At 41.9% G+C, this 207,530-nt stretch overlaps 8 protein-coding genes and 1 non-coding gene across 15 annotated transcripts; 7 read left to right on the forward strand and 2 right to left on the reverse strand.

The window, feature by feature from the left end:
• Window positions 1-29,326: 29,326 nt before the first annotated feature.
• LOC109910127 (ribonuclease ZC3H12A-like) lies at window positions 29,327-43,708 on the forward strand. Its single transcript, XM_020509277.2, has 6 exons — window positions 29,327-29,612; window positions 32,868-33,335; window positions 34,971-35,110; window positions 38,661-38,895; window positions 40,458-40,564; window positions 40,872-43,708. Exons 2-6 carry the CDS (start codon window positions 32,941-32,943, stop codon window positions 41,978-41,980), a joined length of 1,986 nt encoding a protein of 661 aa, XP_020364866.1. The 5' UTR covers window positions 29,327-29,612; window positions 32,868-32,940; the 3' UTR covers window positions 41,981-43,708.
• Window positions 43,709-50,384: 6,676 nt separating this feature from the next.
• On the reverse strand, window positions 50,385-60,774 carry LOC116353789 (centrosome-associated protein 350-like). Of its 3 annotated transcripts, none has more exons than XM_031791478.1 (8): window positions 60,401-60,774; window positions 59,900-60,010; window positions 59,638-59,716; window positions 57,965-58,137; window positions 55,188-55,308; window positions 54,623-54,764; window positions 53,569-53,808; window positions 50,385-50,599 (listed from the first exon to the last, which is right to left on the reverse strand). In XM_031791478.1, the coding sequence occupies exons 2-8, from the start codon at window positions 59,972-59,974 to the stop codon at window positions 50,542-50,544; spliced, it is 888 nt and encodes a 295-aa protein (XP_031647338.1). In that variant the 5' UTR covers window positions 59,975-60,010; window positions 60,401-60,774; the 3' UTR covers window positions 50,385-50,541. The 3 variants fall into 3 exon arrangements, with proteins under 3 accessions (XP_031647338.1, XP_031647339.1, XP_031647337.1); XM_031791479.1 differs by lacking the exon at window positions 60,401-60,774 and adding an exon at window positions 60,260-60,394 and having other exon boundaries at window positions 57,992-58,137; XM_031791477.1 differs by lacking the exon at window positions 60,401-60,774 and adding an exon at window positions 60,260-60,394.
• Window positions 60,775-67,945: 7,171 nt separating this feature from the next.
• On the forward strand, window positions 67,946-82,290 carry LOC109902175 (serine-rich adhesin for platelets-like). The gene is made up of 10 exons (XM_020498310.2): window positions 67,946-68,058; window positions 72,640-72,705; window positions 73,567-73,803; window positions 75,525-75,671; window positions 75,779-75,837; window positions 78,431-78,529; window positions 78,867-79,029; window positions 80,020-80,090; window positions 80,317-80,421; window positions 80,707-82,290. Exons 2-10 carry the CDS (start codon window positions 72,675-72,677, stop codon window positions 80,959-80,961), a joined length of 1,167 nt encoding a protein of 388 aa, XP_020353899.1. The 5' UTR covers window positions 67,946-68,058; window positions 72,640-72,674; the 3' UTR covers window positions 80,962-82,290.
• A 5,694-nt stretch (window positions 82,291-87,984) lies between these two features.
• On the forward strand, window positions 87,985-111,533 carry LOC109910168 (type II inositol 1,4,5-trisphosphate 5-phosphatase-like). 4 transcript variants are annotated; one of them, XM_020509308.2, is made up of 22 exons: window positions 87,985-88,065; window positions 88,158-88,255; window positions 88,422-88,451; window positions 88,543-88,653; window positions 91,026-91,169; window positions 96,612-96,708; window positions 97,371-97,541; window positions 98,748-98,849; window positions 99,316-99,430; window positions 101,523-101,639; window positions 102,415-102,602; window positions 103,191-103,302; window positions 103,695-103,804; window positions 104,175-104,310; window positions 104,767-104,877; window positions 105,809-105,974; window positions 107,081-107,316; window positions 108,437-108,544; window positions 109,419-109,503; window positions 109,736-109,863; window positions 110,159-110,270; window positions 110,987-111,533. In XM_020509308.2, exons 2-22 carry the CDS (start codon window positions 88,183-88,185, stop codon window positions 111,094-111,096), a joined length of 2,562 nt encoding a protein of 853 aa, XP_020364897.1. In that variant the 5' UTR covers window positions 87,985-88,065; window positions 88,158-88,182; the 3' UTR covers window positions 111,097-111,533. The 4 variants fall into 4 exon arrangements, with proteins under 4 accessions (XP_020364897.1, XP_031647340.1, XP_020364902.1 ...); XM_031791480.1 differs by lacking the exon at window positions 87,985-88,065 and having other exon boundaries at window positions 98,748-98,785; window positions 99,345-99,430; XM_020509313.2 differs by lacking the exons at window positions 87,985-88,065; window positions 88,158-88,255; window positions 88,422-88,451; window positions 88,543-88,653 and adding an exon at window positions 90,030-90,471.
• Window positions 111,534-111,658: 125 nt separating this feature from the next.
• On the forward strand, window positions 111,659-132,047 carry LOC109910212 (metal regulatory transcription factor 1). Its single transcript, XM_020509351.2, has 11 exons — window positions 111,659-111,825; window positions 114,414-114,971; window positions 118,085-118,323; window positions 121,598-121,729; window positions 122,126-122,199; window positions 122,521-122,657; window positions 123,104-123,181; window positions 123,391-123,493; window positions 123,583-124,235; window positions 124,332-124,398; window positions 125,920-132,047. The coding sequence occupies exons 2-11, from the start codon at window positions 114,480-114,482 to the stop codon at window positions 126,453-126,455; spliced, it is 2,511 nt and encodes an 836-aa protein (XP_020364940.1). The 5' UTR covers window positions 111,659-111,825; window positions 114,414-114,479; the 3' UTR covers window positions 126,456-132,047.
• On the forward strand, window positions 125,099-125,151 carry LOC116356882 (U7 small nuclear RNA). Its single transcript, XR_004205180.1, has one exon. It is a non-coding gene; the product is annotated as a U7 small nuclear RNA (small nuclear RNA).
• Window positions 132,048-136,567: 4,520 nt separating the features above from the next.
• Window positions 136,568-140,301, forward strand: yrdc (yrdC N(6)-threonylcarbamoyltransferase domain containing). Of its 2 annotated transcripts, none has more exons than XM_020452010.2 (6): window positions 136,568-136,838; window positions 137,929-138,124; window positions 138,395-138,509; window positions 138,714-138,833; window positions 139,002-139,132; window positions 139,333-140,301. In XM_020452010.2, exons 1-6 carry the CDS (start codon window positions 136,574-136,576, stop codon window positions 139,400-139,402), a joined length of 897 nt encoding a protein of 298 aa, XP_020307599.2. In that variant the 5' UTR covers window positions 136,568-136,573; the 3' UTR covers window positions 139,403-140,301. The 2 variants fall into 2 exon arrangements, 1 of the variants encoding a protein (XP_020307599.2); XR_004203253.1 differs by having other exon boundaries at window positions 136,595-136,838; window positions 137,924-138,124.
• Window positions 140,302-140,778: 477 nt separating this feature from the next.
• On the reverse strand, window positions 140,779-165,732 carry LOC109910345 (glycoprotein endo-alpha-1,2-mannosidase-like protein). Its single transcript, XM_020509523.2, has 4 exons — window positions 164,398-165,732; window positions 160,385-160,494; window positions 147,233-147,309; window positions 140,779-142,800 (listed from the first exon to the last, which is right to left on the reverse strand). Exons 1-4 carry the CDS (start codon window positions 164,891-164,893, stop codon window positions 142,164-142,166), a joined length of 1,320 nt encoding a protein of 439 aa, XP_020365112.1. The 5' UTR covers window positions 164,894-165,732; the 3' UTR covers window positions 140,779-142,163.
• A 12,317-nt stretch (window positions 165,733-178,049) lies between these two features.
• Window positions 178,050-193,078, forward strand: lin28aa (lin-28 homolog Aa). Its single transcript, XM_031801996.1, has 4 exons — window positions 178,050-178,059; window positions 179,262-179,434; window positions 188,047-188,231; window positions 192,052-193,078. Exons 1-4 carry the CDS (start codon window positions 178,050-178,052, stop codon window positions 192,269-192,271), a joined length of 588 nt encoding a protein of 195 aa, XP_031657856.1. The 3' UTR covers window positions 192,272-193,078.
• Window positions 193,079-207,530: the final 14,452 nt, after the last annotated feature.

Here is a 207,530-nt window from a genome sequence, read left to right on the forward strand (position 1 = left end):
GTCCTCCTTTTGATCACGTTGAGGCAGAGGTTGTTGTCCTGGCACCACACGGCCAGGTCTCTGACCTCCTCCCTATAGGCTATATCATCGTTGTCGGTGATCAGGCCTACCACTGTTGTGTCATCGGCAAACTTAATGTTGGTGTTGGAGTCGTGCCTGGCCATGCAGTCATGAGTGAACAGGGAGTACAGGAGGGGACCGAGCATGCACCCCTGAGGGGCCCCCATGTTGAGGATCAGCGTGGCGGATGTGTCGTTACCTAACCTTACCACCTGGGGGCAACCCGTCAGGAAGTCCAGGATCCATTAGCAGAGGGAGGTGTCTTTAGATTAGTGATGAGCTTTGAGGGCACTATGATGTTGAACACTGAGCTGTAGTCAATGAATAGGATTCTCACATAGGTGTTCCTTTTGTCCAGGTGGGAAAGGGCAGTGTGGAGTGCAATAGTGATTGCATCATCTGTGGATCTGTTGGGGCGTTATGCAAATTGGAGTGGGTCAGAAGGTTTATGGGATAATGGTGTTGATGTGCGCCATGACCAGCCATTCAAAGCACTTCATGGCTACAGACGTGCTACGGGTCAGTAGTCATTTGGGCAAGTTACGTTGGTGTTCTTGGGCACAGGGACTATGGTGGTCTGCTTAAAACATGTTGGTATTACAGACTCAGACAGGGACAGGTTGAAAATGTCAATGAAGACACTTGCCAGTTGGTCAGCGCATGCTCAGAGTACACTTCCTGGTAAATCTTCTGGCCTTGCGGCCCTGTGAATGTTGACCTATATAAAGGTCTTACTCACATTGGCTAAGGAGAGCGTGACCACACAATCGTCCGGAACAGCTGATGCTCTCATGCATGTTTCAGTGTTACTTGCCTCGAAGAAAGCATACAAGTAGTTTAGCTCGTCTGGTAGGCTCGTGTAACTGGGCAGCTCGCGGCTATGCTTCCCTTTGTAGTCTGTAATAGTTTGCAAACCCTGCCACATCTGACGAGCATCGGAGCCGGTGTAGTACGATTCAATCTTTGTCCTGAATTGATGCTTTGCCTGTTTGCTGGTTCATTGGAGGGCATAGCGGGATTTCTTATAAGCTTCCGGGTTAAAGTCTCACTTCTTGAAAGCGGCAGCTCAACCCTTTAGCTCAGTGCGGATGTTGCCTGTAATCCATGACTTCTGGTTGGGGTATGTACGTACAGTCACTGTGGGGACAACGTCATCGAATGCACTTAATGATGAAGCCAGTGACTGATGTAGTGTACTCCTCAATGCCATCGAAAGAATCCCGGGACATATTCTGGTTATATTCTTAGCATCTGCTTCATCTGACCACTTTTTTATTAACCGAGTCACTGGTGCTTCCTGCTTTAGTTTTTGCTTGTAAGCTGTAATGAGGAGGATATAATTATGGTCAGATTTGCCAAATGGAGGGCGAGGGAGAGCTTTGTACGCATCCCTGTGTGTGGAGTAAAGTTGGTCTCGAGTTTTTTTCCCTCTGGTTGCACATTTAACATGCTGGTAGAAATGAGGTAAAACGGATTTAAGTTTCCCTGTGTTAAAGTCCCCGGCCATTAGGAGCACCGTCTCGTTATTCATGTCATTGTTCAGCCACGACTAGTGAGACATAAGATATTATATTTTTTAATGTCCCGTTGGTAGGATACGCATGCTCGTAGTTTGTCTATTTAATTATCCAGTGATTGTATGTTGGCTAATAGAATCAATGGTAAAGGCAGATTACCCACTCGCCGTCAGATCCTTACAAGGCACCCAGACCTACGTCCCCAATATCTCCGTCTCGTCATCCTGCAAATGGCGGGGATGAGGGCCTTGACGTGTGTCTGGAGTAAATCCAGATCTTCTTCCAGTACGGGGTGAGTAATCGATGTCCTAATATCTAGATGCTCTATTCGGTCATAAGAGACAGTGGCAGAAACATTATGTACTACACTGTTGACACTGTCTGCATCTGGGTCTTCCCTAAAACATGATAAAGGGTTTTGTTCTTTTCCTCCAGGCTCTCTCTATCTCGGTGACACCCACCACATCTTATCTATGGAATGCCAGCTGTAGGTGTTTAAGCTCCTCTCAGTTCACACAGACACACAGATGAGAAAGTACTCATCAAAGAAATTAGATGGTTAAACAGTATTATAACATAATCTTGTAATTTTGCTCTCACACATGTAAATTCTTGCAACATTTCCAGAAAATTGTTCTACAAACATATTCTTTTAATAATCAGAGGCCTATTAAACGTATTTCTGAAAGGTAATAAAATGTTTTCCTCATTTGAATCTATGAGGTTAAGTCTAGACCTGGGCTAAAAAGCACTATACATTTCAATTGTGAATTATTTTTAGTTCAGGACTAGGCTTATTCTGTTTCAGGCAAATCGGCCAAATAGCTTTTATAGGGTGACTACTCCGAGTATTTAATCATTCAAAATGTTGCCACTTAAGGCATTCATGGCCAACAACTGACAAGAGAAGTGGAGCTGTGCAAATAAAACCTGGCAGATGCTGATTGAATGGCTGCTTGTTTGGGTTGTAACGCTAAGAAATAATTATAGTTTTGCACACCACCCATGGGGAAAACTAAAGCCTGACATAGGGTTTAAAGTTCTGTGGAAAGATTACCAACCATAAAAGAGAAATATCACTCCTTTAGTGGATTCTCAATGGAGTATCTCCGACTATCAATAAATGATTAACTGCCCATCAAAACAGTACAATAAGACCTCAAAGCGCAAACAATATAATGGTGATAGCATTGTATGGAATGGATCAGCTATCAATCTTTTTTTGGGCGGTCTTAATGGTGCTATGAGAGAAGTGAGTTGTCAGTGCCAAAAACGTTCATTAATCATACGAAGGTCCCAAAATGGCCCCTGTTTCAAACTAGGGCATTCCTGGCTTTTCCCGCTAATGTCTGCCATTCATTTTGCCTTGCCGGATTAAATTATAGCTATTTTATGGTCCCCTCCCCTGGTTTCATATCATATCCTGGGTTTTAAGATCATCACTCATTTCTATTATCATTCCGCCCCCTGGTTCTTCTTCCTTGACCTGCTTAATGTCAACTGTCATCACCAGGCAACCAAGGTGGACACCTAAGACTGAGCTCTCTATGTTGGCATTTCAACCAAATATCCCTGAAATGTACCAGAAATCAAGCTCCTTGGTTGCTGCACTATTTGCCAATCGGCACAATGGGGAGGAGTAAGTGAGGGATCCCTGATTTTGCAACTGGGTAGAGTTAAAAGCCTCTCTCATCTAGCTCATATGGGAATATAGACCAAAAACAACCTGGCTGTAGGCTACTATTGGTATCTGCCTTTTTCTTGACAGTCATCCTCCCTTTCCACTCAGTCAGTCCAGGCATGGCCCTCTAGATGACCCTGATTATCAGCACAGACAGACAGACAGACAGACAGACAGACAGACAGACAGACAGACAGACAGACAGACAGACAGACAGACAGACAGACAGACAGACAGACAGACAGACAGACAGACAGACAGACAGACAGACAGACAGACAGACAGACAGACAGACAGACAGACAGACAGACAGACAGACAGACAGACCAGACAGACAGACAGACAGACAGACAGACAGACAGACAGACAGACAGACAGACAGACAGACAGACAGACAGACAGACAGACAGACAGACAGACAGACAGACAGACAGACAGACAGACAGACAGACAGACAGACAGACAGACAGACAGACAGACAGACAGACAGACAGACAGACAGACAGACAGACAGACAGACAGACAGACAGACAGACAGACATGTGGCAGAGGGACAGGGGTGATAGAGTCAAGGGTGACAGGTAGAGGTGTGATGCTTCCGAGACGGACTAGGCTTTGCCAGTGGAGGATAGGAAAAAGCCAGGATCAGGCTTAGACTGGCCCTGCCAGTTGGCAGCTGCGGCCCCGAGAAATCACTCCTGCTGGGTGCGATTCAAAATTCTAACAGCTAATGGCAACAGTCACCCCATGGTGGCAACCCTGACATCAAACCGATGCCCACACCATACAGAGTGGCGCATACAAGGTGTCAATATCCCACCATGATCCTGTGGGTATAATATGCCAAAATACATTGGGTGAATAATAAATGTGGTTGCCTCCAACAATAACAATATTTTGTGACAATGTGTTGTCACAAGATATTCTGACTGTAATAAACTATTGTTTTGCATGCATTGGCATGACAGTAATGGTATTCATAATCAACTTTCAAATCATATTTTGTAAATAATGGTAAGATGCATGTTTGGCATGCATGTTCGAGTTTGAATTACAGTAGTGCACAAATCAGTGTACTGACTGTACTGTATTTTGATCCATGTTTCTGCACACAAGTATAGTACACGAGTATAGTACAAGAGTATAGTACAAGACCTACTGTACACATCCATTGTTGAGAAACTTTTGGTTCTCTCCCCAGGATCCCAGCACAGAGTGAATTAATCATCACAGTCTACCCAGTGTGGAGAAAGAGAACAACAGCAGGACAGAAAACAAACTCAGCTTTAAACAGTACAGACTGGAGGAGGTGCAGTGATCACAACTAGTTCTGTAGTCTGACATCAATAGTAATGAATACCTTGGAGTGTTGCCTCCTGACTACCTGAGCTGGTATCAAACAGGGCGGTATACGTGTGTGTGTTATGTAGAATAACAGGAAAGATTAAATTACCTCTGCATCAGACCGACAGGAGCTATTAATCAGGGTGCCGGTGTTGTTGCTCATGAGTGAGGCTACACACTGAGGCTGCACCTGCTGTGGCTGGAATAGCATTTGCATCTGCCACACCTGAACAAAAGGTATTTTTAGAAATGATATATTGCTGGCTGATACAAATCCCTTTAGGATTTGTGTTAGAATGAGCAAGGTTGTTTGTCTGTTCTTTCAAATAAAGTATTACTGTACATACGGTAATGTAAAGGCTACTAAAAATGATTCAGAATTTTGGATTGATGTCATGCCTTGTCTATAGACTGCTTACAGGGTAAGGAAGCCAATGTGTCATTTTGTAATTCGGGGAAAGTATTCCTTTATGTTCACGTATCAAAGCAACATCAATCCAGAACTCAGTGTTTGAGAATTGTCAAGGCTCTGTAGTACAATTTGCATTTCCTTTCTGTGTGCGGTGTCATTCCATTATAATTCCTCCGTCCGTATTAAAAAAATCACACAATGCGAGAGAGTAGTGGGTTTTGTGATGTACGTAGGGAAAGCACGAGGGTGTCGAGAGCATGAAATTAACAAGATGAGTGTAAGGGACATGTTCATTTTAAGGCTCTGTCAGAGAATGTTTGAGTCATCTGGTGGCACAAAGGGTGGCGCTGCCGTGGCTGATTTACTTTACATTCCAACCCTGGCTAAATTGGAAATCGTGACTCACCATTAGACATGCGGCACAAGATGGATGACTCGAGTTAAAGGGCTCCCTTTTCTTCTCTTTCGGTCTTGTTAAGAAATCATACGAAAATACATGTATGTGACAGACGACTGGCTCTGGCCATCATTGAAATTAGAAGAGACGACCAGTAGCAGAGAACTACAAAGACGACAAAGTTTTATCAGCCCGGATGTCCAAGACCAGATCCGTCGTTTCTCACTGCACAATGGGGCTTGACGAATACTTGATCAGCTGTCTCAGGTTCCACCAACCGTGCCAAACTAAGCCTGCTGTGTTAAAAAGATACGACTTAAGGAGGACAAATGTCTCTCCTTTAAAAGCTATTTGGGAAAGAGGCATTTGGTGTTGAAACTATGCAATCTGCTGTATAACCATTTTTACACTTCTGATCTGAGCCAAGCTGAGCTGTACTGGGCTGGCCTGGTTACACATCCACCATAGTTGCTAGAACCGTGCTGGAAAGGACCATGTGAAAGGGAATTACAGAGTCAGCACAGTTTCCCGCTATCGGGTTGGCACGATAGCGGGAAACGGGTCTTAGTCTACTGACCTTACAGTATATAGCCTAACCAGAATCTAGCACTGGCCTATGTAATGAAAGCATTCTAGACATGTTTGTACTTTGAGGTTTGTACAGTACACTTAGCATTGACTTTCAACAGTGGGGGGGAGGGAGGGAGGGAGAGAGAGAATTTCATATGCCACTTCTAGATATACAGTACATTAGCCTTAGGATAACTGTCAATCTAAAGCCAATGGTATATGTGTGGTAGAGTGTTTGCTCCACCTTCTGATCAAAAACACCCCACTATTGTTTTTATATTTTATCCATCACTGGGTCTTTTGTGTTTCTGAAGAAGTGTATGCCTTTACATTTATGTTTTGCCATAGGTGGAAAAAACTGTCTCGTATCCAAAGTTCAAGCTTTCTGTTTCAACAAATAAGAGGTATTATTGAAGGGACAGCATAAAATACCGTGCAACAACAAGATTTCCAACAGCACAATTTTCAGTGTAGGTTCCTTTGCTCTGTGTCAGTCAAAGTTGACTGTTATACAGCTGCAAGTACTACCAAAGAAATACCAAAGAAATACTACAATACAGCTTTTGTTGAGATCATTATGTGAGTTAAACATAGACAGGACTACTGAGCAATTACACATTCCTTCAAATAACTTGTGTGTTCAGAAAGAACAGTGAAACAATAACAGAGAGAAAGAGAGCGGGAGAGGAATTGAGTGAGAGAAAAAAGAAAAAACCTGACAAACAATTACCCAATTAAGTTCAATTGTCAATGGACATAATTTTACAACTGCATCGGTGAGAAATGCATCGGCAATCAATGAATGCACTGTAGCAAGTGAGGATATTGATCATAGCCACGAGAAACGGTCAAATATGTTGGCCTTTGTGTTGGCCAGGAACTGAACAGATTGAATCAAACAGACAAAGAAAAGATGCCACTGCAGAGCTACAGTATAGTAGTAGTAGGGGCCTGGACAAGATAGGGGGTGGAAGCAGCAATAAGTAGTCTGCTCCACTGTATAACTACTGGTTACAGCATTGAACAACGTGACAATGTGGCTATGTCTGTCGCGTTATGAAAACAGTAGGCCAGACTACTAACTCTACTGACAAGCTTGAGTCCATCAGTCAACATCAGTCCATCCAGTCAGTCCATCCTGTCTCCATTTACATAAGCACACCAAATGAGCGAATCTCACCACCACATGACATCTGAAAGTCCCAAACCAAAGACAGAGTGAGAGCTAACCACGCCCTTCATTTGATCAGCTCCAATCAAGGAAAATCTCAGCGTAGCATTGAGAGCACACCCACTGGACGCAGCCATCAGTTCAACATCTAGTTTTCATTTACATTTGATAGAGTTGTCAGTTAACATGAATTTCACATACAATCCCATCCAGTTTTCCACGATGATTCCACATTGATTCAATGTCATCACTTTTATTTTTTTGCTGTTCGAACGATGTGGAAAGAACGTTGATTCATTGGATTCCATGGTTGCCATGGTGCCTAGTGGCAGCCTTGGTAGTTTACTCCTGGTAATGTATCTATAATGATTTATTTTAAGTGTTTTTATGTGCATTATTATTATCAACTTTTTTTTAAAGAATCAAGTACTGAATACATAAATGTAGTTATTGAAACCGAAAACATTAAACTGGACAAGATATTAGCTTACTTCTCCAATCAACTAGCTAATTGTTTGGATTTGAATTCCAGACTAGATCTTCCTCTCATCTCATCGTATCTCATCTCCTGGACCGAAGGCTGGACAAAAGATTACCAAATGGCAGCAACTTTCCTCCATTGCACAAAATGATTCCAAATGAGTTTATAACAGATTAAAACAAACCTGTGCGAGGAGCTCAAGAACAGTCTTATCCAATACATGATCCTACGGAAAACATGCAGACAGCAAGGTCAACCAGAAACTGACTAGCAAATTAAAGCCTATTGTGTGCACTCACAGTGTTCCGGAGTTGGACAATAAAGATCACTTGCCAGTTCTGTAGGCTGATACTCAGGCAATTGACTTCACCCACTCCAAGCCAATACAGCCAGACAGAGCACAGTGGACCAACCAAAATGCAAGGAATCTGTGTCCACCAATGCCTCCAAACGTTTTGCACTCTACAATCTACAATCCGTAAAGAAACTCATACAGAGAGTTGTTATCGCTGACAATGATTTGGACATTATCTGCCTCACTGAAACATGGCACATAAAGGGTGACTTTTACCATCTTAATGAAGCAGCGCCGCCTGGATACAAATACGTAGAAAATGTGTGCAGCCACTGCCACGGTGGAATCCTTGCAGTTTTATACAGACACCGCTTTATTTAAAACCCACTGACTGTTGCTTGAGTGCCTTGCCTTTAAATGTAAACCACCAAATCATCTCACTGTTATTCTTGTTTACCCCCCGGGTGTCAACGAGCTAGGCGTCTCTGACCACAAGGCTCTGACACTGTCTCTGACTGCTCCAACTCCTCTCCGCTGCCCAATGAGGACCAATCAATTCTGCAAACTGAGGATACTTAACCCATCCCTCTTTCAGGAACAAATACAGCCCACTGCGGTGAACTAGCCCTCGATGACATGGTCAATCTGTATAACAGCATTCTGAGTAATACTCTAAACATCCTTGCCCTTGAAAAAAAACTAAAGTACCATTCCAACACTTGTCTCCTTGGTGCACTGATGAACCCCGCAGAATGAAGACTCATGGCTGTAAGCTTGAGAGATTTTGGATGAAGGATGGCCTCCTACTGGCCTATAAAGGCTGTTCCTGTTCCTAGGCCGTCAAATAAGAATGTGTTCTTAACTGACTTGCCTAGTTAAATAAAGGTTAAAAAAAATATTTTTAAAAACTTAACCAGGACATCCTATCCAACTATTGGCCCATCTCCAAACGTACAGGAGAAAGTGGTTGCAAACCAGCTTCAATTGCATCTATCATCTAATCAGTTTTACAAGGTTTTCTAGTCTGGCTTCCGGACCTTGCACACAAATAAAAAAGCTCTGGTTAAAGTTACCAACAACCTACCAATGGCTGCTGACTCTGGATCTCCTAGCATCCTCCTCCTCTTAGATCACAGTGCTCCTCCGGCCTCTCAGAGAGCACACTGCTGTCTCTTGAACAGCTTTGAACTGGTTCTCTTCCTACCTCTCCAATAGAAAGCAATACATCAGTAGTGGAGGGTCCAGATTAGAGGAGTCTGCAGTCACATGCGGCATCCCACAGGGGTCAGTGCTGGGGCCTATCCTGTTTTTAATTGACATGCTCCATCTTGGCCAAGTCCTCATAGAATATAACATCAATTTCCACTGCTGCGTTGATGATACCCAGATCTACATTAGCACCAAACCAGATTTCTGCCCTAGCAATAATTTCTGCCCTAGCAATACTCAGCAGCTGCCTAGAGGACATCAGTGCATGGATGAAAGAGAACTTCATCCAGTTGAACAGTAGCAAGACTGAGGCTATGCTTGCTTATTGGGACACCCAAGCAGGTCACCAGTGCTGGAAACATCTGCCCTACAATCAACAGCCATCTAACTGTCCTCTGTCATCTCCAATCTAGGAGTCAAGTTTGATCCTTCTCTGTCCTTCAATGCCCACATTAAACAAATATGTATAACATATTTTTTACATCTTAAAAACATTGCCCGGATCATACAATCACTCTCCCCTGCTAGATGCTGAGAAACTCATCCATGCCTTCATCTTCTCACGGATCAACTATGGCATTGCCCTGTTTGGGGGCCTCCTAGCCAAATCACTACAGAGGCACCAACTAATCCAGAACAATGCTGTCAGAGTCCTGACCAGGACCAAGAAGTCAGACCACATCACTCCAATCCTGGCCCAACTCCACTGGCTACCGGTCAACTACAGGATCGACTTTAAAATTCTCATGCTTGTATTTAAAGACTTGAATGGATTGAGCCCCACCAAAATCAAGGACCTCATCTCAATCAGCGAGCCACCTCACACTCTCAATAACCATTTGGTGGCAGGAATGTTAATATGTGGTACTGCTGTCTCACTAAATAAATATTCTAAACTACCATTTCCAAACAGAAGTGGCCTACTGAAACTATTGGTTGTTATTAGTAAACTACATGATCAATAAAACGTATTTCAATGTACCTTGTTATTATTCATAATGAACAATGTATTGTGACCTGGGATTAAAAGCTGTTTAACTATACAAATTGTACCCTTGAGGCCAATTTGCATCCATGTGATCCTGATACGCCTACAATGTTTTTTACTGGTTTGACATTGTAGTGTATGCAATTGCATTTGTCTAATATCTAAATCGGCAGCTTATTAGAGATGGTTTATTTCAACAGAATACTCTCACGGGCCTTATCCATACTCATGCAGAGAATCAAAATGGTTAGACTTTGCTATGAGATTACTGTTAGCTAGATGATAAGAGCTTGTGCCTACAACTAAAGAGAATTGAAAGTGGTCCAAACTCACACAGAGGGATCCCTAACTTGTTTTTTCAATGGAAATCCAATTTGATAATTGATTGAAACTTCTGGACAACATCTAATCAACATTGAGCATAAAGGCCTTGTAATGAAGTGAGCACCAGGCATCTCTCACCACAAATGTAGTTTACTCTCTAGCTGCCTCCTGCCAATTCTGGGGCACACGTTCATTGTTTCATTGTGTGAATTATTTCCAATTTGTTTGTTAAATATCCCCACAAACTATATCACCAGCATTGAGTTTACCGTTAAATCCCGGCATTAGCAGTAGCCTAAACTAGAATGTTAGTGTTTTATTACATCGGTAATTTCTGTTCATGAAAATATTATCACATTCATTTACCGTTCTCATTCTCGGAGTGGACACTTCCATTATTGTGGATAGTAAGATTAATGTAATAGTTTGTTTAAATGTTTACATGCTTTGCAAGAAGAAACAGTTTCCCTAATAATTCTGTTTACATGGATACATCTGAAATTAGACTACCTGATGGACCTCTTAAGGATCGGTCCCGTTTTCTTTCAATTTTCACCTAAAATGACATACCCAAATCTAACTGCCTGTAGCTCAGGACCTGAAGCAAGGATATGCATATTCTTGAAACCATTTGAAAGGAAACACTTTGAAGCTTGTGGAAATGTGAAATTAATGTAGGAGAATATAACACATTAGATCTGGTAAAAGATAATACAAACAAAAAACATGCATTTCTATTTTTTGTTCCATCATCTTGGAAATGCAAGAGAAAGGTCATATGTTGACTTAGGATGCCTGGTGTAATTTAGATTTGGTCAACAAGATGGCAGCAACGTGTGTGCAACGTTTCAGACTGATCCAGTTAATAATTGCATCACCACACAATATTTGTCTGCCAGGAGTTTGCCCAAATTTATACATTTTATACACATAATTATAGAGAACATACAAAAATGCTATGGTAATAAAATAAAATAAAATTACACACTCCTAGGAATGGCATTCATGATGAATCATCAGCTTCCCTACAGAAAATACACTAAACTCCACACATCTAGATGGCCGGGAGGGTTGGTGTGGAGCCAGAGACAGCATTGGGTCAAACTGTAGACCCCAGTTCCTACATTTGAACATAATAATGTATTTGATCAAGCAGATGCTAAGCTACAGGACTGTTTTGCTAGTACAGACTGGAATATGTTACGAGATTCCTCCGATGGCATTGAGGAGTACACCACATAAGTCGTTGGCTTCATCAATAAGTCCATCGATGACGTCGTCCCCACAGTGACCGTACGTACATACCCCAACCAGAAGCCATGGATTACAGGCAGCATCCGCACTGAGCTAAAGGCTAGAGCTGCTGCTTTCAAGGAGCAGGACTCTAACCCGGAAGCGTATAAGAAATCCCACTATACCCTCAAACAGGCAAAGCATCAATACAGGACTAAGATTGAATCATACTACACTGGCTCTGACGCTCGTCGGATGTGGCAGGGCTTGCAAACCATTACAGAATACAAAGGGAAGCATAGCCGAGAGCTGCCCAGTGACACGAGCCTACCAAACGAGCTAAACTACTTCTATGCTCGCTTCGAGGCAAATAACACTGAAACATGCATGAGAGCACCAGCTGTTCCGGGAGACTGTGTGGTCAAGCTCTCCGTTGCCGATGTGAGTAAGACCTTTAAACAAGTCAACATTCATAAGGCCGTGGGGCCAGGCGGATTACCAGGACGTGTACTCCGAGCATGCACTGACCAACTGGCAAATGTCTTCACTGACATTTTCAACCTCTCCCTGTCTGAGTCTGTAATACCAACATGCTTTAAGCAGACCACCATAGTCCCTGTGCCCAAATACACTAAGGTAACCTGCCTAAATGACTACCGACCTGTAGCACTCACGTCTGCCTTGAAGTGCTTTGAATGGCTGGTCATGGCTCACATCAACATCATCAAGGTCATTTTTGCGAAGCCTATTTGATTCTGAGTTCAGACATATAAAGTTTGTATGTGAAATCTATTTTTAAGATGCATACTTTCAGTTTTTCCCAACTCACTCCACTTGCTTGCATAAGAGGGAGGCTTGCGCTACCGGTGCTGGCACATGTGCCGATCAAATGCACTTCTGGAACGCCGATTAATCTAATTGCATGTCCTAATAATTCAAAAGATTGTTCAGAATACCAACTGTTTTAATCGGCAGATGCTTGCTTTTGAACATAAGCCAATTGAGATAAGCAGAGTAAAGTGTTTACATGACTAGTGCCATACTCGGCCTACTGCTATAATCAGTTTGATGTTGAATTATTTGTGTGCATGTTAACATACTCAATATCGTTTGTTTGGAGTGCTTCATCTGTGCATGTGTCTGGTTTCTGTCCTGTATTAAAGGAAAACTCCACCCAAAAACGATATTTTGATATTTGTTTCATTAGTCCATTGTTGATATAGTCCCAAAATGTTTTACAAGTTTTCAAAATATGTAACTTTCAAAATACAGAAATTTGTCCTAATAATGTCCTAATAATGTTGCATCACACGGGCCAGATTTCTGTATTTTGAAAGTTACATATCTTGAAAACTTGTAAAACATTTTGGGACTATATCAGCAATGGACTAATGAAACAAATACGAAAAGCACGTTTTGGGGTGGAGTTTTCCTTTAAGTAAGGCCTGCACCTGAGGACGCATAGAAATACCTGATATGTGGCCTGAGCGTCAAGTTAGCAGTCTGCTAATTTGAGTTTAGAAATTATGAAAAGTCCTCGGTGTGTGAACTCTGATTAAATATTATGATTTAAACTTTTACTACAGTGGAATAAATCAGGGTCACAGAGTGTTTCTTGGTCGTCTTGAACAAGTAAGTCATATCAGAACCGCATGCACTCTTTCTCCTGCTCTGCTTTGAGGCTTACACAGGGGAGGTGCGTATTTACAAGTGCTCTGGTGTATTATAGGGTGTTCAATCAAAAACACATCTTTTAACCAATGGGTAAAATACTAAGTTAATTGTGTAGAGAGAAAATAATGAAAAGTCCTCGGTGTGTGAACTCTTGATTAAATATTATGATTGAACCTTTTACTGCAGTGGGCTAAATCAGGATCACAGAGTGTTTATTGGTAGTCTTAAACAAATCTACTTTGAAACAAATGTATACAGCTCACACATATGCTTACAAAAAAGAAAGCACCGGTACCATGTCAGATATAGATTTGAAATGTATACCATTTTGAGTTCGCATCACAATACTACACTTTATATACATGACAGAAGACTGAAATATAAAACTGTCTGACATAGAAACACCGGATTCTCTGCGTTTGTTTATTAATTGTGAAATTATGAAACATATTAATAACATTCCACCCATGAGGTCAGTGGGTCATTTGACTGCAGGAAAGGTCTACACTAATTTACAAATGTAACGAAGGATAGGAAATTGCCTTTAGCACCAGCTTATTGGTTGATGCCAATTTGGTAATGGTATGATCCTGGGTGGGGCTTATAGATGGGTAGTCTGATAACGTCATGAAAATGATGTGTGTGCATCGATGAGGTAGAAGGCCTTGTGGTGTTATTCTGAATGGTCAACTAGCTAGCAACAATGACAAGAGGCTATCATGTGTCACGGTCATTGTATGGAGGAGACCAAGGGGCAGCGTGGTAAGCGCACATACTTCTTTATTAAAGAAAGAACACTGAACAAAACAACTAAATGAACCGTGAAGCAAATGAGTAGTGCAGACAGGCAACTAAACATAGAATAAGAACCCACAAAATACCCAAGGAATATAGCTACCTAGATATGGTCCCCAATCAGAGACAACGATAAACAGCTGCCTCTGATTGAGAACCAATTCAGGCAACCAAAGACATATAAACACCTAGACTTACAAAACACCCTAGACATACAAAAACCCCAAGACAATACAAAAACTAACAAACCACCCTCATCACACCCTGACCTATCCAAAATAATAAAGAAAGATAACTAATGTCAGGGCGTGACATTATGTGGGGAATCGTAGGTGGCTCGTTTCAGCTCGTTGTATTTTGTTATTGATACCATGTCTTGTTTCGAAGTGGTTTGTCTCATGTCATGTCTATGCTAATATGGCAAAACTCCGCTATCTAGCTCACCCAACAACTGTAACAATGTATTTGAGAAACAACAAAAGCTCATTGTGCAGATGTATTTATGTTTTCATTAAACATTAGGAGACAAAATATAGTTTACATGTTGTCAAGAATCTAAACCAAGTCCTTACGTTTCTGAGCATGTGTCGATTTTAGGCCTACCTGTTTGTGTACCTGTAAGGCAGATCTGATTTGGTTTCTTAACGGTAAACTGTGTCCTTTCAGTTTAGGACAGGTTCAGCCTGATTCAGTGGCTACTTCTTTTTGCTGTTGCTAGTGAATTATATTGTAAATCTAAGATGAAGATGTGCTGTATATTTTGTATTATTTTCACTGTTGGATCACATAAATAAATCTACACTTTGAACACTTCAACCTGCCTTGACTTCTGATTCTAAATTGCATGCCCTTACAAGGTTACTATTTTACAGGCCAATACATTTCATATTTAGAATCATTGGATGCAATACAGGAGATATTCCAAAAAGTATATAGTCTTTACATGCTTCACAAATATGTTTACAGAATTACATAGGCTTGTCTAACATTGTATCATCATATTATCTCTCCTGCTCATGAAACATACTAAAATGCCTGCAATCTCCCTGTGGTTGCCAGGTTAGTTGAGGGAAAGAGAGGGGCTGAGTTGAGGGGCAGTAGAGGGGCTGGAGGCTGGGTCAGACAGTGGTGCTGGGTGGAGGGGTGGAGGCTAGGGAAAGTAATCCTGTCTGGTTATAGCTCATTGCTCTACAGTAATATCAACCCTCCCTGCAGAGACGTGGGGCCAGTGGTATGAGACCTCTAGGCATTGGCCTGGCAACTGGCCCTGATTAGTTTCTCCAGTCTCCGGAACTCCTCTCAGTACACGTCATTAACCTAGGACACGACAGAGTGACCTCCAACCGGACCGTGCCATTAACCCTGTGTGTGTGTGTGTGTGTGTGTGTGTGTGTGTGTGTGTGTGTGTGCGTGCGTGTGCGTGTGTGTGCAGACACACATGCACACACATGTAAACAACTATACCCTTACCTGTAACAGCTAGTTTACAGTGCTAAAACAACAGGGTAATGTTCAGAAAGTAATAGGAAATAATAGGAAAATAAGACGGCAACGACCAAGTAAGAACCCTGTAATAATCTGTTAATAGTTAGAATGTAGCTGCTAAATTATGACATAAAGTTATATGAATTTTCCTGGTTGTTAATGAAGAAACTATTATTTGTTACTGAAGAACTATCAATAATAGAGGCTAGTAAGTTATGTAGTAAGTAATTAAGGACGTTTCCACTCTTTTCAGCAGCACCATCTATACTTATTAAGAATGTACTTGGATTTTTTTGTAGAAGGACGTTTGAGGAACTGGTCATTTCTTTATACTGTAGTTCCAGTGTACCCGCGGGTCCTTGCCACTATTCTAAAGCAAACATCTGTTCCCTTACCATGTACTTTACTGTTACTTTCTTTATAACTTTACTTTTAGGTGCATCAGATTTAATTCCATGCAATTTCTCCACAGACAGATTAACACAATCGCAAGTAGTTAAGCTACTATGTTCATTAATGTTCATTAATGGAACTTCATTTATTGTTAGGGTAGTTGGTCTGGGCCTACGTACAAATGCAATGGCTACTGTCTCCCCCTTGGGTTCTGAATACAATTAGGAAGGGTTACACCTTGCAGTTCACTCGCAGGCCACCAGGTTTCACTGGTGTCACACACACCCAAGACAATTTCAGCTCAAGCAGCCTCTATTCTAAGAACAGGAAATAATCTAGGAAAAGAAGCTATTGACCCAATGAGGGAAGCAGACAACAATACAGGTCTGTCGTGATGTGACTTTCATTAATCTGACTACTGTTACTTAATTAAACTACTAACTACGTTTAATTGTTACCCGATTAAATTAATCATGCAACAATTAACTCATTAGGAATTTGGGGCACCACAGAAGAAATTGTTTAACGAGTTACCATCTCCTGAATGAAACTCTAGAAGATGTATAAGTTATATATCGATAACAGTCATTTATTAATCCTTACCTCATATCAGTCTCATTCTGAACAGTCGCAACCTTGGATCCGCAAGAACCCCAACCTTGAGCCTTATTCAGTACTACACAAATTTATTTAATTCTTTATTTACTGACTAAATAATAACACAGAATACACATACACACTTACATGAGACAAAGGTCCCTAGTGGACTGACAAGATATGGTGGCTTATTATACGGAGATGGAGAAGGGGATGGGGAAAATGGAGAGATCGAGAAAAAGGGAAAATTATCGTGGGTTTACATTCTAGAACTGTCCTCACATTAATCGTATACCTTGCACACAAACCACCGCCCGATTGGGATGAGAGGATAATGAATGCATTTATGTGTTGAATGCCTTTCGTTCGTTGTCTATCTCGGTCAGGACCAAGCCCTCTCAGAAAGTTGTTTCGGTGGGCTCTCCCATGGGTGTAAGGCTCTGATTGTCCACCAAAGGTTATTAGGTCCTTCTCCTTAGTTGTTTGTGGCTTCAATGATTCACATGGGTGATGAGAGTAGTAGGATAGTCTCACTTCGATTTGCTTTTCTCAATATCTGACTTAACAGGCTGACCACACCGCTCGCGTTGCTTGCGCGAGCATTGCAAAATAAACGTAGAAATCTATGTTATTCAATTAGTGCACTCACACTGCTCAGATCGGGCTGCAAGTCCTGCCTCTCCCATCTCCTCATTGGTTTATAGAAGCAGATACCCAGATACTTCATTGGTTATACCCACGTGGGTGATTGAAAGACGAACTGTGTTGCCGGTCGGTGTAGTAATAATATGACAGTTTAGATGCCAATCCCCATATAAGTTCAAAGATGAAAAAGCCTGGAAGGAGGAGAGATGACTAGAAACGATTCGGTTGACCGTTTTATATGTGGATTCATTGTCCGCGTAGAGGACCTTGTGCATTTCAGGTAAAATAACAACTCAATGTTTATATCCCAGGACAAATTAGCTAGCAACAGCAAGCTAGCTAAATAGGTCAAATTAGCTAGCAAGTGCAAGCTAACTAGTTAAATTGCCATAAATGTTTCATGCTTTCCGACCTGTCTCCAAATTTATGTCATTGGTTCAGAGGTGGTTTTGATATTTTAACCTGCGTGTCATGATCGCGTTTGGGAGTGTAGGGGGACAAAATAAATGTATGCACGATGGCGCATGATGGCGCATCCGGTTTGGGTTCCGTGTAACATAGCTAATGAACTGTACCAGTGATTGTTCTGGTCTGATAAGTTCATTTTCTTCACCTCATGTTGAGAGTTTCAGAGTTTCAAACCATTTTTTTGGACCACGGCCTCATGTCTTTCTGGTCTAAAAGAAGTTGAAGTTATTTCTTCAGCTGGTGTTGGTTCACCATTTTAATCATTTTCCACATGTAGCTAACGCTCTACGCATTTCTGGTCTGCTGACAATTTCTCTTAAAGGGCGGTTCCATCATGCTGACAAGCTTTCTGACCTCACTTAGGGCATGGCTACTTAATATGCAAAGGATATGATTAGACGTTATCTCTTATGACTCCTAAAATCATATTTCTATCTTAACAACAACGACAACAAAATCTATTTTCATATCACATAGACAATGTATTGGATGGAAACTTCACACATAAAGGGGGCATCCTTCCTAAGTTACAGTATTTGGTTCATACAAATGAAAACCAATATGACCGGTTTCTACATCTACCCACTGACCATTTCCCACATTCGGATGTTAGAAATATTGTTCCAAAATTCAGTTTTTGGACGTAAAAGTTTTTGGCTAGCAAAAGTTTGTGAACAAAGACATTCCTTTGGTTTATACTAGCTAGAGAGCCAGAGAGTCCTCTGCTGCATAAAATTTACGACTGGGTGTGTGGAGGTGTCAACCCCCCCCCCCCCCCCTCTCCCTTTGTGCGGGAGAGGGTCTGGTGATTGTCAGCCATTGCCAAGCTGATCTGACCCATTGTGATCCTCACCTGTAATCATGACAGGTCATTATCAGAAATATTTTCTAGTGCCTATTCAAAGCAATCAGACAGGCAGAATATTTTACCACGGTGGACCTGAAGGATGCGTTCTTTCACATACCTATTGTGGTAAGGCACAGGACATTTCTCAGGTTCTCATTTCAGAACAAAGATCGATCGATGCATGTTTTGTGTCCTCCCATTTGCCCTAAGCTTAAGCACTCGCAGCTATCGCCCACCATACAATCACAGGGGATATGGATTATGTGCTATCTAGAAGACTGGCTTATAATACCGAAGTTGAGAAAATTGGCCGAGACACACACCAGGATAGTGATAAATCATATCAGCAATCTGGGTTTCCTGATTAACTGGAAAAAGTGTTGTCTCACTCCTCGCCAACAGACAAGCTTCTTAGGCTTGGAACTGAACTCTCTGTCTATGCATGCGTGTCTAACAGTCACCAGACAGAGATGCATTCTGACTGCAGCACGTGCACTCAACCGAAGCCAGACAGTCAGTGCTGGTTTGGTAATGGTTTTACTAGGGCTGATGGTTGCAGCATTAGCAATCTTACCACTCGAGACCTCTCCAACGATGGTTTATCAGCCAACGCATTCATCTGAAAAGAAACCGTTATCAACTGAAAGGAAACCGTTATCAAACATTACGCAGCAATGTCGCCACAGCCTATCCTTCTGGCAAAACCCGAGCATGCTCTCAGCTGGGATCCAGCTGGGTCCATGAGCCTTGCGGGTTGTCATAAAGACTGAAACCTCCCTGGAGGGATGAGGGCAGTTTACAACAGAAGCATACAAACGGTTAGTAGGAAGAACACAAAAATCACCAAATGAACGTTTTGGAGCGGAAGCAATTCGCCTGCCTCTATTTCATTTTGCCCCCAAGATAGAGGTGCATCATGTTCTGATTCGTTCCGACAACTCAACCTCAATCACGTACGTCAAATGCCAAGGCGGAGTCCACTCACTGGCCATACACCAAGTGGCATCACGGATACATCTGTGGGCACACACACACCTGCACTCACTTTCAGCAGAGCACATTCCAGGCCGGTTGAGTCTTGTTGCAGGCTCGAGGGGCGAGCTTTCAAACCTGTGGAGTGGCGTATCCACCCACCGGTGATATTGGCAATTTGGCGCCAGTTTGGATGAGCCCATGTAGATCTGTTCCCATCTCGAAGCGCAACATACTACCCTCTTTAGTATTCCATTCTCAATGACAACCCACCGTTGGGTCACGATGTCCTGGCCCACCAATGGGCCCGAGCTAGTCTATATGCATTTCCTCCAATTCCCCTGCTACAACAGGTCTTGGACAGAGTGAGGGAGCACAGACTGTAGATGATACTAGTGGCCTTGTTTTGGCCTTCACAGACATGGTTTGCAGACCTGAGTTCAATGGTGTGTGGAGCGTCTTGGACACTCCTGTTACCTACAGACCTTTTGTCTGAGGCGGGAGGGGATATCTTCCACCCCTCCTCACACAAAATAGGCTGGCCGCTTGGTACCTGACCTGGAACGTCTTCTTACTGACGAGTTACCTTTGGCGGTTATTGAGACTCTACAGAGTGCTAGGGCTCCTTCAACACGTTCCGTTTACGTGGCAAGAGATTGCGCACTGGTGTGAGGCACATAGTGAAGAACCACTGCACTGCAGTATCGTATCATACTGAGCTTCCGTCAGAAGCTGTTTGATAAAGGCCTTTCTCCTTCTACATTGAAGGTCTATTTGGCTGCTATATCGGCATGCCATGCTGATACAGATGGTAAGCCCACGGAAAGCCACACTTTATGAAGCGCACCCCTCGTCTACACCCACCTACACGTTGTCTATTCCCAAGATGGGATTTGTTCACAGTTTTGGATGCGTTAACTAACCTTCCTATCAAGGCTATAGACACAATAGAATAAATATTCCTCTTGTTTAAAATGGTGCTACTATTAGCCCTTGCCTCTGCAAAGCGGGTAGGTGACTTGGCGGCTCTCTCTATCCACCTTTCATGCATGGTGATCTCGGGGGACAAGCAGGGGGTTACATTGACACCTAACCCTGCTTATTTGCCTAAGATCCTTACATCTGCTTGCAAATCTATGGTTATTGATTTGGCCACGTTTCACCCCCACCCCTTCTCCTTTCCGCTTAGAAGAAGAGGACCATTTATTACACACTCTCCGCTTATGTTGATCTAACAAGAATCCTGCACCGCTCTGACCAGTTGTTTGTGTACTTTGGTATACAAGCACAGGGCAAGGCTTTGTCCAGAGAATGACTATCTTGCTGGGTAGTTGATTTGGTATACTCCTCTGCAGGGAAAGCTCCCACAGAGGGACGTAACAGTGCATTCGACTAGAGTTGTGGCAACATCTTGGGCACTGCTTAGGTGGGTTACATTGGATGATGTATGCACGGTAGATTCTTGGGCTACACCTCACACTTTTGTCAGGTTCTAAAGTCTTTGTTGTCACATACAGTACTGGCTGCAGCCAGATGTTAGTTCCCACAAAACCAAAACCAACCAATGCAGGAATAAGTTATTCTTTACAAAAGTTTTGCTAAAACAATATATATATATATATATAGACTACCGGTCAAAAGTGTTAGAACAACAACTCATTCAAGGGTTATTCTTATTTTTTTAACTATTTTCTACATTGTATAATAATAGTGAAGACATTAAAACTATGAAATAACACATATGGAATCATGTAGTAACCAGAAAAGTGTTAAACAAATCTAAATGTATTTGAGATTCTTCAAAGTAAACACCCTTTGCCTTGATGACAGCTTTGCACACTCGGCATTCTCTCAAACAGCTTCATGAGGTAGTCATCTGTACTGCATTTCAAGTAACATGTGTGCCTTCTTAAAAGTTCATTTGTGGAATTTCCTTCCATCTTAAATGTGTTTAAGCCAATCAGTTGTGTTGTGACAAGGTAGTGGTGGTATACAGAGGACAGCCCTATTTGGTAAAAGACCAAGTCCATATTATTGCAAAGGGAAATGACGGTCTATCATTACTTTAAGACATGAAGGTCAGTAAATGTGGAACATTTCAAGAGCTTTGAACGTTTCTTCATGTGCAGTCGCAAAAACCATCAAGTGCTATGATGAAACTAGCTCTCATGAGGACCGCCACAGGAATGGAAGACTCTGCTGCAGAGGATAAGTTCATTAGAGTTACCAGACTCAGATATTGCAGCCCAAATAAATGCTTCACAGAGTTCAAGTAACAGACACAGCTCAACATCAATTGTTCAGAGGAGACTGTGTGAATCAGGCCTTCATGGTGGAATTGCTGCAAAGAAACCACTACTAAAGGACGCCAATAATAAGAAGAGACTTGCATGGGCCAAGAAACATGAGCAATGGGCATTAGATCAGTGGAAATCTGTCCTTTGGTGTGATGAGTCCAAATGTGAGATTTTTGGTTCCAACCGTCGTGTCGTTGTGAGACGCAAAGTAGTTGAACGTATGATCCCCGTGTGGTTCCCACCGTGAAGCATGGAGGAGGAGGTGTGATGGTGTGGGGGGTGCTTTGCTGGTGACACTGTCTGTGATGTATTTAGAATTCAAGGCACACTTAACCAGCATGGCTACCGTAGCATTCTGCAGCATTACGCCATCCCATCTGGTTTGCGCTTAGTGGGACTATTATTTGTTTTTCAACAGGACAATGACCCAAAACACACCTCCAGGCTGTGTAAGGGCTATTTGACCAATAAGGAGAGTGATGGAGTGCTGCATCAGCTGACCTGGCCTCCACAATCACCTGACCTCAACCCATTTGAGATGGTTTGGGATGAGTTGGACCACAGAGTGAAGGAAAAGCAGTCAACAAGTGCTCATCATATCTTCACTATTATTCTACAATGTAGAACATAGGAAAAAGATGAGGAAAAACCCTTAAATGAGTAGGTGTGTCTAAACTTTTAACTGGTACTGAATACATATATGTTTTTTGTTGCCTGTTATTTTGGTGTTAATGAGTGTCACATATCAGTTTGCAAACAATGTAAATTTCTTTACAAATAAATCATTGACTTAATAAAGCTGTCACATCAGCCTTCGCTTTGGCTCCCCCTCCTGCCCAGCTCAGGTGTTTGGCGTTGCTGGCCTTCTAGCTGCTGCCAAACCTGCTGCTGGAAAATGCCCTTCATTCATCAAACCCAGACTTGTCTCGTTATCATTACACACACCTGGTTCCAATCCCCACTCAATTTTTATTTATTTTACCTTTATTTAACCAGACAAGTCCGTTAAGAACAAATTCTTATTTTCAATGACGGCCTAGGAACAGTGGGTTAACTGTTTATACTTGCGTACTATTGTTTGTACAGATGAACGTGGTACATGCAGGCGCTTGGAAATTGCTCCCAGGGATGAACCAGACTTGTGGAGTTCTACAATTATTTTTGTGAGGTCTTGGCTGATTTTCCCATGATGTCAAGCAAGAGGCACTGAGTTTGAAGGTAGGACTTGAAATACAATCACAGGTACACCTGTAATTGACTCAAATATGTGAATTAGCCTATCAGAAGCTTCTAAAGCCATTTCATAATTTTCTGGAGTTTTCCAATCTCTTTAAAGGCACAATCAACTTAGTGTATGTACACTTCTGACCCACTAGAATTGTTATACAGTGAATTAGAAGTGAAATAATCTGTCTGTAAATAATTGTTGGATAAGTTACTTGTGTCATGCACAAAGTAGGTTAACAAGAAATTTGTGGACTGAAAAACGAGTTTTAAGGACTTCAACCTAAGTGTATGTAAACTTCCGACTTCAACTGTATATACTCCCTCTGTCATTTGTATTTGTCGGGCATTGTAAATGCTTCTTGTTTTCCTGAGGGGAATATCTCCTACTATTTCCTGGGTACTTTATTATTTTGCACTTTGGGTTTCGTCCCGCTTAATAAATTCAGTAGTTCTAAACCTGCGACTGCCTCCTGCCTTCTCCTCTCTACACTTGTGACCAAAAGCCGCTTACAAACATGGTCTATTTTTTGCTGTCTTGAGTTAGTCAGCTCGAAAATGTAGGCGCTTCAGCCTAGCTCAGTGCTTTCTGTGGTGGCGGGGCAACTAAAAATGCAGAGCGTAGGGGTTGGTAATGTTCTTTGTCCTTGTCTTTTCTTGTCATATGAAGACAAATTACAGATAGTTAAAAACAAATTATTATTTATTTACAAGGACAGATATACTTCCTCCCCTCCCCATCAGGGAATTGAACCCCAGTCTCCCACATTCTTAGTACAGCCATTATTGAAGGTACTTGAGGTCACCGAAAACGTCTGGACATGGCCTGCTCTCCCTTATGTAAGGAATTAGGCACTTTGCCATGTTTACTACAGTATGTATCCTAGGCTATGTTTACTTGTCAGACTGCACAGTAGCTTAATAAACAAATGCAGGTGGTTTCGCGCTGCCCTGAGTCAAGCATGGGGACTGGTCTTGATAAATTAATGAGATTTTGGGGTTTTGGTTACACTACATTTAGGGGGGTGGAAATGTTATGCCCCTTAGATATTAATTTAGAATCCTCCAATCCTCTTATGCTTGTAACCTACTCCTGACCATCACAATGTACAGCACCATATTTTCCATTCCATCCACCGGTTTCATTTTGTTTTTTTCTTGGAATAGAAACACCATAATATTAATCTAATTAATTAAGCTACATTTCTTCAAATGAATCCCATATACTATGTTATTACAAAAAAGCTTTTAAATTCTCTGGCAATGCCTATATGGAAGACTATCAAATTCTTCTCAAAGATGCCCTCTGGGGTTCAAACTAGCAGTAACTTGCATTAACAGAAAAAATGGCTGACAATTCAATAACGAGCCATAGAATACTGCAGCAGCCCGCGAGGTATTCTACCAGCATGTTAAATGTGCAACCAGAGGGGAAAAAACTTTAGACCACCTTTACTCCATAAACAGAGACGTGTACAAAGCTTTCCCTCGCCCTCCATTTGGTAAATCTGACCAAAATTCTATCCTCCTGATTCCTGCTTACAAGCTAAAATTAATGCAGGAAGCACCAGTGACTCGGTCAACAGATCCACAGATGATGCAATCTCTATTACACTCCACACTGCCATTTCACACCTGGACAAAAGGAACACCTATGTGAGAATGCTGTTCATTGACTACAGCTCAGTGTTCAACACTATAGTGCCCTCAAAGCTCATCACTTAGCTAAGGACCCTGGGACTAAACCCTGGGACTCCCTCTGTAACTTGATCCTAGTCTTCCTGACGGGCAGCCTCCAGGTGGTAAGGTTAGGTAACAACACATCCACCACGCTGATCCTCAAAACGGGGGCCACTAAGAGGTGTGTGCTCAGTCCCCTCCTGTACACACTGTTCACTCAGGACTGCACGGCCAGGCACGACTCCAACACCATCATTAAGTTTGCCGATGACACAACAGTGGTCTGATCACCAACAACGACGAGACAGCCTATAGGGAGGAGGTCAGAGACCTGGCCATGTGGTGCCAGGACAACAACATCTCCCTCAACGTGATCAAGACTAAGGAGATGATTGTGAACTACAAGAAAAGGAGGACTGAGCATGCCCCCATTGTCATAGATGGGGCTGTAGTGGAGCACATTTGAGAGCTTGTGTTCACATCACCAACAAACTGACATGGTCCAAGCACACCAAGAGAGTCATGAAGAGGGCACGACAAAACCTATTCTCCCTCAGGAGACTGAAAAGATTTGGCATGGGTCCTCAGATCCTCAAAAATCCTCAAACTGCTCGGCCTCCGACCGCAAGGCACTACAGAGGGTAGTGCGTACGGCCCAGTACATCACTCGGGCCAAGCTTCCTGTCATCCTGGACCTCTATACGAGGCGGTGTCAGAGGAAGGCCCTAAAAATTGTCAAAGACTCCAGCCACCCTAGTCAGAGACCGTTCTCTCTGCTACCACACGGCAAGCAGTACCGGAGCTCCAAGTCTAGGTCCAAGAGGCTTCAAAAAAGCTTCTACCCCCAAGCCATAAGACTCCTGAACATCGAGTCAAATGGCTAACCAGACTATTTACAGTGACCCCACCCCCTCTTTATACCACTGCTACTCTTTGTTGTCATCTATGCATAGTCATTTTAATAACTCTACCTTCATGTACATACTACATCAACTAACTGGTGCCCCCGCACATTGACTCTGTATCGGTACACCCCCTGTATATTAGCACAAGCCATAAGACTACTGAACATCTAATCAAATGTCTACCCAGACTATTTGCATTGCCCCCCCCCCCCATATTATACTCTCTGTTATTATCTATGTATAAGTCACTTTAATAACTCTACCCACATGTATATATTACCTCAATTACCTCGACTAACCGGTGCCACCGCACATTGACTCTGCACCGGTACCCCCTGTATATAGCCTCGCTTTTGTTATTTTACTGCTCTTTAATTATTTGTTACTTGTATTTCTTTTTTTTAGGTATTTTCTTAACTGCATGGTTGGTTTAGGGCTTGTAAGTAAGCATTTCACTGTAAGGTCTACCTACGCCTTGTATTTCGGCATATGTGACAAATACAATTCGATTAAATTGTATTTGACTTTCACTGACAACCCAACACACACATACACACATTGCAAACTACCCCATGCACATAACATGCACACACGTGCATACTGATGCCGCACACACACACACTCACACACACCAAATGCTCTGCTGCTAGTTGCTTTGGGGTGGCAGGTAGCCTAGTAATCTTGGTTTCATTAGACCAAAGAATCTTGTTTCTCATGGTCTGGGGGTCCTTTGGGTGCCTTTTGGCAAACTCCAAACGGGCTCTCATGAGTGGCTTCAGTCTTGCCACTCTACCATAAAGGCCTGATTGGTGGAGTGCTGCAGAGATGTTTGTCCTTCTGGAAGGTTCTCCAATCTCCACAGAGGAACTCTTGAGCTCTGTCAGAGTGGCCATTGGTTCTTGGTCACCTCCCTGACCAAGGCCCTTCTCCCCTGAATGCTCAGTTTGGCCAAGCGGCCAGCTCTAGGAAGAGTCTTGGTGGTTCCAAATGTCTTCCATTTAAGAATGATGGAGGCCACTGTGTTCTTTGGGATCTTCAATGCTGCAGAAATGTTTTGGTACCCTTCCACAGATCTGTGCCTCAACACAATCCTGTATCTAATCTCTACGGACAATTCCTTTGACCTCATGGCTTGGCTTTTGCTCTGTCATGCACTGTTAACTGTGAGACCTTATATAGACAAGTGTGTGCCTTTCCAAATCATGTCCAATCAATTTAATTTACCACAAGTGGACTCCAATCAAGTTGTAGAGACATCTCAAGGATGATCAATGGAAACAGGATGCACCTGACCTCAATTTCATGACGCATAGCAAAGGGTCTGAATAGTTATGTAGATAAGGTATTTCTGATTTTTATTTTTAAATGTGGGGTATTATGGGGTATTGAGTGTAGATTGATGAGGGGGAAAAGTTATTTAATCAATTTTAGAATAAGTCTGTGACGGAACAAAATGGGGAAAAAGAGAAGGTGTCTGAATACTTTTTAAATGCATTGTATACTGAAACTATGGTGAAACTATGAAGAAATGAACAGTAAGTTACATAATAGTTACTTAAGTACAGTGCCGAAAATAACAAGACGGTAACAAAAAGCTAACTACCCATCTATAACCAAAGACACACCATGTATGTTTTGAGGTTGGACCACACACAGTATAAGTGTGATAAGTGTGATGTCATTTCTCAAATGTTTCTATGAAATAAATAGTCTTTCTACGAAAGTTCCAAGTACATTCTTAATAAGTACAGACGGTGCTACTGAGAAGAGGGGAAATGGCCTTAAATACTTACTATGTAACTCTTGCTACTTAGCCTCTATTACTGATAGTTCTTCCGTAAGGAACAATTGTTTCTACATAACGACCAGGAAAATGTATAGAACTTTATATCAGTATTTAGAAGCTACATAGTAACTATTAACGTGTTCTTACCTGGTCGTTACCGTCTTATTTCGCTGTTGTTTCCTATTACTTTCCGGATGTTACCATGTTGTTTTAGCACTCTAAACTAAAGTGTTACCAGCCTGGTACCAACCAAACAAATTCATTAACCTGAAATGCACAGACAAACTGGCCACATCCACATACTTGCCGAACCTCACCTTTGAAGTAACATATCACACACATGCAAAGCCTTACACATGCAAAGCCTTACACATACTCATAGGCAGCGTGTCCAATAAGCTCAGGTTCCCTTAAAGTACATTGAATGGAACTTGCCAAAATGATATACTCCTGTCTAAACACAAATAAATAAATTCCTTCAAAACACCTCACCAGAATGCCTCCCGAGTGACGCAGTGGTCTGAGGCACTGCATCGCAATGCTAGCTGTGCAACTAGAGATCCTTGATTGAGTCCACAAACCGGCCGTGACTGGGAGACCCATGGGGCAGCACACAATTGGCCCAGCATCGTTCGGGTTAGGGGAGAGTTTGGCCTGCAGGGATGTTCTTGTCCCATCAGTTCTAGTGACTCCTGTGGCGGGCTGGGTGCAATGCACTTCTGTGGCATTAGTTTTGTGTCATTTTGTGGTATTAAAGATAATGCTAATGTATCCAGTCATGGCAAGTAAAGTGTTGTAGAATTGCATGAAATGTGTTTATAAAACTTTACATTTTTCTCAGATCCTGCTAAAGAATGTCCCTCTAGCTGGGGCTGAGCTCTGGACGTGAGCGAAGAAAAGCAGAACCGTCTTTTTTGTGAACATATTATTTGCCTAATTTCTGACTATCAATCTACTCATCACTTTAGCAATAAGTAGGCTATTTTATATTAGTCTGCAAATGCGGTGATAGATCCATGCAATGCTTTATCATAAAAGGTACATATTTTTGTGAAAAAATATTGTTTCCCCCAAACTTGAAACCCACATGCCACCTATTCACATACCCAAAACACACACACTATGGCTTTGGCTTGATATTCCCTAACAAGGTAGGCCTAAGAGTGCAGCGTGAGACAATCAACCCAGACTGAGAAAATGTAAAGCGTGACATCTAGTGGGAAAATCTGTTCGGTACCATAGAGTTTATCAATAGTGAACTCGAGCCTGCATTTCACAAGGGCAGATACTTAATCACCCGGCACAGCTAGAAGAGGACTGGCCACCCCACATAGCCTGGTTCCTCTCTAGGTTTCTTCCTAGGTTCTGGCCTTTCTAGGGAGTTTTTCCTAGCCACCGTGCTTCTACACCTGCATTGCTTGCTGTTTGGGGTTTTAGGCTGGGTTTCTGTACAGCACTTTGAGATATCAGCTGATGTACGAAGGGCTATATAAGTACATTTGATTTGATTTGATTTGATGTCTAGAATCTTCTAAAGTTTTCTTGGAGAGCAATTCCAGTCAGACAATGAAATAGGCCTACAGGCATAGCTGCAGGAAGATGTTTGGGAGTTGTGGTGCTGCGGTGGGGGGGGGGGGGGGGGGGGGGGGGGGGGTGTAGCTGGTACGCTCATACAGGACTAGTAAAGGCCCAGTGCACTGCTTTTGTGAGAGAAAAAATATATATTTTCTAGCTTTCTTTTTCAATTATATATTTTTATTCCGATTTTATGGAGGCAGCACCCTCAGCACCCCTACTTACTGCTGCTATACCTACAGGTACAACATAATAATTTTGATGAACTGATTTAGAAATCAGACTTTATCTTAACAGGGAAGGGTTAGTTTCAGTTTCAGAAATTCAAGAATTGAATTTGACTTCTAGGCTAGGACTAGGAAAATGTAGCTCTACAGGAGCGTAGGCTATAATTTGAAGGCGACTTGGGAGGACTTTAACATTTTGGGCCCGTGGCCGCACAGGAATAAAGGAAGGACACTTTTGAGTACGAGCGAGGGAGGTGCTGCGGTTGCGAAGTCATAGCCATAGCGTAAATCGGAAATGCTAAACGTATGGTCGAGGTAAAAATGGATCACCACGAAGAGGAACACGAATTGAAAGTTAAGGTAAATTCTAAACACCATTGTCAGCGTTGTGTATTTGTACAAAGATCATGATTTACTCTTATTATTTTCACTCTAACGTCACATGAATCTGATTTACGTGTCACCTGTCCTTGTATGCACTTGTCGTGAGAAAAACACGGCGCCAGGCTCTCCTTCTGTACCAAGGAATACCTTAATCCATTGTCGGCCTTTGTAATGTAGTTTTTAGTATATGCTATTTTATTATTTACATGGGTAAATACTTCATATTCGTTTGGGATTAATCTAGTTCTTTGATTCGTCCAGGTTGCTTCAGGCTATGGTAATGTTGAATAACATTTGGGAAGTTTACCAGTTTAATTGTGTGGTTTCTGTGATACATTGCAATAATCTAAAAACCGTTTGCAATTGCTGTAGACCTGTGACACTTTAGCCTAATGTGAATACAATGATATGAGGCCTGCAACGTAATACAAATGTAATGCAGTACAGTCAATATGTCAAGTTGTCAACTGAATAATTTGCATATTACTCTGACATAATACAGTATGTCAGCCAAACTACACTGAACAAAAATATAAAGTGTTGGTCCCATGTTTCATGAGCTGAAATGAAAGATCCCAGAAATGTTCCATATGCACTTAAATCTTATTTCTCTAAAATGTTGTGCACACATTTGTTTTCATCCCTGTTAGTGGGTGGCAGATCGCCTAGAGGTTAAGAGGGTTGGGTTTCGGTTGCTGGTTTGAATCCCTGAGCCGACTAGGTGAAAAATCTATTGACGTGCCCTTGAGCAGGACACTTAACCAAAATAGCACATGTAAATCACTCAAATCAAATCAAATGTATTTATGTAGCCCTTCGTACATCAGCTGATATCTCAAAGTGCTGTACAGAAACCCAGCCTAAAACCGCAAACAGCAAGCAATGCAGGTGTAGAAGAACGGTGGCTAGGAAAAACTCCCTAGAAAGGCCAGAACCTAGGAAGAAACCTAGAGAGGAACCAGGCTATGAGGGGTGGCCAGTCCTCTTCTGGCTGTGCCGGGTGGAGATTATAACACTCCAGGGCATATGTAAAAATTAGTGAGCATTTCTCCTTTGCCAAGATATTCCTAAACCACCTGACATGTGTGGCATATCAAGAAGCAGATTAAGCAGCATGAGCATTACACAGGTGTACCTTGTGTTGGGGACAATAAAAGGCCACTCTAAAATGTGCAACACAATGCCACAGATGTCTCATGTTTTGAGGCAGTGTACAATTGGCATGGTGACTGCAGGAATGTCCACCAGAGCTGAACTGAATGTTCATTTCTCTACTATAAGCCACCTCCAATGTAATTTTAGAGAATTTGGCAGTACTTCCACCAGGCCTCACAACCACAGACCACGTGTAACCATGCCAGCCAAGGATCTCCACATCCGGTTTCTTCACCTGCAGGATCATCTGAGACCAGCCACCCGGGCAGCTGATGAAACTGGGTTTACACCACCATGGAATTTCAACTGTCAGAAATCACCTCAGGGAAGCTTATCTGCATGCTCGTCATCCTCAACAGGGTCTTGACCTGACTGCAGTTCGGCTTCGTAACCGACTTCAGTGGGCAAATGCACACTGGAGAAGTGTGCTCTTCACGGATGAATCCTGGTTTCAACTATACCGGGCAGATGGCAGATGTATGGGAGAGCGGTTTGCTGATGTCAAAGTGGTGAACAGAGTGCCCCATGGGGCCGGTGGGGTTATAGCATGGGCAGGCATAAGCTGCGGACAACAAGCACAATTGCATTTTATCGATGGCAATTTGAATGCACAGATATGCAGTGATGAGATGCTGAGGCCCATTGTCGAGCCATTCATCCGCCGCCATCACCTCATGTTTCAGCATGATAATGCACGGCCCCATGTTGCAAAGATCTGTACACAATTCCTGGAAGCTGAAATTGTCCCAGTTCTTCCATGCCCTGCATACTCACCAGACATGTCACCCATTGAGCATGTTTGGAATGCTCTTAATTGACGTGTACAACAGCGTGCTCTAGTTACCGCCAATTTCCAGCAACTTCTCACAGCCATTGAAGAGTGGAACAACATTCCACAGGCCACAATCAACAGCCTGATCAACTCTATCCGAAGGAGATGTCACACGGCACGAGGCGAATGGTGGTCACACCAGATAATGATTGGTTTTCGGATCCACGCCACTACCTTTTTGTTGTTGTTGGTATTTGTGACCAACAGATGCACATCTGTATTCCCAGTCTTGTGAAATCCATAGATTACGGCCTAATGAATTTATTTAAATTGACTGATTTCCTAATGTGAACTGTAACTCAGTAAAATATCAGAAATTGTTGCATTTTATACAGTGCTGTGAAAAACAGTGCTGTGAAAAAGTATTTGCCCCCTTTCTGATTTTCTCTATTTTTGCATATTTTTTATGATGAATGTTATCAGATCTTCAAGGAAAACCTAATATTAGATAAAGGGACCCTGAGTTTACAAATAACAACAACAAAAAATTATACGTATTAAATTTTTTTAATTAACAAAGTTATGCAACACCCAATTCCCCTTTGTGAATAAGTAATTGCTCATGTACATTCAATTACCGGTTGTGCCACCTTTAGCTGCAATGACTGCAACCAAATGCTCCCTGTAGTTGTTGATCAGTCTCTCACATCGCTGTGGAGGAATTTTGGCCCACTCTTGCGTGCAGAACTGCTTTAACTCAGCAACATTTGGGTTTTTAAACATGAACTGTTCGTTTCAAGTCCTGCCATCTCAATTGGGATTAGGTCTGGATTTTGACTAGGCCATTCCAAAACAAATTTTTGGGGGCTTTTAAGCCATTTTTCATGTAGATTTGATTGTGTGTTTTGGATCATTATCTTGCTTCATGACCCAGCTGCGCTTCAGCTTCAGCTTACAGACGGATGGCCTGACATTCTCCTGTAGAATTCTCTGATACTTAGCAGAATTCCTTTTTCCTTCTATTAAGGCAAGTCGTCTAGGTCCTTAGGTAGCAAAGCATCCCCAAACCATCACACTACCACCACCATGCTTGACCGTTGGTATGAGGTTCTTACAGTGGGGTGCAGTGTTTGGTTTTCGCCAGACATAATGGGAGAACTGCTATCCAAAACGTTGACTCAGGTTTGCCAAAAAGCACCTGGATGTTCATCAAGAAGAATGTTTTTTGGACTATTTTTGTTCTGAAAATTTGCATAACATTGTCTTGAATTTAACTGAAGTCTCTCTCTCTCTGTTCAATCCAGGCAACAGTATCAACGTGAAAAATAGGTCATAACCCTCCCATGCTGTACAAGAAAGCCCAGACAGTAGTAGAGCATGGACCAGGCCTTTCCCAGCCTCCAGACCCCAGCCACTGGTCCATTTGAACCCAACACAGGAGAGCTCCAGCTCAGGGTGGACTTCTTCAGAAAGTTGGGCTACTCCCCCATGGAGGTTCGGTCCGCCCTGCTTAAGCTAGGCCTGAGTACAGACACCAACTCTGTACTGGGGGAGCTGGTCCGCAGTGGAGCCAGCACTAGTACTTCTAACTCAACCATCCCTGAGAGTGGTGACGATACTACTGGCCCCACAAGCCACACAGGCTCCAGCATGGCCTCCTCTAGGACCCATGGCCCCAAGAGAGACAGACCAGTCCCATTACTGGAAGACAGGCGGGACACAGACAGTGAACTGAAACCTATCGTTATTGACGGCAGCAATGTGGCCATGAGGTGAGCGAGTCTAGAAGTGATTTTTCTTTTTATGTTTGTAAGAGCTATTGAAGTGTTTCAATGAGTTCAGCTGTGTTGGTACACCCGTGTATGACATGTTCATGACAGTCCTGTCCTGTAAGGTTTAACGTGCTCTTGTGGTTGAGAAATTAGATGAAGCGGATGTATTGTATTATGTTCTCCTCGTGTGGTTTGTTGTACATCGCAATGATAATGACAGCCAGCTATGTGAAGAATACCTGTAAAACTTCAGGTGTACAAATCCTCCTTATCAGCTGTTGAACTATGACCCTTCAACACGAGAACCACATGCTCTTCTCATACACCTTAATGCAATTTTGTCAGCTGGGTTTGAAGAGGTAGTTAGCCATGCCTGTGCATGCCTTTGCTAAGGTTAATGCTGTACTATATGCAAATCTCCTACGCAAGTCTCCGCCTCACACTGGCTCCCAGTGTTCATATTGAACAGGCCAGACAACATTGTCACTCAAGTCTTATTATGTCTTCTTAGTTCAAGTATTTGCATATATGACCATTTTTAACTGCTTGCTCCTTATTACATGAATGGACTCAAGCCAAAACATTTTTAGATCTTCTTAATTACAGTTTGATTACTTATCTATTTGAGTATACAGCGTATGTTTGTACTCGCTTCAATTCATAAACCAATAAGGAAACACAATCCACGTGTATGTTCAAAGGAATGTCAGATTCACATGTGGTGACAGGTAGCCTAGCAGTTAAAGCTATTGGGCCAGTGAGCGAAAGATCACTGGTTCAAATCTGACTGGGTGAGAAAGTCTGTTGATGTACCCTTGAGCAAGGCACTTGATCCTAAGACTTTTACGTTTAATTCCACTCGTGCCGTGCCGTATTTAGCTTTTTGCGACCCACAGAAACGGCAGAAGAGCACAACATGTCAAATCCTAAAGAGTTGCTGCAAGGGGTGTCAACGGAGCTCAGTGCTTATTATTGGATATATTAGGATGCAAAATCTGACTTTTTGGAGATAATGTTAATGATATGTTAGAGAAAGACCCGACTGAATGATTTAGAACATAAATAATCATATTTGCCTTGGTAAAATGCCATCACCAAAGCTCGTTTTCACCCACTCACCCTACCATGTGATGTTTTTACGTTTTGCCGAAGATATATTACATTTTTCTTACCTGGTGTTTTATATTTATTGTCCAATAAAGTTCAAAGGTCTCTCTGCAAGTGTTATTTAGCTCTGCTGTACGTAAAATAGGACCTTTATGTACAGTATAGCTGTCATTCTGTCATAATCTTATAACAGATATGTTACTTTAATGATGTCATGCTACTTTACTCCTCAGAAAGAGTACTTTTTTTTTTAGCTGCGTGCCTGTGTTCCTGTGTATTATTTTTTTAACTGTGCAAACCTTGTCATTCGCTTGCATTGCCACTGTGAAGTGAATGCATTGTAGACAGACGAGAAATGATTTGGTCAAATTAGCTTTGCTCTACCTATTTGTTTTATCAATGAAACAGAGATCGACATAAAACTGCACCTTCACCTCTCTGCCCTCTTCACTAGAAATGTTTGTTGATTCATCAAAAGTAATGACATATTTATTCATCCCATTTCCTGCTCTCTTGTCTCCCTTCTAGTCATGGTAACAAACAAGTGTTCTCCTGTAGGGGAATTGAGTTGGCAGTGATCTATTTCCTGGATAGAGGTCACTCAACAGTCATTGTGTTTGTGCCCTCATGGCGCAAGGAGCAGCCCAGGCCTGATGTCCCCATCACAGGTGAGATTCACAAATAGTGCATTCAGATTTATAGTGCATCCACATTGTGTTACGTTACAGCCTTATTCTAAAATTAATTAAATACAAAAAAGTTCATCAAATTTTTGCAAATGTATTCAAAATAAAAAACAGATACCTTATTTACATAAGTATTCATTCCCTTTGCTATGAGACTCAAAATTGAGCTCAGGAGCATCCTGTTTCCATTGATCAACATTGAGATGTTTCTACAAGTGGATTGGAGTCCACTTGTGATATATTCAATTGATTGGACATGATTTTGAAAGGCACACACCTGTCTATATAAGGTCTCACAGTTGACAGTGCAGGTCAGAGAAAAAACCAAGCCATGAGGTCAAAGGAATTCTCTGCAGAACTCTGAGACAGGATTGTGTTGAGGCACAAAACTGGGGAAGGGTACCAACAAATTTCTGCAGCATTGAAGGTCCCCAATAACACAGTGGCCTCGATCATTCTTAAATGGAAGAAGTTTAGAACCACCAAGACTCTTCCTAGAGCTGGCCACTCGACCAAACTGAGCAATCGGGGGTGAAGGGCCTTGGTCAGGGAGGTAACCAAGAGCCCAATGTTCATCTCTGACAGAGTTCCTCTATGAAGATGGGAGAACCTTTCAGAAGGACAACCATCTCTGCAGCACTCCACCAATCAGGCCTTTATGGTAGAGTAGAGTGGCCAGACTGAAGCCACTCCTCAGTAAAAGGCCTATGACAGCCCGTTTGGAGTTTGCCAAAAGGCACCCAAAGGACTCTCAAACCATGAGAAACAAGATTCTCTGATCTGATGAGGTTGAACGCTTTGGCCTGAATGCCAAGCATCACTTCTGGAGGAAACCTGGCACCATCCCTACGGTGAGCCATAGTGGTGGCAGTATCATGCTGTGGGGATGTTTTTCAATGGCAGGGACTGGGAAACAAGTACAGAGAGATCCTTGATGAAAACCTGCTCCAGAGCGTTCAGGACCTCAGACTGGGGCAAAGGTTCACCTTCCAACAGGACACCTACCCTAAGCACACATCCAAGACAACGCAGAAGTGGCTTCGGGACAAGTCTCTGTCCTTGAGTGGCCCAGCCAGAGCCGGGACTTTAACTTGATCAAACATCTCTGGAGAGACCTGAAAATTGCTGTGCAGCGACACTCCCCATCCAACCTGACAGAGCTTGAGAGAATCTGCAGAGAGGAATGGGAGAAACTCCCCAAATACAGGTGTGTCAAGCTTGTAGCGTCATACCCAAGAAGACTCAAGGCTGTAATCACTGCCAAAGGTGCTTCAACAAAGTACTGAGTAAAGAGCCTGAATACTTATTTACATTTCTTTGTTATTATGTTGTATTGTGTGTTGATTGATGAGGTGGGAAAAAAAAACATTTAATCAGTTTTAGAATAAGGCTGTAATGTAAAAAATGTGGAAAAAGTCAAGGGGTCTGAATACTTTCCGAATGCACTGTAGTTCGAATTAGACTAGTTTCTCTTTCTGAATATGAATACTTATTTAATACCAGGCGATTTTGAACACACAAACTAAGTTCATGTACAATATTGAACAATGCTTTTTAGTCTAGGACTATGGAAATACATTTTGTGAGGTCAGCAATACGTAAAAATACTAGACACAGAAAATCAACACACTACAATAAAGTACAGTATTCGTCGTGACTGTTGCTTTAAAATAATGCAATACATTCCCTTATCTCATTGGTATGCAGGGGTTTGGTAAGTACACTCACTGCACCTACAGTATGTTTCCAGTCATGTGATGTGTCTGTAATATGAGACTGAGGCAAAAGGCACTGGAAAACTCCACCAGAGGGTATTGCTGGACAAATGTTGAAATACTGAAATCCAGAACTCCTGCCTGACGTCATACTCTAGGCTTTCTGGAAAAAAATATATAAATACATTGTTCCAATTGTGATTACTTCAACCCACATGTTGTCGAACACAGACTCTTGTCCATGTACCTGAAGGCTATCAGTTGTTAGGTTTTTGTGTTAACCTAGCGAATCCACGAACAAAGCCAGTGTGCAGTAGGGCGGACCACTATTTGAAGCTGATGCATCATCACCTAGTACCCGCTGCTTGCATGGTTCAGTGGCTTTGTCTGAGGTGGAGCAAGCAAGACAAAAGTTATGTTTTCAATCCCAGTAACCAGGAAGTAAAAATAACCGCGACAGTCAGTCCTACCTGGGAATTGGGAAATCCCCAACCAGGAAGTGCAACTGTTTTTCTCACACACCCAGGTTACTGTCTGTGTCTTTAACTGTTTCCAATCAAGCATAGTGTTAAGGTTTAAGTGTCAAGTAATTGTTGTTACCTGAACTATCAAAGCATTTGTGGCACAGACAGTTGACATTTGTGAGTGCTTTTCAGGCTTTAGTCTATAGTAGTCTCTAAAAATCTCAAGAAAATTGTTCAATATGGAGCCCTGTGTCTCACACTCAAGTCAGGGTGGATATACAAGTGTATCATTAGGAGTGCTGTTCTAAGACAAAAATACATACTTTTTTAGGTCATATTGGATAAGATGACATGGACAGGGGGGGACCAGATCCTCGATCGCTACTCCTACTTTGAGACACCATATGAATATTTTTATTTATTTTTATTTCACCTTTATTTAACCAGATAGGCAAGCAGCAGTGTGAACAGACAGCAACACAGAGTTACACATGGAGTAAACAATAAACAAGTCAATAACACAGTAGGGGGGAAAAAAAGTCTATATACATTGTGTGCAAAAGGCATGAGGAGGTAGGTGAATAATTACAATTTAGCAGATATGCAATTACAATTTAGCAGATATGGCACCAGTTCTTTCCAAAGTTGGATTACTGAACATTGTTGCCTTTAGCTTGTCCATTTTGTTTATTTAAATGACAATTTCCATTGTCCATTTTCACACCGTGTGTACACCGGTCCATTTATTGAAAGTTCATTTTGAATGTATTTGTCAATGCTTTAATTTAGTCTGCAGGGAGGTTTCCATGTTATATGATACTGGGGATGTAGGTTGTGAAGTTTGAACAGCTTATGTAATAATTAGCCAGTCATGTAATATTTGTTTTAAATGATTGATGTTTTTGTGCTCTGTATGTTTTGTCTCAGGGATTCGTTTGAGTGTCCCCTGTTTGATTTGTGACACTATACCATATTTGACCGAAGCAATGTTATGCAACACTTTATTATCATAGTGTCACCTGGCTTGTTTATCATGCAAAGGTATAGAATACATTGTTTTTGTTTTGAAATATTAGTCATGTTAATGTGTACTAAGACGACATTAACCATTAAGGCAGTGGAATATTTTGTGTCAAACAGAATTCCAATATGATGAAAGACCAAACATAAAGCGAACCATCTCTGCTTCTTTCATCACCAACAACAGCTGTCCATGTAATCTTATTGATTATTATCTATCCGGCAAAACGGATCCTAGATCAGCACTCCTACTCTGAGAAGCTTTATGGATACAGGCCTGAGACTGGGCCATAATAAAACACTTGGTGAAACATCTGCACATTTTATTTCCAGACCAACACATTCTAATGGAGCTAGAGAAGAAGAAGATAGTCGTCTTCACTCCCTCGAGACGCGTCGGTGGTAAACGGGTGGTCTGCTACGATGACCGTTTTATTGTGAAGCATGCCTATGAGTCGGACGGCGTGATCGTGTCCAACGACACCTATAGGGACCTGCAGGGAGAGCGTCCGGAGTGGAAGCGTTGTATCGAGGAGAGGCTGCTTATGTACTCTTTCGTCAATGACAAGTGAGTGCTGGGGGAGGGTTGACAGTGGCAGGCATGAATTAAGGGGAGAAGATACAATGGTGAAGAGGCCAGTGGGGCCAGGAATTCAATCCCCCCCTGGGCAGGGTACCATACATGTGGTATGGGGGGTTTCAGCGGGTAACATCTGTCATAAATACAGATTTTTGAACAGAAACATGAAATGTATAAATAGGTTTTTAACTCTTTTAAAAAAAAGTATTAATCATGGATTGATGTCAAGGGTAGATAAGTAGAACTATTTGAGTCATGCACATAGTGCTCTAGTCAGGATTCAGCCCAGAAATAGCGAGCAACTTAGTTCCGAAAAGCAGATTTGACCTTTAGAGCAGATACTGTAGTAGTGTAATACACTGTAAGGCCATGGTCACCAACTGGTCGATCTCCAAGGCATTCCTAGACGATCGCCAAACATTTCAGCTGCCCTGCGTGCCAGGTAGGTGAATTGTTCCATTTTAAACCTTCCCGGCGGGCCCGGAGAGTAAATCAAGTGCACTATAGGTCTACCGCTGGCCAATCGGATGGCTCAGATTACCATTATGTAGTAATGTAGCAGGCATAAAAGAAAGCTACAGCAAAGTTGAAACCATGATTCCACAAATACAGCGACAAGCTGGGGTTTTTGAGTGTGTTCCAGTTTAAGTTCTTGCTCAGCACTGTCAACACTTTTTATTCAACACTTTTATTATCCATAAAATGCACGTTCATCCTACTTCCACTCGCGCTACAACCAGCACTAAAGCTGTAATGAATGAGTAGGAAGGTATATCGATGGGCTTGCGTGGTTATTATTAGCTGCTTGGGTCTTTTTTAATATCGAGGAATATTTCACTTTCTCTGTTCAAAGGAGTAACAAGTATTTGTCTAGAGGCAGAAATAATGTTGTGCGACTCGAGTTTTGCCATCAGCTGGAAGACAGTGTCCCTTTTTGGTCTACTGAGGAAAGGGAAAGCGTAGGGACGTTAAGAGGAAACCTTCAGTCTGCTGCTCTCTCCCTCTGCTGAGACTGACCATCAGATACAGGCACCATCAGCCCACTAAAATAAATTATTATTTAAATGTAGCTCACTCAGCTGTTCCTCCACAAGTAATACAACAACTGATCTATTACCGGTGTGATTGTATAGCCTACCTAAAATCTATTAACATGGTGCGAACAATACATTTGCAGGAAATTCAAGCCAATATGCGGTGACAATGTATTGGGCCTATAGCCTACTGTATCAGCCTAATTGTTACAGTACTGTTTTTAATAGGTTAATTTTGCATAGGCTTTTTTTTATGTAATCTTCTAAAAAAATATATCTGTGCGGTAGATCTCAGCTTGCATTTTGACTCAAAGTGATCTTAACTCAAAGGTTGGTGAGCACTCCTATATGGTTAGAGGATGATTAATGAGACATGTATTCATGTCATTATTTCAGATAGGAAAAGCAAACATTCCCTCTGACTGCACCACGTCTTATTGTTCTTATAGATTAGATCCTCTATCACTTCTCTGCCTGTGTGGTTTTCTGATCAATATTACCCATTTCCCGGCCCAGATTCATGCCCCCAGATGACCCGCTTGGTCGTCATGGTCCCAGTCTGGAGAACTTCCTTCGGAAGAAGCCTCTGCTGCCAGAACACAAGCGCCAACTCTGTCCTTATGGTAAGATATCAACCATAGAGATATGTGTGTGAGGTACCATAGGGTTCTAATTTGATTGTCTGAACACTGAAGCTTATTTTAAAACCTATCTTGTTGAATCAAAGTACTAAGCTAGGATCAGGTCTCCATTAGGCATAACTGATTTTATATCAGCACTTCTAATCTGAGACTCGTTGTGAAGAATCCAGATACTTTCTCCTGTAGAATTGTAGAGTCAAACTAAAATAATACTGTTATTTTAGATTTAGGTAGTAATACTGTAATAACTGTCATGTTTAGTAACTGTCATTTATGTGTTCTATTTCAGGTAAAAAGTGCACCTACGGCGTGAAGTGTAAGTTCTACCACCCTGAGCGCACTCACCAATCCCACTCCTCGTTGGCTGACGAGCTCAGGGAGAAGGCAAGGCTCTCCTCGGAAAAAGAGGACCGGAATCCCATGATGTCACACCTGAGGGGCCCCCAGGCCGACCCGGGATCCTTTCCCTCCTATTCTCTGGAGAATGACCTGGAGCACAGGTTGACGTTAGAGCACCGCGGTTCCCTGAGGGAGGGTCCCAAGAGCCAGGTAACTGAGAACATGTTGCTATACTGGGATGGGCCACGCTCCAGTAGGAACCAGCAGGCCCGCAGCCCCACAGCAGTAGGCCAAGGACAGATGGACTGGCCCAGTATGCTCTCCCCCTCCACTACTACTGACCTCCCCTATGCCAGCATCTCCCATCAGTGCCTGGACTCTGGTTTTGGCTCCTATGAGAGCCAGAGCCAGTACTCGGATGTGTCCCAAGGCCACAGCAAGGCCTTCAGGCCCAGGCAGCAGCAGGGCTTCCCCTCTGGTTCCAGACATCCAGGCATACATCCAGAGAGGCTGGCCCAGGACAGCCCCCAGCCCTGCAGGTGTTTCCATTTGGCCCCCTCCTCAGGTCCCCAGCACCACAGCAACCCACAGCTCGAGTCCCACTCCCAATCCCAGCTGAGGTATGACACCTACTCGCCTCCTCTGTTCCCACCCAACATGCACCACTACAGCCTCCCCTGCAACTTCCAGCAAGACGGGGTGGGGGCACACCATTTCCACCCCCATCAGCACCCCCAAAAGTACTGGTCAGACCCCTTCCATGGCGGGGTCCCCCAGGCTAGGGCATCCTGTAGCCTCCCCCCCGGCCCCCACCCTACCCCGCATGGAGCCCCCCACTCATGCTCCTCTTACAGGAATCAGCAGGAACACAACTCCTGGGCCCAGCCACCTCCACCTTCTGCCTTTGACACAGAGAGAGAGGAGCTCCGTAAGAAACTGCAGGCCATTTTCAACCCCCACCAGGTGGATACGGTCATGGAGATGTTCCCTCACCTGATGGACGCCCAGAAGCTGGCTGCAGAGATCCTCAACCTCAAATCTCAGAGAGGTGCCTTCTGATGCCTCTAAGCATCTTGTCTAAGGGGTTGATTCAGGGTTGAGATAAGCTTGCACAACTCTTAACTTCCACGTAAATCATTAATTGATGTCAATGGGATACTTGGGTGAAAATGTGCCTTGGGTAATTCTCTTGCGCTTTTCCTTTAATTTACTCTAACGGTTTGAACTGTTTTAAATGTGAAAGGGCAACATTTTGTTGTTGATGTTGTCCTTCCTTCGCGATCATGTGCTTGCATAGCTTATGTGAAATCCATGACAGGTAGTGTGTTCACAGTTTGGGAGAATCGGCATGAATCCCCTGTCGTGTTTAACTGGATTATTTGAGATTTTGACTTATTGAAGTTGTATACATTTATAACAGTGTAGTCAAATCTTGCCTTTAGACTCAGTACCACGGCAAAAGTGAATCTAGAGCGTTTGACTGTTGATGCATATTGTATCATCATTTGGGATATACGGTATGTGATCTCTCGTTTGTCCGAAATTCAGCTCTCATGCAATAAGAAATAATTGTCTCAAATAATGTATTTCCTGTCTCATAGACAAATATTCGGTTTTCCATCTCTTTATGCAGTGTGGAATGCAATGGTGTACCTTTTTCCGTGTATAAAGCTACGCTCAAAGAGCCCCAAACACTATACAGTATCCTTTTAACCAAGAGTATATGTGGAAGAAGCTGCCAAAGAACTGAATGAATGTTTTAGAAGCACTTTGTCATTGATCCAAATGTTCTAATTCCCTCATAGACCACAATGTGACTTTTTCAGCAAATATGTGTACTGTAATATGGCTTGTGAGGGTCTCTTGTATCACCAAAGACTGGGTAAATCCAATAGATATTTTAAAGTAACTGTCCAGTGTTTCCCGATTTCTATGAAATATGACCTCAAATTAATTACAATACAGTATGAGTGAAATGGTTTTCCTTCCAAAATGTTTTAAGTGGGTTAAAAAACAGCCTTTCTGTGTTGGAATGGTGTGGGCGTACCCCAACAGAATGGTGTGGGCGTACCCCAACAGAATGGTGTGAGCGTATATCTTTTTTTATTTTTTTATATTCATGCGAATAGACTGCTGATTGGCTATCTCAATCTCCTCAGGAGGATGACAACATCCTCTGAGGAAATATTTTATAAAATGCTTGCTGTTTGTTTGAGTTTATGGGTGTTTTTTTAATGGTTTCTCCAATTTATGCTTTGGCCACATATGAGTCATCAACATTATTTGGGTATGAGTTAACAGAATATTAACTTTTTTTTAAAGTGAGATTTCCACTGGACAATTACTTTAACAATGTTTCTATGTTAGTTGTTGGCTATCCACTTTATAGATTTTTAAGTGCCTAAACATGTCAAATGTATAATTCAATTATCATGGACATTTGGAGTAGAGTTCTTGGTCTAAACAAATCGTTAAACTGTTTATTTTACAGCACGGTAAGTACTAGCTAGGTATTTAAATTCAGAATGTTGTTATTATTATGAAGCTGGTGGTACCAAGAGATAGCATATCAGGTTATTAGTGTTAATGCAGTCATAACTACATGGTACTTTAAATAATTAACCGGTAACACTAGGCATTTTATTTCAATGCAAATATTATATATTTTTTAGAGTAGGCCACTTTTTCTTCAGACTACAAATAGGTACTATACCAAATAGTTCAATTTGTTGCCAAGTACTTTCCTGTACCTAGTACTTATCTGTAATAAAGGGTTACTCACTCATTTTCTATTCATTTATATAGCACTTAACCACTGCCTTTAAATGTTGGGAAATCATGTTACACTAAAAGGAGAGGTTTGAAATATACCTGTCTGTATTTTCTAATGTCATGTCTCTGTATTGTCTCAAGCTACTGCACTATGATAGTGCCTGAGAGTGTCGACAGTCATATGCTCCATGATGAGGATCTGATGATGACCATAGCTCAGGGCTCTCCAACCCTGTTCCTGGAAAGCCACCCTCATGTAGGTTTTAGCGAGATGAAGTTCTTGCACAAGGTCAACAGAAACCACATACCAATTTCGTTCGTGTCAACTTTCCCGGATATTCCATTATCGCTAGACAACACTAGCTAATATCTGTCTAGCAGCTGGCTACGGCGTGTTTGCTAGCTAGCTTGCTCTTTGAAGATGTTTCCATCCAAAATGTTAGCAAAGGGACACTATCTTAACTCCTCCTCCACATTTCCTGGATCGGTTGAACAGTGCAGAAGAGAACCTCTCCAAACAGTTTTTTTTCTTCTCGTCAGGACCCAAATGAGGGGTGTCCCGCTCAGGTGTTTTACGCCTGCTACGATAGGTTAGCTAAATACCATTTAAATATGCGATGTCATGTAGATACTTTAGACATGTTGTGAGACGTGATGGCATGTCCCTGTCATTCTGTAAATATACATTAGGCTCACAGTGTAACAAAGAATCTTCATTTAATTGAATGTCATACAGAGTTACCTTTTAAGTGTAATTCCACCATTTTATTAACCTCATGTTCATTATGGTGCTGAAGAGGAGGGTCAAATGTGGTGTGAGACCTAGATTCAATCAGATCAAGCGTTAACCGGTGATAGCCGACACCCACAGCTGATATTTTGACTGTGTCGGAGGTGTAACTGCATTGGAGCTGTAAAATCAGTGAGCAGCTGCTCTTGATCATTGTCAGGAAGCTACACCAGAATGAGAAAGTGTAGGCTAAATAGACATTAATGACGCTCAAATAGAAAATCATTCAACAAAATAATGAGGATTTCTATCAGGTGTAGATTACATATCACATTCCAGTGTTCAAACCTGTAAACAAGGCTGCATAGGATTTCTCTTAATGCGACTCAGTGCAACCAATAGCAATGTCTGCTTTAGGTATAATGCCAGGAGCCGCTTGTGGATTTGAACGCTCTAACGCAGTTCCAACTCAGACCCCGCCAAAACAACCGCCGGCTAAAGCAGATCGGATTGAATAGAGCTGTAAGTCTCCTTTTGAAGGGGCAATCAGCAGTTGAAACATTAACAAAGTGTCCTCCCAGCCCGTTTCGCTAAAAAGCTGAGGGACGGGGCTGGAGAAATATAACCACTCTCAAATTCAGAGAAAGAGCTATGGAGGCATGGACTGACCATCCATGATATCAAAATGATAGCTTCAACTATGTTTTTGGGGCTATATGGTGTTTAAATTGACTTTGTTTACAAACATTGGAGTAAAATATTTTATTTTGGGTTCTGACGGGGTACTATAGTTGAACTCATTAAGTTATTTGCTTCAATAATCACTGGGTATATATCATTAATTTATCAATCCAAAAGTGGATGTAGCAAAATTGCTCCTTTTAAGGCTTAGACTCATGCCAGATTTGATGAAGCTAGTTATCGAATATGCCAAGCTAACATGTATCATGCTCATGCTCCTCCGCACATCGGCCTCCTCACTCTCTATCCCACACACACACCCTATATTCTTTGAAAATCCAGCATGGGTTTTCAAATCTGATCTTTGTGCGGCTATGATTCACATTGCAAGCTTTAGCAAAACACTCAATCTGAATTTCAGACATTTTTCTCTGATTTTTTTAAGCCGGTGACATGTAGCCTCAGAGCTCAAGCCTCAACTCCCATTGCCCTACGGGTTTCCCTTTGCCCTGTATTTTAAGGAATGCTATTGTAGGTACTTGAAAACCTCCCACTAATATTCCCCTGTCAGATCTGCACAGGTATGTGCCTGTAGTGCATTTTCCTGTCATATGCTGAGTTCACTGAGTTATGGAGATACCAAGATGGGGGGCTGCCTTGCCCTAAGTGACACAAGGCTACTAGCCCTGAGACATGACTGTAGACCTTATTGAAGTCAGCCATGTCTCAGGGCAAGGGACTGCTTTATTGTCAGACTATGAAGGCTTTGTAGAAACAAACAGATGTGATATTTCTGACGACATGTATAGAATGTGAACTAAAAAAAATGGGGTCCTGTGGCTCACTTTCCTGTAGCGCAACATGCCAGGATTGTGGGTTCGATTCCCACTGGGGCCATCCATGTGAAAATGTATGCAAGCACAACTGTAAGTCCCTTTCGGATAAAAGTGTCTGTTAAATGGCATATACTATATTATCTCGATGTTATGTGTGCTATTGTCCTTCTACAAATATTTAGGAGGCTTATTCTAATGCTTATCCTATAATTACTAACTAAATCACCGTTTAGCACATTATTGCGCACATGTTACATATCATGAAATATATTGTGGCAAAAAAACAACAGTAGCATACAATAGCTAAATAAAACTTGATTAAAAGAAACATGAAAGACTAATGTATTTATCTTTTAATACAGTCATCTCATTTCAAGCATCGGTATAATCTTCGCTTGTTAGTAACGATTGCAAAGAAATTAGAAACGTAATTGTAGGAATCACATTCGTTTTGAAGTTATCGGCGGTCACAGAAAGACAGATAAACATCTGGATGTTGTGTTTCGCGTAGATCTGTGAATACAGTGACGCAGAAGGGCAAAAAAAGACTCTAAAGACGCACTTAGCTGTTCTAAGTGTGGTCTGGGGCAATCATTAAATAACCAAACGTTTTTAAGAGCAGTTTAAGAAACAATGGTTCTGGGAAACCGGTCGTAGATTTAACGAAGCTCCTAAGAAGGTTCTAAAGATGAATTTAGCCATAAGATACTCGTGGGAAACCGGGCCAAGGTACGGTACAGTGTGACTCATAAAGGTACAGTGTGACTCATAAAGATAGTTCATAAATAGTTGCACAACCTAGTTACAGGAAATGAGGATAACTCTTTTTCATAAAGATGCTCTGCTTGAGGAAATGGGTAGAATTAATTTCGCAATGATCAATCGATCAGCCAAATACAACCCAAGGTCTTTTGTACACACTTTGCACATTTTGAAATATACAGTATATATATATATCCCTTATTTTACGATATTCTCGTTTACAGCAACAACCCGGGGAAGAGTTGCAGGGAAGAAGGGTTGAATTAAATGAAGCTGGGATTGAATAGATGGTGCATGATGCATAGCATACCACATAACTTAGTTCTGAGACACTTCTTTATAGTACTGCACCTGTTGTTCCATGTGTAAACACTTCATGCGAACTCTGGCGATCCCTATTATCAAACATTTGTACAATGCCCAATAACCAACAATCCAGTATTAACAACAGCTTGATGAAACTCATCTTGGTCATTCCATAAGTCCTTTCATTGACATCTGCGTTAGTGATGGATAAAGGGATAGTTCACAAAAATAAACAAAAACTTCAACAACAAAAAGTAAACTATCCCTTTAATGCTTGGATAGCTCCAGAATTGATGTATGTTATTACACCTCATGAATGTGAGTTTTTATTTTGGAGTCCTTGTTAGAAATGCTAATCACATGATCGAGCAGTTTTGACAGTATCATAAATCATGATTTTTTTATATATTCGTGTAAATCTCTCATTGTAAGGCATTCACAGGTCAACTGATATCATTTAACAGCATAATATTAGATAAGGGGAACCTGAGTTTACAAATAACTAAATGTATACTTATTTTATTTATTTAATTAACAAAGTTATGCAACACCTAATTCCCCTGTATGAAAAAGGAATTGCCCCCTTACACTCAATAACTGGTTGTGCCACCTTTAGCTGCAATGATCAGTCTCTCACATCGCTGTGGAGAAATGTTGGACCACTCTTCCATGCAGAACTGGCTCCTTCTATTAAGGCAAGTCGTAATGGTCCTAAAGCAGCAAAGCATCCCCAAACCATCACACTACCACCACCATGCTTGACCGTTAGTATGAGGTTCTTACTGTGGAATGCAGTGTTTGGTTTTCGCCAGACATAATGGGACCCATCTTGTCCAAAAAGTTGTCTCAAGTTTGTCTGCACCTGGATGATCATCAATACTCTTGGAAGAATGTTCTATGGACAGAAGAGTCAAAAGTGTATATATATATATATATATATATATATATATATATAATGATGACATGGGTCCCGTTATGTCTGGCAAAAACCAAGCACTGCATTCCACAGTAAGAACCTCATACCAACGGTCAAGCATGGTGGTGGTAGTGTGATGGTTTGAGGATGCTTTGCTGCCTCAGGACCTGGTCAACTTGCCTTAATAGAAGGAACCATGAATTCTGCTCTGTATCTGTTAGCTGAAGCTGAAGTGCAGCTGGGTCATGCAGCAAGACAATGATCCAAAGCACACAATCAAGTCTACATGAACATGGCTAAAAAGAAACAAATTTGAAGTTTTGGAATGGCCTAGTCAAAGTCCAGATCTAATCCCAATTGAGATGATGTGGCAGGACTTGAAATGAGCAGTTCATGCTTGAAAACCCACAAATGGGACTTAAAGCAGTTCTGCATGCAAGAGTGGGCCAACATTTCTTCACAGCGATGTGAGAGACTGATCATTGCAGAAAAAGGTGAGAGACTGATCATTGCCGCAAAAGGTGGCACAACCAGTTATTGAATGTAAGGGGGCTATTACTTTGGGTGCGCCATAAATTTGTTAATTAAGTCAATCAAATAAATACACATTTTTGCTGTTATTTGTCAACTCAGGTTCCCTTTATCTATCATTAGGTTTGGTTAAAGATCTGATAACATTCGGTATCAAAAATATGCAAAAAAAAACAGATCAAATCAGAAATGGGGCAAATACTATTTCACGGCACTGTATGTTCTAGTATTTATCATTGGGAGACTCTAAATGTTTATTGCACATCCATAATACCAAATTTTTCTATTGGCAAGATATACTGTATAGTGTACTTTTATCAAAACGCATAATAAGCTAATACTATTTGATGCTACAAGATTGTTACTTTATTTCTGAACACAAAGACAACATTGTTAGTGCTCATCCCACATATACCACTGTATACATGTACAGCATATACTACTGCATATAGTATTTACAATTTTGTTCTCTTTTTCTTTTGCCAATGTTGGTCTTTAATACAGGGCCGATGTTGACACTTCTATGATCTTTGAAGCATGTTGGTTGTACAGTAGATACATCAGGGGTGCCATATTCCCAATAAACCCGTGCCTATACATTACCGGTCAAACGTTTTAGAACCCCTACTCATTCAAGGGTTTTTCTTTATTTGTACTCTTTTCTACATTGTACAATAATAGTGAAGACATCAAAACTATGAAATAACACATATGGAATCATGTAGTAACCAAACAAGTGTTAAACATATCAAAATGTATGACAGCTTTGCACACTCTTGGCATTCTCTCAGCCAGCTTCATGAGGTAGTCACCTCATGCATTTCAATTAATAGATGTGCCTTCTTAAAAGTTCATTTGGGGAAGTTCTTTCCTTCTTAAAATGTATTTCAACCAATCAGTTGTGTTAGACAAAAGATAGACCTATTTGGTAAAAGACCAAGGCAATATTATTGCAAGAACAGCTCAAATAAGCAAAGCGAAACGACAGTCCATCATTACTTTAAGACATGAATGTCAGTCAATACGGAACATTTCAAGAACGTTGAATGTTTCTTCAATTGCAGTCGCAAAAACCATCAAGCGCTATGATGAAACTGGCTCTCATGAGGACCACCATGGAAGTTACCTCTGCTGCAAAGGATACGTTCATTAGAGTTACCAGACTCAGATATTGCAGCCCAAATAAATGCTTCACAGAGTTCAAGTAACAGACACATCTCAACATCAACTGATCAGAGGACTGTGTGAATCAGGCCTTCATGGTCAAATTGCTGCAAAGAAACCATTACTAAAGGACACCAATAAGAAGAAGAGACTTGCTTGGGCCAAGAAACACAAGCAATGGACATTAGACAGGTGGAAATGTGTCCTTTGGTCTGGAGTCCAAATTGGAGATTTTTGGTTCCAACCGCCGTGTCGTTGTGAGACATGATGTGGGTGAACGGATGATCTCCGCATTTGTATTTCCAACCGTAAAGCATGGAGGAAGAGGTGTTATGTTGTGGGGGTGCTTTGCTGGTGACACTGTCTGTGATTTATGACCTAACACACCTCCAGGCTGTATAAGGGATATTTTACCACAAAGGAGAGTGATGGAGTGCTACATCAGATGACCTGGCCTTCACAATCCCCCGACCTCAACCCAGTTGAGATGGTTTGGTATAAGTCGGACCGCAGAGTGAAGGAAAAGCAGCCAACAAGTGCTCAGCATATGTGGGAACTCCTTCAAGACTGTTGGAAAAGCATTCCAGGTGAAGCTGGTTGAGAGAATGCAGTGTGCAAAGCTGTCATCAAGGCAAAGGGTGGCTATTTGAAGAATCTCAAATATAAAATATATTTTGATTTGTATAACACTTTTTTGGTTACTACATGATTCCATATGTGTTATTATATAGTTTTGGTGTCTTCACTATCATTCTACAATGTAGAATATAGTAAAAATAAAGAAATACCCTTGAATGAGTAGGTGTCCTAAAACTTTTGACCAGTAGTGTAAGTTTACTTTTAGAGACCATTCGTAATTGATGCCAAAGAGTCCATATGAAATATCCAGATGTGACCCTCCACCATAGAGACTGTGATGTCATCATTCCCAGGCCATCAACAGCTTGGTGAATGGCACAAAGGCACCGTGGCCAGCCTTGCTGCAAGGGAAGGGAAACAGACAGTCACCACATGGCAGTTAGATTTCAATACCTTAGATTAAAAATTAGGCAGACCATTGGTTAATAAGGCACTGTTATAAAAATATACCTACTTAATATCATATTTCCCGATAAAGAGAATAAATACACTACATGACCAAAAGTATGTGGACACCTGCTCGTCAAACATCTCATTCCTAAATCATGGGCATTCATATGGAGTTGGTCCCCCCTTTGCTGCTATAACAACCTTCAATCTTCTGGGAAGGCTTTTCACTTTTCATGTTGGAACATTGCTGCTGGGAAATGTTTCCATTCAGCCACAAGAGCATTAGTGAGGTTGGGCACTGATGTTGGGTGATTAGGCCTGACTCGCGGTCGGCGTTTCAATTCACCCCAAAGGTGTTCGATGGGGTTGAGGTCAGGGCTCTGTGCAAGCCAGTCAAGTTCTTCCACACAGATCTCAACTGACCATTTATGTATGTATCTCGATTTTTGCACAGGGGCATTGTCATGCTGAAACAGGAAAGGGCCTTCCCTACCCTGAGTACAGAATAGTTTAGAATGTCATTGTATAATGTACCGTTACATTTTCCCTTCACTGGAACTAAAGGGCCAAGCCCGATCCATGAAAAACAGCCCCAGATCAATCACGCCAGAGAACACATTTCCACTGCTCCAGAGTCCAATGGCGGTGAGCTTAAAACCACTCCAGCTAACACTTGGCATTGCGCAGTTCCCGATTAACAGTTACTTCCAATGCCAGTTTGAAACTCGGTAGTGAGTATTGCAACCAAGGACAGACGATTTTTACACGCTACGCGCTTCAGCTCTCGGCGATCCCGTTCTGTGAGCTTGTGTGGGCTACCACTTGGCAGCTGAGCCGTTGTTGCTCATAGACGTTTCCACCAGGACAGCTTTAGCTGGGCAGAAATTTGACGAACTGACTTGTTGGAAAGGTGGCATCCTATGATGTTGCCACATTGAAAGTCACTGAGCTCTTCAGTAAGGCCATTCTACTGCCAATGTTTGTCATTGGAGATTGCATGGCTGTGTGCTCGATTTTATTTTCCTCTCAGGATGGCTGAAATTGCTAAATCCACTAATTTGAAGGGGTGTCCACATACATTTGTATGTATAGTGTACTTTTATCGAAATGCATAATAAGCAATTACTATTTGATGCTACAAGACTATTATTGTATTCCAGAACACAAAGAAAACAGTGTTAGTACTCATCCCACATATAACATTGTATACATGTACAATATATACTACTGTATATAGTTTTTCATATCATTTTGTTCCCCTCTTTTGACAAACACGTGCTACTCACGTTTGCTTTGAGGTTGATATTTGCATGTTAAGTCAAACAATGACAACGTCAGCAGCACATGTCAAAGTGTGTCTTGAGCACGGAACCATATTTGTTATATTCTTCGTTTTTTTTTTACAAAATACAAACAAGTCGATAATACAGTGACAAGACAAGCATAAAAACGGAGGATGATGTACAATCATGACGATACTCAAACGGAAAAACACACGATGCAACACATTTGGACAAGACAGTTATCAGCAATGCCATGGTGTAGTATTCTAATACAAAAAATATATAAGGACAAACGTTGTTTGCTTACACTCCATGGCATATGGATCATTTTACCCTTATAGTAGCATATGTTCATTTTAATTAATATTGTTCAATAACAATGTTGTGGACTTTCTCAAATAGATATTGCCTGGCTACCCAAATAATATAATATTGCAGACACTTTTATCCAAAGTGGCTTACAGTCATGTGTGCATTCATTTTATGTGTGGGTGGCCCCGGGAATTGCTCATTAATTGTTTCAACAGGTTGGGTGTTGGAGATGTAGAACTTTGTGTTTTGAATATGAATATTTTGCCTAGCAGAAGTATTGTGTCATTAATTGAGGGGATATGGACAATGACGTCACCCAAGATGATAAGTTGGGGGTTAATACGTAGTTTGATGGAGTGATGGGAAAGCCAGCCTCGAACCTGTAGCCAAAAGGAGCTCACTGTCTGACAGTACCAAAACAGATGCATTATGTCCTCCTCCTCTTCATGACAGAACCTTCATTTAGAGTCTTGCTCAATACACTAAATGGACAGCATTTTCTTTGTTGACAGCTAGATAGAATCACACAGAGCAGAGCAAGAGAGAGAATATCTGCACATATGTGATGTAGTACGCAATTATCGGGTACCACTTTTTGCTTGTGGGCACTACTTTCAGAACTACTGGCTAAGAGTAATACAAAGTACCGGAGAATCCCTAACTGAAAGTCTCTTGAGTATCTATTGATGTTTTGTATGTGAAATTGAAGACCTGCTTCCATGGTATTGGGATCTTTCCAATGTGTTTGAAATGTGTATGTAATTGCAGATAGGTGATGGAAAGTGAGTTGGTATATTTCAGAGTTGATTTTAGCTTTTTGAATAAATGTTTACGTTTTTTATAGTAGGATTACATACAGTTAAATTATGCGTTACTTTCTTCATCTTAGCTTTCCATGTGGGGGATATAGCAGAGAGCAATTGAGCATACATATGATTTGAACAAACATCCCCATAGTCTCTAAACACAGTTTCAAAATCAAACAACTTTCCATCCATGTCCACAATAGCATTTAGAAAATGAATAGATTTTTCAATAAACAATTATTTCAAATTGTTACTTGTGTGTTGTGAGCGGCCTGGAGGCCCTACTACTGTAAACTACAGGATTCAGTGAATAACTTCTTTCAAGTAAATAAACCCTTCAGTTATAACTAAAAGCACTGTTGAACCTTTTCCTGTCACCTCTAAAAATAGAGACATATTTATAGTCGACAGCAGATCTCTCGCAATTCTACCAATGTAAAAATGTAAGGATGAAACATCCCTTATTTACAGAATAACTGATTTAAGACTACATATTCTTGGTAAATGAAGAATACTTACCATTCAAAGTAGCACTGTCCCCTGTGTGTGCCATCTTGCTGCCCGTGTTCAAGTGATTCCAGCTCCACTCCCATATGGAAGTCTGGCTCCCCCTCCAGGTGGCCCAGGTAACGAACCGTGCCTGTGCTGATCCGTCCCGAGGGCAGCAGGACTCGAACCCGGTGTCCCGTCTGCAGGTCCAGGGGGGAGTGAGGCACAAAGACCCGGTGTGGACCGATGTAGCTCCTCCAGGAGCTCCCACTGGGGGGACGGAAGATTTGCTCTTTTTAGATGGCTTAAAATGAATAGGATTTAAAGGGACATTACACTCTAAAATCAAAGTTTTCAGATCAGACCTGGGTTCAACTACTATTCAATTACTCTCAAAGATATTTTGAAGTAAGGATTTTGATATTTTTCTTTTGAATATTGGAATGCATTTGAAAATACTCAGATATACAGGCAGTGTATTTTCAAATACAAATATTTAAATACTGCATTTAAACCCAGGTCTGTTTGGTCCTAAGGGTGTTTGAAATAATGAATTTGGAAACAAATATTTGAAAATTGTAGGCTATAGGATTATTTTTTTTAAATACTTTTAAATACTTCAAATCTAAGTGGTCGATTTTAGCCACATTATTCTAAAATACTCAAAGAAATATTGAAATACAAATACTTAACTACACATGTATTTTAACCCAGGTCTGTTTGGCTATGTTTACACAGGCAGCCCAATTATGATCTTTGTTTCACTATTTGGTCTTTTGACCAATCAGATCAGCTCTGAAAAAGATTTCATGTGATTGGTCAAAATACAAATTAGTGTAAAACATATCAGAATTGGGCTGGCTGTGTAGACAGTCTTACAGACCTCAAAAGTTGTCATTTTTTGCGTAGATCCAGCTACATGTCTCAACTCCAAATTAATGGAAAAGATAAGCACTGCAAATCTGGAAATTACATGGTGCTTTCCATGGACCAATTTTGAGGTCTGAAAACAAGTGTCAAACAGATTTTTAAGTTTAATGGCCTTTTGACACAGCTGGGAGCAGGTGAAGAGAAATGGCTCTACCTGGTGGCTGGAGACAGAGCAGAAATGGGTCTGAAGCCAAATGCTGAGTTCAATGAGACCTGGCTGCCAGACAAGCTGCTTTGGCATGTGTCGCCTGTTGATGACATCCTCTCAGACCCTTTGCTTCGGTTGGAATGGCTGCCTGTTATTTTAAGTAATGGATAAGATTATTCTTTGCTATTCAAAATGCAGTTCTCAAAGGGAGATAACACTACACAATTAAAAATTTTCTGATGTTTTCAGACCTCAAAACTAACCCAATGGCAAGATGAATACATGCTCCAAGACTTTGGGTGTGTAGATCTAGTTATATGCCTTAACCACAAATGAATGGAAAAGATGAGCACAAATAAAATCTGGAACTAGAAAAACGCTTATCTTTTCCATTCATTTGGGATTAAAGCATATAGCTTGATCTACGCAACAAATGGCCTGTGACATGGACTTATCTGAACACTCCTCTACTTTTGAGGTATGGAAACATCTGACAAGCTTTTATGTTGGAGTGCAATGTCCCTTTAATGATGATTACAGCAAATCAAGTACTGTTGATCATGTGATTTACTTGAGCTGTTCTGGTCCTTTCCATCGAATGACTGTCTGTTTTCCACCTCTGACTCGCCAAGGTCCTCGAAGCTGCCCACCTGAGGTAAACTTCCAGGCCTGGCTACAGTCTCAGAGATCAGCTGATCAAAATAAAACAAAGCTGTCATCAAGTTATTATTATGAATAAATTATGAAACACATACTAACACATAATCATACAGGCGCTAACAAACACACACACACACACACACACACACACACACACACACACACTCAGACACACGTTACTTTACATTAGTTCATCGTATCCGATGATTACCTCCACTTCTTAGTTAACGCTGAATTATTTGGGACTGTAGAGTCCAATCCGAGATCCACAAACTTTATTGCAGGTGAGGCATATGCAGTCTGTGTTGGTGGGGGCAGGCGTGGTTGTATGTCTCCTGAACTGTTTGTGCTCCTCTCCTCCCACCTCTGTACCTCGCTCTGGCAGAGCTGCCACCAGTTGGAACGGTCAGCAGCAGAATCCTCCAGGTCTGTCGGTTTGATGTTGCACTTCTTCAGCAATGTTTTCAGCTGGTCCTTGTAGTGCTTCATCTGCCCCCTGCAGACCGCCGGCCAAGATATAGCTGGCCCTCTCTGCAGACCGCCGGTCAAGATTGAGCTGGCCCCCTCTGCAGACCGCCGGCCAAGATGTAGCTGGCCCCCTCTGCAGACCGCCGGCCAAGATGTAGCTGGCCCCCTCTGCAGACCGCCGGCCAAGATGTAGCTGGCCCCCTATGCAGACCACCGGCCAAGATGTAGCTGGCCCCCTCTGCAGACCGCCGGCCAAGATGTACCTGGCCCCCTCTGCAGACCGCCGGCCAAGATGTAGCTGGCCCCCTCTGCAGACCGCTGGCCAAGATGTAGCTGGCCCCCCCTGCAGACCACCGGCCAAGATGTAGCTGGCCATACAGGATCTTCCACTGCAAGAGCTCCCGAGACAGTGCAGTTGGTGTTGGGTGACCATGGCCTCCATACTCTTGCAGTTGGTCTTACAGTAGCAAGTATTTCTGTATGGGGCACACGGTCACACCAGGTGATTCCCAGGATGTGCTGCAGGCATCTTCTGTGGAATCGCTCAAACTGCTTGTTGTGGCAACTGTAAGTGACCTAGGATTCACAGCTGTATAGAAGTGTGGTAATGCAGACGGCTTGATAGATTGCGACTTTGGTGTGGAGGTGGAGATCCCTGTTTTGGAAGACCCTGCGTCTGAGTTTCCTGAAGGCAGCTGATGCTTGCTTGATCCTATTTTTTATTTCGAGGTCGATGCTGCAGTTCTCTGAGAGGATGCTGCCCAGGTATTTGAAGGATGTGACTATTGCCAGGGATTTGTGTTCAATGGTGAAGACAGGCATGGTGGGTGGAGGGCTGGATCTCTATTGGCAGACCCCCTCTGTCTTGGTGCTGTTGCTAGACAGTTCCATCCTGCTATATACCCTCGCGGACCGAAGTTCTTGCGGAGTGTGGGCCACAAGAGCACAGTCATTAGAATACTACAGCTCAAGAACCCGTTCCGTCAAAACCCTGGTGGTTGCTGGGAGCCTCCTGATGTTGAATAGGGTTCCATCTAGCCTGAAGTCCACCGCAACCCCACACACCCCTGCCTCATACCGATGCTTACTCCAAAGGCCACTGACTCCTGCCCTCCTATGGCCACCGAGCCATCATCCTATCATGGAACTGGCAAAGAATGTTGACAAATTTGTCTGGACAGCCAAATTTGAGTAGAATGCCCCATAGTAGTTCCCTGCTCACTGTGTCGAAGGCCTTGGAGAGGTCGAAAAAGGCCATGAAAAGGTCCTGATGTTGTTCACAGTACTTCTCTTGGAGTTGCTGTGCAGTGAATATCATGTCGACCGTACGTACTCCTGTTCTTTCTGAAGGCGCATCAGGACCTTGCTGGCAATAGCCAGAAGGGGTATCCCCCGGCTGTTTGTCCCAGATGGACTTGGCACCCTTGTTCTTATAGACGGTTAAGCAAAGATCTCCCCGTCCCAAACCTCAGTGATGTACTGGTAGAGCGTTCTGGTGCACAAGTAACCTCCCTTCTTAAGTAACTCTGCCGGGATGCTCTCAGTGCCAGGAGCCTTGTTGTTCTTGAGGGAACGGATAGCTGATAACACCTCTTGGAGGTTGGTGAATGGTGGACGTCTTGAATGGGTGGACGGACAGGCAGTTCTTCCAGGATGGAGTGGTCTGTAGGAGAACGCTGATTGAGTAGTGCTTCAAAGTGGTCAGCCCACCTCATCAGGATCTGGTTTTGGTCCTTCAAGAGAGTCAGACTATCAGTTGTTATCAGGAGGGTGATGGAGCAACTTCTAGGGACATAGATAGCTTTAGCTGAGTTGTAGAAATTGTGTATGCCGTTTTTTCTGTATAAATTTGGATTTCCTGTGCCTTGTTCGTCTACCATTCGTTCTGCAGAGCATACAAGGTTGTTTGCACTTCCTTGAGTGATGCACGCCATTGCCGCCGGAGGGTAGCCAATGTGGGGCTGTTGAGAGTAGCTCTGTGTGCTTTGTGCATAATGTCCAGTAAGGTTGTTGTGGTGTCAGTTCTCATCGAACTAGTCCTGATGTTTCCTACCTCTGTAGCCAATGGAGTGGGCCGCTGACTGAGCTAATAGATGACCACTTCTGGTCCATGGTGTCCTCTGCGCTCAGAAGAGGCTCAGTCTCCCTCAGCCCTTCAGCGATAGAGCGACAGAACCCGCCCCTTACTGCAGCTTTCTCAAGCTGGGTACACACACACACCTGATAACGTAGGTCCTGCTGTATCACCTGCAGTTCCACAAACTTCCTCTCCCATGTTGCCCTCTCAAAAGTGATCTGGGTCTTGAGGGCCTGAATCTCCCTCTCAGCTTTGGACAGTCTCCTCTGCATGGCACTGCTATCATGACTTCCTGGTATTCCCTGATTCGCTGAGCCTGGAAATCAACAATCCAATACATACAGAGACCAGAATTATGTTCTATTATATTCCAAACTCAGCAAAAAAAGAAATGTCCCTTTTTCAGGACCCTGTCTTTCAAAGACAATCCATATAACAATCCATATAACTTCACAGATCTTCATTTTAAAGGGTTTAAACACTGTTTCCCATGCTTGAACCATAAACAATTAATAAACATGCACCTATGGAATGGACGTTAAGACACTAACAGCTTACAGACAGTAGGCAATTAAGGTCACAGTTATGAAAACTAAGGACACTAAAGAGGCCTTTCTACTGACTCTGAAAAACACCAAAAGAAAGATGCCCAGGGTCCCTGTTCATCTGAGTGAACGTGCCTTAGGCATGCTGCAAGGAGGCATGAGAACTGCAGATGTGGCCAGGGCAATAAATTGCAATGTCCATACTGTGAGACGCCTAAGACAGCGCTACAGGGAGACAGGATGGACAGCTGATCGTCCTCGCAGTGGCTGACCACATGTAACAACAGCTGCACAGGATTACCCGAGTTACACCAGGAATGCACAATCCCTCCATCAGTGCTCAGACTGTCCGCAATGGACAGAGGGCTGGACAGAGGGCTTGTAGGCAGGTTGTAAGGCAGGTCCTCACCAGACATCACCAGTAACAACATCGCCTATGGGCACAAACCCACCGTCGCTGGACCAGACAGGACTGGCAAAAAGTGTTCTTCACTGACGAGTCACGGTTTTGTCTCAGCAAGGGTGATGGTTGGATTTGCGTTTATCGTCAAAGGAATGAGCGTTACACCGAGGCCTGTACTCTGGAGCGGGATCGATGTGGAGGTGGAGGGTCTATTATGGTCTGGGGCGGTGTGTCACAGCATCATCGGACTGAGCTTGTTGTCATTGCTGGCAATCTCAACGCTGTTTGTTACAGGGAAAACATCCTCCTCCCTCATGTGGTACCCTTCCTGCAGGCTCATCCTGACATGACCCTCCAGCATGACACTGCCACCAGCCATACTGCTAGTTCTGTGCGTGATTTCCTGCAAGACAGGAATGTCAGTGTTCTGACATGGCCAGCGAAGAGCCGGGACCTGTTGGATCGGAGGGTGAGGACTAGGGCCATTCCCCCAGAAATGTCAGAGAACTTGCAGGTGCCTTGGTGGAAGAGTGGGGTAACATCTCACAGCAAGAACTGGCAAATCTGGTGCAGTCCACGAGGAGGAGATGCACTGCAGTACTTAATGCAGCTGGTGGCCACACCAGATACTCAAATCAAATCAAATCAAATGTATTTATATAGCCCTTTGTACATCAGCTGATATCTCAAAGTGCTGTACAGATACTGACTGTTACTTTTGATTTTGCCCTCCCCCCCCCCACACACACATAGATGAGAGGATTAGAGTAGAGTCCTTTAGAACACCAATTCTATGCCAGTATGTATCACAGTAGTCTACATTTTGTTCTGTTTTCATTATTTACTGAGGACAACTCTCATCCATTACCTGTTTTTTGTTTCACTTGATCCTTCCCTGTTCTGTGAGGTTCATTGGGCATGTATTTGATTGAGTAGTATGGGCTCACCTGCATCAAAAATCAATGACAGTCATACAGTATTTCCAGAGCAAGAGGGTTGTCAAAGCTATAATTATCAGATAGGACACATAGCCCAGTTTGGGCTGTATAGCTAACTCATATGGTCATTGTCACTCTTGGCAAAGAGTTGCATAAACAGATCTGCGACCAAGCTATTGGACACACACTCACCCAGAAGAACCTGCAGGTACATAACAGACCCTTGAATGTCCATGCAAACGCACACCACAGGATGTGCGTCGCCATGCTGCTGTAGTATCTCCTCACATTGTCCTATCCTAACTGAGAAAAGAAAGTTGTTGTTGAGGTGTGCCCATAGAAAAAAAATCTGTGACCAGGCTATATAATATCAGTCCTGCATCCACAATTCTGCCACCTCCATTCGGATGATGTCTCTGTAATACAGCTAACTCTGGAGATTCATTCACTGAGAGCTTCAACAAACCATTACAAACAAACATGTAATGGTCCTAAAAAAAACATGTAATAGCACTACCCTTTATACAGACAAATAGGAGGCTAAATACAGACCTTTCCCAACAGCCAGATGGTAGGAATAAAGGTGAAGAGAATGAAAGTCAGAATGTCAGAATGAAAATAGCTCTGTTCTTTTCAGGTCAATGCCGTCACACTCCATGGTGAATGCTAGAACGCCATATAGTACCCACTGACCTGTTGCTATGTCCAGTGTCGTGAGAGCAGTGTTGCTGACAAGTAAATCTGATCTAATCTTCTTAGTCAGGCTGCGTCCCGGGCCATGTCCTTCCAGACAGCAGCTTAATTTTGCCTCCCGAGCCTCGTCATAAAAACACAGTAAGTGGGTGGTGTTGTTGATGCAGTTTAATGCTGGCCACTGTCAATTCCAATCATTTTACAAACTACTGTAGGCATATCTTGATGAGCTGGTGGGCAAATCTTCCTTTCAATGGCATATTCGAGTAAACAGTCCTAAATTGTTGTACCGGCTGATATTTTCTCTTAATATTTGATAGTCATGCAGAACGCACTGTATCATATAGGGTTATATTATATTTATGGTATCAATATTCGGACAGCCAAGACATGTTTAGGTTGTCCTAATATGGACACCGTACAAAATAATGACCTAAAGGTCAACGGCATGTGTTTGCTTTAAGCACAGACATCCTGTCACTCTCAAACACAGCCCTTTGTTTGCATAGAATTTTGCATTGATGGCCTTTGTTTACGCCGTAAATAAATGAATGGTCATGGATCTGAATGGCCATGCAAAACAAGTTATTTTCTTTCATTCAACATCTTGCCATTTTGCATACCTTCTGCGGGATCTGTCTCTTTTCCATCCTAATTTATTTGCATCTGAAGAGCGTATGGTATATTGTGTCACTTTTACATGAGCGATCATACCCAATCATAATCAAAAAAATATTACAATACACACTTCATAGTTTCGGCAACACTCCTATCTTCACTTGACATTGCAATATGATTGAATCTCAGTTCGATGGTCACATTTTCTATCCATCAAGGAGAAATTAAAGTGATAGGAATTTGGATGTAATGTTCTTCATCCCTGCTATCTAAATGTGATCTTTTGTATGTTTTTACACTTTCTCTGTTATGTACAACACCACTTACACAGATTTATAATAAAGTACATTTGATAGGCACCGGATACTGTACACACTCCTGATTTGAATGGCTCCTGTGTAACATTAGAAAATCATTAGACAATAAAATATGCTGAATACTAATTTCACCCATCTTCATTAGAAAATGTGCATATTTTGTCCTACAAACATATTAACAATGACCATCATACTTAATTTTTTCACTTTGCTCCCGTTGTCAATGACTGCTAGTATACCACGTAAACACAAACATGTAAACTTGTCTCCCTTGAATAGCTCACACTGGTTTTGCATTGGACAGGTCTCGCCTGGCTAACACAACTCAAGAAAAAGAGATAGGTCACAGGTCATTAACATTACTAATGGTGTAGCCAAATGATTGACCTGCCTGTTGCTGTAGAGAAGAGGTGGGTTGTTGTTGTGGAGAAATATTGTTTTGTGACGGATAACACTGCTTTCCGAGTGGTGACTGGTTCAACTTGTTTCATACACATTCATTACCTGTACAGTAATTATAATAAATCCCCATTGAAATAAGTCACTCATGCTTTCATTAATTGGAACAAGAGATTTATTGACAAGTGGCCTGTAATTCAGCCCATATCAACTTGCATCACACATCATACCATTGGGGCAATGAGCATGACAGCATTGTTTTTCTCCTGGTGTCCTGTTCTTCTCTCCATTGTGGAGAAGAATTGTCTTTGGTTTCAAAGTAAAGCACAGCATTCAAATGAAATGTGAGCCTGTAGGTAATATCTGGGAGTTTGACTGTTTTGTGTTTGAATGGGCATATCAAATCAAATCAAATGTATTTATATAGCCCTTCGTACATCAGGTGATATCTCAAAGTGCTGTACAGAAACCCAGCCTAAAACCCCAAACAGCAAGCAATGCAGGTGTAGAAGCACGGTGGCTAGGAAAAACTCCCTAGAAAGGCCAAAACCTAGGAAGAAATCTAGAGAGGAACCAGGCTATGTGGGGTGGCCAGTCCTCTTCTGGCTGTGCCGGGTGGAGATTATAACAGAACATGGGCAAGATGTTCAAATGTTCATAAATGACCAGCATGGTCCAATAATAATAAGGCAGAACAGTTGAAACTGGAGCAGCAGCACGGCCAGGTGGACTGGGGACAGCAAGAAGTCATCATGTCAGGTAGTCCTGAGGCATGGTCCTAGGGCTCAGGTCCTCCGAGAGAGAGAAAGAAAGAGAGAAAGAGAGAATTAGAGAGAGCACACTTAAATTCACACAGGACACCGAATAGGACAGGAGAAGTACTCCAGATATAACAAACTGACCCTAGCCCCCCGACACATAAACTACTGCAGCATAAATACTGGAGGCTGAGACAGGAGGGGACAGGAGACACTGTGGCCCCATCCGAGGACACCCCCGGACAGGGCCAAACAGGAAGGATATAACCCCACCCACTTTGCCAAAGCACAGCCCCCACACCACTAGAGGGATATCTTCAACCACCAACTTACCATCCTGAGACAAGGCTGAGTATAGCCCACAAAGATCTCCGCCACGGCACAACCCAAGGGGGCGCCAACCCAGACAGGATGATCACATCAGTGACTCAACCCACTCAGGTGACGCACCCCTCCCAGGGACGGTATGAGAGAGCCCCAGTAAGCCAGTAACTCAGCCCCTGTAATAGGGTTAGAGGCAGAGAATCCCAGTGGAAAGAGGGGAACCGGCCAGGCAGAGACAGCAAGGGCGGTTCGTTGCTCACCTTCCCACTCCTGGGCCAGACTACACTCAATCATATGACCCACTGAAGAGATGAGTCTTCAGTAAAGACTTAAAGGTTGAGACCGAGTTTGCGTCTCTGACATGGGTAGGCAGACCGTTCCATAAAAATGGAGCTCTATAGGAGGAAGCCCTGCCTCCAGCTGTTTGCTTAGAAATTCTAGGGACAATTAGGAGGCCTGCGTCTTGTGACCATAGCGTATGTGTAGGTATGTACGGCAGGACCAAATCAGAGAGATAGGTAGGAGCAAGCCCATGTAATGCTTTGTAGGTTAGCAGTAAAACCTTGAAATCAGCCCTTGCTTTGACAGGAAGCCAGTGTAGGGAGGCTAGCACTGGAGTAATATGATCACATTTTTTGGTTCTAGTCAGGATTCTAGCAGCCGTATTTAGCACTAACTGAAGTTTACTTAGTGCTTTATCCGGGTAGCCGGAAAGTAGAGCATTGCAGTAGTCTAACCTAGAAGTGACAAAAGCATGGATTCATTTTTCTGCATCATTTTTGGACAGAAAGTTTCATATTTTTGCAATGTTACGTAGATGGAAAAAAGCTGTCATTGAAATGGTCTTGATATGTTCTTCAAAAGAGAGATCAGGGTCCAGAGTAACGCCGAGGTCCTTCACAGTTTTATTTGAGACGACTGTACAACCATTAAGATTAATTGTCATATTCAACAGAAGATCTCTTTGTTTCTTGGGACCTAGAACAAGCATCTCTGTTTTGTCCGAGTTTAAAAGTAGAAAGTTTGCAGCCATCCACTTCCTTATGTCTGAAACACATGCTTCTAGCGAGGGCAATTTTGGGGCTTCACCATGTTTCATTGAAATGTACAGCTGTGTGTCATCCGCATAGCAGTGAAAGTTAACATTATGTTTTCGAATGACATCCCCAAGAGGGTGAAAATATATAGTGAAAACAATAGTGGTCCTAAAACGGAACCTTGAGAGGAACACCGAAATTTACAGTTGATTTGTCAGAGGACAAACCATTCACAGAGACAAACTGATATCTTTCCGACAGATAAGATCTAAACCAGGCCAGAACTTGTCTGTGTAGACCAATTTGGGTTTCCAATCTCTCCAAAAGAATGTGGTGATCGATGGTATCAAAAGCAGCACTAAGGTCTAGGAGCACGAGGACAGATGCAGAGCCTGGGTCTGATGCCATTAAAAGGTAATTTACCACCTTCACAAGTGCAGTCTCAGTGCTATGATGGGGTCTAAAACCAGACTGAATTTGGTACACATCCGGTGGATAGAGAGCCGTTTATTATGTTCAACATAGGAGGCCCAAGCACAGGAAGCAGCTCTTTCAGTAGTTTAGTTGGAATAGGGTCCAGTATGCAGCTTGAAGGTTTAGAGGCCATGATTATTTTCATCATTGTGTCAAGAGATATAGTACTAAAACACTTGAGCGTCTCTCTTGATCCTAGGTCCTGGCAGAGTTGTGCAGACTCAGGACAACTGAGCTTTGAAGGAATACGCAGATTTAAGTCCGTAATTTGCTTTCTAATAATCATGATCTTTTCCTCAAAGAAGTTCATGAATTTATCACTGCTAAAGTGAAAGCCATATAATTTAATTTGCTATAATTTACTATCATTTGCTATTACTATTACGGTAACTATGACTTACTTTTCCCTGTTTCAAGTGAAACTGTGAGGGTTCTCTTGCCCTTGTAGGGTTGCCGGATTTTCACATTTTTCCAAAAGACAGTTCGGTTGTAATGAGTTTATACAGTATTCGGTCGGTGGTGAAAAATTTCACATTTGGTAACCCTATTGCCTGGTAAAGTTGACCCCTCTCACTATTATGAAACACAGACAAGTAGGGTGAGTCTGTATTAGAGTGTTATCATCACAGCTCAGTCATGCACAGTGTATGCCTACCTCATTTGGCTATTAGCTTGTTGGTAAAGCTCTTATTATTGTTGTCTTTTACACCGAGGCAAAATTTTGCATGATAATACCTGGTGATAACTGATGAAAATCCCAGCTGGGAATGTAAAGAAAACATATGAAACAAACATATAACCAATGTAAAGGAAACATATGAAACAAACATATAACCAATGTAAAGGAAACATATGAAACAAACATATAACCAATGTAAAGGAAACATATGAAACAAACATATAACCAATGTAAAGGAAACAACACATAGGGTGTGATGGAATCAAAAGTAAAGCATGTTTATATCACATATCCTTGTAGTTTCAATAGCTTGGTGTTGGGATTTCCATGGATAATATTTATGTTAACACACACGCACACACACATTTTCTTAATGTTTTTCATTTTCAAAATAAGTTTAAATTAATATGAAATTATGTATTTGTAATACAAATACAGTAGGTAACTAAATATTTTAAATTCTTACAATTTCACTATGATAGACACTTCCATGAGAAATGCCTTTGTGCCAACTATAGCTTTGACCATGAAAACTAACATGGAATGGATTTGTGCAAATATTTGTTTGTGGTTGTTGTGTGTACAATTCCATGAGAGAACTAAAAGCTATACCAGCCTATGTGTGTCTTTCTTCTCACAAAACGTTCAGGTTTATTAGGAGGGATTTTTTTTGTCACCTGAGTGGCCCAGGTGCCTTTGTGTGGTGCCCAGGTTAGGTATTGTACATTCCAAGAGCCACAATGCCACAAAGAGGTAATTGTTGTCAAGTGGGTTTATTCCTGCAGAGAGGGGGAGGGGAGGGGGGGGGGGGGGTGATTTCTCATTGTGTTGAACAGAAACCTGAAGGTTCCCCAAAATCACCTCACCAGTATGGGAATTATCTCACAAGAAACCCATGAGGCAGCAAGGGCTTCACTACAATCCTGTTGCATTTCTTTTCAGACAAACATCTTTAAATGTAGTTCTATACAGTAGATGAGTGCTTTGAATGGCCTTATGTTTATAAGTTGTAGAAGACTGTGGGAACATTTTGTTTGCAAAAGAAAAGTAAAATGAGGTGATAGGTAAATATGTATAATTTTTACAAGGAGATGTAGAATTTTTCTAAGATTGTTTTGGGTTGCAGATGTTAATGACATGACTATGACCTGTTGTATCACTTTGCTCCAGTGACATTTTTTAAATGAATATGACTGATTACATAATTGTATTAATTTAGTCTCACATGACCATCTGTCAACTGGCCAGCGCACTCCAGATTTGGTCCTGGTTCCTGAGATTATAGGTGTGTATTGAGTTGGCGGGCCGGAAGTTTACCCTAATTTGATCTCTGGGCCCTTGTATGTTAGTTTAAAGCCACCCACCCAGCTCTCTGCCTGTAGTCTCCTCCTCTCTGCTAATTGCGACTAGTAATTGAGTGGGTGTGCAGGTGAGAGTTTCCACTTAATAGGTTGTCTCTCCTGTGCTGTCACTAGGAAGAACAGAGGGTAGTAAAATTGCCCTCGCTAGAAGCATGTGTTTCAGACATAAGGAAGTGGATGGCTGCAAACTTTCTACTATTAAACTCGGACAAAACAGAGATGCTTGTTCTAGGTCCCAAGAAACAAAGAGATCTTCTGTTGAATCTGACAATTAATCTTAATGGTTGTACAGTCGTCTCAAATAAAACTGTGAAGGACCTCAGCGTTACTCTGGACCCTGATCTCTCTTTTGAAGAACATATCAAGACCATTTCGAGGACAGCTTTTTTCCATCTACGTAACATTGCAAAAATCAGAAACTTTCTGTCCAAAAATGATGCAGAAAAATTTATCCATGCTTTTGTCACTTCTAGGTTAGACTACTGCAATGCTCTATTTTCCGGCTACCCGGATAAAGCACTAAATAAACTTCAGTTAGTGCTAAATACGGCTGCTAGAATCCTGACTAGAACCAAAAAATTTGATCATATTACTCCAGTGCTAGCCTCTCTACACTGGCTTCCTGTCAAAGCAAGGGCTGATTTCAAGGTTTTACTGCTAACCTACAAAGCATTACATGGGCTTGCTCCTACCTATCTCTCTGATTTGGTCCTGCCGTACATACCTATACGTACGCTACGGTCACAAGATGCAGGCCTCCTAATTGTCCCTAGAATTTCTAAGCAAACATATAACCAATGTAAAGGAAACATATGAAACAAACATATAACCAATGTAAAGGAAACATATGAAACAAACATATAACCAATGTAAAGGAAACATATGAAACAAACATATAACCAATGTAAAGGAAACATATGATGTGTCGGGGGGCTGGGGTCAGTTTGTTATATCTGGAGTACTTCTCCTGTCCTATTCGGTGTCCTGTGTGAATCTAAGTGTGCGTTCTCTAATTCTCTCCTTCTCTCTTTCTTTCTCTCTCTCGGAGGACCTGAGCCCTAGGACCATGCCCCAGGACTACCTGACATGATGACTCCTTGCTGTCCCCAGTCCACCTGGCCATGCTGCTGTTCCAGTTTCAACTGACCTGAGCCCTAGGACCATGCCCCAGGACTACCTGACATGATGACTCCTTGCTGTCCCCAGTCTACCTGGCCATGCTGCTGCTCCAGTTTCAACTTCCACCTGACTGTGCTGCTGCTCTAGTTTCAACTGTTCTGCCTTATTATTATTCGACCATGCTGGTCATTTATGAACATTGAACATCTTGGCCATGTTCTGTTATAATCTCCACCCGGCACAGCCAGAAGAGGACTGGCCACCCCACATAGCCTGGTTCCTCTCTAGGTTTCTTCCTAGGTATTGGCCTTTCTAGGGAGTTTTTCCTAGCCACCGTGCTTCTACACCTGCATTGCTTGCTGTTTGGGGTTTTAGGCTGGGTTTCTGTACAGCACTTTGAGATATCAGCTGATGTACGAAGGGCTATATAAATAAATTTGATTTGATTTGATTTGGTAGTAGCACTGTAGAAAAGGAGAGAGGGAGAGACCCGAGAGAGAGGTGCTCTACACATCATCCACAGCTGATACAGACAGTTTCATCCTCAGACTTTTGCTCAACGCTACACACAGGTAAGCGTTTGTTGTTGTTTTTCCAGAAAACATTTAGTTAAAAATCTGTTTGCGTTATTTTGTGCCATTACCTGCTAATCTCAGGCTGATTCAGTTCAACAAGGAGGGTTGCCATGGTTGCTTAAAGATGATATAATAGAGAATAATGTTGCTTAGGTTTACTTCACAACAATAAATATGAGGTTATGTTATTGACATTGAATGCTTTCCTATTTTCACATAGTGCTGAAAGTATTAAACTGAGATTTTTGTACCTGAGATTTTTGTACCTGGCCTACAAACAAAACCCCATGATGTCAAAGTGGAATTATGTTTGTTTTTTTTACATTTTTACAAGTTAATAAAAAATTAAAAGCAAAAATGTCTTTAGTCAATAAGTTTTCAACCCATTTGTTATGGCAAGCCTAAATAAGTCACCTAATAAATTGGATGGACTTAGAACACAGATTCAACCACAAAGACCAGGGAGGTTTTCCAATGACTTGCAAAGAAGGGCACCAATTGGTAGATGGGTAAAAAAAAAAAAAGCAGACATGCAATATCCCTTTGAGCTTGGTGAAGTATGTAATTACACTTTGGATGGTGAATCAATACACCCAGTCACTACAAAGATACAGGCATCCTTCCTAACTCAGTTGCAAGAAAGGAAGGCAACCATTCAGGGATTTCACCATGGTGACTTTAAAACGGATGCAGAGTTTAATGGCTGTGGTAGGAGAAAACTGAGGATGGATCAACAACATTGTCGTTACTATACAATACTAACCTAATTGACTGAGTGAAAAGAAGGAAGCTTGTACAGAATACAAATATTCCAAAACATGCATCCTGTTTGCAATAAGACACTAAAGTAAGCTTGATGCCTTATTGCAAACATGTTTTGGAATATTTTTATTCTGTACAAGCTTCCTTCTTTTCACTCTGCCAATTAGGTTAGTATTGTGGAGTTACTACAACGTTTATCCATCCTCAGTTTTCTCCTACGGGTCTTTCAGCATGTCAAAATTGCTTGAAATTGATCATTTACTCATGGAGCTTACATTTGAAATGTGTTGTTAAAATGTATTATTGGCCTACTGCAGAGAGTATGCACCACAGGCGCACCTTTCCACTTGTGCTCTCCGAACTCCCGCCAGTAGAGAACACATTGTTCTCTTTTTGAAATGCTTGCTGTTACTTTCACACGTTTGAATGAATATGTGGCAAATCTATATTCCCATTTAATCCTACAATAATTGCCAGGGTTTCGTCGTTCCTTCCCCGTATCGTTTATTGCGACACTTATACATTTATGTTTCACAACGTTTGATAAGATACATTTTAACTTAGCATGTCTTACCCTCTGAGTGGGCGCGATGTTTATTGTTTACATGAACGTTTGCAAGACTCTTGAGGTAGAAGCTATGTTCATTTAATTCAACTGGTTTCCTTTGTTCATATTTACTGGGCTATGTCAGAGTTCCAAGTGCCTGTGTCCTATGCATAGAGAAGGATATTCTCTAGTGGACAAAAGGCCGTTTAGCATGGGTAGCTTCATTGAGGGCTTCAACCATTTTAATGTAGTCCTTCATTTCACATTTAGACAAATTTCTAAGTGCTTCCTTTCAAATGGTATCAAAAATATGCATATCCTTGCTTCAGGTCCTGAGCTACAGGCAGATATATTTGGGTATGTTATTTTAGGCAAAAATTCAAAGAAGGGGTGGATCCTTATGTAGTCAACTGGGTGGGACTTCCAATGTTATTGGCTGATCCTTCCTGGTGACCCTGTTGGAGTCATGTCAAACCGGGTCAAAATTGACTACTTCAAAATTGAGATTGCCTCAATGGTGCTGCCCCATTCCTCATGCTGTCACAAACACTGAAGTGAAACAGATACGAAGATGAGTCCTCTATATATCTCTATGGTCCTAGGTCTGTCATTCTGGTTGTGAGTAATAGTAGCACATGGCTCAGTGCGCCTAGACCTTATACAGACATGTGTGTGCCTTCCCAAATCATGTCCAAACAATTGAATTTACCACAAGTGGACTCCAATCAAGTTGTACCAACATCTCAAGGATGATCATATTTATTAGAGGTTTCACCTTGCTCTTTTGTTTGGGTTACATCCCTGTGTTTTAGTATACGTGTTTGTTTTGGACTTCGTCCCCGTGCCTTTCATAACAAAATAACCAACCCCCGTATTGTGAATTCCTGCGCCTGTCTCCAATCATTTATACAACGTGACAGAATAACCAACCCTAAATGGAGACAGTGGGAATGGCCCGTCCGATGCCGCCGCAACTTCGCAGCTGCAACTGGCCCGTCAGACGCCGCCGCAACTTCGGCAGCTACAACTGGCCTGTCCGACGCCGCTACCACTTTGGCAGCTGCAACTGGTCCGTCCGACACCGCCGCAACTTCGGCAGCTACAACTGGCCTGTCCAACGCCGCTACCACTTCGGCAGCTGCAACTGGCCTGTCCGACGCCGCTACCACTTCGGCAGCTGCAACTGGCCTGTCCGACGCCGCTACCACTTTGGCAGCTACAACTGGCCTGTCCGACGCCGCTACCACTTTGGCAGCTGCAACTGGTCCGTCCGACACCACCGCAACTTCGGCAGCTACAACTGGCCTGTCCGACGCCGCTACCACTTTGGCAGCTGCAACTGGTCCGTCCGACACCGCCGCAACTTCGGTAGCTACAACTGGCCTGTCCGACGCCGCTACCACTTCGGCAGCTGCAACTGGTCCATCCGACGTCGCCACAACTGGCCCGTCCGACGCCGATGCAACTTCGACAGCTGCAACTGGCCTGTCCAACAACAACGCAACTTCGGCAGCTGCAACTGACCCCGACCGACCCGCACCGTGTTCCTGTGGTCGTCCTTGAGGCCTGTGTCGTCCCGCTGCTGCTGCAACGTGTCAGGGGAGGGGGATGGCCCAGTGCTGGGTTCCTGTGGCGGACATCCTGGACACTTGGCTGACCAGGGATTTTCACCATCGGCGCCCTGACCTACCAGCACCGCGTCCCTGTGGTCGTCCCCGAGGCCGGTGTCATTCCGCTGCTGGTGCAGCCGTCAGGCGGAGGGGAACTGTCACGGATTCCCTCGGTACTGCTGCTCATTCCGTGCACCTGTTCCGGAGGTCTACGTCCCATGCCTCGAGGCGTCACTGAACTGTCTCATTACGCACACCTGATTCCAATTCCCCTGATTAGTAATTGTATATATGTGCACTCTGTTCACCATTGTCCTGTCGGGTTATTGTTCCTATGTCCGTTGGTCTGTGAGTACCTGTGCTTTGTTATTTCAGCTTTCATGCTGCGTGTATTGTGCACTTGTTATTACGGGTCTCGTCCCGTGTATTGCTGTGCATTTGTTATTATGGGTCTCGCCCTGTGTATTGCCGGTCTTGTCCCATGTATTTATTAGAGGTTTTACCTTGCTCTTGGGTTTTGGGTTACATCCCTGTGTTTTAGTATATGTGTTTGTTTAGGGCTTCGTCCCCGTCCCTTTCATGGCATGTTGTATTTTTGGGTGGAGTATTGAAACCTCCTATTACGTATTCCTGCGCCTGTCTCCAATCATTTATACAACATGACACTATTGGCCACTGTTTGACCCTCTGTATCCAGGGTGATGAGCCCAAAGGAGACGGTGGTTGGTTCCTAGGGAGGGATGAAAAACATGCCGTGCTTAGTGATATTGCACTGGGGACATCACGAGGAATAAACACATTTTAATTGTGTTCATGGCTGAACGGCTGCCAACCGACACTACAGAACAAAATCATGTCCTTTGATGCCACACGTTTGTGTCTGATTATTTTGGCAATGGTCAATATTGTAATTTACCAGCCACAATGTTGTTGTGAGTAGATGGTTGTTTTACAGTTCAACACCTATTTTCTATTCCTAACTCTCCTTTCTACCTCTCTTTCCTACATTTAACAAAATGTGACTTACAAATCAAGCGCTGCGGCCAATGCAAACCATTATCAGATCAGTTTCCCCATAGAACAATTAGGGAATTGTTTGCGGAGGAGCCCTCAGATAGATGATGGCATAAGATCAACGGATAAGTCCAGGTGGGACATAATGAATGTAGATGTGTAAACAGTCTGATTGCTCTACCGAATCTGACTTAGGTCATGCGTCAACAGCAAAGGCATAATAGACCTATGGGTTTTGGTCTTTACTTATGTGGTTTGTGGTATTACTTTTCTCCTCTTCATGCTCCAGGAAGCGTTATTCAATAGTCAGGTAACCACGCTGCCGGAAGACAATAACGAACCTTTATATCACCATGTTCAGGGTGTCACATTTCACTGTTTCTCAGTTTATTTCTAAATGTAAGATCTTCTGTGCCTAAGTCCTACTGTAGCAGTGTTAATCGTTAAAGGGACACAATCGTCATTTATATTGATTATAGGGGTTCATTTTCTTAGGAACGTTTTCTTCTTATTGTCTGTACAAAGCCATCAGAGTCACATACTGTATGTACTGTAGATACTGGTGTGGAGCTGGAGATCATGAATATCATGTGCAAACATATCCTGGGTCGAATTGAACTCGCTGTGAATTCTTTCCCTTTCTAGACTGGACTAAGGGCTCCTACTCCCTCCAGAAGACTATGGCCTCAACTGCTTTTTTTAAAGGCACAGGTACGTTTACTTTCTAAATATGCCCATTGCCTAAAAAAAATGTGCACAAACACATACCGACTGATTCTTGAATAATGTAACTTATATAACATGAATCAAAGTTATAGAAGTTATACTATTCAAGAATTGTCACGATTGTCGTATGGAGTAGACCAAAGCGCAGCGTGGTGTGAATCCATTATTTTGTTGAATGATGAAAAACACGAAGAACACTTAAACAAAAACAAAAAAACGAACGTGACGCTATGACAACGAGTGCAGACACAGGCAACTACACATAGACAATAACCCACGAAATACCCCAAAAAGATGGCTGCCTAAATATGGTTCCCAATCAGAGACAACGATAAACACCTGCCTCTAATTGAGAACCAATCTAGGCATCCATATACATATATAAACACCTAGATGATAAACAACCCCATAAACCTACAGAACCCCTAGACAGTACAAAAACACATACATCACCCATGTCACACAAACAATAAAGAAAACAAAGAATACTCAGGTCAGGGCGTGACAAGAATCAATGGTTAAATATCAAGAATTGAGATTTTCAGATCCCAGATTGTGACTTTAAGATTCCAGACCGTACCTGCAACTGCAGTTAAACTGCAAATTTACTGACATAAAAAAAAGTTATACTGCGGTTATACTGCACTCTAACTGGAGCTCCTGCAGCTATACTGCACTCTGAAAGCAAACTTTTTTCGTAAGGAAAAAACTCATCTAGCCGAACAAAAGAGACTTACTTCCCACATGAATATGACAATAACACGCATGGTTAAGAGCTTGTTATGTTTAATATACAGGACCTGCTAAATGATGACAGCTGTATGCCTCTCTCTTCTCTCTGAACAGGCCTCCTGCTCTTCTTACTACTGGGACTGCAGCCATCGTCATTTGTTTCAGGACAAAACACAACCTCGAGTTCCAATACAACGACCGATGCTACAACCACGGTGGCTGCAACAATTGTGTTGTCAACTGACATGAGTACTGTCTCTGCAACAGCTACGATGACAGTTACCACAGCTCAAGCTACAATGTCGTCTGCCATTTCTTCTACGAATGCTGCAATGTCATCTACAGGGTTGGGTAGGTTCCTTTCTAAATGTAATCCGTTACAGTTAGTTAGGACTTGGAAATATGGAAGTATAGATTTGCCAAATTGTATTACCTGAGCATAACCCCAAAACGAAGGACTTATTAGCGAGCCCTACTCTGTTGTTTATGATTTTGTTGTCATGGAGGACTGATTGGGCTCATTGATTTGAGTTGTAAATAAATGTTGAGCTCATGAAATGTTTTGCTTTGAGCACTACAGAAAAGTGCTATTTACATGTGAAAAATGAACCCCATATGCTGCATTTGCTATAGGCCTATTGTTGACCTTTTTGTTGGTGACACTTTGATAGGTTGATAATATGCAGCTTTTTAAAGGGCAAGTCCACATATGAAACAATACCAAAATTGTCGCCCTGCCTCTGTTTTGGTAAAACGCTGAGGGATGGGCCTGGAGAAATGTAACCACTCTCAGATTGGTAGAAAGAGCTACGGATGCAAGGACTGACCAATCATGATATCCAAATGATTGTTTTAACCATGTTATGAGGCTATACAGTATTTGTTTCCATTTACTTTGTTTACAAACATTGGGGGAAAACAAGCTTATATTTTGGGTTCTCATGGAGTGTGACAGTTGAACTGAGCTCATGAGGCATTTATAAGTTATATTCTTCAAGAATCAATGGACATATGTATATATATATATATATCACTACCGGTCAAACGTTTTAGAACACCTACTCATTCAAAGGTTTTTCTTTATTTCTTACTATGTTCTACATTGTAGAATAATAGTGAAGACATCAAAACTATAAAATAACACATATGGAATCATGTAGTAAGCTTTGCACACTCTTGGCATTCTCTCAACCAGCTTCACCTGGAATGCTTTTCCAACGTTCTTGAAAGAGTTCCCACATTTGCTGAGCACTTGTTGGCTGCTTTTCCTTCACTCTGCGATTCAACTCATCCCAAACCATCTCAATTTGGTTCAATTTCTGCACTATTTCCGTACTATGCAGCTGTTGTAAGAGCACATTTTCACTGGCTGTCCACTGGTTTCAAAAACAATGATTGATAGGCAGCTGAAACTTCTTGAATTCAACCACTTGAGTTCAAATACACATTTGGATTTGTGAACTGCCATGCACAACAACCACAATCCGTAAGGTGCAAATAGCTAAATGAGAACGCAGCAGTGTGATTCACATCAATGAGTTATGTAGATAACAATAATAAGTGATATCCATATCGCCATAGACTACACCACTGCTGTCATCCTTACCTACAAGCGTTTATTCAAATTGGATAATCTTGGGATGCTGACAGCAGTCGCACCATTGGAAGACATAGCTTGGACTGTAGCCTACAAAAACCTATTTGTGCTCTTTTCCAGCGATCGATCAAACACATTTGGTGTGTCATCATAGTGGTCTCTGACTTTTGGTCAGAGAACAAGCTTATTTTGTTCCACCAGTGTTTGTCAATGCTGATTTGAATGTCAATGAGAAAACAGACATGTCAAAGATTTTCTTTGCGAACATCTTTTCTGAATTTAAAAGTAATCCTAGAAGTAATCACCTCGTAATTTTAAAAGTATCTGTAATCTGATTACAATATGTGTGTTGGTAACTCATCACAGTTACCGTTTTTATTTTTTTTGTAATCCCTTACGTGTAACTGATCCGTTCCTCCCCAACCCATGTTGTCTGGCATTTCTTCTATGAATACTACAATGTCATCGGACTCAGCAACTACGATGGCAGCTACCAGGGTTCAAGGTGCTGCTAATACTGCAACCTCTACCTCCAATTCGTCAAGTGTAGGTTCAATGACAACAGCCATGACCTCCACTTCAAGAAGTGTAACCATTGACAACTCAAGGAATACAGTGGCGGGTAAAACAAAATAGTGATTGTTTTATGAATTCACATTCAGGATATATGGTAGATATATATTTTTTGCCACTTTTCTCTCACACTACATTTTGTCCTTGCTAACATAGGTAGTGGAACCACAAGCACGGACAATACTACCTCATGGGGCACCAGTGGCATGACCATGGTGAGTCTAGTACTTTAGCAGTCTAGTAGTATATGATATGATATTACATTCACACTTTATTTGAAGTGGGTATACATAATTCATCTATATCATCTTTATGAAGCCAATCATGACGCCTTTGTGAATTGTTGCAGTATCATTAATAGCAACCTTCCTTGCACATGTTTTGTTCAACATCATTCACGAGGCCACCAAGTAAATAGTGCTTGTAATTATTGCAAATTGTCTTAGAAAACAATTCAGTTGAATTTGCTGATATGCGCCTCTTGGAAGCGTGTGCATCATTTCCGTGACGTTGTCTGCTAACCGATCAATATAATGTGCTCTGTGGTTGCCATGGCACCGTAAGGTGCTCTTTATATTTTCTACATATTTTAGATTTTAAGTGTTTTTTGTTTTTGCTAAATCATTTAGTGTTTATTGTGTATATCTGGTTGTTTTCACCCATGGAGTTGAAGGACTGATGGCAAGTCTACTGTGTGGTTTGGCTATAGTTAGCTAGCTAATGTCTGCATATAAAAGATCTCACAAAGCACCGGCTTCTTGACGAATGAGACTGGACTACATTTTGGAAATGGGGATGACTGTAGCTCTGGACTGATGACTATAGCTCTGGACTGATGACTATAGCTCTGGACTGATGACTATAGCTCTGGACTGATGACTATAGCTCTGGACTGATGACTATAGCTCTGGACTGATGACTATTGCTCTGGACTGATGACTATTGCTCTGGACTGATGACTATTGCTCTGGACTGATGACTATAGCTCTGGACTGATGACTAAGCTCTGGACTGATGACTATAGCTCTGGACTGATGACTATTGCTCTGGACTGATGACTATTGCTCTGGACTGATGACTATAGCGCTGGACTGATGACTATAAGCTCTGGACTGATGACTATAGCTCTGGACTTTTTTTGCGCCGTAGCAGTTTGAGGCATCACCTGTGGGTGCTACTCGTTAGTTGTGGAGGAGTACTATGTCCATGCTACAGAGATGTTGAGCTGAGAACGACATCAGGGCCAGCAAGCCAACTGCACCATCTGGCATCGATCATCTGGCATCGATCATCTGGCATAACTCCAGTGGGTTGTCAGAAGCACCAGTCTCTGTCATAAGTGGGTACACTGTTGTGACGGAACTCTCAGAGCTGGCTTCATCAACATCAATTTCTTTGTTTTGTTAAACTACCTAATTGTTATGTCAATTTACATGTTTTAATATATTTTTTAATCTGTTGACCTATACTGCAATTCAGCTTTTAGCTGCAAATGTGTAGGCTACAAGCTTAAACAAACCAACGAAACAATAAACCCTTTATATACCGTCTAACAATATATTCCACTCTTTATCTAAGTGTAATTGATACACTGTAACCTGATTCATCTTGCCAAGCAGAGAGACAGGTTATACTGCATCAGCTTTACAATACATACTACCCTTACCCTTATTCTTTATTTTACTTATGTACTGTTTAAGGATACCACAACTGATTAAAAATAATTGGTTTGCCGTAAAATTTGCCGTCAAGTTAAAGCTAAATACTGTATGGAAAATGGTATTTACCATCTACCATGTACTAAAAAGAACAGTTTTGAAAATGGTATCTTTTGTATTTTTTGCTGTTGGAATAAATGTTAGTTAAACAACGAGTCTTATCATTATCTGATGTATAGGTGACTAAACTAAATATTCTTATGGTATTTCATGAAAAACTTAGATTTTGCATGTATGACTCAGAGGTTAAATATGTATTCAACGCCAATTAATGCACAATGAAAGGGCCTGAACATAAGATAATGGGAATTACTCAGTGTTTTGAAAACACACCCCCTTACATCTGAAAAATGTGCCAAATTGATTGAGGGAAAAAAACTCTAAGTGGATACAGACTGTTTGTTTTGCAGTCCACTTCAACCACTGAGTGTACATCACCATAGTGTGGGTGTGGGGGGGTTGAGGGGATGATGACTGGGTCCGTGTTTGTGTCAGTGCAAGTTGGCACTGAGGAATGAAGTAACTTAGTGGGAGAGATTATTTCATGATACATGTGGTCCGCTTTCCATCCCTTTTAATGCCTTATCTGGGAGCTTTCCTGAAGACAAGATATTTCACATCGATTAGCACGATGTCGCCCTATATAAAGCACCGTTTTGTGGGGAAATAGCCAACTATGTCACATTTAGCATTGCCCTCTACATTGGTCATGGCAGTCTTTATGCACCCTCTGTTATAGAGTATGACATACAAGTACAGTTGATCTGTGTAGTGCAGACTTTATGTATGCTGTAAAGACTTTCTAAGTTGTACTTCATTCAAAGTCGGACCGATATTGCTGTTTGATTGTTTAGAGAAAGCATAGATAGATGATGTGCTCTGATCCTCTCTCTCTCTCTCTCTCTCTCTCTCTCTCTCTCTCTCTCTCTCTCTCTCTCTCTCTCTCTCTCTCTCTCTCTCTCTCTCTCTCTCTCTCTCTCTCTCTCTCTCTCTCTCTCTCTCTCTCTCTCTCTCTCTCTCTCTCTCTCTCTCTCTCTCTCTCTCTCTCTCTCTCTCTCTCTCTCTCTCTCTCTCTCTCTCTCTCTCATAGATATCCTGTCGCCAGTTCTCCTGTAACTACTCAGACTGCTACGATGTGTACATGAATAGGACTTCTGTTTCATGCAACGCTAATATCACCTTCTGTGAGGTACAGTATACGCTATGCGTGAATTTTAGAATTTGAATAATACAAATGTACTTAAGATTTCTTACACAACTATAAACTAAATGTACATGCTATAGTTCATGTTGCATCTGCTGTCATTCATTCGTGTCACACCTATTTTAGATATAATCTTCCTGGCCCTACTACTAAACGTTTCACACTGTTTACTTTTGTTTTGTCAGTTGCATTTGATTAAGCAATACCGGAATGTTGTTCCGACTTCATCTATTATTCCCTTGATTAACAATAGCAACAACAAAAATGTACGTGTATTTGTTTTTAAGAGTGTGCTAACAAAATGTGTGTGATGCCTTCTCAGCTGAAGAGACAGGAAGACATGACTTACACCGGCGGCTGCAGTTCCTCCTGCAGGAATGCCTGTGTCAATAACACTCAGACCAACTGTACCATGGGATGCTGCAACTCCACTGGCTGTCTTCACTCCACCCTGGCCTCCATGGTTCGCCCAAACACTACAACAGGTAAACCTTTTTTATTTTCCAATCATTTTTTTTATACAATAAAGAAAATCAATGTCCTGTGGCCTGCAGTGGTCCACTGGTTTAAACCACTGCCTCTGGATCAAATGTACTGTGTACCTCTGAAAGGATGGGTTCAAATCCATCCCACTGCTCAAGCACCCTCTCTCCTCCTTACTTTCCTCTGTCCATCCTGTCTAATAAACACATAAAAATACCTAAGGAGTGGGACTAGCCCACTCATTAAAAAAATAAATGTCCTTGTTTTGATATCTAAGTGCCCTGTATAATGACTGTTTTCTATGCTATTCTGCATTTCTTCAGTTTCCTTGTAAACTGTGTGCCAGACTCAGTAAAGTCAGTCAAACCGTACTATGGTGTCCTTAGTGTTGGAGTTGGTGAGCCTGTAAAAATCCTGTCTTTTACTGTGAGATTCATGTTTACATGTATCACCACCACATCAATTGGGAGACTGTTACTGTATGGGGCTGAGTTATGTCTGTTGGTCTGTATTTTTTAAACTTCTTTATTTCACCTTTATTTAAACAGGAAGGCAGGTTAAGAATAAGTTCTCATTTACAACTGCGACGTGGCCAAGAATAATGCAAAGCAGTTCGACACATACAACAACACAGAGTTACACATGGAATAAACAAACATACAGTCAATAATACAGTATAAAAAGTATATACAGTGTGTGCAAATGAGGTAAGATAAGGGGGGTAAAGGCAATAAATAGGCCATGGTGGCGAAGTAATTACAATATAGCAATTAAACACTGGAGTGATTGATGTGCAGAAGATGAATGTGCAGGTAGAAATACTGGGGTGCAAGTACAATGCATAGTATCTTATCACTATTCCTTTCATTTGTAAAACATGCTGTTTACTTTGAATAAATCTGAATTGCATTATATGTGCATGAAAGTACAATGTCCTATATAGAGTATTGAGACATGAGTCATATAAAACAGTGTTTTAATTGTTCCTCCAGTGACTACAGTGATGATGACCACCACCACAACAACAGCAGCAGCCACCACTACAACTGCTATACCAACCAATGTAAGAACTTGCTTCTGGGCGGCAACTTGAAGTTCTCAGGTTAATGTAGGCCTACTAAAGTAAATTTCCCAATGTGTTAGGGTACATTTCTATACACATTGAAGGGGCAATCTGGGAGTGTGTGTGTGTGTGTGTGTGTGTGTGTGTGTGTGTGTGTGTGCGCGCGCATAGGACTCATAGTCTGTGAATTTACCAGCCTTTGTTAACATCATCCATCTATTTACAGAAACTTAAGAAGTGCCAGATGTTTCAGTGCACAGAGCAGAACTGTTACAAGACTTGGATAACCAAAGACCCAATGCCTTGTCCCCTCAACCAGCCCTACTGTGAGGTAGGCTTAATAGTGCACCCCTACACTACCCTATTCATCATTCTATACCCATAGTAGACAAACTAGACATGCTTCATTGAACTGTAAATGCTGTAGGATACAAAATGTACACTTTAAGAATTTTATAACGAAAGAAGGAAAATACATTTGGCCACGACAAGAACGATTATCTGTTATCGTCTCAATAACATCACTCAGACAAGAGAGAATTTCCTTTTCGCCAATCTTGTACATCCTTCAACTCATCTAACTTCATGCATTCTCAATCCACATTTCTCTTTTCAGTTGAAAAAGATGACAATTGGTTCAACAACGATGTGGATGGGAGGCTGCAATGCCGACTGCACAAGAAACACTTGGTGTACGACCACAACAGGTACATGCCACCAAGAGTGCTGCAACACCTCCATAACATCCTGCCTCAAGCTGGATGGGTCTCTGAATGTTCCTTCTTCTGCCACTAGAGGTCCTCACTTCCCTTTAGCATTGATCACTGCTGTACTGCTGGTTTGTCTGCTCAGCATTGGTTCTCTGGTTTAAACTGGGTCGTGTTCAGTGGGTACAAGCGGAAGAAAATGTATTGAAAGAGGGAGGAAATACCTTGACTTGTCCCTTGCAAAATGGTTTAAAACATTGCCTGTTGTGTGACTTAATGAACAACCCTGATGTGTCGACCCACTGAGCCATTGCTTGAATTTAAACAGTAGCAGTAGTAGTTAGCACGGCAAAACCTGGTTTCCATTCCACATGAATACTATACTGGTTGTAGGTCTAGCCTACTCTGTTTTTGTTTGTTTGTTTGCTTGTATATGAGAGGTATTGAGATACTGTATGTGAGGGCTCATATGTGCTTTTGAGAGATTTAGGTGATTTAATAAGTGATAATGATTCCCCTATGTGAGTCCAAACCAAATGGGTTTAAAGTGATTTATTGAAGAATCTGACGATTAATATGGCTACAGAAAGCTATTCAACCATACCATCATACCCATTTATAAATCAGTACTATGTAAAACATAATACACAGAAGATAGCTATTTACGATCATAGATGAGTGACCTAATGTATGGTACGGTAATTAATTCTGCTTTTTCTTATTGAGATTTCTGTAAGATGACGTTTCCAATTATGACATTTTCATAAATATCCTATTTTTTTAGGCACATTTTCTTTTGCCAGTGATTTGCATGATGACTTCCATGTTCTCTTAGATTTTTCACTTGCAAAGACCTAGCCTGGTCTCAGATCTGGTTGTGCTCTTGCTAACTCAATTGCTCATTGACAAACCAAAAATGCCCAGTACAAGGAGTTGGCATGATAGCACAAACAGACTGGCACTCAGGCTAAAGACTTTCTCCAATACAAAAGCAAACATCTTTACAGATATTGCATAATAACTCAGTTATTACCTAGTCCTCGCTAGCATATTGTGAAGGACAGATTGACAATTTATGCACTTTTTAAAACATATATATTGGGTTATAGAAGGTTTTTGAAATATTTGTACTGACGCATTGAGGTGTAATTCATATCTGTGAACGTAGTCATACACTGTACAACTGGAATATGTGTTTTACGCCTTTTATTATTTAGCTGTATTCATACTTATAATTTACCATCATAACAATGCGGAAATTGATTCATAAAAATGGGTTATAAAATTGAGTTATCAAAATGTCTAAGCGTATATTTTTTGCAGTAGTTTCATGGAAAGTAGGCATACAACACCTGATATGTCATATCTAATATTTGGAGATTAGTTACTAAAATAAATGTGTCATGTCGGATGCGTTCTACATTGTGCATAGTGTACAAACTGTAACAACTGCTTTTAAAGTCATATGAATTAAATAAATCTAATCAAATGTATTTATATAGCCCTTCTTACATCAGCTGATATCTCAAAGTGCTGTACAGAAACCCAGCCGAAAAACCCCAAACAGCAAGCACTGCAGGTGTAGAAGCACGGCGGCTAGGAAAAACTCCCTAGAAAGGCCAACACCTAGGAAGAAATGTTTGACCAAAACAAAAGATGAATATTTTCTTTGAAATCGTCTGCAGAGCTCACCTGTTAAGAGATTGATGTAACTGTACTTGAATCAACTAGACTTCTATACCGAATACTGCATCAAAATAAACATTATCTACAAGAGAACCGGCCAGGTCCTTGTAGACTCGCTCTTATGTAGTAATTGTACCTTATAAAGCATTGGCCATTCAGAATTCATACATAAATTAAACACATTTAAATGACAAAACATTTTAATCCGTGCCTCTATGCACCATTCATTAGAATTTGATTACCATGGAGATGGCTGTTAAAACCACATAGAAATATTTTTTTTGTAGCTGTGGCTAAAACCATAGATATAGAACACGATTGGTATATTGCCTATGGCTAAAGCAATATTGTTGAAATATCATTACAATTGTAAAGGTTGCATCATCTTACCAGAATAAATGTCATGTCAAATTCAAACATTATCACCAAAAGACAATTTATCACAATGAATTCAGAACAGACATCTTGCTCATACAGTGCAGATGGATGACTATGGATGCAACTATGAATGCAAATGATCACCCATCCTTTTCAACACCAGGCTTGGGTCCCAATAGGACCCCTGGAGATCATGTTAAGTTCATTGATGACTCCATTCCCTCCAACCCTGGTGTTGATGAGGATGACAATGTGATCCATTCAACCAACTTTGTGAACCACTTCTCAGGTAAGAGCTAAGAAAAATATATATTTTTAAACACCTCTACCATAGAGATCTTTGCTGAACTTTGAATATTGGTAAATTATTTTTTCCAATAGGTTGCGTCATTTTATTTTCATTCATGACATATCAGTACCCCTGAAGATTTGGTTCAGTTTGTTGCATAATCAATTGTTGATGAGGATGTCAATTATGTGGTCATCTGCTTGGGAGAGTTATGGGTCAACCGCCTTCCTGGACATGTCTCAGGACAGCTTGTCCAATGGAGCCCAGTCCTCTCAGTCCAAAAGACATTGACTACCTAACAGCTAGGAGTTCAATCTATGTCCAGTTGATCTAATTTGCTATTGGATTGGTGTTACGCACGACCTCTAGGAAGAGGGAACGCAACACCCTGCTACAACTCAACTCCCCGTGGAGTGAAAGAGGTATGGGACTGTAGATGCAAGTAAGGATGACAAAGGCAGAGAATTAACCTTTTACAGGGAATTTATTCAGTCACACGGTAATTTTGGAAAAAGGGGCTGGACGGAACCAAAGCAGAGAAAGTTAAAGTTCCCCCTCTCCTACTTTACCTACTCACAACTTACCTAACAAGCACCACCTGGCGCAATAACCAAAATACAGGGGATGGTCCAGACGGGTCTTACCTAGTGTGCATAGACAAAGTACATACTCGGGTATATTTATGCCCGCAGGTCACTTGCCTAAGCACTCTCTTCCCCCCTGGGAACAAATTAAAACGAATACAAACATAAGTAAACCATTTCAATAAACAAAAACACTGCGTCCTATGGGGACCTGTCTCTGAGCAACATCCAACACAGGACATAACCATCAGCTCTCTCTCCTAACAAACGAACACTGGCTTTTAAAGCTTCAGAAAGAGTCGATAATTGAAGACAGCTGGATCTTCTGATTAGAGGGCGGGGTCAGATCTCCAATCATTGATGGGGCCGACCAATCAGCTGCTTAGAATTTCCGGAAGCCATCCTGAAACACACACATCCAAACAAAACCACAACACAGAAACTGGGGCACATAACAATTTGTTTGTTTCAGTGTGTTGTTCCACTCTCTTTACCATCTGACACTTTGTCCCTGTTGATCCACATACCTACACTGCTTCTGGAGACCCGGGGAGTCTCCTGACCAGAGGGCTTTGACTCCCCAGGAATGTCTTCACCACAATGGGTTGTCCCAATCCTGTTGGTCTGAGACCACTGATGTCTACTCTCTTAATAGGAACGAGGAGCTCTAAAGTAGCTGAAACCACCTCTCGGGTAAGATCTTTCTCTACCATGCTGCTTAGTCTGCTAAACTTTGATTATTAGTAAAATCATTTTTCTGGTAAATTGCTTGATCTGCAATTTTTTTCCCCCTCTTGATCTACATATTGGGTATTGCCTCACTTGAAAGCCTGGAGCCAATCGTTCCAGTCTGCTTATAATCACTATGACAACCCTGGCTACCTGTCAGTTACGAGTTCTACCTCTGTCTCGTGTGCTAGTTTGCCTAATTTGTCTAATTTGCTTGATTTTGCATTGGATTGGTTTGTTTGAGTATTGGTCCACTCTCTTTACCATCTGTCACGTTATCCTTGTTGATCCACAAAGTCACCCTGTTTCTGGACTCCTGACTCCAGCAGAGCAGGGAGCCCCAAGCAGTCCAACAGCTCCAGGGAGACTCTTAACCAGAGGACTTGGACTCCCCAGGACTGTCCCCATTGCTTTTTAACTCCTGAGGATGATGTGTTGTACTAGTTAAATAAAATGTAACATGTGAACAACCACCAGGTTCTTCCTGGAGTCCCGGGACATTCCCCGCCGCTCTGCAACTCATGTGGACAATGAAGAGGGTATGTACATTACAACAACCACCAACTCCATTTCCAATATCTGAGGATATTTCCCGATACTCTGGCTCCACCCACAGCAAGCATTCTGAGACAGCCACCTCAAATGTATGCTCTACTATTACAGGTAGCCTAGTGGTTAGAGCATTGGGCCAGTAACCAAAAGGTTGTTAGATCAAATCCCTGAGCTGACAAGGTAAAAATCTGTTGTTCTGCCCCTGAACAAGGCAGTTAACCCACTCTTCCTAGGCCGTCATTGTAAATAAGAATTTGTTCTTAACTGACTTGCCTAGTTGAATTAAATAAAAATATAACTTAGGAGGAACTATGAAATATGTGGATCTCAGATGTACGTATGCTCTGCATTCACTAAGGAGGACCTCTGGAACACAGATACACGTAAGGGCTCTTAGGGTGTAGTGTAGTATGATTTCATTTATTATTATAGTGTCTTGCATCTTTAGGATGCCCAGCCCACATATGCTTATAAGACTCTGCAAATGAAATTTTTTTATCATATATGCACACAAATAGGCCACACACTGTCCATTCACTTATAGTACTTTTATTTATTTTTTTACAGATCCTTACATTTTTATACTGCTTTGTTTTCTTCATTTTCATCATCTAACACTTTGTCCCTCTGGATCCTCAGCCCAGGACTTCAGATGGGCTTTGCTTCTCCAGTTGAGATCTCTACATTCCTACAAGAGACTGAGAGTTGAGTCTCAGTCCAACAATAGGAAGAGGTGCCACTGCCTGGGGTGTGACGCAGAGGACTGGCCTGCCAGGAAGAGAGCCAGGAATGAATGTCCAATTGGCTCTCATGGGGCCATGAGGCACATTAATAGAACACAAAATAGGCACCAGTATAGAGCTGGGCCACAGTACAACAAGACATTCATAATAAAATATTGTGACATTTTTTCCCTTTGATTTCTGCCTGAGAAATGCCATCCAATACAATAACTACCACACTTCAATCCAATGCAGGATTATCTTAATAAAAAGGTCAATGTTTTTTCTATTAAACTACAAAAAAAAAATTGGACTAGGCATGACTACACAATACTGTCCAAATGATATAATAATTTATCTTTATTTTGTCTGATGAATAAGGGTTTTATATGTGTGTGTGTATCAGGATTTGGGAGTAACTCAATTCATGTAATCCAGTTACATGTAATATGATGGTTCTTTTATTATATTTTTTTTAACCTGTAATCAATTACGTTGACACCAACAAATATTGTAATCGTATTACAGATACTTTTGAAAAACTAGATGATTAGTACTTTTAAATTCAGAAATTATGTTTGCATACAAATACATTATAACACCTTTATGTTTTCTCAATGACGTTACATTTTGGATGGAAGAAAGGTGCAAGTTTGAGTTTGTTCCACTTTAGGCAATCTGACCACAAGTCAGAGACCACTACTATGACGACACACCAAATGACCACCCTTTTTGTCTTCTTCTAATGCCTCTTAAATGAAAGTAATCCAACAGTAACTCAAAGTAATACAATTACATTAGTGAATTTGGGTAATACAAAAATTAATTTTTGGACAAGTATCTAGTAGGTAACTTAATAGACTGCATTTAGAAAGTAACCTATCCAACCCCGGTGTGTATGAAGTAGATAGCACATCTACAATTTAGTATTACACCTGCATCTGTCCGATTAAACAGTGAGTAATCCGATTAATATTTCCTCAAACGACAGCCAAAACATGACGTCAGTTTTAGCTGCTGAAATCTCTGCGTGGCAGATCCACAAACATCTTGGAAAAGGGAATAAGGACATCTAGAAGAATACGGAATCATGTCCGAACACGGCAATACACTTTTACGCACTGTGAAAGCATAAATGTGGTCGGATTTGTTGTTTTGTGTTCTCGATAAGAAGGTGGTCTAGCCCAACTTTGTAAGAGAGAAACGTTTGGTCTGTGTCTATTCTCGCTTCAATCTGTATTTTATGGGAGTGAGAGAGTTTGCACGAAAGTAACGGTTTTAAGTAATGGATCAATCCTTCGCAATTCAAGAGATTTTGCCACAAGACGAAAATTGCGTCATAGTATCCTTTATAGTGCGCACTAAAATGTTTTTTGTATCACTCCAATGTTATGAGTGCGTTATCTAAAGGCTGATGTTTGACTTCCTTTGGAAGAAGAAGACAATGTTTCATTCCGACGTGGCCTACCGGCAGTTCACCCAAGGCGAGGCCGTGGAGTTTGTTTGTCAAGGCCCAATTGACTATACGTGTGTGTATCTGAATGTGGTGATATTTTATATATTTCATTCAATAGTACAATTGTTTGGATTTAATAGGCTTTGAGTGTAAAGAAGAAGAATTGCAATGGCTTAATGAGGACATTTGTGCTGCTTTTCGATTGTAACACATGTGTTACACTAGTATACGCCCTTATGTTATACTATGGACATTGTGTTTCAATAGCTAGGGCTGACTGGGGATTTGTGAAGAGCAGAATCAACAACCTCTGCATAAGAAGGTGTTAAAGTTCACAGTTAGCCATTGTTATGTAAATGACAACTGAAAAGTACCAATGGCCTGGCTTTGGCCCCAAGTGAGAGCAGGACCGCTGGAGCCATGGCCAATGAGACACAGGTCCCGGGCGAAGTAGATGGAAACAGAACAGTTTGAGCGTTTTGTGTACAATATGATAGGTCCTCCACTGGGTGGCAATCTTATACAAGCTAATCAAATTCAATTGTATTTGTCACAAGCGCCGAATCCTTAACTGTAGCCTACTCTAGACCTACATATTTTCCAGACATTAGATTTGTTTTATATTAATGACTAGGCCTCTGCTCTTTGAAGGTACTTAATGCGTAATGTTTTTCCTAATATATAAAAAAAATAAACTTTTCATTTTGATATCAACACTTGTGTAGGCCTATTTTCAAATGTGACATTGTGCAAAAACCTATGCAATTCCCTTAACCAGATTGTTGTAAACATGCTGTTCAATGTCTTGTCTTTGTGGACAATGTCACTGAAAGCAGACTATTGGGTTTGGTGGAGCGCACCAAGGAACATGCGTGAGTTGAAATTTATGCTATTCCACCAGATAAATGCTCTGAAAAATGCATTACACCTGCCTATAGTAATGTTCCATCATTGTTTTCTATAGGCTGTTTGTTTTTACCCATAGAAGAATGGCGATAACTGGTGAAGATGTCACATTGGAGGACATTTTTCCCATCTCTAATGACTTTGCGGTTGTGGAAGGTATGCAAAAGTTAATGCATTGGTTTTAACTTGATTATTATAATATGCACAAGGTGAAGGCATGGGCATGGAGGTGAAGGCATGGGCATGGAGGTGAAGGCATGGGCATGGAGGTGAAGGCATGGGCCTCATAATGCATTGTAATAATATGTTATTCTTTCCTCAGTGTCCTCGGCAGATGAACTTTCTTTTGTGGGTGAGTTCTCTTTTTTTTCCCAGGGTCAATTTCCCCCTGGTTTGTTCATAGGGCCAAGTTATTAAATATATATTACATGATATTTATATAGGTGCAGACACTAGAGTGAGGCTGAACTTCCAGGATGGGGAGCTGGAGGTGAGGCTTCCCTTTGGCTCCCACTCTCGCCTATTCCTCAGTGAGGTCAACAGAGCCTGTAGTGGTAAGACATGACTTACTTCTCCATAAATGAATCACAAGCGTTGCATCAAAATGATTTCTCCTGAAATATACACCTGGTCACTACTTACCACAAATCTATAAGCATTGGATCAGTGGAGGCATGGGCAAGAGGGGGTTTCCACCATATATCTTAAACCATTCGTTTCCTTTCAAATCAGTGAGGGGAAGTGAACAAGTGCACACTTTAGAAGGACTGATAAATAATTGGGACATAACCAAGGAAAGGGTCATGCACACTATTACAAAATTATTTGAATTGAAAAAAAAAATCTGCTTATTGGACAAGCACAGGTAGTTCCTCCCTGTTTAAGTCTGTTTTCTTCTGGCGAGGGCCTAGTGAACATGACCCTGGTTTACTTGTTTATGTTGCAATAATCAAATCTGGCCAGTAATTTGAGATGTGTGCTCATTTCTGTATGACGTATCATTAAATTTTTGCCATTTAATATATGATAATTTCAGTGCAGTTGCAAGTGAACTGCCCTAAAATAATGGATTAGAATTTTATTCTCAATTTTAGTCATTCGGTAGATACCGTATCACATAAAACACATATTTTTTTGCCAGTAAGTTTATTACATGTCTTGAACTACTAGTAGGGCTCCCGAGTGGCATGGCGATCTAAGCCACTGCATGTCAGTGCAAGAGGTTTCATTGCAGTCCCTGGTTCGAATCCAGGCTGCATCACATCCGGCTGTGATTGGGAGTCCCATAGGGTGGTGCACAACTGGCCCAGTGTCGTCTGGGTTTGGCCGGGTAGGCCATCATTGTAAATAAGAATTTGTTCTTAACTGACTTGCCTGGTTAAATATAAAAAATAATATCCAGGTAAACAATAGGCCTATAGCAAATGCAGCATATGGCATTTGACTCAATGATCCCAATCAGTCCTCCATGACAACAAAATCATAAACAACAGAAAAATACATTTGGCTAATCTATATTTCCAAGTCCTATTCTTGAAGATCAAGGGGTATAACATTTATTAGAATCACTGGAATGTAATCAGATTATGTTACTGAGTTTGGGTAATCCGAAAGTTATGTTACTGATTACAATTTTGGGCAGGTAACTAGTAACTGTAACGGATTACATTTAGAAAGGAACATACCCAACCCTGACAATCACATATTTTTTTACCATAAGTATATTGTGTTCTGTATGTACTTGTTGCTACTCAGAGAAATGGCAGATTGTTCAGAAAATGTTCAGTTGACAACAATAGCCTTAATTCAAGTTGATAAAAGTGATGTAATAGATGGGCAAAGACACACCACAAGTTACACAAAACTCTAAAAAGAGGGGAACCAGTTGTCACTTCACCTATAAGACAACAGCTAAATGTGATGCATAGTTGAGAGAGAGAGAGAGAGAGAGAGAGAGAGAGAGATAGAGATGGCATCAGAGAAAGAGAGCAAGTGAAAGAAGGAAAAGAGACTGGGGTGGCTCAGAGTTTTAGTGCTGTGTGCTCTTCCTGGGTAGTATATGTCTGTTGCTATATAATATTTCCTTCCATTTGACTTGTATATTTGCTTTCGGCTTTTACATGTTTTTTTCCTGTTCATGGGATGAGCCACTGGATTCGTTGAGAGACAGTCTACTTTGCTATGTATGTGTCATTTTTGGCATTAGCTCACTACTTTACCAAATGGAGCTCTTAAATTTAAGATGGAGGACTAAAGATATTTTTTAAAAAGGGCCACACTCACTTTTACTCTGTGAGAGGAAACAGTGATGGAAAGTTTTGGTAACCTGGCAGCTATTCTTGTGAACAGGAAGAATGTGAGAAACTCGCAAGGTATGCAGAAAAGTGACATCTTTGTAAAGTGTGTGGTCTTGTCGAAAGTAAAATAGCAGAGTGAGTGATTTTGGTGCGGTAATGTTCTCAAGGTAGGTCAAGTATACGTGTAAGAGGAAGTGTCTGTGTGTTTGTGTGTGTGAACCACATGAAAGAGGGAACATAACTGAATATATTTTTCAACCACATAGTAACAAAAGTTTTTAGTCAACAAACAATTGTAAGGCAACCAGCTCGTGAGAATGTGAAGTAACCTGCCCCTGAATCACTTTCTACTTTTGAGTACCTATTTGAATGAAGCAAATGCTGTGGGTCATTTTCAGTTTACTGTATTATTGATAATTATCCTCATTGTGTGTTCTGTTCTGCTGAGGATCTCTTGGAATTGTTTCTTTATCATTGATGTGCCTCCAGCTTCTCCACTTCTATGGAGCATTGGAGCAACACATATAAACCATTTGAATAGCAAAGTATGCTTATAGCCTTCAATTGAAATGGCATATTCTGGGATTAGTGTAAGTGCCTTTTTCATGCTTCCCTTTTTCCTCCTTCAGATGTTTGCAAGTCTCCCAAGGAAGCACCGAAGTTTGAGTGGCTCCACAAGTACCGCAAAGCCTCCAAAGGCCAAGGTGGCATCAAACAGACCCTTGTACCCTTGGGAACAGCACACACCAAGATCAGCCAGCATAAGAAAACAGGTAAGCCAACAGCCCTCTTTGTGTCCCTCTCAGTCAGTACCCTCCCCGAACATCTACCCTTATCACACAGAGCCCTTTGTGTGGTAATATCTAGCAAATTCGTGTTGTTGACAGCTGAATGAAATGACAGGCCAACACTAAGAAAGCACATGATTGATAATTAACCATGATTCTTGGATCATGATAACTGTATCTGATCCAAAGCCTAGGAGGTGCCCCCCGAAGTGACATCACAAAGCTATGACATTTCTTATGGTTGTGTGACATGTCTCTTGTTGATGTTAGATGGTCTTGTTAAACTTTGGGGAGAATGACAACATTATCTTCCATGTTGGCTTTAAGTCTAGAAAAATAATTTCACAATGGATCTATCTTCACACTGTGAGAAAGCTATCGCACTGTGCCTGTCAGTGTCAGCCAATGTCAAAGGAAGCTATTTGCTCTGGCACTCCCATTGATAAGCCAAGTGCCAAAACCTGTCAATCTACATGCTATTTGCAATGTTGATTTTGTTGTTGTTGTTGTTGTTGTTGTTGTTGTTGTTGTTGTTGTTGTTGTTGTATCTTTAGATTTTCTCCTGCCACTGAAACATAATTTTCATTATTTCATGCAAGGCCTACCCATAAGCAATTTCTTTATGCATGTGTAATGCATATAACTTCACATTAGTTCAAAAATGGGTTGACATGGAAATAATTGTAAGACTGTATTTGGCCCGACATAAACGCTTTATAGTTAAACTTTTGTAGTGAAGTTTTTTTTTCATTTGCCACTTACCAGAGACCGTCCAGTGTTTTCATGGTTGATTAGTTTGGTCTGTGGCACGACTTCACTTGCGCGAGTGCGCGTGAAAAAAAATGTATTCTCAACATTCCTTGCACGAACAGGTCCTTGGACATTGCACTGCACATAATGCGTGGAAGCCCTACTTGGAGATGTCTAGGGTGATTAAAGACACTGGTATGGGGACATGTTTATGATTTACTGTTGTATTTAGATGGTATATTTGCTACCGCAGTCTGAAACGTAAGTAACTTTTTTTATGCAGCAGTGCTTTTTCACCGTAGCTAGCATACTTCTGTTAGCTTTTGTTGCTAGCTCTACTTTCTGCTTCTAGCTAAATATGCACAGATTAACGTTACTTGTCCTAGCTTGGTTTAAGTTAAAACGTTGACAAAATGATATGTAGCTAGCCAGCGTATTAGTTGAAGTAACTATATACTCTAGCTAGCTAAGTGGCGTTCTTTATGTGCATGTTTTGTTTGAGCTGTGGTTTGGAACGAGCGCACTAGCTAGGTAATTAGCATGTCAATATTATGGTTTGTAATGGTTCGCCATCTATATTTGTAAACTAGATAAACTAGGCCATACGCTGTAGGTTTGCGACCGTTCATCTGTCATTGTGTCCTGATTTGGGTTTGGTAATGCACCATGCAAACCTGACATCCAGCAGCTTTGGGATGTTCACTGTCTTGACTATCTCAGTATCTGTCAACTGAACGTGTAAAGCTAGACGGGCAATTAGTAGCCACTTGGCATTTTCCATTGGAAATGGATGGACACTAGTTTGATTGTCTTGGGTTCTCTTTATTTTTGTATCTTGGAAAGTGTCCATACTAGTAGACTGCAGATAAAAACATTATATGTCTCTGCCCATTTTATTATTCCTAGATACAAAGGGTTATTATATGCAATGCTGAACTTTGTGATGAGCACAGATTTTTTTTTTTGCCCCGACTTTTGTTCACCCACAATGCAGTATGCTACAGCTAAGTGGTTCACTCACACTTCATGTTTCTAGTTTTAGACTGCAATTAGTGATGATCGCAAGACTGAATGATGAAAGTGGAGCTTGCTGTATAGAATGAATAGTGGAGGCATGCTATCAATAGTTCCAACCGTTGGATTGGTCTCTCCACTAACATTTTTGTATCATAATTCATGTGTGGTAAATGTATGCATAAGTCTGAAAGCTATCCATTCAATTCTCATAGGGTTTGATCATGCACTGTAATTTTGCCATTACAGTGAATTGTTTGTTGGTGTAGCATTTAACAGGTTTAAAGAGCCTTACAGTGACCACAGAGGAATATAAAGCATGCAGCGGATTACCATAAAGACACTTTTTATAGGCTAGCTCATCTTCCCTTCTCTTTGGACAGGAGGAGGGTAAAATGCAGTGAATAATTCTTCTCAAATAGGCCAAATGAAAGCCAATGTAGGCCTAGGTGTTTACTTTCAATATTAGGTCAGGGACTGGGAAGCTCCCTTGGGAGTTGGGATCTTGTGGTGTGTTATTTAGGACTCAGGTGAAATGCAGTAAGTCATCCTTTGGAAATAGCGGAGATCCAATGTAGTCCTAGGTCTAGATGTTGACTTTCAACATGAGCCTGGGTTGGGGACTGGGAAGCTGTCTAGTGAGTTGGGAACTAGGGATCTTGTGTGTTGGGGCTTACTCCTCCTCCACATTGGTCTCTCAAAGCTCTCAGGGAGTTTCCATCTGATCTCACAGGGCGTAGTTTGTTTCCATTTCCTGTGTTCCAATAGCACGCGCGCACACCCTACAAATGGAAATTTGTGCCGCAGCCCCACTACACTGTAATTGATACTGCCATTTTGTTTACTCAAAATAGCATACTGGTTCTCTAATGCCCCTGTTTTGGACACCAGTATGCCTAAAGACAGCATTCAATAGCCTATACTTCACCCTCTCACTCTTGGCTAGCCGTTAAAACAATATATTCCAATATTTCTGCAAGTCTTTATTAGGAATTGTATCTGTGGTGAGCTATTAGACTTTTTTGGGGGGTAGCTGTAGCCTCTGATTTATAAGTGATTTTCATTGCTCTACAGAACTTTGAGTTCTTCCTCTGGTATTGTTTTGCAATCACTTTCCATAAACAATAGATAAAGCTAACATTTACCTTGACGGCCTTGTGAGAGTGTATAGTATGCAAGGAATTACTCCAAGGTGGTAAGAACGTGTGTGTGATGAGATTCGAATTACGCTTTGCTAAAGGATGAGCCTATGTTTACGTTGTATTAGCCTATGTTAACTTCCAACTGTTTTTCTAAAGAAAGGTTGGCCCAAGTCCTATCCTATTGCAGGAAGCTATTGGTTCCTGAACTCAATACATCTTGTGCTTAGCCTTGGGTTTAATCATTAGTCCAAACCGTAGCAAACGGTTGCAAATGGAAAACATTTAGCAATAAACAAGAGTTTCTTTTGGATAAATTCAGTTAGGTCTCCCCATTTTCAGTCTTGTTTGGTTCCTAGTGAATACACCCCTGGTCCCAGATCTGTTTTTTCTATCTTGTCCTCATACTGGATAAGAAATCTCAAAAGCTTGTACGCCAAGGCCTGTTGCATGAAAACATGTTGGCTATTTTCTTGCACAGCAGCTTGTATTGAGTTGATTCCGGAAAACAGAATGCAATAAACAATGAACTCGCAATCAGATACAGCTATGTGAGACGGTTGGTGGTTAAACAAAAAAAAAACGATACACCCTCTAAAGCAATTTCCTCTTTAATACACTTGCCATGTTCGTAGAGTTTCTTCTGCCAAGCAGTAGCAGACAGTGGCCATATTGTGTTAGACTCAGGCTTTGACTCTTCCATTGATTTAAACAACTTAAAATGCAATGTCTTGTCTAGGGTATCTTGCAATAGAGATTTGATGTCAGTGAGATTAACCTGGATGAATAAAGGTTATGCCCGAACAAAAATATAAGCGCAATGTGCAACAATTTCAAAGATTTTACTGAGTTACAGTTCATATAAGGAAATCAGTCAATTTAAATAAATGAATTGGGCCCTAATCTATGGCTTTCTCATGGCTTGGAATACAGATATGCATCTGTTGGCCACATATACAGTCACTATCTGGTGTGACAAACATTTGCCTCATGCAGTGCGTCATCTCCTTTGCATAGAGTTGAATGTGGCCTGTAGAATGTTGTCCCACTCCTCTTCAATGGCTGTGCGAAGTTGGTGAGAACTGGAACACACTGTCGTACAGAGTGTTCCACATGCTCAATGGGTGACATGTCTGAGTATGCAGGCCATGGAAGAACTGGGACATTTTCAGCTTCCAGGAATTGTGTACAGATCCTTGTGACATGGGGCCCGTGCATTATCATGCTGAAACATGAGGTGATGGTGGCGGATGAATGGCTCAGCAATGGGCCTCAGGATCTCGGCATGGTATTTCTGTACATTTAAATTGCCATTGACAAAACGCAGCTTATGCCTCCCCATATCAACCCCACCACCACCATGGGGCACTCTGTCAACAACGTTAACATCAGCAAACCGCTCGCCACACAACACCATACCATCTGTATGCCATCTGCCCGGTACAGTTGAAACCGCAATTCATCCGTAAAGTGCACACTTCTCCAGTGGCCATCGAAGCTGATCATTTGCCCACTGAAGTCGGCTACGACCTCAAACTGCAGTCAGGTCAAGAGCGTGGTGAGGATGACGAGCATGCAGATGAGCTTCACTGAGACAGTTTCTGACAGGTTGTGCAAACCTACAGTTTCATCGTCTGTCCGGGTGGATGGCCTCAGAAGATCCCGCAGGTGAAGAAGCCGGATGTGGAGGTCCTGGGCTGGTGTGGGTACACGTGGTTGTAAGGCCGGTTGGACTTCCAAATACTCTAAAACAACATTTGGAGGCGGCTTATGGTAGAGAATGCTAGCTTATGGTAGAGAAATTAACATTCAATGCTCTGGTGGACATTCCTGCAGTCAGCATGCCAATTGCACGTTCCTTCAACTTAAGACATCTGTGGCATGGTGTTGTGACAACTGTACATTTTAGAGTGTCCTTTTAATGTGCACCTGTGTAATGCTGTTTAAACAGCTTCTTGATGTGTCAGGTGGATGGATTATCTTGGCAAAGGAGAAATCCTCACTAACAGGGATGTAAACAAGTTTGTACACAACATTTGTGAGAAAATACGCTTTTTGTGCGTATGGAACATTTCTGGGATCTTTTATTTCAGCTCATGAAGCATGGGATAAACACTTTACATGTTGCGTTTTTATATTTTTGACTATAGAATATAATAAAATGCTATATCTAATGCAATGCTTTTGAAGACCGCCTCAGTCCATTTTCCATACATCCGAGTAGGCAAGGACCAAATCAACTTCACTATTGACCTGTGTGGGGTCTGTTTCAGGCATGAGCTGATTGATTCTTCACTGGTGAAGCATTTGCATTGCTAGCTCCAGGGGCCTTTTTATAGGATTAGTGTTGGCACATGGCAATGTATTTGCCTGATTAGAATGACTTGGTTTACAACTCCTGTGTTTCTCTTCCTATCTCTTGCTCGCTCGCTCACTCTCTCTTGTTGTCTTTTTTTTATCTCCTGCTCTTTCAACTCCCTCCCACGCTCTTTCTTTCTTTGTCTGTCTCTCACTCACTCAACAGGGAACTCATTGAACGCAGTAAGCAGATCCCCAGTAGAAGGGAACAAGAGGGTGAACAGTGGAGTGGAGCACCCCAGAGTGGAGTCCGGCCCAGAGAGGTAAGTACTGAACACCACTCTCCTCTCTCTGACAGTGTGCAGTATGCAAATGGTTGGCGCTTGAAGAAGGATATAAGGACCAGTGTGCCATATTGCATTTCTCCTCTCGTCCTCTAACCCCTGTCCTGTATTGAGGACATTGAAATGTTTGTGTTGCGGTTATTCATTAGCCATGTTGTTCATTAGCCTGGCTGGAAGCTATACTGTATGTATAGCCTACATTAGGCCCCCCCTTGATCCTATTACAAAATCACTATATAATGTCTCTCACAACATTAGCTTCCGTCCAGGCTAATGAACATCATGACTTAAGAAAAAAAAAAACACCCACAACACAAACCATGGTAGACATTAATAATGATAGCTTAATTGCATAGGAAAGACCTTGGTGCCAAGTGCAAACACACTCTTGTGGTACCTTTAGTTGGTTTAGTCTGAAAGGAGATGTGTAGTGGTAGTAGATGTTATACAGTAGTAAAGGAGTACAACTACATTTGACACTCCTGTCCCCCTACCCAGACCATCTTTATATTCACATTTTGTCATTTAGCAGACTTTCTTATCTTGAGCAACCTACCATCAGTGCATTCACCTAAGGTAGCTGAAACCTCCACCTAGCACCATCGTTGCAAGTATAAACGTCCGTCTTGTGGGCCCCGCAGCCAAGGGAAAGTGAAGCGCGAGGGCAGAGATGACCTGGTACGCCAGTCCAGCCACACAGCGTCCAACAAAGCTACAATGCTAGCCATGCCGCAGTTTGGCCTGCGCGACAACCTCGTCCGCTGTGAGCTGCTCAAGAACGAGGACATCTACACCTACCTGGAGAATTTCAGGTAACCCCCCTGCCTCTGTCCCTATCAAAGTCACTGTAACGTGTATTCTTATATCCTTTTCATGTTTCTGGGCTGGTTAGGCATCTGCCATTGCTGGACCAGTGACTAGCCCGCTACTCTATTACTTTATTCACAAGCCAAGCCGACTGGTGCTGCGCTGGTCTGGTAACACATCCATTTGCTGGAAAGGAACTTGTTAAATTAAATATCCCACCTACCACAATTTGCTCCAGGTTGGCACAATAGTGTGAATAAGGTATGTTTAAGCAATAAGGCTGGAGGGGGTGTGGTATATGTCCAATATACCACGGCTAATGGCTTTTATTAGTCACGATGCAACACGCAACGCCGTGGTATATTGGCCATATATCACAAACCCCCGAGGTACCTTATTGCTGTTAAAAACTGATTGCCCATGTAATTAGATCAGTAAAAATAAATATTTTGTCATACCTGTGGTATACGGTCTGATATCAGGACTGTCAGCCAATCAGCATTCTGGGCTTGAACCACCCAGTTTTTGTATTTGTGGTTATCCAACTTCTATGCAAAATGCAAGCTACAGGGTTGACACATTTTGCGGTAAACAGGATGTCAGTGTAGAGGTGTGAGAAAGCATCTCATAGCTATAACTGACGAATTAAAGAATTGTCAATGGTTGCTCTCGAATTACTACTATCCAAACTCATAGTAATTCATTTCTAATGCAGGTTTTAAGCAAAAGGGTTTTACAAATGTCTTTGTGATAACAAGCGTTTGGTTCTGTCCCAATCCCTCCACCCACTTGTACAATTCCATTTACGAACTTGAAGGTAAGTGACTGGTACATGGAAACTCCGTCTAGCCCATGTCTACACCAAGCCAATGCTTTTACATTTGTGGGCAGTAGTGGAAAAGTACACACTTCAGGAGGAAGAAAAGACTATTAGGATGCAGGAGGTTTGTACAGATGCCACGATAATAAGTACAGATCATGGACAGTGTCATGATGACAAGTGATTTATACTACAATGCCCTCTGGTGGTGGACACACACACATAGCTCTGTGAAGTGTTTAGGTTCTTGCTGCCCATTGCACCATCTGAAGGGGCTTGCTAAGGTCATGTCTGCCAGACACCCTCACAGTTCACCAGTTACGCCTATATTAGGCAGTGTTAGGCTTTGCTCCCACTGATTTTGTACTTACCACTCCTCTCTATCTCTCAGTTTCTTCCTAGGCACGTACAATGTGAACGGCCAAACCCCCAAAGAAGGCCTCCGTGCATGGCTGGGTTCCACATCCACTCCCCCTGACATGTACTGCGTGGGGTAAGTCCTATCCACCCAGGCATTACAAATCAATTCCCCTCTAAATCCATAGCCCACATAGACACTGACTGTACTGTCTGAGACCCCACTACAAGAGGGTGAGTTAAGTCATAGATTGTATTGAGTGGGAAGACCGTTGTAGTTGCAACAGAGCCAATTCAGCCGAACCTCTATGAATCGTGTCTCTTTCCCAGTGTGCACGACTAGTCTTGTGGTGTTGCAGATGATAAAAAAAAAAAACATTTATGTAATCTGCGAATTAGGAACTTGAACACAAGGTTTTCAACCGTAGAAGAGCCAGTCAGTTGAGAAGAGTGGACTCCCGCTCTCCTTGATCCTGTTTATCAGGGCACGCTGTCACAAAATGCTTTGCAACGGAAAACCAAAATAATGATTAATTGGGTACCTTCAGATAGTACCTGCCCCATTATGTACCGTGCCTACTGAACATGACCCTGTGTTGCAGGTTCCAGGAGCTGGACCTGAGCAAGGAGGCCTTCTTCTTCAACGACACGCCCAAGGAGACAGAGTGGATGAAGGCTGTGTCTGAGGGGCTGCATCCAGGCGCCAAGTACGCCTTAGTAAGAACCTCCCTCTCATTCAGTTAACCACTGGCCACTTGTCATGTCCAGTCTTGCTACTGCCACAAGGTTGTGTGTCCTAATACCAATGTAAAAATGTCTAGCTGTAGATGCCCTCATCCGCTAGTGACTTATTGCTGACTCCACTTTAGTCTGACCCACTACAGGCGGTCCAGGAAGAACCAGGCACATGTGTCCATATCCAGAGTTGTATTCTTCACGCATAAATGATCTTGTGGTTCTATGAATGAAATTAACAACTGGTAATGCAGCTACAGTTGAAGTCGGAAGTTTACATGCACTCAATTAGTATTTGGTAGCATTGCCTTTAAATTGTTTAACTTGGGTCAAATGTTTTGGGTAGCCTTCCACAAGCTTCCCGCAATAAGTTGGGTGAATTTTGGCCCAATTTCCTCCTGACAGAGCTGGTGTAACCGAGTCAGGTTTGTAGGCCTCCTTGCTCGCACAAGCTTTTTCAGTTCTGCCCACACATTTTCTATAGGATTGAGGTCAGGACTTTGTGATGGCCACTCCAAAACCTTGACTTTGTGGTCCTTAAACCATTTTGCCACAACTTTGGAAGTATACTTGGGGTCATTGTCCATTTGGAAGACCCATTTGCGACCAAGCTTTAACTTCCTTCTTGAGATGTTGCTTCAATATATCCACATAATTTCCCTTCCTCATGATGCCATAAATTGTGAAGTGCACCAGTCCCTCCTGCAGCAAAGCACCCCCATAACATGATGCTGCCACCCCCGTGCTTCACTGTTGGGATGGTGTTCTGCAGGTTGCAAGCGTCCCCCTTTTTCCTCCAAACATAACGATGGTCATTATGGCCAAACAGTTCTATTTTTGTTTCATCAGACCAGAGGACATTTCTCCAAAAAGTACGATATTTGTCCCCATCTGCAGGTGCAAATCGTAGTCTGGATTTTTTATGGTGGTTTTGAAGCAGTGGCTTCTTCTTTGCTGAGCGACCTTTCAGGTTATGTCGATATAGGACACGTTATACTGTGGATATAGATACTTTTGTACCCGTTTTCTCCAGCATCTTCACAAGGTTCTGGGATTGATTTGCACTTTTCGCACCAAAGTATGTTCATATTTAGGAGACAGAACGCGTCTCCTTCCTGAGCGGTATGATGGCTGCGTGGTCCCATGGTGTTTATACTTGCATACTATTGTTTGTACAGATGAACGTGGTACCTTCAGGCATTTGGAAATCACTCTCAAGGATGAACCAGACTTGTGGAGGTCCAATTTATTTTCTGAGTTCTTGGCTAATTTCTTTTTGATTTTCCCATGATGTCAAGCAAAGATACACTGAATTTGAAGGTTTCACTTGTCCAAGCACATGCAAGTCCGTGATTACCTCAAGTCTGTGAGGAAGGAAGGATGCATGTGGTCACAGTTGGTACAATTGAGTGACGCTGTACTACAGATGTTTCCAAAGCAGAGTGTTATGATGTTGTAATGACTTATTTGCTTCCCTTTATACTGTAAAGTGTGGTTTTGTTAACCTGGTGAAAGCTTGTACATGAGCTTCTCTCTTCCGATCTTCTTTTTTATCTTGGCCTATTTCCCCTTTTTATAAATTGCAGACTCAAGCCAAACTGCTTCTTCCTCTTTGAAGGCTCGTAAAGATTTTCTCACTCAACCACCCAGTATGATGACATGCAATTTGTCAGTCCTCTGTCACTGGTGTGAATTTAGCACACTTGGTCGCTTCGTAATTGACATAGCATAGGGCAAGAGTCTGTGAAATGGCTGGTTTCACATGAATATGATAATGTTGTGTCATATCCTACTTAGGTTTATATCCTTGACAGGATTGAATGTGGAACAGTTTAGCAAATTCAAATTTTTGCTCCTGCAGTGTTGACATGAACAATATTGCATCGTCCTGTATGCCACTTCACTGCGGTCCTCCTGACCAGATCTCTATTGTTTACCCCTTCCGCTAAAACGCTACGTGAACAACCATAGGTGTTTCGTAACAGCACAAACATATCTAGGATCAGGCTAATAGCTAAGGCGTGACCAGTGTATTGTCCTATCTGTGACCTATGACCCCTGTGTATCCCTACAGGTGAAACTGGTTCGTCTGGTGGGCATCATGCTGCTGTTCTATGTGAGGAATGAGCACGCCAAGCACATCTCTGAGATGGAGGCAGAGACCGTGGGCACCGGCATCATGGGTAGAATGGTAGGTGTGTGTGTGTGTGTGTGTCCAGTGAGGGTATAGTAGGAGTACTTATCCTTGGCCACTAAGCGGGCTGTCATCAATTGCTTAGCAGTCTTGGAAGTTTAGAGCAGGAGGTTGGGTGGCGTCCACTAGTTTCATTTAGCTTCCATTTGACAGTTGGATAAGGAGTTATATTGCACTACAACCCCTTCTACCTACAAACTCCGCTTTAACCAGGGTTTAGAAAACCAGTTTTTCTCACATTTGTAGCCCCAAATACACCAGACTTGGAACCAAGGTATGTTTGGAAAACACATTAGATTTCCTATTGTTCATAGAGCTATTTTTTTGTATACAGACGTCGCATTCGAGTGACGCGCTCACATCCCGGTACCAAAAAGCTCTGTAGCAGGATAGCTAACGCTAAAGTCGGGACCTTGACAAACTTAACAGTGAGTGAGTGATGACCATGAAAACACACAAGGCTGATGGCTATAGCTATGTTCAACCAGTTGATTATTCTTCTGGCTTTATCTAGCTCTATTTGTGATAGTTTACCTTGCCTCACAGGCTTGCTAGCTATCCAATTCTGCAATGTTGTTGACTATGACCATCTGATTCCATGTTTGTTAATAACTTGCACGTGCTGAATTTGAATTTGCATGTGATCGTATCCACTGCTAGATCAACAAAGCTTTTTCTGAAACTGCACGTGCTACTTTTCATGACGCAGCAGGGAAATGGTTTGTTCTATAAAAGCAGATAATGTCAAATGTTTTACAAACACCTCTCTCAGGGAAACAAAGGTGCTGTGGCCATCCGCTTCCGCTTCCACAACTCTGACATATGTGTGGTCAACTCCCACCTGGCCGCCCACATTGAGGAGTACGAGAGGCGCAACCAGGACTACAAGGACATCTGCAGCAGGCTGCTTTTCCGCCAGCACGACCCCGCCCTGGCCCCACTCGCCATCATGAAGCATGAGTATGAACAAGTCTTTAGTACAAAGCAGTATTTCCACTTTTCAGGGTTGTGTTCATTAGGGCATGAACATTTTATTATTATATATATATATTTTTTTTACAGGTTTTGGAACCAAAACATTTACATTAGCATTTCTTATTGGATATGTTTTGGGTTGTGTTCATTAGGGCACACATCGATAATATTTAGCAAAGGAAAACAAAAGTATTTCTTATTGGACGAGTCCAGATAATCCCTGCCCTTTTTTCGGTCTTTTGTTTGTTATTTTGTGCTGAGTGAACAGGACCCTGGATTTGGTAGTTGTGGTGGTACATCATCCTTTGTATTTATTCCAGCATGGTGCCATTTTCTCAAGGGAACAAAATTGCAAATGTATTATGTAAACCTTTTGATCACAAGACCAGTGCGTGCACCTTACCAATTTGAAATGAATGCAGTGTTTCGATGCAGTCGTAGAATGGGATGAGTTCTAGAACCACATGCAAAGCCACAGCCACCGTTTTCCATATTGAAGTAGAATTATAGAAGAGTCGTTATATTTCTATGATTTTCCATATTCTCAATGCATCATATTTTCCTTGCTTACAGTGTGGTCCTATGGCTGGGAGATCTCAACTACAGGCTAAGTGACCTTGATGTCGACAATGTGAAGGACTTAATCGCCAAGAAGGATTTTGAAACGCTGCACAGTTATGACCAGGTAGGTAATCTCAAGCCGCTTAACTTCAAGCCATTTAAATGTCTACTTCTGGGGTGTGTTCAGTAGGCAAATGTTGCAGATAATGCATGATTAGAGCTGACATGATTCCTTACTCTACTTGTCAGACAGGGAGGTTTGTTCTACGTAATATCTGAAAGTTCCACAACATTGTTCCCAGGGTCATATTCATTAGGCACCAAGAAAACTGATCTGAAACAGGGAGGTACTACCTGAAATTGTCCAATCAGAAACACAAATTTTCCGTTGCAAAACGTTTTGCTACGTTATGCCCTAATGAGTAAGACTGCTAATCTCTGTGTTCAGTGCCAGTCACATTACACCCCGAGTGTGATAATTGTCACGCTGTCTTGTTGTGGCTCTGTGGTCCTCAGCTGAAGAGGCAGATTGATGAGAAGGCTGTTTTCGTGGGCTTTATGGAGGGAGATATCAGCTTCCTGCCCACTTACAAATACGACACCGGCTCCGATCAATGGGACACAAGGTAACTTCTCCTCTCAAAATGTCTAGTGTTATCTATAAAGGCAATGGAGAAAACAATAACACTTTACTAAAATCCTGAAGATCTATTGCATTATAATGATGTTTTATAATGCATCATAAGAACATGTATGAACCCCTTATAATGTCTTATTGTTGTCACATTATAAGCCTAAGGCGTTTTGAGTTGGAATATTGATACATAGACATTATACATTATAAGCCTTATTATAATGCATTACAAAGGCTCATACATTCTTATAATACATTTTAAAGCATTATAGCTGCAGAATAAAGTGTTACAAAACTCAAATATCTTATTGCGTGGAATTCGTCTCTGAAATGTCTTAAAGCTTCATGTTTCACGCCCTCAGTGAAAAGTGTCGTGTGCCGGCGTGGTGCGACCGGATCTTGTGGCGAGGCAAGAATGTGCGGCAGCTGCACTACCAGAGTCACATGGCCCTGAAGACCAGCGACCACAAGCCAGTCAGCTCCCTGCTGGAGATAGGGGTGAGAATTAGTTTCTGCCATTTGTCCTTTGACCTCTTAGAGACTATGATGTTTTGGTTGGTTTACGCTGGGGGTCATAACCAAAGAATATTATAGCTCATCCAAGATTGTTCAGGTAGGCCTTTTACAATCTTAGTCACACTATAGGGCAGAGTTTAATCTTGCTCCATCCTCTCCCAATGCCTTGCCACTAGACCTCCTGTCTTTACCAAGTACGGGAATTCCCTATTAGAAGAGATTTTTATTCTTGTGACCAGTCTTGAGTTTCCCCCAGAGTTCAGACCACTTTTAGCATTGTGCATTTTAGCATTTCATTTATGCATTCATGACAAGTATTTGGATTGTAATTCTAGATATTCTGTTGCATCCATCTTGCATAAATGTTAAAATAATGATATGCTTCTAGTTTCCCCTATTCATCTGTGTTCTAACATCCCTTCCCTGCTGCTTCCTCAGATCAAGCTGGTGAACGAAGAGTCCTACAAAAAGACATTTGAGGAAATTGTGCGCTCGCTGGACAAGATGGAGAACGAGTGCATTCCATCCCTAACCCTATCCACGCGAGAGGTGAGTGGTCAAGAGTTAAGTGGTTCGTTCTACTTGAATTGTTGTAGATGAAGAATATGTTAACATTGCTCTGGTCTTTCATAATACACAATGCAACATTATCAGTGAACATTGACAGCAGCAGGACCTTGTGAACGACTCTTATCAGTTGAGCTCTGCTCTTTACGAATAGGAGTAAAATTAAGGGAAATGTGCTACATGTACAAATTTACATTTTCTCTTCACATTTAAACTGCACTTTTTGTATTGTTCAAACATTGAAAGAAAAATTATTCAAATGACGTGAATTCACAATTCAGATGTGGTTCTGTGTATGACCGCTAGGGGTCAATGCAGTTCAATCTACCTCGGTCCTGGAATTCCTACATACTGGTTGTCACTAGTTACCACAGCCACAAAGTCATAAAGCCCGCCTATTTCTAAAATGTATCTTCTTAAAATGTGATTTTAAACCTAGCCATACTGCTAACCTTAGTCTAAGCCTAACCTTGCATTAAGTTTTCATGAATTTTTACGCTATTGACAATTTTGACTGGTAACTAGAGGAAACCCTACCAGGCGGCGCTCTCCTCCATGTTGTCAGTACGTAGATCATGTCCTGCTGCTCGTTGCAGTGATGTATGACCGCGTGTTCATAGACATCCAACAATCTGTTGTTAATGCCACGTATGGTGTTTGAGAGCTCGTGCTTTGTACTTGTACTTGTAGAGCAATTGTTGCGCAATTTCTCCATCGGGACATCACGGTTTTTCGACATGTCATCTTGTAGTCTGGTTCTAGATATGCCATTAGGGTATTGAAGCTGATGTCCTCTACCATTTGATAATGGCTGCATATCAACTGCAATCATTTCTGTAATCAGCGCTGTGATTTTCAACCCCCCCCTACTCCCTACCTGTGAAACCTAATCCAAATCACTCTCCCTCCCCAGTTCCACTTCAAAGACGTGAAGTTCATGCAGCACCAGGCAGAGACTCTGACCCTCCACAACGACGGACAGGTCCCGTGCCAGTTTGAGTTCATCCAGAAGCTGGATGAGCCCACCTACTGCAAGCCCTGGCTCACCGCCAACCCGGCCAAGGGCTTCATCGCTCAGGGTGAGTATAGCAGGACCATGGCCCTATTCTTTCTTCTGTGTTTTCTTGAGGTAAACATGTATCAAGTGTGTCAGAGAAGGAGTGCTCATCTAGGATCAGCCCGTCCGTCCGTCCATGTAATCCAATTCATTGTGATCTCAAATGTAAAACTGATCCTACATTAACACTCCTACTCTAAAACGTCTGATACATACAGCCCCAGATCTAGAGTTTGGCTGGGTGAATACAAGGTTGCCACCCCATTACTTTCTTCAACCTAACTAATTCAGATCAGTGAGTACTTCAAGGAAGGTCGGAAGGCATTTCTGAAGTATTAGAACAGGGCCTAAGACTGACATTCAGGAATGGATATCAATCTCTATAAGCACCTGGCCTCCCCGCTATGTTTGACGTAATGTCAGGAGCTCTATGACCTATGAAGCGAGAGACCACATCATAGCTCTGTGTTCTGAGTGAATGATTAGATTTGAGTTTTCCCGGTGACTGCAATTGATAGAGGCATTTTCTCAACTCAGTGTTTGACGGTAGGGAAGCAATTTCAGATCTGTCTAGCACGAGAGACTTGTAAATAATGGAGAGATCTCAAGGCTTAGGGTGGAAGGAGTGGTGGATGTGCCTCAGTGCTCGTTGCCTCTCTGGGACTTGCTGATAGTCTGTGTTTTTAACAGTTTGTCTCATTTAGTTCTGGCGTTGTCGATGTAGTGATGCAGCTGTAAATGAATAGGGTTTCCTTCATACATTCACGTGCAGTTAGTAATGCTTAGTGTACAGTACAACCTTTGCTTGTGGTTATTGAACACCACTCTTCAACAAGTTTCCACAAAGCACATTTACATAGAGCAGGGTCATGTTCATTAGGTCATGCAACAAAAAAAAAACATTTTCAAAAGTTTTGAAACAGAATCTTTTGGGTTATTGGACATGTCCAAGTAGTCCCTCCTTCAGTTTGTTAGTAGAGTTTTCATTAATTTGATCCCTAATGAACACAACCCTGTTCATCTGTGTCTCGGGCATTGATAATCAGGAATTGGTGCCTTTCTGAAATTCTCCTCCATTTGATAAATCATTGAAATATACCTGATCCCGTCAATGTGCTGTTCACCAAGGCGGCAACATGGACATCGACCTGGAGGTGTTTGTGAACCGCTCCACCGCCACGGAGCTCAACGCAGGCCGCCAGCAAATCGAGGACATCCTGGTGCTCCACCTGGAGCGGGGAAAGGACTACTTTCTCTCTGTGTCGGGCAACTACCTACCCAGCTGCTTCGGCTCGTCCATCCAGACCCTGTGTCAGCTGAGGGACCCCATCCAGGAAATGCCCCTGGAGACCCTCCGGGAGCTGGTGAGTTCATTATAGCCAGCAAGGAGTGTGTTCATTATTGTATATATTTTGCAATGGAAATCAAAAATGTGCATTTCTTATTGTACAAATTCATGGTTTTGAGTGAATATGACCCAGGTGCACTCTGACTCAGAAGGCTGCTTTCCCATTCTTCACACTTCTCCAAGTGTGCAGTGGTCTGGTATATTCCCCATCGTGGATTTAAAAGTATTAGATTGGTTTAACCTAAGCATTGGCTGAAGGGAGTTTCCACCATTGTGAAATATGGAGTATGCAAGTGCACACGTTGGGAAAAAAGTGGAGAATCAGGAATCACAACACCTGACCGTGTCCTGGAAATGTCCCCCTCTTCAGGGGTATTTTATATGAAAGGCCTTGCCCAGAGTAAAAACAATTAAAAGTGAAAGTGCTCTGGGGGGATTCTGTCCTGCTGATAATTTTTGTGTGATTTTGTTTTCTATGTAAATGCACAGTCATCTAAAAATGAACCAGGAAGTGTGAATGTTGAACTCGCCTGCAGTCTATATTCCCCAAATTCATTGAGACAAGAGACGAGACACATTTTTGCACTAAAGACGGAAGCTAAAAGGAAATTCTGTTCGTAAGCTTTTCGTTATAGCACCCCATTTCCGTTTTGTCTTACTAAGCCTACTTCTTGTGTAATAACAAACTGTTTGTATTGTTTTTTTTGTTGTACTGTGTGAACCAAATCGGAGATTTTGTGTCTGAAGTGAGTTTCCAAACAGGGAATCAAATCACCCATTGTCCAAGAACACACTGTTGCCAGGGGAGAATATCCACAGGGTCATTAGTGTTGCAAAACAGCATGGCTGTAATGTACGCCAGAGCAACCCTCTCCAGAAGCTTCTGTGTTTGATCTTCAGTCAGTGTTATGCTAAAACTGACCAGATCAAAAGATGATAGATTCTGAGAATAAAGAAGCCCAAAGATGTCTCAACATTTTTACATTTTATTATCTATGGCTCGCTAGTTATTAATACAGGCAGCATAAATAGCTACAACACATGGTCCTCTCAGGATATGTTGTTAAAGAAAGGTTAGGTCCAGGATTTAAACCCATTTCACTCAATTGTCAATTTTTCTTGTCTTCTTTCTAAAGACGTCATCAGGCGATGAGACCAGAACTGTAATCATCGATAAACCCCTGGATATCCCTAAAGAGATATGGCAGATGGTGGACCACCTATACCGTAATGCTCCTAAACAGGTCAGGACTCACAGAAATCTTTTACCATTTTACGCACTACTGAACCAAACCTAGAACAGCTAGGTGCGTCATTGGATGCTTTTTTTTGCCCCTCACTTTATACACAGAAAATGTCCTCTAAACATAGAATCAAGCTGTTTATCTGTCTCTCTGTGACATCTTTACATGTAGGCCGTCATTGTAAATAACAATTTGTTCTTAACTGGCTTGCATAGTTAAATAAGTAAATATAAAATATTGGGAAAATGGGCCCTGAGATGTACTGGCCCTAGGCTGTACTATGCCTCCACAATAGTTGTTGTTGCTGCCTGGAAGGGACAATGTGAAAAGAAAAAATCAGAACCAGTACAGCTCGGGTCGGAATCAGGCATTCAGTTCTTGACAATACACTAGTTTTCAAGGACATTGGCTAGTACCTTTTTGCCTACTTAACTCCCCTTTCCCAGTTAGTTGCACAGCCTCAAATAATTCAAAGTGATTTGGGCAGCTTTTGGCGTCCTCCCTGCTGTGCTTTTTTAAATGTATTTTGAAAAAATTACAAGGACCGACATATTAGTCTTTTTCACCACAGCAAACTAGCAGAGTGAAAATGGGAACGTTTGGAAACGTTCTATTTGTCTCTGGCATCAACCAACAGGCTGTAATGACACAACAGAACGGTTTTGTCTCTGTGATGCCCGGTTTGCTTTTTTGTATAGATTTATTAGTTGATTTAATTTAAAAAATGAAATGCATAATACTCTACAATATTGACATGAATACAGTTCTACTAATCCCCGATCAGTTGAAATGCTGCTCCTTTTGCCGGCTACCTTTTTGTGTGCTTTGAAGTTTTGTGTTTACAGTACAACTAACTTTTTGCCTCTATTTCAAGGGGGAACTATTTCAACAACCTGGGCTCCGCAGTGAATTTGTGGAGATAAGGGATTGCCTTGACACTGGCATGCCAGACTCGCTCCGTATCCTTAACAACTTATATACGCCTGGGTTGTGTTCATTAGGCATTAAATGGAAGAAAATGGCCTGAAACAGGGAAGGACTACCTGGACATATCCAATAAGAAATGCTCATTTATTTTTCAAAAGTTTTCCATTTTGTGCCTTAATTTATCCAGGGTTGTGTCCATTAAGTCTTAGTGTCTACTGTATTGTTTTAAGTGGTTGATGCCCCTTGACCCGTGTCGACCCCTAGCTGGCAGTAACCACTCTGTGGCAGAAGCACTGCTCCTCTTCCTCGATGCCCTCCCTGAGCCTGTGGTCCCCTTCTCCCTGTACCAGCAGTGCCTGGAGTGCTGCTCCAACACCAGTCAGTGTAAAAAGGTCAGTACCAATTCAACTCACTCTTAAAAGTAGATGTTACTTTTCTCAGTGCCCCTATAGTAGGATACTCTGTATGTAATGATTGTCTACTGTACTAGGTCTTGTTCATTAGGCTTCAAACGTTCTGAAATAGGGAGGGTCTAACATCTATATTTTTTTTTATGTTTTCTGTTGCGTGCCCTAATGAACCCAACCTAGTTGTGGGGAATTAGTCTGTGATTTGCTCTCATGTTGTGGTGTTTTAGCTTGTCTATGGTGTTGATTGCAATTGAGTGATGTTTTTCTTCATCCTCAGGTTGTATCCTTGTTACCTCAGTGCCATAAAAACGTGTTTAACTATATAGCGGCTTTTCTCCGTGAGTTGTTGAAACATTCTACACACAATAGCCTGGATGTCAACATTTTAGGTAAGGTGAAAGGGAAAAATTCTAACACATTTAGCATTTTTATCAAACACACAAACAATTGGCTGATATGTGTTTTAAAAGGGTTAAATGAAACGTCATGGTCTTCTTGACCAGTACCAAAGAGGTTCAATGTTTTTAAAGTCGAGCAATGCAAGTTTAAGATCAGAAGCTGTTACAAGGTACAAACCTGACTCAGTTACACCAGCTCTGTCGAGAGGAATGGGCCAAAATTCACCCAACTTATTGTGGGAACCTTATGGAAGGAAGGCCCAAAACGATTAACCCAATTTAAAGGCAATGCTACCAAATACTAATTGATATGTAAACGTCTGACCCACTGGGAATGTGATGAAATAAATAAATGCTGAAATAAATAATTCTCTCTTATTCTGATGTTTCACATTCTTAAAATAAAGTGGTGATCCTAACTGACCTAAGACAGGGAATTTTGACTTGTATTAAATGTCAGGAATTGTGAAAAACTGAGTTTAAATGTATTTGGCTAAGGTGTATGTAAACTTCTGACTTCTACTGTAGCTACGATATTAGCTGTAATAATGTTGGGTCAGATTCTGGATTTGGTTCCTTTTTCATTGTTCTCCTTTTTATTTAATATTTTATGATACAAAATAAAAAAGCAACTATTTAATCTTACTTCAAGTGCCAGTTAGTAATTATTATGTTATTGACATTGTGCCCTGTGTCATCCCTCACAGCCACCATTTTTGCTGCCTTGCTACTGAGGTCACCCACGAAGCAGGACCTTGCAGAGAAGAGGAAGACGCAAGAGTTCTTTCAGCATTTCCTCGTCCAGGACCTCTCTTGAATAGAAGTGTTTTCCTGCCATGTCTTACATGCTACAAACTCTTTTAGATACTATTGTAGTTTAATGTACAGCTCAGTATTTGTAATACATGTAATAAGTTCCTATTCATATAGATGGCTCTTTGTATATGTACACAGCTTACGCTCCTTTGATTTGAAATCAACTGTGTTTTGACAAACTGTTTAACCTGTAAGCTGTTGATGCACAGCTTTTATTCAATCACTGAGCAGCTGAAGTAAACTGATCATTTTTAATGTATGTATGTTTATTTAAAGAGAAATATTTGTTGTGCTGTTAAGTGAAGGCAAAACAGTGGATCGTTATTTTATATATGAAAGTATTTCAAGCAGTTGTGGTTTGGCTTTTTTTCCCCCCCATTTATCAAGCAAATTGAAAAAGTTAGTTTGGAATTTTAATAAACCCACTGTCACATTTGCCCTTGGCCTATCCAATGTGGTTCCTTCGGCTGTTAGTACTGATTGGGAATTACAAATCAAATGATTGCTTTAGTAGCTTTGCATTATTTTAAATCTAAGATTTCATTTCAGTAGTTTCGATTTCATTATAGGGGGACTAGTGTATCTGGGAGGGGTATATTTCCCAGAATACAACACGAGGGGAGGCTGTAATATGACGTTTCTATTTAATCATGGTACCATTAGGGAGGAGATGGGAAGAAAGTGCTAAGCTACCCGAAACATAAACCAAGTCGGCATTTGCGCTGCACCGGTAAATGTTTTCTGTGTTGCATATGTGTTTCTAGTGGAGCCCTGAAAATTGACAAAGTAAAAGTTATCTGCTTCGACGCGAGATTTAGCGATAGACAGCCAATCAAACTAACGTTAGCTGGCTAGCTAGCACTACGTTAGTTCACAGATTTTTTGCTAACGGTAACGTTGCCTAACTTGTTAGCTAGTAACGTTCGATATCTAAGCATAACATACCCTGCTTGTTGTTTTACTCTGCATGCTTAGCTGCTTATCATGCACTTGTTCATTGGTATTATAGCTAGTCTGAAACGTTGATTAACGTTAGCTAGATTGACATTATTTCCAACGAACACAATCGTTAAAGCCAACGTTACGTTAGCTTTACGTTAGCAAAGTAGCATTGTCAACAAACAGAAAATAGCTGTCACGTTTCCATTTGAGTTAAACACTTTACATAGCATGTTAACTAGCGAGACATTTACATGTTAACGTTGGCAAACTAGCTAAGTTAATTGAACTGTCATGTCGATCGAAGTCAAATAGCTAACTATTGATATATTTTTTTAGCTAATGTTATCTAGTTATTACGAACGTTATCAGGATGGAAGTTGGTTGTCCTTGCAACGCTAAAGTTAGCTGCCCAACGAACGTTAGCTACCTAGCCAAATAATTACAACTATTCACAACGTGCTAGGTACTAGTGATGCCGTCGCGCTGTATGGAGCCTTTAGTCAAAAGGCGAAATCACAGATGAGTGTGACATGTCATCTTTAGATTGTCTCCTGAAAGTGTTTGTAAATATCGTTGGTGTAATACATACTGTCCATGATAAATCAACTTTGGCTGGCACCACTGTGCTGTCATACGAAATCAGGAAGTTCTAGAACTCCATGTGTGGCGAGATGGTTAGTGCCATACAGAACATTCAAATGAAACCAAATCAAATGTTATTTGTCACATGCTTTGTAAGCAACAGGCAGACTAACTGTGAAATGCTTACTTTACGACCCTTTCCAACAATGCAGAGAATAAAAGATAGAACAATAACACTAGGAATAAATACACAATGAGTAACTTTTCTATATACACAGGGTACCAGTACCGAGGCTGTGTACATATAGGCTCCCTATGTATATATGGGCTCATGAGCAGTCTAAGGCACTGTATCTCAGTGCAAGAGGCATCACTGCAGTCCCTGGTTCGAATCCAGGCTGCATCACATCTGGCCATGATTGGGAGTCCCATAGAGCGGCGCACAATTGGCCCGGCTTTGGCTGGGGTAGGCCATCATTGTAAATAAGAATTTGTTCTTAACTGATAATATAGGTAGAAATAAAACAAAAAGTGTGAGTGTGTAGGTAGGAATAAAGTGACTAGGCAACAGGAGAGATCATAAACTGTATCAGCAGCTTATGGAATTAGTCAAAATAGTGTAAAAACGGTCAATACAAATACTCTGGGTAGCTATTTGGTAAAATATTTAACTACAGTATTTAGTGGTCTTATAGATTATGGGTAGAAGCTGTTCAGGGTCTTGTTGGTTCCAGACTTTGTTCTTCGGTCCAGATTCTCGTGCGGTAGCAGAGAGAGCAGTCTGTGACTTGGGTGGCTGGAGTCTTTGACAATTTTTAGGGACTTCCTCTGACACCGCCTGGTATAGAGGTCCATTTGGGTGTTATTGGATTTATTTGCTATATGTTAGCCACTGACACATTTTCTACATCGAATTAGTAGCCTTCTGCAGTTGAGCTGGCTCCTCATTGGAAATGGTTCAAATCTACCCATATAACAGTCATACTCAGGCTAATTCATACAACAAATTCCATTTATAGCTACATCAAGACATTCCAATGCATTGTAGAGAATAGATGAGTTTTATCATTTCACTCCAGCATTAGGGAATAGGTATAACCGTCCACCTTTTAGACAAGTGTTTGTTATGGTGCTATGCATGGCATGTTTGAAGATGATGAGTAGCCTACACTATACCACTTTAGTAACCAAACTTTAGGCTATAGATTTGGTGGCTTTTAACTGGTACTGCCAGAGAACTGTTCAGGTATCTTCTCTAGCTGCATTCTCAACAGTTAGGCGTTTGCTTCTAGAGCACGTGTTCCATGCTTGTCTTTGGCATAAAAATAGCTGCTCTGCATTGTCCCACTTTACCTACCTTTTGCAATACTCAACCAAATAACTTTCCAAGTATCTATATTCTGCTCTTGGAAGGTGGAAAAATTATCCTCAAGTGTCAAAGCCTTTTTGTTTTTCCCCTCAAATTTCCTGTTTACAGTATTTTATTTGGAGTCACGTAGGCCTTCCCCTTTTGGCCAAATAGCTACTGCGTTAGTCCAGGTCACTGACTGAAGCTAGGCTCTAGCTACTTTCATTGCAAGGAATCATAATTTGTTATATTCTTTACTTCAATGGCTCTAGACGTAGCAAGCAGAGAGATTGTTTTTGTTAACAGAATTGTTTTGAAATTCAGAACGAGGTATGTCAGCACTCACAGCCCTGCATTTAAAATGAACACTTTGATTTTGAAGGGGCACAGCACAACTCCTAATAGCCACCACCCTCACACTTTCCTGTCTATCCTCTTCTGTGCAGGAACAAGTGAGCACGCTGTCCTCTGTGCACACTCACCCACCAGAGGAGGCCAGCCCAGCCGGGACCATGAGCGAGCGTGGCCCTCGCACGGAGGCCTCCATGTTTTTGCAGGTGGAGGTGGACCGCCTCGAGCGAGATGACAAAGAGGACAACGATGAAGACAAGATGGCGCACTACGACGACGACGACAAAGATGACGACGACCTGATGTCGGCACCCTCGGGCTCCCGCGTCTACGACCGCACTACGGTGCTCATCGAGCAGGACCCCATCCGGCTGGACGAGGAGGGAGAGGAGGACCATGGACACTGCGTCGGGGGGGACCACGACGATGGGGGCACTTTCCTGGTTGATGAGGAGGAGGAGGAGGAAGAGGAGGAAGGCTCTATGACCTTCATGGGTGACCAGGACGGCATGTCGCAGGGATACGTGCATCACACCATCTCGCCCGACCAGATCCAGTTCATCATCAACCCGGGGTCCATGGCCATGCCACGCAACATCGAGGGGGCCACACTCACCCTGCACTCGGAGTGTCCGGAGACCAAGCAAAGAGAGGTATGTTGGCTTACGTGCCCCCTCCCCGCTGAAATGCGTTATGTGACGCTGTGTGGAGGTCATACAGTGTGTTTGAGGGAATCAGTTTGGGCAAGGCGCAGAATCACTAATCTTGATCACATAATGAGTAGTCATTCGGAATGCAAGGTGGTATGTAGATCAGGGATTTTGCACTGCCTGATTTAAATGTACTTGATCTCAACACACAATTAGCCTAGTGTGTTGTGTTAAGTAAAAAATAATAGAGACCCATGTTGAAAGGGAGCGGCGTGAGCAGGGAGAGTAAATTCACTGGGTGAACGAAATGCTTTGATTTGCCTAGTGAGCTACGTTCTCCTCAAGACCTTTCTGCTTCCACATGGTTTCAGTGGTGTAAAAAATATTTTAAGTACTACTTAAGTCGTTTTTTGGGGTATCTGTACGTTATTATTTATATTTTTGACGACTTTTACTTCACTACATTCCTGAAGGAAATAATGTACTTTTTACTCCATACATTTTCCCTGACACTCAAAAGTACTAATTACATTTTGAATGCTTAGCAGGACAGGAAAACGGTCGAATTCACACACTTAAAGAGAAAGTCCCTGGTCATCCCTACTGCATCTGATCTGGCAGACTCACTAAACACAAATGCTTTTTTGTAAATTATGTCTGAGTGTTCCCGTGGTTATCCTTAAATTTAAAAAAAAATAAAAAATCATGATTAATGAGGAATTTGAAGTCATTTTTACTTTTGATACTTAAGTATATTTAAAACCCAAATATAAAGTAGGATTTTACTGGGTGACCTTTACTTGAGTATGACAATTGGTCCTTTTTCCACCACTGTATAGTTTTCTATGAGAAATGTTTAACCCCTCCTCTGCTGTGTACAGTACAGCCCACATAGTAAATGACTCATCTGAAGCTTGTGCAGTGTCATTATTTGTGTTGTACTTTATGATGGCAGGTCTCGTGGCTTCAGACTTTACGGCTAGCTCTTAATCATTGTGTAAGGCACGCTGGTCTGCAAAAGAGTACAATGGAGCTTGTTGGATGGTTGCACCTCTAGGCTATTTCTTCCTAAAATGCAAAGCAGAACCGTAACAACAGGCTAGCTCAGGGTCGCACCAGTGGTCAGTTCAACACTACTCCTAACCAATCACTATGAGGCCCGGCCAAATATTGCACCCTCAATGCAACAAAGTTCCTGTTTGTTACCAGGGTCCCCCTTTGTCACCATGTTGGCCAGTGCCATTAGGGTCTTTGTGTTGAGTGCTCTGCTGGAGCCAGACCACTCCTCCCCCTCCTAGCCTAGCTACTTGCATGATGTCATTGAGGGAGAGAAAATGCATTTTGCTTACTTACAATTGGATTTATGAAATCTCCTCTACAGACTCTGAGCCAAAGATGCAATCACCCCAAACTATTGTTCCTCTCCCAACTCATGATTTGGCATACGTTCATGTTGCTTCTCCAAAATGTGTGTCCTCCTCATTTCCTTTTGACTTTTGTCATAATTGCAGATGTGGATGCCAAACATTGCAGATGTTATTTTCAATGTTTCTCTAGCCTAGGTGTTCTAAATGTCTCAATGCAACACAAAGCAGTCCTTAGCATACCATTTGAGTAGGCCTTGCAGAATTCTTACATACCATTTCAGTAGGCCTTGCAGCATTCTTACATACCATTTCAGTAGGCTTTTCAGCATTCTTACATACCATTTCAGTAGGCTTTGCAGCATCTAGTTCCATTAGACACTCTGTGTAGCCTACTACTGGAGAGCTCTTTCCCCGCTGTGCATGTGGGAGGCGATGGCATGCCAATCTAGTTAACCTGTGTGATTTGAAGTGACGCTGCAGAAGTGGGGGAGTCAGTCGTGAAGCTGTGGGGGTTGAATAACAATACAGTACAGCTGATACGCTGTAGCAGCACTGCAGCCAGGCTCCTCACTGTGGGGTGCATGTTCATGCTTCTTACTTCCCTTCCTTCGCTCTTGTGTTAGAAAAAATATAGATATAATTGCACTCTTTATGCACATTCACAAGACCTTACACACTCATGCACACACTCACACACACACACACTCAATTTGCTCGTTTTCCAACGGACAAGTTCAGGTAATCCTTCCATAATTCAGTCAGTTTTATTCCGTTTGGTCCCTGATGAATATGACCTCCGGCTGGGGGTTCTCCTCCTTAAATATAGGCCAACAGTTGTCTTAGCCATCTCCCGCTGCATTTCTGTTAGGCTCCAGTGATTTGTAGTGTCATGTGGAGACTGCTAGTGGACCAGTTGTCATGGCTGGAATCCATCCTTTTGGAGAAATAATAGAGGACCGCTAGCTCAAAAAAAACAATTTTTTTACTTGAATTGGACAGGCTGCCTCACTATTGTCTAGTAGGGCCTCTCTGTGTGCAATGTGGCTATCCAGGAGTTACGTAAGGGGATGTAAGCCGTTGTTGACTATTTATTAAGGGAAAAGAGTGTTGTTTTTACAAGGTCAGGGCTGGTTGACTTTCTCTTGAAATTTGCGTAACAAAGCGTTTTTATTTTACTTTTACTCCTAGTCCACAACAGTATCAAGGAATTAAGTTATGGGGTATAATGCTAGCTCTGAAAATAGATTTGTTTTGATGGGGGGGGGGGTTAAAGCTTGGATGGGAAGGCTTTGTGTTGTGACAATGTAGGCTAGTGTGTTCTATGGGTATACGAAGGAGGGGAAAGGAGCCGGCTTTATTCTCTCCCCGGGGCCTTTTGTGTGAGAGCTGAACAGAGCCATAAGACAGAAGGACTGCCACGGCCGCTGAATGCAGAGACTGCTGAGTTGAAACACGGTGCACAGCAAAATCAGTCCGATGGAAATGGATGGGGGGGGGTCAAGGCACTGATGTCATGTGCGCTTACCCGCTCATGCACCATGTCATTGTTGCCTGTGTAAACATACCCCGTTTGTTTCTCATCCTATCGCCTCGACTCCTTCTCAACAATATTGGAGGAGGAGTTGGTCCAAGGTCCCCCCCCCTCAGTCCTTATTATCCAAAGTCTTTTGAGAGGCGAGGAGAGATGTCGCAAAGAATCAAGGAAAGATTCATTAAGAAAAAGTAATTGTCGTCTTGTTTGTCACTCAGGTGAAGCGGTACCAGTGTATGTTTGAGGGCTGCACACGGACCTACAGCACGGCGGGCAACCTGCGCACACACCAGAAGACCCACCGGGGCGAGTACACGTTTGTGTGCAACCAGTTGGGCTGCGGCAAGGCCTTCCTCACCTCCTACAGCCTGAAGATCCACGTGCGCGTTCACACTAAGGAGAAGCCATTTGAGTGCGACGTGCAGGGCTGCGAGAAGGCCTTCAACACTCTGTACAGGTGAGGCACGACTAACACAAAGTTTACCAGCTGCATGTCGAAATATTCCCAGACATGCTGACTAATCGGATGGCTATCTATCTACAGGTAACTGCCAAGATAAAGGAAACGCCAACATAAAGTGTCTTAATAGGGTGTTGGGCAACCATGAGCCGCCATAACAGCGTCAGTGCACCTTGGCATAGATTCTACAAGTGTCTGGAACTCTATTGGAGGAATGCAACAGCGTTCTTCCACCAGAAATTCCACCATATTTGGTGTTTTGTTGATGGTGGTGGAAAACTGTCTCAGGCGCCGCTCCAGAATCTATCATATGTGTTCAATTGAGTTGAGAGCTGGTGACTGAGAGACACACACACACACACCCTTTAAGCTCTTTCAAAGTTACTGAGATCTCTTATTGTAGTCATGGTAGCCAAAATAATGGGCAACTGGGTGTTTTTATTTATGGCCCTAAGCATGATGGGATTTTAATTGCTTAATTAACTCAGGAACCACACCTGTGTGGAAGCAATTGCTTTCAGTATACTTTGTTTCCCTGATTTACTCAAGTGTTTCCTTTATTTTGGCAGTTACCTGTATATGTAGGCCTATACTAAAGATGGATAGATAATAGATCAAAGGTAACAGGTAATAAATGACATGTAAAATAGATAATAACTAAGATAATGGATACAATATAAAAAAATATGTAAAGTGACATATCTAGCCTACACTTGGGGCCTAAAATGTCATTTTTGGTCCATCATCCACAGCCACTCAGATTCTTTACCATAAGAAAAAAAAACGCAAAACAACAGATGACCATGCTTGTTAATTTTCTTAAACAAGAAATGTATTAGAAGTAATGTGGTATATTACTCAATTTCATTATTTTATCCAAAATGTTCAGCAGCCTCTTTTAAGGGTGGAAGGTTTACCGTGGTAATGGGGCCACTTGAGTCGTGTCACACGTGTGTCTGTGATTTGGGATCAGACAAGGGCGTCTCGTCTGTATCAGTTGAAGCAGCAGACTCAACTAATGTTGAAAAACAACCGAGCTTGTGAACAAAACAATGTAAATAGCCAATAAACACGAGGACAAAGACTAAATTAGACACATTTTCCATTTTTACCCCCCCGTCCCAGTAAGCAAAATCGTGTAAAAAATATTTTAAAAATGATTTTTCAGACATTGAAGAGACGTTCAAATTAGGTTCTGAATGAAATGTGAAAATATACATATTTTCCGGATGTTGAAATCAGGCAATTTTGGGGGTTTTAATTGAAAGTTGAAAATAAGTCATTTATAGATGTCTATGTTTGGGCCCAAATCAAGGCTGGTTTAGACCTTACAAAATCTGAACCAAACATAGACGGTGTGATGGGAATGAACAGGCAAAATATTTTGCGCCCTGCCTTCAAAAAGTGGCCACTGCTTATCAAAAGGCGCTCACCTAAAAAGCCAATACGCCACTGGTTGAGAGAAATTGTCATTATTTTTGGGCAGAAATAAGTTAGGTTTTATGTTTAGTTGTTGGAGGTGCATATTGGCCAGTTTGGCTCAGAAAATGCCGTCCTCGTCAATCTGCCGCCATAAACGGGAAGCCTAATGAGCGGGCTGGCCGTGTGTTTGCAGTGCCACCAAAAATGAATCTATCAGCGTTCACTCTGTGCGCACAGCTCCCCTGCCAGGCAGTGTTGCTACACGAGGTGGGATATTGGATTAAAACAGCACAAATAATTTGGAAACGCTACTGCAGCATCTTTCTAACCCACAGATGCTCATACTTGACTTTTGACTATTTTTATTTACGAATGTAACGCTCTCACTGTAGAGCCGTGCAAGTTGTTGGTGAAATAGACATTCTTACCTGCCAATCTAAATCTACCTGCATGTGGCAGGTGTTGATTTTATCCCCTGCCTACACCCATTCAGAGGTATTCTTCCATAGTAGATTAGCAAACAATGTGTAGGTTTTAGGACTGTGACACTCATGGTGTTTTGGTTGACTGTTATTGGTCAACTAATTAATCGATGTCACGGTAATAACTGTTCTAATAGCAAAACTTTTCCCATCTTCAGTCAGCCGTTAGTTCCACAAAAAAAACGGCCTATTTTTATGACGGTCTTCGTCCATAACTGTCAATTACTTCATTTCTTTCTTCATTCAGTCTGAGATTGCATAAATAAGGATGTATCAAAAAAGAGGATGTGCTTGCTTTTCTTATCTACAGCACAGTTTGTCTGTAGGCCCAAGCATTTTGTCAGTCCAAGTACTGAACAGTGCTTTTATGCATTGTTGGGTGTTCTAGCCTAATATCAAATCAAAGTCCAATTTTATTAGTCACATGAGCTGAATACGACAGGTGTAGGTAGACCTTACAGTGATATGGACTTTGTTTTATCTCCCAATTTAGTTTTCTAATTTGACTGAGTTCTTGATTTTGTAGTGTCTGCTGCATTTAGCTTCTTCGGTTTCACACTCAATGAAGGCATTATAAATGGAGGCCCTCAGCCAGGCCAGTAGTAGGCTAGTCAGCCAGTGGCTCCAGTGTTGACATTGAACCGAAGGCCACTGAGACAGGAGGTAGTGGAAGCGTGCCACCATCGACTCCCCTGTCAGGGTCCATTCATCAGCACAGCCAAACCAATGTGTAGTTTCCCCCTAATTTTGGTTTTCCATTGCTTCCCCAAATCAACATGACCCTGGATTGTGTCCTTAAAGTTTTTAAAGCAAGATTAGGTTGTTACTTTCTCTGGAGTGCTACCTAATCTTCCAGGCCCAAGTGTTTGCACGTTAAGTCTGCTGTGTTCTAATGTTTTTGGAATGTTTATTTAATTCAAGACGGTGAGAACATTTTCAGCAGCTCAATATTTTTGCTCTTATTAACAGAGCCACGTTTCCACTTGGAAGTAGGCCTACCATTTTAAATGTCAATTATTATATTTGTAGTAAAGGAATAAAATTCGATGAGAGGAGCGCACCATTTTTTTTACCCTTAAGTTTTTGATTTTATACTGTAACTATCCGGTCCGGACCACTGCTTCCTGCTTCTCGATTGGCTCTCGTTCACTGAGGTTGAAAACATAAACAATAGTACACAACTTCACGTCCGTGCAACTTTTTTTTGGGGGGGGGGGGTTATGACATGGTTAGAGAGCAGTAATAAGCTATCTCTAAGACATGCTTTTCAAAAACTACAAGGAAATTGAATTTATCCCCCAAATGTTACACGTGGCTCCTTTTTAAATCTTCCCCGGTGGTTGATTGTAATTATCTCCTCTCGGCAGACTGAAAGCGCACCAGAGACTGCACACGGGGAAGACGTTCAACTGCGAATCGGAGGGATGCACAAAGTACTTTACCACACTCAGTGACCTGAGGAAGCACATTCGCACTCATACAGGGGAGAAACCATTCCGGTGAGTTCTCCCGACTCCACGCACCCACTGTGGTTCATGTTTCACAAGGGGAGGAAGACCGCTGCCTTGGATATAAAGCAAGGACATTATCTGGTCATGTTTGAATGAGGATGCCTTTTTCTTGATATGAGATCTTCTATGCATATAAACAAATGTGGGAAAATACACATTGAGGGGATTATATCTTTCATCTGTTCTGATTAGTTAGATAAATGGTTTTGTATTTGAAGAACGGTGAGGGGCATGACACTGTTTGTGGCACACCAACATTTTTATGCACCGGCTTTTCTAATTTCCGCATTTTTAAGTTATTCTTCGTCAGCTTAATCTCCACATGTTTTTCTCTATTGCTGTTTGGCTAACATTGACCGATCATTTGTGTGATCTTCCCTCTAGGTGTGACCATGATGGTTGCGGCAAGGCGTTTGCTGCCAGCCATCACCTAAAGACGCACGTGCGGACACACACAGGTACGCTTCACTACTTCTTCTGTTTGGAAAATAAATTCTCAGTCATATCTCAGAATGACAGTCAACCAATCAGTAATCCACATTCCACACCTCAGAGACAGAGAGTAGCACTCAATATCTCAACATTTTTCAATATTTTATATTAGGAAATGATAGCGTTTGATTTAACATTACTTTAACATTACTTTTTGATAGTAATTTCCCTTGGCATACGGTGAAGGTGACCCTCTTCCTTCCTCCTTTCTCTCTCATCTCGCTCCCCCGCCCTTCCCCCTCGTCTCGCTCCCCCCGCCCTTCCCCCTCCATCCTTCCTTCCCTTAGGGGAGAAGCCTTTCAATTGTCCCAGCAACGGCTGTGAGAAAGCATTCAGCAGCCAGTACAGTTTGAAGAGTCACGTCAGGGGCCATGGGGACAAGGGCCAGCCCTTCAGTGTCACCCTCACTCACCCCCTGTCCGAGGTGAGCCATACATAAATCAAAACATCTATTTCAGACAGATCATGTGTGGCTCATTTTTGGTAAGAGCATGGCGCTAGCAACGTCATAGCCGTGGGTTTGATTCCCTCTACGGGCCTCTATGAACCTACTGTTTGATAAAAGTGGCTGAATAGAGTGTATTGTTACTGTTATTAACATGGATTAGCCATGGATTAGTCATTTTAAGATATCCAGTTGTTTGTTTTCATGGGTAAACTCATTTATTTGTACCTATAACATTGTGCCTGCTATCAGTACAGTCTGTTTTGAGTGTTTTTATGATCTACATTCTATCCTAATGCATCTTTATGACTTTAGACGGCTTTTGCTCAATAAAGGAAGGCTTCTTGGCTTCTCCAATATCTCGTTCTGTTAATGTTTCTAGGCAGTGGAAAATGTAATTTGGGCCTATTCCTCTCTAATTACAGGATGCAAATCATTCACTGTGCCTCAGTGACTTGAGCCTCATCTCGACTGACTCTGAGCTCAGAGAAAACATCCACAATGTGAGTGTGCGCGCACTATTTCATCAGACCTTATTTGACTTTATAGGTCCTTCTGCTTTTGTCCATGTATGAATAATTTATTTTGTGGTGGGTTACCATGACAGCAAAAACAACCATATTTGTTTTGTTTCTGTATAAAGGATCAATAAAGATTTATTGTAAGACAGACATGTATTATCGTGTAATGCTTTGTTACATCTGTGTTACAGTCTCAGCACTTGGACTTGAACAATGTTACCCCCGTGAGGATCTTCGAGCTCATGTTCCAGAGTCCGGAGAACAGTGTCAGTCAAGACGATGCACATCCTCACGGCAAGTACCCATCACAATCTATAAACTGTAACTCGGGTTGATTTCAGTGCATTTTCAGGCTAACTTTTAATATATTTAATATTTTTCAGAGAGCCTTGTCGAAGCTTTTGGCCAGGAGACTGGTCAGTCCACCATGGGCGATGGATCCACCCCCATCTCCTTCTCATTCTCCCTTGTCCCTTCCTCCTCATCGTCCTGTTCCCACCCACACTATCACCCTCACTACAACACCACCTCCACCACTGTCCTGGAGGCTTCCTCCCAGCTCCCTCTTAGCCAAACCCCCTCTTCCCAACCGCCAGCATCTCCTGCCACCATTAGTAATGTTACCGCAATCAGCTCCACCCAGCCCCTTGCCACCTTCGTACCCTTACCCACTGCCATGCAGACACCAGATATGCCTGCCCCCAATGTGGCGCTGCCCGTCCAGACCACTCCAATAGTGCCCTCTGCTGCGCCAGTATTGGTGCCAGGCCTAGCCCTCGCCAACGCGGCTCTGGGCACTGTAGTTGCTGCCACCCCCACAGAGACTGTGCCGCTGCAGGCCGTGGTTCACACACACACCGTGCCTTTGGCCAGCAACACCAACCCTGCCCTGGCTCCCCCAGCCTCTGCCCCCACCATCGCCCCAAGTCACAGCCACACCCAGAGCCTGCTGCAGCCCAGCATCGTCATGTCCGACCAGAACCTGCAGTGGATCCTTAACACCGCTGCCAACAGCCAACAGAACCCAGAGCAAGCGGTAAGAGTGCCGGTTTGACATGCCGGTTAACATTGAATTGATAGTTTGGTTGGGTGCTGATGCATTTGTGTGGACATCAATGTTGTTTGTTTCCAGCCACACGGAGGTCCAAAAGTGGAGAAGGTCTTCTTTACCACAGCCATACCAGTAGGAGGCAATTCAGGTGAGATTTGTCCCCTACCTTTACCAGTGTGATTATTAACAGCAATAATGCTGCACTGACGCACATTAATAAATACTATAGTATACTGTAGAATAATATACTACACACTGTCGTATCCCTTGATCATGTACAGTACTCACTATTTATTTTTTTCACCTTTATTTAACCAGGTAGGCAAGTTGAGAACAAGTTCTCATTTACAATTGCGACCTGGCCAAGATAATGCAAAGCAGTTCGACACATACAACGACACAGAGTTACACATGGAGTAAAACAAACATACAGTCAATAACACAGTAGAAACAAGTCTATATACGATGTGAGCAAATGAGGTGAGATAAGGGAGGTAAAGGCAAAAAAAAAGGCCATGGTAGCGAAGTAAACACAATATAGCAAGTAAAACACTGGAATGGTAGATTTGCGGTGGAAGAATGGGAAAGTAGAAATAAAAATAATGTCACTATCATTTTGTAGTATATGGTAAAACACTAATGTCTGCAAAAACACTAGTTTTTAACTATAGCAATACTGCTGTATTTAATGTGCATATAGTCTGCCCATTCCCCTTCCCCATATCCCAATTTGTGCCACCCATAAGTGAGAAACCTACAAATATTGTGTTCCCTTCAGGTTTTAGAAAAGAGTAGAAGCTCTGAACTATTTGTTCAGACCATGGTCCTACCTACCTACAGGTTATGGAAAATGTGCTCTTTTAGTATTTGTCCAGTAGGTTTCCTCAAGGAGAAAGCTCCCACTTTATGTAAATACTACAGTATACTAATCATGTCCGCACAACAACAAAAAACACTACAGTGAATACTACAAATTCAGCGAAAACATTATCGTAAATACTATAGTATGTATACCATATTATAAACTGATTTGACAGAAAGACCGTATACCACGGCTATGACAACACATTTATTTTTACTGTTCCAATTATGTTGGTAACCAGTTTATAATAGCAATAAGGCACCTCGGAGGTTTGTGGTATATGGCCAATATACCACGGCTAAGGGCTGTGTCCAGGCACTCCACGTTGCATCATGCATAATAACAGCCCTTAGCTGTGGTTTCTTGGCCATATACCACACCTCCTCTGGCTTTATTGCTTAAGTATACTACAGAATTATGTAGTAAGTACTGTAGTATTTTTTTCATGTGGGGTAGCCTACCAATGTTTAATGAATCAGGATATTTAAAAAGCAAACTCGTCCATCATTTAGAAAAGTCATCCATGTTGAATGTATTTACATGGCACAAATTCATTTTATGTCCCCTAGTAGCATTTGAATTAAATTTGAATTACAAAGGATTGGATGTAATTATTGGACAGCTGGCTTGGTCTGTAGTTGTGCTATAGCTCCTGTTTGTGTTCATTAGGGTACATTGTATTTCAAAGTGTTGTACAAAAGAAAACGAAAACGGGCGTTTCTTATTGAAGAGTTCACTGGGTTTTGGACCGTTTTCTTCTGTTTCGTGCCTAATGAAATGCAACCCTTGTTTTGTAATGTGTTACAGGCAACTCTGTCCAGCAGATCGGCCTCAGCCTGCCCGTCATCATCATCAAACAGGAGGAGTCCTGCCAGTGCCAGTGTGCCTGCAGGGACTCTTCTAAAGACAAGCTCTCGAACAAGAGCAGCAACGCCTCGGCAGCACCACAACAACAGCCCACAGTGCTCCCCGCTCCTCTACCACCCTCCGCTCCCGTGGCACTGCCCTTTTCCCCCGTACTCCCCCCGGCACCCTCTTCCCCCTTGTGCTGCCTCCCACCGCTCACCTCGGAAGTGAACGAGTCCCCTCCTCTTCCCCAAACAGGAGCGGTACTAGGACCGGGTAGCCCCTCGACCTCTGTACAGACGTTCCCCCCAGGGGTGACCACGGCGACCACCAACCCCCCTCCTATCACGTCCATAGTGGCCAAACCATCCGTGTCGGAATTCCTGTCCCTGCAGAGCCCCGAGAGCACGGCCAACATCGAGGCTCTGCTACTGGTGACCAGCAATGATGACTTCACTCTGGCCACCGCTGGCACTAGCACCACCACCAACCCCTAGTGGACACTCAGGCTTCGTCCCTATTCTCCACTCTTCTCTTGCATACTCCCAGTCATGGATTTAAAAGCATTTTTGTGTAAGTGTTGGGCAGAGGGAGTTTCTACCATTGTTAAATTAAAGGGAGTGTGCATATGCACATATTAGGAGAGGATATAGAATCAGGACGCAGCCGTACTAGCCGATTTACCCACTACGCATCCGCTTTTCAAGTATTGTAAGTGAAACTTAATGAGGGGGCTTATTTTGAAAAAGCAGCTAAATGCATGCCAGTCAAGAAAAGTGTTCTTAATTAGCTGGTTCTCCATCAAACAAGACAAGGTCCTAAGCACTGATCATTTGAAAGGCCCGAGGAACTATTGTGTGCTTCTAATATGGCGTGAAGCTGATTCCTGAGAGCAACAAAACATTGTCTATATCCATGTACTGTACAATAGTTCTTAACTGTAACTATTATGATTAGTTGGTAAGTGATTGACCAGAATGCACTGCATGTGAAGTGAATTGGAATTTCATCAACTATATTTCCTACAAGGAATTAGTGTTGCCATTCCCTTAAAAGCAATGTCTTGCTAATGCCATAATGTGAAGAGTAATTTCCAGTGTTTTACCTAAATTAGCTAGTGTAGTCCAGATCATTGTTTTGTCTTTTGTCTCACTTTGTTTGTTTTTGTCTTTCTTTACAGGCATATTTACTAATTGAAAAAGATATTGCCTGTGACGCAATTTGCTTGCCTTTTAAATATAATTTAGAAGTAAATGCATTAGTAATAAGCCTATAACTTAATATTTAATTTGTCAATAATATTTTATTTATTGGAGAGAAAAAAAATCTAAATCTCTGACCTTAGACTGTCATCAAGTCACAGCTTATTCATCATCATTGTAATCATTGTTAATTTATTCCACTTTTCTCCCAAGGTTTCTTTTTTAGTCCCCCCCCCTGTTACTGATTTTTGTTTTATGGAGCCCCTCTCAGTCTGTTTCAGAAAGCTGTTTCAACACAACGCAATTAATTGTATATCAAGGTTGTCAAAAGTCCTAAATTGAGTTTTGGTCAGCAAAACCTCTTCACAATGAAATCATGAATCAAGTATGAAAATAATTGCTCACGACACTGTTTCTCTATGAATTATGACGCACTCAGGGATGCATCATGGCATATCTCATTTATACAGCTTGAGATTTTCCTTTATTTAATAAGAGATTGTCCATTTTGACATTTTAGAAGGAAACTGCCCGGATGCCCATCGATTGTAGTAGCCCCCTTTTTCGGCTGCACTCTCCCCTCTTTGTGCACCGTCTAATATGACTAGTTATCTGCGTTATTACTATGACTATTTAAATACCACTGCTGTCAGAAGGGGTTTCTGAAGGGCGTTGATGATGGTGTAAATACATTACATTTAAATATATGAACACTTATTCCTTCAGATTGTTTAAGAATGTATTTGTTTTGTATATACATTTTGAATATGTAGACTTGAACCTTGGAGACTAAAGACAATACCCCCCTGCGCTGCCCTTTGTCTTTGCATTCTGCCCCCATGCAGATGCTCTCACATCTTATGCAGAAGAGTTTAAAATGAAGCCTAATAATGGTTAGTTTTAGGGCCACTGGCTACTGTGCAGTCAACATAGTATTTATTTTCAAATGCAAGTGTAAGTAACTTAGAGTATATGACAATATTGTTTCACATGGGACATAATGCAATGATTATTAACAAAAAAAAAAATAATTGGAGAGAAGGCATTATGCCCAAATATCATGTGTAGAGCAACCTTGCCTTACTACAGGATATCTCACTTGCTGTGGCTTACTGAGCAGTCTCCTTGTCTTGTCAATCTTTGCCTATGGCTTGATTTGGACACGCTGCTTGATCACGTTCTCCTGTTTATCTAGTCTTGTTCAATGCCTTTTAGCAGCTGTCTACAAGTGGACAAAATTACATTGAAAAGAAATGCTTAATTTTTTTGATTGAAGATTTAACAGATAAATGTGCCAACAAATCAAATGATCCCAATTATTATTTTTATGTAATTTATTTGTGAAGATGTTACTGCAGAAATATACTGTAGATTGAAATTGTTTCTCTTGATTCTTTGTAGTACTGTATTGGAGACAACTTATTAATACTTTATTTTACAGATCACTACATCAATGTTGTAGTTGGAAATTAGAATTACATCAACATTTTAATTGCTACTTCACAGGCATTGATTGACAGCAGCTATCATGATCTATTATTTAGCATGTAAAGGGTGACCGAGATCCAACCTAGGCGTCATCATGTATCATAGGATAACAGAGCACGCAGGAAATCTTTATCTGGCAGACCTGAGTAGGAGAAATGTGTAAACTAACATGGGCTTTGCCCTTTTCCTGTTTTGAGATTTAACTGATACCAAAACTTGATGATAACCTGGAATATTGATTAATGTAGTTAGCACTTAAAATTGGGTCCACTAGATTGTGAATTGTGATTTGAGATTGTGGGGCGGCAGGGTAGCCTAGTGGTTAGAGCGTTGGACTAGTAACTGAAAGGTTGCAAGTTCAAATCCCCATGCTGACAAGGTACAAATCTGTCGTTCTGCCCCTGAACAGGCAGTTAACCCACTGTTCCTAGGCCGTCATTGGAAATAAGAATTTGTTCTTAACTGACTTGCCTAGTTAAATAAAGGTAAAATTAAAAATTATTAAATAATTAGTTTCTTATTGATATTTATACTAAATACAAATATTAACGCAACCATTTTTAAAAGATTTTACAGAGTTAGTTCAGAAAAGGAAATCAGTAAATTTGAAATATATTCATTAGGCCCTAATGTTTGGATTTCACATGGGTGGGCCTGGGCCCACCCACTGGGGAGCCAGGCCCAGCCAATCAGAATGAGTTTTTCCCAACAAAAGGGTTTTATTACAGATCTAAATAATCATCAGCTGTCTCGGTGGCTGGTCTCCGTCAATCCCACAGGTGAAGAAGTTGGATGTGGAGGTCCTGGGCTGGCGTAGTAACACGTGCTTGGACGTATTGCCAAATTCTCTAAAACGATGGATGTGGCTTATGGTAGAGAAATGAACATTCAATTCTCTGGCAACAGCTCTGGTGGCCATTTCTGCAGTCAGCATGCCAATTGTGCGCTCTCTCAAAACTTGACATCTGTGGCATTGTGTGCCCAGCATAAGGTGCACCTGTGTAATGAGCATGCTTTTAGTCAGCTTCTTGATATGCCACACCTGTCAGGTGTATGGATTGACTTGGCAAAGGAGAAATGCCCACGAACAGGGATGTAAACAAATTTATGCACAAAATTAGAGAGAAACATTTTGGGAGTATGGAACATTTCTTGGATCTTATTTATTTTCATGAAACATGGGACCAACACTTTACATGTTGCATTAATATTTTTGTTCAGTATAGGTATTCCCCCTGACAATGCTGGTCAATAACTAAATGTATTGTAAATATGAATCCTGACCCACCCTCTTACTGCCCTCAACATGTTCACCTCCAATTCGATGCATACCTTTTTAAAGAAAATATCTATGCAATGATTTGACTGCAGTTTTCCTTAAAGTACAAAATGCAAAAAAAAAAACTTACCAACCTTTTACGTCAATGTCTTGGTCCAAGTAATTCTGTTAAATCAATATTCAGGTTTGCTAATGTCAACTTTGAAGGCTCAACTTTCTCATTTGTGAAGCTCCATGTACGTAACCATTTTTGCTCACCAATCTTTCAGTATTCAACTTAGCGGTATGACCAACTTAGCATCCTATTTTGATCACCATGATCATCCATTTTATGTGAAGGTCCAATTTATTATGTGTGATGTATCATGTTTGAGGTGGGGCTGTGAGCCTGGGCATTGAAATGTTTTTTTATTTTTTATTATTACCCCCATTGCTTTCCATTGAATTGTCTCTTTTTAATTTTTTTATTTTAATATTTTTTACATGTACTTGTTTTGCCTCCCATGTGAGTTACCTGGTTAAACACTAACTGGATTTGCTTCGGGAAAAAATTACTACAATATGATTCTGTTGTAAGAATTATTTGTGTCAAATGTTGTACGCTGCATCTTTTTTTAAGTTTTGGGTGAAAGACAATCATATTTTCTTGTGTTCTCATACTGTATGTGCTGTTTTTGCTCAAGTCATCTCAATTAACTTTACGTTAATCTGTAAGGGTGATACAAATTTGGACCCGATTTGTTAGACCCATTGTTAGAATTGAAAGTGCTGGTTCTACCTTTGCTAGAAGATACTGACCCTACTGTTAAGCTTGTTTACACTGAGCTGCACTAGACTCAAAATGCAATCATGATTACATTAAGGCACTGGAGCCAGCACAAGATATGGGTGGGAAAACATACCTCAATGCAGGGATGGGATTTGCCACTGTACTCCAAAAAACTGCCCTTTTCATCCTCATGCTAGCTAGCAGTAGCCACAGCAGCCATTGTGGAATGGCACAGATACCCACTAGTTACCACAACCACAAATTGGGTGTATTGTAAAACGTCATGAAAACAAGCTTTCTTACTGTAAAGAAAGGTTTAGGCATAAGATTAGCATTGCGGTTAAGTTTAGGTTTAAAATTTCATTTTGGGGAGAGAAATGGAAGAAATAGGTGGGGTTTATGACTGAATTCATGAAAACAAAAAATGTGATTTTCTTAATTTAAGGTAGCAGTGTGATTAGGTTTAAAATCACAGTTTGAGAAGAGAAAGGGCAGGGTCTATGTCTGTAGTAGCTAGTAATGACCAAGGGCACGTCACATTGAACAAAAAAAAGCTAGCTGATTGGCTGACTGCCATTCCAAAATGGCTATGGGGAATACTGCTAGCTAGCAGGAGCACAAAAATTATAAAACTAGCAATATATCAATCTTCTCTGTGGATCTGTGTAAAGATAAAATTGAGTACAGTAGAATATCCCAGAGGTACGTTTTCCGACACTTACCTCGCACGAGCTCCGCAGTGGCCAGAGCAGCAGGTAGCCTAGCGGTTAAGAGTGTTGGGCCAGTAATCGAAAGGTCGCTGAATCGAACCCCAAGCCAACCAGGTGAAAAATCTGTCTGTGCCAATGAGCAAGGCACTTAGCCCTAATTGCTCTGGATAAGAGTGTTTACTACATTACTAAAACGTAAATGTAACCATGGTTCTGACCCCAGTAGAGCTGTTTAAACAAGGGTTGAGTCTGTCATGTTCAGCCTTTATGGAATAGATTTTACTTAACCTTTAGGTTAAATTGTCAGGCGAATAACAGCTCAAATGGGGATTTATTTTGTAGCCAATGGTCAGATGCTTAGAATGGTGAGTTCATAGGTGCAAAACACTGGCGGAGGTTTTGAAAAAGTAGTTTGTATTTTGGAATTCTGTTCATAGTTAAGTACACATGATTATTTGAGCACTCAATATGTAAAATGAGGGTGAAACTTAATAATCCGGAGGAATGTCTTCAACACCCAAAGAGTGAGAAGTTGTGAAGGATTTCTATTTTTAAAAGAATGTATCATGTGAAATTGGTTTGCTTACCCTTGTTTTGTATGAAGTAGTATTGTATAATAAAGCAAGTACTTTTTGAATTGAGAGCAATATAATACTTATGAAATCTTATCGAACGCGTCTCCAATTTTTGCCCAAGCAAAAAAAGTTAGATAATCCATGATACTTTTTATTGACATACAAAATTATTCACATTTCCACCATGAGTAAAATCAGTCACTTCGGAGCAGGGAATGATCCATCGCTAAGGTTCTTCTCCTGTGGAGTTCAGAGAGATACTTCGGTTTGGTGGTTGACACATTTTTCAGAGTTTGAAGCATGGAGAAACATACCCTTAAAATACCCCGCAGGCCCATCAGGTCCTTCAGAACTGTGTTGCAAAGATCCATCTGTTACTTCAGGGAGACCAACTGGTCTTGGAGGTCTTCAAGTAACTGTGCTGACCAAAACAAGGAGTTTACGTTTAGGTAATAAAATGAAGTTAAGTCACCCTACTAACCAGAGACCAATAGAATGTAAAACCTCATAATTCAGTAAAGCACATAAATGTAGTTGACCATAAATAAGGTTATGAATTTTATTTAGATGAGGTGTCTGGATACCTTCAGTTTACTACCTCCAATTAGAGGTACTTTTTGAAGAATAAATTAAAGTCCCATTGCCAACCTGTGTGTTTAAACAGTCTGTCTCGTCATTTTGGGGAGCTGGAGCCCTCACCATATTATATACAATGGAAATTACATTAGTTAAACGGGTATTTGTGTAGTAAACTGTTACCTAGAACCGACGTAATTTTTTGTTTCTCTTGAAAACCCCTGGCCTGTACACTTGTCAGTTACACTGTTTCTAGAGACAATATCTCTCTCTTCATCACTCAATACCTAGGTTTACCTCCACTGTATTCACATCCTACCATACATTTGTCTGTACATTATACCTTGATGCTATTTTATCGCCCCCAGAAACCTCCTTTTACTCTATGTTCCAGACGTTCTAGACGACCAATTCTCATAGCTTTTAGCCGTACCCTTATTCTACTCCTCCTATGTTCCTCTGGCGATGTAGAGGTGAATCCAGGCCCTGCAGTGCCTGGCTCCACTCCTATTCCCCAGGCACTCTCTTTTGACGACTTCTGTAACCGTAATAGCCTTGGTTTCATGCATGTTAACATTAGAAGCCTCCTCCCTAAGTTTGTTCTATTCACTGCTTTAGCACACTCTGCCAACCCGGATGTTCTAGCTGTGTCTGAATCCTGGCTTAGGAAGACCACCAAAAACTCAGACATTTTAATTCCAAACTACAACATTTTCAGACAAGATAGAACTGCCAAAGGGGGCGGTGTTGCAATCTACTGCAAAGATAGCCTGCAGAGTTCTGTCCTACTATCCAGGTCTGTACCCAAACAATTTGAACTTCTACTTTTAAAAATCCACCTCTCTAAAAACAAGTCTCTCACCGTTGCCGCCTGCTATAGACCACCCTCTGCCCCCAGCTGTGCTCTGGACACCATATGTGAACTGATTGCCCCCCATCTATCTTCAGAGTTCGTGCTGCTAGGCGACCTAAACTGGAACATGCTTAACACCCCAGCCATCCTACAATCTAAACTTGATGCCCTCAATCTCACACAAATTATCAATGAACCTACCAGGTACCTCCCCAAAACCTTAAACACGGGCACCCTCATAGATATCATCCTAACCAACTTCCCCTCTAAATACACCTCGGCTGTCTTCAACCAAGATCTCAGCGATCACTGCCTCATTGCCTGCATCCGTAATGGGTCAGCGGTCAAACGACCTCCACTCATCACTGTAAAACGCTCCCTGAAACACTTCTGCGAGCAGGCCTTTCTAATCGACCTGGCCGGGGTATCCTGGAAGGATATTGATCTCATCCCGTCAGTAGAGGATGCCTGGATATTTTTTTTTAAATGCCCTAACCATCCTAAATAAACATGCCCCATTCAAGAAATTTAGAACCAGGAACAGATATAGCCCTTGGTTCTCCCCAGACCTGACTGCCCTTAACCAACACAAAAACATCCTATGGCGTTCTGCATTAGCATCGAACAGCCCCCGTGATATGCAGCTGTTCAGGGAAGCTAGAAATCATTATACACAGGCAGTTAGAAAAGCCAAGGCTAGCTTTTTCAAGCAGAAATTTGCTTCCTGCAACACTAACTCAAAAAAGTTCTGGGACACTGTAAAGTCCATGGAGAATAAGAACACCTCCTCCCAGCTGCCCACTGCACTGAAGATAGGAAACACTGTCACCACTGATAAATCCACCATAATTGAGAATTTCAATAAGCATTTTTCTACGGCTGGCCATGCTTTCCACCTGGCTACTCCTACCCCGGACAACAGCACTGCACCCCCAACAGCAACTCGCCCAAGCCTTCCCCATTTCTCCTTCTCCCAAATCCATTCAGCTGATGTTCTGAAAGAGCTGCAAAATCTGGACCCCTACAAATCAGCCGGGCTAGACAATCTGGACCCTTTCTTTCTAAAATTATCTGCCGAAATTGTTGCCACCCCTATTACTAGCCTGTTCAACCTCTCTTTCGTGTCGTCTGAGATTCCCAAAGATTGGAAAGCAGCTGCGGTCATCCCCCTCTTCAAAGGGGGGGACACTCTTGACCCAAACTGCTACAGACCTATATCTATCCTACCGTGCCTTTCTAAGGTCTTCGAAAGCCAAGTCAACAAACAGATTACCGACCATTTCGAATCTCACCATACCTTCTCTGCTATGCAATCTGGTTTCAGAGCTGGTCATGGGTGCACCTCAGCCACGCTCAAGGTCCTAAACGATATCTTAACCGCCATCGATAAGAAACATTACTGTGCAGCCGTATTCATTGATCTGGCCAAGGCTTTCGACTCTGTCAATCACCATATCCTCATCGGCAGACTCGACAGCCTTGGTTTCTCAAATGATTGCCTCGCCTGGTTCACCAACTACTTCTCTGATAGAGTTCAGTGTGTCAAATCGGAGGGTCTGCTGTCCGGACCTCTGGCAGTCTCTATGGGGGTGCCACAGGGTTAAATTCTTGGACCGACTCTCTTCTCTGTATACATCAATGAGGTCGCTCTTGCTGCTGGTGAGTCCCTGATCCACCTCTACGCAGACGACACCATTCTGTATACTTCCGGCCCTTCTTTGGACACTGTGTTAACAACCCTCCAGGCAAGCTTCAATGCCATACAACTCTCCTTCCGTGGCCTCCAATTGCTCTTAAATACAAGTAAAACTAAATGCATGCTCTTCAACCGATCGCTACCTGCACCTACCCGCCTGTCCAACATCACTACTCTGGACGGCTCTGACTTAGAATACGTGGACAACTACAAATACTTAGGTGTCTGGTTAGATTGTAAACTCTCCTTCCAGACCCATATCAAACATCTCCAATCCAAAGTTAAATCTAGAATTGGCTTCCTATTTCGCAACAAAGCATCCTTCACTCATGCTGCCAAACATACCCTTGTAAAACTGACCATCCTACCAATCCTCGACTTTGGCGATGTCATTTACAAAATAGCCTCCAATACCCTACTCAACAAATTGGATGCAGTCTATCACAGTGCAATCCGTTTTATCACCAAAGCCCCATATACTACCCACCATTGCGACCTGTACGCTCTCGTTGGCTGGCCCTCGCTTCATACTCGTCGCCAAACCCACTGGCTCCATGTCATCTACAAGACCCTGCTAGGTAAAGTCCCCCCTTATCTCAGCTCGCTGGTCACCATAGCATCTCCCACCTGTAGCACACGCTCCAGCAGGTATATCTCTCTAGTCACCCCCAAAACCAATTCTTTCTTTGGCCGCCTCTCCTTCCAGTTCTCTGCTGCCAATGACTGGAACGAACTACAAAAATCTCTGAAACTGGAAACACTTATCTCCCTCACTAGCTTTAAGCACCAACTGTCAGAGCAGCTCACAGATTACTGCACCTGTACATAGCCCACCTATAATTTAGCCCAAACAACTACCTCTTTCCCAACTGTATTTAATTTTTATTTATTTATTTATTTTGCTCCTTTGCACCCCATTATTTTTTATTTCTACTTTGCTCATTCTTCCATTGCTAAACTACCATTCCAGTATTTTACTTGCTATATTGTATTTACTTTGCCATCATGGCCTTTTTTGCCTTTACCTCCCTTCTCACCTCATTTGCTCACATTGTATATAGACTTGTTTATACTGCATTATTGACTGTATGTTTGTTTTTACTCCATGTGTAACTCTGTGTCGTTTTATCTGTCGAACTGCTTTGCTTTATCTTGGCCAGGTCGCAATTGTAAATGAGAACTTGTTCTCAACTTGCCTACCTGGTTAAATAAAGGTAAAATAAAATTAAAATAAACACGTGATATAGTTGTACGAATTAGTAATTGATTGGAGGCATTGTACAAGTTGAATAACTGAAGTTATCCTTGTTCATTTGATGTAATGGGCATGTACTATTTTGTTATTAGTTTGGATGAATATCAGCCACTTGCTATACAAATTACAAAGCACACTTTGACCTTGTTTATACTAATTTAACTGGAATTTTATAAACGTTTAGCAACGCTGTGTGCTTTCACTTTAAGGAAATGCGTGTCATTGTTTTGAGGGCGTTACCCGGAAGACGGTCAATGTTATTTCATCAGCCGACTCAGCATGTAGCGCCAACACTTTCTATGAATACCTTTTTTAAGTTTAGGCCTTACTTCATGATATTAAGACGCGTTTATAAGTCAGCCTTAGCGACCCGAGACGGAAGAGCTAGGTGCAAAGAACTGATGACTAAAATGCTGCGCTTGTCGCCGCAGTCCGTCATGAATGGACCATCTGCCCAGTGTGAGGAAAGATTACAAGGTAGGTTCAATATGTCACCATTGAAACTCAAACGCCAAGGTTCTACAATGAAAATATTCTAAATTGAATAGAGGTCATGATGGTCCATATGAGAAGCTAACTATCTTATTCTCATGGTTTCATCTAAGTGCACGTGTTACACCGTACCCAAACCGGTGTTGTGCCGAAAAGCTCCCTCCTGACAGGATTCTACCCCACCCCCTCCCACCCCTTTTTCGCGTGAACGCGCACGCACTCCATTCTTCATTGCTGCGACTTGCTTGCTTGTTGAGATTTCTGATCACGTTAGGCTGCGTTTCATTTTATTTTTTATGTCGGTTTGATCGCGGAGGAGGCATTAGAAATGTTTTCGGTTTGGCTATTTAAAAAAAAAAGTGTATTAGTCTATAAATAAATATGTTTGCCAAAATTCGTCATCTCTCCCATGTCTTAGTCGACTAGTAGTAGTTCAGAAATGTTTATTGCTTGCCTACATTTTACTCCCTCCTCTGTTTAATATAGCACACATGCATGAATTATTCATTTCGGTTGCCTATCCTGATGTGAAGTTTGTTCGATAGAATGTATTTGACTCTAGCCCCAAAATTTAAGGAAATTAGAGGAGGCAAGGCAAGGTCCCCTTCTAATTTTGAGTAATTGAATAACATGTATGTTTTAAATTTATTTTGCAACACGCTAGCGGTGTGATGAGCATGTTAGGGCTCCCGAGTGGCGCAGTGGTCAAAGTCACTGCATCTCAGTGCAAGAGTCATCACTACAGTCCTTGGTTCGAATCCAGGCTGAATCACATCCGGCCTTGATTGGGAGTCCCATAGGGTGGCACACAATTGGCCCAGCGTTTTCCGGGTTTGGCTGGGGTAGGCCGTCATTGTAAATAAGAATTTGTTCTTAACTGACTTGCCTGGTTAAATAAAGGTTACATTTAAACATTTTAATGTATTCTGCAATAAATAAATCTTAGACTTTTTGTCAAATGCTTTGCATTAGCCAAGTTCTGTTGTGGGAGATCATGACATGAGATCATACATCAATCGATGTAAGCTGTTTGCTTAAGACCATTCATTCCTAATGGTTTGCTTTTGAAGTGTAGATGGTGCTGAAATCCTGAATTCAACAGTGGAGGCTCTAAAGGATGGGCAAGTTGTGGCTGTGCCAACGGACACAATATACGGGCTGGCTTGCTTGGCTCAGAATTCCAATGCCATCAAAAAGGTGTATGACATCAAAGGACGTAAGGGTCAGAAACCACTGGCCATTTGTGTTGGAGAAATCAAAGACATTTACAAGTAAGCGTGCATTGATTGTGTTCATATCATTGTTCTTGTGGCTCAATGTCTTGCAACATGCCTGACTCACACTATAGAGCCAAGCTGAGCTGGACTGGCCTTGTTACGCATCCACTGTAGTTGATCAAATCTACCTTGCTGGAAAGGACAAAGTGAAAATGAAAATATCGGTGCCAGCACAGTAAGGTTTGGGTCGGCCCTATAATGTGAAAAAGGCAATATTGCAACCTAGCCTAAATGTTATTTTTGGCCTTTTCCTTGTGGTGGCAGGTACTGTAAGGTGTCAGTCAAGGAAGAGCTGATAGGGGAACTGTTGCCTGGCCCTGTCACTCTAGTTCTGGAACGAGCTGAAGTACTCAACACTGACCTCAATCCATTCACTCCGGTACGACTTCCATAGACACGGACCATTACACAGACACAGACAATTCACTGCCCCTAATTGATGATAAATTATACTATAATTCATAAACCACTCAATTTGAAAATGTGTGTTGCTTTTCTGCATGCTAGATTTTGGTCTGGCACTTCGTAAGTTATTTATTGCGTGTATTGGGCTGTTGATGATGTGTTTACCTGTTCCTTCCAGTTAGTAGGAGTGCGCATCCCGGACCATGCCTTCATGAGACGCCTCTGCCAGATGTGTGGGGAACCTCTTGCCCTCACCAGCGCCAACATCAGCTCACACTCCAGCACTGTGGCTGTACATGTATGTAGAGACAACCCACCGTGTGTGTGAGAACTGTTTTTATAACATGAACTGGAGGGGAGGTGGGACTGCATCATCTACAACCAAACAAGGTTTATCAGTGCATCATTTTTCACTGATGCTTAAAAGGACTTTGGCAAAATAGTTACACAGGGATTTTCTCCACAGGAGTTCCAGGATTTGTGGCCCCGGTTAGCAGTGGTGGTGGATGGCGGACCAATAGGAGACAAGAGTCGCTTGGGGTCAACAGTGGTCGACCTATCGGTGCTCGGCAAATACCGCATCATCAGACCTGGCTGGTGAGTAGTGATACTGGCCTGCTCAGCAGATTACAGGCCACTGACTAATACATTTCAATCAAGTTATGTTCAGGTAATTCCGTTGTGCTCATGTACTTTTAACTTGGATAAATTAACACATTTTTGTGAGTAGTAGTTTAAACATACAGCATAGTCAAAATTACCTGTGGAAGTGATAACCTCTTGCTCTTTTCTTTCAGTGCCTTCTCTTCCACAGTTGATGTGCTGGAGCACAAATATGGACTGTCAGAAGACACAGGGGATCAGTGAGGTTTGCCCCCTCCAAATTCATACCACACGCTGACACGAACAACCAGCAAGAACCTGTGCTTACCATGGCCAAATACAACTCTGAATGCCTGCAACGCTGAGGCGAGTGACGAAATCGAAATCGCTCATCTTTCTAAAGGAAGGACAGTCCTTTTGCACATTGCAGGCTATTGTGGAAAGCTCTGGGTTTCACTTAAGGGATTTGTTTTGTATTTCTTGGTTATTAGTTGTCTAAGCATTCTTGTTTCTATGGGAAAACCCAGGGCACTTAACTCAGTCTTTGCTTTACAAATGTACTTTATTGTGTGGAAACTAGGTTGTTTTATTCAAGCATGCTTACACCCAACAGAAGTCCCCACTCTTGCCTCCTCTCTAGTGGGTTAAAATGGCAGACTTGACACAGAGTAACGGTTGGAGTTCTACCCTGTTACTGTCATTTTGAGCTATGGCTAGGTTAAGCAAAGCTACTATTTAATTGAGTTATTTCAAGTGTCTTTTTCATGCATTTCTAAATCAAGCCTGTGTTTTATGAACTGATTCTGGAGTTTCAGGGCTGTGAACATTGTTTCAATGCATTTTATTTTCATGGGGAATTTATTTAACATGGTTTGGAACAAATTTCAGACTGAGGCTGCACACAGGCAGCCCAATTTATTTTCTTTTTTTTTAACAAATTGGTCTTTTGGCCAATCAGATCAGCTGTGAAAAGATGTGATTGGCCAGACCAATGGGTGGGAGAAAAATATTAGAACTGGTCTGCCTGTGTAAACGCAGCCTGTTAGCCGTGCTCTAGTGTATTATTGCTTGACGGTTATGAGAGACTGACTACTGGTTTGTATAATGGACCAATGAGAGTATGATGTTGAGAATAAATGTCATGCATTATGCTGACCATGATGTCTTGTGTTGGTTTTCTCTCCTTGCCTGTAGTACTGGGTTAATGTCAGTGTGGTGGATGAACTACTTCAGAAGCTCCCGTGAACAGAACTCTCTCAATTGCTTTTTTTGGTGTCTTCTCACACATTGGGAATGTAGCTGGTCAGTATTCAGCAATGCGTATACATTAAGGAGGTTGCCTAGCGGTTAAGAGCGTTGGGCCAGAAACCCGAGAGGTCGCTGTTTTGAAAACTCTGAGCTGGCAAGGTGGAATAATCTGCTGTTCTGCCCCTGAGCAAGGCAGTTAATCCCCAAAATCTACTGCTCCCCGTGCGCCGTTGATGTTAAGGCAGCCCCCCGGTACACTTCTGATTCAGAGGGGTTGGGTTAAATGTGGAAGAAATTTGGTTGAATGCATTTAGTTGTGCAACTTCGTAGGTTTTCCCTTCCCCTGCTAGTTTGTTAGAGAATGATTAACAGTGACTGTGTGGACTGCCAAGCTGGATCAACACTGCAGCTGTAAGTTGTTGTTTTTTCCTCACAGAATGTTTAGTCTTTGTTTTAAAGAGAAGTCAGAGGGCACATCTTTTTATTCCTAAAAGGTCTGTTTTAATTTTAGTAATGGACAGCAAGATTTCAGTAACCCTAGGTACAAATAAGTCATACACACTGCATTTATCATTCATATTCCAGTACCCATCCTGACCTGACTATACATTTACATTTCCTGCACATGAGTGACAGTTTATTTCTATAAAATGTCAAATTATTTTTAACTGACAATGTCCTGACTGTAATGTTGATTGAATCTGAAACTTGTTTTGAACAGATTGCATTTATTGAAACTGGTACTTGTGCTCGACTTAAAATATGAAATTGTTGAATGTAGTTTCTCTCTGGTAGTTTTCTGTCTTCTGATGAACGGAAACTGCTGTGGACATGGCGTTTCCTCTTGGCTGAATTGGTCTGGCTGCAATCACATGCTCCGATACCCCAAAATCTCTGTGAAACCACTTATTCTCCCTAGTGCACTGACATTAAACCATTTGGCGGTCAACCATGCCGTTTTCCCTTACACTTTGGTTTATATCATTTCCTTAGGTGACCGATCTAGGATCAGCTCCCCCAATCACAACTTTAGCCTTTAGTGGGGGAAATGTAAAACTGACCCAAGATCAGCTTCTAGGGGGCAGGTTCACACTACATCGTTGAACTCCACATCCTTGTTAAGCCACACAGGAAATACCCCTTTACTTGGCACCGAGCACATTTGCTTTGAGTGAAGAGAAAAGACTATACTTAATGAAGAGGGGAAAAATATATCGTCCAGCTCCACTATCCCTCTCTCTCTCTCTCCTGTCATTTTCTCTCATACTTTCCAACAAAGAGAAGGCTTGTGGATAAAAGTCAAATCCTAGAAATGTCACCTGGTCTATTTTATTGGAATTATAATTTTAAAACTTAAAAGGATTGTGCAGAAATAAAAGTCATGCCAGGGTGCATTGTATCAAACAGATTGTTACATTGGGCAGTGGTTTGTCAAAGGACAGAGTGTACTGTATATTGAACTATTGACGTGTCCATCCATGCTTGTAGCAGGGATGGGGTTTGTCTGGAGGTTATCAGGAGACAAAATCCAGGGCAGAGATATGGCAAGCAGGATGGGGAGCTTATTGTTGCACATAAGTGTCAACTGTAGAATATCCCAAATGTACCACATAATGCAATTTTTCGCCAACAAAAAAGTTAAATCAAGAGCATTTCTCCCTGTTCTCTCTTTTTTTTTTTCAGCCAGTCCAATTCCCACACACTTGTCTCTCACACATTCATAAACCTCTACAGTCACTCATGCTTTTTCTCTCTCTTTCACACACACAGTGCCAGTTCACATGAGCCATGTCTCTTTCTCCTTGTTGAACTGCTCTGCCCACCTCCTGGTGAGCTCCAGGTAGTGTTCAGGTTGGTGCGGCTGGTAATCCAAATACAACCTGGTCACCGTCTTTTTTGGCACAGCCCTCTCGATCTGTGTGCCCTCGTGCCACTCATTGAACGACGTTATAGTGACTATCTCGGGCCGCACGTTCAGCGCTGCCTGCAAGGCCGTCTCGTAGTAGCGGCCGTTGACGCGGTTGCGCGTGTTGTGGTTGTTCCACGGTCTGACTGCGGTGTCGATGTAGCCTGGCCCGGCGCTAGGTATAAATAACAGGTTGTTACCGTCGCAGAACGCCTTGACGGCGATCCAGTTCTGGTGGGACGAACCAAAAGAAAACCCGTTGGAGGCGAAGTACGTGTACATGCCATCGAAACCACCGGCAAGGATGTCGTGCTTGTGGCGCTCCTCCACAATGAGGGCGATGAAGACACTGTCGTACGCCGTGCCGCGCAGGCTGTGGGAGCCCGTGGGGTGGAGCAGGTCAGACCAGTTCTCGGGCGGTGTCAGATACGAGTCATAAATGTAGAACAGAGGCAGAATATTCCCCGTGCTAGAGGTGAACTTGTAGAAGGCTCCGTGGTCCCCGTACCTTCAAACACAAATAAATGGACAGGAGATTATATTTACAGATTTGAATGTTTGCATGGAAAAAATTACCTAGAAGTAACCTAATAAGATAGGAAGCACATTCTAGATTCTTATACATGTAATTTAGCATTCAGGAGACGGCAGATGGAGCACGCCCCCATCCACATCGAGAATGTTAAAAGCTTCAAGTTCCTCGGCATACATATCCCTGTGTGGTGAAGGTGCGAGGCTGTCTCTTCAACCTCAGGAGGCTGAATAAATTTTACTTTGCCCCAAAGACCATCACAAACTTTTACAGATGCACATTTGAGAGCATCCTGTCAGGCCGTATCACCGCCTGGTATGACAACTGCACCGTCCGCAGCCCAACGCATCACAGGAACCACACTGCCTGCTCTTCAGGACATCTACAGCACCCGGTGTCCCAGGAAGGCCAAGAAGATCATCAAGGACCTCAGCCACCGATCCATACCCTGTTCGCCCCACTAACATCCAGAAGGCGAGGTCAGTACAGGTGCGTCAAAGCTGGGACCGAGAGACTGAAAAACAGCTTCTATCTCAAGGCCATCAGACTGTTAAATAGCCATCATTAGATGGACTCCGCCCAGTACCCTACCCTGAACTTAGTAACTGTCACTAGCAAACGGAACAAAACAGGGATAAACATACCTGAATTTGTCCAATGGAGACTCATTTGCAACTGTTAGACTAATGAATACAAACTATATCGGCTAGATGCAGGCATGAGTGTGCAAGGCGGTCACTTTGATTACAAATTTGTCTCTCAACCTGTGTGCACCTACGTTGTAAACTTTCATTCAAAGGCTACGTTGTAGCAACCTCATGATCCATACAGGGAAAATGTTAGTGTCATGTAGTAGCCTAAACCTATCACTGTTACATTGAACTGGGTGAATGGAATATGAATGGGAGTCATCCAATATGCTGTAATAGAAATAAGGCCATGCTCATGAAAAAAATGGATTTATAGGCGTCACTTGTCTATACATCCCATTTTGTGTGTGTACAGTGGAAGTCAGAAGTTAACATACACTTAGGAGGGAGTCATTAACTCGTTTTTCAACCACTCCACAAATTTCTTGTTAACAAACTGTAGTTTTGGCATGTCGGTTAGGACATCTACTTTGTGCAATGACACAAGTAATTTTTCCAACAATTGTTTACAGACAGATTTATTTCACTTGTAATTCCCTGTATCAAAATTCCAGTGGGTCAGAAGTTTACATACACTAATGACTGTGTCTTTAAACAGCTTGGAAAATTCCAGTAAATAATGTCATGGCTTTAGAAGCTTCTAATAGGCTAATTGAAATCATTTGAGTCAATTGGAGGTGTACCTGTGGATGTATTTCAAGGCCTACCTTCAAACTCAGTGCCTCTTTGCTTGACATCATAGGAAAATCACAAGAAATCAGCCAAGACCTCAGAAAAAAATTGTAGACCTCCACAAGTCTGGTTCATCCTTGGGAGCAATTTCCAAACGCCTGAAGGTACCACGTTCATCTGTACAAACAATAGTACGCAAGTATAAACACCATGAACCCACACAGCCGTCATACCGCTCAGGAAGGAGACGCATTCTGTCTCTTAGAGATTAAGGTACTTTGGTGTGAAAAGTGCAAATCAATCCCAGAACAACAGCAGAGGACCTTGTGAAGATGCTGGAGGAAACAGTTCCAAAAGTATCTATATCCACAGTAAAGTCCTATGTCGACATAACCTGAAAGGTCGCTCAGCAATGAAGAAGACACTGTTCCAAAACCGCCATAAAAAAGCCAGACTACGGTTTGCAACTGCACATGGGGACAAAGATCGTACTTTTTGGAGAAATGTCCTCTGATCTGATGAAACAAAAATAGAACTGTTTGGCCATAATGACCATCGTTATGTTTCGAAGAAAAAGGGGGGTGCTGGCAAGCCGAAGAACACCATTCCAAACGTGAAGTTCGGGGTGGCAGCATCATGTTGTGGGGGTGCTTTGCTGCAGGAGGGACTGGTGCACTTCACAAAATAGATGGCACAATGAGAAAGGAAAATTAAAGCAACATTTCAAGACGCCAGTCAACAAGTTGAAGCTTGGTCGCAAATAGGTCTTCCAAATGGACAATGACCCCAAGCATGTTTCCAAAGTTGTGGCAAAATGGACAACAAAGTCAAGGTATTGGAGTGGCCATGACAAAGCCCTGACCTCAGTCCTATAAAATAATTGTGGGCAGAACTGAAAAAGTGTGTGCGAGCAAGGAGCCCTACAAACCTGACTCAGTTACACCAGCTCTGTCAGGAGGAATGGGCCAAAATTCACCCAAGTTATTGTGGGAAGCTTGTGGAAGGCTACCCAAAACATTAAACACTAGTTAAACAATTTAAAGGCAATGCTACCAAATACTAATTGAGTGTATGTAAACTTCTGACCCATTGGGAATGTGAAAGAGATAAAAGCTGAAATAAATCCTTCTCTCTGCTATTATTCTGACATTTCAGATTCTTAAAGCAGTGATCCTAACTAACCTAAGACAGGGAATTTGTACTAGGATTAAATGTCGGGAATTGTGAAACATTTAAACCGTTTATTTGGCTACGGTGTATGTGAACTTCTGACTTCAACTCTGTGTATATATAACTCAGCAAAAAAATAAATGTCCCTTTTGTAGGACCTTGTCTTTCAAAGATAATTTGTAAAAATCCAAATAACGTCACAGATCTTCATTGTAAACGGTTTAAACAGTGTTTGAACACTTGTTCAATGAACCATAAACAATTAATGAAAAAGCACCTGTGGAATGGTCATTAAGACACTAACAGCTTACAGACGGTAGGCAATTAAGGTCACAGTTATGAAAACTTAGGACACTAAAGAGGCCTTCCTACTGACTCTGAAAAACAGCAAAAGAAATGTGCCCAGGGTCCCTGCTCATCTGTGTGAACGTGCCTTAGGCGTACTGCAAGGAGGCTTGAGGACTGCAGATGTGGCCAGGGCAATGAATTGCAATGTCCGTACTGTGAGACGCCTAAGACAGAGCTACAAGGAGACAGGACGGACAGCTGATCGTCCTCGCAGTGGCACACCACGTGTAAGAACACCTGCACAGGATCGATACATCCGAACATCACACCTGCGGGACAGGTACAGGATGGCAAGTACAACTGCCCAAGTTACACCAGGAACGCACAATCCCTCCATCAGTGCTCCGACTGTCCGCAATAGGCTGAGAGAGGCTGGACTGAGGGCTTGTAGACCTGTTGTAAGGCAGGTCCTCACCAGACGTCACCGGCAACAACATCGCCTATGGGCACAAACCCCCCCGTCGCTGGACCAGACAGGACTGGCAAAAAGTGCTCTTCACTAATGAGTCATAATTTTGTATCACCAGGGGTGATGGTCGGATTCGCGGTTATCGTTGAAGGAATGAGCTTTACACCGAGGCCTGTACTCTGGAGCTGGATCGAGGTGAAGGATTCATCATGGTCTGAGGCGGTGTGTCACAGCATCATCGGAGTGAGCTTGTTGTCTTTGCTGGCAATCTCAACGCTGTGCCTTACAGAGAAGACATCCTCCTCCCTCATGTGGTACCCTTCCTGCAGGCTCATCTTGACATGACCCTCCAGCATGACAATGCCACCAGCCATACTGCTCATTCTGTGCGTGATTTCCTGCAAGACAGGAATGCCAGTGTTCTGCCATGGCCAGCGAAGAGCCCAGATCTCAATCCCATTGTGCACGTCTGGGACCTGTTGGATCAGAGGGTGAGGGCTAGGGCCATTCCCACAAGAAATGTCCAGGAACTTGCAGGTGCCTTGGTGGAAGAGTGGGGTAACATCTCACAGCTAGAAATGTCAAGAACAGCAAGAACTGCAGTCCATGAGGAGGAGATGCACTGCAGTACTTAATGCAGCTGGTGGCCACACCAGATACTTTTGATTTTGACCCCCCCCCTTGTTCTGGGACACATTATTACATTTCTGTTTGTGACATGTCTGTGGAACTTGTTCAGTGTATCTCAGTTGTTGAATCTTGTTATGTTCATACAAATATTTACACATGTTAAGTTTGAAAATAAACGCAGTTGACAGTGAGAGGACGTTTCTTTTTTTGCTGAGAATATATATATATATTACACACACACTCCAACATTGCTCATCCTAATATTTCTTAATTCCATCCTTTTACTTTTAGATTTCTGCGTATTGTTAGATATTACTGCCCTGATGGAACAGTGCATTTTGCTACACCCGCAATAACATCTGCTAAACATGTGTAAACAACCAATAGAATTTGATTTGAAGTGAACTGTGTCTGTCCTTTAAAAGGGTCTATGTTGTCTAAAAACTACTGTTTCAACAGGAAAGTTCAACAAGGTTTTACTTTGTGTCCACTTCAGTTTAAAGTTATTCTAAACAAAGACAACACCTACCTGTCGATGATATACTTGATGTTGTCATGGACACTGTGGTCGCTCCGCCCTCTGTAAGGCTGGAGGTGAAATGCAACCTGGGAAGAAAATGAAAAATATCTTAGTCCACGGCTTTCCATTCATTGTGTTGTTGTCACATATTTGTAAGTGTGTCTATGCAGCCAACCCAACCATCTAAGGTGATGAGTTTGTATTGACTCAAACTCTAGAGAATATTCACATTTGGAAAGGTGACAGGAGCTGGGCTGTGTTCAGCTGCTCCTTGGGTCTAATTGAGAGCTATTCAAAGCCTAAGGATGCAGGAGGAGCATGACAGCCATTATTATGCCGCCATTATAATAAGCAGTTGTTACGACAAGAAAATAGCTTCAATTGTTGTGTCCAAATACTGGTGGAGTCCACTAATTACATAATCTGACCTGAAGAACAGTTTGCAGTTCTCCCAAGGTCTGCTCGGTGAGTTTAAACAGGAAAACGGCAAGATGTCAACCAACTGTAAGCATTTGAGAGCGGACATTAGTTCTGTTTGTGAATCCGTGATAGTGACGGAGAAACAACGTTGTTGTAGATACAATTGCAGAATCTCGGCATGACCTGGACGGAGTCTGACGACAAAGTGAGTGAAATTATCTCGGAGAAACTGAAGATGGACCACAGGAAGATTGAGTTGGAGCATGCCAAGGGCTGGAAAACCCCCCTCCAGCCCAGGTGACAGGCACAGCCCGATAGATTTCCACCGATCTAATGTCCATTGCTTGTGTTTCTTGGCCCAAGCGGTCTCTTCTTATTATTGGTGTACTTTAGTAGTGGTTTCTTTGCAGCAATCCGACCATGAAGGCCTGATTCACGCAGCCTCCTCGGAACAGTTGATATTGAGATGTGTCTGTTTACTTGAACACTGTGAAACATTTATTTTGGCTGCAATCTTTGATGCAATTAATTGCCGATTTCTGAGGCTGGTAACTCTAATGAACTTATCCTCTGCAGCAGAGGAAACTCTGGGTCCTCCTTTCCTGTGGCGGTCCTCATGAGAGCCAGTTTCATCATAGCGCTTGATGGTTTTTGCAACTGTACTTGAAGAAACATTCAAAGTTCTTGAAGTTTTCCAGATTGACTGACCTTCGTGTCTTAAAATAATGATGGACTGTTGTTTATCTTTGCTTATTTGAGCTGTTCTTGCCATAATATGGACTTGGTCTTTTACCAAAGAGGTCTATCTTCAAGACAAAGGAGATAATTGTGGACTACAGAAAAAGGAGAACCGAGCATGCTCCCATTCTCATCGACGGGGCTGTAGCGGAGAAGGTTGAGAGCTTCAAGTTCCTTGGTGTCCACATCACCAACAAACTAACATGGTCCAAGCACACCAAGACACCTGTGAAGAGGGCATGACAAAACCTAGTCCCCATCAGGAGACTGAAAAGATTTGGCATGGGTCCTCAGATCCTCAAAAGGTTCCTCAGCTTCACCATTGAGAGCACTGGTTGCACCACTGCCTGGTATGGCAACTGCCTCGGCCTCCGACCGCAAGACACTACAGAGGGTTAGTTTGGTTGGCCCAGTACATCACTGGGGCAAAGCTTCCTGCCATCCAGGACCTCTATACCAGGCGGTGTCAGAGGAAGGCCCTAAAAAGTGTAAAAGACTCCAGCCACACTAGTCATAGACTGTTCTCTCTGCTACCAAACGGCAAGCTGTAGCACCAAGTCTAGGTCCAAGAGGCTTCTAAACAGCCTCTATCCCCAAACCATAATATTCCTGAATATCTAATCAAATGGCTACCCAGACTATTTGCATTTGCATTGCCCCCCCCCTGCTACTCTCTGTTGTTATCATTTATGCATAGTCACTTTAATAACTCTACCTACATGTACATATTACCTCAATTACCTTGACTAACCGTTGTGTGTGTGTCCCCCGCACATTGACTCTGTACCCATACACCCCTATATATATAGTCTCTCTATTGTTATTTTACTGCTGCTCTTTAATTACAGTGGGGAGAACAAGTATTTGATACACTGCTGATTTTGCAGGTTTTCCTACTTACAAAGCATGTAGAGGTCTGTAATTTTTATCATAGGTACACTTCAACTGTGAGAGACGGAATCTAAAACAAAAATCCAGAAAATCACATTGTATGATTTTTAAGTAAATAATTTGCATTTTATTGCATGACATAAGTATTTGATACATCAGAAAAGCAGAACTTAATATTTGGTACAGAATCCTTTGTTTGCAATTACAGAGATCATACGTTTCCTGTAGTTCTTGACCAGGTTTGCACACACTGCAGCAGGGATTTTGGCCCACTCCTCCATACAGACCTTCTCCAGATCCTTCTGAGGCAGGCTCCAGGGTCACCTGCCTCATCTAAAGCCTATTATTTTGATTTGTTGCTATAAGCCACCAAGTGCTAACAGTATCTAAATAATATGTGTGAAATGCTTGATAGTGTATTTGATGTAAACAGAGAGGTCTACTTTCTTTGGAACTTGAATATTGACTGGTTTTCATCAAGCTGTCCGCTCAAGAGGAAACTTCTCACTGTAACCAGTGCCTGTAATCTGGTTCAGGTTATTAGTCAATTTACCAGGATGTTTACAAGCACTACAGGAACAAGATCATCCACATGTATTGATCAAATGTTTACTAATACTGTAGAACTCTTCTCTAAAGCTGTATTTGTATCCGTAGCACGCGCTCCAGCAGGTGTATCTCACTGATCATCCCTAAAGCCAACACCTCATTTGGCCGCCTTTCGTTCCAGTTCTCTGCTGCCTGTGACTGGAACAAATTGCAAAAATTGCTGAAGTTGGAGACTTTTATCTCCCTCACCAACTTCAAACATCTGCTATCTGAGCAGGTAACCGATCACTGCAGCTGTACATAGTCTATCGGTAAATAGCCCACCCATTTTTACCTACCTCATCCCCATACTGTTTTTATTTATTTACTTTTCTGCTCTTTTGCACACCAATATCTCTACCTGTACATGACCATCTGATCATTTATCACTCCAGTGTTAATCTGCAAAATTGTAATTATTCGCCTACCTCCTCATGCCTTTTGCACACAATGTATATAGACTCCCCTTTTTTTTCTACTGTGTTATTGACTTGTTAATTGTTTACTCCATGTGTAACTCTGTGTTGTCTGTTCACACTGCTATGCTTTATCTTGGCCAGGTCGCAGTTGCAAATGAGAACTTGTTCTCAACTAGCCTACCTGGTTAAATAAAGGTTAAATAAAAAAATTGTACCCATTGGATGCAGTGATCACAAGATAGTGGCTATATCTAGAAGAACCAAGGTTCCAAAAGCTAGGCCTAAAATAGTGTATAAGAGATCATACAAAGGTTTTTGCTGTAACTCTTATGTGAATGATGTAAAAATATATGTTTGTCTGAACTGACTAATAAGGAGCATCCAGATGCAGCACTTGATGAATTTATGAAACTGCTTCTTCCAATTATTGATAAACATGCACCTGTTAAGAAACTGACTGTTAGAACTGTTAAGTCGCAATGGATTGATGAGGAAATGAGAAACTGTATGGGTGAAAGAAATGATGCAAAAAGAGTGGCTAATAAGTCTGGCAGCACATTCTAACTGGCTAACTTACTGCAATTTGAAAAACGATGTGACTAAACTCAACAAAAAGAATAAGAAACTGTATTATGAAGCCAAGATCGATGATATAAAGAATGATGGAAAAAAAACTTTGGCGTACTTTAAATTAAATTATTGGCAGAAAGACAAATTCAACTCCATCTTTCATTGAAGCAGATGGCTTATTCATCACAAAACCATTTGATGTTGCCAATTATTTGCATGATTAATTGGCAAAGTGGCCCAACATAAGCAGGATATGTCAACAACGAACAGTGAGCCATCGTATTCATGCATAAAAAAACGAATAATGAAAGAAAAGCATTGAAAGTTTGAATTGTGTATAGTTCGTGTGTGACAGGTAGAAACATTTTTAGCACTGAATAATGACATCGTGGCATTGACAATTTAGATTTGAAGGCTACTGAAGGCTACTGAAGATGGTATCTGAGTCTAGAGGAATGTGTTTGTCCTCAGGCTTGGAGGGAAGAGAAAGTCATTCCACTACCCAAGAGTGGTAAAGCAGCCTTTACTGGTTCTAAAATTTGTGTTGGACCAAATAATATTTCAATTTCTTTGTAGACAAATTGACAACAGACTTTCAGTATGCTTATAGAGATAGGCACTCAACATGTACTACACTGACGCAAATGACTGATGATTGGTTGAACGAAATGGATAATAAGAAGATTGTGGGAGCTGTACTGTTAGATTTCAGTGAAGCCTTTGATATTATTGACCATAACCTGTTGTTGAGAGAACTTATGTTTTATGGCTTTTCAACCTCTGCCATATTGTGAATTCAGAGCCATCTATCTAATAAAACTCAGAGTGTTTTCTTAAATAGAAAATTATCTAGCTTCTCTAATGTAAGGTGTGGTGTACCGCAGGGCAGTTCTCTTAGCCCCCTACTTGTTTATATTTTTACCAATGACATGCCACGGACATTAAACAAAGCCTGTGTGTCCATGTATGCTGATGATTCAACCATATACATGTCAGCAACCACAGCTAATGAAGTCTCTGAAACCATTAACAAGGAGTTGCAGTCGGTTTTGGAATGGGTGGCCAGTAATAAAGTGGTCCTGATCATCTCTAAAACTAAGAGCATTGTAATTTAGTACAAATCATTCCCTAAGCTCTAGACCTAAGCTGAATCTGGTAATGAATGGTATGGCTGTTTGACACGTTGAGGAGACTAAATTACTTGGTGTTACCTAAGATTACAAACTGTTGTGGTCAAAACAGATCAGTTCAATGGTTGTAAAGATGTGGAGAGGTCTGTCTGTGATAAAGAGATGTTTTGCTTTTTTGACACCCCACTCCACAAAGCAAGTCCTGCAGGCTCTAGTTTAGTCTTATCTTGATTATTGTCCAGCCATGTGGTCAAGTGCTGCTAAGAAAGACCTAGTTAAGCTGCAGCTGGTCCAGAACAGAGCGGCACGTCTTGCTCTTCATTGTAATCAGATGGCAAATATAAATACTATGCATGCCAGTCTCTCTTGGCTAAGAGTTGAGGAGAGACTGGCTGCATCACTTCTTGTTTTTATAAGAAACATTAATGTGTTGAAAATTCCAAATTGTTTGCATAGTCAACTCACGCACAGCTCTGACACACACACACTTACCCCACCAGACATGCCACAATCCCCAAATCCAGAACAAATTCATGAAAGTGTACAGTATTATATAGAGCCATTATTTCATGGCACTCCCTTCATCTCATATTGCTAAAATGAACAGCAAACCTTTTTTCTTTTTTTTTAAACAGATAAAGCAACACTGTCTCTCCCCTATTGGACCTAGATATTTGGTGTGTATGTATTGATACTGTAGGCTATGTAACATTTTTAAATATACAGAGTTCTGTCCTTGAGCTGTCCTTGTCTATTAATGTTCTGTATTATGTCGTGTTTCATGTTCTGTGTTGACCCTAGTAAGAGTAGCTGTGGCTTTCGCAACAGTCACATTTCTCGGCCAACAGAAGTGGACGAAGTGGGTGCACAGAAATGTCCCCATACGAGACAATAGAAGCACACAGTGGTGGTGTTAATATGTTGTACAACCTTTACAGACTGTGTTATAGGATTGTCTCAGACAATGACTGTTTCAGCACTGGTGTTGTGCCATGACAAATAACCTGACACATCTATCCCAAGGTCATTTGTCATCCACTAAAGCCCAGTGAATCATAGTACTATTCCTCAATGAGGAACAGAGTGGCTGATCAGCTACGAAACAAATACAAAAATGCTTAACTTGGATTTTTAAGAGTAAGCTTGGAGAATTTCACTACTTTGAATTATATATGATCGAAGTGGACCACTTTTCTTCTCCCACAACTGGTTCCCCAGTGACCCAGCAAGAAGGAAACTGGATGGATAGAGCCATAATAGAATGGAAGCAGCAACACCTCACCAGTTTGCTAACATAAGTCTGCTGCTTTTGTTGTAGATCCATCATTCCCACCTGACGCTTGATTAAATTCCTGTCTGAGCTCTGCCTCGCCACTCCCTGGTTCTGTCTGCCAAGACACAGTAGCACTACCCTATAAAATACTTTGTTGTCATTATGGGGTTAGCTAGTGTTTACCATGGGCTGTGGAGATTAAAGTGCTAAACATGTCGTAGATTTAGCATGTTGTGCATTTTTCATGACTGGGAATTGTATTTTATGCTATAAAAAGACTTGTCATGATGCTTTTAGGATACCATTCACTATGGAGAATAAAGTGCTAAACATTTTACACGTTGTTAGGTGATGCATGTTTTGTATTTTTCATGACTGGGAATTGTCTTTGTCTTATTATGGAGAGGGACTGTAGCCAAGTATAGTGCATTAGATTTGGGATAGGTTGAAGTAGGGGGTATGGCAGTATTGAAATGAAAGTGAGTGGCTACTGGGGCTTCCTAACCAGTTGCCGTGGTGATGTAACTTGGTGACAACAAGGGCTCAAAGTGTCACCATGACATTGGGACAAAAGTGTGCTAATGGATTGGAGTGGTGCTGGCTAGGGATGGGAGGCAAGGCAGTTTTAAACTGTTGTCCTGTATAGTTAAATGTGGTCATGGGGAGAAAATCGTTGTTGTCGCTAATAGTGGCAGCTAAGTGCTTCAGTGTCGGATGAAAATATATTTTAATTTGGAGCCCCTGTGTCAGGGTAGCTCACTATGGCTGTGTAGGCCACTCGTCTGATATCAGTGTCGAAGGTAATAAGTGTAGGAACAACTCTCCGTAATCTGATTAATGTCTTGAGGCAAGGTATCATTAGAGGGAAATTACAACTCTTTCTGTGCTAATAACTTAGATTGAAAGCTGAGTGACTCGGCCGAAAAAAAGTCATTATAGTTTTTAAAGCCTGCCGTTTCTCTGTCTAATTATTTCTCCCTAAGAAAAAGAGCTGTCACCATCTCAACTCCCGCTCGCCGCAGATGACTGCCGCCTCTGGAATAGCCCGCTCATGTTCCACCCGAGACACATAAGGTCATTACACAGCAGCAATTTAGACGGAAATGAGAGACCCAAGCAAACCAAGAGCATTTCTCACAGACAGACCCAGCCCTATCACCATCACCAGAGCATAGAATTGGCTGAATCGAGTGGAATACAACGTAATGCACTGTAACAGGCCCTTAGGAGGGGATTTCAACTGTCCGTTAAACTACCCAGACAGCATTTCAAAACAGTCAACACCATACAGTATTGAACGTATCATGAGATGTTGCCACTTCGTACTTCCAAGAACGTTTTCGGTTATATTAGTTTGATTTCAGTAGGGTTCTACACACTATGGTTGTCAACTTCTCATCAACATCAAAGTTTAGCAGGCACACTAACAATGGACCCCAAATGGCACCCTAGTCCCTTTGTAGTGCACTACTTTTGACCAGGGCCCATCATAATTGGTGCACTATGAATGGAATAGGGTGTCATTTGGGATGCAAGCAAAGTCTTGTGAGATGGAAGATGGAAGCTGCATGCTGTGCTGGGCATCTGGAGATGGGGAAGTGTGCCTGACAGCATGGCCTGCCCACACATGGGCATCTCTGCACTGCTGCTGCTGTGCAACATGTCCTACTTTCCTGCCCCTTGGGACCCGGATTGTTCAGGGAGGAAAACTGAGTCATGGGACCGTCACCCCCGCATATCCCGACCCCCCCCGAGCCCACACACAGCCCCTCAAGGGCCAAATGGGAGTTTCAGCCTGAGCTACTCTCCAAGCAAGCAGTGTGACCACAATTGTTCGACTCAGTGGAGCTCTGGAGCCTTCAAACGCAAGAGGATCTGCTCTTAAACTCCAACCGTACATACATAATACAAAAGCTGTGTGGGCGCCCAGACTTGATTTAGGGGCTTTGTCCAATGCTATTCTTATATAAACAAAACAGTGTAAGGTCCTCGATTTAGGAGTCTAAGTCAGTGCCTGTAGTAGTATTGCCTGGCTACCCAGACTCCTCGCTCTGGCCAAATGCTATGCCACACCCGCCACAGAGGTTAGTTTCTTTTCCGCAATGAGTCTGGATCTGAGTACCTCCTCAACCCTTCCCCCGAATGTGAACACTCGGACCGTCTGACTGGTCCAGAAACTGATGAGTTGGGCTAAAGCCAGCACACACGTGGGTTTGATACTCTGATTGGTTTGAGACGATCCAATCGCTGATGACCCCACATCCCTGGTAGACTAGTCTAGACCTGTTCTGGCCAGTGTTTCTAAGGCTTTTTCAGACTGTGAAGATTCAGCATGTCTGTCTCGGGACTGTCTGCTGTTATTCAGACCACGTCACACACAGAGCTCCCTTAGATTGCTCTGTCAAGCAGCAAGTTATGAAGGCTCTGTAGCCTCCGCTCATTGTGATCACCTCAGGTCAGACTGTAAAGAGAAGTTCCGTCACGACAGATCTGACAGGAGAGGGATGACAAGACTGATAAACAGAGAGATGGACTGACTGAGCAGGTACCATGTCATACATTCACCTGCAACAGTGACAAACACTTCACGCTGGTTTCCCCCTAAAGACTTTCTCTTCCGGTCTCTTTCTTTGACAACATTGTTTGTGTCCATGAAATATAACAGAATTTATCTTTCATGTACAATATTCACATTTCCTTTGAAGAGGCTACACACATTGGGACCTCAAATTATTGCTCACTTTTGCCACTAAGGATCCCTCAGAAGGAGTACATTAGAATGTATATGCAAGTCAAAGAGCCCCATGATGAAGTGAAATGCATGGTGGGATGCTGCCACTGAGTATAAAGGGCCGAATCCTAACTTGAAATCCATATGCTCACATGTTTTTGCATAAGTCATGCATTGATAACAATGGGACAAGTTATGCCCATTGAGTTTATGTTAGGGTTCAACCCAGAGCGAAAATGCATTCTACTGCTAATACCCCCGTCTTACATATTGGTGTGAAAGAGGAGGCAAAATTATACCTTTTAATCTGCCTTGTCTTTGCATAAAATTCCAGGAAGATTGTAGTGCATGAGAATTATTATTTTTTTGCTTCGTAGCTAAAAATTATTAGAGACCCAAGACATATTTTTCTACTGTCAGCAGTTTGTGAAGATTTTGCACTAAAGGCACTCCAACAATAGATGTCCTTATGTGCAGTGGGAGAGGGAGAATGTGGTCAGGGGAAAGTGGGCACTTGAACAGGATACTGCTGCAGAGTACCACTCTAAATGTTCTATAACAAGGTTATTAAAGGGTCAATCTCGGATTGGTACATCCATTTTTGGACTTTTAAAATAATAATACAATACTTGACCAAAAGTATTGGACACCTGCTCGTCGAACATCTCATTTCAAAATCATGGACATTAATATGGAGTTGGTCCCCCCTTTGCTGCTATAACAGCCTCTAATCTTCTGGGAAGGCTTTCAACTAGATGATGGAACATTGCTGCAGGGTCTTGCTGCCATTCAGCCACAAGAGCATTCGTGAGGTCGGGCACTGATGTTGGGCGATTAGGCCTGGCTTGCAGTCAGTGTTCCAATTCATCCCAAAGGTGTTCGATGGGGTTGAGGTCAGGGCTCTGTGCAGGCCAGTCAAGTTATTCCACACCGATCTTGACAAACCATGTATGGCCCTCGCATTGTGCACGGGGGCATTGTCATGCTGAAACAGGAAAGAGCCTTCCCCACCTGTTGCCACAAAGTTTACAGCACGGAATCGTCTAGAATGTCATTGAATCCTGTAGCACTAAGATTTCCCTTCACTGGAACTAAGGGGCCTAGCCCGAACCATGAAAAACAGCCCCAGACCATTATTCCTCCTCCACCAAACTTTACAGTTGGCACTATGCATTCGGGCAGGTAGCGTTCTCCTGGCATCCATTACATGAAGCTCCAGACGAATAGTTATTGTGCTGATGTTGCTTCCTGAGGCAGTTTGGAACTCGATAGTGAGTGTTGCAACCGAGGACAGACGATTTTTACACGCTACGTGCTTCAGCACTATGCAGTCCCATTCTGTGAGCTTGTGTGGCCTATCACTTCACAATAACAGCACTTACAGTTGAATGGGGCAGCTCTAGGAGGGCAGATATTTGATGACCTGACTTATTTGGAAAGATGGCACCCTAGTCACTGAGCTCTTCAGTACGGGCCATTCTACTGCCAATGTTTGTCTATGGAGATTGCATGGCTGTGTGCTCGATGTTATCCATCTGTCAGCAAAGTGTGTGGCTAAAATTGCCAAATCCACAAATTTGAAGGGGTGTCCACATACAGTGTATATAGGCCCCATCCCTTAGCTGTTTACAAAAAAAGTGTCTGGGACCACTTTGTTGTTGTTTGTTAAAGTTATCTTTCCCTACTTTGGCTTTATTTCTTTACTGCTCTCTTGTCTCAGTAAAGTTGCAATATTTTTGTATAAAAAATATAGCCAATTCTGAATCCTTCAGAATGAACTATAACCTCTGTACTGTTAGTTTGATTACTTATGCTTATAAGAACTGAGGTCTGGGAGTTTGATATAGTTTAGTTGAACTTTACTTAGAGTACGCTGGCATTACATGGTTATTCACAAGGCTTCCTAGCACAACTATCTGTTGCGTGTAAAACATGGAACTGGAATCTTTCTGTACAAATACACGGACTTGATTACGGAATAACATTCACAACATTACACGTACAACAGACATTTATTTTCTGTACTTGTGCTCTTATAAATATACATTTTGAATATCGTATTATTTGCATGATTTTTATGTAGCAGAGATTCTCATGCAAACACAAAAACAAATCCGCTCTCAATTTTCTTTAAATGTGACCGTGTGTTCAGCAAACACAGAGTGTATATTATCGATGCAACGCGGCTGGAGAAAGAGGCTCTAGCTCAAGCCTGTCTCTCTTGTCACACTGCACTCAGTCCGCATTCATTCTCACAGGCACGAGGCTCGCAATGCCCCTGAGCAGTCTTTAAAGGCCCAATGCAGTCAAAAATGTGATTTCCTGTGTTTTATATATCTTTCAATAATATATGGTTGGAATAATATGGATTCATTGTAATTGTTTGTAAGCTTGTGTAGCCAAAAATGAATTTATGATCGTATGCTATCCATTTGTTGTTTGTATAGTGTTCTTTGTATGCCATTTTAATATTTGAGAATTTACCAATGATATTAGGCCACTTTTAGCCATGATTACAGACACCTGTGTCTTTTGACACTATATAAACGAGTCATCCTGCAGTGTTTGTGATTATACCCTGATGAAACGTTGGTAAATACATTTTTGCATCTGAGCTCCTAGAGTGTGCGGCTCTCTTTTATTTTCAAGTTTTCTACTCCGCTAGCCAGCACCTCGCTTAAATAGGTGTGCGTTTCTTTTTCTTCTAGATTGGAATAATATGGTGAAATTGTGAAAATCATGATAATGCCATTTTAGTGTAAGACCTATTTGAAAAGACCGCCTGAAATTTCAGCCTGTTGCTGTAGGATGGTGACATCACCAGGCTCCCGGGTGGTGCAGAGGTCTAAGGCACTGCATCTCAGTGCTAGAGGTGTCACTACAGACCCTGGTTCGATTCACAACCAGCCGTGATTGGGAGTCCCATAGGTTGGCCCAGTGTCGTCCGGGTTAGGGTTTGGCCGGGGTAGGCCGTGATTGTAAATAAGAATTTGTTCTTAACTGACTTGCCTAGTTAGATAAAGGTTCAATTTTTTTAAATAAAAAAATCACCAGACAGTAAATGAGTTAATGAATAGACCAATAAGAAAGAGTTCCAAACCTCTGCCAATAACAGGTAGTTTATGGTTTTCCCTCCTAGACAGCTCTAGCAATATTCTTGCTTGAGAAATTGTTCTTTGATAAGAAGCTATTTTTGTTTATTTTTGACCATTTTAATTGAAAACAATCACAGTACGGTGATTTTATTGAGATAAAAACAGCTGCAATGGATCTTTCAAACAAACACACACACACACACACACAAATGCAAGTCATCCTGCCGCACAGCTGTCTACTGACACACAGATACCCAGAAGTGTTCTGCCCATAGTGCCCCCTCAGATTTGTCCTGTTTTTTATTTTTCAGATGTTAAATGAAATACACAACTTCATTTTTAAGCCCACGCTTTATCATAATTAGGGGCCACACACATAAAGAGGTATGCTTAGATAACCTATGGAGAAAAATATACATTGTTTTTACATAGAATTAGGCATAATAATTATTGCTCTAGATTGCAGGAAAATGCTGTTTCAGGTGTTTGAAAAATTCACCCCTGGATACACCACCCAAAGTCCTATATACCAATATTCAGCATAATGTACACCACTTAAACTGCCTTAAAGTGTCTTAGACACATTCTCACACACTTCCAACCACTCAGGGTGAATGGATACACACCACTCAAACGGCTGCGTGGCTGTTTTTATATATCGGTTATGTCATCCAAGATGCTGCCGGATCAAGCCAGTACAGCTCACTTGGAGTATGTTTTTTTCCTCTGAACATCTTGAAAAGCTACTATGTCTCTGCTGCATCTACTGGGCATCTACCATCCGATGTTACACGTATCGGATTACGAAGAAAGGGACCTCTAAAAGGCTCATGAGCTTCAATGCAGTCCGTGACAGCAGGCAGAGGGGACTCGACGTGTCGACGTTGACGCAGTCGTTATCTCTGGGATGGCATTTTCTGACCTAATTTGGCAATAGGTCATGTAGTAGTCCCTGATGTGTTTCCCTGCTCATCCCATAAACAACAGTTCCTGCCGGCAGCTTTATTATGTCCCCTCTGCTCTTAGTTAGAGATATCCTCATCCTCCCTTCACGCTGCCTACTCAAAGTCATGTCACACTTGGCTATCAACTTTTTTGAAGTAATGGTACACTATTGTGTATTATAATACTATTGTACAGTATTAGGATATGTTTACCAGTTGGTTGTGTAACTTTGTTCTTTGGAAGATTCCTTACCAAAGCACACATTCTTATCCAGAGCTCATGAATCCCAAACACTGATTCCAAAGCAAAGCGTCTGTCTGTCTGTCTGTCTGTCTGTCTGTCTGTCTGTTCCGTTCCTTACCTTGAGGTTGTGTCTGTGAGCAGCGTCCAAGACGGACGGCACCAGGTCCTCTGTGGGCTCCCCGTTGTCATCGGCCAGGCCCGGAGGATACCAGGACAGCACCAGCACCCCTAGACCACACAGGACAAGTCTCTCTAAGTCTCCACACAGGACCTTTCAGGTTGGCTATACCCCACACAGAAATATAATTACTAGAATGTTGAAAAAAATTACTAGAAAGGGAAAAGCCGCTCATAGCATGGCAAATTTACAATACACCCAATATGGCTGCTGGTCCACCTATCACAGAACATTGACTTTAATGGGATTGTCCATTCTAGTCATTCTATTTCAATGACCACACATCTCTGATACCTCGTGATGTCCCTGTTACACCATTTTAAGTCATATTGGTCAGTGTGATGTTGACATTGATATATGTGATAGTTGCCTACATCCCCAAAGGGTTCTGGATTGGCTTGAAGGACTTATTGATGTGATCGCTGCCAGTTGTAGGCCTACAATAGGATCTCTATGGGCCAACATTCCTCAAGAGTTCCACTGACTTCAATTACTAACTTTGATGCATATAGTCTACATATTCTGCCAGATGTACAGTTGAAGTCGGAAGTTCACATAAACTCAATTAGTAGCTGGTAACATTGCCTTTAAATTGTTTAACTTGGGTCAAACGTTTCGGGTAGCCTTCCACAAGCTTCCCCACTATAAGTTGGGTGAATTTTGGCCCATTCCCCCTGACAGAGCTAGTTTAACTGAGTCAGGTTTGTAGGCCTCCTTACTCGCACACACTTTTTCAGTTCTGCCCACAATTATTTTATAGGACTGAGGTCAGGGCTTTATGATGGCCACTCCAATACCTTGACTTTGTTGTCCTTAAGCCATTTTTCCACAACTTTGGAAGTATGCTTGGGGTCATTGTCCATTTGGAAGACCTATTTGCGACCAAGCTTTAACTTTTAACTGATGTCTTGAGATGTTGCTTCAATATATCCACATAATTTTCCAACCTCATGATGCCATCTATTTTGTGAAGTACACCAGTCCCTCCTGCAGCAAAGCACCCCCACAACATGATGCTGCTACCCCCGTGCCTCACGGTTGGGATGGTGTTCTTCGGGCTTGCAAGCCTCCCCCTTTTTCCTCCAAACATAATGATGGTCATTATGGCCAAACAGTTATATTTTTGTTTCATCAGATCAGAGGACATTTCTCCAAAAAGTGCAATCTTTGTCCCCATGTGCAGTTGCAAACCGTAGTCTGGCTTTCTTATTGCGGTTTTTGAGCAGTGGCTTCTTCCTTGCTGAGCGGCCTTTCAGGTTATGTTGATATAGGACTCGTTTTACTGTGAATATGGATACTTTTGTACCTGTTTCCTCCAGCATCTTCACAAGGTCCTTTGCTGTTGTTCTGGGATTGATTTGCACTTTTCACACCAAAGTGTGTTCATCTTTAGGAGACAGAACGCGTCTCCTTCCTGAGCGGTATGACGGCTGCATGGTCCAATGGTGTTTATACTTGCGTACTATTGTTTGTAAAGATGAACGTGGTACCTTCAGGCGTTCAGAAATTGCTCCCAAGGATGAACCAGACTTGTGGAGGTCTACAATTTTTTTCTGAGGTCTTGGCTGATTTCTTTTGATTTTCCCATAATGTCAAGCAGAGGTACTGAGTTTGAAAGTAGTCCTTGAAATACATCCACAGGTACACCTCTAATACAGTGAAATATGAGTGAAATAATCTGTAAACAATTGTTGGAAAAATGACTTGTGTCATGCACAAAGTAATGTCTTAACCGACTTGCCAAAACTCTAATTTGTTGTGGAGGGGTTGAAAAACGAGTTTTAATGACTCCAACCTAAGTGTATGTAAACTTCCAACTTCAACTGTATACTGTTATGGCTCATTTGGCATACATTGCTTGCGTTGCACATTGCTCGTGCTCTCTGTCTCCTTTATTCCAACAGGCAACCATTCTACTGTATCTTTATCCAGCATAAGTGATGCCTCATATCTGAGTGATGAAAAATGCCTTCCTACATGCAGTTAATCTTTATGCACTCTGTTTTAATCGTAAGAGTGAGCATCTTTCAGTACACACATGAAGTGACAGCTCATAAATGTCTACGTTGCAGCCAGAGGAATTGTTTCCCACGCGCTCATAGAGGGGAATATCAAAAACGGTTTCTGTCAAGCAGCCAGCAAGACAGGCATGTCCACTTTGGTCAAGCTGTGTGGAATATTTGATTGCAATTTCAAAAAATCCATGGTCACATGTATTAAAAAGTTATGTTCGCACTATTCATTTTATTATGGGCTTCTCGCGGAGTGGAATCAGTCACCGCTGCAAGCAGGATATTATTTGGATTTTTTTATGGGTCTTTGTGCCCGTGGCTTTAATTAAATTGACTCATTTTAACTAAGCACATTCAGTTGGCCTTTCTGTGTTCCATCTGTCACAGTGTTCGGTTTAAGGGGAAGGGAGGGGAAAGAAATGGGAAGGGACGATTATTTTCCGGATGGTGTACAATAACCAGTTCAGCCGAAGGCAGACAACATTAGCATGGCTCGATTGGCTGCCACATCAGTCGTTTTCACACCAAACTCCAAGGCATCATCACTCCCATTTTGGTCAATACAAGTTGCTTACATTTTTCGTTGAAAACATAGGCTACTTATTTCAGACAATGTACATGCCACTTCCGGTTATGGTTTTCAGTGCTGACCTTTGCAGTGGACAGTCATGGCCACTTATCTTATAAGACTTAAGGGCTCCTTCTACTGACTGATGGATTTTCAATCACTTTTTAGAGTAAAAAGGGGACTTCCTATTCGCGCGGCCTGACGTTCATCTGTTTGTATGTTCGATCTCAGTGAAATACAGATAAGCAGCAAACACATATTATTCAAGTGTTCAATTGTTCACATTCATGATTGCTTGGAAGTGGATGTCAAGATTAACACTGTTCTAAAACTGCTGTGAGAAAAGGATGGTCACGACTTCCGCCGAAGTCGGGTCCTCTCCTTGTTCGGGCGGCGCTCAGCGTCACCGGTCTTCCAGCCATCATCGATCCACTTTTTATTTCCCATGTGTTTTGTCGTGTTTTTCCTCACACCTGGCTTCAATTCCCTCAATCACTTGTTGTGTATTTAACCCTCTGTCCCCCCATGTCTTTGTGTGGGATTGTTTACTGTATGTCCTTGTGCACGTGTTTATTGGTGCGCAACGGATTTTTTAAACCAAATATCTTGTTATTTTTATGCCGTTGGTTTTTCTATTAAACTGCTCCGGCTATTACCAAGTTCTGCTCTCCTGCGTCTGACTTCACTGCCACCGGTTACGCACCCCTTATAAGGCTGCTGGTGGGCTTAGGTGAGCGTGCGGAGCTGTCCACTACATGAGTGCTGAAATAAACCGGCAGAGCGCAAGAGAAGTGAATAAAAACGAATTGTGCGGCCATAACTTTTTAATACGCGCGACCATGGCTTTTTAGATATTGTAATCAAATATTCCACACAGCTTGTGACCCAAGTGGACATGGCTTGATCAATTAGCTGCATGCATACTCTGTGTCTGTGCCAGTGGCCTGTTGTGCTGGCTGCTTGACAGAAACCGTTTTTGATATTCCCCTCTATCAGGACGTGGAAAATACTTTCTCTGGCTGCAACATATACATTTATGAGCTGTCACTTCATGCGTGTACTGAAAGATACCCACCATTACGATTTTTAAAAATGGGGTCTAAAGAGTCACTGCATGTAGGAAGGAACATGTCATCAGTCAGACATAAGGCATCACAGTATACATCTGGAAGAATATATAGCCTATATGCATCAAAGTTAGTCATTCAAATCTTTGGCCCATATATATCCTATTGTAGCTGTGCTCAAAGTTGAACAAAATGTCAAAACTTTAAAGTTAACTGCACAGGCACAGCAGCAACCAAACTAATGCGAATGTTAAAACGTGTTTGTATGTTTCAGGATAGAAGAACCACTTCACCTTTGCACTCTACCTGCAGCAGCCGCTCCAATCTGCTCCATGTGTGACTCCAATACATCCGGATCTCTCGAGCTGTACGGACCGAGCTCAGGGTAGAAACTGGAGCCGATGTCCTCCGGCGGCATATGCCTCCCTTTCGGGTAACTGGCGGCGATTTTGGGGTCCCAGTGTGGCACGAGGACATGGTCCCAGTGCATGTATTTCCCATCCATCGATGGGTTCCCGTACCACACGCTGTAAAATATGTGGACGTCATAAAATATGGTTCCTTCAGGTCCCGAGTTTGATAAAACTACTTTGGCGCGCACCTGCCCCGGGGAGGAGACGACGTCTTGGGACACCGAGCGCCGGTCCATCCTTCCTCCAATCATCGGCAGGAGGCCCAACCCCGGGGCCAGGTCTGAGAACCCATCGCTGGGCTTCAGAGTTCTCAAACCCATCATGGTTCCAAAAACGAAGAGTGTAAATAAAAACAGAGCTATGCACGCTTTCTTCCGCAGCCTGGCCATTGCGGGTAGATTGTCTCTCAAATGTGATTCCTGCTGGAGTGAACCGGGGGTTCGTGGTCGGCTGAAGTCAGCGATGTCGATAAGACTTGCTTTTCTCCAAACGTCGTATAGCCTATAGGCAGTATACTATAACAGTTCACCTACTACACTCTAGAAAATGATACAGGAACGCAGAAAATGTATAACTTTATGATTAATTGCCTAATAACTATTAGCCTACATGATTGCGGACGAAGCCTAATGGTCGCGTTGCATGACGCAGTGGAATCTGGTATTGCATTTAGATCTCAGTGATGTGAAATTATTTGTCCCTTTATCAGGTTCTCAAGCGGAGTTAACTTGCTCAATTCAACCGGTTAACAGAATATCGTTGTCTTAAGGAGCCCACGTTACCTTGTTTCAGTGTAGAATGTGAAATAAGGATACATTACACATTTGGATTAGTTTTCCCCAATTGCAATGATGAAGGCAATAGCACCATCTGATTATATGAGCTCTTGGAGAAAATGTGCACATTTCGAATAAGAATAGCCTCCATGTCAAGTGATCAAATCTCTCTGATGTCTTTCTATCGTCCATAGGCTACAATCAGATGTTGGCTTCTGATGGCTGTATTGTCGTCACTCTGTTACACTATTTCGCTTTTCGCTGCTGGCTCGGATGTGTCTCCTACCTAATGCTTTACATTAGGCTCGGAAGTAAACCCACGTAGTGACAGCAACGAAAACGTTCTAAATTCAATGCAACGAGATCCTGGACGTGCACACTCCGTGGTCGCTGTCCATGGTAGCAATTCGCCATCGGCGCCATTGGCTGCTTTTTACAGTCCATGTTTTGCTACATGGAGGCGGAGCTTTGGCCGGTCTGGTGTTATACTGAGATTTGTTTTACATAATGTTTGGCGCAAGGGGACTGATGGTTGGCAACTATAGGCTATGCATGTACCTATACAAAGTAGGATATTGGAGCCTTATTGATGATGATAATCGACTGTAAGTTACATACGCAATAAGGTCAGAGTTGCAAAGTTGCAGAGTAGCCTACAGGATGAACATGCTGTCAAATGAACAATAAAGCCATATAGACTCCAGTCTTTAACTCATACCGTATACCTTTCCAATGAGGTGGTCATCGGTGAAAGTGGTATTGCCTTAATCCATAACAGTCTTAGCCATGTCTAAACCGGGGGCCTACTAAGCTAATTTAAATTGTTTTAAGCTCATACCAAGGGCAATTTTTCTATTTGATTAGGAATTTTAAGACCCCTTGAAGTATAACAAAAATATATTTAAAAAATATTTCATGCTAAATTATTTTTGGCCTAACTTCTATTAGACCATATAAACGCATTGCATAACATATTCGCTACACGGGACGACAGAGAGTCTCAAAAAAAAATCTAAAGGGAGTTCGTTCTGAAGTGTCTGTCCTATATCTGAGAAATATATAAAACAGATCAGGAAACGTATATATACACACACACTACCGTTCAAAGGTTTGGGGTCACTTAGAAATGTCCTTGTTTTTGAAAGAAAAGCTCATTTTTGGTCCATTAAAATAACATCAAATTGATCAGAACTACAGTGTAGACATTGTTAATGTTGCAAATGACTATTGTAGCTGGAAATGGCTGATTTGTAATGGAATATCGATATAGGTGTACAGAGGCCCATTATCAGCAACCATCACTCCTGTGTTCCAATGGCACGTTGTGTCAGCTAATCCAAGTTTATCATTTTAAAAGGTTAATTGATCATTAGAAAACCCTTTTGCAATTATGTTAGCACAGCCGAAAATTGTTGTTCTGATTAAAGAAGCAATAAAACTGGCCTTCTTAAGACTACTTGAGTATCTGGAGGAGATTCATGAAATAGTACCTGCAAAACACCAGTCTCAACGTCAACAGTGAAGAGGCTGTCATTGGTTTGCAAAGGCAGAGTTGCAAAGAAAAAGCCATATCTCAGACTGGCCAATAAAAAGGAAATATTAAGATGGGCAAAAGAACACAGACATTGGACAGAGGAACTCTGCTTAGAAGGCCAGCATCCCGGAGTTGCCTCTTCACGGTTGACATTGAGACTGGTGTTTTGCGGGTACTATTTAATGAAGCTGCCAGTTGAGGACTTGGCGTCTGTTTCTAAAACTAGACACTAATGTACTTGTCCTCTTGCTAAGTTGTACACCAGGGCCTCCCACTCCTCTTTCTATTCTGGTTAGAGCCAGTTTGCTCTGTTCTATGAAGGGAGTAGTACACAGCGTTGTACGAGATCTTCAGTTTCTTGGCAATTTCTCGCATGGAATAGCCTTCATTTCTCAGAATAAGAATAGACTGACGAGTTTCAGAAGCAAGTTCTTTGTTTCCAGCCATTTTGAGCCTGTAATCTAACCCACAAATGCTGATGCCTCAGATACTCAACTAGTGTAAAGAAGGCCAGTTTGTATTGCTTCTTTAATCAGAACAACAGTTTTCAGCTGTGCTAACATAATTATAAGGGCACAAGGCGAGACCTAGATGCAGACATGGGAGGCAGATGGTTTGAGTCTTTGATATTTATTATATCCAAAAGGGGTAGGCAAGAGAATGGTCGTGGACAGGCAAAAGGTCCATACCAGTTCAGAGTCCAGGAGGTACAGTGTGGCAGGCAGGCAGGCAGGCTCGAGGTCAGGGCAGGCAGAATGGTCAGGCAGGCAGGTACAGAGTCCAGAAAACAGGCAAGGGTCAAAACCGGGAGGACTAGTAAAAGAGAATAGAAAAGGCAGGCGCACAGTAAAAACACACAGGTTGACTTGTATGTACAAGATGAACTGGCACAGAGACAGGAAACACAAGGATAAATACACCAGGGATAACAAGCGACACTTGGAAGGGGTGGAGACAATAACAAGGACAGGTGAAACTGATCAGGGTGTGGCAATAATTGCAAAAGGGTTTTCTAATGATCAATTAGCCTTTTTAAATGATCAACTTGGATTAGCTAACAGAACGTGTCATTGGAACACAGGCGTGATGGCTGCTGATAATGGGCCTCTGTGCGCCTATGTAGATATTCCATTAAAAATCAGCTACAATCAGTTGTAGCAGCTACAATCAGTTTCCAGCTACAATAGTAATTTACAGCATTAACAATGTCTACACTGTATTTCTGATCAATTTGATGTTATTTTAATGGACAAAAAATGGGCTTTTCTTTCAAGAACAAAGACGTTTCTAAGTGGCCCCAAACTTTTATTGTGTAGTGTATATATTTTAACATGTATTTAACCACGTATTGTTTTGCCACTAAACAGACTCCATACATACTTCCACACGTTTTTTAAAATCTGGTACCGGGAAACTTCAGATTAGTCTTGTGAGGCCTACATAGTTTGTAGGCCAAACCGTTTGGACTGTACATGTGATTTTGTGAGAAGACCAATTTTTTGGGGATGTCTCATGGTCTGACAAACATAGCACTAGCTCTGCCACCTTTCACCACAGATGCAGAATTGCGAGATTAGCAGATGTGGTGGATTGAGGCGCATCCAATGCAAATATGTATATATATATCTCTACCTTAAAATGACAGATATTTATGGGGATATTTTTATTATGCTAATTAGATTTCCACAGGGGCGCTGACATCGACTCTCACACACTCACACACAGACAGTATGAACTCATTAGTTCATCGGCATGTTTTCTAACTCTCGTGAAAGGGGAAAAAGCTCCAGGGTGTCTGTCACATCGTTTCAACATCCTCATCAGCAGCGGTACGTCTACCTACAACGGATGAACCGCAGCGCCGCGCAGCGTCAGTACGTCGGGTGTCAAATAAGGGCACATAAGAGTAGGCAAAGGAAGCAAGGGCTGTTGATAATTCATAAAGACAGATGCTTGTTTGTTTGCTTTTGTTCATTGGTTTGCAAAACTTCAAAAGCATCATAAAATCAAATCAATAATCAAATCAAATGTTATTTGTCACATGCGCCAAATACAACAGGTGTAGGTCAATCATACAGGGAAATGCTTACAATCCCTAAACCAACAATGCAGTTTTAAGAAAAATACCTATAAAATAAGAACTAAAAGTAACAAATACGGGGTCACCGGTCATGTAGGTAGAGTTATTAAAGGGGGGGGGGGGCAATGCAAATAGTCTAGGTAGCAATTTGATTAGATGTTCAGGAGTATTATGGTTTGGGGATAGAAGCTGTTTAGAAGCCTCTTGGACCTAGACTTGGTGCTCCGGTACCGCTTGCCCTGCGGTAGCAGAGAGAACAGTCTATGACTAGGGTGGCTGGAGTCTTTGACAGTCTTTAGGGTCTTCCTCTGACACTGCCTGGTATAGAGGTCCTGGGTGGCAGGAAGCTTGGCCCCAGTGATGTACTGGGCCATACACAACTTGACTTTCCTGAACTATTTGTGTGTGGATATTGTAAAAAAAAGCAGATTTAGGACTACTGTATTATACTGCATAAAGCCAGCAGTAGAACATTTTTATAAGACTGTTGTGTTTATTAAGTAAGCTACGGGGGGTTCAAAAATGGTTCTTCAAAGGGGGTCAGCCGAAGAACCTTTAGGTTTTATATAACTCTCCAAGAGTGTAATCTCTTGTGGGAGAATTTTACTTCTGGGTAACCAAGATTAGAACACAATAATTTCGCTACACCCGCAATATCATCTGCTAAATATGTGTATGCAACCAATAACGTTTGATTTGATTTGGTTTTGAGATTACTGAGTGCATGGCATTCTTTCAGTCTTGATCATCTCAGAATGAATCTCATCAGGCATCATAGTAGGGTATTCCTTCAAAGTGCATCTGATCATTTTGGAAAGTCAAACCTACACACTGTTTTCGTTTTAATGGTAGGGAGAGGCCTACTGTATGACCAACGTGTATTGTGTGGCCATTGGCATATCTCAACAATTCCACATGCCAAACCTTATCTGTATTGTGAAAGAACTATACTGGCCTCTAGTGGTAGATTATTTTTTGCTCACTGTGCGTCATTAGCATGAACATCCAGCATAGTATGCTCAACTCTAAAAATTCTAAAACAACTCAAGGACGAAATCTTCACTCTCCTTTATACCGGGGCATTTTAATGGGACAATTGTGAATGGATCTTTTCCTCTTTTTAACTATGTCTTGGTAGGCCTGTGTATGTGTACGTTTACAACTACAAATACCTAGGTGTATGGTTAAACTGGAAACTCTCCTTCCAGACTCATATTAAGCATCTCCATTCCAAAATTAAATCTAGAGTTGGCTTCCTATTTCGCAACAAAGCATCCTTCACTCATGCTGATAAACATTGTAAAACTGACTACCCTACCAATCCTTGACTTCGGTGATGTCATTTACAAAATAGCCTCCAACACTCTACTCAGAAAATTGGATGTAGTCTATCACAGTGCCATCTGTTTTGTCACCAAAGCCCCATATACTACCCACCACTGCAACCTGTATGCTCTCGTTGGCTAGCCCTTGCTTCATATTCGTCGCCGAAACCACTGGCCCCAGGTCATCTATAAGTCTTTACTAGGTAAAACCCCGCCTTATCTAAGCTCACTGGTCACCATAGCAACACCCACCCGTAGCACGCGCTCCAGCAGGTATACTTCCTTGGTCATCCCCAAAGCCAACTCCTCATTTGGCTGCCTTTCCTTCGAGTTCTCTGCTGCCAATGACTGTATGAATTACAAAAATCACTGAAGCTGGAGACTTATATCTCCCTCACTAACTTTAAGCATCAGCTGTCAGAGCAGCTTACCGATCACTGCACCTGTACATAGCCCATCTGAAAATAGTCCACCCAACTACCTCATCCCCATATTGTTATTTATTTTTGATCTTTTGCACCCCAGTATCTCTACTTGCACATCATCATCTGCACATCTATCACTCCAGTGTTAATGCTTTATTGTAATTATTTCGCCACTATGGCCTATGTATTGCCTTACCTCCCTAATCTTACTACATTTGCACACACTGTATATAGATTTTTCTATTGTGTTATTGACTGTACGTTTGTTTATCCCATGTGTAACACTGTGGTGTTGTTTTTGTCGCACTGCTTTGCTTTATCTTGGCCAGGTCGCAGTTGTAAACGAGAACTTGTTCTCACCTGGCCTACCTGGTTAAATAAAGGTGAAATAAATAAAAGTGTGGCTTTGTCAGTAGCCTACACCAGGGTGTTACTTGATGGTTCTGCATATCGTTGTAGCCTATTTGTTCAGATTTGCTCATCAATCTATGTGAATGTGCTAAAACGTGCATATGTGTATTTGGTGGGAAGGGCATGGTTAAGACTGAAATCAGGATAGTACCTTTTCAACTTCAGTTGATATATAAAATACACAATAATGCAACTATGTCTTCATACTCTTGATGTAGATGTAGGAATAATGCCTTTGTGTCCTATTTATATATTTATTTATATATACACTACATGGCCAAAAGTATGTGGAGACCCTTTTAAATAGTGGATTTGAATATTTCAGCCACACCTGTTGCTGACAGGTGTGGCTACCGAGTTCCAAACTGCCTCTGTAAGCAACTGTTCGTCAGGAGCTTCATGAAACGGTATTCCATGGCCGAGCAGCCGCACACAAGCCTAAGATCACCATGTGCAATGCCAAGCATTGGCTGGAGTGCTGTAACGTTCGCTACCATTTGACTCTGGAGCAGTGGAAACAAGTTCTCTGGAGTGATGAATCACACTTCACCATCTCGCAGTCCAACTGCCGAATCTGGGTTTGGCAGATGCCAGGAGAACGCTACCTGCCCAAATGTGCCAACTGTAAAGTTTGGTGGATTTGTATTTATTTTACCTTTATTTAACTAGGCAAGTCAGTTAAGAACAAATTCTTATTTTCAATGACGGCCTAGGAACAGTGGGTTAATTGCCTGTTCAGGGGCAGAACGACAGATTTGTACCTTGTCAGCTCGGGGGTCTGAACTTGCAACCTTCCGGTTACTAGTCCAACACTCTAACCACTAAGCTAACGTTACAGCATACAATTACATTCTATACGATTCTGTGCTTCTAACTTTGTGGCAACAGTTTGGGGAAGGGTCTTTCCTGTTTCAGCATGACAATGCCCTGTGCACAAAGCGAGGTACATACAGAAATGGTTTGTCAAGATCGGTGTGGAAGAACTTGACTGGTCTGCACAGAGCCCTGATCTCAACCCCATCGAACACCTTTGGGATGTATTGGAATGGAGACAGTGAGCCTGGCCTAATCGCCCAACATCAGTGTCCAACCTCACTAATAGTCTTGTGGCTGAATGGAAGAAAGTCCCTGCAGAAATTATCCAACATCTAGTTGAAAGCCTTCCCAGAAGAGTGGAGGCTGTTATAGCAGCAACGGGGGGACCAATTCCATATTAACGCTCATGATTTTGGAATGAGATGTTCGACGAGCAGGTGTCCACATACTTTTGGCCACGTGTATTTTTTTTATCCATAAGGGATAGCAAAAGCATTTGATGAAAAAAAAAAAAAAAAATTTATTTATTTATTTATATAGCCCTTCGTACATCAGCTGATATCTCAAAGTGCTGTACAGAAACCCAGCCTAAAACCCCAAACAGCAAGCAATGCAGGTGTAGAAACACTGTCATATATGCCTATAAATGCATATAGATGCATATTATTTTTGACCATATTGGTAAATTACGGAATGTCTTATCCATGGTTCTAAATAGTAAATCATTATTTTTGCAGATGGCGTTGAGGTTTCCACTGTAATTGACAACACTATTGGCAGTTGTCTGCATTCCCCTAGTAGTTTTAGGCTGCATTACACAGTCTGCCCAATTCTGACCTTTTTCAACTAATAGTATTTTGACCTATCAGATCAGATTTTTTGCAAATAATTAGGCAAAAGATCAGAATTGGTCTGCCTGTGTAAACGCAGCTTTAGTTGAGCAACAGGTTGTGAACCAGTTCAATGTGTGGAGCTTATGTGCAACTGTGCTATTTATGAACGCTTACTGATGTGTGGAACCTTATATAGCCGTTTGTTTACAGTAGAGATTTAACATAAGCACTTTGTAGCCTATAGTTTAAAATGCTTTTTTTCAATGTTTTGTTTTTAGAATTAAAACTTTGCAGAAATGACAGTGTCCCCTTAATCCCACCCGAAGCAATTGCCATTGTTCTCTTCAACTACATTTTATGAATCAGTTCGTAAGTTTATGACGCAACCTAATCAAGCTATACAATCATTTTGAACAAGAAACAGCGTGTTGTACAATAAACAAGACAATTAAGTGTATATGGATGACATAGGACCTACTGCCAACTAGAATTAAAGTTATGAACAGAACCATCCATATATGGCTCATGGGCTATTAACCAATGAAGATAACGATTGATGGCGTTCTCTGTATCCAGGGGCGCCGCCAGAGATTTTGGGCCCCATGAAAAGTTATCACATTGGGCCCCACAGGCCACACCAACCCTGCTCAGTTTCTGTAACCAAACACCTCCAGAACCCAATCGACCCATTCAAAGCTTTAAATAACTCTACCTTTGCAGGCTTGCAACTCTCTTGTAGTCCAATATTTACTGTACGATATTTACTGACAGTGAGCTGTGAAAATATAACACTGTGTAGACATGCATGCAACATTCTGCATCCAGTGGAATTCACTATTTGATGCAAGACTGATACCCTCTATAAGAAATGTGCTAAAGGCCATCTTTACAGTCTAAATGTAATTTTAATGGTACAAATTCTTGAATGGAAAATTCTCTTAACATTAATGAATAACTTAAAATAAGTATGACTTAAATATACATTAACTTCTTCAATTAAAATAAATTTACATTATCATCTATAGAATTATATAACAAACAAAATAATAAAATCAGCAGCAGATTTTTTTGAACTAAGTATGCATACCAACTAGACAATAAGCAGCTGTAAAAGTGGAAATGGAAAATGGAAAACAAAATGAAAAGGAAAAGGCCTGATGGTGGCGCTAGAGGAAAGGTCACGTGGTCACCAAATCAATAGGTTTCTTCTGCTTGGGGTCTTGATTGTGCACAACAAATTGTATGGCAATCCAGCCATTACTTTGAGATATATCTTGTTCTCAGCCTGTGGGCATCATGTGTGTAGTGATCCAATATCCATAGCCATGCCATTTACAGTTATCACTGGCCCTTGCTCAGTCTTACTCACCAAGAGCCCAGCGCTGAGACTTCTTGCTAGCAAAGTCCCTGATCAAGTTTGAGTTTGAGTTTGAGTTTATTTTATTTTTACAAGGACAGTGCACATTAACCAACGTTTCAGTAAATGTGCCGGTTTTAGCCAGCCGGCTAATTTTCAACCACAGCCTGGGCAGGTTATTAAAAACAATTACAATATAGACAATCATTGAGCAGTGAGCACACGCAGAGCAACATAAAATAAGCAAGACATAGCATACAGACAGAGCAACATAGAACAAGCAAGACGTAGCATACAGACAGAGCAACACAGAACAAAAAGCAGCAAGACAAAACAGACAACAGACAAACAACACACAGCTAGGGACCATGTTCACAAATCTGATTGACCTTTAGCCATGTATTCATACATTTTGTGAAAGTGTGATAGGTGGTGCAGTTATGTGTGTCTGATGGCAGTGTATTCCAGACATGGGAAGCTCTCACAGAGAAAGCAGATTTACTAAAGGTGCTTTTCCTTAAGGGATCTACACAGTCACTTCTCATGGTGGACCTTGTGCATCTGCTGCCATTTGTTTGGGTTTTCTGTTTAACAAAAATACTGAGTGGAGGGGGAGCCAGGCCATTTAGGATCTTGAATATAAGACATGCGTCGGTGTATTGCACAAGATTTTCCCAACTCAGGGGCTCATGCTTTCTGAGGATGTAACAGTGATGATGGCTATTGGGTTTCCTATCAAGCACTTTGAGAGCCTGTTTGTAGACAGACTTAATAGGTTTTAATGTTGTACAGCAAGCTTGGGCCCGACTAGTCAAGCAGTATGTTAATTGGGGGAGAATCATAGATTTGAAATACAGTTTTGCTACCTCTGTAGTCAAACAACTTCGTATAAATTGGAAATTAGCTAGGTTGAATCTGAATGATCTTTTTCACATGCTTTTTAAAAAAGAGGTTGGAATCAAGTATGATGCCAAAGTACTTAAAATCAGATACCACCTGAAGCTTCTCCCCTGACACATAGACATCTGGTTCAGTAGCATCTGTTGCCCTCTTTGTAAAGAACATGCAAACAGTTATTTTCACATTGAGATGCAAACACGAGTCACTGAGACACTTTGTAACCTGGACCATTACAGTAGTGAGTTCTTGTGCAGCTTGTTGTTTGCTCTTTGCATGCACATATATCACTGTATCATCTGCATACATTTGAACTTCAGACCCAGTACAGACAGAAGGCTGATCATTAATGTACAGGCTGAACAGGAGGGGCCCCAGTATTGACCCTTGGGGCATGCCCACATCATAGCTAAGAGTGGGCGACAGCTCATTGCTCACTCTGACACACTGAGTTCTGCCTTCAAGGTATGATTTCATCCATCTCAAGGGGGAAAAGTTGAACTTGGACAATTTTATGATGAGAATCTCATGGTTAACAGTATCAAAAGCCTTCCTTGGGTCCAGAAACACAGCCCCAACAACACCCCCTTTGTCCATCTTGGACTTCACATTTTCCAGAAGAAAGCAGTTGGCCGTTTCTGTGGAGTGTTTCGCTCTGAAGCCAAACTGCATGGAATGTAATGTGTAAGTCTTTGATGTCCAGCTTTCTAGCTAACTGACTTTCCATGGACAGCATGGCAAGACTGCAAAGACTGTCCTGGGACATAGTGGACCTCAGATATTTACACAAAAAAATCAGTTTTAGCTTACTGAAAGCTCTCTCGCCGCCAGCAACAGTCACAGACAGTGTACGTAAAGCAATGCAAAATATACGTAAAGCAATACACACTTCTCCAAAAATGCTTTGCAGCTGCATCTTACAAATTGCATTCAGGAGACCAAGATGGGACAAGTTAGGGGGGATATACAGTGTTCGTGTGTCTTACTTAATTTTAAACTCAGGTGTAAGATCTCTGGAATGCTTCATGATCAGTGTTTGGCACACAGAAGGGACTTTATCCTCACTGATCTGCCCAATTTTCAAAACAGCAGAATATTATTCCCCACTTTTTGCAGTGGTGTGGGACTTAATGTCCACACCACTGCTATGGATGTTGTCCAGAGCAGTAAAAAAACACTGTGTTCTGAAACACCGTTGCTGCACTGTCCTGAGTTGTCTCTTCTTGAGAGGTCTCATCATGGAATCTCTTTTTTTCCTTCTGGCGACTATGTTCCTTGCTAAATTGAGGTGCAACCCTCATTTGCATAGCATTCAGTGTTGCCTCAGACAGGAGAGACTCCCATGCATCTCTAAGAGGCTCATTGGATGATTGCTTTTTGCCAAAAACAAGAAAAGAAAAAGAAACCGTTAGTTTTATTAGTGTGGCGCCGCTGTCTGTGTCATCCACGCATTGGTTTTGGTTCAGTCTTTCGTTAAGGGAATACACAAACCATTGGCCTACATCAGAAAACTATTTTAGGTCCAGTAATCAAGAATACAATACAAAGTTTATTGAATCCTGTCAACCTCAACCTCTCTCCTTCGTTTAAACCACTTGTCTTTTCAAACACGTTGTTTCGTCACTATTATCGTCGTGGTGATAAGGATATCGAACACAACCAAACGTGGAAGCTAAAAATGGTTGATCTCTTCCTGAAACACGTTTCCCTGTCACTATTATGTTTTTAACACGATTGTAAAAAAAAAAGTGAGCTAATTCTACTGCAGGGCTTATCTTAACATAACTTAGTCATTATAATATTATAATAAAGTATTATAACATTTTCAGTTATCACTGGTATATTAATTAAATCGAGGCAGATAGATAATAAATACAATAATAATACAAATAATTATATTGCATTATTAGATTTGTACTATATTTTAAGCAAACATTTTTGTATTATTATATAACTACTAGGCTTATACCACCCCAGAGAAAGGTCAATGAGAGCATTTAATAGGGGAGGTTAAATTGTTTTATTTTTGCTTCATTAATCATTCTACAAGGAAAACAGTCAATCAATCACCATCGATCTGGGAATTCGTTTGAACAGATAGGCCTGACTTTTCATGCCACAATTCCAGAAGAGGTGTGCTAAAGACAATTGTTTCGTTTGAGTCGTTGCGGTTTTATTTCTTTAGGCTACTCTTCGAACTTCCCGCTGAAGATTACTTGAGGCAAAGTCCACTGGCTACATCAAAATGCAGTGGTTTGATGATGACCGATCCAAACCTCTTCGTGTCCATCCAGTCCCATCCCCCTCCCATGCGTCACCTCAAATGAACCACAACTGGTCAGCAACATTGCGGCAGCAGCAAAGTGACTGATTGCGATGGAACACATCGAGTATTCAACATGAACCCAATCACGTTACACCTAATCTCATCACCCAATTTCGAAATAAAAATAGGCTTAGTTATAACATGGAGTTGTTTTGAATAGCCTATTATATCATATATTGTTTAAGGGATATTTATTAAACATATGTTACGCACACATTTCATTTATACATTTGAAATTCAACATCTCCCATATATGGGCCATGTTCGGGTGTAACGTTGTCTGGTGGGTTTGCAGTTGCCTCTGACCATTTGCGTTGTATTTTATTAGGCTGTGTGGGGTCGCTGGCCACTAAATACGCACCCAGGACAGAGAGAGATGGGGTGGGGGCTCAGGGGGTGGGGGCTCAGAGCTAGCGCCGTGATAAGCAGTGGTGTGGTGTGCGGTGGTCTCTCTGCATAAGCAACTGTGCGGTGGTCTCTCTGAATTGTGATTGGTCACTCGACATATGTGGGGCCCTCCAACATCAAGAACGTGCAATTAATCATGTAGGCTAATTAGGAATCACGTGGACCAGACCGAGAGGGTTGAGGTTGGTTGATGGTAGGAAGAAGATGCTCCCTGGTCCTTTCTATATTGACCAAGAGTGGAAACTGACCAGGGGAGGGATAAAGACGTGATCCAACGCGGAGCAGGGCCCGACAAGTCCAGGCAAAAACACAGGGGGGACAGGGACTGATATAGACTAAAGACAAGCTGGACAGAACATGGCAGAAGGTAGGCCAATAATTTGGACTAAAACACTTTGCTTGGTTATTTCGTTTGATGCTATAGAGCCAAGGAGTCTCTGTTGGCCATAGATGAAGAGGTTTAGGGGGCTGGGTTACCTTGAATTGTCTTTTAGATCTTGGGTAATTATTATACAAATTCTTCCTTGTGACTCCCACCCCTCATTGTTTGGGGCGATAAGTTGCCAGACCCTTTTGTTTATTTCGCCCTCCCACTTTCCCACCGAAGTTAAGTTTTTGCTTTTCTGCGCATTTGGCATAAAAGTGGGAAACCGTGGGCATTACGCGGCTCGAAAGGGGAAAAGGATATCCTACATTAACTTGGGTGCTTCCTTTGACTCAAGGCGTGAATTGGCAAGATGGGTTCTGTGTTTAACCAGGAATTCCCAGGTTGAGTAAAAATCTGACGATATATTGTGTTTAGTGTAGGCTCTGTCTCTAAAGAGATACAGAATGAATACCAGTTTACGAATTTCAAATTGTGTACAGGATGGAACTATTTTCCTTTTAAAATTGCCTAGTCAATACCAAAACATGCTTTATTTTGTTCGCAATAGGCAAACCAGACTCAAGTTCTCGTGTTGTTGACAAAGTAGGCTCTTTATAAATGTAAATGTCATTTTTGTACACGAATTTTCAAATGTAGTCTTGTAAATGCAAATTGATTGGTTTTATTTTCACAACGTAACTTTTTTCTGTCGCACAAACGCAGCTAACAAGAGGCCCATATAATTCAGTTCAACATTGCCCAGCCATTTAGTGATATACTAGGTTTCGTCATTCGTTTCGTGTCGGCCTGTGTTGTTTCCTCACATACTAGTACACTTAATATATACTCACTATGAGTGTGAAATATATAGGTCCTACGTGTGAAAGATTGAAATATAAGATGGGAGAATAACAAATAATTCTAGCCATAGATAGAATTGTAGTTTATTGTTATTACGGACCCTTATAATATTGTTGTTTATGTATTGTAATTATAGGTCTATATTTAGGCCTATTGATATGATTGGTTATTCGATCGGTTTTGCAACGATTTCTCCCCGTTTTCTACCCAATGGTTATGAATGCGTGAGGAAAAACAATGAAAGAACAAAGCTGAATGACAATTTTACGCGCACACTCCTCTCTTAGTGTTCTGGTAAATAGTAAAACGAACATTGTTTAACATATTGTTCTAAATTACAGGAGTCTGCAAGACCGAAGAGGATGAAGGACCAAGTACGGAGGAGGATTCGGAATCTTTCCACGGTGTCGGCGTATGTAAATGGTTCAACGTGCGCATGGGCTTTGGGTTTTTGTCCATGACCAACCGAGAGGGGGTCCCGCTCGAGTCTCCGGTCGATGTGTTCGTCCATCAGGTAAGAGGGGGGCCTTGGTTTTAAAATGAACTGCCTTACCATCTAATTCCCATACCAAATATGTGATGAATGGTGGCCCACTATACATTGACACAGAATAAGATATTCAGGCAGTTTTCCATCTCAAACGAACACGCGTTGCTGGCTTACCATGTGACCTCGTGGTCATGTACAGTGGGGTCCAAAATCATGGACACCCTTGATAAAGATGAGCAATAATGACTGAATAAAATAAATCATTCAAATACTAGACTATATTGTATGCAATAAAAAAATATAAAATGGTATTACTTTATACTAATACAATTGCTCAGAGAAATTAATATTATTGGTTATTGATCAAATTGGTTTGTGTAATATGATAAATCAAATCGTAACATATCGATCAGTTGTGCAACGATTTCTCCCCGTTTTCTAGCTAAGGGTTATGAACGCTGAGGAAAAACAAGGAAAGAACGAAGCTGAGTGGCCCAGTGGTTTAAGGCACTGCATCTCAGTGCTAGAGGCATCACTACAGACACTCGTTCAAATCCAGGCTGTATCACAACCAGCCGTGATTGGGAGAACTACACGGGGAGCGCACAATTGCGTCTTCCAGCGTCGTCTGGGTTTGGCATGAGTAGCCCTTCATTGTAAATAATAATTTTACTTGCCTAGTTAAATAAAAGTTTAGTTTAACAAGTAATATTTTGGGGGGTCAAAATAATTGACACCCCTAGAGATTCTTATAAATAATGTAGTCAAAATATTCATATTTGGTCCCATATCCCTAGCACTCAATAACTACATCAAGCTTGTGACTTTACAAACTTGTTGGATGCATTTGCAGTTCATTGTGGTTGTGTTTCAGAGGGTCAAAGATCATACCCCCAAAACATTCTAACCTCCCCTGTTATTACTAATGGTGAGAGGTTATCATGTCTTGGGTTTATGATACATTTGTAACTTGCTCACTCATCATTATTCACAATTCATTCAAGAGTAATTTTGACCCCTACCTTTCTTTCTCTGAGCAATTGTATTAGTATGAAATAATATAAATAAATAAAAAATGCATGTACATACAATATAGCTCAGTATTTGAATTATCTATTTTATACAGTCATTATTGTTCATCTTTATCAAGGGTGTAAACAATTTCCAATAGTGTGCAACTGCAGCCCGCATTTCGGGCCGTTCCTGCACGTGGACATTCCCCCCACTGCACTGAGATGCAGTGCCTTAGACCACTGCGCCTCTCGGGATCCTATTGGCTGATAAAGGCACTGTATTATGAGCTGTCTTGTTTGCTAAATGAACAAATTAAGTAGGCGGTGGCATGGTGCATATAGCAATAGAAGCACAGTGACATATGCCTCATTGCGTTCATTCTTGTGGCTTATTGGGTATGTGGCTTTCAGTTAGTTATTTTTGTCCACCAATCCTATGGTAGTGAATGTCATTCCAGTTCATCTGTGTCATTCTAGTGCATTGCTTGCTATGAATTATATCTGATGGTGTTTGCGTGTATAGGTAAAAAGACAAATTATGTCAGTTTGAAACACTGCCAAGTAGAGATATTTGCTCGATCTGATTGGGTGGGCCTGGCTCCCTAGTGGGTACACCTGGGCACTCTTGTGAATTACACGGCTGGGTTTAACAGTTAACCTGACCAAATTCACATAGAAATGTGAGTTAAAGATCTGTCATTCTCATTAAAAGCAACTCTGGGGGGCCTCCTGGGTGGCGCAGTGTTTAAGGGCACTGTATTGCAGTGCCAGTTGTGCCAACATAGACTCTGGGTTCGCGCCCAGGCTCTGTCGTCCGTGGTGCGACGCACAATTGGCCTAGCGTCGTCCGGGTTAGGGAGGGTTTCGCCGGTAGGGATATCCTTGTCTCATCGTGCACCAGTGACTCCTGTGGCGGTCCGGGCGCATTGCGCGCTAACCTTGTCTCATTGCGCACCAGTGACTCCTGTGGCGGTCCGGGTGCATTGCGCGCTAACCAAGGTTGCCAGGTGCCCAGTGTTTCCTCTGACACATTGGTGCGGCTGACTTCCGGGTTGGATGCACGCTGTGTTAAGAAGCAGTGCGGCTTGGTTGGGTTGTGTATCGAAGGACGCATGACTTTCAACCTTCGTCTCTCCCAAGCCGCCTGTACGGGAGTTGTAGCGATGAGACAAGATAGTAGCTACTAAAAACAATTGGATACCATGAAAAAGGGGGTAAAATAAAAATAATAAAAAATCAAGTCTAAGAAGCGCTCAAGTCTAAAATAAAATCTAAGAAGCGCTTCTTAGACTTTATTTTTTATTTTTTTATTTTACCCCCTTTTTCTCCCCAATTTCGTGGTATCCAATTGTTTTTTAGTCTCATTGCTACAACTCCCGTACGGGCTTGGGAGACGTTCTATGTGCACAATTTCTATGCTTCCCATTCTTAAGTTTTGTTTTTGCATCGTTTACTTTCAGCTTCAAACAGCTGAAAATACAATATTTTGGGTTATGGAAAATACATTTCACAGCGGTTTAGATGGTACAATAATGGTACAATAATTCTCTACACTATACAGTGCACCCTTGGACTTTTTCCACATTTTGTTACGTGACAGCCTTATTCTAAGATGGATTAAATAAACACATTTTCTAATCAATCTACACACAATAACCAATAATGACAAAGCAAAAACAGGTTTTTAGAAATCTGAATACTTTCCGAATGCACTGTACGTGTTTGTTTTGTCACATAAACTGAAATTAGGAGAACTATTCGAATTTTAGCAATCGGCAATTGGCGTCGCAATTTCTGCAAAGTGCAGCTTTAAAAGTGACTTAGTCACTTTTGTACACAGGTAATGCATGCCTCATTCACTTACGTTGATGTTTTGCTAGTGATGGCTGAAGTTATCTGAAGTTTGATGTGTTTTTACAATTTCTTTTGGCAAATAGGCTAGTTTTAAGGTGAGGAGCCATCTAAAATATAGATTTTTCCTTTTAACTGTGTTTTTGTCTTGACACTTGAAAGTTCATTGCATGGTAATTTATTGCAAGTGAAGACCACGGGCCTACCTATGAGGCAATGGGCTTGTTCAACATTGCAGGAAATTGCAAACTGACTAATCAACAAATCACTTTGCATCAATGATAACTACTCATTATTTGTAGATCAGTCAGATGCAATTTACCCACTACGGATCACGAATTTGAAGCTCTCAAACATGATCAGTGTCTTTTCATCCTCATGGTGTCCAGGTCCCATGAGTGAATTGGGAAACTACCCAGGTTAACCCATCCTGACCAATAGTGAAGGGGGGGCACCCTTTTCCCTCCTAGTTTCCATGTGAGTGAGACCCTTCTAGCTGAGAAGATAAAGGCTTAGCATCTCATTGAGAGAAGTCCACTTTAGCTGTTCATTCACTTCAGATTCCTGAAATCTAAGTGATTAAAGCCTCCATGCTCCTGTCTCCTCTCTGCCAAGTCTATGTTAATGTTAAAGGAGGGAGGGAGATTTGAGGTTTACTATAACCCCAAAGTCACCATGGGGCACTCTGTTCACAACGCTGACATCAGCAAACCGCTTGCCCAAACGACACCACACACGCTGTCTGCCTTCTGCCCGGTACTGTTGAAACCGACATTCATCTGTGAAGAGTGTACTTTTCCAGTGTGCCAGTGGCCATCGAAGGTGAGCATTTGCCCACTGAAGTCGGTTACGACGCCAACCTGCAGTCAGATCAAGACCCTGGTGAGGACGAATAGCATGCAGATGAGCTTCCCTGAGATGATTTCTGACAGTTTATGTGGAAGTTCTTCAGTTGTGCAAACACACAGTTTCACCAACTGTCCGGGTGGCTGGTCTTAGACAATCCCGCAGGTGAAGAAGCCGGATGTGGAGGTCATTGGCTGGCATGGTTACACCTGGTCTGCGGTTGTGAAGGCAGGTTGGACGTACTGCCAGATTATCTAAATTGACATTGGAGGCGGCTTTTAGAGTGGCCTTTTATTGTCCCCACACAAGGTGCACCTGTGTAATGATCATGCTGTTTAATCTGCTTCTTGATATGCCACACCTGTCAGGTGTGAGGAGAAAGGAGAAATGCTCACTAACAGGGATTTAAGCAATTTTGTGAACAAAATTTGAGAGAAATAAGCTTTTTTAACTAATCTGTTATTTATTTACTTTATTGAACCTTTATTTAACTAGGCAAGTGTTAATTTGATGTGTTAAGATAGCCAGGAATAAATGTGCCTTAAAGGGGTCTACACAGTCTACCCAAACGGAGCCGAAGGAGGTCCGTTTGCGCCGTTCTCTACATACTGTGGTTCTACAGTGCATTCGGAAAGAATTCAGACCCTTTGACATTTTCCACATTTTGTTACATTACAGCCTTATTCTAAAATTGATTCAATTGCTTTTCCCCCTCATCAATCTGCACACAATACCCCATAATGACAAAGCAAAAACAGCTTTTTAGAAAATGTATTGCAAATAACAAACTGAAATATCACATTTGCATAAGTATTCCGGCCCTTTACTCAGTACATTGTTGAAGCACCTTTGGGAGCGATTACAGCCTTGAGTCTTCTTGGGTATGACGTTACAAGCTTGGCACACCTGTATTTGGGGAGTAACCAAAAGGTTGCAAGATCGAATCCCAGAGCGGACAAGGGAGAAATCTGTTGTTCTGGCAGTTAACCCACTGTTCCTAGGCCGTCATTGAAAATAAGAATTTGTTCTTAACTGACTTGCCTAGTTAAATGAAGGTAAAATAACAAAATATATAAAAAAATAGACAGGTGTGTGCCTTTCCAAATAATGTCCAGTTAATTGAATTTACAGGTGGACTCCAATCAAGTTGTCGAAACATCTCAGGGATGATTAATGGAAACAGGATGCACCTGAGCTCAATTTCGAGTCTCATAGCAAACGGTCTGAATATTTATGCAAATAATACATAAGACATTTATGCAAATAATACATAAGACATTTATGCAAATAATACATAAGACTGTGTAGAGCCCTAAGCCTCACACACATTGCACCGAAAGTGGATCTATCTTTTGCCTGCTGATCGTTTAGCACGCAGTGTTTTAGGAATCACCAACTGTAGACCTCTGACCGACACCATTTTTCATCCGATTCTACATGTAAAATCAGTGCACGCTCGCTTCACAAATTACGTTCAGAAGTGTGGAGTACTCCAGCAAACGGTATTGGTGTATCTGAGCCATTACTTTCAGAACCGCTGCTTTTTAGACCATTTATTTCAGCTATTTGAACTTTTAACCTGTTGACATGGCCAGGACTACAATCACGCCCCAAATGAATGATTTCTTGCTTAAAACCTTCCTTTAATATAAATCTATTTCTCAGTAAGTCATTTGTATGACTAAATACTTTTTTCATTCTTCCCAGAATGCGGACATCTCTCTTCTGGTGCTGCCATTCTAGATTCCAAGCCTTTTAAAGATTATGTTTCAATAAGTGAACAGTATCTGTTAACGATGTAACTGGGACAATGGCCTCCTGAACCCTGTCCTTTGACATCTTAAGTGGTGACTTCTCCACTGATTTCCTCCCCTAGCCATCAGGGTTCAGGTCAATTACATTTAATTTGAATTCAGGAAGCAAACTCAATGCTTGAAAAATTCAGAATTGGAATGACAGTTAACTTCTTGAATTTAAATGGTAGTGACCCCAACCTTGCTAGCCATTGTTAGGAAGACGAGAACATGTGTGTCCAATGTTCATCCATGATGGACGGATGGGAGTTATGGCTACGGTGTATTATGGCAATGGGGCTTTGGCCCTGAAATGAGTCTCTGCGTGTCAGGTAGAGAACATGAAGTCCTGGGGCCTGCTGGCCTTTGTGTGCAGGTGAACAATAAGACCACGAATTCCAATGAAGCATGCTCCTCTCGGCCGTGACCGAGCCCCTCAGCCCCTCTTTGTCCTAGCAGCAATCCCTTCCCGTTGTCAGCTCTCTCTCTCATCGTATGTCTTCATTCATCTACCCCGCTCTGTTTTATTCAAGATAGTATGGACATAGCCTACAGTAGAGCTTCATATCGCCCTCCAATACACTTCACCAGTTTGGTAGGGTTTAAGGCCATACTAGGAGTCTCCTTTCTCGTTCCACATGGTATGTTCTCTGTGTTGGGGGTGTGTATGGATGAACCTACCCACTCCTGTGGAGCAGGGGAGGTCACACGTGTGATGGGAAGTGGGTTAACAGTCACTGGGGCCAACGCACAATGGAGCAGCTTTTCAAGGGGGCACTTCTGTCACCCAAATGGAATTATGGAGGACCCATTGTGTGTCCCAGATCTGCTTGTAACTTCACAGCAGATGCTCATCAGTGACCATTACAGTATTAAGGAACTGTTCACTTTACTGTAATTCTCCTCCTACAGATGCTATTGCATTGCTAGTTTTCATTACACAATAGATGCAGTTCTTTGTAGGCCATGTGGCTTGTATTTCAATTAGTGTCCTAGTTAAAATGCGATCTATGGCACATGATTTTTTATGCTTCCCCTCAAATCAACTGCACAGTTAAACACACGTTGTTGTTGATATTTGAAGCAATATGCAGAGAAGGCTGTCAAAGAAGGATAAATCAGATTGTGGCCGTTTCCCATTCACAGATTAGTCCTAGTCCTGGACTAAAAGGCATTTTCAATGGATTGAGCTGGCTTTTTATGTCAAGGGCTAGACTAAATCTGGGTCTGGGAATTCACCCCCTAGTCTTTTAAATATACGCTTAAGATTGCCTCAAATAATATAAGATCATCCCAGCCTGACAATGGCAGCCATTGACAGTTCTGGAGAGGAAATCCTCCGTGGTGAGCATGGCTGATGTCTTTCCTCTCCTAAATTGGGTCCATGAACTCAGACAAATGGCACTTGGTGCCTAGGAAATACCTAAATGAGGTGGCATAGCCATCAGTCTTGTTCTGACACTGACCTGAGCATGCAAGAAATATTTGGGTTTTTGGCTCTACACTTGTGGAGTTCTGTTCGCAGCTAAATATTGATCACTCTCTAATGGTGAAATTCTCAAAGGTCAGTTGAAACTTCTGATAGGAAACACCAGGTTACATTGCTAATCATGTCAAAATCAATGATATCTGCTGCCTGGTTGCAGATATACCATACCACCAATCCATCAGCACTTTTGGAGGGTTCTTGTTTTACCCAGGCTGCCTCTGGCATTATACCCCTTAATGCACAGCCTATTCCCCTTTTTCATAGCCTCCCCTTTCCTCCCTCCCTCATTTTCCCCTCCTCCAAGGCTGTTTTTTATCTCATGGCTGAACGTCTCTCTGCTGAACAGCGCTGCCTGGGTCAACTGAGGTGAAGGCAGCAGAATGGGATCCGAAATCTGTAGGATACTATATCTTAAAGTACTGGGTCGTATTCATTTGGCACCAATAAAACAGGATGGGACTATTTTAGTTTTGCGCTTCATAACGTTTCAAACGTTGTGTGCCCTTATGAACACAAACCTGGTTTGATGTTAGCATAGTCTTTAGCGTTAATCTAAGGACAATGGTGTTGATTGTGTCCATACTCTTGGGCTGTTGAATGCTTTCAGGCTTTGAGTTGATATTGATTCCATGCTTAATGTGTCACATTTGAGTAAAACAATCAATCGATTATTAACTCAAAGCATGCAGGTACCTATCATTTGGAGTGACGATGTGTTGATTCTCAACTTATCTGCGTGTCTCTCTGCCAGACAACCATCCAAGGAATGTTTCCCTGAACACCCCCCACCCCCCCCACCCCACCCCCAACCCTATCCCTCTCAGCAAGAATCCTGCAGTGGTGGTTAGTGTGTTAGTGGTTCTTTGTGATGTAGTTGGGAAGAGAGGTTGGGGGGTAGGGGACATTGTAGTGCGGAATGCAGGTCCTTTGGCAGAGGGGGATGGGTGAAGGTTATCACATCAGGTTTACCACTCAAACACAAGAGACTCACAGGCCACTGTGGCCAGTGTTGGGCAACAGACCAATGCAGACTAGGGAGGGAGGACAAATAGTCCGTCTGACAATAAGAGGCTTTGTAGTTGTTGTTTATTTACGAGGCGAGACAGAATGATCAACAGTCAGGAGACTTAGGACAGATGCCAGATAGCGCCTATCTCTGTTAGAAAAGTTTGAAGATAGCATAGTGTTCACAGAGGGTCACTCCTGAGCGTCTCCCTTGGCCGACTATTAGTTGATTTGTTAGCTGATGCTGCAAGGTCTTTGTGATTGCGTCGTCATTGATTTGGAGCATATCATGCAGCTAGACTTAAGATCTGCTCGTAAGGATGTGTAACGACTAAACAATCCTCCAAGAGATGTTTGAAATGTCCCTTGGAAAGTCCATCTCTATGTTCAAAATGGGATGTTTGATATGACCTCGAAAAGGTTACGGGGCCATATTCACAAGAGTCTCAAATTAGGAGTGCTATTAAAGGATATGCCTTTCCTTTCAGATCATAATGACTAGAATGATATGGAGAGCGGGAGCTGATCCTCGATGAGCACTCCTACTCTGAGATGAATTTGGAAAGGGGCACAGGAATGAAGGTGAAACTTCTAATAGTATTCTGATGTTTCCTTCTACTGTCTTTCTCTCCCCTCCAGAGTAAGCTGCACATGGAGGGCTTCCGCAGCTTGAAGGAGGGCGAGGCGGTCGAGTTCACCTTCAAGAAGTCAGCCAAAGGCCTGGAGTCCCAGAGAGTCACTGGGCCAGAGGGCACACACTGTGTGGGCAGCGAGAAGAGACCCAAAGGCAAGAGCGTCCAGAAACGGCACTCCAAGGGAGATAGGTAAGTGCCTGCCTTGTATTCCCACTCTGTCTGTACATCGAATGGGGACAAGGAAAACACTCAACTGTATACACTAAAACAGAAAGTAATTCCTGCAAATATTCAAAAAAGCTATATAACACGAATGTTAGGTGAAAAAGAGGTGGTTCACAAAATGAAAATGGACAGAAAATGCCTTATCAGATAAGCAACAATGTACTTATTCATCTCACACACATACCACTATGTACACCATAGTAGGGGTCTAACATACTCAAAGATGGTGGGCCAACGTCTTTTCTTTATCGTGGTTGGATCTCACATCTGCAATAGTCCATCCATTTTGGATATGATGCAAAAGGGGTGTTTTATCCTGTTCTGTCCTGTTCTTCTTTTCCTTGACCCCCTCCCCTGGCTGTGGTTAGGGTCACACAGACAGGCTTGGCGTGTGACCTGGATCAATAGCTGTTTAATTCTGGACGTCCCTTGTGGATTTACACCCAGAGGTTCTCTCTTGAAAAACCTTTTCCAAACCTCTTCCACAAAATGTGTTTTTGTGGTGGTAACCTGAACTGGTAACATGAATGTTTCTGAATCACTTTAGATGTGGATTATAATTATCCTGCAATTACAGTTTAGAAGTAGTAAAATATGAAATATTACTCATGTTAGTTATAATAACCTGAGAGTTATTTGGGCTTGTCCCTTTAAAATAGCTCTTAATGGTTCTTGGTAGAACCATTTGATCTATAAAGAACCATTCTAGAAGTATTTTTTCCATTGAGAAGGTTCCGAAGAACCCTTTTGCATGAAAAAGGTTCCATACCCCACTACTTGCATAATGCATTCCTTTTAAAATCCACAAATCCCTTCGCTTTTTCTCACCATAAAGTAAAGGTGAGAGGCGGGCCAGCATTGTGGGTCCTTTGTCCATTGTGGATATTGTGATGGGTTAGAGAGGGGTATCAATGTGGCCTCCTGTCAGTTGTGATTATGCCCCGAGTGTAGTCAGGGTGAGAATGGAGATGGTTACGGCCTCAAAGAGTCCTGGGAGGCCTGTGGCGCACGATTCACTCTCCCCAGACTATGCTGGTCCTTATAAGAGGAATCATATCGGGCCAGCTCCAACATTTTCAATGGAGAATAAGATCAGCTGTGTTATAGTATGTCTTGAACATTAGTCAGTACATAGGTCTAAGATAATAAAAGATTTTTGTCAATGGCATATTCAATATTCTTTATTAGGTGGCGGTGTTTGCATGGGATTAGAAACAGAGGGCCCTGTTTCTAATGTGTGTTATCTGGACTCTAATATGGCCATAGTCAGCCACAATTTATTTTCTGATTCCACCTTAAGGTGTCCACATTCTTCCGTGCTGAAACAGTTCGGATCAGTTTGTGCATATATTATGATGACATTTTGTGATGTTTTTGTTCATTTTGGACTTCGGTAAGGGCTTTTTCGGTTGTTCGGCCACACTAAATGTTTTCTTGAGACAAGCTGAAGTTGGTAGCCGAAGTCTACGCCCCTTTGTTGGTGATTGGTCAACAATAAGGGTTCATCAGTAAAGCCTTTGTTGTCATTCAACGAGAGACGACTCGTTTTCATGCACATTTTGTTATTGAGAAATACTGCACCAAACATCTTAGTTAGATGTAAAATTGCGTGACTAAGATCTCCTCTGCAAAAATGTCAAAATTAATGACAGATTTCATGCATTATCTTAGATTAATTCAGACTATTTTGAGGAAGTGTACTGGCTACGGCGACTCAAAATGGACAAACAGTACTATTGCAACTTTTTTTTTCTTCAAGTGAAGGTATTTCAAGGGAGTATGCAATCACACGCGTTTGGTTCGCCAAGCCGACATCGGCTAGTTGGCATCCGAACTGAAGCATGCTGACGCCTTTAGTAGGTAAATATGATGCAGGGAGGGGAAAAAACCCTGTCCATTTAATTGATAACAGATGTAGGAGCCCGGGAGGGGGTTAGAGGTCACTGTAACCATGGCAACCGTGTATGACTAAAATGTAGGGGGTTGGGGTTGCGGGGGTTAGAGAGGACTGCGGAGGTCAGAGTTGGGAGATCATTGCTGCAGCTGTTTAGACAAAGGACCATTTCCCTTTTCCTGCTCACACTCCCTGATCGATGTTGAGACAGTTGGGCCAGGCCAGAGCTTCTGTGTTAGCACACCTTGACACCAATCCAACGGCCAGTGGTACAAGCAACTGACCCCCCTGAGCCTCCCCTGACCAAGCCTCATCTGCATCATTGGGGGAAGGAGGTCTTCAATAGCTCCTCAGTGGCACAGCAGCGGTGACAGCCCCACTCCCCATCTGTCAGCCGCCCCTGGACGCGTGGCTATTTTATAGGTCCGGTTTAAACTGAAGCTATCAAAGGAAGGCTACTCTTATGGCTACCATTGACCCTAACCCTTCTGCAAGGACTGTGATACTCTGTGTACGTTCTATGGAGAAGGAATATAATTGATGTAGCTAAAAAGACCTCATTGCAGCAAAGTACTGTGGATAAAGAATGAAAAGGGTGGTTAATTTGTAGATGGGAGGCCATTCAAAGTAACAAATAGCCTACTGAAACATACAGAGAAAACATGCATTTATAAATAGCGTACATCCTGTATTCAATTTGCATTTGCACATGAGGTAGAACAAAGATCATTTGCACTTTTTAACCCACTTTTAATCATCCTATTCTCATAAAAAAGGTTGGTCATATGCAGTGCTAGAGGCGTCACTACAGACCCCGGTTTGATTCCAGGCTGTGACATAAACAGACGTGATTGGGAGTCGCATAGATCGGCTCACAATTGGCACAGCGTCGTCCGGGTTAGGCCGTCATTGTAAATAAGAATTTGTTCTAAACTGACTTGCCTAGTTAAATAAAGATTAAATAAAATAAATAAATAGGCCACAGCATGGAACTGGCCAGATTTCTTGGTTTGCTCTGCTGCAGCACTAGCCTAACTGGCATATGCTGCCCTCTTGTGGATTGCAGGTGACAGTGCGTCTCACTCAATACGAGATCAGGGGCCATATGTAGGGAAGGTCAGTCAGTTGTACAACTGAATGCATTCTACTGAAATGTGTCGAACACATTTAACTCAACCCTTCTGAATCAAAGAGGTGCGGGGGGGCTGCCATCGATATCCACGTCATCGGTACCAAGGGAGCAGTTGTTGTTGGGGGTAAACTGCCTTGCTCAGAGGCAGAATGGCAGATTTTTACCTTGTTGGCTCGGGGATTCGATCCACCAACTTTTCGGTTACTGGCCCAACACTCCTATCAAATGTAGGTTCTTAATTTGACCCAGTTTGCTAAAGCAGGAAAATAATCCTGCAGCAATAAGAAATGTAAATTATTTTGTGGATTACAATTACTGGACATTTTTGTAGGTGTTGAGATACATTTTTCTATAGGGAAAATCAAGTCTGAAATTTCTAAGTGGAAATGACAAACTTCAGAAGCCTTTTTATATCTCAAATACACTACAAGTTTTTTGCATCGCTGGAAAGTTCTCCTGCAACTGGGTGATCAAATTAAGATCCTACATCTGTAGGATCAGGGCCTCACTGTCCATACAATCCTATTCATTGTGATATAAAGGCTGATCCTAAATCAGCACCCCTACTCTGAATCGCTTGATACATATGGCCCTGTCCTACATTTATCAGCCTGGTTCAGGGGATCCGTTTGAGCAAGGCGAGGTGCAGAATCGTTAATCTTCATCACATAACAAGTAGTTATTTGAGATGGGATTTGTAGATCATGATTTTGTGCAGTGTCTTCAAGCTCAAACGCGCACTTTGTCTTGTTTTTTAGGTGCTACAACTGCGGAGGCCTGGACCACCATGCCAAGGAGTGCAAGTTGCCGCCCCAGCCCAAGAAGTGCCATTTCTGCCAGAGCATTTCCCACATGGTCGCCAACTGCCCAATCAAAGCACAGCAGTCCTCGCCACGTTCTCAGGGAAAGCCCTCCTCCTTGAAAGGGGACGAGGAGGAACACGGCCACTCGGCCCCTCCCCCCGTGAGCTCCGATTGAACGAGGAGACGCAGGAAGGAAGCTTGGGGAAGCTTTACTGGATAGATGGCCGCTAAGTTTCCTTTCAACTGTATAAGACGCTTTTGGAACTACCTCAGGTTTTTGTAAACAAAACGATCATGAAGAAAGAATGTTACTGAAGTTAATATTTTGTGGTGTAACACTCACAAATACAGCTGTATTATTATAGCACTCAGGAAATATTTGTAAAAATGTATGGAACCGCTATTGAGGGGTTTAAACTTGTAATAAGTTATGGCGCATCACATAATATTTTGATGTCTTTATAGAATAGAAAGTTGTTTATTTTTCACTGAGCAGTTCATGAGAAACCATGCCACTCACACTAGTATGCTACTATACTAAACTCACCAGGAAGCTTAAAATCACTGTGTCAAGTATAGCTAAACACTTTTGCTGCCTTACAACTTCTTGACTTTCCTGATTGTTACACCCCACTATATCCGACAAAGACAGAGTTGTGACACTACACCTCTGCAATGAATGTTAGTCTCATGGGTGGTAATGGGCGGGCACATCCGAACCAACGGGACGGGGTAATAGCTATAGGCAATGTATTGGCGGCTACCAATATTGTTGGTGACCATGCAGATGTCCTGGGGACAAATGAATGTCAAACCAAAAAGTATGGCATTTATAGCCAGCTTTCGGTTGTTGTTGTGGTTGCGTCATTTCTGTTACATGTCTGATCTGCTGCTGCTACATTACAACCATACTCGAGAACCCTACATGTGTAGGATCTTAATTTGATCACTCTTTTTGTTGCTGAGAATTTTCCCGCACATTAGGAAATGCAACTTGTAGTGTATCCAAGACTTCTAAAGTTTGTGATTTCCACTTGAAAATGTGAAGACTTGATTTTCCCTAAAGAAATATGTATCAATCCTTATAAAAAAAATGTCCATTCATTATAATCCACATGATAATTCACATTTCCTGTTGCTGTAGATTTATTTTCCTGCAGTAGCAAACTGCCTTAAATTAAGATCTTACATCTCTATAATCAACTTGATCATCCTCTGCTTAGACTACATACATCAGTATTTGGAATTTAATCACTGACTCCAGAAATCACACCAATGATTCATAAATCTACATAATCATACTGGTCCTGTTTATACTTGACAGTCGAAGCAGCGGCAACATCAGGCTTTGTCTACTGTCTTAGAAAAAAAGTGCTGCTTAGAACCATAAGGGTTCTTTGAATGAAAAAGGCTGCATGTAGAACCCTTTCCCACCACAAAGAACCCCTTTGAGAACACATTTTTTCAAGAGTAAAAGCGGGAGCAACACATTTTTATTCAGTGTCGTCAATTACTAGGTACCTATTTAAGACATTGCCTCCAAAGCTGCTTGTGAGGACTACACAGGAACACCACAGTCGTATTCACAAGGCACCAAACGGAAGAAAACGGACTGAAACAGGGAGGGACTACCAGAATTTGTCCAATAAGAAACGCTTGTTTTCGTTTTTTTGCGAATCGTTTCTGCTACGGCGTGCACTAATGAATATCGACCCAGCCCTGCATGGAGGTGCATGTAGAACTAGCTAAGCCAATCAGCCTTTACTCCTGTTTTACAGGAGAAGCTGAAAGACAGACCTCTAAACATCCAAGTAATATATATTTAGAATTATTATGAAGCCTTTTAAAAATAGTCCTTGTTATTTATTTGTATCTAAATTGCGCTGCAGCTTCTCCTCATATTCAGGTTAAGGTCACTCCGTGATTGCCTGGTCCCAGCTCTGTTTGTGCTGTCTTGCCAACTCCTATGGTCATTGTTACGCCAAACAAAAACAGATCTAGGACCAGGTTAACTGTGGTGGGTTTTCCATCCCATACTAGACATACTAGACATCAGATATCTTAGCCATTCGTGTCTGCCTTTATCTTGCTCAATGCTGTTTTAGTTTAAAGGGACGTAACACCTCAAATCTAAGTTTGTCAGATACCTCAAAGGGGTCTCCTGTTGAGATAAATCCATGTCCCAGGCTAGTTTTGTATCCAGCTATGCCATAATCCAAAATGGAATTGCAGTGCTTATCTTTTCCATTCATTTGGAGTTGAGGCATATAGCTGGATCTACACCACCAATGGCATAGGATGTGGATTCATCTTGACATAAGACTACTTTTGTCATCTAAAAACATCTCACAAAGTGTATAATGACCCCTTTAATAATTATGTTGTTCTCTTTACTTTGCCTTGTATGATTTACTGCTACACACAATTAGCGTTCCAGTGTTGTGAATCTTCTCTTTTTATCTATGCCAAAACCAATGCAAATGTCACTCTTGCACTAATCATGTAGGAGATGCATTGTTGTATTCTATTCTATTCTATTCTATTCAGTTTAATCTTATGAATATGTGTTCCATATTTTATATTTTGATTGACAAGATACGTATGGTATGTAGGTGGTGAACGAAACGTATACATAACCTCCACTCAGGCTCGTCTCTCAGGAATCACAAATCTGACAACTCAGGGAATACTTCGGATTTTTTTTCGAAGGCTTGGAAGGGGCGATGGAGAAGGGTTGGGGAGGGATGGGATTGGGGTGCAATGTTTGTCTATATTAGTTGTATGTGTGCAGTGAAATACAAGGGAGTGTTCTGGTGCCAAATCAAAGTGCATGACAAGAAAACGGTAGAGGGCCTCTGGGTCCGGTTTTAAATGTCTCGGCATAACAGTAAAACTCTCTTTTTCTCTAATCCGCACAAAATGGTTTAAAATGGCAGTTAATCATGAAGAATAAAACAAATCCATAGCGTGTCCTTAAAACTAGTCTTAAAATGTTTTGACATGTGAGACGATATGAGTTATTACACACTATATTAAATACTTATACTTTGTCAACATATCTAATACCACATCTGCTGATGTTCTCTATTATTTTGCCCTACATAATAATATGTCATGACAGGCCTATACTATTCCTCTATCATTGTATTTTTCCCTCTATAATCGTTGTTGATGGGGAGTTTATGAGAATATTGTTACCAAATTAAGGGATTGGGTTAGTAATATTAGACATATTGGGGTTGTCTCGTCTCAATAGGTGGATTGCCCAGATTGTTGTTATTGGGCGATGGGATATATTATTTCCCAAGTCGTACAGGTTTAAGGAAGTGATACATGTTTTAACACAGGATTTTGTCATGTGAATGAAATGTGTTGAAAGCACATGTCCATTGATTCAGTCATGTGGGGGACTATATCGCACATAGAACTCATGTGTATAATAAGATTCAAGTTTTTTTTTATGAACATGTGTACTTGCCGGGTTTAGAAAATGTTGCCGTATGAATGTCAATGAAGGGAAAGCCTGATTGCCACTGATGACCTAAACCCTTCCCATTAACAAAGAGACGCACAACTCACGTGTATTTTGCTCATCTCTGGTTAGTAAAGCCCTCTGATGGTTAAATTACATCAGAGTTGTGTCACAATGTGAAACAACTCTACTATCTCTCAAATTCTCCACTGTGGACTGATGAAAAGTAATATTACTCATTTCTGCAGAGGTCATTGCTTAGATCATAACACTGTTTCACTGTTCTGGACTAGGTAGAAATAAGCAAGTGCCAAACTGAATGAATATAACGTAAACAAAGCTGTTGTACTTCAATAACTATATTTGCTAAATTGGTATCTTGTATGGCACAGCTAAAGTTGTTTTTGAACCATGTGTGTTTGAGCAAAACTGTTTTACCTCAACCTATTTTGACTCCCCATTGATGTGTTGTTGTCACATTGTGATTTGATTGTTGATTGTTAGATGGGTTAGATTTATCTTAAAAGCCAAAGGACTGAGTATATTATCATGTCCTCAGGGTTACATGGAAACCACAGAAAAACATATAGGCTACTGCATACACAAGTGACTCTTGTGTCATGTTTATGCTTTTTGTGCTATTACATCATTTGTGATCATGGGCCATTTGATGCAGTTGTGTGGTATCTATGGGGGATGTTACCTGTCATTTCCAAAGAATGTGCATTTATTATACTGAGGAATGTATAAATGTTTACTGCCATAAACCTTTGGCTCTTGAACCATATAATCTTATGCTCAGGTATCTCAAGCACCTCAGGATACTGGGATGATTGGTTGGATTTGTTATTCACTTCCTCATTTCGTTAAATGGTGTAAAGCATGCATTAAAAAAAAACTGTGACTAACAGTTTACTGATTTGTGAAGATACAATTTTCCTACTAGTTAATAAAAAACATCTGCCAATGTGTTTCCTGGTGTAGTTTTTTCTCCCAATGCAACAATATGCACAATGCTGCTCATACTTATAATTTGCATTAAATGGTCGGAAACTGTTCGGCATTCATCCGCCAGAGGCAGGGGCAGTCTACTCTTGTTTATACTCTGACCAGAGTATGTGAGCAGAGCGCAGCTGGAGCGGTGCGACGAGACCAAATATTTCTGGTCCATTTAGCGCACTCGCTAGATGTTGAATACTACTTTCTCTCTTTATGACCACAGATTGCATTTTTTCCTTTCACAAAACTGTTCAATAACGCTTTCCATTGGTTTTTTAGTCGTCTTCTTTCTTGAGTGGCGGCCAGATGATAGCGGCTGACGGTTCCCACCACTTCCAAATTCGACAAACGAAGTTCCGCACCCAATAATTTTCAACGGGTGCACGCAGAGCAATGTGCAGGGGATTGTGGGAAGATGAGCGGTGTGAACCCTGCTAGCGGAGCGATAGAAAAAGGTCAGCTCTGCTATACTTTATGCAAATTACACGCCACAGCTGCCGTTAACCAATCAGGTGAGGAGCAGATGTTTGCTTGAAAATCTTCCTTTCATGAAACATAGTTCCGCCTGTCAGTAGTTCCGGGCAAGCAAAATCAGAAAAGATGGAGGACAGCCAGTCATTTTGAAAATATAACTAGACAAGTCAGTTTTGAACCTTTATTTAACTAGGCAAGTCAGTTAAGAACAAATTCTTATTTGCAATGACTGCCTTGTTCAGGGGCAGAATGACAGATTTTTTTACATTGTCAGTTCAGGGATTTAATCCAGCAACCTTTTGGTTACTGGCACAACACTTTAACCACTAGGATACCTGCCACCCCAGTTAAGAACAAATTCTTATTTACAATGATGGCCTACACCGGACAATGCTGGGCCAATTGTGCACCGCCCTATGGGACTGCCAATCACAGCCAGTTGTGATACAGCCTGGATTCAAACCAGGGTGTCTGTAGTGACGCCTCTAGCACTGAGATGCAGTGGCTTAGACTGATGCGCCACTCGGGAGCCCACTAGTCATCACTGTGTCTGGTTTTCCAATTCCATATCATTTTGCTTTACTAGAATACAGAGACAAAATCATAAGGTCAATGGCATGGAGGAGGATTGCAGAGATTGTTGGTGTGGATGGTGTGTGATGAGAAATTTGCACAACAATATTTGCTTGTGCTGCTAGCTAGCTATGAACATCAAGCAACCTTAACCTCAAAACGGTGATCAAAGCCACCATTTGTGAATGTGTTGAGTAAATTAAATAGTGGAGGAGCAGAAATCACCAGTAACACACATTATAACATTGTAAATGAAACACTAACCATCAATTTCCCATGTAATATGCTACCAATTGGAATATGGTATCTTAACATTAGGATTCTTATATATTTTAGGTTATTGCTCATTCATTATACTTGTGTCATGACTGATTGTTATATCACTTCCTGTAAAATACATAGGCCTACATGTACATGAATGGATACTTTGGGTAAAGGAAATTGTGGCTTTGCAAATATATCTTTACCCACCTTCAACACCAATATCTCTGCAATCCTCCTCCATGCCACTGACCTTCTGATTTTGTCTTTTTATTCTAAAATCATTCTCAGAAAATAAACAAGGTATTTTGCTTTTTGATATTTTTAATTAGGCTACAAACTGCCAGCTCCTTATTTTCAGGCGCAGTGCTGTACCTAGAACACAAGTATTGGATTGGCAGTAAACAATTTTATGTCGGAAAAATCATGTAAAATCAGGTTTATGGTTAGCCTCAAATACATTATCTACGGGTATCATTTTAAATTGAGAACATATAGCTAGCTCATCAATATGCAGATGATGTGTGAGTTTAGCTATTCTCTGCTTCAGATGTGCAATGACAAGAGGCACTTTGATTGCACAGTTATACCATCAAACTGTAGGTCCTCTTGGCTTCATTGGTGATGCATGACATTATGATAAGCTGCAAAATGGGTTCACATGGCTGATATCCCGAGACAGAGTGACAATCAAATAAAACCAATTGGGAAGCTCCCAACTGGATAAAAGGGCAATGTTCATTTGCGAAAGCAACACAGAAACACAGACATATTAGAGACAGATTCCCTTCACACCTTTTCTATTGCAGAATTGTGATCTGTGTTCATTTTGAATCATGTTTTTAAGTTAACAATTAAAACAAGTTCAAACACTTCCCTTCAATGAATGAATCAAAATATATTTCAAAATGTACAAATAATCTAACTTGTTCGTAAATGTTACACATCCTCATAAGCTATTATAACTAAAGCATAATTTCTGGTGAAAAAAAGTCCATACCAGATGTGGCCACCAGAGCTCCATTACCTGATCTGAGCAGACTTCTATTCCAACCCAGCAATAATACACATTATAGTCAACTCATTAGCTTTGATAAATTGAATCAGGGGTGTTAGTGCTGGGCTGGAACAGAAGCCTACACCCAGCATATCTCCAGAAGAAGTATTGGCCTGCTACAGTTGCAATACGTTTGTAGCCTACATTGTGTGTTATATACAACATTTGCTAACATATGTATACATACAACCCATGGCATACAATAATGTGCCAGCAGTCTCTTGGGACATTCACTGGGGCCTCTTCATCTGCAGACAGGGTTTGGCAGCTCTCCATATCTGAGGACGGACATTAAAAAAACAGGCTTCAATTACATTTTTTATGAGGGTGAAGCCACAGAAGCCACAGATTAAGGCCAAACTGGTGTTTCTAAAAATGAATTAAAAGGCACTGTAGACTGAACCTAATAAGGGATTTTCGCTTAATTTATTTAAGATTTTTTTTAAGACCTTTTTCTCCCCAATATCGTGGTATCCAAATATTTAGTAGCTACTATCTTGTCTCCTCGCTACAACTCCGGTATGGGCTCGGGAGAGACGAAGGTTGAAAGTCATGCGTCCTCCGATACACAACCCAACCAAGCCGCACTGCTTCTTAACACAGCGCATCCAACCCTGAAGCCAGCCGCACCAATGTGTCGGAGGAAACACCGTGCACCTGGCAACCTTGGTTAGCGCGCACTGCGCCTGCCCACCACAGGAATCTCTAGTTCACGACAAGACAAGGATATCCCTACCGGTCAAGCCCTCCCTAACCCGGACGACGCCAGGCCAATTGTGCTTCGCCCACAGACCCCCGGTCACGGCCCGGTTACAACAGAGCCTGGGCGGAACCCAGAGTATCCGATGGCACAGCTGGTGCTGCAGCTTTTCGCCCGCCCGCCACAGGAATCTCTAGTTCACGACAAGACAAGGATATCCCTACCGGTCAAGCCCTCCCTAACTCAGACGACGCTAGGCCAATTGTGCTTCGCCCACAGACCCCCGGTCGCGGCCCGGTTACGACAGAGCCTGGGCGGAACCCAGAGTATCTGATGGCACAGCTGGTGCTGCAGATTTTCACTTAATTTGTATTTAATTATAAGTAAGTCAGCCTATATGCGCAATTGAATTACTATGCTGATTTAATACAATGAAGTGTTGTTTAAATGCTGAGCGCTTAATGTCACTGACTCCCTACCAATCTAGTGTCTCACTCGCAAATTCTTCACAATGTATTTCTTTGTAGGCTATAGCCTTGAAATAATTGAAATAATATAGCCTAAATAATTCATTTCCGTTCCTTCTTAAGCACCCTGTCTGGCCCCTGACCTATTTAGAGTGTTTATATGCAGTATAATATAACATGTAGCCTATTTGAAATGATGAGAGCTTCTTACATTCCCCTTTTCACGCTTAATGTCCATGACTCCCCACCAGCCTAGTGTGTCCCACTTGAAAATCCTTCACAATGTACTTCTTTGTAGGCGAAAGCCTTGAAATAATATAAATAATATAGCCTAAATAATTTCCATTCCTCCTTGTCTGGCTCCTAACCTATTTAGAGTGAATATATTCTGTGTAATATGACATGTAGCCAGGGTTGGGAAGTAATGTATTACATGTAATCCGTTACATGTAAGGGATTACAAATAACAGTAACTGTAATCCGTTACCTTACCAGGAAAAATATTGTAATCAGATTACAGATACTTTTAGAAAACTAGATGACTACTTAGAGGATTACTTTTAAATTCATAAAGTATGTTTATTAGTATGTGATTCACATCAATGCGCTATGTAGATATCAATAATAAGTGATATCCCGATCGCCGTAGACTATACAAATGCTGTCATCCTTACCTCCAAGCGTTTATTCAAATTGGATAATCTTTGCATGCCGACAGCAGTCAAACCATTGGAAGACATACCTTGGACTGTAGACTACAAAAGCCTATTCCTGTGCTTTTCCCGCGATCGATCAAACACATTTGGTGTGTCATCATATAGTGGGCTCTGACTTGTGGTCAGACTCGCTTAGGTGGAACAAACTTAAATTTGCGCCTTTTTTCAATGCTGATTTGAATGTCATTGAGAAAACAGAGAAGGATTCCCCAACTGGACGAATTCGGCCCGTGTGTGATTTTATCTGGCCATCCAAGTTTTATGAGCAATAAATAATACTAAAATGTTTTTTAAATTTTTGTTGTTAAACTACAAAAAACATCAGCAAATCAGCTCCAAGTGATTTTCATTTTGGAAAACTATTCCAAAGTATTCCCACACACCATAGTGATCGTATACAAATGTAAGCACGGTTTGAAATTATTATGATTAGTAAAATAGTATATGTTCTTGTGGTCAATTTGCAGTCTACAAGCATCCTTTCGGAATAAAAGTAATCCTTGAAGTAATCATCTAGTTTTTCAAAAGTATCTGTCATCTGATTACAATATTATTACTGGTAATGTAACATATTACAGTTTTCAGTTTTTTGTAATCTGTTACTCCCCAACCCTGTCTAAAAGTTACGTTATTGATTACAATTTTGGACATCTATGGTGTTGAACACTGTGCTGTAGTCAATGAACAGCATTCCCCACATAGGTGTTCCTTTTGTCCAGGTGGGAAAGGGCAGTGTGGAGTGCGATTGAGATTGTGTCATCTGTGGATCTGTTGGGGCGGTATGCAAATTGGAGTGAGTCTAGGGTATCTGGGATGATGCTGTTGATGTGAGCCATGACCAGCCTTTCAAAGCACTTCATGGCTACCGACGTAAGTGTGGTGGGGCGATAATCATTTAGGCAGGTTACCTTCACTTTCTTGGGCACATGGACTATGGTGGCCTGCTTGAAGCATGTAGGTATTACAGACTTGGTCAGGGAGAGGTTGAAAATGTCAGTGAAGAAACTTGCCAGTTGGTCCACGCGTGCTTTGAGTACTCATCCTGGTAATCCGTCTGGCCCCGCGGTTTTGTGAATGTTGGCCTGTTGGCTACCGAGAGCGTTATCACACAGTCGTCCGGAACAGCTGGTGCTCTCATGCATGCTTCAGTGTTGCTTGCCTCGAAGCGAGCATAAAAGGCATTTAGCTTGTCTGGTAGTCTCGCGTCACTGGGCAGCTCGCGGCTGTGTTTCCCTTTGTTGTACGTAGTAGTTTTCAAGCCCTGCCACATATTGAACCTTTTCTTGTTTAATTGTTAGTCTGAGGGCGTAGCGGGATTTCTTATAAGTGTCTGGATTAGTGTCCCGCTCCTTGAAAGTGGCAGCTCTAGCCTTTAGCTCGATGCGGATGTTGCCTTTAATCCATGGCTTCTGGTTGGGATATGTATGTACAGTCACTGTGGGGATGACGTCGTCGATGCACTTATTGATGAAGCCCGATGACTGAGGTAGTATAATCCTCAATGCCATTGGATGAATCTGTGCTAGCAAAACAGTCCTGTAGTGTAGCATCCGGATCATCAGAACACTTCCGTATTGAGCGAGTCACTGGTACTTCCTGCTTTAGTTTTTGCTTGTAAGCAGGAATGAGGAGGATATAATTATGGTCAGATTTACCAAATGGAGGGCGAGGGAGAGCTTTTTATGCATCTCTGTGTGTGGAATAAAGGAGGACTAGAGTTTTTTTTCCCTCTGGTTGCACAAGTTACATGCTGGTAGAAATGAGGTAAATCGAATTGAAGTTGGACTGTATTAAAGTCCCCGGCCACTAGGAGCGCCGCTTCTGGAGGAGTATTTTCTTGTTTGCTTATGGCCTTATACAGCTCGTTGAGTGTGGTCTTAGTGCCAGCATCGGTTTGTGGTGGTAAATAGACGGCTACGAATAATATAGATGATAATTGTCTTGGTAGATAGTGTGGTCTACAGCTTATCATAGGTGAGCAATACCTCAAGACTTCTTTAATATTAGACATCAAGCACCAGCTGTTATTGACAAATAGACACACACCCCCGCCCCTCGTCTTACCAGACATAGCTTCTCTGTCCTGCCGATGCATGGAATATCCCACTAGCTCTATATTATCTGTGTCGTTGTTCAGCCACGACTCAGTGAAACACAAGATATTACAGTTTTTTAATGTCCCGTTGGTAGGATAGTCTTGATCGTATTTCAGCGGATGGTAGTGGAGGTTTACTAACTAGCCTACGAATTCTCAGAAGGCAGCCCAACCTCGGACCCCTTTTTCTCCATATTTTCTTCATGCAAATGACAGGGATTTGGGCCCAAGAAAGCAGACTCGTAAAAAGAATAAATCTTTGTCCAGTACGAGGTGAGTAAACGCTGTTCTGATGTTATTTTCGGTCATAAGAGATGGTAGCAGCATCATTATGTACAAAATATGTTTTAAAAAAGAATTTTCAAACAATTCGAAAAAACGAACAAAATAGCACAGTTGATAAGGACCCCGTCAAACGGCAGCCATCCCCTCTGGCGCCATTCTCTCTCTATAGCTTCTAGCTGGCTGGCCACTGTGTGTAGGCTAATGTTGTCTGCTTGGTAGCTAGCTAGCCAACTTTACATACTATAGCTAAGTGAAATATAATCAGCTAGTTAACCTCATATTAGCTTGCTATCTTGATGTAGGCCTATTTATCATTCTAAATTAAAAACTTATGCTCCAAATTCATTTTGTAGATAACAGCAATGGAAGAGGGTGAATGGATTTCCTGCTCCAGCTGTCAAAAAAGGGAGTAGGTGCAGTGGAGATTTTAGCATGTAAATCTTCATGGTGAATAAATAAATAAAAAAGTTGTATATGCATGCAGCAAAGTCTCTACACAGCACAACACTAAACAATACATTAATTGCATTATAATGGTGACAAACGGTGCCCTCAAACTGTTAGGACCTACATAAACCTGTCCCAACAGCAAAACTTTATTTTCAGCACCAAGGAGTGAATCCTTACCGCTGTTAAGCCTGGCTATGAGCGGAGCTTTGTCTGGCAGTGAAACAGTTCATTCAGCCTCATTTACTGCCTTTCAAAAAAATATAGCTGATATGGCTCACTTGCTTCAACAAATGTGGTTTCTACTGACAATTGAGATGTTCAAACAATGGCGTAAGGGGACGACGAGCACATAAGAGGCTATCTGTAATTCTGATTAAGACATTAATGAGCGAGCTAGGACGGACGTAGTCAATATAACTATTTGTTCAGCACTTTTGAAATGTACAGTGACAGGATTTGGAACTTGGGCCATTCTTACAGTATTCCTCCTGTACACCATAAGCAGACAATGAAAGAACTTAAAATAATCGATGATTACATTTCTCTAAAACAGGCTATAGGGTACATGTGCATCACCAAGTCCAAGTCAGAACAGTAGGCTAAATTATGAGGAGGAAAGGGTCCAGATTATTATGATGAGGCACATGGGCTACTAACAGCTTACTACACAACATACACTTAGTATTAATTCATAAGCTAGAGTATACAGTGGCAAGAAAAAGTATGTGAACCCTTTGGAATGACCTGGATTTCTGCATAAATTGGTCATCAAATTTGATCTGATCTTAATCTAGATCACAAACAATAGACCAACATAATGTGCTTAAACTAATAACAAACAAAATATTGTATTTTTCTTGTCTATATTGAATACATCATTTCAACATTCACAGTGTAGGTTGGAAAAGGTAATTGGATTCAGGAGTCAGCTAACCTGGAGTCCAATCAATTAGACGAGATTGGAGATGTTGGTTAGAGCTGCCTTGCCCTATAAAAAACACTCACAAAATGTGTGTTTGCTATTCACAAGAAGCATTGCCTGATGTGAACCATGTGAAGACCTAAGATTAAGAATTGTTGACTTGCATAAAGCTGGAAAGGGTTACAAAAGTGTCTCTAAAAGCCTTGATGTTCATCAGTCCGTGGTAAGACACATTGTCTATGAATGGAGAAAGTTCAGCACTGTTGCTACTCACCCTAGGAGTGGCCGTCCTGCAAAGATGACTGCAAGAGCACAGCGCATAATGCTCAATGAGGTTAAGAAGAATCCTAGAGTGTCAGCTAAAGACTTACAGAAATCTCTGGAACATCAGTCCACAGAATATTTTGCCAGTAGCGCTGTGGAACATCCAGGTACACTTTTGCAAATACTTTGCAGTTTCCAGTTGTTTTGAATGCGACCAATATATTAAAACTTTTCTGGCCCATGGCATGTTAATGTTTATCCTTTTAAACTTGAAAAAGAGACCCTTAAACCCAGATTTGGACCACACACCCTCTCCACTGAATTGCAGGTTAGACGCTTTGTAACGCTTGCAGTTAGCCACTGATTCCCTCCATACCACTCATTGTTGAATTTGTGATTTCCTACTTGTGTAACGTTTATGTCCAATGGCCGATGAACACCGATACGTTTTATCTACAATTTCTGTTGACATCACAAGGATTGAAAGGTTTTGCCAGTAGATTGTCGACGTGATTCATGATGATGACTGCTTGTCTAGCTTTCTAGCTAAGATTTTGAAAGTATGATGTTGACATGATCAGTCCAATCAAAGCTTCAGTAAATAATTTAATCTGTGGCCAATGACCTTGGCCCTTTTTTGGATGGGTACTTCTAATATAACTCTGTGGCAGCAGCCAAGGGGCTTGAATGTTTTTGCTCTCCCCGTAGATTTTGCGGTGATGTAGTATCCCCATGACTGACAGAACGATGAACCAATCATGGCGTAACTAGAGAACATGACCAACCCCTATGCTCCGTATTTTCTGCTTGCTGTCCCACCACTGCAGAAAGCACTGAGCTAGACTGAAACACCTGCATTTTGGACATGGCTTACTCAAGAAAGCAAAAAATAAACCAAGTTTGTATCCGGCTTTATCAACTCAATGATTTTCTTTTTTTTACCTTGTTTGCAAACTGATACGTGACATGTATTAATGCCAAAATAACATGCAAAACAGGCAACAAAAAAAAACATTTTGGGCTCAAAACAGGTGGGTATTTGCCTGCAGTGCCTCACCTGCAGTGAATTACGAGTCACCATTGAGTAGGTGTACTAGTTAGATATGGCAGGTTGTGGGATGACATGAAAATATTCTTCAGTTTTAGTCTCTAGAAGGGAAAACTACAAAGACGGAGCGATAATAGGGCTGTCTAATTGTAATAAATTGAAGCCTGTTTTTTAAAGTTCGTACATTTAAAAGCAGGTCAGTGACATAAAGGAGGATTACAGAGATATTGGTGTTGAAGGTGGGTAAAGATATATTTGCAAAGCCACAATTTCCTTTACCCAAAGTACCCATTCATGTGCATGTAGGCCTATGTATTTTACAGGAAGTGAGCTATAACTATCGTGACACAAGTATAATGAAAGAGCATTTAGCTCAAATATATGAGAATCCTAATGTTAAGATACCATAATCCAATTGATAGCATATTACATGGGAAATTCATGCTTTCTCTATCATTTACAATGTTATAATGTGTGTTACTGGTGATTTCTGTCCTTTGGTGGGCACAATTCACTATTTAATTTACTCAACACATTCACAAATGGTGGCTTTGATCACAGTTTTGAGGTTAAGTTTGCTTGATGTTCATAGGTAGCTAGCAGCACAAGCAAACAATGCGCAAATCCCGCTTCACCCAGCATCAACACCAACAGTCGCTGCAATCCTCCTCCATGCCATTGATTTTGTCTCTGTATTCTAAACTCAGCCAACAAAAAGAAACGTCCCTTTTCAGGATCCTGTCTTTCATAGATATTTTGTAAAAATCCAAATAACTTTACAGATCTTCATTATAAAGGGTTTAAATACTGTTTCCCATGCTTGTTCAATGAACCATAAAAAAAATAATGAACATGCCCCTGGTAACGGTCGTTAAGACACTAACAGCTTACAGACGGTAGGCAATTAAAGTCACAGTTATGAAAACATAGGACACTAAAGAGGCCTTTCTACTGACTTTGAAAAACACAAAAAGAAAGATGCCCAGGGTCCCTGCTCATCAGCGTGAACATGCCTTAGGCATGCTGCAAGGAGGCATGAGGACTGCAGATCTGGCCAGGGCAATAGATTGCAATGTACATACTGTGAGACCCCTAAGACAGGAAGACAAGGAGACAGGACGGACAGCTCGTAGTGGCAGACCACATGTGTAACAACACCTGCACAGGATCGGTACATCCGAACATCACACCTGTGGAACAGGTACAGGATAGCAACAACAACTGACCAAGTTACACCAGGAACGAACAATCCCTCCATCAGTGCTCAGACTGTCCTCAATAGGCTGAGAGAGGCTGGACTGACTGCTTGTAGGCCTGTTGTAAGGCAGGTCCTCACCAGACATCACTGGCAACAACGTCGCCTATGGGCACAAACCTACCATCGCTGGACCAGACAGGACTGGCAAAAAGTGCTCTTCACTGATGAGTCGCGGTTTTTGTCTCACCAGGGGTGACAGTCAGATTTGCATTTATCGTCAAAGGAATGAGCGTTACACCAAGGCCTGTACTCTGGAGCAGGATTGATTTGGAGGTGGAGGGTCCGCCATGGCCTGGGGCGGTGTGTCACAGCATCATCGGACTGAGCTTGTTGTCATTGCAGGCAATCTCAACGCTGTACGCTACAGGGAAGACATCCTCCTCGCTCACATGG

This window comes from Oncorhynchus kisutch, linkage group LG2 (assembly GCF_002021735.2).
Source record: "Oncorhynchus kisutch isolate 150728-3 linkage group LG2, Okis_V2, whole genome shotgun sequence".
Lineage (NCBI taxonomy): Eukaryota > Metazoa > Chordata > Actinopteri > Salmoniformes > Salmonidae > Oncorhynchus > Oncorhynchus kisutch.

Excerpts from the sequence above, each read along its gene's own strand:
- LOC109910127 (XM_020509277.2), top strand. The coding sequence starts at position 32,941 with ATGGACCAGGCCTTTCCCAGCCTCCAGACCCCAGCCACTGGTCCATTT. Across the intron at positions 35,111-38,660 it reads GCCTGATGTCCCCATCACAG|ACCAACACATTCTAATGGAG; the intron begins GTGAGATTCACA and ends TTTTATTTCCAG. Across the intron at positions 38,896-40,457 it reads TACTCTTTCGTCAATGACAA|ATTCATGCCCCCAGATGACC; the intron begins GTGAGTGCTGGG and ends TTCCCGGCCCAG.
- LOC116353789 (XM_031791478.1), bottom strand. The coding sequence starts at position 59,974 with ATGGCGACGCACATCCTGTGGTGTGCGTTTGCATGGACATTCAAGGGT. Across the intron at positions 54,765-55,187 it reads AAAGGACCAGAACAGCTCAA|GCAGCCATTCCAACCGAAGC; the intron begins GTAAATCACATG and ends TTAAAATAACAG. Across the intron at positions 50,600-53,568 it reads GGACAGTGCTACTTTGAATG|CAAGGCTGGCCACGGTGCCT; the intron begins GTAAGTATTCTT and ends CTTCCCTTGCAG.
- LOC109902175 (XM_020498310.2), top strand. The coding sequence starts at position 72,675 with ATGGCCTCAACTGCTTTTTTTAAAGGCACAG. Across the intron at positions 72,706-73,566 it reads TGCTTTTTTTAAAGGCACAG|GCCTCCTGCTCTTCTTACTA; the intron begins GTACGTTTACTT and ends CTCTCTGAACAG. Across the intron at positions 78,530-78,866 it reads CTAATATCACCTTCTGTGAG|CTGAAGAGACAGGAAGACAT; the intron begins GTACAGTATACG and ends ATGCCTTCTCAG.
- LOC109910168 (XM_020509308.2), top strand. The coding sequence starts at position 88,183 with ATGGCGATAACTGGTGAAGATGTCACATTGGAGGACATTTTTCCCATC. Across the intron at positions 88,654-91,025 it reads GGTCAACAGAGCCTGTAGTG|ATGTTTGCAAGTCTCCCAAG; the intron begins GTAAGACATGAC and ends TTCCTCCTTCAG. Across the intron at positions 99,431-101,522 it reads CAGGCGCCAAGTACGCCTTA|GTGAAACTGGTTCGTCTGGT; the intron begins GTAAGAACCTCC and ends GTATCCCTACAG.
- LOC109910212 (XM_020509351.2), top strand. The coding sequence starts at position 114,480 with ATGAGCGAGCGTGGCCCTCGCACGGAGGCCTCCATGTTTTTGCAGGTG. Across the intron at positions 122,200-122,520 it reads GCACGTGCGGACACACACAG|GGGAGAAGCCTTTCAATTGT; the intron begins GTACGCTTCACT and ends TCCTTCCCTTAG. Across the intron at positions 122,658-123,103 it reads TCACTCACCCCCTGTCCGAG|GATGCAAATCATTCACTGTG; the intron begins GTGAGCCATACA and ends CTCTAATTACAG.
- yrdc (XM_020452010.2), top strand. The coding sequence starts at position 136,574 with ATGCGTGTCATTGTTTTGAGGGCGTTACCCGGAAGACGGTCAATGTTA. Across the intron at positions 138,125-138,394 it reads GAAATCAAAGACATTTACAA|GTACTGTAAGGTGTCAGTCA; the intron begins GTAAGCGTGCAT and ends TTGTGGTGGCAG. Across the intron at positions 138,510-138,713 it reads ACCTCAATCCATTCACTCCG|TTAGTAGGAGTGCGCATCCC; the intron begins GTACGACTTCCA and ends TGTTCCTTCCAG.
- LOC109910345 (XM_020509523.2), bottom strand. The coding sequence starts at position 164,893 with ATGGCCAGGCTGCGGAAGAAAGCGTGCATAGCTCTGTTTTTATTTACA. Across the intron at positions 160,495-164,397 it reads GATTGGAGCGGCTGCTGCAG|GGGTGCTGGTGCTGTCCTGG; the intron begins GTAGAGTGCAAA and ends TGTGTGGTCTAG. Across the intron at positions 142,801-147,232 it reads ATCAAGTATATCATCGACAG|GTACGGGGACCACGGAGCCT; the intron begins GTAGGTGTTGTC and ends TTGTGTTTGAAG.
- lin28aa (XM_031801996.1), top strand. Across the intron at positions 179,435-188,046 it reads TCGATGTGTTCGTCCATCAG|AGTAAGCTGCACATGGAGGG; the intron begins GTAAGAGGGGGG and ends TCTCCCCTCCAG. Across the intron at positions 188,232-192,051 it reads CGGCACTCCAAGGGAGATAG|GTGCTACAACTGCGGAGGCC; the intron begins GTAAGTGCCTGC and ends CTTGTTTTTTAG.